The following is a 288,358-nucleotide window of genomic DNA, read 5'->3' on the forward strand; positions in this document are numbered from 1 at the left end:
CACAATATCTCAACAAGCAGTTGTCTCTGTGGTTTCCCACACTGAAAGATGCATTTCACTTTCATTTCACCGCGGATTACAGCATGACAACCAGAGTTCGGTGTAAATCCTGCTATGCCTCAATGGAAAAGGCTCGCCAGGCGGGATTCCTTGCCTTCTTAATTTACCGTCCGACTATAAAAGTATCCAAAGGGCATGAACATAACTTCTTTGACGATCCAGTAAAGTTGGAGGACTTTCTTAAAACGACAGGATCCAGAGTTGAGCAGAAATGAAATGAAAAACCAAATAATAAGCTGACGTTGAAGATGTCCAATTAAATTAAATTGAACGGAGATGTTTATTCCGGGAAAATACGACCCTCTTCGTATTACCTTTGATTATTTTGTATTTTACTTTTATGATTAGTTAAGAGGGCTACAGCTGCCACAAAGAACATTGTTTTGATTATAAGCTTCTGGTCATGTGACCAAGATGGTTGACATTAGTGGCTCAGTGATTTAGTCACATGACCACAGAGCTGCTGAATCCTAGAGAAAATTGCGTATTGGTGCATTGAAACAAGTCTATTAAAAGGAGAGTGTTTCAGTGTTATTTAATATTTTGCCATTTTGGGACGATGAGGGTTGGGAGAGATATGTTGACAATTATAAAAAATTGGTACTATGGGGGAATGGGATGTTTGATGTGGGCTGAGGTTTTGGTGGGATGTTTTTGTTTGTTTTTGTTGGTATGTATGTTTGGACCTAGGAGAAATTTGAAGGATGGTTGTAGAGGTAGGAACTTAAGATGGACCAGTCAATAAATGGATAATATGAATTGATTATGTATAACGACATCTATTAAACTACCCAGGAAGGGGTTGAAGGTAGCTCACATTAATATATGCAGTCTAAGAAATAAAATAATTGATATCTCAAATATCCTATCAGAAGGCAACATACAGGTCTAAGCAATAACAGAGACTCATTTGGATTTTTCGTTTAAAGATGCTGAAATAAGCATTCAAAGATATAATATATCTAGGAAAGACAGAAATGCAAATGGAGGTGGGGTGGCTAACTATGTCCAAAATCATATTCATGTGAAAGTAAGGATAGACTTAATGTCAGCAGAAATAGAAGCATTATGGCTTCAAGCTCATATTCCCCATTTGAATCCTTTATTAGTGGGCTGCTGTTATGGACCACCTAATGCAAATTCTGATTATCTAGATAAATTGTGTGATATGATAGATACAGTATGTGATCATGCTAATGAAATATATCTCCTAGGAGATTTAAATATTGATTGGAAGTCTTTACATTGTCCACTTAAGAATAAGATTCAAACTATCACAGACGCATGTGGATTAACACAAGTGATAACTAAACCAACACGAGTATGTTTAAGAAATGATGGATCCAAAATGGCAACTTGTATAGATCATATATAACCAAGCAGAACAATGCAGCAAAGATATGTCTTTGCTAATTGGATGTAGTGATCACAACCTAGTGGCTGTAGTAAGGAAAACAAAAGGTCCCAAAAGCCAGACCACAAATTATTATTAAGAGAGTATATAAATACTTCAATGAGAACCATTTTATAGAAGATGTTAGAAATATTTGTTGGGATAGTGTGTTGAGGCAGGATGATCCAGATGTTGAGGCTTTTAATAAGTTGTCTGTAGAGATGGTGGATAAGCATGCACCTGTGAAAAAGAGAACTGTTAGAAATGTGGGTCACCTGCCACTCTTCTCTTTGCAACTCTGGATCTATCACCCTCTCCGACACACCTGTGTCATGTTATAGATGTTTTAAGTAAATGTACTTAGTTATATTCCACCACTGACTAAAACCCCAGAGATGTCGTACTGCAGGGCTTAAAGTACTCCGACCTGGTGCCGGATTTCCGACGTATGACTATTTTAGAAAAAAATAAATAATGAAAATGTCCACATGGGCACCTGCCAATGAAACAAGTTCTAGCCAATCAGAGGCAAAGTAGGGTGTCTTTTTTGGTATTATTTTTTCAATATGTCATCTACATTGACTCTTAACTTAAAATATGGTTGGAAGAAGTAAAAATGTGTCCAAAAACTTTTGACTTTTTAAAAATTTTGACTTTTATTGTGTAATGTAAGAAGGACGTTAAAAGTTTTGCTCCCCCCCAAAAAAAATTTGTACGGTATCATACAAACCTGTTCATGATCAATGCATTGAACTAATTTAGTTTGTTTTACTCTTCTATAATTCTGTGTACAGATAATAAACTACACTACATACTATTTGTTTATCTTTAGTTAATATGAGTTTTATTTTTGGTGTTTTAGTGGGGGGCATGCAAGTTTGTAGGATGTGATGTGGAGCAGTTATTTAGGTATTTTCTTGAAGTTAAATTAAAAGTCTGTTTCTTCACAAAAATGAGAATGTCTGCCTTTGATTAACTCAGCAGCTCTGTTTGGACAGCACATCTCAAACACAGAGGTAATTCAAAGTGTTTTAAAACAATAAGGGAGAGTAAAATAAAAGAAGATAGAATAATCATTTTTAAATTAGATCAAATAACATGCCAGTTTGTAATGTTTCAAGTCAGGATGCTTTCTATTGCTCCTCTGTAAAAAATAATAACTTGGCAGGGGACTTTTTGTCTGATTGAAGGCTTGGACGTGCATGACGACGAGGAGTAAGCAGCAGTTAGAACAGACAATAATTTAATGAAACACAAAGAGACTTACAAACGTTTGAGCAGGAGACAATAATCCAAAAGAAACAGGAACTCGGAAGGAACATGTAAAAATCCACGAGCACAAAAACACAGTAACACACAGGACGGCCCTCTTCACAAAAGACAGACAATGAGTAACGAACAACAATCAACCAACAGACACAGAAAACACAGAGCCTAAATACACAAGTAAACAAGGGTTAAGAAGGGGCAGGTGACACAAAGGCTGGTGAACAGGCGAAAGACATCCGGGCGGAGCAGATAATCACAAAGGCGGGAAAACCAAAAAGACAGGAAGATCAACAAAACAACACATAAGAGAACAGACAGACTACAAAATAAAACAAAAAATAGAAAACCAACAGAAAACATGAACCCAACTAAACACAGAAACTTGACACAGGGACGAGACGTGACACTTTTTCTTTAAGTTTCCTTAACTATCTGTTTTCAAACTTTGAACACTGATAATAAGATCTGTGAATCATCCTTGTAATGCTGAATAACAGCAGAACAGCAATACTAGGTACCTAGTAATAGAGATGGTATGAGGAAGTAAAAACCATTTGTTGAGCATGTGTCGACACAGTTCTCAAGAAAAACCAACGTACAGGGATGCAAACGCATGTATGGTCAAAAAAGAGAGAGGTAATCGAAGCCCTTGCCCTGCGGCAAATATCCAGACCCTTACATTGCCACCAACCCCTGCCATCCCCGGCCCAACCCTATAGGCGCATAGAGTAAAATGAAATTCTGAAAATCAAAATACACCGACACTAATTTGGAAATAGAGAAAGAAAATACATAAATTACTCATTTAGTGATTCATTTTAAACTGTGTTCATCTCCATTTGCTTTGTCCTCATTATGTACTAATTTCCACAAAAAATATTTTTGTTTAAATAGTCTTCAACACACACACACACACACACACACACACACACACACACACACACACACACACACACACACACACACACACACACACACACACACACACACACACCTCCATTTGCATGCGATTACACATAGGCACTGGAAGCTTAATACTTTCCCTGATCTTTTCTGCTGCTGAGGCCTGGTTCTGAGTAGCTGGTAAAGAGTTGTGTGTCTAACAATGTGCAAACAGGGCATACGCCCCTCTGCTACTGTAGTTAATTGCCTTCATGCAGAGAGTGCATTTAGCACAACACTTTTTGTCAATTTTCTTAAAAAAGTCAGACAGTATTAATGTGTGTTTGACTGCATGGACCTTGATTGTAGTTTCAAGTTTCAGCCAAGACCAATTCCAACTGCTTTTACAGCCTATATGTATCTGTTGCACAAGACGTCCCTCACTTTCCCTCATTCTGCAAATTAATATTTTAACAAAACTGTATCACAACAGAGTGCAAATAGTTCACTCTGCCCCTTTCCACAATGTCTTGTTTATATGCTGCAATATTTCTTGCCCACTCTGGGGTTGCCATAAAATGTAGAATGTTTATGGGTCCATCAGTGCCCTGCCCTACTTAAAAATCATCTTCAGCAGTCTATTTGTGTCGATTTACATGATAAAAAAAAGACCTCCTTAAAAAGCAAAAACCGGATGTTGATCGGCTAAGCCCATTCACCAGTTTGTCGACTTCCATAGCTTAAGATATGGTAACGTGGGATCGCTTTAACAAAACGTTACTATGAGAAAATCGAGGATATGGAGAAAAAAGTTATGAGAAGTTATGTTTGACACAATGCTAGCTAACCAACAGCAAGTGAAGTCAAGGGTAATATTTCTAGACTTTAACCATAGTAAATCAATGGGCATGCACCATTTGAAAATAAGAGTTTGTCACTCACTTTAGTTTAAATGCTTCTCAGTGGCTTCAGTGAAAAGCTGGGACTACCGACACATTACTGAGAGAGAGAGAGAGAGAGAGAGAGAGAGAGAGAGAGAGAGAGAGAGGCTCTCCGAGTCAGAGCGGTACCGGTATGTTCTGAGGTCAGCAAGCTGCTAGCCTCAAACTAGCCCAAGCCCTAATCCAGCATTAAAGCGTAACTGTCGCCAAAATGAATGTACCCGACACAAACTTTAGTTTAAAAGCATAATTAGGACGGAAGCGCCACTTTTAAGATTCACTGTATTCTCATTTTTCGGTCAAATGGCCTTTTGAATGGGAGAGCTAGGGGCACTACTATGAATGTGTATATATACAGTACAGGCCAAAAGTTTGGACACACCTTCTCATTCAATGTGTTTCTACTACTATTTACATTGTAGATTCTCACTGAAGGCATCAAAACTATGAATGAACACATATGGAATTATGTACTTTTTTTGATAACTCTGCAAACCCTTGGTGTTCTCTCAATGAGCTTCATGAGGTAGTCACCTGAAATGGTTTTACCTTCACAGGTGTGCCTTGTCAGGGTTAATTAGTGGTATTTTTTCCCTTATTAATAAAAAAGCAAAGGGTGGCTACTTTGAGGAATCTAAAATATAAGACATGTTTTCAGTTATTTCACACTTTTTTGTTAAGTACATAATTCCATATGTGTTCATTCATAGTTTTGATGCCTTCAGTGAGAATCTACAATGTAAATAGTCATGAAAATAAAAGGAAACGCATTTGACTTATATATATATATTGCAGCCAATCACCTTCTCAGCTGACCGAATGACACGCTGCAGTCTGCCCTTGTCGTTGGCAGTGGCAGCAGCGTACCAGATGGTGATGGAGGAAGTGAGGATGGACTCAATGATGGCTGTGTAGAAGTGCACCATCATTGTCTTTGGCAGGTTGAATTTCTTCTGCTGCTGCAGTAAGTACATCCTCTGTTGTGCTTTCTTGACGAGGGAGCTGATGTTCAGCTCCCACTTGAGGTCCTGGGAGATGATGGTTCCTAGGAAGCGGAAAGACTCAACAATGTTAATTGTGGAGTCACATAGGGTGATGGGGGCAGGTGGGGCTGAATTCTTCCTGAAGTCCACAAACGTCTTTAGAGCTTAGAGGATATTTAAACCTTCAATAAGCTCATCAAAACAATCAAAACAGCAACATATTAAAAAGACTTAACATGCATGTGCTGATTACTACTTGTGGTGTTTTTCAACTACAACAACCCCCCCACCCCTCCCTTCCGCAATACTTCATGTTCATACTCATTTCATCTCTCTTCCTTTGAAGAGGAGGCGTGGATTATTATCAACCTGCTGCATGTTATGTAACTTTACCATATTTATTGTAGACTGTTTGGAGGCAGAGGACAAAACATCAGACATTGGTGTAGAGAACTCATTCAGTGTCTTCAGCTGTCAAAGGTAACTTTGGTGACATTTTATTATATAGATTGTTTTAAAAGGTAAAGACATTGTAAATAGTCATGAAAACAAGCAGACAGCTGTGGACTGTACTGTGTTTAAACCAACTATATTTCATTTGGGTGTTTCCCTGTCTTACCTTAAATTGTAAGCCTTATGGATATGTGATTGTGTAACAAAGACAGAAAATTTAGTTTAAGAAAACGACTAAAAAGATATAGGCATGCAAACTCAAGTAAATTAGCTGAAGGAAAAATGAGAGAAGAAAAATGGGATAGAGCATGCACAATTAATGGGAAATTAAACAACAATGAGTAGAACTACTGTGTAGATATTTCAGAAATGTAGTCCATATATCGAAAACGTGCTTACAAAGGCTATTTCTTACAAATGTTGTTTTGATAACTGCAAACCCTTGGTGTTCTCTCAATGAGCTTCATGAGGTAGTCACCTGAAATGGTTTTCACTTCACAGGTGTGCTTTGTCAGGGTTAATTAGTGGAATTTTTTCCCTTATTAATAAAAAAGCAAAGGGTGGCTACTTTGAAGAATCTAAAATATAAGACATGTTTTCAGTTATTTCACACTTTTTTGTTAAGTACATAATTCCATATGTGTTCATTCATAGTTTTGATGCCTTCACTGAGAATCTACAATGTAAATAGTCATAAAAAAATAAAAGGAAACGCATTTGAATGAGAAGGTGTGTCCAAACTTTTGGCCTGTACTGTATGTATGTATGTATGTATGTATGTATGTATGTATGTATGTTCTGAAACAACATTAATTAATGGAAAGATATTTGGGAAATAATGAGAATGATAATAATAATTTATACTGTTTATTGATCCCCAGTGGGGACATTTTTACACTCTGTTAGAAATTACTACACACATGCCTGAAATACACACACATGCTCAGGACCTATTCATGCACAAATGGTGAGATGTCAGAGTGAGCTTATACAAAATACTGTTGTGTGTCGTGAAAATACGATGATTGAGGTTATGTTATGTAACCCAAGACAGGTTACAGTCATTTACTGATTCAGTTAGAGATTTCTACTGAAATAAGAAAATTAATCTTTATACAAAAGATAATGCAGATGGTTTATCAAGTGGATGAATCAGTCTCATCAAAACCAGAGGGCAGAGGGGCATTCAACAAGTAGTGGGACATCAGCACAGAAGACAGGCTAAATGTCCTAAACAAATGGACATTTGGAATTTGAAATGAATTGAATTGTTTATATTTTGAATTTTTTAAATTGCTCTTTAATTTTTTATGTAAATATATTATTTACATTTTATGTTCAAGATTATTTAAACATTCCATAAGACTTAACATGCATGTGCACTTGTGCACTTGTGCACTGGTGTTTTTCAACTACAACCCCCCCCCTCCATTCTGCACTTCTTTATGTTCGTACTTATTTTATCTCTCTTCCTTTGAAGAGGATGAGTAGATTATTATCAACCTACTACATGTTATGTAACTTTACCATATTTATTGTAGACTGTTTGGATGCAGAGGACAAAACATCAGACATTGGTGTAGGGAACTCATTCAGTGTCTTCAGCTGTAGAAATATTTTATTAAGAAAAGGTGTGTAAGTGCTAGTTGCAAAAGACAAAAGAGCTGTGTCAGTCATTGAGGAAGTGGCCCAAGGAAATGTCTCTGACATAGAAGGTTAAGCTTGAGCCTTTAACAATATTTTAAGCCTTTATGGCATGAAAGTGCATTGTGTACTTGACAGCAGAAACACAGGAAAGGTAGTTAAAGTTACAGAACAGACGAGGAAGTTGCACCACAATGTCCAGACCTTATGCTGTACTCAGTAAATTTGCTTAACCCTTAGATGCATGACCTACCAATACCTACACTCTTCCATGAGTGGGGTCAAAAATGACCCCAATTAGAATGAATGCGTTTTATGCAGTAAACTTAATACATTTCTATCTTAAGTAAAAAAACTACTTACTACTTAACAATACAATATCATACACACACACACAGACAGACAGACAGACAGACACACACACACACACCTCATGATTGTACTCAAGAGTATATTCACATAGTGTGCATGTCTAAGGGCAGCACGGTCTCACAGCAGTTCGTGAAATGGTCACGTTATTTTTAATCTATTGATTCGTGTACACGGACACGATTATCTCGTTGCTGAGGATGTCATTTATTCGTGTGGTCAGCATATAATGGGAAGCATCTATACGGAGGTTGGGTTTTGGAAAGGAAGCACGGGCAAAAGACACACCACGCCGACGCCCCACAACAATGGGACGCTGATGCGCCACAACAACGGGACGGTTGGGTTTAGGAAAAGAAGCACGGTGAAAGGACACGCCACACGCCGGGACGCAATCCCCGGTCTCTGGGATGCCGACGCGCCACAACAACGGGACGGTTGGGGTTTATGCCGGGACGTGAACCCCAGTCTCAGGGGTGAAAGTCCTGTGTTGTTCGACCCATTCACCACCCCAACCAACCTCCTTACATGGATTTTCGGCATTTAATACTACTCGCTACTGTAATCGTGCTGTGATCACGAAATATACTTCCCATTGAAATTCATTAGTTTAAAAATCATCCTCACCAACACAAAAAAATGAGAAAAACGTGTCCTTGTACATGAATCTATAGATTAAATAATGTGACCATTTCATGAACTACTGAGAAATGCTGTAAATGCTAGCAGGTTTAGAGCCACTACTAAAAATAATAAATCATTTTGAAATCATATTTGCTCTACTGAAAGCGCATGAAATCTTGCAAAACGTGCTTGCCTTTAGCTTTTGTTACATTCCATAGACTAAATATTTAATTGATTAAAATAACCATAAGTTGCAGCCATAATATTTAGAGTCTATGTTTGCATCCCAGCTACTGACAGGAAATGTAAACACACCAATATTTAGTTTCATCAAGGCTGAATATCATCGTGATACATTGTAATTGACTGACACGATGCTGAGCACTGAAATTAATTTTCAACTGGAAATGTCAAAGTGCCAACAGACCTTTCTGACATGTTGGTGGTTACCAGTTAGAAAGTATATAACTAACCACATCACTGCCTCTTGAAAAAACTACTTACTACTTAACAATACTTCCAACTTAAACTTCAAAGTATTTGTATAACTTAACTCATGGTAAGGGAATTAAGGTAAAGTAAAGTAAACATGAAGGGATTTTGGTAAGCACTGTTTCAAATAAGAATACACTAATGCACTGTTAGTAGCAGTGATCAGATCAGTAATTGGTAGAGAGTATTAAAAATAATGTTAACATTTAGTAAAAATAACCATCAGGGTGGTGAGACTGCTGCCATTAGATGTGTGGATCAACAGTAAATGTATACCTGGCAGTCACAGTTGATAAAAACCAAAGGCTCCTAGGGTTAACCTTTGAAATTCCATAGAAAATGCTTGGGGTCATTTTTGACCCCACGTATGGAAAAGTGTGGTACTGATACAAAACATGCAATTACTTAAAAAATATAACAATTATATACAAATCCAAATGGCCTCATGTCAAAGACAACCTATTTGAGGAATACATGGAAAATTAAATGATAAAAATGTAAAATTACAAAAATATTGCAAAAAAACAACCGCTGGGTTCATTTTTGACCCCACTTATGCATCTAAGGGTTAACTGAACTCTACGTCTCAGATTGATCCTTGTGTTCTGGTAAACTTAAAGTGCTCATATTATGCTCATTTCAGGTTCATAATTGTATTTTGAGGTTATATCAGAATAGGTTTACATGGTTTAATTTTCAAAGAACACCATATTTTTGTTGTACTGCACATTGCTGCAGATCCTCTTTTCACCCTGTGTGTTGAGCTCTCTGATTTAGCTAAAGAGTGAGGCATCTCACTTCTGTTCCATATTTGCTGGGAGGTGCACATGCACAGTAGCTAGGTAAGGATCACATCAGCTAGCTGTTTGTTTCTACAACTTCAATTAGTACAAGGCAGGATTAGCTGGGAGACTTCTTCTAAACGAGGGCGCACTTCCAACTTTGCGTGGAATACCTGCAGAACAGGGACATGGAAGTAGTTCTTTTGTAGATTATGGTGAACTAGTGTGTGTTGTAGCAGTGTTTTGCCATTCAGAACGAGCTAGCATGCTAGTGCTAGCAAGCTACGGTTAGCCACCTCTTCTCGTCTAGTGACGTAGAAAATCCTGCAGATTTTGAACAGCTCACCCGAGACTGAAGGCAAGATACATTCATAAACCGTATATATATAGATATATATATAGCTTTGTGCATACAAGGCCAGGTCTTCTTCTTCCTCGTCTCTTAATTTCTTTGTCTTCATGGAGTGTGAGATTGCATGAGATCCTATGAGAGTCTTCAGCCAGCGTTTCTTCTGTTGGAGAGCGGTGCAGTTGGTCCTGGAGTGGCGAGCCAAACCTGAGTCGGATAGAGATTGAAAAAAGGAAAGGAGAGAAAGTTGAGTTACTGAAGTCCAGCAAAGAGTGGTAGGACAAACGTTTTTTAACTTTCCCCACACACAAGGACTTTTTCCTTTTTTTCCCCCAAACAAGGTCGATGGAGAGAACACTGAGAGGGACTTACACACTGATTAAACGGAGCTCTTGGATCAACTTCTTTATATACTTATTATTTATAGCATAAGTTGGTTTGTTATAGAATGTATGGTCATGTTATGCGTCACAGTTTGGTAAATGACGGAGTGATATTAGTGGATTTCTGACGCAAAGAAACTTTTTCATTTGTTTTTATATTTTGGTTGGTATTTTAATTGATTTAAAGGAGGAAAAATTAACGGAGCCACTTGTTAAATTAGAAGCACTATAAAACAGGATTTATAAATTTGTAAAAGACAAAATAATGGGGAAAAAAACAACGTAATGAGTGCCTGACTAAAAGAAAATTTTTAAAAAAGCATTCCAATCTGAAATATAATAGGGTAATGAAAATAAACTAGGCACTTACCTGACAAGTGGATTCTAGGATAAACCATAGAGAAAAGGAGATTTTTTTAGAAGCAAAAGGGTATTTTATTTATTATTGCATGTGTTGTGTGGTTTTACTTGTATATTGTTAATATTCTGTGTTAAATTATATTTTAAGAATAAGACAAATTAAATAGAAAAAGAAGATAACTGCAAGATGAAATAATAAATGTTGTTTTATTACCTTTTTAAATATAACCCCTTGAGTCTGTGTCTTGTTTCTCCTTTGCTGCCCGATATCCATTTCTCCCGAGAGAACTAGATCTTCTGAGAAACTGGTCCATATTAAGTGTTTATATTTTTCTATTTACTGTACCGGGAGGCTAATTAATAGTTCCTTCTGAGTGTTACAAGTGCAATTGGAATAATTTAAAAGATAATTGCACACACACACACACACACAAAAAAAAAGAAGCAAATTGCAAAGAATCCTCTGCACACTGTCTAACTTGCAAAGTTAGCTGACAATGTTTTGGTATCCTTCATCAGGCAAATGGTGTTACACACTGAGAAGCCATCTTTTGTAGGAGGTGACTGTTGGTCTGCACCCATAGGCGTGGGAAGTGGGGGTGTTGGAGGTGCTGCAGCACCCCCTGGTGGTGAATCTTTAAAACTGTGATGACAATAATTTGATGGCTTAAAATGTATTTACAGTATTGAATCAATAATGTAAATACATTTTACTATTTATTCTCTTTACTTATAGGACAAATAATCAGACATTGGTGTAGGGAACTCATTCAGTGTCTTGCAGCTGTCAAAGGTCAATTTTGTGACATTTTATTATAAAGATTGTTTAAAAAGGTAAATAGTCATGAAGATGCAACCTTTAACAAGCAGAAAGGTGTGGACTGTACTGTGTTTAAACCAACAATATTTCATTTGGGTCTTACCTTAAATTGTAAGACTTATGGATATGGAATTATGTACTTAACAAAAAAGTGTGAAATAACTGAAAACATGTCTTATATTTTAGATTCTTCAAAGTAGCCACCCTTTGCTTTTTTTATTAATAAGGGAAAAACTTCCACTAATTAACCCTGACAAGGCACACCTGTGAAGTGAAAACCATTTCAGGTGACTACCTCATGAAGCTCATTGAGAGAACACCAAGGGTTTGCAGAGTTATCAAAAAAAGCAAAGGGTGGCTACTTTGAGGAATCTAAAATATAAGACATGTTTTCAGTTATTTCACTCTTTTTTGTTAAGGACATAATTCCATATGTGTTCATTCATAGTTTTGATGCCTTCAGTGAGAATCTACAATTTAAGTACTCATGAAAATAAAGGAAACACATTGAATGAGAAGGTGTGTCCAAACATTTGGCCTGTACTGTATATATATATAAAGAATGGGCATAACTGCAGCTTAAGTGCATAAAGTTACAGCACTTCGTTAAAACCTAATTACATGGAGCCACATACCTTTGGAAAATAAATCAAAACATTGTCTTTGGTGTACACATGTACAGCATCTGCACAAGCAAAATATAAAGAAGGCATTGCGTTACATAGGCTATATGTACTAGTAGTACTACATGTACTGTAATATCCCATTGTCCGCTGTCAGTGCAAGCGAGGCACAACAGACAGAATGTTAACACACATGGAACAAAAGCTAATTAACGTTTGGGAATAATTACTTCTGGCATAACCAGATATTTTATAAATACTTTAAATAACACAAAACAACTAAATGGTGATAGGTAATACATCTGATTTCATATACTGCTTTAGTAAAAATTATATTTTTTCAGGGCTCTGGCTCTCACCTGAGACCATTGTCGATGCATATGCAGGACGCAAAAAACGATAATTACTGTTGCACTAGTCTGGACATCTTACCGTGCCCATGTTGCAATAAAGGTTACCTAAATGTCATGTATATAAATTTGCTGTCAGCTTACTAATCGATTGCGCGTTTTGTGTAGATTTGGACTTTTATACGTTTTATTCCACTTTGTTTAAACGGCGAAGTTCACCTCGTTTACCTGTTTGGAGCTGACTGGTGAATGTGACGCGCGTAGTATAGGCCTTGCTGGATACACCGTGACTCTGTTTGTGGATCTACTGATCGCTGTGGATGACTTGTTTTCATGTCATTGGATTACGGCAAAATACTAATCTTTTTTCTTAACGTGTCTTAATGTTTTATGGTGTGATTGCGCTTGTTTTCTGCGTTTGGAGAGGCATCTCAACACACTTTAGGTCCAACACTGATAGTTCACTGTTACATTTTAGTTGAATTTAAGTGTCGGGGAATTCCGCCACCGTCTGTCTATTGTGCTCCAACACAGCCGTGCCGCGATTGGATTTCATAAGGGTGAATTGTTAAATTTTTACAATGTAATTTCAAATCTGCTTTAAAAAATAAACATGTATGTTTATTTAGCATGTTTGTTTTGTCCATATGTGCTCGTGCTGTGTTCCCCAGGTCTCAGCTGCTACAATGAGTTTTTTTTTTTTTTGCCCCCCCTGGCTTGAATGTCAAGCTCCACCTATGGCCAAAACATGCAAAATGGAGTACGATCTTTACAGTGCATGGAAATAACATAACACATGAGATACATCGAAGTTATCAACTTAAAGGTCCCATGACATGGTGCTCTTTGGATGCTTTTATATAGACCTTAGTAGTCCCCTAATGACCTCATAAGGAGAAGATTCCAGATTGGCCCATCTGAGCTTTCATTTTCTCAAAGGCAGAGCAGGATACCCGGGGCTTGGTTCACACCTATCACCATTTCTAGCCACTGGGGGACCATAGGCAGGCTGGGGGAATGCATATTAATGTTAAAAAAACTCATTAAGTGAAATTTTCATGCCATGGGACCTTTAAACATCAATTCACTTTTAGAAAACTCATATTCTGGGTGGAGCACTCTATACACTGAACCTACCCAATCAAACGTATACAGCTTCTCTGATCGGGTAGGGAAGCAACGCAAGACTACATGCAGCAGATCTGCAGTACACCATATGGCCAGGGGTGGCTCCCATTCACAACTATTAAACAAGGCTGTTTCATTTTGGCGAAAATCATATATAACAATACAGTAAATGTTTAACTCTGTTACACCTATACATTTACAGGAATAATGAACTGCTTAGTTAAATTTACATGAAGATGATTGGACCCTGCAGACATATTTGGGAGGAGGAGTTCAGAACATGTTTACAACTGCTTTCTTTACTTTAACCAACGTTTTCCTGCAGGTGGGAAAGGATAATGTTGCTCCGATCTACGTCATCAACCTTCTCATTTCCGACCTCATTCAGTTCTGCTGCATGATTGTTTGGGTGGCAACAGATAAGGACCATAACATATATCAAATAGGTGGTCTTATTCATGTCTCTAGTCTGATGCCAGTGTTGGCTTCATGGTGTGCATCGCCCTGGAAAGGTAAAAAAAATCGCCTGCCCACTGTGGTACCGCTTCAGATGAACCATCAAGATCTCCGTAGTGGTCTGTGTCCTGGTCTGGACCCTTCCTCTTGCTTCTATTTTGAAGTTTGGTATATTTCAGAAATTTCATTAACCATGTCAGTCATATTTTTCCTCCTTCCCCTCCCACTAATCATATTGTTCCTGGTTGGGACCCTTAAAGCCCTGTCTGCTTCCATCTCAGTTCCAGCTGATGAAAAACGTCGTATTGTGGCAATGTTGGTCCTGGTGCTGCTTATTTACACGCTGCTGTTACTGCCCAGAACCATTATGTTTCTGAAAGAGGGAGCCAGTTTTAACTTCCACAGTGGCCTGCGTATTGTGTTTTTTAGGTTGAGTCCTCTTGCAGTCTTAGTTCTGTATGTTTTCATGAGGAAAGGGGCCATTGACAAGCTCTTGGCCTCTCCGTATTTTTGCAAAATTGACATCAATGATGTCAGCAGTTCAACTGTATGAATGAGGATAGCATGTTTCAGCTGCACGGCTTCCGGGAAGGCTGCTCTCATGTATGCTCGGTCAAAGCTCCTCGGAGATACCTCCCTTGCTGAGAGACTTACTTTGCGGCTTGGGCTGGCCGCCAAGTTTCTTCGGGGCTGGCTGCAGAGTATCTCCAGTACCGAGTCGGAAATACTCTGAAAAGCTGAAATGCTGTTGAAATAATGCAAAATATACATAGATTTAATTTAGTTTTATTGTAATACACCAAAACACCTATCTTAAATGTAACTGTGCATTAACTTCTACAATTATACAGTTTATAACAGAAAACCCCAATAACAAAGTTGTTGCACACCACTGTTTCCCAAAAACATACAAATCATGTATTTAAAGCTGACTCAGATCTTACATGCCTGGCGTAATGTAACACTCATAAGAGTGACGCTGTGTACTTGCTGGAAACAGGCAGGAAACGTCTGGTTAATAACCAAAGTACCCACATTGCACATCAAGAAGTGTTCAATGTGGTTATTTGTTCTTTGCACATACAGTACAGGCCAAAAGTTTGGACACACTTTCTCATTCAATGCGTTTTCTTTTATTTTTTTTATGTCTATTTACATTTGAGATTTGCCTTCAGTGAGAATCTACAATGTAAATAGTCATGAAAATAAAGAAACACATTGAATGAGAAGGTGTGTCCAAACTTTTGGCCTGTACTGTAGAAACATAATTCCTTTGCTCTGGTAAATGGCAAAATCTTTATTTACAGCACTTGATCTTAAATGTTCACACAGTTCCTAGAGTGTGTTTTAATGTGCTTTATTTCTCGAGAGTAGTAGTAGAAAGGTATGTCATGAAATAAACTTTTGGCGTTAACGAGCTAACTTCAGGTTCAACCCAGGGTTTTCTGTATCACGAAGGTGGATCACTTGTTACCGGGTTCAATCGCCGTGGTAACTTATGCTGAACGCCTAACCTGGTCGGGAGCAGGTTAAGTTGGAGATTAGAGATCAACGGGTGTTAAAGCGCCGCCTGCCGACCAATCAATACTCGATTGATAACGGCGTCACCGTTCTTAGAAGACCAGGCGGAGCTCGGTGCGAGGAGAGAGAGAGAGAGAGAGAGAGAGAGAGGGGAAGAGGGGAAAGGGGAGAGAGGAGAGGGGGGGGAAGGGGGGGGAGGGGGAGAGGGGGTGCGCGGGGGGAGAAAAAAGGCGCTCATAAAAGTTAAAACCTTTAGAGACCGACCACCCCGTTAACATTCCCTGATGGGTATTTTTATGAAAGATATAGATTTTAATGGGATGGAATTACATATTGGCTATTTGTCGGCTTCTTGAGCCGTGTGTCGCCAATGTGGACAATCGCTTCCACTGCCAGGGTTGCAACTGAAATAACAGGCTAAAGCAACGGCAGTTTATGGAAAGCACAAGCGTAAATATGGTCAGATCTTGTGCCTGACTGATAAGGAAGTGATATTGATAAGCATTGTGATTTACACATTTACAGCGTCGCCAATTTCTTTTGCCAGCTTTCCTTCCTGTTTTAGGAAGCAGCGACTGTATTGCGTTTTGCCTGCAAAACCGTGTCTGTGTTCTTCATATTTATGTAGAATTATAGTTTGCTCTTCTTATCTTATCTTCTTATGCGGCTCTGGTAGATGTTTGCGATTGGTCGTGCTGTGCAAACAGCGCCTCTTTTGATTGAACTAGTTGATAACCACCGTCGTGACACAGCTTATGCAGGACCGCGGTTGTTAAGGTTAGTGAAGCCGGGTAACTTAAAGAAATCCAGGGCATGTTGATGTTGCTTTGAGCTACTTACCGTTTACGCACCACGAACCAGCATATTACTTAACCATTACCCGCTAAGGGGGATGTATTGGTTTATGCGCGGGCAATAGTTGGAAGAAGCCTACGACGTTAAACATGCTGTGGTGATGGCTCAACCAGCTACTTATTGTCGGTAATTGTCTGGAACACTGTTTGTTATGGTTCGTGGTGCAGGTTGGTTTGTTTATTTGCCGTTTGTGGAGCCTGGGCTGTCTTCAGAGACCGCGTTTTTTTAGTGTGTTCAGGGGACAGGCAGCTAACAGATAGTGAGGAGATGTTTGCTGTATCTGACAAAAAAAGTTGTAGCCTAAAAAATGTGTGACATCGCTTAGAGCACCTTTAAGTCTTTGTCTTTTTTGACTTACTGTACTGGGAGGCTAATTAATAGTTACTTCTGGGCGATGTCAGTTTATAAGCATGAAATAAATGGTGGCCTCGTCACAAACTTTCTCAAATTACGGCTTAACAGTACACTACAATGTGTTTCTGAAAACCTTTAGGAAAGCATTATGCAATACAATAACATAATCCTGATTCATATTTGATCAGCAACGCCCAGTTTGTGCTATGAGCCATTGCCTTAAACCGGGGCCATATTAGATAAAAGGTTGTAATTGGCCGGCACAGGCCGCTGGGAATCTGAATGGGAGGGGTACCAGACGTATCTGCCAGAATAAATTAAACATGGGCACGCAGATTGGGGCAGCAGCAGGTCAGACGGACCAAGTGTGGAGCGGGGACTGGTATCTGGAGATTTTAAGGTACAGCATTATTGGAAGTACAGTACAGGCCAAAAGTTTGGACACACCTTCTCATTCAATGTGTTTCCTTTATTTTCATGACTATTTAAATTGTAGATTCTCACTGAAGGCATCAAAACTATGAATGAACACATATGGAATTATGTACTTAACAAAAAAGTGTGAAATAACTGAAAACATGTCTTATATTTTAGATTCCTCAAAGTAGCCACCCTTTGCTTTTTTTGATAACTCTGCAAACCCTTGGTGTTCTCTCAATGAGCTTCATGAGGTAGTCACCTGAAATGGTTTTACCTTCACAGGTGTGCTTTGTCAGGGTTAATTAGTGGATTTTTTCCCTTATTAATAAAAAAGCAAAGGGTGGCTACTTTGAAGAATCTAAAATATAAGACATGTTTTCAGTTATTTCACACTTTTTTGTTAAGTACATAATTCCATATGTGTTCATTCATAGTTTTGATGCCTTCAGTGAGAATCTAAAATGTAAATAGTCATAAAAAAATAAAAGGAAACGCATTGAATGTGATTTACACATTTACAGCGTCGCCAATTTCTTTTTGCCAGCTTTCCTTCCTGTTTTAGGAAGCAGCGACTGTATTGCGTTTTGCCTGCAAAACCGTGTCTGTGTTCTTCATATTTATGTAGAATTATAGTTTGCTCTTCTTATCTTATCTTCTTATGCGGCTCTGGTAGATGTTTGCGATTGGTCGTGCTGTGCAAACAGCGCCTCTTTTGATTGAACTAGTTGATAACCACCGTCGTGACACAGCTTATGCAGGACCGCGGTTGTTAAGGTTAGTGAAGCCGGGTAACTTAAAGAAATCCAGGGCATGTTGATGTTGCTTCGTAGTACAGGCCTCAGCACCACGAACCATAACAAACAGCATTCCAGCCAATAACCGACAATAAGGAGTTGGTTGAGTCATGAACGCGCATTGTGGAAGTAGCCTACGTGCTAACGCTGCTGTGGTGATGGCTCAACCAGCTACTTATTGTCGGTAATTGTCTGGAACACTGTTTGTTATGGTTCGTGGTGCAGGTTGGTTTGTTTATTTGCCGTTGGTGGAGCCTGGGCTGTCTTCAGAGACCACGTTTTTTTGTGTGTCCAAACTTTTGGCCTGTACTGTATGTCAAAATTACATATATTTCTTTATGATTATGTCTGTCTTTTTGATGTAGTATGCCTACACGTTGGAAATGCCTGTCTGTTTTTGTTCCTTCTATAACTGTTGCATGGTGTATTCAGGGTATTTCTAAGCAAAGAAGCTTTTCATTTTCAGTACAAATGTTAGACAAGAGCATGATGAAACCAAACACATATTTGATGATGTTATCAACCAGGTTATATCTTTAAAGCAGGAAATGTGCGTGGTATTTTAAAAGCACAATTTGATATCTGCTCAGAAAAAACTGCAGATTAACAGACAGTACTGGTCGACTCGTGGAAACAGGAAGTGGTAGAACATTTTCATCGCACCATTTCCACACACTTCACGCAGGAAATAAAGTCTAACTCGTCTGGACATATTTTTGAACTGATTTGTTTTGTGGGTATCATATATGTGAATCCTGTATTTGTGTGAACTTGCTCCTCACAGCTTTAGTGATGTCAATGAACAATGTTGGGTAGATATTAAACATGTTTCACGCCTCGATATATAACCTGATCTGTAAACAGGTTTCACTCTGAAGAATGGGAGATGTCTACATTAACGACACATCACTGGACATGAGCCATGATTACGGCAAACAATATAATATAGCACAATTCATCATATATGTGGTGACATGCATAATCATTTGTATTGGACTTCATTTGACCCTGGTGGCCATCTATGCTCTTTATTCTCTGGTACGTACATTATGACTGAGATCTATTTATGTAAAGTGTCTGTCTGTAAAGGATCTTGATCTGAGTTTGCAGAGGGCTGGGATTGAGTCTTTTAATGTCCTATGAATTTACAAAAATAATCTAGTCCATAGTTCAAATTTACATGAAGCTGATTGGACCCTGCAGAAATATTTAGGAAGAACAGTTCAGATTATGTTCACAAATGCTTTCTTTACTTTAACCAATGTTTTCCTGCAGGTGGGAAAGGATAATGTGGCTCCGATCTACGTCATCAACCTTCTCATTTCCGACCTTATTCACTTCTGCTGCATGATCGGTTGGGTGGCAAAATAAATAAATAAATAAGTCGTCCCATATTTGTCCGAATAAGGTCCATGTCAATCAATCAATGAATATAGCAGCCTTGTAAAGAAGCCCTTGATGTCCAATCATGAAACGGAAAAATGGGGAAAAAACACGATTCAATGATTGTGAGATCGATGTGCTCATAACACAGGTAGAACATCGAAACAAAATCCTGTTTGGAGGCCTTAACCCTGGTGTGGTGTTCATATTTTTGTTACACAGCCAATGTTCCTGGGTCTGGTGAACAATACTTAACAGATTTAGCTCAATTACCAATGATATATACATCAATTATGATTCATATTTGCAATTTACCCCTGTGAGATCACATGTACGATCATATGATCATTTTTGTTTTTTTGTGAGAAAACAAGGACATTCAATTATGCTTATCGGTGCTTATATCTTAGAACTTAAGCAGAACAGGTGAAAGTGCTTGAAATGTAACAATTTTGTAACTTTGTGTGGGAATAGCTGGTGCAGAAAGACAACATTCCCAAACAGTCACAATCAGACATGCCCACATAGAGACACAGACACACACAGAGACGCACACACACACACACACACACACACACACACACACACACACACACACACACACACACACACACACACACACACACACAGCAAGCCCAGTTAGGAGGAGGACACAGTTAAGTTTCATAGCACCTACAATTATTACACTCAGGTCCGGTAGACCCGAACACCTCATATGTAATACTGTAGTTATGTGTAGGGGGGGTTGTACCGTGTGCAGTCATTGAAAATAAGTTATTTTTATGTTCTTCACAGAAAATGAGCCAAGGCCAATGAGTTTGAATTAGAAGAAATAATAAATAGCATAATCTTTCTTTTAGCAAATATTGAAAATGGGTCCCACAGACCCGAACACCACACAAGGGTTAAATAGATTTATTTGTTGGATATAAATATCCATTTTTATAATTCATGGATAGACCTAAAATTTAGAGTGTGCTCACATGCAGGCTGTGCTACTGCTGCTTCTGTCACTACTGCTGCTCCCGATACTCTGCTTGGTCATATGTGAAGCATCCGTTCAGATAGGGTTAATATACAACCCTTATATTTATCTTAAAAAAACGCCCAGTCCTCCTCAGCTGTGAAGCCACCACGTACTTGTTGTCCAAGCCTGTGTGTTCTCGCTAAATAAACGTGTGCAGCATTCACTGTCCCATGGGAAATAATGCAAAGTCGAGCTTCATGCAGATCACCCTGATAGATAACCAGAATTGTAAGTCAGAATGTAAACTGGTCCACTGATGGTAAGCACAATTACATTAACCTAAAACTAACTTCATTAAAATGCCACAGCCCATACTGTTTTTCTTTTAATTATTAGAATATAGACATTAAGAGAATAATCGTTATGCAAGTAATTTAATACTTAAAAATCAGGTACTTTTTACTTTTACTTAAATAGGGTTGTCATTGTGGTACTTCTAATTTTACTAAAGTAAATATGTCTGGTTGCGGAAAACTGGGCACATTTTTATGCATGGAAATTCTTTATAAATCCTGACTATTGCAAGGAATGTTGCGACGGCAAATTTCACCCTGCTTCACGCAACTTTTTCTTGCGTAACAGGTTTTATAAATGAGTCCCCTGGTCTGGGTTTTTCCTCTTCTCTTTTTCTTCTTTTGGCATGTTTCAGGTTTTTCAATAACTGTCACTTGCATATTTTTCCTCTTCCCCCTCCGAACGCTCATATTCTTTCTGGTTGGGACCCTTAAAGCCCTGTCTGCTTCCATCTCAGTTCCTGCTGACGAAAAGCAACGAATTGAGGCAACGTTGGTCCTGGTGCTGGTTATACACGCTGCTGTTCCTGCCCGTAATCGTCACGTTTTGAAAGAATATGACAGATATGACGTGACCCTCTACATCCTGTCTGATGTGTTTCTTAAGTTGAGTCCTCTTGCAGACTTAGTTCTGTATATTTTCATGAGGATAGACAAGCTTTAGGCCTCTGTGTGTTGTTGCAGAATGGACAGCAATGATGTCAGCAGTTCAACAGTATGAATGATGACAACATGTCCACAGTCAGCTTCATGTAGGCAGAGAAAAAGGGAGAGAGAGAGAGAGAGAGAGAGAGATAGAAAGGGGGAGAAACTGAAGAAGACATGTAGGTAAATAGAAAGGATAGAGACAACACAGATTCTGTCTTCTACTGATATGGTTTCCAATAAGACACCTAACTGTTGATGTAAGCCATCTTTTGTAGGAGTTGGGTCTGCACCAATCACTCTTCTCTTTGCAACTTTGGACCTATCACCCTCTCCGACACACCTGTGTCATGTTATAGATGTTCAAAGTAAATGTACTTAGTTACATTCCACCACTGACTAAAACCCCAGAGATGTTGTACCGCAGGGCTTAAAGTACTCCGACCTGGTGCCAGATTTCCGGCGTATGACTATTTTAGAAAAAAAAAAAAATTAAAAAGTCCACATGGGATTTGTATTTGATGCTCTGGGTTTAACCAATCATTGTACTTCCACCTACCAATGAAACGAGTTCTAGCCAATCACATGAAAAGTAGGGCGGTTCTGGTCTGCGGTGTGGTTGCCACGGTAACACGGCTAAAAAAATGGATGCAAAGTTTATCAAACTTGTAGCATATAGATTTAGCTTTATTTGAAAAAGGAGTTAAAAATATATGGCGCCGGGCATGAATAGAGGACAAGAGGAAAAGGGTGGAGATGGGAAACCGTTCTGCACTTTTGTGTTCCTACTATGGCCATGCCAAGACCCGCCCTTCAATAGCAGCTCAATTGGTTGGGGTTAGGCATTGATTAAGGTTAGGATAGCCAATTGGTCAGGGGATAGTACCTGAACATGTAAGCATGGACGCCTGGCCAATAGTAGTGTATGAATTCTATTGAAGGTCGGGTCTTGGAGTGGCCATAGTAGGAAAGAAATATCGCGAACGGAATACTGTATGGTAGCAGCGGTAAGAAAGTGCTTGCTGGTCATTATGCCAGTCACAAAGCTTCGGTCCGTGCACTCGGTCATACGAGTATGTTACCAGCAACTACGGCTACCGCTGTGACTGTGCGGTCACTGACCAACCGTGTTTGTGATTTTTTTTTAAATATGTGTGTGCATGTTCATAGCGGAACTCGATTTATCATTAACGATGGCCACTGTGTAAAAAGCTATCTGAAGACCAAACTGCCTTGACAAAGCTGTTTGTTTGGAATCAGCACGGCAGTTATTTAAACGTACATGGTCTTGCCCCAGAGTTTAGACATCTATGTGAAAAGCTAACATGCAAAGTTTTCAATAAATATACATGAAGCAACTAATCTCAACATGGACAAAATTATTATCTCTTCTTTGATGATGACCTGGCCAAAGTAACAACACAACATCTAGCAAGTTTTGATTCCACTGTAAGATTGTGATATTATTATTGCAATATGTCATCTACATTGACTCTTAATTTAAAATATGGTTGGAAGAATTAAAAATGTATCCAAAACCTTTTACTTTTTAAAAATTGTGAGTTTTATTGTTGTGTAATGTAAGAAGGACTTTAACACGCCCCCAATTGATACGTTTTGTACAATATCATACAAACCTGTTCATGACAATGCTTTGAACTAATTTAGTTTGTTTTACTCTTTTATAATTTTGTGTACAGATAATAAACTACATACTATTTTTAGTTTCTTCATTTAATATGAGTTTTATTTTTGATGTTTTATTGGGGGGCATGCTAGTTTGTAGGATGTGATGTGCAGCAGTTATGTAGGTATTTTATTGAAGTTAAATTAAAAGTCTGTTTCTTAACAAAAATGGGAATGTCTGCCTTTGATTAACTCACTGCATTAAAGCAAGGCATGGCAGCTCTGTTTGGACAGCACATCTCAAACACAGAGGCAATTCAAAGTGTTTTAAAACAATAAGGGAGAATAAAATAAATGAAGATAGAATAATCATTTTGAAATTAGATCAAATAACATGCCAGTTTGTAATGTTTCAAGTCAGGATGCTTTCTATTGCTCCTCTGTAAAAAATAATAACTTGGCAGGGGACTTTTTGTTAGGTTGAAGGCTTGGACCCAAATGCACGACGACGAGGAGTAAGCAGCAGTTAGAACAAACTATAATTTAATGAAACACAAAGAGACTTACAAACGTTTGAGGAGGAGACAATAATCCAAAAGAAACAGGAACTCGGAAGGAACATGTAAAAATCCACGAGCACAAAAACACAGTAACACACAGGACGGCCCTCTTCACAAAAGGCGAAAAACAATCAACCAACAACAGACACAGAAAACACAGAGCCTAAATACACAAGTAAACAAGGGTTAAGAAGGGGCAGGTGACACAAAGGCTGGTGAACAGGTGAAAGACATCCGGGCGGAGCAGATAATCACAAAGGCGGGAAAACCAAAAAGACAGGAAGATCAACAAAACAACACATAAGAGAACAGACAGACTACAAAATAAAACAAAAAATGGAAAACCAACAGAAAACATGAACCCAACTAAACACAGAAACTTGACACAGGGACGAGACGTGCCACTTTTGCATTCTTAAGTTTTCTAAACTATCTGTTTTCAAACTTTGAACACTGATAATAAGATCTGTGAATCATCCTTGTAATGCTGAATAACAGCAGAACAGCAATAATAGGTATCTAGTAATAGAGATGGTATGAGGAAGTAAAAACCATTTGGTGAGCATGTGTCGACAGAGTTCTCGGTGGGCATGTGTCGACACAGTTAAAAAAAAAAAAATAGAAAGTAAAATAGAGTGTGGCTTATCTGGGTGCGTGCTAGTCAACTTCATTTTTTTTGTGGTGTGTAACCAACCTGGTCTCACAGAATGCCGTGAAACGATCAGGAACTTTTAACACCGCATTACGTGGATGTGGCACGGAATGTGTGAAAATTCTGTGTGGCCACCACGCAAAACAATGCCAATGTAAAGTCGATGAGATTATGATGTAGCATTAAGAGCGACTATGGTAGCGAGTAGTATGAAAGCCTGAAAATCTGCATAGGGTGGGTTGGTTGGGGTGGTGGATGGGTCAAACAACACAAGACTCTCACCCAGAAAACTGCCACAGGTTTTGAGTTAAGGGGCTGTGTTCATTTCACAGAATTCTGTGAGATCAGGTTGATCTGACATATCTGGAGCAGATCACTGTTTGTCACATTCACTGAGCCAGTTTGTGACAGAGTCAAGAAGTCTGTTAATGTTCACAAGGCCAAGAAGATTTGTGTTTTATGCTTGTATTGTATACATATGTTTTGGTCTTTTTGAAGAACTTTGTGCACCAAAAAAGTGCTATATCAATGAAATCAGCTTGAACTTTATGGTCTGGTCTTTCATTTTTAAGAGTTACATAAAAATGTTTGCTTTGATGTTTTTTTTATTGCTTATATGTCCTTTGAACTGTTTTTTCCCCAGCGTTTTTGATACAATTGTAATAGGCATACCCATTCTACTACTGTTTGTTTCCAGCAGGTGCAGCCTTTGTAGTCGAAATTGAAATATATAGATTTAATTTAGTTTCATCATAATAGACCAACACACCTATCTTAAATGTAACTGTGCATTAACTTCTACAATTATACAGTTTATTACAGAAAATCCTCTTACATGTCTTGCGTGATGTAACACTCATAAGAGTGCTTACTTGCTGGAAACAGGCAGGAAACGTCTGATAACCAAAGTACCCACATTGAACGTGAAAGTGTTCAATGTGGTTATTTGTTCTTTGCCAACCCAGTAGCATGGCAGTTCGTGAAATAGTCACATAATTTAATCTATTGATTTGTGTACACAGACACATTTATCTAGTTTTTTTCGTGGTGGCCAGCACGTTATTTAAACTAACGTATTTCAATGGGAAACATCTTTCGTGATCCCAGCACGACTATGGTAGCGAGTAATATGAAAGGCCAAAAATCCTCGTCGGGAACCAATACTGATTACCAGGGCCCAAGAGAGAGAGAGGGCCCTTGAAAAGTCTGGAATATATTTTATTTCACCTGGATATTTTCATTTCCTAATTAAATTTCATAATGCATGTCAGATGAAATGTAAAGTTAGTGTATTAGCTGAATAACATGTTTGATTGACTGACTACATTTTGTATACAAAAAAGACTATCTAAGGTCTCACCCACCCCTTGCTAACGCGCCAAATGGTTTAGTCCATCTGCACGCATTTTATTTATGTTCGTTCATCTGGTGGAGCGCAAACTTCTGCTGTAGAAATGTCTTTCTCAATGAAAGCCAAATCAGGCTACCAAAAAGAAAGGAAAGACAGCAGGAGAGAAAACAAAATGAGGGGAAACAATTGGTAACTGACTTCTTTTCAAGGAAAGGTGAGCACAAACTAGAAAACGAAATCCATGGTGCTAAAGTTAACTGCTTGAATATCTCCGCGACTGTTAGCGCTAAAAACGGACTGAGACAACCCATGTAAAGAGCAGAACATACACTTTCAAATGATAATTTGGTTATACATGTAATCTGAGGTAAAGGCATATAAATAAACTATACTTGCAATGCTGTTTGCATATAACACACCATTGTAATAGCCTAATTTAAATTAAATTTAAAACATGTTTAATTTTAAATGAATAGGCTCTGAGCACAGTGTGGAAATGAGAGATGAGGAACTGGAAAGTAGGCAGAGCAGTGCAGACCAGTTTTTGCCAGAGGATCCAGGACTATGTCCAGATAAATTAACAGATGATCAGAGAGACGCCATAGTACACAGGCTGGCAAGTAAAGGTACAGAGAAAACAAACAAAATGTAGTAGTAACCACAGTAAAGTAGGCTACAGAATGTTGAGAAAGGAGGTTTGAAATGTGTGTTATCAGGCTACTCTAAGCATTACAGTTAATAGTTATTGACCTATAAACATCTAGGCCTACAGATTCATGTGTACAGAGGCCCGATTATTATTATTTATTTTTTTTTGGGGGGGGGGGGCTGTTGAGGAACATGGGGGCCCATCAGGACTGCCTATTCATAGGGCCCAGGGTCTTGTGCTACGCCCCTGGTCCCGCGTCTCCCAGAGACCACGGATCGTGTCCCACGTGTCACATTTCCTTTCCCGGTTCTTCTTTTCCTAAACCCAACCTCCGAGATGTGTCTGTGTACACGAATAAATAGATTAAGAATTACGTGACCATTTCACAAACAGCTGTGAGATCGTGATGTCTTTGCACATATAAACATACTTCCTTTTTGTCTTAGTCTATTTTTAGTTTTTGCTTTTTTAATTTCAGATTTAATTCTTTTTATTCCACATTCCTATTTAGTAACATGTTTATTATTCATTTTATCACTTAATACTACCTTATATCTGTCTTTTTCTCATATCTTATTTTATTTTAGCTGCGTTTATATTTTGAATTGTCATTATATGTTTAAGGATATTTAAACCTTCAATAAGCTCATCAAAACAATCAAAACAGCAACATATTAAACAGACTTAACATTCATGTGCTGATTACTACTTGTGGTGTTTTTCAACTACAACCCCCCCCACCTCTCCCTTCCATACTTTTTTTTTTTTTATCCTTTTTTTTTCAAGAGGAGGCATATAATAATCTCTCTTTAAAAGAGGTGTGGTTATTATTATCAACCTACTGCATGTTACGTAACTTTACCATATTTATTGTAGACTGTTTGGAGGCAGAGGACAAAACATCAGACATTGGTGTAGGGAACTCATTTCGTGTCTTGCAGCTGTCAAAGGTAAATTTTGTGACATTTTATTATATAGATTGTTTAAAAAGGTAAATACACTGTAAATAGTCATGACAATGATTATGTAACCTTTAACAAGCAGACAGCTGTGGACTGTACTCTGTTTAAACCAACTATATTTAATTTGGGTTTTTCCCTGTCTTACCATAAATTGTAAGACTTATGGATATGTTATTGTGTAACAAAGACAGAAAATGTAGTTTAAGAAACCGGCTAAAAGATGAAAGCTTGCAAAATCAAGTACAATTAGCTAAAGGAAAAATGAGAGAAGAAAAATGGGATAGAGCATGCAGGATTAATGGAAAATTAAACAACAAGAAGTAGAACTACTGTGTAGACATTTCAGAAATGTAGAAAATGTGCTTACAAAGGCTGTTTCTTACACATGGTGTATAAATGTATGTATGTACAGTATAGGCCAAAAGTTTTGACACACCTTCTCATTCAATGTGTTTTCCTTATTTTCATGACTATTTACATTGTAGATTCTCACTGAAGGCATCAAAACTATGAATGAATACATATGGAATTATGTACTTAACAAAAAAGTGTGAAGTAACTGAAAACATGTCTTATATTTTAGATTCCTCAAAGTAGCCACCCTTTGCTTTTTTTGATAGAGCTGCAAACCCTTGGTGTTCTCTCAATGAGTTTCATGAGGTAGTCACCTGAAATGGTTTTCACTTCACAGGTGTGCCTTGTCAGGGTTAATTAGTGGAATTTTTTCCCTTATTAATGGGGTTGGGACCATCAGTTGTGTTGTGCAGAAGTCAGGTTGATACACAGCCGACAGCCTTTTTGGACAACTGTTAGAATTCATATTATGGCAAGAACCAATCAGCTAAGTAAAGAGAAACGAGTGGCCATCATTACTTTAACAAATGAAGGTCAGCCAGTCTGGAAAATTGCGAAAACTTTGAATGTGTCCCCAAGTGCAGTCGCTAAAACCATCAAGCGCTACAACTAAACTGGCTCACATGAGGACCGCCCCAGGAAAGGAAGACCAAGAGTCACCTCTGCTGCTGAGGATAAGTTCATCCAAGTCACTAGCCTCAGAAATCGCAAGTTAACAGCAGCTCAGATTAGAGACCAGATGAATGCCACACAGAGTTCTAGTAGCAGAAACATCTCTAGAACAACTGTTAAGAGGAGACTGCGTGAATCAGGCCTTCATGGTGAAGTAGCTGCTAGGAAACCACTGCTAAGGTGAGGCAACAAGCCTGTTTGGGCCAAGAAACACAAGGAATGGACATTAGACCAGTGGAAATCTGTGCTTTGGTCTGATGAGTCCAAATTTGAGATCTTTGGTTCCAACCGCCGTGCCTTTGTGCGATGCAGAAAAGATGAACGGATGGATTCTACATGCCTGGTTCCCACCATGAAGCATGGAGGAGGAGGTGTGATGGTGTGGGGGTGCTTTGCTGTTGGGGATTTATTCAAAATTGAAGGCATACTGAACCAGCATGGCTACCACAGCATCCTGCAGTGACATGACATCCCATCCGGTTTGCGTTTAGTTGGACCATCATTTATTTTTCAACAGGACAATGACCCCAAACACACCTCCAGACTGTGTAAGGGCTATTTGACCAAGAAGGAGAGTGATGTAGTGCTGCGCCAGATGACCTGGCCTCCACAGTCACCGGACCTGAACCCAATCGAGATGGTTTGAGGTGAGCTGGACCGCAGAGTGAAGGCAAAAGGTCCAACAAGTGCTAAGCATCTCTGGGAACTCCTTCAAGACTGTTGGACAACCATTTCAGGTGACTACCTCTTGATGAGCTTCAAGAGGTAGTCACCTGAAATGGTTTTCCATGTGTGTGCAAAGCAGTAATCAGAGCAAAGGGTAATCAGAGCAAAGGGTGGCTACTTTGAAGAAACTAGAATATAAGATGTTGTTTGTTTTCAGTTATGTTTTCAGTTATTTCACACTTTTTTGTTAAGTACATAATTCCACATGTGTTGTTAGTTTTGATGCCTTCAGTGAGAATCTACAATGTAAATAGTCATGAAAATAAAGGAAACTCATTGAATGAGAAGGTGTGTCCAAACTTTTGGCCTGTACTGTATGTATGTATGTATGTATGTTCTGAAACATTATTAATTCACGGAAAGATATTTGGGAAATAATAAGAATGATAATAAGAATGAGCTTAGATATGCTAAATAGTTTTGTGTGTCGTGAAAATACGATGATTGAGGTTATGTTATGTAACCCAAGACAGGTTACAGTCATTATAGGGGCATTCAACAAGTAGTGGGGCATCAGACAGGCAAAATGTCCTAAACAAATGTACATTAACATTGATCATTATATTAAATTACTGAAACACGGACAAGGTTCTCTGGCTGCAGTAATGACCTCACATCAGCACGTTAAATATTTCTGTTCATCACCAGAACTTGTGCTATCTGAAACTGTAGTATTTGATTAAATATCATCAGCAGATAGGGTAACAAATATTAAGGAAGTTTAATACTGAAAGCAATACACATTTTGTTTTAAATTATTTGATTTGTGAGTATTTTTATATGTATACTAGCCTGATAAGCCAGACCCATATCAAGATGTTGGGTCTGGGAACTCACCATTGGCAGGGCTCAATCCGAGGGGTGGGATAAATGGTTGTCTTTCAAATTCCCTCTGCACGCAATAGGATAGCACTACAACCAACCAGAGCAACGAAGAAGGTAGCGAATCTAGGTGATAGATTAAACTTTGGCCGTATCCGGTTGGCAAAACTCCGAACACATCTTTTTTCTTTGCCGTTCTTTGTTCTTTTCTCAAAGAAAAGCTTAACTCCAAGTCTTCCAGAAGACCACTGTTCCCAGCAGCAGCAGCCATAAGCCCCGCCCACCGACTCTATACACGATGTGATTGACTAGAGTTTGGTTTTTTCAGCTCGCAAGTAAAGGGAGAGTGCCTAAACCCCCCTGGCTGCAAATTTAATTTGCTGCCGCTGGGGTGCGTCTAGATTTCTAGGCTATATGTATACTGCATTTACGTGAACTGAACACTGTTAGGTAGATATTAAACAACATGTTTCACGTCTCTTTTTATAACCTGATCTCCTAAACAGGTTTCACTCTGAAGAATGGAAGATTTGTCCATTAACGACACATCACAGGACTTGAGCCATGTCACCACAGTATTCATCATAGATGTTGGGACAGGCATAATCATTTGTATCGGACTTCCTTTGACCCTCATGGCCATCTATGCTCTTTATTCTCTGGTACGTACATTATGACTGAGATCTATTTGTGTAAAGTGTCTGTCTGTAAAGGATCTTGATCTGAGTTGGGGGCCACATGTCAGGAGGCTGGGGTGAAATATTTTAAAGACCTGTACATTTACAGGAATAATGAACTGCATAGTTAAAATGTAAATTAAGCTGATTGGACCCTGCAGACATATTTGGGAGGCGGAGTTCAGAACATGTTTACAACTGCTTTCTTTACTTTAACCAATGTTTTCCTGCAGGTCGGAAAGGATAATGTCGCTCCGATCTACGTCATCAACCTTCTCATTTCCGACCTCATTCAGTTCTGCTGCATGATCGGTTTCTTGGCACAACCTGGGTACCAGGACATATATCAAATAGGCGGTCGCATTTACTTCTCTAGTCTGGTGGCCAGTGTTTACTTCATGGTGTGCATCGCCCTAGAAAGGTATCTGTCTATCCAGAATGTGTGGAGCTACTTCTGTGTCTGACCATTGTATTACTATATCATTCTGAAGCTGTGTCTTACATCTTGTATTACAGGTTTTTGGTCATCGCCTGCCCACTGTGGTACCGCTTCAGAAGAACCATCAAGATCTCCGTGGTGGTCTGTGTCCTGGTCTGGGTTTTTCCTCTTATCTTTGTCTTCAGTCATGTATTTTTGCCTGTTCCAGCTTCTTTAATGCCTATCACTTTAGCCATATTGTTCCTCATTCCCTTCCCACTGCTCATATTCTTCCTGGTTGGGACCCTTAAAAGTCTGTCTGCTTCCATCTCAGTTCAAGCTGACGAAAAACGACGAATTGTGGCAATGTTGGTCATGGTGCTGGTTATTTACACACTGCTGTTCCTGCCCAGAATCATCATGTTTCTGATACAATATGACATGGCCCTCAACATCTTGTCTGATGTGTTTATTATGATGAGTCCTCTTGCAGACTTAGTTCTGTATATTTTCATGAGGAAAGGGGCCATAGACAAGCTTTTGGCCTCTGTGTGTTGTTGCAGAATGGACAGGAATGATGCCAGCATTTCAACAACAATCACTATAGATGATGAAAAATAAAACTCTTTTCAAGATCACTTATTTGATCTCAATTTGTTCAACTCCATTTTTGAACTCTTATCAATCAGAGCCCGGACTTAAAATTCACATTTTTTTTCTAGTTAATGATAAGCAACACACTTGCATTTAAATTTCTTCATATGGTTTATGCAGCTTGTGGTGTCTTTCCATATATGAGTCTCATATGTCTCTTCATATTGGTCATATTGTGGCTAAAACTTCTCCTACAAACATTGTGACCAAATGGTTTCTCTCCTGTGTGGACTCTCATGTTCTCCTGCATTGTGTTCTTGGAACTAAATTGACTAATTGATGAATGGTCTAATGGTTTCAGCTGTACTTGTATAAACTGTTGGGTAGCTTAATATGTAACAAAAGATTTTATAAAATCTTTATTTGTTTTGTTTGTACCAATTTTATTTATCTAATTTATAAATTCACTACATTTTTTTTAGAATTTTTTTGTCAACGTAGAAAGTGGGATGAAAATAAAAAACAAAAAAGTAAATTACAAGTACTTCACATTTGTAATTAAGTACAGATGTTAAGTAAATGTACTTATTTATATTCCATCACTGACTAAAACCCCAGAGATGTTCTACCGCAGGGCTTAAAGTACTCTCGACCTGGTGCCGGATTTCCAGCGTATGACTATTTTAGAAAAAAATAAATAATTAAAAAGTCCACATGGGATTTGTATTTGATGCGCTGGGTTTAACCAATCATTGTACTTCCACCTACCAATGAAACGAGTTCTAGCCAATCAGATGCAAAGTAGGTGGTTCTTTGCCGAAAAGTGAGTCTGCGGTTCACTGAGCCAGTTTGTGACAGAGTCAAGAAGTCTGTTAATGTTCATAAGGCCAGGAACATTTGTGTTTTATGCTTGTATTGTATACATATGTTTTTGTCTTTTTGAAGCACTTTGTGCACCAACAAAGTGCTAAATAAATGAAATCAACTTGAAACTTATGGTCTGGTCTTTCATTTTTAAGTGCTACATAAAAATGTTTGGTTTGATGTTTTTGTTATTGCTTTACGTTCTTTGAACTATTCCCCCCTCTTTTTTGACACAATTGTAGTAGGCATACCCATTCTACTACTGTTTGTTTCCAGCAGGTGCAGCCTTTGTAGTCAAACACTGGATAATTAAAGCAGAAATGCATCATTGAAATGCTGTTGAAATAACATGAAATATACATAGATTTAATTTTTTTCATTGTAATAGACCAAAACACCTATCTTAAATGTAACTGTGCATTAACTTCTACAATTACACAGTTTATAACAGAAAACCTCTGTCAATTCACCTGTTTTAAAACCCCAATAACAAAGTTAGTCTTGCACAGCACTGTTTCCCAAAAACATACAAGTCATGTACTTAAAGATGACTCAGATCTTACATGTCTGGCGTAATAAGAGTGACGCTGTGTACTTGCTGGAAACAGGCAGGAAATGTCTGATTAATAACCAATGTACCCATATTGCACAACAAGAACTGTTCTATGTGGTTATTTGTTCTTTGTACATAGAAACATACTTCCTTTTTTTCTGGTAAATGGCACAATCTTTATTTACATTTGGGTTTCCGCTTCCGGCATGACGCCTGTGTTTGGCTTCGCTGCGGCGCCTGGTTGCTCGTCCCGACTTGTTTTGTTTGTTTCCTGCGCTGTATTCCTGCCCGGTGACGGATGTACCTGGAGTTGAACGGGTGAGTTTGCAGCCCAGTTCATATGTCCGTCTGCAACTGCTGTCTGTACGTGGTATGGAGAGGGCCTAATACGACCTACGAATAAACGGCAGAGAAAGCGAGGAAAAAGGGCAGGGAGGCAGGTTCAGCTGAAAAAACTCCTGAAGCTGGGAGTCTTTGACTGCGACTCCAGGGGGTTGTACTACGAATCAAGTTTAACGGGAGCGTGTCTATGTCCCCCAGGTCCTATGTTCCCTGGATCCTATGTTCCCCTCTTTGTATGAGACTGGGGAAAATAGGACCCTTTTTAAAAAAAATGGTCCTATGTTCCCCAGTCTGTTACTTTTTCCACCATTATTGCCAAATTCCATGGAAAATAGGCCTATAGGCCTATGTAACCCTAACCCTAGGACCCAGATTGATAAATTGCGGGGAACATAGGACCCTTTTTCAGAAAAAGGGTTCTATGCTACAGGGGAACATAGGACCCTTTTTGGGAAAAACGGGGAATATAGGACCTTTTTTCTAAAGAAGGGTCCAATATTCCCCGAGCATGGAACATAGGGATGACCCCAGTTTAACATGTCCTGGACTTCTTACCCGGCTTCACCTAACCTAACCGTGGTCCCGCATAAGCTGTGTCACGACGGTGGTTAATAACTAGTTCAATCAACCCAGGGTTTCCCAATCCAGCGACGCGCGCGGTCACATAAAAGAGGCGGTGTTTGCACAGCACGACCAATCGCAAACATCTATCAGAGCCGCATATTTTATATAAGAAGAGCAAACTATATTACTACATAAATATGAAGAACACAGACACGGTTTTACAGGCAAAACGCAGGAAGGAAAGCTGGCAAAAAAAGACGATGCTGTAAATCACAACGCTTATCAATATCACTTTCAGTGGTGTAGTCTATGTGATATGCAGGTATAAGCAGTATGCTGTACCCACTAAGAAAACTCCAGGATTTCCATATACCCACTTAAAAATGCCCAATGACACGTAACAACATAATTTACATTATATTTTTATATATTTTAAACTATCATCTGCGTTTTTTTTCTTCACATAGGCTAAATAAAGGTATTTCTGGTGCATAAAAGTGTATCTGAATACCCAAAATAAAAGTCGCTGGTGCTTAAAACTTCCCTGGGGGAGGACACCCTGTCTCCCCACTATGATACGGCCTCCCCTCCCCCAAAGGCAAGGCAAAGCAGCTTTATTTATATAGCACATTTCAGCAACAGGGCAATTCAAAGTGCTTTACATAAAACATGAAAGCAGTTAGAAAACAATTAAAAACAATTTAAAAGACAAGAATAAATTTTACAGTGCAGTATAAGAATTTAAAGAACTGAGAGATAAAATGAGCAGTTAAAACAGTTAAACATATAAGAATTTAAAGAAAGACCAGTTAAAACAGTTAAACATATAAAGGCAGATAAAATAGGTTATTTAAAGAAAGGCAACATCAAAAAGATAGGTCTTCAGCCTTGCTTTAAAAGAACTGAGAGTTGCAGCAGACCTGCAGTTTTCTGGGAGTTTGTTCCAAATATGTGGAGCATAAAAACTGAACGCTGCTTCCCCCTGTTTAGTTCTGACTCTGGGGACAACAAGTAGACCTGTCCCAGACGACCTGAGAGGTCTGGGTGGGTCATAATGTAGTAGCAGATCAGAAATGTATTTTGGCCCTAAACCGTTTAGTGATTTATAAACCAGTAAAAGTATTTTGAAATCAATTCTTTGAGGCACTGGAAGCCAGTGTAGAGACTTCAGTACTGGAGTGATGTGATCCACTTTCTTGGTCTTAGTGAGGACTCGGGCAGCAGCGTTCTGAATCAACTGCAGCTGTCTGATTGATTTTTTGGGGAGACCTGTAAAGACACTGTTACAGTAGTCAAGTCTACTGAAGATAAAAGCATGGAAGTTTTTCCAGATCCTGCTGAGACATAAGTCCTTCAACCCTTGATATATTTTTAAGGTGATAATAGGCAGATTTTTTTATTTGCATTTCTTAGTTCCAGATTATAAATGCGAAGTCTCTCTTTATAAGTGTTATAATGGACCTGGAGATTAGATTTTCGCCAACTGCGTTCAGCTTTTCGACACTCTCTTTTTTCTGTTCTCACAACTATAAAATTTCTCCATGGAGATCTTTTCTTACCAGAGACAGCTTTGACCTTAGTGGGAGCAATAGCATCAATAACGTTCGTAATTTTACAGTTGAAATTAAGGTGATAATAGGCTGATTTTGTAATTGTCTTAATGTGGCTTTTAAAATCCAGGTCTGAGTCCATGACTACACCAAGATTTCTGGCTTTGTCTGTTGTTTTTAACGTTGTCGTTTGAAGCTGAGTGCTGACCTTTAATCGTTCCTCTTTCGCTCCAAAAACAACCACCTCAATTTTTTCTTCATTTAATTTAAGAAAGTTCTGGCACATCCAGTCATTAATTTGTTCAATGCACATATTCAGTTGTTGTATTGGGCTATAGTTCCCTGGCGATAAGGTTATATAAATTGATGTGTCATCCGCATAACTATGGTAAGTTATTTTGTTGTTTTCCATAATCTGAGCCAGTGGAAGCATGTAGATGTTGAACAGAAGAGGCCCTTGGGGAACTCTGCACGTCATATTTGTATGCTCAGATGTATAATTACCTATAGACACAAAGTAGTCCCTATTCTTTAAATAGGATTCAAACCACTTTAGTACTGAGCCAGAAAGACCAACCCAGTTTTCCAATCGGTCTAGTAATATGTCGTGGTCGACCGTAAATGCAGCACTGAGATCAAGTAATACTAAGACTGAAATTTTGCCATTATCTGTGTTTAAGTTAATGTCATTAAAGACTTTAACAAGAGCCGTCTCAGTGCTGTGGTGTGGTCGAAAACCTGACTGGAAGGCATCAAAACTGTTGTTTAGTGATAAGAAAAGGTTGAGTTTTTGAAAAACCGCTTTTTTTATGATTTTACTTAAAAATGGAAGGTTTGATATTGGCCTATAGTTGCTCATTAGTGACGAGTCTAGATTGCTCTTTTTTAGGAGTGGCTTGATGACTGCAGTTTTTAAGGCCTGTGGGAAAATACCTGAGAGAAGAGATGTGTTTACAATCTGTAGAAGATCTGAAGCCAAACAATTCAAAACATTTTTGAAAACACCCATTGGTAGAATATCAAGGCAACAGGAGGAGGTATTCAGATGTTGTATAATGTCTTCCAGGTTTTTATGGTTGATCGTATGAAATTGTGTCATATTGTAATTTGTTTTGCGTGAATACTGTGACAACAAAGGCAAAGGCAGATTCTGGCCCATATACAGTACAGTACACCCACTACAATATGTTAGACTACACTGATCACTTCCCCATCAGTCAGGCACAAGATCTGATCGTTAACACTTTTGCTTTCCATAAATTGTCGTTGCTTTAGCCTATTATTTCAGTTGCAACCCTGGCAGTGGGAAGCAATCGTGAGAGAAAATAAAAAAATATGTAAAAATAATTCAAATCGATGTGGCTCATTGGCAACACACAGCTCAAGAAGCCGACAAATATGTAATTCCCTCCGCTGAAAATCTATCTTTCATAAAAAGACCCATCAGTGAATGTTAACGGGGTTGTCGGTCTCTAAATGTTTTAACTTTTATGAGCACACCCCTCTCTCTCTCTCTCTCCGCACACCGAGCTCCACCGGATCTTCTGAGAATGGTGACGCCGTTATCAATCGATTATTGATTGGTCATTAGGCAGTGCTTTAACACCCGTTGATCTCTGATCTCCAACATAAGCTGCTCCCAACCAGGTGAGGTGTTCAGCATAAGTTACGACGGCAATTGAACTCAGTAACAACTAATCCAACGTCGTGATACAGAAAATCCTGGGTTGAACCTGAAGTTACCTCGTTAATGCCAAATCTTGCTTCGTAGTACAGGCCCCAGACCTTCATGTCTTTGTTTTGTCTTCCCTGACGCCCCCAGGGCTCTGGTCTCGGTGCCCTGGAGAAAACCTACCACTGGTCGCGGTGTGTGTTCCGTGCTGCCGCAAGCTTATTTCTCTGCTTCAGGTGCTCCTGCACCGCTCAGGATAGGTTTTAGGATGGGCCCGCTCAATTGCAGACAAGTCTCTTTTGCTCAGTGATATATTTACTTCCAAAAACATGGACTTCATGTTGCTCACGGAGACATGGCAACGGGATTTGGAATACTATCACTTGAATGAGCTCTGTCCTGTGGACTGTACTTTTATCAGCATGCCAAGACTCACGGGCCGTGGTGGAGGTCTTGCTCTGGTTTAAAAAAAACATTTTATCTGCCTGTCAATGAGCACTGGCACGTACTCTTCTTTTGAACTACAGATTACTAAAGTTGGTCGTTCAAATACATTTTATTATATTTTAGTTTACCGGCCACCTGGGCCAGTGGCCTCTTTTCTTACTGATTTTTCTGATTTCTTATCATCCATCATTAAGCTAGACAGAGTGATCATTGTTGCCGATTTTATTTTATTCATGTGGATGATGATACTTGCAAAAATGCTTTTGAATTTGTAAATATCACGAATGCCATTTACCAGAGCAAAGGAAGTATGGTTCTATGTGCAAAGAACAAATAACTACATTGAACACTTCTTGATGTGCAATGTGGGTACTTTGGTTATCAACCAGATGTTGGTTCTTGGTTCTTTGCACGTAGAAACATAATTCCTTTGCTCTGGTAAACGGCACCATCTTTATTTACAGCACTTGATGCTAAACGTTCACACGGTTCCTAGAGTGTGTTTTAATGTGCTTTATTTCTCGAGACTAGTAGTAGAAAGGTATGGTAAAATGAAACAAATAAGACCAAGTCGGGTTTTTGTATTTTATTAAAGATATATTGGCAAATAGGAGCAACATGATTTCACAAAAGGCCGCAGCCCAGTGTGGAGTCAGTTTCTCAAATGAGTGAACAAGAACACCAGGCTTATATGCATTTTCAGAGTGACAGCACACACGCACTTGGCTTATTATGACGCTACAATTCTTACAGACAATCTGATACACATGTAGACATCTCGGGGCCATTTCGCCTCCTCCTCCCTGTACGACTTTCAGCCCCCCAGTTACATCTTAAATGGCATGGGAAAACTAGAGATTTTAGGGTGACCTTGTAGCCCCTATCTGTTCAGACAAACAGTGCTCACATTATGTTCCAGACTGGACGTCTCAGCAGTTAAGCAGAAACTGAGATAAACGGTCTTTCAATAATGTGAGAGAATTAAAGTAGAAATAAAACATAAAAATATAAGGAATTATGCTTAAATGTAATTTTTCCCATTACAGTGGCCATAGCACAGCGGCCGCAGTGGCAGCTCAAAGCCACGGGGTAGGTGACGGTCGGGTCCACGCCGGGGGAACAGTCAGGGAGCTTAAAAGGTCTTGTAGTAGAAGTCCTGGTACATGCACACATTCTGGTACACGTTGCTGAACGCTATCTTAAAGACAGGGTCCTGGAAGAGAGCAAACTTAATACAACGTTAGACAAAAACATCAATATTATGAATATTATGTATTTGTATCTTTCACAGACCCCGAGCGGTAATTCCTACGTCACTTCCGGAATATTTCGCTGATTTAAATATACCAATAATAGCAAAGCTGTATACAGCTTCTCTGCTGCAGCCTGACTGGCAGAAAGAATCGTGCTGTGTTCTCGAAAAGATGCTTCCCATTTGTTATGACTGCGGTCATATTTTTGCGTGTGTGCTCTGTGTTTTTTCTCTTGTTTCCAATTTCACATGTAAATAGGTGCGTGCCATAGCCAGGAAGATAATTGGTGGAAAGCTTTCGAACCCGTAATTGGCTGCAGCTGGGAAAACCACCTGATATATAAGGAGCCAAGATGGCGTCCGTCTGCTGGCAGCAGGAATTTTTCATTCTCCTCATTTCCTAACCGGCCACACTTTTGCTTTGTTCAACCTTGTTTTAGATTAGATATCGTTTCTTTTGAGTAGTAAGGGTGGACTGCCAGGTGTGTTAATCCTGTTTTCTCCTGTTTAATTAGTTAGGGAGGTAAGTCTTTTGTCATTCTTTTTGCCAATTTGTCTGTTAGATTAATTTCTTATCTCCTAGACAGAATCGTTTGTTGGTTGGTTATTTTGGTGGCAGGCCACCCTGAAGCCTTGTATAATTGACCTATATCTATATGTTATCTATATTTTCTATTTAATGTAAAATAAATAAGTTTTGTGATATTCAAACAAATAATTGTTGGTGGCTACTTGGGAGATGGGGACAATGGGACCTTTTCATGTCGTGTCCTAGGCACCCCTAGACTGGGGCGTAACACCATTGAAATACATTAGTTTAAAATTCGTGCTGAGACACACGAAAAAATGAGATAACGTGTCCGTGTACACGAATCAATAGATTAAACGTACGCGCATCACACACTGCCGTGAGACTGGGTTGGATGTTAGCAATGAAATGGTACCAAAATAACGTCAAACTATTATTACACTGGAAGGAACACTCATGGACGAAGTCGTACTTCTTGGAATAATACGGTCACCGTAGGAGTTAGAACGCACTTTCGGAATGGGAAGGGCTAGAAAGTAATTCAGTTGGTTGTCAAATACAATTTCACCGCTAGATGGGGGAAAATTCTTACACAAAGTAGCTTTAACATGCATGTGCTGATTACTACTTGTGGTGTTTTCAACTACACCCCCCCCCCCTCCCCGCACTACTTTATATGTTACTTTTATGTTCATACTCATTTCATCTTTCTTTCTTTTAAGAGGAGATGCCGATCATTTTCAAGCTACTGCATGTTATGTAACCTTACCATATTTATTGTAGACTGTTTGCATGCAGAGGACAAAGCATCAGACTGATTGATTTAGGGAACTCATTCCGTGTCTTGCAGCTGTTGTGGAAATATTTTATTAAGAAAATGTGTGTAAGTGCTAGTTGCAAAAGAGCTGTGTCCATCATTGAGGAAGTGGTTCAAGACCATAGAAGGTTTAGCTCCGTGCTTGAAATGGAAAATAAAAGGTGCCGGTACTCTCTTGCATTGGCAAATCATTATGACAGTTGAGATTTCGTCACTGAAAAACAAAACTTGGAGATATTGCTGGTACAACAGTTATTACCAACATAAATGTATGCATTTATTTAAAGAAGTTGTGTGTGTGTGTGTGTGTGTGTGTGTGTGTGTGTGTGTGTGTGTGTGTGTGTGTGTGTGTGTGTGTGTGTGTGTGTGTGTGTGTGTGTGTGTGTGTGTGTGTGTGTGTGTGTGTTGTGGGCTTGTTTTACTATATTCGTGGGGTCTAAAAACTGGGGAATACAGTATACTTTTGTTGGGACAGCCTTATCCATGGGGCCCAAAATGCTGGACCCCACAAGGTTAAAGGGCTGTTTGAGGGTTAAGACTTGGTTTTAGGATTAGGGATAGAATTAGGTTATGGTTAGGGTGAGGGTAAGGGTAAGGGTTAACGTTAGGCATTTATTTGTGATGGTTAAGGTTAGGGTAAGGGGCTAGGGAATACATTATGTCAACGACGGTCCCCACAAGGATAGTGAAACAAACGCGTGTGTGCAACGGTGATGAGATTGGAACTGTACAATCTCTAGGGACACACAGACATCCATGTGTTTCATTACTTGCGTTATTGTTGACGTCGGTGTCCGGTAACGTTAAGGTTGGTAGCTGCAGACTCCTCATTAACGCTAGCGGTTCTGCTCACCTCAACGTTAGCAAGTTTGAAGGTCATGAATTGTAGCTACCTGATGTTTCTGGTTGGACTTGGACCTCTGTTAACCCCTGGCACATGCGTTCTTTTAGTACCTTCCTGAAGCCAGGCTAACATAACGACTTACAAACTCGACACACTTCTTTTTAGTTTCTAGGTTTTCAGCAGTGAAAACGGTTACGGTCCTGCCACAGGCATTACATGTCATTTAGCTGACAATTTTATCCAAAGCGACTTACAATTGCTACATATATCAGAGGCCGCACACCTCTGGAGCAACTAGGGGTTAAGTGTCTTGCTCAGGGACACATTGGTTGATGTATCGCAGTGGGAATTGAACCCAGATCTCCAACACCAAAGGCATGTGTCATATCCACTGCGCCATCACCACCCAGGCATCAGACAGCTTTTTCGAACTAGCGCCGGTGGAGAAGCGAATTTCTGATAGGGTGGGCCGACTGCTTGCCTTTACCTGATTTGTCAAGATCTGAGGTAATTCACGTAGTGCCCTCTGGGTAGTGTAGTTTATGTAACGTTAGCGTCATTACCAATCTCTCTGACACTGACGCTTTCTCTGTCAGTGGTAAAGTACCATGCAGAAGTAGCGGTGTGCAAGAAAAAGTGCAGGTACGCTTAAGAGTCAAATGTAGAGGTGCCGGTACTGTGTACCGGTGAGTACCGGCCCACTTCAAGCACTGGTTAAGCTTGAGACTTTAACAATAGTTTAAGCCTTTATGGCATAAGAGTGCATGGTGTAGTATACAGATGATCAGAAACACTGCAAAGGTAATTCAAGTTACAGAACAGACAAGGAAGTTGGACCAGGTCCAGGCTTAACTGAACTCTTCATCTCAAATTGATCCATGTGTTCTGGTAAACTTAAGTCCGAAGAAAGAAGGCTGTTGCGTTGTTGTTGTGTTGTTTATGTTCTGGTTTCTGTATCCTCTACGCCTTCATTCTTGTTGGATGTTTAGTGTGGTTGTTATGGTTTTTATTGTTATTTACTGTTGTATGTGCTTAATGTTTAATGGGGCTCCCTTGAGTGCAGAGCGAATTCCCCTCGGGGCAATAAAGGCCCATTCGTTCATTCATTCATGAAAGAAGGCGTGGAAATTAATAAATAGGAGTCAGATTTGACAGGCCGTAGGACCTCATTTGGAAAAATGGAAATATTAGAAGAAAAATGGGATAGAACATGCACAATTAATGGGAAATTAAACAAGAGGTAGAACTACTGTGTAGACATTTCAGAAATGTAGTCCATATACCAAAAATGTACAAACAAAGGCTATTTCTTACAAATGTATGTATGTTCTGAAACATCATTAATTCACGGAAAGATATTTGGGAAATAATGATAATAATAATGAGCTTAGATATGCAAAATAGTTTTTTGTGTCGTGAAAATACGATGATTGAGGTTATGTTATGTAACCCAAGACAGGTTAGTCATTTACTGATTCAGTCTTTACACAAAAGATAATGCAGATGGTTTATCAGGTGGATGAATCAGTCTCATCCAAAACCAGAGGGCAGAGGGGCATTCAACAAGTAGTGGGGCATCAGCACAGAAGACAGGCTAAATGTCCTAAACAAATGGACATTAACACTAATCATTATATTAAATTACTGAAACATGGACGAAGTTCTGTGGCTGCAGTAATGAACTCACATCAGCACGTTAAATATTTCTATTCATCACCAGAACTTGAGCTATCTGAAACTGTAGTATTTGATTAAATATCATAAACAGATAGGGTAACAAATATTAAGGAATTTTAATACTGAAAGCAATACGCATTTAGTTTAAAATGATTTGATTTTTGAGTATTCTATATATGTATACTGCATTTTTGTGAACTGAACAATGTTAGGTAGATATTAAACAACAGGTTTCACGTCTCTTTTTATAACCTGATCTCCTAAACAGGTTTCACTCTGAAGAATGGGAGATGTCTACATTAACGACACATCATACTATGATTACGTTAACGACACATCACAGGACATGAGCCATGATTACAACAGCACCTCCAAAAGCTTTGACTTTGTATTGATCATAAATGTGGTGACATGCATAATCATCTGTATTGGACTTCCTTTGACCCTCGTGGCCATCTATGCTCTTTATTCTCTGGTACGTACATTATGACTGAGATCTATTTGTGTAAAGTCTCTGTCTGTAAAGGATCTTGATCTGAGTTTGGGGCCACATGTCAGGGGGCTGGGGTGAAGTATTTTAATAACCTATACATTTACAGTAATAATGAACTGCATAGTTAAAGCATAACTCTCGCCAAAATGCATCCTTGGGTATTTTTGTGAATGTACGTGAGCAAAACTTTTAGGACCGAATCGCCACTTTTAAGATTTACCGTATTCTCGTTTTTGGGTCAAATGGCCTTTTGAATGGGAGTGCTAGGGGCACTCTCATGCTAGTCTCAAAAAAGCTATTTTGGAAACACTAAGAAGGCTCGACACAACATGAGACTTTGCTTCAAGTATCACCAGGGGCTCTACACCTTAAAGGTCCAATATGTAATATTTGTTCTGTTAAAAAATCCAAAAATGACACCAATGCCTCATCAGATATTAAGGAAACATGTTAAACTGAAATACTATCTTTTCTGACAACAATGCTAATGTCAGTATTTTTTCTTTTTGAAATTTACATTCCGTGACGGAATTTATGTTTATGTTTTGATCTGTGTGTTGTTATCAACGGCCCAGTTTGACAGGCAGGCCGGGTTGCCAGATATACCTGTAAAAACGTAAACCCAGCACGCTACAGCTGTAACGGTAGTACAGCCATGAAAGCAGCAAACAAACGAACAGGATCAACAGAGATAGATTCTACCCGACCTAAAAAAAAGAAAACAGCATTTTTCTAACAGTTGCGTGACCAGAGACGTAACAACCCCCTGGTAAATATTGGAGATGTATTTGAAAGATGGAGACAGCTTAGAGCCCAAAAGGACGCAGAATTGGCTTATTTCCTCCTGAACCGGTAAGCATTAGCTTCAGGCTAATTTATCACAGCTACTAGGGGCATTTTTTGTCATTTCAACATTTGTGTACTCACATTGAATTATATAGCTAGAGTACTAGAGTTGGTTACTTGCAAAAACAATTGAGACAGTAAAGTGATCCCGACTGGTCCTGGCTAACGCTGCCTTGCTAACCCTGCTTACTGCTAACGTTACCGGGGGACCAGGCAAGCCCACGGCTGTTTACAGCATGTAGCCTCTTCAGCGGCTGGAGCCGACAACGGTGAGTTATTTTAAACCACGAGAGGGGGGCTGTAAATCGGAAAGAGAGGACTGTGAGTTTGCAGTGTGTTTAGCGATTGTTGCCGTAATTCTTAGCCAATGAAGTGTGTTCCGTCGGCAAGGTAGTGGTATATTTAGCGTTTCGTATTGTAATTCTAAGCCGAGGAAGTGTGCATGACTGGCGTGTGGAGAGGACGGTGAAGTTGTTGTGTTTTTAGCGGTTCATACTGTAATTTTAAACCGAAAAAGTGTGTCTGTCAGTTGGTTACAGAGCCCCGAATGAGCACGGGCTTTTATGACTGTCAATATAGCCAGAATCTAACGTTAGCTACGCTGTGCTGTGGAGTAATGTCTGGCTATGTGAGACTAGCATCTAACGTTAGCTACTCTGCTGTGCTGTGAAGTAATGTCTGGCTATGTGAGAAAAGCATCTAGCAACATTGTTGTGAATGCTGCGGTCTCAGCCTGGCAACCTCCGTGAACTTCGAGTCTGGGCAGGAGGGGGCGGGGGAAAAGACTCTCCAGTATTTTGAATTTGTACTGCAGTAACTATTTTAACCGCCAGTATTACACACAATATTACATATTGCACCTTTAACGAAAGCATTGACAACCTTCTTTGTGTACACAGATTTACTAAAAAAGGTTTTGAGCAACTCACCGCAGCTGTTGTTGTTTCCGGCCACTACCACCTCGGCAGTCAAAACGAGTCGATATCCGAATGTGAATGAACAGACTCCATATGAGGCTCTGTATTCTCAAAAACGAGAATACGGTGAATCATAAAAGTGGTGATTCGGTCCTAAATATGCTTTTAAACTAAAGTTTGACTCACGTACATTCACAAAAAAAACCTAGGATGCATTTTGGCGAGAGTTATGCTTTAAAATGTAAATAAAGCCGATTGGACCTTGCAGATATATTTGGAAGATATTCAAAACATGTTTACAACTGCTTTCTTTACTTTAACCAACGTTTTCCTGCAGGTGCGAAAGGATTGTGTTGCTCCGATCTACGTCATCAACCTTCTCATTTCTGACCTCATTCAATTCTGCTGCTGCTGCTGTGTCTTACATCTTGTATTACAGGTATTTGGTCATCGCCTGCCCACTGTGGTACCGCTTCAGACGATCCATCAAGATCTCCGTGGTGGTGTGTGTCCTGATCTGGATCATTTCTCTTGTCAATGGCTTCAATTTTGTATTTTTGTATGATTCAGAAATTAAAGTAATCATCTTAGCCATCTTTTTCTCCTTCCCCTTCTACTGCTCATATTCTTTCTGGTTGGGACCCTTAAAGCCCTGTCTGCTTCCATCTCAGTTCCAGCTGACGAAAAAACGTCAAACACGCTGCTGTTCCTGCCCTTGTACATCATGTTTCTGAAAAAACCTGACAGATACGACATCCTGTTTCGTGTGTTTCTTATGTTGATTCCTCTTGCAGACTTAGTTCTGTATGTTTTCATGAGGAAAGGGGCCATAGACAAGCTTTTGACCTCTGTGTGTTGTTGCAGAATGGACAGCAATGATGTCAGCAGTTCAACAGTATGAATGATGACAACATGTCCACAGTCAGCTTCATGTAGGCAGAGAAAGAGAGAGAGAGAGAGAGAGAGAGGGGAGAAACAGAAGAAGACATGTAGGTAAATAGAAAGGATAGAGACAACACAGATTCTATCTTCTACTGATATGGTTTCCAATAAGACACCTAACTGTTGATGTAAGCCATCATTTGTAGGAGTTGGGTCTGCACCAATCACTCTTCTCTTTGCAACTTTGGATCTATCATCCTCTCCGACACACTGTGTCATGTTATAGATGTGAAAAGTATTTTGCCGTTCATAACAACTTTAATCGTCATCAAGACACACGGTAGAGTGAACCAAGTTAATGGAATTTTGTCAAGAGAAAACTGATTTGTGTTTTAAGACCAGTTGGTGTTTACCTGCATAATTTAATACAACTCAAATATGAACAATCACTGTTTCAAGATCACTTATTTGATCTCAATTTGTTTAACTCCATTTATGACCTCCTTATCAATCAGTGCCCAGACTTAAAATTTATATTTTTTCTATTTAATAATGATGAGCAACACACTTCATATGGTTTATGCAGCGTATGGTGTCTGTCCATATATGAGTGTTCTTGTGCCTAAATCATGTTGTCCTGATATCCAATCCAAGAGTAAATAAAATGTTATTAAAAAAGTGACAATAGCTATCCCATTTTTGAGCGGGGAAATATTTGTCACAAGTTTACATGAGAAACAGATAGGACATACATTAGATTACATACATACACACATTTATCATGGATAAAGACACGCACAAAGGTATTCTCCGATACTTATCAAGTGGTGAGTATCCAGAGGGATAAAAACATATTGTCAAATATCTGAATATTGCTAAACTGCAAGCACTTTAATATTGTTCTTATAATATTGTAATATTTTGAGAAAAAGAAAGTTATAGCCTAATGTTACAAGAATAAAATCCCAATACTTTAAGAAAAAAACACCTGCCATATAGTATGCTGTGGATTCCGTTACTGCTCTGCTGATATGGTAGTATCTGAGTCTGACAGACACAGACATCCCCGTTTGGGTCTCTGGTCTCTGAATGAGACAAATTAACTGAAGCTGCTACTGACCAGCCGGGCTGCTCCTCTTTATTTTTACAGAGCAGACACAAAGAGACGCACAGATCTGCTCCAGAGCTCTGTGTGTTTGAGCCTGAACCATAGAGACTGTTAACGTCACGGGAACACGGGAACTTAAACTTTGTGTTGCCTACAACAACTAGGCTAATGACATTCAAGGCTACAATAAAAACATCCTGGGCTGAAGCCCTGCAAAAATGACCTGGTTAATATTGGTGCACATACTGGAACTACTTAGACTGACCAACACAGGATTTCCAGCGTATGACTATTTTAGAAAAAGAAAATAATAAAAAAGTCCACATGGGATTTGTATTTGATGCGCTGGGTTTAACCAATCATTGTACTTCCACCTACCAATGAAACGAGTCCTAGCCAATCAGATGCAAAGTAGGGCGGTTCTTTGACGAAAAGCGAGTCTGCGGTGTGGTCGCAACGGTAACGACAAAATTATGAATGTACTTGCTCTCTTCTTTGATGATGACCTGGCAAAAGTGACGACACCACATCTAGCTAGTTTTGATTCCACTGTAAGATTTTGATATTATTATTGCAATATGTCATCTACATTGACACTTAATTTAAAATATGGTTGGAAGAAGTAAGAATGTATCCAAAACTCTTTACTTTTTAGAAAGTGTGACTTTTATTATTGTGTAATGTAAGGACTTTAACAGTTTATCAGGTGCCCCAATTGTTGTGCTTTTGTGTTTTTGTACAATATCATACAAACCTGTTCATGACAATGCATTGAACTTATTTAGTATGTTTTACTCTTTTATAATTTTGTGTACAGATAATAAACTACATACTATTTGTTTATCTTTATTTAATATGAGTTTTATTTTTGGTGTTTTAGTGGGGGGCATGCTAGCTTGTAGGATGTGATGTGCAGCAGTTATTTAGGTATTTTCTTGAATTAAAAGTCTGTTTTTTAACAAAAATGAGAATGTCTGCCTTTGATTAACTCACTGCATTAAAGCAAGGCATGGCAGCTCTGTTTGGACAGCACATCTCAAACACAGAGGCAATTCAAAGTGTTTTAAAACAATAAGGGAGGATAAAATAAACTAAGATAGAATAATCATTTTTAAAATAGATCAAATAACATGCCAGATGGTAATGTTTCCAGTCAGGATGCTTTCTATTGCTCCTCTGTAAAAAATAATAACTTGGCAGGGGACTTTTGCTTTCTAAAGTTTCCTTAACTATCTTTTTCCAAACTTTGAACACTAACAATAAGATCCGTTTTCTTGAGAACTCTGGGCATGTGTCGACAGAGTTCTCAAGAAAAATCAAAGTAAAATAGAGTGAGGGCTTATCTGGGTGCCTGCTAGTAAAATTCCTGTTTTTTTAACAGTGTCTGACATATCTGGAGTGGATCACTGTTTATCACATTCACTGAACCAGATGAGCCAGAAGATTGGTGTTTTATGTTTGTATTGTATACATATGTTTTTGTCTTTTTGAAGCACTTTAAGCACCACATGGGATTTGTATTTGATGCGCTGGGTTTAACCAATCATTGTACCTCCACCTACCAATGACACAAGTTCTAGCCAATCAGATGCAAAGTAGGGCAGTTCTTCGCCAAAAAGCAAGTCTATGGTTCCCTGAGTCAGTTTGTGACAGAGTCAAGAAGTCTGTTAATGGTCACAAGGCCAGGAAGATTTGTGTTTCATGCTTGTATTATATACATATGTTTTTGTCTTTTTGAAGCACTTTAAGCACCAGAAAAGTGCTATATAAATGAAATCAACTTGAAACTTATGGTCTGATCTTTTTAATTTTTAAGAGCTACATAAAAATGTTTGGTTTGATGTTATGTTATTGCTTTATGTTCTTCAGCTGTTTTGCCCCCCACTTTTTTGATACAGTTGTATTAGGCATACCCATTCTACTACTGCTTGTTTCCAGCAGGTGCAGCCTTTGTAGACAAACACTGGATAATTAAAGCAGAACTGCATCATTGAAATGCTGTTGAAATAATGTGAAATATATATAGATTTAATTTAGGTTTATTGTAATAGACAAAAACACATATCTTAAATATAACTGTGCATTAACTACAATTACACAGTTTATCACAGAAAACCTCTGTCAATTCACCTCTTTTAAAATCCCAATAACAAAGTTAATCATGCACACCACTGTTTCCCAAAAACATACAAATCATGTGTTCAAAGCTGACTCAGATCTTACATGTCTGGTGTAATGTAACACTTGTGAGAGTGACGCTACGTTCTTAATTGAAACAGGCAGGAAACTTCTGGTTAATGACCAAAGTACCCACATTGCACAACAACAAGTGTCCAATGTGGTTATTGTTTTTTGCACATAGAAATATAATTCCTTACTCTGGTAAAAGGCAAAAGCTTTATTTACAGCACTTGATGCCAAACGTTCACACAGTTCCTAGAGTGTGTTTTAATGTGCTTTATTTCTCGAGACTAGTAGTAGAACGGTATGTCATGAATGCAGAAGTTGGGCTGCAGGCTCCCAAAGGTGCAGTCAGACGTGGCCATAGCACAGCGGCCGCAGTGGCAGCTCAAAGCCACGGGGTAGGTGACGGTCGGGTCCACGCCGGGAGAACAGTCAGGGAGCTTAAAGGTCTTGTAGTACAAGTCCTGGTACATGCACACATTCTGGTACACGTTGCTGAACGCTATCTTAAAGACAGGGTCCTGGAAGAGAGCAGACTTAGTGGGAAGTCATGGAAGACAAAAAGAATGTAATGTCCGCAACACTGCTTTAAACTCCCATATTTAATATAAAGTGCAACGTTTCGACCCAACTGGGTCTTCTTCAGGCAAACGGTGAACACATCCAAAGTACCGCAATGCTTCTCTTGACACGTATTGCCGTTTAGTTGAGAATGATGTAAAAGGTCTATTAAAAAAGAAGAAAGAATATAAAGTGTATAATAATTTGTCTGAGGAAAGATAAGCTGTAATGGATTTGAGTAAGGATAACAGGATTGTGGTTAGGCCTGCTGATAAGTGGGGTGCTGTTGTCTTGCAAAATGTTTTGGATTATGAAAATGAAATCAAAAGACAACTAAGTGATTTAACATTCTATGAGAAATTAGCCTCTGATCCTACCAATAGGTTGAAGATTCAGGTACATTCCCAACTAGAACATCACTTCAATAATGGAGAGTTTGACAAAAATGGCTTTGAGTTTCTTAAGGTTGAACATCCAGTGATCCCTGTTATCTACACACTTTCTAAAATACACAAAGGTTTAGATATCCCTCTGAAAGGAAGACATATTGTTAGTGGGGTTGGTAGCCTAACAGAAAATATATCTGCTTATGTTGACTACTTCATTAAATCAGAAGTGGTCACCCTTCCCTCTTTTATACGTGACTCTATTGATTTTATCAATTCACTGAAAACCTTTGATGTTACCTCTGACAACTTGCTGTTGGCTACTTTTGATGTTCAGAGTTTGTACACAAATATTCCACATGATGGTGTTCTGGAAGCAGTCCAGTATTTTCTTTCTTTAAATCAGGCTGAGCCAAAACCCAGTATTGACTGCATATTAGACTTGGCTAATATAGTTCTGACTAATAACTTTTTTCGTTTTCAAGATGACTTCTATATACAAAAAAAAAGGCACTGCCATGGGAAGTAAGATGGCTCCTAATTATGCCTGCTTATATATGGGTCTCTTTGAAAATCAATTTGTGTTGCATCAGAGTAATCCATTTTACTCAAAGATCTTATTCTACAAGCGGTTTATTGATGATATATTTCTGATAATTGACTGCACAGTAGATGAATTAATGGGCTTCTATGAGTATCTTAATGCTTGTAATGAACATCTGAAATTTACTTTGGAATATGATAAACACTGCATCAGTTTCCTGGATATTCAGGTATACAAAGAGGGTACAACAATAAAAACTGATTTGTTTCGTAAGCCCACTGATCGCAACACTATATTACATGGGGATAGTTTTCATCCCAGACCTTTGGTCAAAAGTCTTCCGATCAGTCAGTTTCATTGTGTGCGCAGAATATGCAGCGACAATACATCTTATTCAACACAGGCTGTAGACTTGACAAAAAGATTCCTCAATAGAGGCTATAAACAAGACTGGGTTGATTCGGCAAAAAAACGATTTGATCAGACAACACAAGAGGAGTGTCTTCGACCAAAAAAGAGCCCTAAGGATCTAAATAAGTCCCCTTTATGCTGTGTTAAATATTCCCCACTGGTGATAGAATTCAGAAAATCTGTCTATAAACATTGGCACATTATTGATTCGGACCCTAGTTTAATGAAAGTTTTTCCAGAAAAACCTAAGCTTATCTTTAAGGCGTGCTCCTAATTTAAGAGATCGCTTAGTTAAAAATGACATATGTCCGCAACCCACAACTTCCTTTCTTAGCATGCCTGATGGTAACTATAAATGTGGTAGTTGCGCCCAGTGTTCGTATACGCACAAATGTAAAAGCTTTAATCATCCACACACTGGCAAATTAACATCTATTCGCGGTGCAATTACATGTAGCACCACACATGTTATTTATCTAATTAGCTGCCCATGTGGTTTAGCTTATGTGGGTAAAACTATGAGAGCGATACGGACCAGAATCAGTGAACACAGAAGCACCATTAGAACAGGGGATGAGCGCAGCCCTGTAGCGGCTCATTTTAAACAGGCAGGGTATAATGTCAGCGCCCTTAGATATATAGGGGTGGAGCGAGTCAACAAACCTCCTAGAGGGGGAGACCAGGATAAAAGGCTCCTCCAACAGGAAACCTTTTGGATTCATTATCTAAACACAATGTCTCCTCATGGCCTTAATGAAGAATTTGATATAAAACCATTTTTATAAAAAATGTTGTTAGATATTGTTTGTTTCTTATATAAAATATTGGATGATATTGTCTGTTTGCGTAAGTACTAATGCAGCAGATTTTATGAATATGTGGGGTAATGTTCATTCATTTCTCAACTGTTTGTGGTAACTTTATATGGAATTGTTTTCCTCTTGAATGTTTATTTCTTTCTCTTTTCTCTTTTCTCTTTTCTCTTTTCTCTTTTCTCTTTTCCCCTTTTCCCTTTTTCTCCAGTTTTGTGCATGGTAACATCATGTGTCTCTTTGGATATATTGTATTTTAAAAAAGCCCCCTCAGAGGTGTATAGTCCAGGTGCCAGAAAGTAGAAATCCTGTCCAGCAGCTGTCCCAACCATCACTAAACCAGCTCCTCTACCAGGTAGATGAGCTCGTTAGTGAAAACACCTGTTCTAGATGTAGAGGCAGATCCAAAAACATGGCAGGATTTTTACTTTCTGGCACCTGGACTATACACCTCTGAGCCCCCCCCCCCTCTTTTGAGATGTATATGGTGAAACAGTTTATGAAAATGTCATGGGTGGGGCTTTTTTGGGCCGCTCACACCTAATCAGACTAATTGAAGCCAGATGGTGTATTAGCTGAATGTGAGCCCTACATATATCCCTTCATATGTGTTCACCATTTGCCTGAAGAAGATCCAGTTGGGTCGAAACGTTGCATTTTATATTAAATATGGGAGTTTAAAGCAGTGTTGCGGACATTACATTCTTTTTGTTTCAAGTACTTTCATTTGTCCTGCACCTGCCAGAAGGTGGGATGTGCACACAGTTACTTTTATAAAAAAAAGTCATGGAAGACAACATGGTGATATTCATTTCCTTTTTTATTTTCTTGGTTTATTTTTTCATTTTTTTCTTTTTTAATTTCAGTTTTGATTCTTTTTATTCCACATTCCTATTTAGTCACATGTTTATTATTCATGTTATCACTTAATACTACCTCATATTTGTCTTATTCTCATATCATCTTTTATTTTAGCTTCATTTATATTTTAAATTGTTTAAATTGCTCTTTCATGTTTTATGTAAATATATTATTTACATTACATGTTTGATGATATGTAAACCTTCAATAAGCTCATCAAAACAATCAAAACAGCAACATATTAAACAGACTTAACATGCATGTGCTGATTACTAGGCCTACTTGTGGTGTTTTATCAATTACAACCCCCCTCCCCCCTCCCCCCCGCACAACTTCATGTTCATACTCATTTCATCTCTCTTCCTTGGAAGAGGAGGCGTGGATTATTGTCAACCTACTGCATGTTATGTAACTTTACCATATTTATTGTAGACTGTTTGGATGCAGAGGACAAAACATCAGACATTGGTGTAGGGAACTCATTCAGTGACTTCAGCTGTCAAAGGTAAATTTGGTGACATTTTATTACATAGATTGTTTAAAAAGGTAAAGACATTGTAAACAGTCATGAAAATGATTATGTAACCTTTAACAAGCAGACAGCTGTGGACTGTACTGTGTTTAAACCAACTATATTTCATTTGGGTGTTTCCCTGTCTTACCTTAAATTGTAAGACTTATGGATATGTGATTGTGTAACAAAGACAGAAAATGTAGTTTAAGAAACTGGCTAAAAAAGATATAAGTATGCAAAATCAAGTACAATTAGCTAAAGGACAAATGAGAGAAGAAAAATGAAATAGAGCATGCACAATTAATGGGAAATTAAACAACAAGAATTAGAACTACTGTGTAAACATTTCAGAAATGTAGTCCATATCAATAACGTGTTAACAAAGGCTATTTCTTACAAATGTTGTATGTATGTATGTTCTGAAACATAATTAATTCACGGAAAGATATTTGGGAAATAATGATAATGATAACAATAATGAGCTTAGATATGTAAAATAGTTTTGTGTGTCGTGAAAATACGATGATTGAGGTTATGTCATGTAACCCAAGACAGGTTACAGTCATTTACTGATTCAGTTAGAGATGTTTAGTGAAATAAGAAAATTAATATTTACACAAAAGATAATGCAGATGGTTTATCAAGTGGATTAATCAGTCAAATATTAAGGAAGTTTAATACTGAAAGCAATACCCATTTTGTTTTAGATGCTTCGATCTGTGAGTATTCTATATATGTATACTACATGTGTGTGAACTGAACAATGTTAGATAGATATTAAACAACATGTTTCACGTCTCTTTTTATAACCTGATCTCCTAAACAGGTTTCACTCTGAAGAATGGGAGAGGTCTACGTTAACAACACTTTACAGGACATGAGCCATGATTACAACAGCACCTTCAACAACTTTGACTTTGAAAAAATAAAATCTATCCTATTTGTGGTGACATGCATAATCATCTGTATTGGACTTCCTTTGACCCTGGTGGCCATCTATGCTCTTTATTCTCTGGTACGTACATTATGACTGAGATCTATTTGTGTAAAGTGTCTGTCTGTAAAGGATCTTGATCTGAGTTGGGGGCCACATGTCAGGGGGCTGGGGTGAAATATTTTCATGACCTAAACATTTACAGGAATAATGAACTGCATAGTTAAAATGTACATGAAGCTGATTGGACCCTGCAGACATATTTGGGAGGAGTTCAGAACATGTTTACAACTGCTTTCTTTACTTTAACCAATGTTTTCCTGCAGGTGCGAAAGGATCATGTTGCTCCGATCTACGTCATCAACCTTCTCATTTCCGAACTCATTCAGTTCAGCTGCATGATCGGTCGTGTGGCACCACATGAGGACAAGAATATATATACCATAGGCACACTTATTTACTACTCCAGTCTGATGTCCAGTGTTTACTTCATGGTGTGCATTGCCCTGGAAAGGTATCTGTCTATCCAGAATGTGTGTATCTACTTCTGTGTCTGACCATTGTATTACTATATCATTCTGAAGCTGTGTCTTACATCTTGTATTACAGGTATTTGGTCATCGCCTGCCCACTGTGGTACCGCTTCAGACGAACCATCAAGATCTCTGTGGTGGTCTGTGTCCTGGTCTGGGTTTTTACTCATTTATTTTTCTTTACTTCTTATTTTTGGCATGTTCCAAATTTTATAATGAATATCACTTTGTTCATGTTTTTCCTCCATCCCCTCCCACTGCTCATATTCTTTCTGGTTGGGACCCTTAAAGCCCTGTCTGCTTCCATCTCAGTTCCAGCTGATGAAAAACGTCGAATTGTGGCAATGTTGGTCCTGGTGCTGCTTATTCACACGCTGCTGTTCCTGCCCATGATCATCCTGCTTCTGAAAGAACTTCACAGATTTGACATGACCCTCTACATCCTGTGTGATGTGTTTCTTAAGTTGAGTCCTCTTGCAGACTTAGTTCTGTATGTTTTCATGAGGAAAGGGGCCATAGACAAGCTTTTGGCCTCTGTGTGTTGTTGCAGAATGGACAGCAATGATGTCAGCAGTTCAACAATATGAATGATGACAACATGTCCACAGTCAGCTTCATGTAGGCAGAGAAAGAGAGAGAGAGAGAGAGAGAGAGAGAGAGAGAGAGAGAGAGAGAGAGAGATAGAAAGGGGGAGAAACAGAAGAAGACATGTAGGTAAATAGAAAGGATAGAGACAACACAGATTCTGTCTTCTACTGATATGGTTTCCAATAAGACACCTAACTGTTGATGTAAGCCATCTTTTGTAGGAGTTGGGTCTGCACCAATCACTCTTCTCTTTGCAACTTTGGATCTATCATCCTCTCCGACACACCTGTGTCATGTTATAGATGTGCAAAGTATTTGTCCGTTCATAACCACTTTAATCGTCATCAAGACACACGGTAGAGTGAACCAAGTTAATGGAATGTTGTCAAGAGAAAACTGATTTGCGTTTTAAGACCAGTTCGTTTTTACCTGCATAATTTAATACAACTCAAATATGAACAATCACTGTTCGTGCCATACAAACAAAAATAAAACTCTTTTTAAGATCGCTTATTTGATCTCAATTTGTTTAACTCCAGTTTTTGAACTCTTATCAATCAGAGCCCGGACTTAAAAAAACATTCTATTTAATAATGATGAGCAACACTCTTGCATTTAAATTTCTTCATATGGTTTATGCAGCTTATGGTGTCTGTCGATCTATGAGTCTCATATGTCTCTTCATATTGTTCATATTGTGGCTAAATCTTCTCCTACAAACATTGTGACCAAATGGTTTCTCTCCTGTGTGGACTCTCATGTTCTCCTGCATTGTGTTCTTGGAACTAAATGGACTAATTGATGAATGGTCTAATGGTTTCAGCTGTACTTGTATAAACTGTTGGGTAGTTTAATATGTAACAAAAATTTAATTTGATAAACTCTTTATTTGTTTTGTTTGTACCAATTTCTAATCTAATTCATAATGTCACTACATTTTTTTTAGAAAGATTTTGTCAACGTAGAAAGTGGCATGAAAAGAAAAAAAAAAAAAAGTAAACTACAAGTACTTCACATTTGTAATTAAGTACAGATGTTAAGTAAATGTACTTAGTTACATTCCACCACTGACCCCAGAGATGTTGTACCCCAGGGCTTAAAGTACTCCGACCTGGTGCCGGTGTTGTGTTGAAAACAGACTGCCTGCCGAAATATGACTGCTCGTCACTAGAGGGCGATGTTGGTCATGTTGTCCTGATATCCAATCCAAGAGTAAATAAAATGTTATTACAAAAGTGACAATAGCTGTCCCAATTTTTGAGCTGGGAAATATTTGTCACGAGTTTACATGAGAAACAGATAGGACATACATTAGATTACATACATACACACATTTATCATGGATAAAGACACGCACAAAGGTATTCTCTGATACTTATCAAGTGGTGAGTATCCAGAGGGATAAAAACATATTGTCAAATATCTGAATATTGCTAAACTGCAAGCACTTTAATATTGTTCTTATAATATTGTAATATTTTGAGAAAAAGAAAGTTATAGCCTAATGTTACAAGAATAAAATCCCAATACTTTAAGAAAAAAACACCTGCCATATAGTATGCTGTGCATTCCGTTACTGCTCTGCTGATATGGTAGTATCTGAGTCTGACAGACACAGACATCCCCGTTTGGGTCTCTGGTCTCTGAATGAGACAAATTAGCCCTGCAAAAATGACCTGGTTAATATTGGTGCACATACTGGAACTACTTAGACTGACCAACACAGGATTTCCAGCGTATGACTATTTTAGAAAAAGAAAATAATTAAAAAGTCCACATGGGATTTGTATTTGATGCGCTGGGTTTAACCAATCATTGTACTTCCACCTACCAATGAAACGAGTCCTAGCCAATCAGATGCAAAGTAGGGCGGTTCTTTGACGAAAAGCGAGTCTGCGGTGTGGTCGCAACGGTAACGACAAAATTATGAATGTACTTGCTCTCTTCTTTGATGATGACCTGGCAAAAGTAACGACACCACATCTAGCTAGTTTTGATTCCACTGTAAGATTTTGATATTATTATTGCAATATGTCATCTACATTGACTCTTAATTTAAAATATGGTTGGAAGAAGTAAAAATGTATCCAAAACTCTTTACTTTTTAGAAAGTGTGACTTTTATTATTGTTTAATGTAAGGACTTTAACAGTTTATCAGGTGCCCCCCCCCAATTGTTGTCCTTTTGTGTTTTTGTACAATATCATACAAACCTGTTCATGACAATGCATTGAACTAATTTAGTTTGTTTTACTCTTTTATAATTTTGTGTACAGATAATAAACTACACTACATACTATTTGTTTATCTTTATTTAATATGAGTTTTATTTTTGGTGTTTTAGTGGGGAGCATGCTAGCTTGTAGGATGTGATGTGCAGCAGTTATTTAGGTATTTTCTTTAAGTTAAATTAAAAGTCTGTTTCTTAACAAAAATGAGAATGTCTGCCTTTGATTAACTCACTGCATTAAAGCAAGGCATGGCAGCTCTGTTTGGACAGCACATCTCAAACACAGAGGCAATTCAAAGTGTTTTAAAACAATAAGGGAGGATAAAATAAATGAAGATAGAATAATCATTTTTAAAATAGATCAAATAACATGCCAGTTTGTAATGTTTCCAGTCAGGATGCTTTCTATTGCTCCTCTGTAAAAAATAATAACTTGGCAGGGGACTTTTGCTTTCTAAAGTTTCCTTAACTATCTGTTTTCAAACTTTGAACACTGACAATAAGATCCGTAAATCATCCTTTTAATTCTGAATAACAGCAGAACAGCAATAATAGGTATCTAGTCATCAGAGAGCTGTATAGTAACGAAGTAGAACTACTTCACTACTCTACTTAAATACTAAAAGGCTGTATCTGTACTCTACTGGAGTATTATTTTTTTCTCCTACTTCCACTTTTACTTGAGTACATATTTTCGATGAATGAAATACTTTTACTCCAATAGATTTTTTATGTGCTGCATAGTTACTCGTTACTGTTGTGAATTCCTCACGCTACGGAGACTGTGTAGGTTACAGTGTGTGTACGTTAGTTACGTAATTTACGTAAGAAATCCCCGAGATCGCGTTGTGTTTCTTTTCATTACGGTCACCCGTTCAGAAGTTAGAGACGATGTAAGTTTGTACTCTTTCTATTTAGCCATTGTTGCAGCATATTAAACTATTCCTGAGTTGTTTCAGTCTGCAGTGAGTACTGAATGTTAACCGTTTGACCGTGTGATGTGGAGCTGCTAGTTTATCTGTGTGTTGCTAGCTTGCTAACTTTTCCTAAACCAACTTTTCCATAAACATTTAAACATTTAAAAACAACAATTAAAAAATATTTTTGTTGCATCTCTTTTCGGTGTTGTAATTTGTAGATGTCCCTAAGCACTCGTCTTACAGCAGCAACAACAACAGCAGAGAGCAGAAGCCAGCAGGCAAGTGTTATTTACATAAACTTCTGGTGTACTTACAAACTTTCCAATCCATCGTTTTATGAGAGCATAACCTATATATACTAGTGTAGACGTTTGGTATCATTTCGGGCATTATTAGTGGGGTCATTTAAGAGATACAAACGTGGGTCCATTAGCCCCGCGCTAAGCTATTCAGCGGCTAACGCTACTCTACGCTAACTCGCCCAATGTTAGACCCAGGTGAAAAAAGCTTCTGGGGTGGGTGTTTGGCTCGAGGTCATGGTGCAAAGGACCCTAGGGTGAATTACTCCGAACCATCACTTTAAGTGTTGTGCTTAAAGAGCACTTCTACTCAAGTCACTTTTTTGATTGAGCACTTGTACTTTTACTCAAGTATGGGTCTCTAGTACTTTATACACCTCTGCTAGTCATAGAGATGGTATGAGGAAGTAAAAACCGTTTGGTGTGCATATGTCGACAGAGTTCTCAAGAAAAAACAAAGTAAAATAGAGTGTGGGATTATCTGGGTGCCTGCTAGTCAACTTCCTGTTTTTTGTGGTGTCTGACCAGCCTGGTCTCACAGAATTCTGTGAAATGATCACAAACTGTTAACACTGCATTCCGTGGTGGTGGCAGGGAATGTGTGAAAATTCTGCGTGGCCTCCACGGAAAACAATGCCAATGTAAAGTTAATGAGAAGATGATGTAGCATTAAGAGCGACTATGGTAGTTTTGGGACCATGCAGTGGGTTAAAACTGATTTTAAACCAAAAGGACACAGCCTCAGAACATCTGCCTCTGAAAGACAAAAGACCATGTGGTCGTTTCTGAACAAAGAAAAGGCCTGCATGTAGACTTTAGAGCCTTTAGTTCACACTTAGGTGTTACCTCCACATGGGGAGGGTTCAACTGGCCAAAAACTCTAAAAACTATAGGCTTGTAGTTCACACCTTCAAGAACACTCTGATCTGCCATTGGTTCCTGGGACCATAAAACAGCATGGAGCCAGGTCAGGGGACCTGATCTATAAATAGCCTGAGCACCCAAAAATCCATTGTCTTCCGTTTGCAACCCAGTTCCTGAAAGGATGCACGCAGGCATCTGCTTTAAATAGCTTCATCTTCCCGAAAAGTGAACTATTTCGGAGTTCATGTAAGCACCATTGGACTCTGTGAAGTGGACCAGTATTTCAAATCTGTAGAAGAGAACACTGTTTCGTCACCCCCTCTCCTCCTCGCACTCTCTCTCTCTCTCTCTCTCTCTTTTTTTTTTTTTTTTTTTTCTCTCACACACACACACACACACACACACACACACACACACACACAGACACACAATCTCACCACATGCTGGTTTGTTTTTGCTTTTGTTGTAGTTTTGTAAAAGGGTATATAGGTTTGATGATTGAAGGATTATTGATTGGCCATTGGTCATTTTGAAGTTAATAAATTCTACTATACTTTAAATAGTTGTCTGTGATTGATTTGTGTATTTGTTGTAATAATTGCTGGTTGAACACAGGTAGTGCTCGAATTCACCCCTCTTGGTTCCTTTAAAGAATACCAGATAGATTTGAAATGCCCGAAAATCTGCTTAGGGAGGTTGGTTGGGGTGGTGGATGGGTCAAACAACACAGGACTGTGACCCAGGAGACAGGGGATTGTGTCCCGTTGTTCTTTTACTTAACCCAACTGTCCCGTTTGTAAGCCCACCCACGACCTTTTCCTTAACTTAAGGGGCTGTATCCATTTCACGGAATTCTTCCGTGGGCCCATCACAGAATTTTCAGTGAATCTGCCACAGATTTAGAGTTAAGGGGCTGTGTTCATTCACGGAATTCTGTGAGATCAGGTTGGTCTGACATATCTGGAGCAGATCACTGTTTGTCACATTCACTGAGTCAGTTTATGAAAGAGTCAAGAAGTCTGATAATGTTCACAAGGCCAAGAAGATTTGTGTTTCATGTTTGTATTGTATACATATGTTTTGGTCTTTTTGAAGCACTTTGTGTTTTAAATTTTTAAGAGCTACATAAAAATGTTTGGTTTGATGTTATGTTATTGCTTTATGTTCTTTCAGCTGTTTTGCCCCCCACTTTTTGGATACAGTTGTATTAGGCATACCCATTCTACTACTGTTTGTTTCCAGCAGGTGCAGCCTTTGTAGTCAAACACTGGATAATTAAAGCAGAACTGCATCATTGAAATGCTGTTGAAATAATGTGAAATATACATAGATTTAATTTAGGTTTATTGTAATAGACAAAAACACCTATCTTAAATATAACTGTGCATTAACTTATAGAATTACACAGTTCATCACAGAAAACCTCTGTCAATTCACCTGTTTTAAAACCCCAATAACAAAGTTAATCATGCACACCACTGTTTCCCAAAAACATACAAATCATGTGTTCAAAGCTGACTCAGATCTTACATGTCTTGTGTAATGTAATACTCATAAGAGAGGAACTGCATACTTGCTGGAAACAGGCAGGAAACATTGAACATCAACAAGTGTTCAATGTGGTTATTTGTTCGTTGCACATAGAAACATAATTCCTTTTCTCTGGTAAATGGCAAAATCTTTATTTAGATCACTTGATGCTAAACGTTCACACAGTTCCTAGAGTGGGTTTTAATGTGCTTTATTTCTCGAGACTAGTAGTAGAAAGGTATGTCATGAATGCAGAAGTTGGGCTGCAGGCTCCCGAAGGTGCAGTCAGACGTGGCCATACTTAGTGGGAAGTCATGGAAGACAACATCTTGATATTCATTTCCTATTTTATTTTCTTGGTTTATTTTTTTTTTTTGCTATTTTAATTTCAGTTTTGGTTCTTTTTATTCCACATTCCCATTCAGTCACATGTTAATTATTCATTTTATCACTTAATACTACCTCATATCTGTCTTATTCTCATATCAAATAATTGTAGCTGTGTTTATATTTGAAATTGCTTAAATTACTTTTTAATGTTTTATGTAAATATATTATTTTACATCATATGTTCGATGATATGTAAACCTTCAATAAGCTCATCAAAACAATCAAAACAGCAACATATTAAATTAGCATGCATGTGCTGATTACTACTTGTGGTGTTTTATCAACTACAACCCCCTCCCCCTCACTGCTTCATGTTCATACTCATTTCATCACTCTTCCTTCAAAGAGGAGGCGTAGATTATTACAACCTACTGCATGTTATGTAACTTTACCATATTTATTGTAGACTGTTTGGATGCAGAGGACAAAACATCAGACATTGGTGTAGGGAACTCATTCAGTGTCTTCAGCTGTCAAAGGTAAATTTGGTGACATTTTATTATATAGATTGTTTGAAAAGGTAAAGACATTGTAAATAGTCATGAAAATGATTATGTAACCTTTAACAAGCAGACAGCTGTAGACTGTACTGTGTTTAAACCAACTATATTTCATTTGGGTTTTTCCCTGTCTTACCTTAAATTGTAAGCCTTATGGATATGTGATTGTGTAACAAAGACAGAAAATGGAGTTTAAGAAACCGGCTAAAAAAGATAATCCTGCAAAATCAAGTATAGTTAGCTAAAAGAAAAATGAGAGAAGAAAAATGGGATAGACCATGCAGAATTAATTGGAAATTAAACAACAAGAAGTAGAACTACTGTGTAGATATTTCAGAAATGTAGTCCATATCAATAACGTGCTTACAAAGGCTATTTCTTACAAATGTTGTATGTATGTATGCTCTGAAACATCATTATTTCACGGAAAGATATTTAGGAAATAATGATATTGATAACAATAATGAGCTTAGATATGCAAAATAGTTTTGTGTGTCTTGAAAATACGATGACTGACGTTATGTTATGTAACCAAAGACAGGTTACAGTCATCAGTTAGAGATGTTTAGTGAAATAACAAAATATAATACAGATGGTTTATCAAGTGGATGAATCAGTCTCATCAAAACCAGAGGGCAGAGGGGCATTCAACAAGTAGTGGGACATCAGTAACAAAGACAGGCTAAATGTCCTAAACAAATGGACATTAACATTAATCATTATATTAAATTACTGAAACATGGAATACATTTCTATTCATCATGTAGCAAGGATGGCTTTTTTGCACAAGTATAGAAAACGGTAATTTACACAGCTCTTTGAGTAGCTCATATGTTTACTCTACATTTGTCTTTAATTGTTTTAACGCTGTGCTTGTTCTGTAAAGATACTTTGACTTTTGACTTGGACCAGAACTTGTGCTATCTGCTTAAATATCATAAGCAGATAGGGTAACAAATATTAAGGAAGTTTAACACTGAGAGCAATACACATTTTGTTTGAAATGACTTGTTGTGTGAGTATTCTATATATGTATACTACATGTGTGTGAACTGAACAATGTTAGGTAGATATTAAACAACATGTTTCACGTCTCTTTTTATAACCTGATCTCCTAAACAGGTTTCACTCTGAAGAATGGGAGAGGTCTACGTTAACAACACTTTACAGGACATGAGCCATGATTACAACAGCACCTTCAACGACCTTGAGTTTGAAAAAATAAAATTCATCAAGTATGTGATGATATGCATAATCAGCTGTATTGGAATTCCTTTGACCCTCGTGGCCATCTATGCTCTTTATTCTCTGGTACGTATATTATGACTGAGATCTATTTGTGTAAAGTCTCTGTCTGTAAAGGATCTTGATCTGAGTTGGGGGCCACATGTCAGGGGGCTGGGGTGAAGTATTTTAATGACCTATACATTTACAGGAATAATGAACTGCATAGTTCAAATGTAAATTAAGCTGATTGGACCCTGCAGACATATTTGGGAGGAGTTCAGAACATGTTTACAACTGCTTTCTTTACTTTAACCAATGTTTTCCTGCAGGTGCGAAAGGATCATGTCGCTCCGATCTACGTCATCAACCTTCTCATTTCTGACCTCATTCAGTTCTGCTGCATGATCGGTCGTGTGGCACCACATGAGGACAAGAATACAACTAGAATTATCAGTTCTATCTACAACTCTAGTCTGATAGCCAGTGTTGGCTTCATGCTGTGCATCGCCCTGGAAAGGTACCTATCTATCCAGAATGTGTGGAGCTACTTCTGTGTCTGACCATTGTATTACTATATCATTCTGAAGCTGTGTCTTACATCTTGTATTACAGGTATTTGGTCATCGCCTGCCCACTGTGGTACCACTTCAGACGAAACATCAAGATCTCTGTGGTTGTCTGTGTCCTGGTCTGGATAATTTCTCTTGCCATTGGCTCCACTTTTGTATTTGGGTATTTTTCAGAAATCCCAGTAACCATCTTAGCCATATTTTTCCTCCTTCCCCTCCCACTGCTCATATTCTTTCTGGTTGGGACCCTTAAAGCCCTGTCTGCTTCCATCTCAGTTCCTGCTGATGAAAAACGTCGAATTCTGGCAATGTTGGTCCTGGTGCTGCTTATTTACACGCTGCTGTTCCTGCCCAGAATCATCAGGTTTCACATAGTTGACATGACCCTCTACATCCTGTCTTATGTGTTTCTTAAGTTGAGTCCTCTTGCAGACTTAGTTCTGTATGTTTTCATGAGGAAAGGGGCCATAGACAAGCTTTTGGCCTCTGTGTGTTGTTGCAGAATGGACAGCAATGATGTCAGCAGTTCAACAGTATGAATGATGACAACATGTCCACAGTCAGCTTCATGTAGGCAGAGAGAGAGAGAGAGAGAGAAAGGGGAGAAACAGAAGAAGACATGTAGGCAAATAGAAAGGATAGAGACAACAACTATTATGTCTTCTACTGATATGGTTTTCAATAAGACACCTAACTGTTGATGTAAGCCATCTTTTGTAGGAGTTGGGTCTGCGCCAATCACTCTTCTCTTTGCAACTTTGGATCTATCACCCTCTCCGACACACCTGTGTCATGTTATAGATGTGCAAAGTATTTTGCGTATGACTATTTTAGAAAAAAAATAGTCTGAAGCTGAAGCACCCCTAAAAATCATCTCAGCACCCCTGAAAATAAAGTCTTCATCATTGTGATTCTGTGAAATCGTTTAGTGCTCAAACGTTATTACTTTTGCAAACCTGATTTTAGCGATGGAATAGGATAAATGACGACAGGCTCAGCTCAGTTGTAGCCTAAAGTCAACAGCCTGTCTGTGATTCACTGGACGAGGGCACCTCAGCCGACTGTTTGGGGAATTCGGTCGTCAGAGTATGGCTACTTTCAACCACTGAAAAGGTATGGCTAATGGAGTGAAAATTAAATCTAATCGAATGAACACGTTAAGTAGGCTACAGGTGTAGTATTTGTGGAACCAGTCTGTGATCCCTGATCACAATGATAGTAATTATATCTGAATTAGCCTAGCTTATTCACCACGGAGTCCAATTTTGTTTTGAAACGTTAGACAAAATTGCTAACTGTAGGCATGTGTAGCTTAGGAGTAGCCTACAACAAGTTTTTAAAGTTTGCTATTAATAGCCTGCCGTAACGGCTTGAGCACCGCTAAAAATAGCCTATGCTACAGTTACCTCCCTACCAGACACTTTCTTATTTTTAACTGTCAATGCCAATGAAAAATAAATAATTCGACCTGACGGATCATCATACTCATTCATATCAGAACTGATACACTGGAACAACAAACCCTGACCCACAGTTTCCCCATAGATGGATATACGTTTCTTTTTTTAAAGAAAACAGCCAGGTTCAGGAGAGAAAGTATAAGATAAGCCTTTAACATTATCCCACTGCACTGAACAGCAACCCCATATTCACATAGGTTATAAATAGGTGAATGTATAACCTTTGGTAGCCTACACGATACATTCTCTGTTGATTAGTTGATTACATTTGCCTTCTGGTTGACAGCACAAAGAAGTGGGGAGAATAGAGAGGGTGAAGGGCAGAGAGAGCAAGATTAACAAGGTGAGAAAATGGCTAGGTAGCCTATAAGACACATATATAGTAGGACTACTGTGTTTTGTTTTCTCTTTTATTTGAAGATTATTTTCTAGTTGATTACAAAATGTTTTGTATGTGATTGTCAGTGATATGAATGAGGGAGGGAGATGGAGGGAGAGAGGAGGATGGAGAGAGAGTGGACAAAGAGAGGGACCTGGAAGAACCAGGTGAGAAAGTGGACATATATTATACGGGCAAAAACACTTAAAATATTCCATTCACATTATATTTACATATGCATTTCATGGAGGACTAGGCTCTTAAGAAAAAGAGATGTTGGATTTTCCCCATCTGGTTCAGAGGCGTTATTAGATTAGATTATTCAGCTCAAAATTCTGGGTCCTCTAGAAAGGCATTTTCTATGGGCCCTTCCCTGCATCCACAGCTATTAATTCTAGCATCTTCTGGGGCCCTCCTCACATGAGGGCCCTGGGTTCTCAGTCCCCTTTTTCCCCCCAGTCCGACGCCCCTGGGTTTGTGTGCTGCAATAATCATGCTTTGTGGTTTACATCTTTTTTTCACAGCAGATGTCTTGAATCTGTTGATAGTTTGTCATAATTGCATGTCTCAATCTGTCTATTTCTTTCCCCAAAACTCACCAGAAGATTAAGGTTTTAAAAAAAAAAACTGGGCATGCTATCAACTTTTCATTAGGGGCTGAGCCCCCCCCCAAAGGTCAGATCCTAGAATCGCCCCTGGCTGCAGATGTAAATTAGCCAAAGGCTAATTCTGGTGCAGTGCATCAAATGGTCACATTTGTTTTAATTGCACATTGTCCCTTATAAATAAAATTGAAATTGAATTTGAAATATACATAGATTTAATTTAGTTTTATTGTAATAGACCAAAACACCTATCTTAAATGTAACTATGCATTAACTTCTACAATTATACAGTGTATTACAGAAAACCTCTGTCAATTCACCTGTTTTAAAACCCCAATTACAAAGTTAATCTTGCACACCACTGTTAACATACAAATAATGTATTCAAAGATGACTCAGATCTTACATGCATAATGTACAACACAGTCTCACTCCCTACTCGTCAAATGTATGACGCATGGTCAAGGACCCTGGCGTCAAGTTTCAACGAAAGAGGTGTACCCTTGACGTTGTTTTTCGAAGAGGGGGTCCGTCAGATAGACATTCATGTTAATCCCTCACCGTCAGATATCGACGAAAGAAAAAAAAACACGTCCCACGCCCCTTAACTCGAAATCTGTGACAGTTATTATTGGTATTTTTAGCCCAATAACCGCTGTTTTAATCAACATTATTCTCGAGATATTATCATGGTTTATATGTATTTCTTTTAATGTTATTATTTCGGTCTATTTCAGCCAGGGAAGTTGGGTTGCTTTTTACCATATTTGACAGTGCTTACGGTGAGTAAACTTTGGTGACCATATCTACATGACAGCTGAGGTCCAGAGCTTTCTAGAACAGCTGTTCCTATGTGTGTAGCACCTTCTGTTGCTAAATGACAAGCCTTCAAACATGTGCTGGGTTCAAGGTTCAGAGGTCAATATTTCAAAGCAGGAGTGATGTATCCTCTTCAGACTGACATATGTTACTGTCCAGGTTGAGACCTTTCCAACGATGTGATTGCTATAGTCCTACGACAACGTCCCCAGAGGGATATTTGCCTTGAGTTCAAATGCTTCACAAATAACACTTGACATATTGTTCTATCATACAGCTGACATATACTTACAATAAAAAACAACATGAACAAAGAGATATGTAGTCAGACTGAAGCACATCACACAGCAACAATCTATTGTTCATCTTTCACAAACAGTGACAAGAGCAACACACAACCATGCTTCATATCATGAAGCTATTGCACACCCGCAATCTCAAGCAACATTATTTAAAGTTTTAATTGAGGTAGGTCCAAATTAGGCCTATAGTTTAGAAATGTCAAGTTTACCCATATCTTCTGCCAGAGAATAAGAGCTCATACTTGGCATGGAGAATAAAGATAGAGCAGACCATATTCTCTGTGCTTGCCTGGAGAGACGGGTTTCTATTCCTCTCCCCAACCTTCATGACAGTCATAATAAAATGCTCTGTAATGCAGCCTTGTATAACACAAACCCTCTGATTCACCGTGGGTGTCTGCTCTAAATCATAACACACACTTTCAGCACGGGCCTTCCAGCCAAAGTTGTTGTCCATATGAACACCACAGGGCCTATAGGAGCAGAGCCGATGGATTGGTTCATCATTATTGACCTGTGATATCCTCTGACCCAGTGGTTCCCAACCTGGGGTCCGGGCACCCCCAGGGAGGGGCGGCAAAGATCACAGGGGGGGCGCAAGTCTTTATCTGGTTTGAGGTTGAGGTAAAAAAAAAAAAATATTTGCACATGTTAATCAATATGATAATACACTAGAATATATAATGTATACAAAAGTCTGTATGAAAACTATATATTTTGTTGTTTGCTTGTTTTTCCTGCCGCCACGGCATCACATCACGGGCTCAGCTTTTCTTAGACATGAGTAGGGGGGGCGCCAAGGAAAAACGGTTGGGAACCACTGCTCTGACCCATGTCATGACCCTTTTCTCAGCTTGTGAAATGGCTGAATGAGATGTGTGAGTTTTGTCTGTGTGCAGTAGGCTGAGGTAGAAGTGTGCCAAAAATGCCAAAACACATGTTGTATATGTACACATACCCAAACAAAGCTATATACATCTTATTCTGTGAACAAAAACCTCGGCAACAATCTGCTTATCCTTTTAATTTCCTGAAAATGCTTCCTAAAACTAGTCCCTTCTTAATTTTGAAAAGGTAGTCTCAGTAAAGGCTAAAAAGGTTAGGATGGCTACAAGCTGTAACCACGGTGATTGATATGAGTATCATCTTCTGAATATAATAATTAGGCCTACTATAAATTGATATTTCAAAAAAAGTCATTCATTTAAAACAACTAATAATTCAGTGTGATTTTTAATCAAACTAAGTTCCACACATGTTTTTCCCCTTTAGTCTTTGCTATTAATATTCATCAACTGCAAAATTAGAAAATTGCATTTTTAAATAACTATGCATGGAAAATAAACTAAAAAATGCTTCTCTTTGTATATAGTTTATTGTTTTTCACAACAGTACAAGTCAAAACAAATGCAAATTAGTCAAACAAGCCATTAGGCTGTATTTGTAAACACTCAACTGTAGTTTTTTATATAGTATATATAAGGCAAATCAAAGTGCACAAAAAAACACTATTTTTTTATTAGTAGTATTTTATTGTGTAAATTCTCACCAGTGTTGGGGAGTAACGGAATACATGTAACGGCGTTACGTATTCAGAATACAAATTATGAGTAACTGTATTCTGTTACAGTTACAATTTAAATCGTTGGTATTTAGAATACAGTTACGTTGTTGAAATCAATGGATTACATGACGATACTTCTCTGTTTCACGAGTTTATTCACTCTGAATAAATTAAGGCAACTCTATGCATTTTCCAGAAGCCCCGATATGAAATCGAAAAAAATAGCTATTTGCGTGATCAGTCACAATAGAGTCGGAACCGGCACGACAGAGCCAGGACAGGAATAAGTTTCTATCTTGGAAATTCAAACAGCATTTCACATTAAAGAACGAACAGGGAGAATGAAATATAACTGTGCAGTGCAACCTGTGCTTGCCAGCAACCAACCTCCTTTCAGCGTCCAAATTACTCCACCTCCAACCTGAAGAAGCATCTTAAAGTAAGTTATTTTTTTAATTAGCCAGGTGTAGTCGTCTGCTGTAGTTTTACTGGTCACCTTGCTATTTTAACGTTGACGTGCGACTTTACATTCTCCTACGTGCTGATTTACTAGCTCCAGAGCCGTTTAAAGACTGACTAGCCCTGTTTGACATGCTAGCTAACGTTAGCTAAAATTAGCTCGTGGTAGCAAGACTGCGGTTAGATTTTTGTAGTATGCAGTTCGGGACTACCAATACAATAATCTATCTGCTTGTTCAGGTACACATTCAGCTAGTTGGAATAAAAACAACACACCATTATAGGCCTGTTTAGTAAGCTGGATGTGATAGCTGCATTCCTACACTTATAAAACGCAATTCAATGTGGAAGTAATCCTGAAGTAATCCAAGTATTCAGAATACGTTACTCAGATTGAGTAACGTAACGGAATACGTTACAAATTACATTTGTGGGCATGTATTCTGTATTCTGTAACGAAATACGTTTTGAAAGGATCCTTCCCAACACTGATTCTCACGTACAACGTGCAACATTCTTTCACAGACGAGGAGGGGTAATTACTACGTCACTTCCGTGGATTCGTTTAAACGTTATTATGGTACATAACTTACTGGAACAAAACTGAGCAACGTGTTTTCTGCTGGTGACCAAACCACTGACTGTATATATGTATATTGACTGTATACTGTATATATGTATATTGACTGTATACTGTATATATGTATATTGAAGCGATGCTGGTGTTAAAGACCAGCTGATCGCTGCCCGATTCTGTGAATGAATGGCCGCATTGCATTGGGGGATATCGGCTTTAATGCGTCTAGCTCGGATCATATCGTAATGTTCTGTATTACAGCATATATTGTAATATTTCACCGGTAATAAGACCGAAATAATATTATTAAAATAAAGAAATGAATACCATGATAACATCTAAATAAATGTTGATAGATTTAGCGTTATAGTTTAAAAAATATAAATAAACAAAAAAGCAACCCAACTTCCCTGGCCAAAATAGACCGAAATAATAACATTAAAAGAAATACATATAAACCATGATAATATCTCGTGAATAATGTTGATTAAAACAGCGGTTATTGGGCTAAAAATACCAATAATAACTGTCACAGATTTCGAGTTAAGGGGCGTGGGACGTGTTTTTTTTTCTTTCGTCGATATCTGACGGTGAGGGATTAACATGAATGTCTATCTGACGGACCCCCTCGTCGAAAAACAACGTCAAGGGTACACCTCTTTCGTTGAAACTTGACGCCAGGGTCCTTGACCATGCGTCATACATTTGACGAGTAGGGAGTGAGACTGTGTTGGAAGAGCTAACATGCAAAGTTTTCAATAAATATACATGAAGCAACTAATCTCAACATGGACAAAATTATGAATGTACTTGTTTGCTTTTTTGATGATGACCTGGCCAAAGTAACAGCACAACATCCAGCAAGTTTTGATTCCACTGTAAGATTTTGATATTATTATTGCAATATGTCATCTACATTGACTCTTAATTTAAAATATGGTTGGAAGAATTGTTGTGCATACGTCGTTTTTGTACAATATCATACAAACCTGTTCATGACAATGCATTGAACTAATTTAGTTTGTTTTACTCTTTTATAATTTTGTGTACAGATAATAAACTACACTATGTACTATTTGTTTATCTTTTTTTATTATGAGTTTTATTTTTGGTGTTTTAGTGGGGAGCATGCTTGCTTGTAGGATGTGATGTGGAGCAGTTATTTAGGCATTTTCTTGAAGTTTAATTATTGTTTCTTAACAAGAATGAGAATGTCTGCCTTTGATTAACTCACTGCATTAAAGCAAGGCATGGCAGCTCTGTTTGGACAGCACATCTCAAACACAGAGGCAATTCAAAGTGTTTTAAAACAATAAGGGAGAGTAAAATAAATGAAGATAGAATAATCATTTTTAAAATAGATCAAATAACATGCCAGTTTGTAATGTTTCCAGTCAGGATGCTTTCTATTGCTCCTCTGTAAAAAATAATAACTTGGCAGGGGACTTTTGCTTTCTTGAAGTTTTCTTAATTATCGGTTTCCAAACTTTGAACACTGACAATAAGATCTGTAAATCATCCTTTTAATTCTGAATAACAGCAGAACAGCAATAATAGGTATCTAGTCATAGAGATGGTAAGAGGAAGTAAAAACCGTTTGGTGGGCATGTGTCGACAGAGTTCTCAAGAAAAAACAAAGTAAAATAGAGTGTGGGCTTATCTGGGTGCCTGCTAGTCAACTTCCTGTTTTTTGTGGTGTGTGTAAGATTCAGAGGTGGGTAGAGTAGCCAAAAATTGTACTCAAGTAAAAGTACTGTTACTTCAGAATAATATGACTCAAGTAAAAGTAAAAAGTAGCCATCCAAATAATTACTTGAGTAAGAGTAAAAACGTACTCGGTGAAAAAACTACTCAAGTACTGAGTAACTGTTGAGTAACGTCTGATTTATTTTTTAACATAAGCATTCAATCAGACGGACAAAAATACAAAATAATCATCTTTAGGCAAATTATAGTTCATCCAATCAATAAAATAAATAAAAATTAATTAATTACAAAATAGCTTACATTAAAATAATCCAGGTAAATTCAAGTACTTAAAAAATAAAATACATAAAATAATAATACATAAAAATAAATAAGCACAATTAACACAAATTTCCAAACCTACTTTTTTTTACAGGCTCTGCAGGCAGAACTAGAACAAGGTAATGGAGCTGCTGTTTGGCACTTTTACTAAGGTAAACATGCTTTCATTATGAGGCCAGAGGCCTGGACTACGAAGCAAGATTTGGGGTTAACAGCTAACTTCAGGTTCAACCCAGGGTTTTCTTTATCACCAAGGTGGATCACTTGATACCGGGTTCAATCGCCGTGGTAACTCATGCTGGACGCCTAACCTGGTCGGGAGCAGGTTATGTTGGAGATCAGAGATCAACGGGTGTAAAAGCACCGCCTACTGACCAATCAATAGGCCTACTCGATTGATAACGGCGTCACCGTTCTTATAGAAGATCAGGCGGAGCGGGAGAGTGCGGAGAGAGAGAGAGAGAGAGAGAGAGAGAGAGAGAGAGAAAAAAAAAAAAAAAAAAAAAAAAGAGAAAAAGGGGGAAGAGAAAAGAGAGAGAAAAAAAAAAAGAGAAAAAGGGAAGAGTGCGCTCATAAAAGTTAAAACATTTAGAGACCGACAACGCCGCAAACATTCCCTGATGGGTATATTTATGAAATATATAGATTTGAATGGGAGGGAATTACATATCGGCTATTTCTCTGCTTCTTGAGCCAATGCGCACAGCGGTTTGAATTATGTTTTTTATATTTTTTATTTGCTCTCACGATCGCTTCCACTGGCAGGATTGCAACTGAAATAATAAGCTAATTACGGCAGTTTATGGAAAGCACAAGTGTAATTATGGTCAGATCTAGGTCCTGACTGATGGGGAAGTGATATTGATAAGTGTTGATTTACACATCAGCGTCGCCTATTTTTTGTTGCCAGCTGACGAGAGTGCACAACTACGTCTGATTGGTGAACAGTCACGTATGTGGTAGAGCCTTTGGCGGAAGTCTCTCTCTCTCTCTCTCTCTCTCTCTCTCTCTCTCTCTCTCTCTCTCTCTTTCAAAATAAAACATTAAAACGAGGCGTACGCGGGGAATACAAACAATGACGCGTAGAATACCAAAGAGGTAAAAAGAAAAGTAACGAGCTCATTGTAGCCCAATGTAGCGGAGTAAGAGTACAGTTTCTTCTTCATAAATCTACTCAAGTAAAAGTAAAAAGTATAGTGATTTAAAACTACTCCTAGAAGTATAATTTTTTCAAAAACTTACTCAAGTAAATGTAACGGAGTAAATGTAACTCGTTACTACCCACCTCTGGTAAGATTATATTCTAAAATGCGACCGATGACCGGTCTAGCCCTAAAAAGGCCAGACTTAATCTGACTCCAATTCTATGGTCACTGCGCTCTGAATAGTGTTCGTTTACTGGTAGATCAGAGAAAATAGACTCAGGATTCAAAATAAGACTCAATATTCGTCCAGTTAAAGTTAATAACAAGCTTTAGTGAATGATATTGCAAAATACAATAAACTTGTGCACAAGGATCAGATTACTTCAAGACAAAATAGCCTATCGCTACAACCTAGCAAACAGACAGAGATTCCCCCAGCATCTGATGCCGGCTAACCCAGAACCCTCACTTTTTATCCATTTTCTCTGCTTCATCCGTGGTGCTGTTATCAGTTGGACGTAGTCCCGATTTTCTGGCTGCAGCCGGCTCCTTAACGATATGTAACACACCGTATGAAAACATGACCTTGACTCAGCTCAAAAGAGACAAGTGGCTATTGTTGGATCGTAACACCTGTTTGTTTTTAATCTCCTGCAAACTTAAGGAGTTTTCATGAGAGCCAGGTCATTCCCATACTTTGTGTCACAAATCGCGCTTGCAAAACACTGACCATTGTTGCTTCTCCCTGTTCATCTGGGAAAGGAATCCTCCTTTTGGTTAAAGTTTTAATTATCTTTGTTGAGCAAATGCTGCATCTTCAATTTGAATAAGTCGTATCACTTCCCAAGACCAGATGGCTTCCTCGTGGCCCAGAAGAACAGAGAGAGAGAATGTCAGGTCATGAAATCTGAGGCCTTACACTATACTCTTAACAAAATAATCCTACATGTCTGACCAGCCTGGTCTCACAGAATTCTGTGAAATGATCACAAACTGTTAACACTGCATTTCGTGGTGGTGGCACGGAGTGCGTGAAAATTCTGCGTGGCCTTCAGGTAAACACAACGCCAATGTAAAGTCAATGAGAAGATGACGTTGCATTAAGAGCGACTATGGTAGTTTTGGGACCATGCAGTGGGTTAAAACTGATTTTAAACCAAAAGGACACAGCCTCAGAACATCTGCCTCTGAAAGACAAAAGACCATGTGGTCGTTTCTGAACAAAGAAAAGGCCTGCATGTAGACTTTGCAGCCCTAGAGGGTTGGTTCAACTGGCCAAAAACTCACACCTTCAAGAACACTCTGATCTGCCATTGGTTCCTGGGACCATACAACAGCATGGAGCCAGGTCAGGGGACCTGATCTATAAATAGCCTGAGCACCCAAAAATCCATTGTCTTCCGTTTGCAACCCAGTTGCTGAAAGGATGCACGCAGGCATCTGTTTTAAATAGCTTCATCTTCCCGAAAAGTGAACTATTTCGGAGTTCAGGTGAGCACCATTGGACTCTGTGAAGCTGACCAGTATTTCAAATCTGTATTTCGTCACGCCCCCTATTCCTCGCACTGTCTCTCTCTCACACACACACACACACACACACACACACACACACACACACACACACACACACACACACACACACACAGACACAAAATCTCACCACATGCTGGTTTGTTTTTGCTTTTGTTGTAGTTTTGTAAAAGGGTATATAGGTTTGATGATTGAAGGATTATTGATTGTCCATTGATCATTTTGAAGTTAATAAATTCTACTATACTTTAAATAGTTGTCTGTGATTGATTTGTGTATTTGTTGTAATAATTGCTGGTTGAACACAGGTAGTGCTCGAATTCACCCCTCTTGGTTCCTTTAAAGAATACCAGATAGATTAACCACGTTAATTAAGATCTGTATTTTAAAGGGAACACCACCTAATGAAATAAAGTTTCACAGCTCGGTTATTGGCCCCTGAGTTCAGGGTGGTGCCCCGTTTTGATTGTTTGTCAATTTGGTGGAGTTATTAATACGCACATTCATAACTTTATTAATATTGATAAAACATCTTTGATAATTCGTCAAAAATTGAATCTGAACCCCTCCCAATTCCCAACAGTAGTGAGTAGTATGAAAGCTGAAAATCTGCTTAGGGAGGTTGGTTGGGGTGGTGGATGGGTCAAACAACACAGGACTTTGACCCAGGAGATCGGGGATCGTGTCCCGCGTGTCGCGTTTCCTAAACCCAACCGTCGCTTTCTTCTTTTACTAAACCCAACTGTCCCGTTGTTCTTTTACTAAACTCTACTGTCCCGTTGTTCTTTTACTAAACTCTACTGTCCCGTTGTTCTTTTACTTAACCCAACTGTCCCGTTCATAAGCCCACCCACGAACTTTTCCTTAACTTACAGGGCTGTGTTCATTTCATTTTCAATGACCTGGTTAATATTGGTGCACATACTGTAACTACTTAGACTAACCAACATTGCCCTCTAGCGGCGTGCTGTCGTATTTCGGCAGGCAGTCTGTTTTCAGCACAACACCGGATTTCCAGCATATGACTATTTTAGAAAATAATTTATAATTAAAAAGTCCACATGGGATTTGTATTTGATGTGATTTGTATTTGATGTGCTGGGTCTAACCAATCATTGTACTTCCACCTACCGATGAAACAAGTTCTAGCCAATCAGATGCAAAGTAGGTCGGTTCTTTGCTGAAAAGCAAGTCTGCGGTGTGGTTGCCTCTGTAACACGGCTAAAAAAAATGGATGCAAAGTTTATCAAACTTGGAGCATATAGATACAGCTTTATTTGAGAAAGGAGTTAAAAATATATGGCGCCGGGCATAAATAGAGGACAAGAGGAAAAGAGGAAGTAAAAACCGTTTGGTGTGCATGTTTCGACAGAGTTCTCAAGAAACAACAAAGTAAAATAGAGTGTGCGATTATCTGGGTGCCTGCTAGTCAACTTCCTGTTTTCTGTGGTGTCTAACCAGCCTGGTCTCACAGAATTCTGTGAAATTATCACAAACTGTTAACACCGCATTTCGTGGTGGTGCTCTCAAAAAAATTATTCAAGGCCTTCTTAGAGGTGACACATTAAAATATAATTTGCTTTATTTAAATATATATATTTAAGATCATATGTATATTTAAGTGGTTTAACTAAAAATATATTAATAGCTCCACCTATGAGATTGATTTACGTTAGATCGCCTAAAAAAAGTCTCATACGGGACCGCCCTTTGCGCATGTGCGAGACTGTGCGCGCTCTTTCCGCCCATTTCTGGCTGCAACCGGCTCCAACGCCAAATTTGGAGGACGCGCTGCAAAAAAAAAAAAAGGGGAAAATCCACTACTTGGTAAGTGTTCATTTTCTGTAGTAGATTAGAAAGTATCTAACTGTCACATAACGTTAATTCTGTAATACTGACCGAAATGTGTGCAACAGAGCCGAATTTCACTCTTCAGAGTTGAAGGGAGTTGGCTGGCTAACGTTAACTTTTGGTGGTTAGCTAGTGCTAATTTTAGACTTAACGTTAGGGCCGTTACAGAGTCAACGCAACGGATACGCTATCCGGCGACCATAAAGGCTACGCATGTCACGCCCGGCCGCCATTACGTCGATGCGTAGCGAAATATGGCGTCCTAGTTTTTGATACGCGGCGCACCGGTGCGCGCCAATACTATGCGTTGTCGGTGGGGGCGACACTGCATGTATTGTAGTAGTGCCCTATATTTAAATATAGGATACTATATTGTACATTATCCAAAAATATTGAATCAACTTAGCTGAGCAAATTCATCAAACATAGGACTACTGAGTCACATTTTTCGGTATGTATCAACGTTGTGTGTGTGTGTCTATGCTGTGTGCCCTCCTCAAGAGGCTGAAATAGCGTACAGCAGGAGAGAGAGAGAGAGAGACCCAAATGTATTTATATATTTTTAAAACCTGCTAAACCATGTTTACGCGACCTTTTATTAATGTATTGGTCAGTGCTACCCAATCGTAGTACACCGTACTGGTGGGGAAACATGCCAGCATCTGATAAAAAGAAGTCAGCCATCCAGCTGCTCCCTGACAAGAGCCACTCTCCGGGAGGGTCTGGCTCTGCCGACCGAACACCGTGGAGCACTCTGCTACCCCCTGTTGCGTGGGCGGTGTATTGCATTTCACGCATCGTCCATGACGCTTGCGTCCACTTGCGTCCACTTGCGTCCACTGTTTAGACTATGAAAGGGAGCGCGTCGCTCGCGTTGCTTGTTCGCGTTGCTTGTTCGCGTTGCTTGTTCGCGTTGACTCTGTAACGGCCCTTACTGTTTATTGACATAGCGTTCAGGGCTCTCAAGTTTTGAAGACAGGCAAGAGTGACACCTCCCCCCCCCCCCTCCCCAAAAAAAAAAGATCATAGATTGGTGGCGGGTTGGACAAGTCGCAGGAATAGGGGTGTTTCATTAATATTATTATTATTAGTGTTTTTGTTGTTATTATTAATAATTGCTCAGATTTACACAAGAAAAGATTTGACACATGGCACTGACAATTCAACCAAATACAAAGTAAAAAAAAAAAATTGAGCATTAAACTCTACATTTCCTGCATTCTGGTGAATTTGTATGCACCTATTTATACCTTTTTCTGAATCAATTTATGCTGGAAATCTTTATGTAAAGGTAAACATAGATTAAAATCCAAATATAAAAACATAATGGAATATATGGCAGTTAGGCTCAGGCATTCTGTATTGCTTTCATCTATTTATTCTCCTGTAGGTCGACTTTTCTAATTATATCTGAGTCAGCACACATGTAGCCTTTAGGCATCATTTACTCTTCCCTTTTGCATCTTTTGTTGAGGAAGTAACCTCCTTAAATGTGCATATGACTATTATTCACGTCAATGATACATTAATTCATTTTAATGAATTAATAAACCCCTGGACTGTAATATAACATTTGTTAGAGCAAGATTTCTGCTCATGTTCAAAACGTTGTGCACATTCAAAATATCTCTTTTATCTGAGTTTTGGAGGAGTCGTGATACTTTGAGAAAAATAAAGTTATAATAGTCATTAAAGCTGCGAGCAGCGATGGACGGGCCCTCGCGCCTCGGCGCGCGTCGGGGTTACTGGCGGACTCCGCTCCTTGCGACCGTGCATTCGCGCGGCACTCAGGTCAAACCATCACCAATGAAGAAAGAAGTCTCTGCTGAGTTCAATGACACCTCACACAAGACTCTACCTTAAACGGTTCAAATGTTATGCAAGGGGGCGTGGCCTGAGTAAGTGGGCGTGGTCATATTATAGGGGCCGGCTCAGTATCACATGTAGACCACACATTCTGAGTTTCATGCAAATCGGATGATGTTTGTCATATAAGGCGCATTTCCTCTTGCCAGCGGGGGGCGCTATGACCGAAAGTCAATTTTGACCTGTAGGTGTCCTCAGGCCTGGACCCTTGTCCAAAGTGAGAAATTTCGGGCAGATACGACAACGTGCACTCAAGTTACAACAACTTCTTTGTTCATCGCTAAACACTCAAAATGGCCGCCACGCCACGCCCACACCGTCTGACGAAAAGTTTTTCTTTTAATAAGTTTTCATCGTTAAGGTGTTGGGATGGTACAGACCAAGTTTGAAGTCCATCGGATGAAATCTCTAGGAGGAGTTCGTTAAAGTATAGCAGCTTGACTTTTAGGCCTACTTCCTGTTGCCACTAGGGGGCGCTATGACTTTAAGTAAATATCGGCCTTTATTTGTCCTCAGGGTTGGACTCTTATGAATCCTGAAAAGTTTCGAGGTAATCGGACAACGTACAATCGAGTTACACCCACTTCCTGTTTCGGCGGCGAAACGCACAAAATGGCCGCCCCGCCACGGCCACGCCCTATGATGAAAAGTTTTTCTTTTAACAACTTTTCATCTTTAACATCTTAAGATGGCACAGACCGAGTTTGAAGTTGATCGGATGAAATCTCTAGGAGGAGTTCGTTAAAGTACGACATGTGGAAATGGCCAAAATCGCACTAATTTCGAACTTTGAAATAGAAATGGCGGACTTCCTGTTGGGTTTAGGGTATGGCTCTAATGAAGTTTTTTGTACATCTTGACATGATACATATGTGTACCAAGTTTCGTGAGTCTACGTTAAACGCACTGCAGGGGCTCAATTTTCTTAACTTTGTAGGGGGCGCTAGCGAGCCATTTTTGTGCGCCTATTCCCGAAACCCTTAAAATACGTACATTTTCACCAGACTTGATGCGACCGCCAAATTTGGTGAGTTTTTGAATATATTAAGCCCCTCAAAAAGCCAATTCATTTGACGGGAAAATAATAGAAGAAACAATAATAATTCCTTCAGTTTCGAAACAAGTCTCGCGAAACCTCGAGGGTAAGTGGCGCTCCACCAAAGTGGAAGAATCCCGTCTGGATTGGCAAGAAAGTCTCAAAACCTATAGGAAGGCCTTAAGAAAAGCCAGATCAGACTATTACTCTTCACTAATAGAAGAAAATAAGAACAACCCAAGGTTTCTTTTCAGCACTGTAGCCAGGCTGACAGACAGTCATAGCTCTACTGAGCAATCTATTCCTCTAGCTCTGAGTAGTGATGACTTCATGAGCTTCTTCAATGATAAAATTATAACAATTAGAGATAAAATTAATCACCTTTTGCCCTCAACTTCTAACAGTTCATCTTTAAATACAGGACCGCTAGAACGAACGACTAATCCGGACATATACTTAAACTGCTTTTATCCTATAGACCTTCAACAATTAATGTTAAAGATATCCTCAGCTAAGCCATCTACCTGTCTCTTGGACCCCATCCCAACGAGGCTACTCAAAGAAGCGTTACCCGTGGTAAACACTTCACTACTAGATATGATCAATATGTCCTTATTAACAGGTTATGTACCGCAGTCATTTAAAAATAGCTGTGATAAAACCTCTTCTGAAAAAAGACGCCCTGGATCCTGAGGTCTTAGCAAACTATAGACCTATATCTAACCTTCCCTTTCTATCCAAGATCCTTGAGAAGGTGGTTGCTAATCAGTTATGTGATTTTCTACATAGCAACAGTTTATTTGATGATTTTCAATCAGGATTTAGAAAGAATCATAGCACAGAGACGGCACTGGTGAAAATTACTAACGACCTTCTAACAGCTGCAGACAAAGGACTTGTCTCCATTCTTGTTTTACTAGATCTTAGTGCTGCTTTTGACACTATTGATCATACAATCCTGTTACAGAGATTAGAACACTTAGCGGAAATTAAAGGAACTGCACTAAAATGGTTTAAGTCTTATTTCTCTGAGCGATCCCAATTTGTTAACATTAACGATAAACCCTCCAAGCACGCGCCAAAGTCAGCCATGGCGTTCCTCAAGGCTCAGTGCTTGGACCAATTCTATTTTCCTTATATATGCTTCCTCTAGGACATATTATTAGGAAACACTCAATTAATTATCACTGCTACGCAGACGATACCCAATTATATCTGTCAATTAAGCCAGATGAAAGTGGTCAGTTAGCAAGACTTCAAACGTGTGTTGAGGATATAAAATCCTGGATGACCCACAACTTCCTGATGTTAAACTCAGACAAAACGGAAGTTATTGTGATAGGACCAACGCGCGCCCGAACTTCGTTTCCGAAGATATAGCTACTCTGGATGGTATTGCCCTGGCCTCCAGCACTGCGGTCAGAAATTTGGGAGTTATTTTTGATCAGGATATATCCTTCAACGCCCATTTAAAACAAACCTCAAGAATAGCCTTTTTCCATCTTCGTAACATTGCCAAAATCAGGAATATCCTGTCTCAGAATGATGCTGAAAAACTAGTCCATGCATTCGTTACTTCTAGACTAGATTACTGCAATTCCTTATTATCAGGTTGTCCAAATAAGTCCCTTAAGGCTCTCCAGCTGATCCAGAATGCTGCAGCACGTGTTCTGACGAGAACTAAGAGAAGAGATCATATTTCTCCTGTATTAGCTTCTCTGCATTGGCTTCCTGTGAAGTCTAGGATCGAATTTAAAATCCTCCTCCTGACTTACAAAGCTCTAAATGGTCAAGCACCATCATACCTAGAAGAGCTCTTAGTACCTTATTGTCCCACTAGGGCACTGCGCTCCCGGAATGCGGGGCTACTTGTGGTTCCTAGAGTCTCTGGAAGTAGACTGGGGGCCAGGGCCTTCAGCTATCAGGCTCCGCTTCTATGGAACCAGCTCCCAGTCTGGGTTCGAGGGGCAGACACCGTCGCCACATTCAAGAGTAAACTGAAAACCCTCCTCTTTGACAAAGCTTATAGTTAGGGAGTGAGGAGTTGCAGCGTCCACCTAACCCGGCCCACCTGCTTCTCCTCGTAGTTAGTTATGCTATTACAATTCTAGACTGCAGGGGTTGCTGTTTCCTTCCTATGACACACTGAGCTGCTCTCTCTTCTCTACTTGTTACTTCTGTATGCATCCTGTCCCAGAATTGCTTGTTACTAATCTAGCTCTGGGGAGTTTACTCCCCAGAGTCCTTATGTTTCTTCTTCGCAGAGCTATGCTCTGTGATTCTCTGCAAATCCCGGCCGCATCCTGCTGCATCCTGCTGCATCCTACTGCATCCGCTGCATCCTGCTGCATCCGCTGCATCCGCTGCATCCTACTGCATCCGCTGCATCCGCTGCATCCTGCTGCATCCTGCTGCATCCTGCTGCATCCGCTGCATCCGCCGCATCCACCCATGCTCTGCAGCGCCACGTTTCATCCCGCAACGCCCTGCTGTGATGTTCCTATGCACAGAGTAGTCTGGATCCGGTATAGGGGACTGCACTACTCAGTATGACACGATGTGCCCTGCTATGACATGAACTTCCACGATGACCTTCGACGTCACTGTGACCTTTAATGTGACTATTATCACCACTGTTCATCACACCCCAACCGGCCCCGTCAGACACCGCCTACCAAGAGTCTGGGTCTGCCGAGGTTTCTTCCTAAAAGGGAGTTTTTCCTTGCCACTGTCGCGATAGCCACTGCTAATGCTTGCTCTTGATGGAATTACTGTAATTGTTGGGGTTTTGGAAAGTGTCTCGAGATAACTTTTGTTATGATTTGATATTATAAATAAAATTGAATTGAATTGAATTGAATTGAATTGAATAGGGCCTTCGCCGCTGTCGGCGCTCGGGCCCTAAATATATTTCAGAAAATAATCTACCTGCACCATAGTCTGCTGTGCATTACGTGATTGCTCTACTGATACGGTAGATCTCAGACCATCTGACAGACACAGAGCCCCGTTTGGGTCTCTGGTCTCTGAATGAGCGAATGTTTAGGGAAGTGTCTGTATGCTTTGCTTTTTTTTCATTGGTTGCTGCATTAAATCTTACCCAGATAAAATAGTGCTATTTTTTGATTGGCTATTGTGTAGCCCCTCTCTTTTTTTTGTTTGGCTGATAAGTGGCAGGCTCGACTTAGACATTAAAAATGAAAGCTACAAGCCGTGGCTTGGTCACGGTCTATGGGCTTGGTAGCGTTGCATTTCCCCTGACTCGTTTCCTGGTTCTATTTCTCCATAAACAACATGAAATCAAGGAGAGGGTTAACTTTTCCTGCTACAGATTTCCCACCGTGGTCAGAAAGAACAGGAGGAGACACTTTGTTTCTCTCACTATGACTCTAGAGTCGCTACTTGCTCCAAAGATAATCGCCGTCACTCTCTCACTTCTCCCTCTACCACACACTCCCCCCACACACACATGTGGCTCGACGCACACACCAGCGCACAAGCATAAACATCAGGCCACTTATGTAGACTACTGCAAGAGCTCTGCGTGGAGCCTCCGCACAACTGTAAAACAGCCAGTCGCGCTTGATTCCTGCCGGTTCCATAGTGAGAGCGGCGCAGCCAGAGAAATTTTGGGCGCTGTGGCATATTCAATTTATTATAAATAATTTTTACGCGTGAGAAATACAATGTGTGGCGGGAGTGCGTGACAAAAGACCGAAATGAGTGACTGTCACACTCAATGCGTGACACTTGAGAGCCATGAGCGCCACATTGACTGCTTTGGTTAACTTATTTGTTGCTCTTCGTCGCCGCAATATTGGACCGGGCAAAACTGGCCTGTAGACAAAGTGTGTGTGTGTGTGTGTGTGTGTGTGTGTGTGTGTGTGTGTGTGATGGCGGCGACGACAACCGTTTATCAACCACGCCCGGGCTGCACTGGGCAGCTGCGTATTTTCTGGCGTGTCATAGGGGTAGCTATGTGGCTCGGCAGGTGCAGTTAAGCCGCCTACAGTTCATCCCATGGATGTATTAAGAGAACGCGGTAAACCTGCTCTACGCTGTGCGTGTCTTATAGTTTCCTATGGGGAGAGCTGTGCAGATATCTTTGACGAAGCGCTAACTTTTGTGTCTTGCACCACTCAGAACTGCCGCCAAGCGCTGCGCTTAAAGTTAAAATTATTTCAACTTTGACCTCGTTGGTGCTGACCTTTTTAAAGGCGCAATGATGAGCTATAACTTTACTTGCTCTGTGCTTTGCCTCTGTGCTGATGGGCAGGCGGTTGGAGCAGAAGCAAAGTTTAGCTGTGAAATTGTTAGTCTGTCAGTAGGCTTACATTCAAAATGATTGTATTAATTTAACAATTTCTGCTATTCCACAATATTTAGTGTTAACAGTTTATTCTTTTTTTATTATCATTCTCCCGATTCCATCTGAGTTTTCTACATCACAGAAATCATAGGACCGTATTGTAGGTTGAAGGTGTATGTAGGTGTGCACTAAATGTGTTTGACTTTTTGCAGTTTAAGTTGTAAAGCAGCTTGTGGCAACCTCCTAGGGATGGTAAGTAAAATATTACTTGCTCAATGCTAGCACAAGCTGATTTGCATCATTGTAATTTGTTCAATGTGATATGTGCTAATTCTCTTTATTCTCCTTTTTTATTCTCCTCTTCAAGAGCAAAGGAGGAGTGAAGGGGCAGAGGATTAAGGAAGTCCTGTCTATCACAGATTTGGTTAGTTGAAATGCATATAACGTACCTTTTTTTTGGTTGGTGGTTATTGTAAGGTTTTCTTGTCCATAGATGCTTATTTAAAGGTACTCTAAGCGATGTCACGCGTTTTTTAGGCTACAACATTTTTTGTCACATATAGTAAACATCTCCTCACTATCTGCTAGCTGCCTGTCCCCGGAACACACTGTAAAAAAAACAGTCTCTGTAGACAGGGTCCACACACGGCAACAAAAATAAACTGGCCAACCTGGACCACAAAAATATAACAAACCGTGTTCCAGCGTTCAGCCAATAACCGACAAGAAGGATTTGGGGGGTTAGTTCGCTGAAGCACAGAAGGCGGATACGGGATGAGGAGGAGGGAGGAGCGAGCTAGTCTTTGTTTTGTTTGAAAATACTGTGAACATCAACAAGAATAACGTCACACAACATCGCTTAGAGCACCTTTTTTAAATACGTTTTATAAATGGCCTACTTGTATTGTGCTTTTATCCAAATACTATGTTATTTCATTCACACCAATGGCTATGTAAAACATGCAAGACAACTACAAACTTGCTTGTTGGGGGCATTTAGGGGTTAGGCGTCCTGTTTAGACTGAAATGACCCTCCTGATCTTTAGACAACCTGCTCCTTCCCTGTGCCACCATAACAACCACATTTGACTAAATTGTCATTTTTTTCACCCCTGCTTCAGTGTGACAACATCAACACCAGGAGGGAGTGTATCCTGAGAGGCCTCATCATCTACCTCAATGAAGATCCAGACACCTTCTTCAAAGAATATCTGGTAAATTCATCAATATGTTTGTCATGTAGTGTTGAACAGTTACTCCCTCTTACTTCTTCCATGGCGCACTTCATTTATAGTGACAAAGCCCTATGGTGCACCATTCCCACCAACAATATTGTAGGCGATGGGAAATTTGATATACGTACAAGCAATTAGTGTTTTTTTGTGTGTGTGTTGAGAACTGTGCATGAAGTCCACTTCTCAAGTTTCATTTCTAAATTATGTGTGTGTGTGTGTGTGTGTGTGTGTGTGTGTGTGTGTGTGTGTGTGTGTGTGTGTGTGTGTGTGTGTGTGTGTGTGTGTGTGTGTATGTGTGTGTGTGTGTGTGTGTCCATCGCCTGTGGAGCCCTGCATCACTGTGTCTGTCCCCTTATTTGTGGTGTTTTCTCTGTTTGTGGTGTTCAGGCACTTGCGACTGAGGATGCAGAAAGGGACCTAGCAACCACAGTCGTGGGGATTTATGTGATCCGAAGAGATGGGGATCAGGAGCCTGAGGACATTTGTGTTGTGATTGAAGGCATCAAAGTCCTGAGCAACTTGGGCAGTGTCATCATGGGCTTCGTCATGCTTTTTGGGCTCATTTATGTCCTTGATCTGAGTTTTCCAGACAACCTCAAATACACCTCAAGTTTTTCCAGAAGATCATAATGAATTTGGATGGGCACAAGCTGAATGCAAAGAGACAACAGCTGAAAATCAAGTTGTTTGCATAGAACTAAACCACGTGACAATCTACCTTGATGGAGGGTTTAAGACTGAGATTACTTGGGCTTGGACAAGTGTTTACACCCAGAAGGTTTGGCCATTTCACCTCTCCATTATAATTTGTTGACTCTACCTCCTTTTATAAAATATTGTGAATGTTTTTTTCTTTTGCTAGTCTTAACAGTGGTCCACAATATTTTTTTCTGTTACCAGCTATGATAACACACCAATCACCAATGGTAGTTCAAGGCAAGCAATTACAATACTTATCCAATACAGAGTTTTTGCAGTGCATTCTATACAGCTATGCAGGAGTGTCAAACTCAACTTCACTAAGGGCCAAACTGGAAAATGAGAATTGCATTAAGGGCCAACATGTATAGTTTATTGACATGCTTTTATTATTTTACATTTATATACTTGTGTTTTATCTAGTAAAAAAGTGAATGTGTTGATATTTTTGTTTGTTTAAAGATGCCCTCCAGACTTTAGTATTAAGATGCATACAAATTTGCGTGGAACAATAATTTCTGCCTTGTTTTTTATTTTATTTTTTGTAATTCAGAAAAAGTATACTTTTCACATGTAAAACCTTTTAAAGGGCAATTTACTCCTACCTCATTAGAATTTCCAGAATCTATGAATTTGCACATTTATAAAGTCTTCCTGCTGGATGCAAGATGTCCAGAGGTGCAGTAACATGCGCATGTTATTGCATGTTTTACATGCATGCAGTACTGCACACCCATGTTCAGTGTATGTGCACTTTACAGCTTCAAGTTTCTACATCACATTAATATTAATTGAATACTGGATCAGACTTGAATTCAAAATTAGTTGTGATATCACAAATCATGCCAGTAGGCCTGACCCTTAAAACTGGATTTTCACTGAGCTTGGAGAAAATTTCCATTTTCGGCAGATAAATGTGAAAACAGACTTTTGTGTCTCAAACTCGAGAAGTAGAATAGATGGCACTTCAGTGATCCACACAAGGGAAGTTCACATTATCGCAGCTATGTTTCGTGAGCTGTGGTAATATGTGAATGTCCCTTGTAGGGATCAATAAAGTTGATTCATTCTATTTTACATCACAAACACATATTTTTGAGTGGAGGGGCTCTAAGTAAAAGATGTTCAAATCTTAATTTATTTCAATAAAAAAGCGTCAACCAGGTTTGTCTCATGTGAATGTTAATGGGGGATCAAATTAATTAAATTTATTTATATATTTAATAATTTCTTTTCCAATAATTATATACATTTTGAGTTGGACAAATGTAAATAAATTTCATTTAGCTAATGTAATTATTTCATTTCAGCTGAATTTGATAAAAATTCATTAAGCTAACTCAATGACATACTGTTGTATCTATTTGATAAAAATAATGTAGGCTCACTCATTTATATTCTGTTGTATCTATTTGATCTAAATGAGTTAGGCTAACTGATTTACATTCCGTTAAATGGATCTACTTAGTTTGAGTTGCGGCTACATATATTTATTGGATGGAAATCCTGCCCACAATTTAATTGAGTTCATCCAATGAGTTATTTTTTTGAGTGTGGCACGGAATGTGTGAAAATTCTGCATGGCCTCCACGGAAAACAATGCCAATGTAAAGTCAATGAGAAGATATCTTTCAGAGGCAGATGACGTTGCATTAAGAGTGACTATGGTAGTTTTGGGACCATGCAGTGGGTTAAAACTGATTTTAAACCAAAAGGACACAGCCTCAGAACATCTGCCTCTGAAAGACAAAAGACCATGCGGTCATTTCAGAACAAAGAAAAGGCCTGCATGTAGACTTTGCAGCCTAGAGGTCACACCTAGGTGTTACCTCCACGTGGGGAGGGTTCAACTGGCCAAAAACTCTAAAAACTACAGGCTTGTAGTTCGCACCTTCAAGAACACTCTGATCTGCCATTGGTTCCTGGGACCATACAACAGCATGGAGCCAGGTCAGGGGACCTGGGCCCGTATCCCTAAAGAATTTTTGTGCAAGAAGTGTTAAATGCAAGACACAGAACACAATCTCTAAATGGTTTATTTTTTAGGTGTTCAATTTTAAGGCGGTAGTACTCCTCCTGAAGGGAAAGGACTTTTTTTTGTTGTTCAAACACATCAATTGTGAGTTGCAATCTTCTCTCCTGCAGGGATGCTGACGGAGCAGGTGCTGCGGATGGGAATGGTGTTTGATCCGCCGGGCTATCCTGAGTAGCAGCTGCAGATGGTTCAGGCGGCAATCTTGTCGGCAAACTTGATGGGCCCGGTTCTTGTGATGGCTCCATGCTACAGAAATACATAGGCCTAGTTTAATTATTGTTTTGATTAAATTAATTTAATACAATGAGCATGGATAACACATGAAATGGCTTCTGCAATGAATAAACACTGTTGATATGAATAACCCTGTGTCCTACCTTTGCTGCATTTCAAGGGCCTGCATCATTGACGTGTCAATGCCTGTTGGCAGCCCTGTGACACTGACCTCAGAGTGTCCCTGGACTTGAAAGACAGTGTCGGCCACCTGGGACAGCCGCTTTGCAGGTGGTCCACCCCCTAGAAAGAAACAGTCAATGAACACAGTACTTCGGCATGTAAATTAACTTTGCCAGCAGGAGCAAGTTGCCAGATTATGTGGTAGGCTACAGTATTTTGCTCACCTGTGAGTGAGGATTCCCGCTTGTGTGCTGCAATCTCATCTTTTGCCTTGGACTGCAGCACATACCACCTTTTCTCACAATCGTCGCCTGTCCGCACCACCAGTGGAAAAGAGGCATTGATTGTTTGGGATATTGTGTCCCAGGCGCGCCTCTTGCCTTGGCTAGTGACAGTTGGGCCAAATTTTCCTCGTAACATACCTTTATGTTCGTTCACCAACTGGGCCAGCAACAAACCTTGCTCCTCAGTCCAGTTCGGCTTGCGATTCCTTTTTTTCTCCATTTTCTGTGTTTGTAGGATATTTGTTAACAAGCCTTCATAAATAGACCAGCCAGCAATCACAGACATTGATAAAAGCTGAGCCGTGTTACCCTCGTTAAGACCACACTGAGTTGTAACGTTGCAATTTCTACTTCATTAAGGACAGCCCCTTGAGATAGGCCATCTTGTTTTCAATGGGGTCCATATGGGAGTGAAAGTACAAAATATGCCAGCTAGGATATTAATATGAGCAAATAAGACACAAATCATTATTTGAACAGGGTGTAATGAGCTTAAGTTTTCACATATTTTAGATTCTAATGTTAGGCTATAACCCCTACAGCTTACTATTAATTTTCCCGATATTTTCTTGAATGTGAAATATTATTTACAATTACAGTCTGCATAAGATTAGAGTGTATAATTATGTTTATTGATTTGAGGGTACATCCTTTGCTCATTATCACCAAAAGTTCATTTTCATCAAACTTGTAGGATCAACCAATCACGGCTTTTGAAATGATGACTCATACCTAGCAACGGGGTCAACCACACCTCCTCACTAAGATAGGATTTTCCATCCATTCTTTGCTCAGAGTTCACTGAAAATGTTCTGGAATCACTTCTAAGCTAAAACTCCTGGCAAGGAATTTTTAGGTTAAGTTAGGAGCTCTCTGAGAGGATTCTCAGAATCTTTAGGGATACGGGCCCTGATCTATAAATAGCCTGAGCACCCAAAAATCCATTGTCTTCCGTTTGCAACCCAGTTGCTGAAAGGATGCACGCAGGCATCTGCTTTAAATAGCTTCATCTTCCCGAAAAGTGAACTATTTCAGAGTTCAGGTGAGCACCATTGGACTCTGTGAAGCGGACCAGTATTTCAAATCTGTAGAAGAGAACACTGTTTCTTCACCCCCTCCCCTCCTCCTACTCTCTCTCTTTCACACACACACACACACACACACACATACACAGACACAAAATCTCACCACATGCTGGTTTGTTTTTGCTTTTGTTGTAGTTTTGTAAAAGGTTATATAGGTTTGATGATTGAAGGATTATTGATTGGCCATTGATCATTTTGAAGTTAATAAATTCTACTATACTTTAAATAGTTGTCTGTGATTGATTTGTGTATTTGTTGTAATAATTGCTGGTTGAACACAGGTAGTGCTCGAATTCACCCCTCTTGGTTCCTTTAAAGAATACCAGATAGATTAACTACGTTAATTAAGATCTGTATTTTAAAGGGAACACCACCTAATGAGAATATTTCACAGCTCGGTTATTGGCCCCTGAGTTCAGGATGGTGCCCCGTTTTGATCGTTTGTCAGTTTGGTGGAGTTATTAATACGGACATTCATTCTTTATTAATATTGATAAAAAATCTTTGATAATTTGCCAATAATTTAATCTGTAGCCCCCCCAATTCCCAACAGTAGTGAGTAGTATGAAAGCCTGAAAATCTGCTTAGGGAGGTTGGTTGGGGTGGTGGATGGGTCAAACAACACAGGACTGTGACCCAGGAGACCGGGGATTGTGTCCCGTTGTTCTTTTACTTAACCCAACTGTCCCGTTTGTAAGCCCACCCACGACCTTTTCCTTAACTTCCATTTCACGGAATTCTTCTGTGGGCCCATTACAGAATTTTCAGCGAATCTGCCACAGATTTAGAGTTAAGGGGCTGTGTTCATTTCACGGAATTCTTCTATGGGCCCATCACAGAATTTTCAGTGAATCTGCCACAGATTTTGAGTTAAGGGGCTGTGTTCATTCACGGAATTCTGTGAGATCAGGTTGGTCTGACATATCTGGAGCAGATCACCGTTTGTCACATTCACTGAGTCAGTTTATGAAAGAGTCAAGAAGTATGATAATGTTCACAAAGCCAAGAAGATTTGTGTTTCATGTTTGTATTGTATACATATGTTTTGGTCTTTTTGAAGCACTTTCTGCACCAGAAAAGTGCTATATAAATTAAATCAACTTGAAACTTATGGTCTGGTCTTTTTAATTTTTAAGAGCTACATAAAATTTTTTGGTTTGATGTTATGTTATTGCTTTATGTTCTTTCAGCTGTTTTGCCCCCCGCTTTTTTGATACAGTTGTATTAGGCATACCCATTCTACTACTGCTTGTTTCCAGCAGGTGCAGCCTTTGTAGTCAAACACTGGATAATTAAAGCAGAACTGCATCATTGAAATGCTGTTGAAATAATGTGAAATATACATAGATTTAATTTAGGTTTATTGTAATAGACAAAACACCTATCTTAAATATAACTGTGTATTAACTTCTACAATTATACAGTTTATAACAGAAAACCTCTGCCAATTCACCTGTTTTAAAACCCCAATAATAAAGTTAATCTTGCACACCACTGTTTCCCAAAAACATACAAATCATGTGTTCAAAGCTGACTCAGATCTTACATGTCTTTTGTAATGTAACACTCATCAGAGTGAAACTGCATACTTGCTGGAAACAGGCAGGAAACGTCTGGTTAATAACCAAAGTACCCACATTGAACATTAAGAAGAGTTCAAAGTGGTTATTTGATCTTTTCACATAGAAACATACAAATTGCTCTTTAATGTTTTTTATTTAAATATATTATTTACATTATATGTTCGATGATATGTAAACCTTCAATAAGCTCATCAAAACAATCAAAACAGCAACATATTAAACAGACTTAACATGCATGTGCTGATTACTACTTCTGGTGTTTTTCAACTCCAACCCCCCCCCCTACTCATTTCATCTCTCTTCCTTTGAAGAGGAGGCGTGGATTATTATCAACCTACTGCATGTTATGTAACTTTACCATATTTATTGTAGACTTTTTGGATGCAGAGGACAAAACATCAGACATTGGTGTAGGGAACTCATTCAGTGTCTTCAGCTGTCAAAGGTAAATTTGGTGACATTTTATTACATAGATTGTTTAAAAAGGTAAAGACATTGTAAATAGTCATGAAAATGATTATGTAACCTTTAACAAGCAGACAGCTGTGGACTGTACTGTTTTTACACCAACTATATTTCATTTGGGTGTTTCCCTGTCTTACCTTAAATTGTAAGCCTTATGGATATGTTATTGTGTAACAAAGACAGAAAATGGAGTTTAAGAAACTGGCTAAAAATGATAATCATCCAAAATCAAGTACAGTTAGCTAAAGGAAAAATGAGAGATGACAAGTGGGATAGAGCATGCAGAATTAGGGAAATTAAACAAAAAAAAGTAGAACTACTGTGTAGATATTTCAGAAATGTAGTCCATATCAATAACGTGCTTACAAATGCTATTTCTTACAAATGTTGTATGTATGTATGTATGTATGTATGTTCTAAAACATCATTAGTTCACGGAAAGATATTTGGGAAATAATGATGTTGATAACAATAATGAGCTTAGATATGTAAAATAGTTTTGTGTGTCGTGAAAATACGATGATTGAGGTTATGTTATGTAACCCAAGACAGATTACAGTCATTTACTGATTCAGTTAGAGATGTTTAGTGAAATAACAAAATTAATCTTTACACAAAAGATAATGCAGATGGTTTATCAAGTGGATTAATCAGTCTCATCAAAACCAGAGGGCAGAGGGGCATTCAACAAGTAGTGGGACATCAGCACAGAAGACAGACTAAATGTCCTAAACAAATGGACATTAACATTAATCATTATATTAAATTACTGAAACATGGACGAGGTTCTGTGGCTGCAGTAATGACATACATAAATATTTTTTTCTACTACTATGGGCCAACAGTTAACGTAGAAACGATTAGAGATACATTTAAATGCCCTCTGTAAATGGTGCCCTGCTGGTAGGTTTTACAACTTGACCTACTTTCACTTAAATATGGTGCAGTAAAATCAATCAGATGTCCGTGATCTGCGTAACGACAGTACAGTGGGACGTTTGCCTTCAACAGAGCGACAGTAATAACCTAACATACCATCATTACTGAGTTTAAACTACATTCTCCGTTATGTTTGCACTGAATAACGCATTCAATAAACAGAAACATAACTCTTTCAGCACACATGAACAGATGCGCAATATTAGCTCACACATAAAATAGCACCCTCGTGAATTAGCCTGTTGCTAACGTACATCAATCCTGCATAACATCGTCCCGTACCTGCAGGACCTCAGACTTACTTATTAATGCACGCACAGAGTAGTGTCGACAAACTTAGTCCAATGAGAGGAGAAAGGAAAGTGTGATAGCGCTGCACTTTTAATGCTTTTTTCACTCTCACTTGAGATCGCTGTGTCCAACGTTACTAGAAGGTAGAGCGAGCTACAACTGACAGGGAGAGAGAGAGAGAGAGAATGTATCACTACAGCCAATCCAGTCTGCTCAAAGCGATGGTCTTTTTCACAAATAGGTTGCACGTAAAGGGGGAAAAAGTAGCTTCCACTTAAGGAGCTATGTCTTGTCTTTGTGTCTTTGCTAGTTTAAGACCGACGCACTTGTCAATTTCCCGTCCAGCGCCCGCGACTAGGATTAGTGTGTTTGACAGGTTGGGGGGGGAGGGGCATCACGATGGTGGCTCTCCATCGTGATGTCGGCCAGCCATCACGATGGACGATGATATCGTCCATCGGCACAGCCCTACTATATATGTATACTACATTTGTGTAAACTGAACAATGATAGGTAAATATTTAACAACACATTTCACGTCTCTTTTTATAACCTGATCTCTTAAACAGGTTTCACTCTGAAGAATGGGAGAGGTCAACGTTAACAACACATCACTGGACATGAGCCATGATTACAACAACACCTTCAACGACCCTGAGTTTGAAAAAATAAAATTCATCAAGTATGTGATGATATGCATAATCAGCTGTATTGGAATTCCTTTGACCCTCGTGGCCATCTATGCTCTTTATTCTCTGGTACGTACATTATGACTGAGATCTATTTGTGTAAAGTCTCTGTCTGTAAAGGATCTTGATCTGAGTTGGGGGCCACATGTCAGGGGGCTGGGGTGAAGTATTTTAATGACCTATACATTTACAGGAATAATGAACTGCATAGTTCAAATGTAAAGTAAGCTGATTGGACCCTGCAGACATATTTGGGAGGAGTTCAGAACATGTTTACAACTGCTTTCTTTACTTTACCGGTAACCAATGTTTTCCTGCAGGTGCGAAAGGATCATGTTGCTCCAATCTACGTCATCAACCTTCTCATTTCTGACCTCATTCAGTTCTGCTGCATGATCGGTCGTGTGGCACCACGTGAGGACGAGAATACAGCTAGAATTATCAGTTCTATCTACAACTCTAGTCTGTTTGCCAGTGTTTGCTTCATGCTGTGCATCGCCCTGGAAAGGTATCTGTCTATCCAGAATGTGTGGAGCTACTTCTGTGTCTTACCATTGTATTACTATATCATTCTGAAGCTGTGTCTTACATCTTGTATTACAGGTATTTGGTCATCGCCTGCCCACTGTGGTACCGCTTCAGACGATCCATCAAGATCTCTGTGGTTGTCTGTGTTCTGGTTTGGATCATTTCTCTTGCCATTGGCTCCACTTTTGTATTTGGGTATTTTTCAGAAATCCCAGTAACCATCTTAGCCATATTTTTCCTCCTTCCCCTCCCACTGCTCATATTCTTTCTGGTTGGGACCCTTAAAGCCCTGTCTGCTTCCATCTCAGTTCAAGCTGATGAAAAACGTCGAATTGTGGCAATGTTGGTCCTGGTGCTGCTTATTTACATGCTGCTGTTCCTGCCCAGAATCATCAGGTTTCACAGATATGACATGACCCTCTACATTCTGTCTTATGTGTTTATTAAGTTGAGTCCTCTTGCAGACTTAGTTCTGTATGTTTTCTTGAGGAAAGGGGCCATAGACAAGCTTTTGGCCTCTGTCTGTTGTTGCAGAATGGACAGCAATGATGTCAGCAGTTCAACAGTATGAATGATGACAACATGTCCACAGTCAGCTTCAGTCAGCTTCAGCTTCATGTAAAATAAGGGTATTCTGACAGCAATCACTGAAACAGAATACAGAATACTTACTACATCAAGAACTTGGGACTTTCCACACTGACACAGTATGAACACTGAGACATTTTGTATTTATTTGAACACAACTTGCAACAGCATTACTTTAGCATAACATGTATTGAAACATGTATTTGTAACTAAAATAAAACATTTTAAATTGTACTTGTGCTTGCATCCATGGTGGCCATAATATCGTATCATGCTTTCATCCACAGCCAGCCAGTCTGCATATGGCATGACTTTGTACAATTTGTTGAGCTCGGTGAAGATGGGCCTGACCTTGAAAAATGGGTCCTCTGTGATCTTTTTGTTGTCAACAAAATGTACTGAGGCCATGATCTCGTCAAATTGATTCCTCCGCATTGCATTTGAAATGCATTCATTATGTACATCATTGTCAAGCGACCAGTGCATACGCCTTCTTGGAACAGTGCTGTAGCCAGATGCCAGTAAGATCCCATAGAATGTAAGTAGCTCTTCCATATTCATATTCAGTTGCCTGGCCTTGGTCTGGTTGGAGTAGAGGTTGGACATTTCAACGTTGATCTCTCTTAGGGTGGGCGGATACATTAGGAGGAAAACATCCATTGGATCAGGACAGCCCTGTTTGACACATTCAGCAGCATTTGGGCTGTATACTTTGTATTCAGGAAAGCTAACAGTGGTCAGCCTCTTTGATCATTTGAACACTCTGTCTTTATTTTTTACCACCTCTGGCTGTGCCCCTCTGGTGGCTAGAAGACCCGCTAGAAGGTTCGTCAGACCCACAATTCTGGCAGTTAGAGGACCTTGAGGTTTTATTGGACTTGTTTCTCTGGCGGCTAGAAGACCTTGAAGGTTCCTCAGACTGGCCATTATGGCATTCACAGGACCTTGGAGTGTGTTTAGACTTGTTTCTCTGGCGGCTAGGATATCTTGGTGGTTTCTCAGACTGGCCAGTCTGGTGGTGTAAGGACGTTGGAGGCTCTTCAGTCTTATCTCTTTGGTGGCTAGAAGAGCTTGGCTCTTCAACAGTAGACGGTGGTGAAGAAGAGGTTAGCTCTTCAACAGTAGACGGTGGTGAAGAAGAGGTTGGCTCTTTCAGTTGCCTGGTACGCCTTATAGAGGCCCTGTACTCTCCATGTTCTGTGGTGACACGTGGTAAGGGAGGGCTGGTGGGGAGAGGGGGGGGGAGCTCATACTCAGTTTTGTTCCGGTCATCTGTCTCCAACAGTTCAGCATGTGCATTTAAATTCCTAGCTGGCAAATGGCCCATCTCCCCCTCATAGGCCATATCTGACTCATCACAATCACAATCACTTATAATGGCATCTTTCTCATTTTGAGGTATGATTGCAATGTTGCATGCCTAGTCTGGGCCGTCACCTAGATCCAACATATCAAGGACTTCACTTAAAGTAAATCTAAAATAAATAAAAAATGTAGGTAAGATACGACAAGACTTGTTTGTATAGAAGTATGTGTGCATCTAGATACAACATTCTATCCCACCGGTCACTATTGTGACCGTTAACATGTTTACTCATTCTGCAAACACACCAAACACATTTAGTTAATTACAAATGTATATATCATAACTAGACAACTTAAAGAGCATGTGTACAAAAAATATTTTCCTATGTTTATTTTAACATACTTTACTAACTTTTTATTCAGAGCTTTGAGGCAGCCATCCTCTTCTCAAGGTGCAACCAGGAAGTAAACAGCTCTGGTCAAGTGACAATTTACTCAAAACATTTGACACTGCACACATTTCATTGAAACACTCTATTATTTCAATATTTACTGAAAGAGTTTTGGGAAATTCCCCAGTAACATTTTTAGAGGCTTATAAATATTTTTTTTTTTTCGGTCACAATTGTGACCGATGGGTTGAAATGGGTTAGTTGATTACATTTGCCTTCTGTTTGACAGCACAAAGGAGTGAGGAGAAAATAGAGGGTGAAATGCAGAGAGAGCAAGATGAACAAGTTGAGAAAATGGCTAGGTAGCCTATATAGTCATGTTTTTTGTGGTGTCTGACATATCTGGCGCAGATCACTCTTTGTCACATTCACTGAGCCAGTTTGTGACAGAGTCGAGAAGTCTATTAATGTTCACAAGGCCAAGAAGATTTGTGTTTTATGCTTGTATTGTATACATATGTTTTTGTCTTTTTGAAGCACTTTGTGCACCAAAAACGTGCTATATAAATGAAATTAATTTGAAACTTATGGTCTGGTCTTTCATTTTTAAGAGCTAAATAAACATGTTTGGTTTGATGTTTTTGTTATTGCTTTATCTTCGTTTATTGCTAACTATTTTTTCCCCCGCTCCCTGGTTGGGACCCTTAAAGCCCTGTCTGCTTCCATCTCAGTTCCTGTTGATGAAAAACGTTGAATGGTGGCAATGTTGGTCCTGGTGCTGGTTATTTAAACGCTGCTGTTCCTGCCCATAATCATCTTGCTTCTGAAAGACCATGACATGTATGTCATGTACGCCATGGTCCTTAACCCCCTGTCTGATATGTTTCTTATGTTGATTCCTCTTGCAGACTTAGTTCTGTATGTTTTCATGAGGAAAGGGGCCATAGATAAGCTTTTGGCCTCTGTGTGGTGTTGCAGAATGGACTGCAATGATGTCAGCAGTTCAACAGTATGAATGATGACAACATGTCCACAGTCCGCTTCATGTAGAAAGAGGGAGAGAGAGAGAGAGAGAGAAAGGGGAGAAACAGAAGAAGATATGTAGGTAAATATAATAGAGACAACACAGATTCTGTCTTCTACTGATATGTTTGCAACTTTGGATCTATCACCCTCTCTGACACACATGTGTCATGTTATGAATGTGCAAAGTATTTTGCCGTTCATAACAACTTTAATCATCATCAAGACACACGGTAGAGTAAACTGATTTGTGTTTTAAGACCAGTTGGTGTTTGCCTGCTTAATTTAATACAGTCAGTTTGTGCAACTCAAATATGAACAATCACTGTTTGTGCATCACTGTACATGATGAAAAATAAAACTCTTTTCAAGATCACTTATTTGATCTCAATTTGTTTAACTCCATTTTTGAACTCTTATCATTCAGATCCCAGACTTAAAATTTATATTTTTTCTATTTAATAATCATGAGCAACACACTTGTATTTGAATTTTTTCATATGGTTTATGCAACTTATGGTGTCTGTCCATGTATGAGTCTCCATATGTCTCTTCATATTGTTCATATTGTGTCTAAATCTTCTCCTACAAACATTGCGACCAAATGGTTTCTCTCCTGTGTGGACTCTCATGTTCTCCTGCATTGGGTTCTTGGAACTAAATCGACTAATTGATGAATGGACTAATGGTTTCAGTTGTACTCGTATAAACTGTTGGGTAGTTTAAAGGCACACTATGCAAGATTTGTACCTTAATATAACAGCTTCAAAGTAACTTCGATGGTAAACAAACTCGTAGTAGGATCAAATCATCCCGACAGCAAAGCAGGGGAGGGACGCCTCTGAGAAAAAAAGGAATGCAAGTTTGGGAGGTGGTGCCCCAATAAATCTCGTAAGAATCACAAGTTGCTTTACTACTGTCGGTTCTGCGAAGATCCGCTAGGAGTTGGCGCAGATGGAGGAGGGAGAGGAATAGCAGGGCCACAGGTCCGGTTTTATGCTAAAGCTAGCATAGCACACAAGCCACCTCTACCGAGCCTGTATCTCTCCAATGCCAGATCCCTGCTGCATAAAACGGACGACTTGGAATTACAACTCGCTAGAAATCGCTATGTTCGTGAGTGCTGTGTTTTGATTATCACTGAAACATGGCTTCACCCGGGGATATCCGAGGCTAGCATGCAGCTAGCAGGCCGCTCGCTGCTCCCCTGGGACAGGACACAGGACTGTGAGCAGAGGAGGGGGGCTGTCACTACCCGATGTGAGACGAGTGCAGATGTGAGTTATGCATGCGTCACTTTGGTGTAATAACGGGACAATTTATACACTGTTCCCCTGACCTGTACATTTCTGTAAGATGGTGGCCTTTTTTCTACCGAGAGAGCTAACAGTAGTGATCGTTACGGCTGTGTATATTCCACCCGACGCCAATGCAAACATGGCACACTCTCTCTCGTGCTGGACACCATAAATGAACAGCAGCGGGCCCAACGCGATAGTGTTCACATTATCGCAGGAGACTTTAATAAGGCCAACTTGAAGACTGTACTACCAACATTTCATCAACATGTCAAGTAAACTTGCTTGCGTTCTATGTTGGATGTTGTTGCGCTTGCTTTTTGTATGTCAGTTTTTACAACCACCTGCCTATACTTTGTATCACATTGCACTTTTCTGCTTTTTTTGCACTTCTGGTTAGAAGTGCAAAAACTGCATTTTGTTGTCTTTGTAATTTTTATTTTGCACAATGACAATAAAGTTGAATCTAATCTAATTAACAAAGTTGTTGATTCATCCATTGTTGATAATAAGACCAGTCCTACAGGCTGGAGGGGATCTAGGGTCTAACATTGGGAGAGTTAGCGTAGAGTAGCGTTATCAGCTGAATAGCTTAGTGCAGGGGCTAATGGACCCACATTTGTATCTCGTAAGTTACCCCACTAATAATGCCCGAAATGATACCAAACGTCTAAAAGTAGTACAAATAGGTTATGCTCTCATAAAACAATGGATTGGAAAGTTTGTAAGTACACCAGAAGTTTATATAAATAACACTTGCCTGCTGGCTTCTGCTCTCTGATGATGTTGTTGCTGCTGTAAGACGAGTGCTTAGGGCCGTCTACAAATTACAACACCGAAAAGAGATGCAACAAAAATATTTTTTAATTTAACTTTTTTTTTAAAGTAAGTGCTGTAGTATAACTAGCAGGAGACAAGTTATAATTGAGGTAAGTATGGAGACATTACCTTATTTAATAATTAAATTAATAAATATTTTTGTTTTGTTATGTTTGTTTGTATCTCTTTTCGGTGTAGTAATTTGTAGATGGCCCTAAGCACTCGTCTAACTGCAGGTAGCAGCAGCAGCAGCAACAGAGAGCTGAAGAGAGCAGGCAAGTGTTCATAAACTTCTGGTGTACTTACAAACTTTCCAATCCATCGTTTTATGAGAGCATAAACTATTTGTACTACTTGTAGACGTTTGGTATCGATTCGCATTTTTTGTTGGGTAACTTACCAAATGGTGGGTTCATTAGGCCTTTCGCTTATGTATTCAGCTGATAACGCTACTCTAGCTAACTCTCCCAATGTTCGACCCAGGTGAAAAAAGCTTCTAGGGGGGTGTTTGGCTCGAGGTCATGGTGCAAAGGACCCTAGGGTGAATTACTCCGAACCATCACTTTAAATACAAGTATTCCACAGCGACTCTAGGGGTAGCTGTTTGACAAAAATGGAAACTGCATACTATGCCTTTAAAGGCCATTCCATTTATATGGAACTAAGCTTTACTCTCCTCCCTGTTACGCAAGATGGCGGCGGGCAGAAACAACAACTGCCAAAGTGAGTTGTTCAAAACCTTTCTTTTTAGTAAACTCTGTGTACACAAACAATGTTCTCAATGCTGGAGTTCATGTGTCGAGCCCCAGGTGATACTTGGAGCAAAGTTTTATGTTGTGTCGAGCCTTCTTTGTGTTTTAAAAATAGTGATTTTGATGCGATCATAGTAGTGCTAGTGCTCCCATTCAAAAGATCATTTGACTGAAAACGAAAATATGGTAAATCTTAAAAGTGGCGCTAATTATGCTTTTAAACGAAAGTTTGACTCGGGTGCATTCACAAAAAGACCCTAGGTTAGATTTTGGTGAGAGTTACGCTTTAAACACACATGGCCTTGCCCCAGAGTTTAGACATCTATGAAAAGCTAACATGAAAAGTTTTCAATAAATATACATGAAGTAACTAATCTAAACATGGACAAAATTATGAATGTACTTGTTTGCTTTTTTGATGATGACCTGGCCAAAGTAACAACACAACATCTTGGGACAGTTCGGTATTTATGGAATGGATCACCAGAGGAAAATAGGAGAGTGTCATGTCTTTTTATTCTTTGTTGAAGGGAGGGTCATCCAATTTGTTTTAGTCACCCAACTTTTGTATTCATGAGAACAGCAAAATTTCAAAGTGGCCTGTTTGGTGCATATTTATCCACATAGCTCCATGTAGCTCTCTCAATCTCGGCCCCTATCGCTAGCAAATGGCTCCCTCCCTGTTTAGTCAGCCAGACATAAGCTGTAGCTTAGAGACCGTGGGATTTCCCAAACAGAATAAATCCTGCTCTCACATATAAACACAAAACTGCTTTACTTTCTCCATTGTGTTGTAACTAAGACATCTGCTGAAAAAAATAATTTTATTCATTAGCATGATTGCCGTACTGTTTAGTTCAAAAACATCCCAAACACAGTATGAAGACATAGCGGACCAGACACAAGCTTCTATTTTGAAAAGTCGAAGCTCAAGGACAGCATCAGCCAGGAGGGCATGAGACGGGAGGTCTGCAGGCTGCAGCTTTTCCCGACTCAAATATCCTTTCGGTCCCGGTAATTATTTGTGAAATTGTGCAAACGACAGCCTTTTCAAGGCATTTGAGAAGGAAGGAGTGGTAGCATGCAAGCTCCCAAATTGACGCTCGTCTGAGAAATGGAGTTTTGGATAATGATTAGCTTTGGCAGCTTTACCTGTGCTAAAATATACTATGACCGAGGAAGCCTATTTTGGGGGATCATCCAAAATGTATTGCTGGTGAATGGAGGGTCAAGTCTATTTTGACTAAAGATCCCAAAACTACTCCAGTGGCCCCTGAAATAAATACGAACAGTCCCCTAGCAAGTTTTGATTCCACTGTAAGATTTTGATATTATTATTGCAATATGTCATCTACATTGACTCTTAAAGGGGTGATAGAATGATTATATAGGGTATTTTACACTGTTCCTTAAGGTCTCCTAATGGGGTATGTAACATTGGTTGGGCTGAAAATTGCTCGAATGATATTTTATTAGGCCCTTAACTACCCTGTGAATATGGCTCTATTTGGAACAAGAGCTTATCTTCCAAATATGGTATGCTCATGAATATTCAGAATGAGCTACACGCTGATTGGTTTGAGCAAACTACATAGAAACACATGGGAGACTCTCATATTTCAGACACTGCAAAGTTATACATTGTTTATCGGGCTATTTCGTTATTAAATTCACTTCTGATACTTTTTTAAGCGAGAAATCAACTATATAAAGCTCAAATATGGGCCGTTTTACGAAAATTGATGGCTAATTGCAAATATGGTAAGACTGTGTGTCGGAGTTCAGCCGCCGGTGCTGCCTCGCCGCCCACCGGAGCTGCCTCGCCGCCCGGCCTGCCTTCCTTCACAGACCCCGGCCTGCTATGAGGTACTTGGAGCTCGGTCACGGCTCGCAGCCCACAGCAGGGACTACCAACACCGCTGCCCTGACAGAGCTCCAGGGCCTTCAACTCCCCTCTTCCTGCTAGCTAAATGGCCCGTTGTGTGAGAGTGAGAGTGCCGTCAGCGAGCTTGTTACACCAGCAATCTGTTACCACATGTTACACACGTCATGCCACTTATACAAAATCTAACTAAAGGTCTTATAAACCTAACAACGGTGTCCGATTTCAAGTTAATGAATATTTGTGAAGACAAAGTGTTTCGTTAGCTGTGACTGTCCCTTCAATCCTAGCTATGTGTAGCTACAAACCACGGATAGTTAGCTTCCTTTTCGCCTTAATTCGATTATATTTACAGTTTGAATTTCGTCACGCCACTTACACAACATCTAACTATATGTCTTATAAACCTAACAACGGTGTCCGATTTCAAGTTAATGAATATTTGTGAAGACAAAGTGTTTCGTTAGCTGTGACTGTCCCTTCAATCCTAGCTACAAATCACGGATAGTTAGCTTCCTTTTCGCCTTAATTTGAGTATATTTACAGTTTGAATTTCGTCACGCCACTTATACAACATCTACCTAAAGGTCTTATAAAGCTAACAACGGTGTCCGATTTCAAGTTAATGAATATTTGTGAATTCCAGAGGAATTCTAAGAGATGGCTAGCTAGCTCTCATTGATAGCGCTACGTCCAGTCGCAGGCGCTATCAATGAGACTCGCGGACAAGCGGCGTTTACTTCCCCAATCGTTTGTTTAAATAACTCAAGACATTATAATTACACACATTAAAAGAGTAACTGGAACCTGTGGTAACAGATTGCTGGTGTAACAAGCTCGCTGACCGCGCTCTCACTCACACATACCGGGCATTTAGCTAGCAGAAAGAGGGGAGCTGCAGGCCCTGGAGGTCTGTCAGAGCCGCGGCGTTTAGTGGTCCATTAGCGTTGTTACCAGTGACTCTGCGCGGGTATGGCTGCCAGCCGTAACGGAGCTCACAGCAGGCTGGGCGGCGAGGCAACAACCCAGGCAGCACCGGCCGCTTAATTCCGACCCACAGTCGGACAAAATTTGCAATTAGCCATCCATTTTTGTAAAACGGCCCATATTTGAGCTTTACATAGTTGATTTCTTGCATAAAAAAGTTTCAGAAGTGAATTTTGTAATGGAATAGCAGAGATCTGCGTGACCTAGCTAGATTCAGAAGACTACCTGATCTCAGGTCAGTTGTGTAGCCTATGTAAATGTTGGGGCGTGACCGTTCTCTTAAGGTTCCGGATTTTGAGATGCTTACGCAAGCAACTAGCTTTGTTGAGATTCGCCCGTTTTCAGCGGCAGTTTCAAAATATGAGATTTTCATAGTAAAGGGGTGTCAATGGGATTTTGAGCTTCTATGTATGTCCTTTTTACCCACTGAACTGTCGTTATTCAACTATGACAGGGTAAAATCGGTTTTGCATTCTATCACCCCTTTAATTTAAAATATGGTTGGAAGAAGTAAAAATGTATCCAAAACTCTTTACTTTTTAAAAAGTGTGACTTTTGTTATTGTGTAATGTAAGAAGGACTTTAACAGTTTTGCCCCCCCCCCCGTTTTTGTACGATATATAAACCTATTCATGATCAATGCATTGAACTAATTTAGTTTGTTTTACTCTTCTATAATTTTGTGTACAGATAACAAACTACACTACATACTGTTTGTTTATCTTTATTTAATATGAGTTTTATTTTTGGTGTTTTAGTGGGGAGCATGCTAGCTTTTAGGATGTGATGTGGAGCAGTTATTTAGGCATTTTCTTGAAGTTAAATTAAAAGTCTGTTTCTTCACAAAAATGGGAATGTCTGCCTTTGATTAACACTGAATTAACGCAAGGCATGGCATCTATGTTTGGACAGCACATCTCAAACACAGAGGCAATTCAAAGTGTTTTAAAACAATAAGGGAGAGTAAAATAAATGAAGATAGAATAATCATTTTTAAATTAGATTAAATAACATGCCAGTTTGTAATGTTTCCAGTCAGGATGCTTTCTATTGCTCCTCTGTAAAAAATAATAACTTGGCAGGGGACTTTTTCCCCTGTTTCCAAATGTTGAACACTGATAATAAGATCTGTAAATCATCCTTGTAATGCTGAATAACAGCAGAACAGCAATAATTGGTACCTAGTCATAGAGATGGTATGATGAAGTAAAAACCGTTTGGTGTGCATGTGTCGACAGAGTTCTCAAAAAAAAACAAGTTGAGGTGAGAGTGAGGGCTTATCTGGGTGCCTGCTAGTCAACTTCTTGTTTTTTGTGGTGTCTGACATACTGTATCTGGAGCAGATCACGGTTTGTCACATTCACTGAGCCAGTTAGTTAAAGAGTCAAGAAGTTGGTTAATGTTCACGAGGCCAAGACGATTTGTGTTTTATGCTTGTGTTGTATACATATGTTTTTGTCTTTTTGAAGAACTGGCATAGCCATTCTAATACTGTTTGTTTCCAGCAGGTGCAGCCTTTGTAGACAAACAACAGATTCTCACTCCCATCTCATAAAATACGGACACTTGGTCAGATGCCTTTGTCATTGTTATTGACGCTAAAAGTCTCCTTTAGCGTCATATAACACGCTTTATCTGAACACGCTTGGTTGGGACTATTGGCATCCCCTTTGACGCAGTTATGTTAAAGGTACAATATGTAACATTTCTGCTTTAAAATGTCTAAAAACGACCATACCTATGTTATATATTTTTATGAGTTGTGTTCTTACACTATCCCAAATGTTTCCACCAAATGTCAAACCCAGAGAAATCTGTTATTTTATTTTCAGACACGACACGTTTCCTTCAGTCGCCCGTCAGTGGCGTCATAACCTTTCACTGTCTAGTTACTCTAACTTCGGTCATAACACTGGCACCAAGATGATACGTTCAGGAGTAATTGTATATCATACAATGTCACAGAAAAAAAATACTTGTAACCTGTAATACTGCTTTTTTTTGCCATACAGCATCATTTTGTGATTAATTACATCCCACTTTTTATCACAGTAATACAACAGAGACCTTATTTATTTTGAAAGTTCAATATCGATACCAGCTTAACGTTACTACAATGTGCTGGTTGACAAGTAGTTACAACATCGTTCAACATGCTAATAAAGTTATTTTTAGAATGACTGTTTCGACCACAGTTAACAGGACTGGGCTAACCCACGAATAACTTCACACGTTAACGTTAGCTGTATAGATAGACGATTAATCTAATGCTAATTTAGCCAGCTAGCACACCCGGTCTGTCTACCTTACTTCCCCGGCGCAGAGAGACTCAGTCGGGATGACAGCTGACAACAGCCCCGGGACATATAGCTAGCTAGCTAGTTACCGTTAGCCCCCAGTCAGCTATCAGCCAGCTACTTTCATTACAGCAACCCCCCGGCCAGAACTTATCTCCAGTGCCTGGTGCTTACGACGCTAACGACAGTTTAATTAAACGTCGGGAAACAGACCATATCAGACCCAGCGCTGAGTCACAACAGCGGCCATCTATAATGTTTGCGTAGATCTCCGCAGTGCTACCCGTGTATGTGCCGAAAATCTCCTCCCTGCCAAATTTCTCCCCCCTTAGCGTTTAGCTGTCTTTACGATTAGCTAAATTAACCCAACAAAAGGTGGTTTAAGCACCAAAACGAAACGTGAAAGTGAAGGGGAGATAATTCCGGGCAGCTGGGAGATGTTCTGCTGCTGCACATCAGGCATCGAACGTCCTCGCTGTCGCAGAGATTCCCCCGACAATCCCCACCCACACCCGTCTCTCAGCCTCGTTTAGTAGCTAGCTAGGGTTACAACAAACCCCGTCCGCCCCGGTGTTGAATCCATCCAAAAGGTGACATTGATATGTGAAATATTTTGTGTTTTAGCTGCTGGCTACTGTTAACTTGCTGGCTTACTAGCTAAATGGTCAGCTACAAATAAAAATCTAATCAAGAAAAACGTAATTATGTTGGGGAAACTGCAGCTATTTTATTAGAATAACATGAATAAATGTAACGTCAATAAACTTTAATGGGTAAACTCGTCCGTGAACTGATGCATTCTAACCGGCAGCGAAGGTGTGTAACACTAAAAACTCCCATAATTCCACGCAACTTCCCAACGTCATCAAAAGTCCAGTTTTACCGTCCATTGTTTTGGTTGAGAGACCCCTAGTGGCAGAAAGTCACATATTGTACGTTTAAGGAAAAGGTTGTGGATAGGCTTATGTTTCCATGACACGCGGGAATAAATGAAAGAAGAAAGCGACTTCAGGAAACATGCCACGCGGGACATAAACCCCGGTCTCCTTGGTGAAAGTCCTGTTTCTGCCTTACATACTACTCGCTAAATCCCGTGTAGATGCTGCTCTCCCGCCGGTACGTTCTACAAACAAGCTGAAGGGCACTTTTTTTCGTTGCTTCAGACACGAACATCAACAAGTGTTCTATGTGGTTATTTGTTCTTTTCACATAGAAATATAATTCCTTTGCTCTGGTAAACGGCACAATGTTTATTTAGATCACTTGATGCTAAATGTTCACATGTTTAATGTGCTTTATTTCTCGAGACTAGTAGTAGAAAGGTATGTCATGAATGCAGAAGTTGGGCTGCAGGCTCCCAAAGGTGCAGTCAGACGTGGCCATAGCACAGCGGCCGCAGTGGCAGCTCAAAGCCATGGGGTAGGTGACGGTCGGGTCCACGCCGGGGGAACAGTCAGGGAGCTTAAAAGGTCTTGTAGTAGAAGTCCTGGTACATGCACACATTCTGGTACACGTTGCTGAACGCTATCTTAAAGACAGGGTCCTGGAAGAGAGCAAACTTAATACAACGTTAGACAAAAACATCAATATTATGAATATTATGTATTTGTATCTTTCACAGACCCCGAGCGGTAATTCCTACGTCACTTCCGGAATATTTCGCTGATTTAAATATACCAATAATAGCAAAGCTGTATACAGCTTCTCTGCTGCAGCCTGACTGGCAGAAAGAATCGTGCTGTGTTCTCGAAAGATGCTTCCCATTTGTTATGACTGCGGTCATATTTTTGCGTGTGTGCTCTGTGTTTTTTCTCTTGTTTCCAATTTCACATGTAAATAGGTGCGTGCCATAGCCGGGAAGATAATTGGTGGAAAGCTTTCGAACCCGTAATTGGCTGCAGCTGGGAAAACCACCTGATATATAAGGAGCCAAGATGGCGTCCGTCTGCTGGCAGCAGGAATTTTTCATTCTCCTCATTTCCTAACCGGCCACACTTTTGCTTTGTTCAACCTTGTTTTAGATTAGATATCGTTTCTTTTGAGTAGTAAGGGTGGACTGCCAGGTGTGTTAATCCTGTTTTCTCCTGTTTAATTAGTTAGGGAGGTAAGTCTTTTGTCATTCTTTTTGCCAATTTGTCTGTTAGATTAATTTCTTATCTCCTAGACAGAATCGTTTGTTGGTTGGTTATTTTGGTGGCAGGCCACCCTGAAGCCTTGTATAATTGACCTATATCTATATGTTATCTATATTTTCTATTTAATGTAAAATAAATAAGTTTTGTGATATTCAAACAAATAATTGTTGGTGGCTACTTGAGATGGGGACAATGGGACCTTTTCATATCGTGTCCTAGGCACCCCTAGACTGGGGCGTAACACCATTGAAATACATTAGTTTAAAATTCGTGCTGAGACACACGAAAGAAATGAGATGAACGTGTCCGTGTACACGAATCAATAGATTAAATTACGTGACCATATCACACACTGCCGTGAGACTGGGTTGGATGTTAGCAATGAAATGGTACCAAAATAACGTCAAACTATTATTACACTGGAAGGAACACTCATGGACGAAGTCGTACTTCTTGGAATAATACGGTCACCGTAGGAGTTAGAACGCACTCGGAATGGGAAGGGCTAGAAAGTAATTCAGTTGGTTGTCAAATACAATTTCACCGCTAGATGGGAAAAATTCTTACACAAAGTAGCTTAAACATGCATGTGCTGATTACTACTTGTGGTGTTTTTCAACTACACCACCCCGCCCCCCCCCCCTCCCTTCCGCACTACTTTATATGTTACTTTTATGTTCATACTCATTTCATCTTTCTTTCTTTTGAAGAGGAGATGCCGATCATTTTCAACCTACTGCATGTTATGTAACCTTACCATATTTATTGTAGACTGTTTGCATGCAGAGGACAAAGCATCAGACTGATTGATTTAGGGAACTCATTCCGTGTCTTGCAGCTGTTGTGGAAATATTTTATTAAGAAAATGTGTGTAAGTGCTAGTTACAAAAGAGCTGTGTCCGTCATTGAGGAAGTGGTTCAAGACCATAGAAGGTTTAGCTCCGTGCTTGAAGTGGAAAATAAAAGGTGCCGGTACTCTCTTGCATTGGCAAATCATTATGACAGTTGAGATTTCGTCACTGAAAAACAAAACTTGGAGATATTGCTGGTACAACAGTTATTACCAACATAAATGTATGCATTTATTTAAAGAAGTTGTGTGTATGTGTGTGTGTGTGTGTGTGTTGTGGGCTTGTTTTACTATATTCGTGGGGTCTAAAAACTGGGGAATACAGTATACTTGTGGGGTCTGGACAGCCTTATGGGGCCCAAAATGCTGGACCCCACAAGGTTAAAGGGCTGTTTGAGGGTTAAGACTTGGTTTTAGGATTAGGGATAGAATTAGGTTATGGTTAGGGTGAGGGTAAGGGTAAGGGTTAACGTTAGGCATTTAGTTGTGATGGTTAAGGTTAGGGTAAGGGGCTAGGGAATACATTATGTCAACGACGGTCCCCACAAGGATAGTGAAACAAACGTGTGTGTGCAACGGTGATGAGATTGGAACTGTACAATCTCTAGGGACACACAGACATCCATGTGTTTCATTACTTGCGTTATTGTTGACGTCGGTGTCCGGTAACGTTAAGGTTGGTAGCTGCAGACTCCTCATTAACGCTAGCGGTTCTGCTCACCTCAACGTTAGCAAGTTTGAAGGTCATGAATTGTAGCTACCTGATGTTTCTGGTTGGACTTGGACCTCTGTTAACCCCTGGCACATGCGTTCTTTTAGTACCTTCCTGAAGCCAGGCTAACATAACGACTTACAAACTCGACACACTTCTTTTTAGTTTCTAGGTTTTCAGCAGTGAAAACGGTGAACGCTATCTTAAAGACAGGGTCCTGGAAGAGAGCAGACTTAGTGGGAAGTCATGGAAGACAACATGGTGATATTCATTTCCTTTTTTTCAACTACACCCCGCGACTACTTCGGGCCCTATTTTAACGATCTGAAACGGAAGTATCAAACGTGAAACACAAGTAGCTTTGTGGGCGGATCTCGGACGCTGTTGCTATGATACCGGCGGGATAAATGAGTCTTGCGCCCGATGCAAATCTAAAATGGTTTGGTCTGAAGTAGCCAGGTGTAGTTTGGGCGTAACGTGCAATAAACCAATCAGAGCGTCATCTCACATTCCCTTTAAGAGCAGGCGCGCTTGTTCCATGGCGGATTGCTATTATGATGGCGGATTTGCCTGGCGCACGCCAGCGGGAGCTGTCCAGGATGCGGCAAAGTAATAAATGCCCGTCTTGACAGGGTGGCGATGTTGCTGCTGCCTCTCGGGCGCATCTCCTCAAGTCTGGAGAGGATTGCTGCAGCCATGGAGCATGGGCCTCCAAACGCACCACCTGCTCCTGTTGTGCCCCTTCCTCCCCCCCCCCACTCCATCTCCGTCCACCCGCTCCACCAGGAGCGCATCGCACATTACCACTCCCGGACCAGATCCGCCGGAGTGTCCAATCCCGCCGTGGGTTCAACATCACGTCTCCTTAAGTCCTCTAATATTTCCTCCTTTATGTCATCAACACATCCATGATTCATGGAAATGTTGTGTAAAACACAACAAGCCACAAAGAATGCTGGGACTTTTTGAGGACTGTACTGTAAAGTGCCTCCTGATCTACCCAAACACCTGAAGTGCATTTTCAGTAATATTTTTCCTTGTAATTATGTATGGTTGGCAAAAATGGGAACTGCTGCGTCCGTGTAGATGAGAGAAGCAAAGTGTATGCGCGTTGTGCACACACTACATTACGGCCAAGCATGCGCCCCTAAAATAGCATCTGAATAACGTCCCATTGACTTTAGACTAGCGCCACTGACTTTAGACTAGCGCCACTGACTTTAGACCAGGTTTTTCCTGGTCTGTGGCAGAATTGTTTTCTGAAACTGCAAAATAGCATCAGGGAACGTTTGTGCCGGAACACGCCTCCTCTTTTCGCTGAACCTCCCCCGGGAGCGCAAATACATTCCCTAATTTACAGACGTGCGTCTGTGGAGGGAAAAGTCCGCTGTTAGTCGGGTGCAAAATAGGAATGATACATGCATCGGTGTACAAAGGCAATTGCGCTGAGTGCAAGAAAGGGCCCTTCATGTTCATACTCATTTCATCACTCTTCCTTCGAAGACGAGGCGTAGATTATTATCAACCTAATGCATGTTATGTAACTTTACCATATTTATTGTCATATTTATCAGACATTGGTGTAGGGAACTCATTCAGTGTCTTGCAGCTGTCTAAGGTAAGTTTTGTGACATTTTATTATATAGATTGTTTAGAAAGGTAAAGACATTGTAAATAGTCATGAAAAGGATTATGTAACCTTTAACAAGCAGACAGCTGTGGACTGTACTGTGTTTAAACCAACTATATTTCATTTGGGTTTTTCCCTGTCTTACCTTAAATTGTAAGCCTTATGGATATGTGATTGTGTAACAAAGACAGAAAATGTAGTTCAAGAAAGCGGCTAAAAGATATAAGCATGCAAAATCAAGTACATTTGCTGAGGGAAAATTGAGAAGAAAAATGGGATAGAGCATACACAATTAATGGGAAATTAAACAACAAGAAGTAGAACTACTGTGTAGACATTTCAGAAATGTAGTCCATATATCGAAAACGTGCTTACAAAGGCTATTTCTTACAAATGTTGTATGTATGTTCTGAAACATCATTAATTCACGGAAATATATTTGCAAAGGGTGGCTACTTTGAGGAATCTAAAATATAAGACATGTTTTCAGTTATTTCACACTTTTTGTTAAGTACATAATGCCATATGTGTTCATTCATAGTTTGGATGCCTTCAGTGAGAATCTACAATGTAAATAGTCATGAAAATAAAGAAAACGCATTGAATGAGAAGGTGTGTCCAAACTTTTGGCCTGTACTGTATGTATACTGCATTTGTGTGAACCGAACAATGTTAGGTAGATATTAAACAACATGTTTCACGTCTCTTTTTATAACCTGATCTCCTAAACAGGTTTCACTCTGAAGAATGGGAGGTTTCAACAATAACGACACATCACTGAACAACAGTACCGACTTGGACTTGAGAAAAATAGAATCTATCATATATGTGATGACATGCATAATCATCTGTATTGGACTTCCTTTGACCCTCGTGGCCATCTATGCTCTTTATTCTCTGGTACGTATATTATGACTGAGATCTATTTGTATAAAGTGTCTGTCTGTAAAGGATCTTGATCTGAGTTGGGGGCCACATGTCAGGGGGCTGCAGTGAAGTATTTTAATGACCTATACATTTACAGGAATAATTAACTGCATAGTTAAAATGTAAATTAAGCTGATTGGACCCTGCAGACATATTTGGGAGGAGTTCAGAACATGTTTACAACTGCTTTCTTTACTTTAACCAATGTTTTCCTGCAGGTGGGAAAGTATAATGTTGCTCCGATCTCCGTCATCAACCTTCTCATTTCCGACCTCGTTCAGTTCTGCTGCCTGATTATTTGGGTGGCACAACCTGAGGACCAGAACATATATAAAAAAGGTGGTCGCATTTATGGCTCTAGTCTGTTGGCCAGTGTTGGCTTCATGCTGTGCATCGCCCTGGAAAGGTATCTGTCTATCCAGAATGTGTGGAGCTACTTCTGTGTCTGACCATTGTATTACTATATCATTCTGAAGCTGTATCTTACATCTTGTATTACAGGTATTTGGTCATCGCCTGCCCACTGTGGTACCGCTTCAGACGATCCATCAAGATCTCCGTGGTGGTCTGTGTCCTGGTCTGGATCCTTCCTCTTGTATATTGCTTCTCTTTTGAATACACAGATCTTTTGAAAATTAATGTAACAATCTTAGCCATATTTTTCCTCCTTCCCCTCCCACTGCTCATATTCTTTCTGGTTGGGACCCTTAAAGCCCTGTCTGCTTCCATCTCAGTTCCAGCTGATGAAAAACGTCGAATTGTGGCAATGTTGGTCCTGGTGCTGCTTATTTACATGCTGCTGTTCCTGCCCAGAACCTTTCTGTTTCTGCATAAGGGAGACAGTTTTAACTTCCTCGACATCCTGTCTCATGGGTTTCTTAGGTTGAGTCCTCTTGCAGACTTAGTTCTGTATGTTTTCATGAGGAAAGGGGCCATAGATAAGCTTTTGGCCTCTGTGTGTTGTTGCAGAATGGACAGCAATGATGCCAGCAGTTCAACAGTAAGTATGAGTCAGCTTCATGTAGGCAGAGAAATAGGGATAGAGAGACAGGAAGGGGAGAAAACAGAAGGAGACATGTAGGTAAATAAAAAAGGATAGAGACAAGAAAGATTCTCTCTTCTACGGATATGGTTTTTAATAAGACACCTAATTGTTGATACAAGGAAGTATTGTCTTTATGCTGTGGGAGTTCTGCTCGCTGGGAAATATTTTTGTAAACTTGCTCTGCTTCATTGTGATTTCTTTAACAAATGTCAATCAAATATGCTGTTATTAGGTTGCTAGTCTAGTTAATGTCTATCATTATTATACTTGGTGACCGGTTGTGACAGGCTTGTGGCCTACTACTGTGAGTTGAGTGAGCTATTGTTTTGCTAGCACACTGTAGTGAGGCAGCTTCTGGGTGAAAGTAATGTGTTTTAGGTAAGTTACCATTTAGAAAGAAAGATAGATAGATAGATACAGTAGATAGATTAAAAAGCTATTTCTCATGTGGTTTGTCCGCGCCCTCATGACCCTAAACCTGTCTGAGGGTAGGGTGTCAAAAAAGGATATGGCCAGTGTTTTATGCGAGGCAATGGTCAAATGTTTTATTATTTACACTGTAATTAAAGAAACATTAATAACAGTGCTGTAGTAACTTTAATTATATATTAGGGGTGGCACGGTTCATGACAAAACATCCAACGCATGCGCAATGTAGCCTCGTGCCCATCAGGTGCCCGTATGTGACCTCAGATAGTGTGTTTCCTTTTCGCGCGAAAGAAGAGGTGTGGACAAGTTAAGAACAAAACGTACAGCGTAAGCAAAATATGTTAGACCATCCTGCCAACCTGTAAACATTTTAACATCAACGTAAGCTGCGTTGTTTCACTCTAAAGTCGCTGAAAGATGCTGCTGTTTCAACCCCGTCGGCTCTCTGCAGCGGGAGGGGCTGCTGCTCAGTTCCCCCCGTGACTGACGCGCGCACAGACACACACACACACAAACACACACACACACACACACACACACACACACACACACACACTGGATGCAGGAAAAAATGGAGCTGAGACGACCCGATGACCTAAATTGAGGACAGCTACGCTCGTTATTGTAAGTGCAATGTTAAGTTAAAGTCCAATAAGTCCTTTATCAAACCGTATGAATGTGTGTCCCAGCCCAGGATAGGAAATTAACTAACAATGTAAAGATCAACAAGCCACTGACAGACATGTTGAAATTTGATTCATTCATAAATTATTATTTTTTGTCTTAAATCCACCAGCCATTTTCATATTATACCAACATTTGCAGCATCCTGAGCCTTTTTGGTAAGGTTACTAGGAAAACTCAGCCTAGAGTAGTTTTATTATCCCCAAAAAAGTTTCCTTTTTATTTTTAAAGAACTATACAAAAAAAAGAAATCGCAACTTTTTTATATTTAACGTATTCTGACTTATTCAAAAGACGGAGCTTTAAGTGTTTACACTGAAGTTGGCAGTTTGATAAATGCAAGTTATTTCAATTGATATTCTGTAATTTTTCAATCTTTGTGTGCTAAAATGGCACATAAGTTCCTATACCAAATAAATGAAGAGCTTGTTGAAATCATCAATGTCTTCCCTCTTGCTGTATCAAAATCTCACCAAGCTTTCCTCAGAGATGGTCCCAATAATGTGCTTAAAGTCAAGTCAAATTCAGTTTGTGCATGACTACATGATATAACTATTTTAATACTGTATCCTACATTTCGGATAATTAAGCTTAATAGTATATTTCTGGAGTGTTAAAGATTAAAAGAAAAAATAACAACAAGAACCGTACAGAAGCGAAAACCGTGACCCTAAAACCGTGATAGGAACCGAACCTTGGTTTTGTGAACTGTGCCAATATACTATATATATATATATATATATATATATATATATATATATATATATATATATATATATATATATATATATATATATATATATATATATTGTCGGGTGGTGATGGCACATGCCTTTGGTGTGGGAGATCTGGGTTCAATTCCCAAATTCCCACTGTGATACATCAACCAATGTGTCCCTGAGCAAGACACTTAACCTCTAGTTGCTCCAGAGGCGTGTGACCTCTGACATATATAGCAATTGTAAGTCGCTTTGGATAAAAGTGTCAGCTAAATGACATGTAGTGTAATGTAATATACTGTATGTATATATATATATATATATATATATATATATATATATATATATATATATATAAAAAATATATACAGTACAGGCCAAAAGTTTGTACACACCTTCTCATTCAATGTGTTTCTTTATTTTCATGACTATTTACATTGTAGATTCTCACTGAAGGCATCAAAACTATGAATGAACACATATGGAATTATGTACTTAACAAAAAAGTGTGACATAACTGAAAACATGTCTTATATTTTAGATTCCTCAAAGTAGCCACCCTTTGCTTTTTTGATAGCGCTGCAAACCCTTGGTGTTCTCTCAATGAACTTCATGAGGTAGTCACCTGAAATGGTTTTCACTTCACAGGTGTGCCTTGTCAGGGTTAATCAGTAGAATGTTTCCCTTATTAATGGGGTTGGGACCATCAGTTGTGTTGTGCAGAAGTCAGGTTGATACACAGCCGACAGCCCTATTGGACAACTGTTAGAATTCATATTATGGCAAGAACCAATCAGCTAAGTAAAGAGAAACAAGTGGCCATCATTACTTTAACAAATGAAGGTCAGTCTAGGGTTGGGCGATGTCCCCTAAATTGGCAGTTGACGATGTTTACAGTAAAACATCGTGATGGACGATGATTCAATAAATAGAAACATAACTCTTGCAGCGCACATGAACAGATGCGCAATATTAGCTCACACATAAAATAGCACCCTCGTGAATTAGCCTGTTGCTAACGTACATTCATAAATCCTGCATAACATCGTCCCGTACCTGCAGGATCTCAGACTTACTTAATGATGCACGCACAGAGTAGTGTCGACAAACTTAGTCCAATGAGGGGAGAAAGGAAAGTGTGATAGCGTTCCACTTTTAACGCTTTTTTCTCTCTCACTCGAGACCGCTGTGTCCAACGTTACTAGAAGGTAGAGCGAGCTACAACTGACAGGGAGAGAGAGAGAGAGAGAGAGAGAGAGAGAGAGAGAGAGAGAGAGAGAGAGAGAGAGAATGTATCACTACAGCCAATCCAGTCTGCTGAAAGCGATGGTCCATCACGATGGTGGCTCTCCATCGTGATGGCTGGCCGACATCACGATGGACGATGATATCGTCCATCGGCACAACCCTAGGTCAGTCAGTCTGTAAAATTGCGAAAACTTTGAATGTGTCCCCAAGTGCAGTCGCAAAAACCATCAAGCGCTACAACGAAACTGGCTCACATGAGGACCGCCCCAGGAAAGGAAGACCAAGAGTCACCTCTGCTGCTGAGGAGAAGTTCATCCGAGTCACCAGCCTCAGAAATCGCAAATTAACAGTAGTGGTGGTCTGAAACGCAGAGTGAAGGCAAAAGGGCCAACAAGTGCTAAGCATCTCTGGGAACTCCTTCAAGACTGTTGGAAAAGCATTTCAGGTGACTACCTCTTGAAGCTCATCAAGAGAATGCCAAGAGTGTGCAAAGCAGTAATCAGAGCAAAGGGTGGCTACTTTGAGGAATCTAAATATAAGACATGTTTTCAGTTATTGCACACTTTTTTGTTAAGTACATAATTCCATATGTGTTCATTCATAGTTTTGATGCCTTCAGTGAGAATCTACAATGTAAATAGTCGTGAAAATAAAAGAAACGCATTGAATGAGAAGGTGTGTCCAAACGTTTGGCCTGTACTGTACTGTATATATATATATATATATATATATATATATATATATATATACACAATTGAACTGTATATGGCGCGAGCCAAACCTGAGTCAGATAGAGATCGAAAAAAGGAAAGGAGAGAAAGTTGAGTTACTGAAGTCCAGTAAAGAGTGGTAGGACAAACCTTTTTGAACTTCCCCCCCACACAAGGACTTTTTCCTTTTTTTTCCCTGAACACGGTCGATGGAGAGAACACTGAGAGGGACTTAGACACTGATTAAAAGGAGCTCTTGGATCAACTTCTTTATATACTTATTATTTATAGCATAAGTTGGTTTGTTATAGAATGTATGGTCATGTTATGTGTCACAGTTTGGTAAATGACTGAGTGATAGTGGATTTCTGACATAAAGAAACTTTATGTCAAATTTATGTTTATATTTTGGTTGGTATTTTAATTGATTTAAAAGAGGAAAAATTAAAGGAGCCTCTTGTTAAATTAGAGGCACTATGAAATAGGATTTATAAATTTGTAAAAGACAAAATAAAGGGGAAAAAAAACAACTTAATGAGTGCCTGACTAAAAGGAAATTTAAAAAAGCATTCCAATCTGAAATATAATAGGGTAATGAAAATAAACTAGGCACTTACCTGACAGGTGGATTCCAGCATAAACCATAGAGAAAAGGAGATTTTTTAGAAGCTAAAGGGTATTTTATTTATTATTGCATGTGTTGTGTGGTTTTATTTGTATATTGTTATTCTGTGTTAAATGGCATTTTAAGAATAAGACAAATTAAATAGAAAAAGAAGATAACTGCAAGATGAAATACATTACATTACATGTCATTTAGCTGACGCTTTTATCCAAAGCGACTTACAATTAAGTGCTTTCAACTGTGAAGGTTCAAACTCGAGACAACAAGTAGTAAGTGCAAGTACATTAGCTTTAAATAAGCAAGGCTACAAAGAGACATATGAACATGAGACTTTTTTTTTTTTTTTTTTTATCCGAGGTGTAGTCGGAAGAGATGTGTTTTTAGCCTTCGGCGGAAGATGTATAGGCTTTCATCCATCCTGATGTCGATGGGGAGCTCGTTCCACCATTTGGGAGCCAGGAGAGTGAACAGTCTGGATTTCGTTGAGTGATTAGTTCTCCCTCGCTGTGAGGGGGCAGCAAGCAGTTTGGCTGATGCAGAGCGAAGTGGGCGGGTTGGGATATATGGTTTGACCATGTCCTGGATGTAAGCTGGGGCTGATCCGTTCGTGGCCCTGTATGTAAGTACTAGTGTCTTGAAGCGGATGCGTGCAGCAATTGGTAGTAGTTACTTCTGGGTGTTACAATTTTAAATCTTGATCTGCCCGCTCACATGTAGCTCTGTGCGGGTAGGACCATATATAAAGTGTGTGCAGAGAACACACTTTCAAAATGCGCTCATACAGTATGGAGATGCAACATCAGTTATTCTCCCAAAACAGTGCGTTTATCCAGACCAGCTGACAGTCTTGCCTGGGCCCGGGACGAGATAAGCTTAGATGGGCCCCCCGCGCCCAGATCTCTCCTTTTTCCTTGCTCTTCCTCTCCCCTGCTCTTCCTTTCCTGTTCCTCTCCTCTCCTGTTCATCTCCTGTACCTCTCCTCTGCTCTTCCTCTCCTGGTCCTCTCCTCTCCTCTTCCTCTCCTGCTCCTCTCCTATGCTCTTCCTCTCCTATGCTCTTCCTCTCCTCTGATCTTCCTCTAATCTGATCTTCCTCTCCTCTCCTCACATCTCTCACTGAAATTAATGTGATCAGTCTCTGATCCATCCTGCTCAGACTCTCCGACAGGGCAGCATCTCTCTCTCTCTCTCTCTCTCTCTCTCTCTCTACCGGTAGCCTGACTCTGTCCCTCCGTAGGCAGCGGGCCCCTCCCGCATCACTCTCTCTGTCACCTGACAGCAGCTGGATCTCTCCCTCTCTGTCTCATCCTCTCTGACGGAGCTACCAAACTCAACTCTTTCTGTAAAAGAGAACGTGTTGTCTCAGGCTTTTATACAAGCTAATGGACGTTAACATGAGAGCTGGCCTGTTAGCTTACGTTACATGGCTTGTAAACGGCGCTTGTTTCTTTTACCTTGCTCTACGTTGACAGTTCCAGCTTCACCGTCACCACCTTTTTTTAAAAATATTTGTTTAGAAAATCTCTAAGGCCTCTATTTTCTTCTTCTCTTTTCCTTCCTTTTCTGAGCACCGGACTTGTGCTGACCGGACATTTTGAGCATACTGAACTTCAAATCTACTGAAAACAACATCAACTTTTGATAAGTGGCCAAACCATTTTTGTGTTGGGGGTGGGGGGGTTCTTGACCACTATTTCAAGGACAATTAGGAAGAAAACAAATAAAAGCTTTTATGTAACTCAAATATTACATATTTTTTTCCACAAATAGGCCTATTTAAAAAACTGTTTTTCAATTATTCCATAATTTAATGAGGGCCCAGTTCTGGGCCCCCAGTTCTGGGCCTCCCCCTACTGTGGGCCCGGGACAACAGACCCGTTTGTCCCCCCCTATCGGCAGGCGTGCGTTTATCCACCGAGTCCCGAGTCATGGCAGAGTTTATCAGCCGAACTCCAGAGCGCAAATCTACGTTTGGTGTACCAAAATCATCGTAAGGTAAGAGACACGGTGTCTTACATCTCTGCGTCTTTTTCCTGTCGTCATACAGGCCCAGATGGTAGCCTATATTTAGCCTTGTATAATTGTGCTTTATGTATGCCTATTATAAAGAAACAAATAGTCTGTAACTTTTTAGTATTTTTGCACATACTGTTGGAAAAAGATTTTACATAGTCTGTTACTTTGTGGCACTTAGGCCCTTTTTTGGCCGTTATGCGGTTTATGAACACTTAATCTACTTGTGGTTGTTTTAAAATAAACAAACATTGTCATCTAGACAACCGATCCTGGTGCGTCAAGCTCCTTGTTTTAACAGACATTTTGATTATGCATGTATTGCTAATAATATATAATTTACATTGGTAGCACTATATGAATAGCATTTTAGTTTATATGCACGCATTCACACAGATATTTAGATAGGCCTACTTTTTTCATCGCTGGTTTTTGGAGTTCGCTGTGCAGTAGGCCCACAGTTTGTGCAACTTCAGGCACCTTGTATTGGTTTTAACATTCAGCCAAGTTAGTTTGTATTTAGAGTTGATCAGATCCACTTGTTAGTCTTCTGGGTGTGATGAGTTTTTTTCTTTCAAACAGCACCTGAATGCAGCATTGTTAAGCAGCTAAAGTCTTAGATGTCAGATTTTTTCACGAGCACACAAATGTTAAAATCCCAGGATGTTTCATTTACTGATGTTTATCACCTCATTTAAATACATAACTGATTGCTCTTCACACTGGCAGCTACCTGAACTCATGTTCATGGAAACACTCACAGACTTCATTCTGGTAGTAAAACTGGGACTTTGAAACAACACTGTGATGAGATTATGTCCGATAACAGACATGTTGTGTTAACAACCACTGTTTGTGCTGTACGTATATTAGAAACAGAGCATCACGGTACATGATGAAGAATAAAACTCTTTTACAGATCACTTGTTTGATCTCAAACAAATATTCACATTTCTTCATGTGGTTTATGCTGCTTATGGTGTCGGCCCATGTATAATTAATGTATGTACCTGCATATTTTGCTATTGACTAAATCTTCTACAACAAACAGCAACTACATTGTTGTTCTCCAGTATGGACTCATGTGTCTCTTCAGGATGGTCTTCTGGCAAAATCTTCTCCCACAAACACTACACCAAAATGGTTCCTCTCCTGTGTGGACTCTCATGTGTTTTTTCAGATTTCTCTTGTAACTGAATTTCTTCTCACAAAACTGCAACCAAATGTTTTTTTCTTGAAAAGAAAATAGTCACGTAACGATCTTGAGTAAATGTACTTGGTTACATTCCCCCACTGACTAAAGGCCCCAGAGATGTTGTACCGTAACTGTGTGACTGCTGGATGTTACAGGTTTAACGTATCAACTTAAAATGTGGTGATGTGTCAGCGTTGTTATCACTTCTTGTTTCTGCTAAAAAAATAGAAGTGGCCAAGGCTACATGTTTAAAGCAGGAAATGTACGTGCTATTAAGCTCAGAAGAAGATGTAGATTAATAGTGAATAGGTTTCACAGGTTAGTGTTTGTTAAGACATGGTGAATGTGTCAGGACACATTTTGTTCTAGACGTCAGAGTGTCAAAGTCAGGAACCGAGATCCTGATTTAAAACAAGGCCCTTTTTCCCAAAAGCACACCAAAGCTATCAGGTAATGCTAAAATCCTTCTTACAAACCTTAAGAAAGTCCATCTCATCTTTTCAGCAGCCCTGGATTCGTTCAGCAGTTTACGTGCAAAATGCATATTGTTTAGAGTAAACTTGCATAAAGATTTTAGAATATGATAGAGGGTATTTAAACCTTCAATAATTCAATTCAATTCAATTTTATTTATAGTATCAAATCATAACAGAGTTATCTCGAGACACTTTATAGATAGAGTAGGTCTAGACCACACTCTATAAATTCCAAAACCCCAACAATTACAGTAATTCCCTCAAGAGAGAGCATTAGCAGTGGCTATTGCGACAGTGGCAAGGAAAAACTCCCTTTTAGGAAGAAACCTCGGCAGACCCAGACTCTTGGTAGGCGGTGTCTGACGGGCCGGTTGGGGGTGTGATGAACAGTGGCACATAATAGTCACATTAAAGATAATGGAACAGTGACTTCGAAGTCATCGTGGAAGTTCATGTCATGTCGGATGCGCAGGGGCAGGACGCACGAGATGCAGCGGGAATTGTTAGAGAATCGCAGAGCTATGCTCGGCGAAGAACATATATGGACTCGGGGAGTAAACTCCCCAGAGCTAGGTTAGTAACAAGCATTTCTGGGACAGGATGCATACAAAAGGAAACAAGTAGAGATGAGAGAGCAGCTCAGTGTGTCATAGGAAGGAAGGAACTTCCCCGGCAGTCTAGAATTATAATAGCATAACTAAGAGAGGCAGGTTAAAGAGAGGTGCCTGGTCGGGCTAGAACTCTCCCCAACCGGATCGGGCTGTACTGGCCTGCCTCCCTCTACTCTCGCTATATTATTGATTATATAATAAATAAAACTGATGACTATGAAGAGAAGCAGGTGGGCCGGTTAGGCGGACGCTGCAACTCTCACCCTTAAACTATAAGCTTTATCAAAGAGGAGGGTTTTCAGTTTACTCTTAAATGTGGTGACGGTGTCTGCCCCTCGAACCCAAAGTGGGAGATGGTTCCACAGGAGCGGAGCCTGGTAACTGAAGGCTCTGGCCCCCAGTCTACTTTTAGAGACTCTAGGAACCACACGTAGCTCTGCATTCTGGGAGCGTAGTGCTCTACTAGGACAATAAGGTACTAGGAGCTCTTCTAGGTATGATGGTGCTTGACCATTTAGAGCTTTGTAGGTCAGGAGGAGGATTTTAAATTCGATCCTAGATTTTACAGGAAGCCAGTGCAGAGAAGCCAATACAGGAGAAATATGATCTCTTCTCTTAGTTCTCGTCAGAACACGTGCTGCAGCATTCTGGATCAGCTGGAGAGTCTTAAGGGACTTATTTGAGCAACCTGATAGTAAGGAATTGCAGTAGTCTAGTCTAGTTTTCAGCATCGATTTGAGACAGGATATTCCTAATTTTGGCAATGTTACGAAGATGGAAAAAGGCTGTTCTTGAGGTTTGTTTTAAGTGGGCATTGAAGGATATATCCTGATCAAAAATAACTCCTAAATTTCTGACAGTAGTGCTGGAGGCCAGGGCAATTCCATCCAGAGTAGCTATATCTTTAGATAATGAAGTTCGGAGGTGCGTTGGTCCCATCACAATAACTTCAGTTTTGTTTGAGTTTAACATCAGGAAATTGTGGGTCATCCAGGATTTTATATCTTTAATACACGCTTGAAGTTTAGCTAACTGCCCACTTTCGTCTGGCTTAATTGACAGATATAATTGGGTGTCGTCTGCGTAACAGTGAAAGTTAATTGAGTGTTTCCTAATAATATTACCAAGAGGAAGCATATATAAGGAAGATAGAATTGGTCCAAGCACTGAGCCTTGAGGAACGCCATGGCTAACTTTAGCGTGCTTGGAGGGTTTATCGTTAATGTTAACAAATTGGGATCGCTCAGAGAAATAGGACTTAAACCAGCTAAGTGCGATTCCTTTAATGCCAACTAAGTGTTCCAGTCTCTGTAACAGGATGGTATGGTCAATAGTGTCAAATGCAGCACTAAGATCTAGTAAAACAAGTCCTTTGTCTGCAGCAGTTAGAAGGTTGTTAGTAATTTTCACGAGTGCAGTCTCTGTGCTATGATTCTTTCTAAATCCTGATTGAAAGTCATCAAATAAACTATTGCTATGTAGAAAATCACATAACTGATTAGCAATTACCTTCTCAAGGATCTTGGATAGAAAGGGAAGGTTAGATATAGGTCTATAGTTTGCTAAGACCTCAGGATCGAGGGTGGGTTTTTTTCAGAAGAGGTTTTATCACAGCTATTTTAAATGACTGTGGTACATAACCTGTTAATAGAGACATATTGATCATATCTAGTAGTGAAGTGTTAACCACGGGTAATGCTTCTTTGAGTAGCCTCGTTGGGATGGGGTCTAAGAGACAGGTAGATGGCTTAGCTACGGTGGCCGGGAAGTGCAATGCAACATTACAAAGACTGAAACACTTTTACATTTTGGAAAACAAAATAACATTTTGGAAAACAAATTTACATTTTGGAAAACAAAATAACATTTTAGAAAACAAATTTACATTTTGGAAAACAAAATAACATTTTAGAAAACAAATTTACATTTTGGAAAACAAAATAACATTTTCGAAAACAAATTTACATTTTAGAAAACAAATTTACATTTTGGAAAACAAAATAACATTTTAGAAAACAAATTTACATTTTCGAAAACAAATTAACAAGATGCAAAACACTTTTACCAGTCCCAAAACAAATTTACAAATGACAGATTCTTCACGGAAAGGGAATGTACCACATACCGGAAGTGATGAGGTTTTGTATACATGTCGCCTTGACTACGGCAGTTATGGATCGAATGCGTCAATAGAGCCGCCATCTTGGAACAGGGGAGGCACTGCCTTATATACTGTCTATGGGCCGTCCTTAATGCATCAGCGTCAATGTAGGCAAAGGTCTAACGGAAATAAAATCACTATAAATCGTCAAAATCTCATGCGATGTTCTAGTTTTTTTAAACAAAAAGACAAAGAGACTAATTAATGTGTTAATACAAAGAATATTTATTATAATCAGTTCACAGATATGAGTACAAACGGAAACTTCACCCTTCTGAACTAAGAGGTTCTGCTTCAAAGTGAAGTTTAAACAGACTGAAATGTCCAGGCTCACTCCCCCACTAATGATTCATTTATTTCTGCATGTATTTATTTATTTAACGAGACTTTAAGTCGCGGTGTTTGTCCACAGTCCGAGTCCCGCCAGACTCCCTTTAGGAAACCTGTGATTTAAACTTCAGCAGGCTGTGACAGTCCGCTCCGTTCAGTCCTGGATCTGATTCTCCCGGGCTTCCCTTCCCTCCAGCGCCGCCCCGCAATACGGCCTGGGTCTCCAGCTGCGTGGTGTCGGTTTTGGCTCCCAGGAATGGGCAGTGAGCTCCAGGTCCTGCAGCTGCAGACGGACTCAGCTGCCCCCTGTTGTAGCCCGATCCGGCGCGGCTGTCGATACGTTCCCTGTGTTTCCGTCAGGTCCGCGTCATATAAAAACTCCAACCGACCAACACGTAAAGTCACCATAAACTTCATTCACGCCATATACTCACTCACAACAACACAAAATTGATTGCGCTCACCAACAACACCTCATCACTTCCGGTATGTGGTACATTCCCTTTCCGTGAAGAATCTGTCATTTGTAAATTTGTTTCGGGACTGGTAAAAGTGTTTTGCATCTTGTTAATTTGTTTTCTAAAATGTAAATTTGTTTTCGAAAATGTAAATTTGTTTTCTAAAATGTTATTTTGTTTTCCAAAATGTAAATTTGTTTTCTAAAATGTAAATTTGTTTTCGAAAATGTTATTTTGTTTTCCAAAATGTAAATTTGTTTTCTAAAATGTTATTTTGTTTTCCAAAATGTAAATTTGTTTTCTAAAATGTTATTTTGTTTTCCAAAATGTAAATTTGTTTTCCAAAATGTAAATTTGTTTTCTAAAATGTAAATTTGTTTTCTAAAATGTTATTTTGTTTTCCAAAATGTAAATTTGTTTTCTAAAATGTTATTTTGTTTTCCAAAATGTAAATTTGTTTTCCAAAATGTTATTTTGTTTTCCAAAATGTAAATTTGTTTTCCAAAATGTAAATTTGTTTTCCAAAATGTAAAAGTGTTTCATTCTTTGTAATGTTGCATTGCACTTCCCGGCCACCGTACTTAGCTGAAGATACCTTTACCATTAGTTGTTGAAGGTCTATAGGATAAAAGCAGTCCAAGTATATGTCAGGTCTAGTCGTTCTTTCTAGCAGTCCTGCATTGAAAGGTGAACCGTTAGAAGTTGAGGGCAAAAGGTGATGAATTTTATCTCTAATTGTTATAATTTTATCATTAAAGAAGCTCATGAAGTCGTCACTACTCAGAGCTAGAGGAATAGATGGCTCAGTAGAGCTCTGACTCAGCCTGGCTACAGTGCTGAAAAGAAACCTTGGGTTGTTCTTGTTTTCTTCTATTAATGATGAGTAATAGTTTGATCTGGAATATCTGAGGGCCTTCCTATAGGTTTTCAGACTGTCTTGCCAGTCCAAATGAGACTCTTCCAGTTTGGTGGAGCGCCATTTACTTTCAAGTTTTCGCGAGTTTTGCTTTAATTTACGAGTTTGGGAGTTATACCAAGGTGCTAGTTTCCTTTGCTTCATCTTCTTCTTTTTGAGTGGGGCAACAGAATCTAAAGTAGTCCGTAGGCAGGCCGTAACACCATCTACACAATTGTCGATTTGAGAGGGACTAAAGTTTACATAAAGGTCCTCTGTTGTATTAAAACAAGGTAATGAGTTTAGTGCTATTGGAATGTCTTCCTTAAATTTAGCTATAGCACTGTCAGATAGGCATCTAAGCTTTTATCTAATTTCGTATAATAGGGTATTAAGAATTTGAAAGTAATTAAGAAGTGGTCTGATAATAAAGGATTTTGCGGGAATACTAATACATCTTCAATTTTGATACCATATGCCAGCACGAGGTCGAGGGTGTGGTTAAAACAGTGCGTGGCCTCATGCACACTCTGAAGCCAATAGAATCTAGTAGTGAGTTGAAAGCAGTACTAAGGCTATTGCTGTCAACGTCCACATGGATATTAAAATCACCTACAATAAGTACTTATTTAAGGACTACACACGATAAAAACTCTGAGAATTCAGATAAAAATTCAGAATACGGACCCGGAGCTCAGTAGACAACAAGACATATAATTGGCTGTACTGATTTCCGTGTTGGATGTTGAAGATTAAGAACAAGGCTTTCAAAAGAGTTATAATTTAGTTTGGGTTTAGGGTTAATTAACAGGCTTGAATCAAATTTGGCTGCAACCCTCCTCGGCCTGAGCCTCTAGGAATTTGAGTATTAATATGACTGGGAGGAGTCTCTTCATTTAGACTAACATATTCTTCATGGCCCAGCCAGGTTTCAGTAAGACAGAGTAGATCAATTTGATTATCAGATATCAATTTGTTTACTAGTACTGCTTTAGAAGACAGAGATCTGATATTTAGTAATCCACATCTAATTTTCTTATCCTTTTCTATCATTGCAGTGGTAGTTTTAATTCCAATTAGGTTGTTAAGTATTGCCCCTCTCTTGGTTACCTTTGATCTAACTGATCTGAGTCGAGGAACAGACACCGTCTCATTTTTTGGGACAGGCTGTGGCTGACGTGAACTGGATGCTAAATTGACTATGTTTGCAGTCAACTTCTTATTACTTAGGGGATTCACCACTTTGTATGGTCTGCTGTTGATTATAAGTGGAATAGTACTAGTACTACATGTTACTGGAATAATACTAGTACTACATATTACCCTGCAGAAAACATTTTCAGATTCATCCACTTGTAAAGTGCTATCAGGATATATACCTGGGGGGCATGAATCTGTGATATTTTCAACAGAATGTCAATACTTGCCTTTCAGTGTGGTCGTTATGTTGTCAGATAGCAGCCAATCAGATGCAAAGTAGGGCGGTTCTTTGCCAAAAAGTGAGTCTATGGTTCACTGAGCCAGTTTGTGACAGAGTCAAGAAGTCTATTAATGTTCACAAGGCCAAGAAGATTTGTGTTTTATGTTTGTATTGTATACATATGTTTTTGTCTTTTTGAAGCACTTTGTGCACCAGAAAAGTTCTATATAAATGAAATCAACTTGAAACTTATGGTATGGTCTTTTTAATTTTTAAGAGCTATATAAAAATGTTTGGTTTGATGTTATGTTATTGCTTTATGTTCTTTCAGCTGTTTTGCCCCCCACTTTTTTGATACAATTGTAATAGGCATAACCATTCTACTACTGTTTGTTTCCAGCAGGTGCAGCCTTTGTAGTCAAACACTGGATAATTAAAGCAGAACTTCATCATTGAAATGCTGTTGAAATAATGTGAAATATACATAGATGTAATTTATTTTTATTGTAATAGACCACAACACCTATCTTAAATATAACTGTGCATTAACTTCTACAATTATATAGTTTATTACAGAAAACCTCTGTCAATTCACCTGTTTTAAAACCCAAATAACAAAGTTAATCTTGCACACCACTGTTTCCCAAAAACATACAAATCATGTGTTCAAAGATGACTCAGATCTTACATGTCTTGTGTAATGTAACACTCATCAGAGTGAAACTGCATACTTGCTGGAAACAGGCAGGAAACATCTGGTTAATAACCAAAGTACCCACATTGAACATCAAGAAGAGTTCAATGTGGTTCTTGGTTCTTTGCACATAGAAACAGAATTCCTTTGCTCTGGTAAATGGCAAAATCTTTATTTAGATCACTTGATGCTAAACGTTCACACAGTTCCTAGAGTGTGTTTTAATGTGCTTTATTTCTTGAGACTAGTAGTAGAAAGGTATGTCATGAATGCAGAAGTTGGGCTGCAGGCTCCCAAAGGTGCAGTCAGACGTGGCCATAGCACAGCGGCCGCAGTGGCAGCTCAAAGCCACGGGGTAGGTGATGGTCGGGTCCACGCCGGGAGAACAGTCAGGGAGCTTAAAGGTCTTGTAGTACAAGTCCTGGTACATGCACACATTCTGGTACACGTTGCTGAACTCTATCTTAAAGACAGGGTCCTGGAAGAGAGCAGACTTAGTGGGAAGTCATGGAAGACAACATGGTGATATTCATTTCCTTTTTTTATTTTCTTGGTTTATTTTTATTTTTGGCTTTTTTTATTTCAGGTTTGATTCTTTTTATTCCACATTCCTATTCAGTCACATGTTAATTATTCATTTTATCACTTAATACTACGTCATATCTGTCTTACTCTCATATCATATTTTATTTTAGCTGTGTTTATATTTTAAATTGTTTGAATTGCTCTTTAATGTTTTATGTAAATATATTATTTACATTATCTGTTCGAGGATATTTAAACCTTCAATAATCTCATCAAAACAATCAAAACAGCAACTTTCAACTACAACCCCCCCTCCCCCCTCACTGCTTCATGTTCATACTCATTTCATCTCTCTTCCTTTGAAGAGGAGGTGTAGATTATTATCAACCTACTACATGTTATGTAACTTTACCATATTTATTGTAGACTGTTTGGATGCAGAGGACAAAACATCAGACATTGGTGTAGGGAACTCATTCAGTGACTTCAGCTGTCAAAGGTAAATTTGGTGACATTTTATTATAAAGATTGTTTAAAAAGGTAAAGACATTGTAAATAGTCATGAAAATGATTATGCAACCTTTAACAAGCAGACAGCTGTGGACTGTACTGTGTTTAAACCAACTATATTTCATTTGGGTGTTTCCCTGTCTTACCTTAAATTGTAAGCCTTATGGATATGTGATTGTGTAACAAAGACAGAAAATGGAGTTTAAGAAACCGGCTAAAAAGATAATCATGCAAAATCAAGTACAATTACCTAAAGGAAAAATAAGAGAAGAAAAATAGGATAGAACATGCACAATTAATGGGAAATTAAACAACCAAAAGTAGAACTACTGTGTAGATATTTCAGAAATGTAGTCCATATCAATAACGTGCTTACAAATGCTATTTCTTACAAATGTTGTATGTATTTTCTGAAACATCATTAATTCACGGAAAGATATTTGGAAATAATGATAATGATAATAATAATGAGCTTAGATATGCAAAATAGTTTTGTGTGTTGGGAAAATACGATGATTGAGGTTATGTTATGTAACCCAAGACAGGTTACAGTCATTTACCGATTCAGTTAGAGATGTTTAGTGAAATAAGAAAATGAATCTTTACACAAAAGATAATGCAGATGGTTTATCAAGTGGATGAATCAGTCTCATCAAAACCAGAGGGCAGAGGGGCATTCAACAAGTAGTGGGACATCAGCACAGAAGACAGGCTAAATGTCCTAAACAAATGGACATTAACATTAATCATTATATTAAATTACTGAAACATGGACGAGGTTCTGTGGCTGCAGTAATGACCTCACATCAGCATGTTAAATATTTCTATTCATCATGTAGCAAGGATGGCTTTCTTGCACAAGTATAGAAAACGGTAATTTAAACAGCTCTTTGAGTAGCTCATATGTTTACTCTACATTTGTCTTTAATTGTTTTAACGCTGTGCTTGTTATGTAAAGATACTTTGACTTTTGACTTTGACCAGAACTTGTGCTATCTGCTTAAATATCATAAGCATATAGGGTAACAAATATTAAGGAAGTTTAACACTGAAAGCAATACACATTTTGTTTGAAATGATTTGTTGTGTGAGTATTCTATATATGTATACTGCATTTGTGTAAACTGAACAATGTTAGGTAGATATTAAACAACATGTTTCACGTCTCTTTTTATAACCTGATCTCCTAAACAGGTTTCACTCTGAAGAATGGGAGAGGTCTACGTTAACGACACTTTACAGGACATGAGCCATGATTACAACAGCACCTTCAACGACCATGAGTTTAAAAAAATAGAATTCATCAAATATGTGGTGACATGCATAATCATCTGTATTGGACTTCCTTTGACCCTGGTGGCCATCTATGCTCTTTATTCTCTGGTACTTACATTATGACTGAGATCTATTTGTGTAAAGTCTCTGTCTGTAAAGGATCTTGATCTGAGTTGGGGGCCACATGTCAGGGGGCTGGGGTGAAATATTTTACTGACCTATACATTTACAGGAATAATGAACTGCATAAATTAAGCTGATTGGACCCTGCAGACATATTGGGAGGAGGAGTTCAGAACATGTTTACAACTGCTTTCTTTACTTTAACCAATGTTTTCCTGCAGGTGGGAAAGGATCATGTCGCTCCGATCTACGTCATCAACCTTCTCATTTCCGACCTCATTCAGTTCTGCTGCATGATTGTTAGGGTGGCAAAACCTATGGACACATATAACATAGGCAGACTCATTTACTTCTCTAGTCTGATGGCCAGTGTTTGCTTCATGGTGTGCATCGCCCTGGAAAGGTATCTATCTATCCAGAATGTGTGGAGCTACTTCTGTGTCTGACCATTGTATTACTATATCATTCTGAAGCTGTGTCTTACATCTTGTATTACAGGTATTTGGTCATCGCCTGCCCACTGTGGTACCGCTTCAGACGAACCATCAAGATCTCTGTGGTGGTCTGTGTCCTGGTCTGGGTTTTAACTCATTTATTTTTCTTCACTTCTTTTTTTTGGCATGTTCCAGCTTTTTATATCACTTGGTTCATATTTTCTCTTCTCCCCCTCCCACTGCTCATCTTCTTTCTGGTTAGGACCCTTAAAGCCCTGTCTGCTTCCATCTCAGTTCCAGCTGACGAAAAACGACGAATTGTGGCAATGTTGGTCCTGGTGTTGCTTATTTACACGCTGCTGTTCCTGCCCAGAATCATCAGGCTTCTCAAGGGGAACTTAAATGACATGACCCTCGGAATCCTGTCTGGTGTGTTTCTTAAGTTGAGTCCTCTTGCAGACTTAGTTCTGTATGTTTTCATGAGGAAAGGGGCCATAGACAAGTTTTTGGCCTCTGTGTGTTGTTGCAGAATGGACAGCAATGATGTCAGCAGTTCAATAAGTATGAATGATGGCAACATGTCCACAGTCAGCTTCATGTAGGCAGAGAGAGAGAGAGAGAGAGAGAGAGAGAGAGAGAGAGAGAGAGAGAGAGAGGGAGAAACAGAAGAAGACATTTAGGTAAATAGAAAGGATAGAGACAACACAGATTCTATCTTCTACTGATATCGTTTCCAATAAGACACCTAACTGTTGATGTAAGCCATCTTTTGTAGGAGTTGGGTCTGCACCAATCACTCTTCTCTTTGCAACTTTGGATCTATCATCCTCTCCGACACACCTGTGTCATGTTATAGATGTGCAAAGTATTTTGCCGTTCATAATAACTTTAATCGTCACCAAGACCCACGGTAGAGTGAACCAAGTTAATGGAATTTTGTCAAGAGAAAACTGATTTGTGTTTTAAGACCAGTTGGTGTTTACCTGCATAATTTAATACAACTCAAATATGAACAATCACTGTTTGTGCCGTACAAATTGTACAACACAATTGTACATGATGAAAAATGAAACTCTTTTCAAGATCACTTATTTGATCTCAATTTGTTTAACTCAATTTTTGAACTCTTATCAATCAGAGCCCAGACTTAACATTTTTTTCTAGGTAATAATGTTGAGAAACACACTTGCATTTAAATGTCTTCAAATGGTTTATGCAGCTTATGGTGTCTGTCGATATATGAGTCTCATATGTCTCTTCATATTGTTCATATTGTGGCTAAATCTTCTCCTACAAACATTGTGACCAAATGGTTTCTCTCCTGTGTGGACTCTCATGTTCTCCTGCATTGTGTTCTTGGAACTAAATTGACTAATTGATGAATGGTCTAATGGTTTCAGCTGTACTTGTATAAACTGTTGGGTAGTTTAATATGTAACAAAAATTGATAAACTCTTTTTTTGTTTTGATAGTACCAATGTTTGTAAAAAAAAAATGTAATTTATAAAGTCAATACATTTTTTTAGAAAATGTTTGTCAAAGTGGCATTAAAGGAAAAAACAAAAAAGTAAAGTACAAGTACTTCACATTTGTAATTAAGTACAGATGTTAAGTAAATGTACTTAGTTACATTCCACCACTGACCCCAGAGATGTTGTACCCCAGGGCTTAAAGTACTCCGACCTGGTGCCGGTGTTCTGTTGAAAACAGACTGCCTGCCGAAATATGACTGCTCGTCACTAGAGGGCAATGTTGGTCATGTTGTCCTGATATCCAATCCAAGAGTAAATAAAATGTTATTTAAAAAGTGACAATGGTTGTCCTATTTTTGAGCGGGTAATTTGTGAGCTGGGAAATATTTGTCACGAGTTTACATGAGAAACAGATAGGACATACATTAGATTACATACATACACACATTTATCATGGATAAAGACATGTACAAAGGTATTCTCCGATACTTATCAAGTGGTGAGTATCCAGAGGGATAAAAACATATTGTCAAATATCTGAATATTGCTAATCTGCAAGCATTTTAATATTGTTCTTATAATATTGTAATATTTTGAGAAAAAGAAAGTTATAGCCTAATATTACAAGAATAAAATTACAACACTTCAAGAAAAAAACACCTGCCATATAGTATGCAGTGCATTACGTTATTGCTCTGCTGATATGGTAGTATCTGAGTCTGACAGACACAGACATCCCCGTTTGGGTCTCTGGTCTCTGAATGAGACAAATTAACTGAAGCTGCTACTGACCAGCCGGGCTGCTCCTCTTTATTTTTACAGAGTGGACACAAAGCGACGCACAGATCTGCTCCAGAGCTCTGTGTGTTTGAGCCTGAACCATAGAGACTGTTAATGTCACGGGAACACGGGAACTTCAACTTTGTGTTGCCTACAACAACTAGGCTAATGACATTCAAGGCTACAATAAAAACGTTCGGTGCTGAAGCCCTACAAAAATGACGTGGTTAATATTGGTGCACATACTGTAACTACTTAGACTGACCAACATTGCCCTCTAGCGGCGTGCAGTCCTATTTTGGCAGGTAGTCTGTTTTCGGCACAACACAGGATTTCCAGCGTATGACTATTTTAGAAAAAAATAAATAATTAAAAAGTCCACATGGGATTTGTATTTGATGTGCTGGGTCTAACCAATCACTGTACTTCCACCTACCAATGAAACAAGTTCTAGCCAATCACGTGCAAAGCAGGGCGGTTCTCTGCCGAAAAGTGAGTCTGCGGTGTGGTCACCTTGGTAACACGGCTAAAAAAGTGGATGCAACGTTTATCAAACATGGAGCATGAAGATACAGCTTTATTTGAGAAAGGAGTTAGAAATATATGGCGCCTGGCATGAATAGAGGACAAGAGGAAAAGGGTGGAGGGTGGAGGTGCATGAACGGGATAATGTACGGCAAGCAGCGGTAAGAAAGCGCTTGCTAGTCATTGCTATAGCCTGACGTGGTCATATTCTGATTGTAGTCAGAATATGAGTCTGATGCTGCTCCATTGGGCTGTGATTATGGGGCGTGTTTCAACCAAACCAGGAAAGAAAATGCCTCTGCACTCAATTTGATAGACCTACAACCAATCAGAGCATCGGGGCTAGCTGATGAATTAAACTTTTGCCGAATCCCATAGGAAGGACGGCAAAAACTGATATCTTCTATAACAGACGCGATGAAGGAATCTACACATCTCAGTTATCCAGCGGCAGCCATCTTTGTTGTAAACAAATTCAACCCAAGCGCTCTTTGGTGACGTGGTTGATTACGTTACTGTTGAGACTTTTAACTCACGAACAGAAAAAAAAAAAAAAAAAAAGTTTCTCAGTTGCTCATATGTTACGTTATGTGCGCACGCGCAGCTTCACCTAGAAACGTTAATTATGGCACCTGGTAATCATTTCATCCTCACCCAGACAATCATCAGGAGCACACAGCCCATTGGTATGTAACTGCTAACCACCCACGTAGGCTAGTAATAATGTATTATGTTTGTGCACTGAACGTTTACCTCACTGTGTCGGTGTTAGTTGGCCGTGAGCGTCTTGTAGCGGTTGCTCGACGATCTGGTTGCTATTTAGCATTAGGCTGTCATTAGCCGTTTGCGGTGTGCTGAGTGTTCGGAGCACTCTGCTGGTTTCTGGTGTCAGTGGTGATGGTGGTGGTTTGGTTCGGTGATCCGTGGTGGAGCACCGCGTTATGTTGCGTTTGTGCATGTGTTAATCTTTTGTTGTACGAGGCACATGGTGGCATGGGTTCTGTGTCCTGTGACAGCGTCTATAGCAACCAGTGACGGCAGAGTCACTGTGCGCATGCTCCTCTGGCGCTAGGCATTCTGGGTGACGTAGTCAATGTCGTTTTAAGCCAGACTAGCCACATTTGATGGTGTTGCAGGCTGCTTTTGATTTCATTATTCAGTCATTCATTATTTACGTTATCATTATCATCATTATATTATTTGAGTAATATATTTACATGGTATACATGATTAAATGATTGTTATTATTTGTTTGTTGTATTTCAGGTTTATGACCTGTGGTCATGTGATGTAAAAATAAATAGACAAACACGAGTCGTGACGTGGTGTGCTTCCTGTAAGCCTTTTCGGAGGGGAAATCCGAACAGTCATAAACCATGGTGATCAACTGCTGATAAGCTAACAGTCCACCCATAAAGCTGCCTGCTCATCTGTTGACTTACTAGGCACAATTGTTATTGAGTGAAAGCCAAGAAGAGGAGAGAGTCCACAGTTAAAGGACTACTTAAACCCAGTTGGCAGAAAACACTTGAACTTTCAAAGTAACGCTAGAAGAGTTGGCAAGATGGCAGCAGCAAAGGAGGAGCTGGAGAGGCTTAAACAGAAGCGGTCAGCAGCCCAGACTGCGTTCACTAAAAGAGCCAATTACCTTGCCTCCAGAGTTAGTGCACTGGGGGAAAGTGAAATGAGGAGTGAGTGGAGGAACTTTAAAGTGGATCATTCCAAAGTAAGAGATGCAGGGTTTGATTATGCCACGGCCCTGAGAGAAGTGGACGATGATGAAGTCAAAAGGAAGGCGGAAAGCATTGATGGGAAAACAGCAGAATGTGATTGTAAGTTTGACGAAACTGAACAAATTATTTTGATCAGCTCCTGGACAAGGTTCACCGAGGAGGAAATTACCACCCTCACTAAAGAGGCTGGATTAACCATGGACCAGGCTGAGGCAACCGACTACCAGCATATGACCAGGAGGGAACGTGAACTGATCCATAGGAATCTGGAACGGGAGGTTTACAACCTTGAACGGGGTTTGGATGAGTGGAAAGACTTGATCCCTAGGTCCAAGTCAACAGAGTCCAAGGACCAGATCCGGAAGTTGAAGAAACGGCGTGAAAAGCTGTGGGATGAGTGGGCATGGCAAGGTGGTTCTCAATCCGACGACGAAGAGAAGCTGGGAAAAGAGAGGATTATGGTGCAGGAGGAGCCAGTTGGGGCTTACAATCACAGGCCCCAGATCAGCCTAGAACGTGCACGCTTGCCCATGTTTGCTGGAAATATGAGGGATTACTACCGCTGGAAAGCTGAATGGGAAGACTTGCAACGTCTGGGAAACCCTCATGGATTGGAAAACGTGAGGAAGTTCCATCTCTTGGGAAGCCTAGATGAAAAGGTCAAGAGGGACCTCGTATTGTCCAGCTGTGGATCCGCCGACGACGTGTTCAGGCTCTTGGACAACAAGTACGGAAATAAGCCCAAAATAGTGCTGCTTATTGCACAAGAAGTGCAAGGACTGTTCCCCATCAAAGGAAACAACCCGAGGAAGACGATCGAACTGATCCAAGCCGTGGAGAGAGCTCTTCGTGACCTACAAGTCTTAGGGGAGGAAGATGCTGTAAAGAACCGAGTGGTCGTGCAGTCGATTGAAAGTAAGCTTCCTGACTCCCTGAAAGAAAAGTGGTTAACACACAAAAATGACCCTGGAAGCGGGTTTTTACCACGCAACCACTTCGACTGTCTACTGCAGTACTTGAAAAAGCAGGAGGACATTCTCGAGGAAAGGAGGGCATTTACCAGAGCCACGTCAGGAAACACCCAAAAAGGCTCCCAACCAAGCTTGTGCATCACGTGTGGAGACAATGAGCATGGAGGAAGGCGGTTCGCCTGTAAAGTCTTCAAGAAGCTCAATTTGACAGGCAAGAAGGCTCAAGAGTATGCTTTAAGTGCTTGCGCGTTCATGGTGACGACGGCGGCTGCACTCAAAAGTATCTATGCTCAAAGGACGACTGTCAGAAAGAGGGCTCTTCAGACCACAATTACTTGCTCTGTCCAAAGCCACAGATCAAGAAGAAAGAGGAAAGGAGCAGAGAGCAGAGCGATGCAAAATGGGGGAAAAGGGGGCTTGGACTAACCAACAAACAGGAGGAGTTCCTTGCTAAACTTTCTCCGGAACTGCGAGCAGAGTTCAAGGAAGCCTTTTCAAACAAGATCACAACAAAAGTGTGTGCCAGCACTGGTTGTGAGCCAAAAGAGTGCCCTGTCATAATGATGCTGCTGGATGTGACCACAAACTCTGGCCAACTAGTTGGTACATTGGTTGATCTCGCTTCAGATACCAATTATATCTCTAATAAAGCAGCAGAACGTCTCAAACTGAATGGTGAGAACATTAAATTGATTGTCCAAGGTGTTGGAGGGATGGAGAAAACCATTACTACCAAGAAGTACACTCTGAGGCTGAGGGTAAAAACTCCTAAAGGTTCAATAGCAGAGCACAAACTCCTTTGTTACAGCCTGGAAGATGTTGCGAAGGTGAACCAAGCTGTCACGCCACAGCAACTTCAGAAGTTCTTCCCAAACATTCCACTCAAGGACTTGGTCCGGCCCGAAGAGATCGACCTGTTGATCAGCCACAGGGAGGGTCGCCTGGTCCCACAGCCAGTCCAAATAGTGGGGGACCTCGTCCTCTGGGATGGCCCCCTTGGGAAGACTGTTGGTGGAACGCATCCTGACCTCTTTGAAGTGATAGACCTGGCAGCGCACAGGTCTGAAACCCATTTCGCGAGATCAATGAGAACAGCTTCAAGGGTGTACAAAGAGATTCTCGTGAAAACGGAAGGACCCACTAAAGACATGGTGGAAGGAGAAGGCGCAATCCTCCGAAACACTGCAACCACCAACAAAGAAGTCTTTGAATGGTTCCAGTGGGACAGTATTGGTGCCGCCTGTGATCCTCAATGTGGTGGCTGCAGATGCGGAAGGTGCCCCCCTGGAGGCAAGGAAATGACCCTAGGGGAGGAAAGAGACTTAGAGAAAATAAAGGAATGTCTCACCTACGTGCAAGCGGACAAGCACAGCGAATCCCCTCACTGGGACGCAGCTTACCCTTGGAAAGGAGACCCCGCCACGTTGCCTGACAATCGACGTGCGGTGGAAGCCACCTTTCTAAACACTGAGAAACGACTGGAGAGAGAGCCGGAATGGAAGGCTGCATACAGAGAGCAAATCCACGATATGCTCTCCAGAGGGGCCGCTGTTAAATTCACCCAAGAGGTAATTGAAAGCTGGAAGGGACCCAAGTGGTACATCAGTCATTTGGTTGCTCCTAATCCTCACTCAACCACCACCCCTGTAAGAATTGTCTGGAACAGCAGCCAAGAATACATGGGAATAAGTTTGAACGATCTACTGTACAAGGGTCCTGACGTCCTAAATCAGATAAGGGGCGTGCTTCTGAGATTCAGGACTGGGTTGTACGCCGCCCTGGGCGACGTGAAAAAAATTTACAACTCTGTCTGGCTAGAGGACAAAGAAGTACACCTCCATCGATTCCTCTGGAGAGACAACCCTGAGGAGGTAATCGAAGTCTTTGCTGTCGTCAGGGTCAACATCGGCGATAAACCTGCTGGTTGTCTCGCCCAGGTGGCTATGAGAGAAACAGCCAACCTGCCCCAGTTCGCAGCTATGGTTGAGGAGCGCCGAGTTTTAGTAGAAGATAGTTACGTGGATGACATCTTGACGTCCCACAATGACTTGCGGATACTGGAGAAAATCACCAAAGGAGTGGAAAAGATCTTAAGAGCTGGAGGCTTCTCCCTTAGGCCGTGGGTCTTATCGGATCAAAGTGGGAGGTCCGTAACCACAGCTGATGTCATTGTCAGTAAGACAACTGTGAGTGTGCCCAAAACTCTGGTGTTACCCAACCAGATGCGGGACGACGACAGCAAAGCACTTGGAGTCGGCTATGAACCAGAGACTGACAAACTTCGTGTGTTGGCATCCGTAAACTTTTCAAAGAAGAGAGGAAAGATGAGGACAGGAGTCGATTTGCGCGAAGAGGAAGTCAGACGTAGAACTCCAAACCCCCTGACCCGTCGGGTGTTGCTAAGCCAGATTGCTGGATTCTACGACCCCATCGGTCTTGCCACACCCGCAAAGCAGAAAGGGGTGATGCTTGTGAGAGAAGCTTACCAAGAAGTGAGTGTTGGCAATCCAGTTAAAGACACTTGGGATGACCCACTCTCACCTAGACTACGGGAGGCTTCCATAAGACTCCTCGAAGAATATGTGAGACTTGCCCAGATCAGGTTCAATAGAAGCCTCACACCAACTGGGGCCATAGGCCATCCAATGGGAGTCACGTTTTCAGACGGGAGTGAGGCTTCTTACGGCGTGGTGCTCTATCTCCGTTGGGAGACAAAGAACGGGGTCGTAGTGCGGCTGGTCGAGTCAAAAGCAAAGCTTACCCCTCTCAACCAGAAAGGAGATGTGATTAAGGCAGAAGTATGTGGTGCTGTCTTTGCGATCCGTCTGAGAAAATACTTTGTAAAACACTGTCGCATCAAGGTCGCACGCTGGGTCCACTTCGTGGATAGCCAAACGATCCTGGGAGCAATTCACAAGGAAAGCTATGGCTACCAAACTTTCTTCGCTAACCGCATTGGAGAGATCCAGAAGGCTGGACCAGTGGAAGACTGGAGGTGGATTGAGGGCAAGCTAAACATAGCAGACATCATCACAAGGGGAGCAACTCCTGAGGAACTCGATGGAGGATCAGAGTGGCAAAAAGGCCCAGAGTTTCTGAGTTGGCCTGAAGGTGAGTGGCCTGTGAAGACGGCCAGCGAGATAGTGACTAGCGTTGCTAATGACGTTAAACGGTTGCAGAGAAGAGCGTTCTCAGCTGTAGTCACCAGGTCCCAAGAAAAACTCTCAGGCTCCAGCAATACAGATGTTGGGGAAGACTCGCAAGACTCTGCACTGCAACAGCAGATAAAAGATCAAGGTCCAACCCCAACAGTAGAGAGGCCAAGGAGGAGGCCCTGGGGTGTGGCTCTAGTGCGCCTAGTCTGGCCCGAACGATTCAGTAGCCTGTCTAAACTGTGTGGAATAATCGCCTGGGTTCGGAGAGCTGCAGAAACCTGGCTAAGAACAAGCTACCCAGCCTCGAGTCCAGCAAAGTGGGAGGTGAGGGGCCCCAGGCTGGCTGTGGAAGAGAGAACGGTGGCTTTCCAAGACCTAGCCCTTGCGGCCCAAGACGGCGTGAACTTTCAGGATACAACTTTAAACCGCCTTGTTGTGATCAAAGATGACAACACTGGACTCTTACTTTGTGGTGGTAGAGTCCAGTCTTGGAATGAAGACAGAACAGCTGTACCATTAATTCCATTTCAGTCGTGGCTGGGGGCCTTGCTTGCTAGGGAAGCTCACGAAGCGAATCATGAAGGGGTTGCTGCCACATTGCTGCACACCAAAAGAAAGGCCTGGGTTGTGCAAGGTCGGAGGACCGTGAAGAAGGTGATCAACAAGTGCATCACTTGCAAGAAGCAGCGAGCCCGGCTGTGCCAGCAAGTGATGAGCGCTCTTCCTCAGGAACGTACCAGTAGAGCAAACCCATTTAAGTATACTACACTGGATCTCTTCGGACCTTTTGAAGTGAGGGACGCTGTTAAGAAAAGAACCAAGAAAAAGGTCTGGGGAGTTGTGTATTGCTGCATGGCTTCTAGAGCCATCCATGCTGATCTCGTTGACGACCAATCTTCTGAGAGCTTTCTCCAGGCCTACTCTCGATTCACTACTCTGAGGGGGCATCCCAAAAGATTATGGTCAGACAAAGGTACAAATTTCTTGGGCGCTAGGCCCGCTCGGAGAGAGCTACACAAGCACCTGGCCTGTTTGCAGAAGGCGTCCATTGAGGACAAGGCTGCCAAAAATGGCACAGAGTGGCAATGGGACTTCCATCCTGCAGACTCGCCACACAGGAATGGAGCAGCAGAGGCAGCTGTCAAGCTCATTAAGAGAGCTCTTAACAGTCTTGGCGGAACAACTGGCTGCTACACCTGGGGGGAGTTCCAGACCCTTCTCTATTTGGCGGCCAACTTGACTAATGAGCGACCCATCGATGCCAGGGCACAGGAGCAAGAGGACTCAGTGGAGTACTTAACCCCTAACTCCCTTATCCTGGGGCGCACTGGACAAGGAGGAGATGTACGCGGAATCGACATGGAAACCCGCTCATGGCGCAGACTGAGGGCTGTCCAGGCTGGAGTCGACAGGTTCTGGAGGAAATGGAGTGAACTGGCAGGACCAAACTTGTTCATACAACACAAGTGGCACCATGCAGAAAGAAGTGTCAAGGTTGGAGATGTAGTCTGGGTAGCGGACCAGAATGCTCTGAGGGGGCAGTTCCGGCTCGTCCGGGTTGCTGCAATGTATCCGGACGAGAAGGGGGTCGTCCGGGATGCGGACATAACAACCTGCATGGGTTTTCCTGTTCCCATGGTTCCCAGGACCCGGAGAAAGGACTCCATGCCCACGACCATCGTCATTCGCAGGGATGTGCGGAGGTTGGTGGTCTTGAGTCCTGCTGAAGATCAAGAGGAGGTAAGATAAGTCTTCGCCATGGGTACCCAAAGACTGTGACTCTGTTCTTCTTTGTTCTTAGCTAGTGGGTAACCCTGGGAGGCAACTGAGTGCTTCAAGGGCAAACCTACACTCAGTAGGAGGGCAGGTGGTGGTGCCTACCTCCTTAGTTAAAATAATACGTTTGTGCCTACAAAGGCTGGATTCTAGTTCAAGATTCTCGTTGAGAGATTCAAGAGACTGTGACCTCCTTGGCTCTTTGATCAGTCGGCCAAGTGGGGGGTGTTGAGACTTTTAACTCACTAACAGAAAAAGAAAAAGAAAAAAAAAAAGTTTCTCAGTTGCTCATATGTTACGTTATGTGCGCACGCGCAGCTTCACCTAGAAACGTTTATTATGGCACCTGGTAATCATTTCATCCTCACCCAGACAATCATCAGGAGCACACAGCCCGTTGGTATGTAACTGCTAACCACCCACGTAGGCTAGTAATAATGTATTATGTTTGTGCACTGAACGTTTACCTCACTGTGTCGGTGTTAGTTGGCCGTGAGCGTCTTGTAGCGGTTGCTCGACGATCTGGTTGCTGTTTAGCATTAGGCTGTCATTAGCATATCAAGTCCAGACCGAACTTCCCGACCTCAAATGTTGTGGGCGGGGCTAAATTCGGCTGACATCCAGGCTATAGATGCTAGTTACAAGCTGCGGTCCGTGCACTCTGTCATACAAGTATGTTACCGGCAACGACGGCTACGGCTACAGCTGTGACTGTGCCTTCACTGACCGACCGTGTTTGTGATTAAAAAAAAATACGTGTGTGCATGTTTATAGCGGAACTTGATTTGGCATTAACGATGGCCATTGTGTAAAAAGCTATCTGAAGACCAAACTGTCTTGACAAAGCTGTCTGTTTGGAATCAGCATGGCAGTTATTTAAACACACATGGTCTTGCCCCAAAGTTTAGACATCTATATGAAAAGCTCACATGGAAAGTTTTCAAGAAATATACATGAGCAACTAATCTCCTGGTACATTCACACATTCTGGTACACGTTGCTGAACACTATCTTAAAGACAGGGTCCTGGAAGAGAGCAGACTTAGTTGGAAGTAATGGAAAACAACATGTTGATATTCATTTCCTTTTTTGTTTTCTTGGTTTATTTTTCATTTTTTCTTTTTTAATTTCAGGTTTGATTCTTTTTATTCCACATTCTTATTTAGTCACATGATTATTATTCATTTTATCACTTAATATTACCTCATATCTGTCTTATTGTCATGTTGCACAGCTTCCTTTTCTTATACACATTTCCAGTTTTTCTACCCAACTGCCTGGTACATAATGTTCCTTTCGTACCATATAAAACGTGCTCTAATTTTTAGCTTAATCTTCTGTGCATCACAGTTCCTCTTTGTGCGGGGATTTCAAATGTGCCTCGACCAGAGTACTTTTAACCACTTCTTCAATGACTGCATGCAACTCTTTGCAATGAGCACAAACACTACTGCACAATTTACTCCTGAGACTTGTAAGTCTTAACTAGCTTCTTAATAATTTACACGTGCAAATGCATATTAATGTGAATAAACTTGCATTAAGATAATATTACTATATGTTCGAGGATATTTAAACCTTCAATAAGCTCATCAAAACAATCAAAAAGGCAACATGTTAAACAGACTTAACAAGCATGTGCTGATTACGACTTGTGGTGTTTTATCAACTACAACGATTATGCAACCTTTAACAAGCCGACAGCTGTGGACTGTACTGTGTTTAAACCAACTATATTTTATTTGGGTTTTTCCCTGTCTTACCTTAAATTGTAAGACTTATGGATATGTGATTGTGTAGTTTAAGAAACCGGCTAAAAAGATATAAGCATGCAAAATCAAGTACAATTATCTGAAGGAAAAATGAGTGAAGAAAAATGGGATAGAACATGCACAATTAATGGGAAATTAAACAACAAGAAGTAGAACTACTGTGTAGACATTTCAGAAATGTAGTCCATATATCGACAACGTGTTTACAAAGGCTATTTCTTTCAAATGTTGTATGTATGTATGTAGTTCTGAAACATCATTAATTCACGGAAAGATATTTGGGAAATAATGATAATGATAATAATAATGAGCTTAGATCTGCAAAATAGTTTTGTGTGTCGTGAAAATACGATGATTGAGGTTATGTTATGTAACCCAAGACAGGTTACAGTCGGATTTTAGGATGTTGTTTTCCGATCTTGAGGAATTTAATATTAAAGTCTGTTACTAACATTTCAATGGTACAGAATCCGGTTAATCATGTGCATGTCCACTCAGTAAATCGATGGAGACCTAGGTTTGTATCTTCATTGTCTGATACTTCGACATCCAGTTCTGATGAAGGTCCCATGGGACAGGTGGATTAAAAGATATGCATGAGAAATTCAATGTAACGAGGGTTAAGATCATGTAGGAAACGATGAGGGATAAGTTTAGAACCATGACAAAGAATAATGTGATCGCCCCAAAGATTCGGCTGGCAGCATTTTAATGAGGGGATCGCAGAGGAATTTTGTCCTGGTAAAGAAACAGCCACCAGGTTTTCACCTCTGCCATGATTAAGCATTGTTATTATTTTATATACTCTGTAACTAATATATTCTTATCTAATCATTATCATTATAATCATTTGAATGTGTGTAATGTATTCCATATGCTAAGATTGTTTCCTATCACAGTATATTGCATGTTAGACTGAATCTCAACTAGGATAAAAAAAGGGAGGATTGATAGGTTGGATATTTATGACTACATGTTTCAAATGTATTTTATATCTTGTATGTAAGGTACTACACAAGAAGGTTAGTCTGGGGACAACCTTCACCCACAAGAATGTGTAAATCTATTATGAGTTTGGGTACAACTTTCACACAGAGGAATTGGAGCCAGGAATGTGGGAATCTATTAGGAGCATAGGCCATAAAAGGTGTAGTTTGGAAGTAAACTGTTGCACTGAAATAGATAGCTTGAAGCGTGTGAGGACAAAAAGTACAAAGGAGGAGTTATTCTGATGTTCGTAGAGACACTATGGGTACATGCTCTTAGGAGGGTGTACACATGGTTATCTTCCTTTCTAGGAGAGAAACCTTGGCATATACATTTGGTGCATGCAACTGTTCTCCCTTTCATGAAAGTATGTTTCTTTGTTGTGTGAATAAAGCTGCATTAGTCTGAACTCATTGTACTCAGCATTTGTTCAGTCTCCATCTCATTTCCAGATATTTCTCAGATATCAGGTGATGCCGAGCATATTAGTAAAGCCACTGTATAGCAAAGCGCTGAAGAGTGCGATTCGATCACTCTGAAACGTTTTTGTAGTGTTCCCTAGACACAAACCAGTAGTAGCCATTAAAAAGGAGTTCCACAGTATTGCAGGTGAATTATGTAAACCCTTTGAAATAAAAGATTATGAATTATAATTCTGTTAATGATGGCGCTGCAGCCTCAGAATGGGATTAGTAGCCTAGTCTTCTTGCAGACTTAGTTCTGTATGTTTTCATGAGGAAAGGGGCCATAGACAAGCTTTTGGCCTCTGTGTGTTGTTGCAGAATGGACAGCAGTGATGTCAGCAGTGCAACAGTATGAATGATGACAACATGTCCACAGTCAGCTTCATGTAGGCAGAGAAAGAGGGAGAGAGAGAGAAAGGGGAGAAACAGAAGAAGACATGTAGGTAAATAGAAAGGATAGAGACAACACAGATTCTGTCTTCTACTGATATGGTTTCCAATAAGACACCTAACTGTTGATGTAAGCCATCTTTTGTAGGAGTTGGGTCTGCACCAATCACTCTTCTCTTTGCAACTTTGGATCTATCACCCTCTCCGACACACCTGTGTCATGTTATAGATGTGCAAAGTATTTTGCCGTTCATAACAACTTTAATCATCATCAAGACCCACGGTAGAGTGAACCAAGTTAATGGAATTTTGTCAAGAGAAAACTGATTTGTGTTTTTAGACCAGTTGGTGTTTACCTGCATAATTTAATACAACTCAAATATGAACAATCACTGTGCCGTACAAACAGTGCATCACTGTAGATGATGAAAAATAAAACTCTTTTTAAGATCACTTATTTGATCTCAATTTGTTTAGCTCCATTTTTGAACTCTTATCAATCAGAGCCCAGACTTAACATTTGTTTCTATTTAATAATGATGAGAAACACACTTGCATTTAAATGTCTTCATATGGTTTATGCAGCTTATGGTGTCTGTCCATGTATGAGTCTCATATGTCTCTTCATATTGTTCATATTGTGGCTAAATCTTCTTCTACAAACATTGCGACCAAACGGTTTCTCTCCTGTGTGGACTCTCATGTTCTCCTGCATTGTGTTCTTGGAACTAAATGGACTAATTGATGAATGGTCTAATGGTTTCAGCTGTACTTGTATAAACTGTTGGGTAGTTTAATATATAACAAAAGATTTGATAAACTCTTTATTTGTTTTGTTTGTACCACATTTTTCATCTAATTTATAAAGACACTACATTTGTTTTCAAACACAAGTGGCATGAAAAGAAAAAAAACTAAAAACTAAAGTACAAGTACTTCACATTAGTAGTTAAGTACAGATGTTAAGTAAATGTACTTAGTTACATTCCACCACTGACTAAAACCCCAGAGATGTTGTACTGCAGGGCTTAAAGTAGTTGGTGTGCATGTGTCGACAGAGTTCTCAAGAAAAAACAAAGTAAAATAGAGTGTGGGATTATCTGGGTGCCTGCTAGTCAACTTCCTGTTTTTTGTGGTGTCTGACCAGCCTGGTCTCACAGAATTCTGTGAAATGATCACAAACTGTTAACACCACATTCTGTGGTGGTGGCACGGAATGTGTGAAAATGTGCATGGCCTTCACGTAAAAACAACGCCAATGTAAAGTCAATGAGAAGATGATGTAGCATTAAGAGCGACTATGGTAGTTTTGGGACCATGCAGTGGGTTAAACTGATTTTAAACCACAAGGACACAGCCTCAGAACATCTGCCTCTGAAAGACAAAAGACCATGTGGTCGTTTCAGAACAAAGAAAGGGCCTGCATGTAGACTTTGCAGCCTAGAGGTCACACCTAGGTGTGAGGTCACATAGAGGTCACACCTAGGTGTGACCTCTATGTGGGGAGGGTTCAACTGGCCAAAAACTCTAAAAACTACAGGCTTGTAGTTCACACCTTCAAGAACACTCTGATCTCCCATTGGTTCCTGGGACCATAAAACAGCATGGAGCCAGGTCAGGGGACCTGATCTATAAATAGCCTGAACACCCAAAAATCCATTGTCTTCCGTTTGCAACCCAGTTGTTGAAAGGATGCATGCCGAAAAGTGAACTATTTCAGGTGTTTTTCAGTTCAGGTGAGCACCATTGGACCAGTATTTCAAATCTGTAGAAGAGAACACCGTTTCGTCACCCCCCCTCCTCCTCGCACTCTCTCTCTCTCTTTCTCACACACACACACACACACACACACACACACACACACACACACACACACACACACACACACACACACACGACACAAGGTCTTACCACATGCTAGTCTGTTTTTGCTTTTGTTGTAGTTTTGTAAAGGGCTATATAGGTTTGATGATTGAAGTATTATTGATTGGCCATTGATCATTTTGAAGTTAATAAATTCTACTATACTTTGAATAGTTGTCTGTGATTGTTTTGTGTATTTGTTGTAGTAATTGCTGGTTGAACACAGGTAGTGCTCGAATTCACCCCTCTTGGTTCCTTTAAAGAATACCAGATAGATTAACCACGTTAATTAAGATCTGTATTTTAAAGGGAACACCACCTAATGAAATAAAGTTTCACAGCTCGGTTATTGGCCCCTGAGTTCAGGGTGGTACCCCGTTTTGATTGTTTGTCAATTTGGTGGAGTTATTAATATGCACATTCATAACTTTATTAATATTGATAAAACATCTTTGATAATTTGCCAATAAATGAATCTGAACACCTCCCAATTCCCAACAGTAGTGAGTAGTATGAAAGCCTGCTTAGGGAGGTTGGTTGGGGTGGTGGATGGGTCAAACAACACAGGACTTTGACCCAGGAGATCGGGGAGCGTGTCCCGCATGTCGCGTTTCCTAAACCCAACCGTCGCTTTCTTCTTTTACTAAACTCTACTGTCCCGTTGTTCTTTTACTTAACCCAACTGTCCCGTTGTTCAAACTTAACCCAACTTTCCCGTTCGTAAGCCCACCCACGACCTTTTCCTTAACTTACAGGGCTGTGTTCATTTCATGGAATTCTTCTGTGGGCCCATGACGGAATTTTCAGCGAATCTGCCACAGATTTAGAGTTAAGGGGCTGTGTTCATTCACGGAATTCTGTGAGATCAGGTTGGTCTGACATATCTGGAGCAGATCACTGTTTGTCACATTCACTGAGTCAGTTTATGAAAGAGTCAAGAAGTCTGATAATGTTCACAAGGCCAAGGAGATTTGTGTTTCATGTTTGTATTGTATACATATGTTGTTGTCTTTTTGAAGCACTTTGTGCACCAAAAAAGTGCTATATAAATGAAATCAACTTGAAACTTATGGTATGATCTTTTTCATTTTTGAGAGCTACTGTACATAAAAATGTTTGGTTTGATGTTATGTTATTGCTTTATGTTCTTTGAACAGTTTTTCCCCCCGCTTTTGTGATACAATTGTTAGTCATACCCATTCTACTACTGTTTGTTTCCAGCAGGTGCAGCCTTTGTAGTCAAACACTGGATAATTAAAACAAAACTGCATCATTGAAATGCTGTTGAAATAATGTGAAATATACATAGATTTAATTTAGTTTTATTGTAATAGACCAAAACACCTATCTTAAATATAATTGTGCATTAACTTCTAAAATTATACAGTTTATTACAGAAAACCTCTGTCAAAACTCCAATAACAAAGTTAATCTTGCACACCACTGTTTCCCAAAAACATACAAATCATGTATTTAAAGACGACTCAGATCTTACATGTCTAGTGTAATGTAACACTCATAAGAGTGGAACTGTATACTTGCTGGAAACAGGCAGGAAACGTCTGATTAATGACCAAAGTACCCACATTGAACATCAACAAGTGTTCCATGTGGTTATTTGTTCGTTGCACATAGAAACAGAATTCCTTTGCTCTGGTAAATGGCACAATGTTTATTTAGATCACCTGATGCTAAACGTTCACACAGTTCCTAGAGTGTGTTTTAATGTGCTTTATTTCTTGAGACTAGTAGTAGAAAGGTATGTCATGAATGCAGAAGTTGGGCTGCAGGCTCCCAAAGGTGCAGTCAGACGTGGCCATAGCACAGCGGCCGCAGTGGCAGCTCAAAGCCACGGGGTAGGTGACGGTCGGGTCCACGCCGGGGGAACAGTCAGGGAGCTTAAAGGTCTTGTAGTACAAGTCCTGGTACATGCACACATTCTGGTACACGTTGCTGAACGCTATCTTAAAGACAGGGTCCTGGAAGAGAGCAGACTTAGTGGGAAGTCATGGAAGACAACCTGGTGATATTCATTTCCTTTTTTATTTTTTGCTTTTTTCATTTCAGATTTTATTGTTTTTATTCCACATTCCTATTTAGTTACATGTTTATTATTCATGTTAGCACTTAATACTACCTCATATCTGTCTTATTCTCATATCATATTTTTACTGTGTTTATATTTTAAATTGTTTAAATTGCTCTTTTATGTTTTATGTAAATATGTTATACACATTATCTGTTCGAGGATATTTAAACCTTCAATAAGATCATCAAAACAATCAAAACAGCAACATGTTAAACAGACTTAACATGCATGTGCTGATTACTACTTGTGGTGTTTTTCAACTACAACCCCCCCCCACACACACACATACACACACACACACACAGCACCCCTCCCTCCCTCACTACTTCATGTGCATACTCATTTCATCTCTCTTCCTTTGAAGAGGAGGCGTGGATTATTATAAACCTGCTGCATGTTATGTAACTTTACCATATTTATTGTAGACTGTTTGGATGCAGAGGACAAAACATCAGACATTGGTGTAGGGAACTCATTCAGTGTCCTGCAGCTGTCAAAGGTAAATTTGGTGACATTTTGTTATATAGATTGTTTAAAAAGGTTAAGACATTGTAAATAGTCATGAAAATGATTATGTAACCTTTAACAAGCAGACAGCTGTGGACTGTACAGTGTTTAAACCAGCTATATTTCATTTGGGTGTTTCCCTGTCTTACCTTAAATTGTAAGCCTTATGGATATGTGATTGTGTAACAAAGACAGAAAATGTAGTTCAAGAAACCGGCTATAAAAGATATAAGTATGCCAAATCAAGTACAATTAGCTAAAGGAAAACTGAGAGAAGAAAAATTGGATAGAACATGCAGAATTAATGGGAAATTAAACAACAAAAAGTAGAACTACTGTGTAGATATTTCGGAAATGTAGTCCATATCAATAACGTGCTTACAAAGGCTATTTCTTACAAATGTATGTATATATGTATTTATGTTCTGAAACATTAATTCACGGAAAGATATTTGGGAAATAATGATAATGATAATATAACAAGCTTAGATATGCAAAATAGTTTTGTGTGTCGTGAAAATACGATGATTGAGGTTATGTTATGTAACCCAAGACAGGTTACAGTCATTTACTGATTCAGTTAGAGATGTTTAGTGAAATAAGAAAATGAATCTTTACACAAATGATAATGCAGATGGTTTATCAGGTGGATGAATCAGTCTCATCAAAACCAGAGGGCAGAGGGGCATTCAACAAGTAGTGGGACATCATTACAGAAGACAGGCTAAATGTCCTAAACAAATGGACATTAACATTAATCATTATATTAAATTACTGAGACACGGACGAGGTTCTGTGGCTGCAGTAATGACCTCACATCAGCATGTTAAATATTTCTATTCATCACCAGAACTTGTGCTATCTGAAACTGTAATATTTGTTTACATATCATCAGCAGATAGGGTAACAAATATTAAAGAATTTTAATACTGAAATCAGTACGCATTTTTTTTTAAATGATTTGATTTGTGAGTATTCTATATATGTATACTGCATTTGTGTTAACTGAACAATGTTAGGTAGATATTAAACAACATGTTTCACGTCTTGTTTTATAACCAGGGGCCTGTTTCACAAAAGCAGAATACATAAATCCCGGATAACTGATAAAGCGAGGCTTGACCTAGTCTAATCTGTGCATCCTGGCTTGGTGCGTTTCACGAAGGCCAAGCCAGGCTGAGGAGGAGAGACTAGGTCGAGCCAGGCTGAAGTAATTCAGATAGATGCGCGTCCACGGCTTTCCTCAAAAGACTGCAAGGTCGATCACAGATTTACTGATGCCAACATGGAAAATACGCATTGTACATACTTTATACAGAGTGAGCAGCTGCTTCTTGTGGAAGTATGACGACGTGAAACACATTATTTGTTTAAAAAGAAAAGAAACACGGCCGCTGTAATGAAACAGCGAGAGAAAGCGTAGCAGACGATCACGGACCGACTGAATGCGTAATTGTAGCCTAAATATATACATTAACTGACCACGGCTCTGAATTGAAGCCGTCATAATCATTCCATTCAAGGATTAGGCTACTAATCATTTTCACAAATTAACAGTTGTACTCTTTGCCTTAAAAGTAAGCAGAAGATAATGTTACTCAGGAAATTTACAATGAAGATCAATTTTCTACAACGCTAGAATATGATGCGTAAATATCTCTTTCACTCTGTTCCTCCCTCTCTCACATGGGCTAAAATATAAGTTTCCTAGGTCATATTATATATATTATATATTATATATATCGTTTTTGCAAATGACAGTGACTCATTGAATGGTTTCAGTTAAGAGCAGTATTTCATAAATGTATATTTTTAGACTATTATTCAGTCGGTCCGCTATTATCTGCCACGCTTTTTCTCGCGTTTAATTTTTTTTATTTTTTATAGAGGCAGAGTTTCCTTCTCTACATATTATATGCCTTGCTCCCTGTATGGACATAGAAAATAAAGACACTGAAGAAATTGGACTCTAAAATCTAGAAACTATGAAGATAATTAAGTGATAAATTCCATGCACAGTGTAAACATGAATGGAACAGAGTGATATTCATCAGTTATTTCCCCCCAAATATAAGGTAAAAAACCATTGAGGTGTCCTCTCCCTGTTGTTCAATGAATGTACAGTAGCCTACATCACTAGATAGTTATTGGTCCAGTGAACTAAGACTATAATTTGGGAGGATTGTACAATTAGGATATGTTCTTAAATTGTACAATCCTCCCAAATTATAGTCCCAGTTTACTGGACAACATAAATTGTGTGCTAAGAATGCCAAATACAATGCACATGGAAGTGGAACAAACATGATCCTTATTGTTAAAGAATTAAAAAAGAAATAATTCAAGGCACATTGGTCAACTATAGAAATGTACAGCATTGTATGTGTTGCCCTTAGTAACAGACTTCATTTAAAACACATTTGAAATTTGATCAGCCTTTTCTAATTATCTCAACAACTGCCATAATATATTCATCAAACTTCTAACAACAACATGAACAGCAGTCTTCATACAGCAATATAACAGTACTTAAATAAACAGCAAAATGCACCTGTTGTATTTTAATCCAGGCTGATAATAACTATAGGGTAAAACCACTGCTGGGTGATCAGAAAAGGCTCCAGGATTAAATAAATCCTGGCTGTTAGCCTGGTCAGGAGCAGGCTAGCTGTACAGAATAAATCTCCATGGTGATTTATGTGCCTCCGCTTTCGTGAAACCGAATCAAGGCATAATTCATCCAGGATAACTGGGAAATCTTGTTTAATCCCTTATCTTGGTTTTGTGAAACAGGCCCCAGATCTCCTAAACAGGTTTCACTCTGAAGAATGGAAAACGACACATCACTGGATATGAGACATGATAACAACAGCACCTCCAATGACTTTGACTTAGAAATATTATTCATCATCATAGATGTTGTGACATGCATAATGGTCTGTATCGGACTTCCTTTGACCCTGGTGGCCATCTATGCTCTTTATTCTCTGGTATGTATATTATGACTGAGATCTATTTGTGTAAAGTCTCTGTCTGTAAAGGATCTTGATCTGAGTTGGGGGCCACATGTCAGGGGGCTGGGGTGAAGTATTTTAATGACCTATACATTTACAGGAATAATGAACTGCATAGTTATAATGTAAATTAAGCTGATTGGACCCTGCAGACATATTTGGGAGGAGATGTTCAGAACATGTTTACAACTGCTTTCTTTACTTTAACCAATGTTTTCCTGCAGGTGCGAAAGGATCATGTTGCTCCGATCTACGTCATCAACCTTCTCATTTCTGACCTCATTCAGCTCTGCTGCATGATCGATTGGGTGGCACGACGTGCGGACCCGAACATACATCAAATGGTCTATTGTACCTACGACTCTGGTCTGTTTGCCAGTGTTTGCTTCATGGTGTGCATCGCCCTGGAAAGGTATCTGTCTATCCAGAATGTGTGGAGCTACTTCTGTGTCTGACCATTGTATTACTATATCATTCTGAAGCTGTGTCTTACATCTTGTATTACAGGTATTTGGTCATCGCCTGCCCACTGTGGTACCGCTTCAGACGAACCATCAAGATCTCCGTTGTGGTCTGTGTCCTGGTCTGGGTTTTTACTCTTATATTTTTCTTGACTGCTTTATTTTGGCATGTTCCAGCTTTTTTAATCACTTGGTTCATATGTTCGCTCCTTCCCTTCCCACTGCTCATATTCTTTCTGGTTGGGACCCTTAAAGCCCTGTCTGCTTCCATCTCAGTTCACGCTGACGAAAAACGACGAATTGTGGCAATGTTGGTCCTGGTGCTGCTTATGTACACGCTGCTGTTTCTGCCCAGAATTATCCTGCTTCTGAAAAAACATGACATAAATGACACCCCCCTCTACATCCTGTCTGATGTGTTTCTTATGTTTAGTCCTCTGGCAGACTTAGTTCTGTATGGTTTCATGAGGAAAGGGGCCATAGACAAGCTTTTGGCCTCTGTGTGTTGTTGCAGAATGGACAGCAATGATGTCAGCAGTTCAATAAGTATGAATGATGGCAACATGTCCACAGTCAGCTTCATGTAGGCAGAGAGAGAGAGAGAGAAAAAAAAAAAAAAAGAAAGAAGAGAAAAAAAAAAAAGCCTTCACCCTCTCCGACACACCTGTGTCATGTTATACATGTGCAAAGTATTTTGCCGTTCATAACAACTTTAATCATCATCAAGACACATGGTAGAGTGAGCCAAGTTAATGGAATTTTGTCAAGAGAAAACTGATTTGTGTTTTAAGACCAGTTGGTGTTTGCATGCTATACAAACAGTGCATCACTGTAGATGATGAAAAATAAAACTCTTTTTAAGATCACTTATTTCATCTCAATTTGTTTAACTCCATTTTTGAACTCTTATCAATCAGGGCCCAGACTTAACATGTGTTTCTATTTAATAATGATGAGAAACATTCTTGCATTTAAATGTCTTCATATGGTTTATGCAGCTTAAGGTATTTGTCCATGTATGAGTCTCATATGTCTCTTCATATTGTTCTTGTGGCTAAATCTTCTCCTACAAACATTGTGACCAAATGGTTTCTCTCCTGTGTGGACTCTCATGTTCTCCTGCATTGTGTTCTTGGAACTAAATCGACTAATTGATGAATGGTCTAATGGTTTCAGCTGTACTTGTATAAACTGTTGGGTAGTTTAATATGTATCAAAAGATTTGATAAACTCTTTGTTTTGTTTGTACCAAATTTTTCATCTAATTTATAAAGTCACTACATTTGTTTTCAAACACAAGTGGCATGAAAAGAAAAAAAAACTAAAGCACAAGTACTTCACATTAGTAGTTAAGTACAGATGTTAAGTAAATGTAATTAGTTACATTCCACCACTGACTAAAACCCCAGAGATGTTGTACTGCAGGGCTTAAAGTACTCCGACCTGCGTGTGACTATTTTAGAAAAACATAAATAATTAAAAAGTCCACATTGGATTTGTATTTGATGCGCTGGGTTTAACCAATCGTTGTACTTCCACCTACCAATGAAACAAGTTCTAGCCAATCAGATGCAGAGTAGGGCGGTTCTTTGCAGAAAAGCTAGTCTGCGGTTCACTGAGCCAGTTTGTGAGAGTCAAGAAGTCTGTTAAAAGGGTGATAGAATGCAAAACTTATTTCACCCTGTCATAGTTGAATAACGACAGTTCGGTGGGTAAATAGGACATACATAGAAGCTCAAAGTCCCACTGACACCCCTTTACTATGAAAATCTCATATTATGAAACGGTCACTGAAAACGGGCGAATCTCAAGAAAGCTGGAAGTTGACGTCAACCTCCCAAAAACCGGAACCTTTGTCAGCCCATGGGTGTATTAAGAGAACGGTCACGCCCCAACATTTACATAGGCTACACAACTGACCTGAGATCAGGTAGTCTTCTGAATCTAGCTAGGTCATTCAGATCTCTGCTATTCCATTACAAAATTCACTTCTGAAACTTTTTTATGCGAGAAATCAACTATGTAAAGCTCAAATATGGGCCACTTTACAAAAATGGATGGCTAATTGCAAATTTTGTCCGACTGTGTGTCGGAGTTCAGCGCCGGTGCTGCCTGTGTTGCTGTCTCGCCGCCTGGCCTGCCTTCCTTCACAGACCCCGGCCTGCTATGAGGTACTTGGAGCTCCGTCACGACTGGCAGCCCACAGCACTCCATACCCGCGCAACCGTCTCTTGGGCTAATAGACAACCAAATGCCCCTGCCCTGACAGACTGACCCTGACTGGTACGTATATTATGACTGAGATCTATTTGTGTAAAGTCTCTGTCTGTAAAGGATCTTGATCTGAGTTGGGGGCCACATGTCAGGGGGCTGGGGTGAAGTATTTTAATGACCTATACATTTACAGGAATAATGAACTGCATAGTTATAATGTAAATTAAGCTGATTGGACCCTGCAGACATATTTGGGAGGAGTTCAGAACATGTTTACAACAGCTTTCTTTACTTTAACCAATGTTTTCCTGCAGGTGCGAAAGGATAATGTCGCTCCGATCTACGTCATCAACCTTCTCATTTCTGACCTCATTCAGCTCTGCTGCATGATCGGTTGGGTGGCACGACGTGCGGACCCGAACATACATCAAATGGTCTATTGTACCTACAACTCTGGTCTGTTTGCCAGTGTTTGCTTCATGGTGTGCATCGCCCTGGAAAGGTATCTGTCTATCCAGAATGTGTGGAGCTACTTCTGTGTCTGACCATTGTATTACTATATCATTCTGAAGCTGTGTCTTACATCTTGTATTACAGGTATTTGGTCATCGCCTGCCCACTGTGGTACCGCTTCAGACGAACCATCAAGATCTCCGTTGTGGTCTGTGTCCTGGTCTGGGTTTTTACTCTTATATTTTTCTTGACTGCTTTATTTTGGCATGTTCCAGCTTTTTTAATCACTTGGTTCATAGGTTCGCTCCTTCCCTTCCCACTGCTCATATTCTTTCTGGTTGGGACCCTTAAAGCCCTGTCTGCTTCCATCTCAGTTCACGCTGACGAAAAACGCACGAATTGTGGCAATGTTGGTCCTGGTGCTTATTATTACACGCTGCTGTTTCTGCCCAGAATTATCCTGCTTCTGAAAAAACATGACATAAATGACACCCCCCTCTACATCCTGTCTGATGTGTTTCTTATGTTTAGTCCTCTGGCAGACTTAGTTCTGTATATTTTCATGAGGATAGACAAGCTTTTGGCCTCTGTGTGTTGTTGCAGAATGGACAGCAATGATGTCAGCAGTTCAATAAGTATGAATGATGGCAACATGTCCACAGTCAGCTTCATGTAGGCAGAGAGAGAGAGAGAGAGAGAGAGAGAGAGAGAACCTTCACCCTCTCCGACACACCTGTGTCATGTTATACATGTGCAAAGTATTTTGCCGTTCATAACAACTTTAATCATCATCAAGACACATGGTAGAGTGAGCCAAGTTAATGGAATTTTGTCAAGAGAAAACTGATTTGTGTTTTAAGACCAGTTGGTGTTTGCATGCCATACAAACACAAAACTCTTTAAGATTCACTTATTTCATCTCAATTTGTTTAACTCCATTTTTGAACTCTTATCAATCAGGGCCCAGACTTAACATTTGTTTCTATTTAATAATGATGAGAAACATTCTTGCATTTAAATGTCTTCATATGGTTTATGCAGCTTAAGGTGTTTGTCCATGTATGAGTCTCATATGTCTCTTCATATTGTTCTTGTGGCTAAATCTTCTCCTACATACATTGTGACCAAATGGTTTCTCTCCTGTTCTCCTGCATTGTGTTCTTGGAACTAAATCGACTAATTGATGAATGGTCTAATGGTTTCAGCTGTACTTGTATAAACTGTTGGGTAGTTTAATATGTATCAAAAGATTTGATAAACTCTTTGTTTTGTTTGTACCAAATTTTTCATCTAATTTATAAAGTCACTACATTTGTTTTCAAACACAAGTGGCATGAAAAGAAAAAAAAACTAAAGCACAAGTACTTCACATTAGTAGTTAAGTACAGATGTTAAGTAAATGTAATTAGTTACATTCCACCACTGACTAAAACCCCAGAGATGTTGTACTGCAGGGCTTATAGTACTCCGACCTGCGTGTGACTATTTTAGAAAAACATAAATAATTAAAAAGTCCACATTGGATTTGTATTTGATGCGCTGGGTTTAACCAATCGTTGTACTTCCACCTACCAATGAAACAAGTTCTAGCCAATCAGATGCAGAGTAGGGCGGTTCTTTGCAGAAAAGCTATTCTGCGGTTCACTGAGCCAGTTTGTGAGAGTCAAGAAGTCTGTTAAAGGGGTGATAGAATGCAAAACTGATTTCACCCTGTCATAGTTGAATAACGACAGTTTGGTGGGTAAATAGGACATACATAGAAGCTCAAAGTCCCACTGACACCCCTTTACTATGAAAATCTCATATTATGAAACGGTCACTGAAAACGGGCGAATCTCAAGAAAGCTGGAAGTTGACGTCAACCTCCCAAAAACCGGAACAGCCCATGGGTGTATTAAGAGAACGGTCACGCCCCAACATTTACATAGGCTACACAACTGACCTGAGATCAGGTAGTCTTCTGAATCTAGCTAGGTCATGCAGATCTCTGCTATTCCATTACAAAATTCACTTCTGAAACTTTTTTATGCGAGAAATCAACTATGTAAAGCTCAAATATGGGCCACTTTACGAAAATGGATGGCTAATTGCAAATTTTGTCCGACTGTGTGTCGGAGTTCAGCGCCGGTGCTGCCTGTGTTGCTGTCTCGCCGCCTGGCCTGCCTTCCTTCACAGACCCCGGCCTGCTATGAGGTACTTGGAGCTCCGTCACGACTGGCAGCCCACAGCACTCCATACCCGCGCAACCGTCTCTTGGGCTAATAGACAACCAAATGCCCCTGCCCTGACAGAGCTCCAGGGCCTGCAAGTCTCCTCTTCCTGCTAGCTAAATGCCCGGTGTATGTGAGTGAGAGTGCGGTCAGCGAGCTTGTTACACCAGCAATCTCTTACCACAGGTTTCAGTTAATCTTTTAATGTGTGTTATAATGTGTTGAGTTATTTAAACAAACGACTGGGGAAATAAACGCCGCTTGTCCGCGAGTCTAATTGATAGAGCCTGCGGCTGGATGTAGCTCTATCAATGAGAGCTAGCTAGCCTCCTCTTAGAATTCCTCTGAAATTCAGAAATATTACTTGAAATCGGACACCGTTGTTAGCTTTATAAGACATTTAGCTAGATGTTGTATACGTGGCGTGATGAAATTCAAACTGTAATATACTCGGAATTACGCCGAAAATGAAGCTAACTATCCGTGATTTGTAGCTACACAGGTAGCTAGGATTGAAGGGACAGTTGCAGATAACGAAAGCCCTAATCTTCACAAATATTCATTAATTTGAAATCGGACACCGTTGTTAGCTTTATAAGACATGTAGCTAGATGTTGTATACGTGGCGTGACGAAATTCAAACTGTAAATATACTCGGAATTACGCCGAAAATTAAGCTAACTATCCGTGATTTGTAGCTACAAACGGGTTACATCCTGCAGCAGGCTCTATCAAAGGGACTTGTGGACAAGCGGCGTTTATTTCCCCAATCGTTTGTTTAAATAACTCAACACATTATAATTACACACATTAAAAGATTAACTGAAACCTGTGGTAAGAGATTGCTGGCGTAACAAGCTCGCTGACCGCGCTCTCACTCACATACACGGGGCATTTAGCTAGCAGGAAGAGGGGAGTTGCAGGCAAAAAAACAGTGACTTTGTGCGGATATGGAGTGCTGTGGGCTGCCGTGACGGAGCTCCAAGTACCTCATAGCAGGCCGGGGTCTGTGAAGGAAGGCAGGCCGGGCGGCGAAGCAGCAACAAAGGCAGCACTCCGACACACAGTCTTACCAAATTTGCAATTGGCCATCAATTTTCGTAAAAAGGCCCATAGTTGAGCTTTATATAGTTGATTTCTCACAAAAACAAAGTCTCAGAAGTGATTTTAATAACGAAATAGCCCAATAAACAATTTATAACTTTGCAGTGTCTGAAATATGAGACCTGCTGTCGAGTCTCCCATGTGTTTCTATGTAGTTTGCTCAAACCAATCAGCACGTAGCTCATTCTGAATATTCATGAGCATACCATATTTGGAAGAAAAGCTCTTTTTCCAAATAGAGCCATATTCACAGGGTAGTTAAGGGCCTAATAAAATAGCATTTGGGCAATTTTCAGCCCAACCAATGTTACATACCCCATTAGGAGACCTTAAGGAACAGTGTAAAATACCCTATATAATCATTCTATCACCCCTTTAATGTTCACAAGGCCAGGAAGATTTGTGTTTTATGCTTGTATTGTATACATATGTTTTTGTCTTTTTGAAGCACTTTGTGCACCAAAAAAGTTCTATATAAATGAAATCAACTTGAAACTTATGGTATGGTCTTTCATTTTTAAGAGCTACATAAAAATGTTTGGTTTGATGTTCTTGTTATTGCTTTATTTAACTTCTACAATTATACAGTTTATTACAGAAAACCTGTTCTAAAACAGAAAACCAAAGATGACTCAGATCTTACATGTCTTGCATAATGTAACACTCATAAGAGTGACGCTGCTTACTTGCTGGATGAAGCAGGAAACGTCTGGTTGATGACCAAAGTACCCACATTGAACATCAACAAGTGTTCATGTGGTTATTTGTTTTTTGCACATAGAAACAGAATTCCTTTGCTCTGGTAAATGGCACAATCTTTACTTAGATCACTTGATGCTAAACTTTCACACGGATCCTAGAGTGTGTTTTAATGTGCTTTATTTCTCGAGACTAGTAGTAGAAAGGTATGTCATGAATGCAGAAGTTAGGTGTAAGGGCCATAGCATAGCGGCCACAGTGGCAGCTCAAAGCCACGGGGTAGGTGACGGTCGGGTCCACGCCGGGGGAACAGTCAGGGAGCTTAAAGGTCTTGTAGTACAAGTCCTGGTACATGCACACATTCTGGTACACGTTGCTGAACGCTATCTTAAAGACAGGGTCCTGGAAGAGAGCAGACTTAGTGGGAAGTCATGGAAGACAACGTGGTGATATTCATTTCCTTTTTTTCAACTACAACTCCCAAAACCCCTCCCCCCACCATCCCACACTACTTTGGGCCCTATTTTAACAATCTGAAATGCAAGTATCAAAAGTGAAACGCAAGTAGCTTTGTGGGCGGATCTCGGGTGCTGTTGCTATTATACCGGCGGGATAAATGAGTCTTGCGCCCGATGCAAATCTAAAATGGTTTGGTCTGAAGTAGCTAGGTGTGGTTTGGGCGTAACGTGCAATAAACCAATCAGAGCGTCATCTCACATTCCCTTTAAGAGCAGGCACGCTTGTTCCATGGCGGATTGCTATTATGACAACAGATAATTTCCTGGCGCACGCCAGCGGGAGCTGTCTGGGATGCGGCAAAGTAATAAATGCCCGTCTTGGCGGTGGCGATGTTGCTGCGGCCTCTCGGGCGCATCTCCTCAAGTCTGGAGAGGATTGCTGCAGCCATGGAGCGTGGGCCTCCAAACGCACCACCTGCTCCTGTTGTGCCCCTTCCTCCCCCCCCCCACTCCATCTCCGTCCACCCGCTCCACCAGGAGCACATCGCGCATTGCCACTCCCGGACCAGATCCCGCCGGAGTGTCCAATCCCACCGTAGTTCAACATCACGTCTCCTTAAGTCCTCTAATATTTCCTCATTTATGTCATCAACACATACATGATTCATGGAAATGTGTAAAACACAACAAGCCACAAAGAATGCTGGGACTTTTTGAGGACTGTACTGTAAAGTGCCTCCTGACTTATCCAAACACCTGAAGTGCATTTTCAGTAATATTTTTCCTTGTAATTATGTATGGTTTGAAAAAATGGGAACTGCTGCATCCGTGTAGATGAGAGAAGCAAAGTGTATGCACGTTGTGAGCACGCTACATTATGGCCAAGCATGCGCCCCTAAAATAGCATCTGAATAACGCCTACTGACTTTAGACTAGCTAGCGCCACTTCTTTTAGACTAGCCACTGACTTTAGACTAGCGCCACTGACTTTAGACTAGCGCCACTGACTTTAAACTAGCGCCACTGACTTTAGACTAGCGCCACTGACTTTAAACTAGCGCCACTGACTTTAGACTAGCGCCACTGACTTTAGACTAGCGCCACTGACTTTAGACTAGCGCCACTGACTTTAAACTAGCGCCACTGACTTTAGACCAGGTTTTTCCTGGTCTGTGGCGGAATTGTTTTCTGAAACTGCCAGATAGCTCCAGGGAACGTTTGCGCCTGAACACACCTCCTCTTTTCGCTGAACCTCCCCTGGGAGCGCAAATACATTCCCTAATTTACAGACATGCGTCTGTGGAGGGAAAAGTCCGCTGTGCGTCGGGTGCAAAATAGGAATGATACATGCGTCGGTGTACAAAGGCAATTGCGCTGAGTGCAGGATAGGGCCCTTCATGTTCATACTCATTTCATCACTCTTCCTTCGAAGACAAGGCGTAGATTATTATCAACCTCCTGTATGTTATGTAACTTTACCATATTTATTGTCATATATTGTCAATTTAAAAACATTAATAAACAAATTAAAAACATTAAAAGACAAGAATAAAATTGATAGTGCAGTATAAGAATAAAAGTTACAGTGCAGTATAAGAAATTAAAGTTAATAGATTATTTAAAGAAAAGCAACATCAAAAAGATAGGTCTTTAGCTTAGATTTAAAAGAACTGAGAGTTGGAGCGGACCTGCAGTTTTCTGGGAGTTTGTTCCAAATATGTGGAGCATAAAAACTGAACGCCGCTTCCCCTGTTTAGTTCTGACTCTGGGGACAACAAGTAGACCTGTCCCAGACGACCTGAGAGGTCTGGGTGGGTGGTAATGTAGTAGCAGATCAGAAATGTATTTTGGCGGCCCCTAAACCGTTTAGTGATTTATAAACCAGTAGAAGTATTTTGAAATCAATTCTTTGAGGCACTGGAAGCCAGTGTAGAGACTTCAGTACTGGAGTGATGTGATCCACTTTCTTGGTCTTAGTATGACCTCGAGGCAGCAGCGCTCTCGAAATCAGCTGCAGCTGTCTGATTGATTTTTTGGGGAGACCTGTAAAGACACTGTTACAGTAGTCAAGTCTACTGAAGATAAAAGCATGGACAAGTTTTTCCAGATCCTGCTGAGACATAAGTCCTTTAACCCTTGATATACTTTTAAGGTGATAAAAGGCTGATTTTTTAATTATGTTAATGTGGCTTTTAAAATTCCACTCAAGCTCTACTTCTAAATATCTACAGGCCACCTAAATACTGTGCATGCTTCTTTGATGATTTTAATGAACTGCTGTCTATAATCTGTATTTACTTTGACCGTGTAATTATTGCTGGTGATTTTAACATTCATGTTGACAACCCCCAGGACAGAGGGACCAAAGAACTGTGTTGTGTTTTTGAGAGCTATGGACTGACTCAGCATGTGACACAGCCCACGCACAATAAGGGGCACACTCTGGACTTGATTATCTCCAAGGGTCTGAACATTTCCATGGTTGTGGTGACTGATGTTGCTCTCTCTGATCATTCCTGTGTTTTCTTTAATGGCACTATCTCTGTGCCAAAAAGTGTTCAAACAAAGTTAATCAGAAAACGGTATATCACTGAAAACACCAGTGAAAAATTCATTCAGCTTTTCTCCTCTACTCCTGCCCTTACTGGGGCCTCAGTCACTGAGCTTGTAGATAATTTCAACTGTAAAATTACGAACGTTATTGATGCTATTGCTCCCACTAAGGTCAAAGCTGTCTCTGGTAAGAAAAGATCTCCATGGAGAAATTTTATAGCTGTGAGAACAGAAAAAAGAGAGTGTCGAAAAGCTGAACGCAGTTGGCGAAAATCTAATCTCCAGGTCCATTATAACACTTATAAAGAGAGACTTCGCATTTATAATCTGGAACTAAGAAATGCAAGGCGGTCCTTCTTCTCTGACATTATTGCCAGAAACAATAATAATTCACGTGCTTTGTTTGCTACTGTTGATAGATTAATTAACCCTCCAGTACCAGTAGCATCTGAACTGTTGTCTACCAAGGCTTGCAAGAGCTACTGTGTAGATATTTCAGAAATGTAGTCCATATATGGAAAACGTGCTTACAAAGGCTATTTCTTACACATGTTGTATGTACGTATGTATGTTCTGAAACATCCTTAATTCACGGAAAGATATTTGGGAAATAATGATGATGATATGCAAAATTGTTTTTATGTGTCGTGAAAATACAATGATTGAGGTTATGTTATGTAATCCAAGAAAGGTTACTGTTATGGTTTCAGTGTTTTGCTTTGCATTTTGTTCCGTTTCTGTTGCCTTATTGGTTTCTGTATGTTTTCTGTGTCTGCATTTTCTGTACATTGTTGTTCCCTGTTGTGTTGATGTATTCTGTTCTGTGTCTTGTGTGTTTTGGTTTATTCCTGTATTCTCTGTTATCCCTTGTGTTGCCTAGTGTTGTGTCAAGTGTCTGTAGTTAGGTTATATCATGTTTTGTCTGTTTGTCCTGCTTCCTGTTTTATTTTGGTAGTCTGGTCCTCTGTCTTGTCATGTCTAGCTTTGCTTTCTGTTTCCCGCCTTTGTTGATTGTCCTGCCCCGCCCTGATGTGCTTCACCTGTTGTCTCACCTGTTTCTGATTTACCCATCACCTCATGTATTTAGCCTCTGTGTTCCCCTTGTCTTGTGTCCGATCGTTTTGTAGCCATGCCCTTGTGTTTCCTCCCTGTGCCTTGTGTTTGTGCCTGCGTCAGTTTGCTCCTGCCTGTGTTTTTCCCGTCGGTTTGGTTTTTGTACGTTTTCCAGTCTTTGTACTGCCGCTTTTTGTTTTTATTAAATCCTCCACTTCAACGTTTGCCTGCCTGCTCTCTCTGCATTTTGGGCCCTCTACTTCCCTCACCCGTAACAGGTTACAGTCATTTACCGATTCAGTTAGAGATGTTTAGTGAAATAAGAAAATTAATCTTTACACAAAAGATAATATAGATGGTTTATCAAGTGGATTAATCAGTCTCATCAAAACCAGAGGGCAGAGGGGCATTCAACAAGTAGTGGGGCATCAGCACAGAAGACAGGCAGAATGTCCTAAACAAATGGACATTAACATTAATCATGTGTATGTCATATGTATACTGCATTTGTGTGAACCGAACAATGTTAGGTAGATATTTAACAACATGTTTCACGTCTCCTTTTATAACCTGATCTCCTAAACAGGTTTCACTCTGAAGAATGGGAGAGGTCTACGTTAATGACACATCACTGAACAACAGCATCTCCAACGACTTTGACTTGAGAAAAATAGAATCTATCATAAATGTGATGACATGCATAATCATCTGTATTGGAATTCCTTTGACCCTCGTGGCCATCTATGCTCTTTATTCTCTGTTACGTACATTATGACTGAGATCTATTTGTGTAAAGTCTCTGTCTGTAAAGGATCTTGATATATATATATATATATATATATGTATGTATGTTAGGGCTGTCAGTTTAACGCGTTATTAGCGGCGTTAACGCAAACCCATTTTAACGCTGACAATTTTTTTATCGCGCGATTAACGCATACACAGTTAAGGAAGGATTAGACCAGAAGCAAAATTATGAATCCCACTATGGCCACGCGGCATTAACATTCAAATGAAAAATAACACTCAGTAGCCTAGCTAACCTGTTTCACACACACAGACAGACTGAGACAGGCAGACACACAAACAAACACAGACACACACACGCAAAACGGCTGAGCGGAGACACGGGAGAGTGGAGAGGATCGCAAATCGAGAAGAGGAAAGAAAACGCTAGAATAGTTAGCTTGGAAACGATCTAAGTGGAATAACGAAGCTGAAGAGGTGTAGTTACACTACGGCACTTTTCCTGTCTAACAGCAGTGGTTTAGAACAAACGTTATTATGTGACAGATTATTAGTTCCAAGTGCGAATGTTACTGTGAAATTGAACACTACGTATATGCCTATGTTGTTTTAAATAAAAAAAACACTTGCACAAAGCAAGCCGATCAACTTTTCCATGTTGATAAGACCATTAAAACGAAAAAATATAATGGGACAAAAAGAAATCAAGGGACATTTAGAATAGATAAAAATGTGTGATTAATTAAGTTAACTATGACATTAATGCGATTAATCGCGATTAAATATTTTAATCGTTTGACACTTATATATTGTCGGGTGGTGATGGCACATGCCTTTGGTGTGGGAGACCTGGGTTCAATTCCCACTGCGAAACATCAACCAATGTGTCCCTGAGCAAGACACTTAACCCCTAGTTGCTCCAGAGGCGTGTGACCTCTGACATATATAGCAATTGGAAGTCGCTTTGGAGATATATATATATATATACACACACACACACACACACACACACACACACACACACACACACACACACACCACAATTGAACTATATAGTGATTATTTTTTTGGCTTTGTGCATACAAGGCCAGGTCTTCTTCTTCTGCCAAACCTGAGTCGGAAAGCAGAGAAAGTTGAGTTACTGAAGTCCAGTAAAGAGTGGTAGGACAAACCTTTTTTAACTTTCCCCCCCACACAAGGACTTTTTCCTTTTTTTTCCCCCAAACACGGTCGATGGAGAGAACACTGAGAGGGACTTACACACTGATTAAAAGGAGCTCTTGGATCAACTTCTTTATATACTTATTATTTATAGCATAAGTTGGTTTGTTATAGAATGTATGGTCATGTTATGCGTCACAGTTTGGTAAATGACCAATGAATGAATGAGTGATATTAGTGGATTTCTGACATAAAGAAACGTTTTCATTTCCTTTTTTTTTTCTTGGTATTTTAATTGATTTAAAAGAGGAATTAAATAGGAATTAAAGGAGCCACTTGTTAAATTAGAGGCACTATGAAATAGGATTTATAAATTCGTAAAAGAAAAATAAAGGGGGAAAAAAAAAAACTTAATGAGTGCCTGACTAAAAGGAAATTTAAAAAAGCATTCCAATCTGAAATATAATAGGGTAATGAAAATAAACTAGGCACTTACCTGACAGGTGGATTCCAGGATAAACCATAGAGAAAAGGAGATTTTTTAGAAGCTAAAGGGTATTTTATTTATTATTGCATGTTGTGTGGTTTTACTTGTATATTGTTGTTATTCTGTGTTAAATGGCATTTTAAGAATAAAACAAATTAAATAGAAAAAGAAGATAACTGCAAGATGAAATAATAAATGTTGTTTTATTACCTTTTTAAATATGACCCCTTGAGTCTGTGTCTTGTTTCTCCTTTGCTGCCCGATATCCATTTCTCCCGAGAGAACTAGATCTTCTGAGAAACTGGTCCATATTAAGTGTTTATATTTTTCTATTTACTGTACCGGGAGGCTTATTAATAGTTACTTCTGGGTGTTACAAGTGCAATCGGAATAATTAAAAATATATTTGCATACAAATAATAATAAAAAAAAAAAAATTGCAAAGAAACCTGCACACTGTCTGTGTTGGTACTAAGCCTTCATCAGGCAAATTGTGTTACATACTGAGAAGCCATCTGTTGTAGGAGGTGACTGTGGGTCTGCACCAATGGGCGTGGGAAGTGGGGGTGCTGGAGGTGCTGCAGCACCCCCTGGTGGCAAAACTTTAAAACTGCGATGACAATAATATGATGGCTTAAAATGTATTTACAGTATTGAATCAATACGGTCCTGGGCTCCCTATGCGCTCATACAGTATGGAGATGCAACATCAGTTATTCTCCCAAAACAGTGCGTTTATCCACCGAGTCCCGAGTCATGGCAGAGTTTATCAGCCGAACTCCAGAGCGCAAATCTACGTTTGGTGTACCAAAATCATTGTAAGGTAGAGACACGGTGTCTTACATCTCTGCGTCTTTTTCCTGCCGCCGTGCAGGCCCAGATGGTAGCCTATATTTAGCCTTGTATGATTGTGATTTATGTATGCCTATTATAAAGAAACAAATAGTATGTAACTCTTTAGAATATGTCACATACTGTTGGAAAAGAAAGATTTTACATAGTCTGTCACTACTGTGGTCATCTAGACAACCAATCCTGGTGCGTCAAGCTCCTTATTTAACACACATTTTGATTATGCATGTATTGCTAATAATATATAATTTACATTGGTTGCACTATATAAATAACATTTTAGTTTATATGCAAGCATTCACACAGATATTTAGATAGGCCTACTTTTTTCATCGCTGGTTTTTGGAGTTGGCTGTGCAGTAGGCCCTATGTTGGGGTATAGTTTGTACGCACCGTCAGCTCAGCTGTACTTCAGAGAGGGGAGGGGCGAGAGAGTTTTTAAAGGAGACAGAGGTAGAGTAGTCTGCAGAATATAGAACCTGTGTTACAACATAGTATCTTTAGACTCTACGTGGACCGTAGACCGTGTGCAGTGCAAGTATTTTTCTGTTAATATAAATCATCATCAAGACATCCATTTTTTGAAGAAGAACCGCTGACTTGTGTTTGAAGACAGTTTTTCCAACTTCAGGCACCTTGTATTGGTTTTAACATTCAGCCAGGTTAGTTTGTATTTAGAGTTGATCAGATCCACTTGTTTGTCTTCTGGGTGTGATGAGTTTTTTTCTTTCAAACAGCACCTGAATGCAGCATTGTTAAGCTGCTAAAGTCTTAGATGTCAGATTTTTTCACGAGCACACAAATGTTAAAATCCCAGGATGTTTCATTTACTGATGTTTATCACCTCATTTAAATACATAACTGATTGCTATTCACACTGGCAGCTACCTGAACTCATGTTCATGGAAACACTCACAGACTTCATTCTGGTACTAAAACTGGGACTTTGAAACAACACCGTGATGAGATTATGTCCGATAACAGACATGTTGTGTTAACAACCACTGTTTGTGCTGTACGTATATTAGAAACAGAGCATCACGGTACATGATGAAGAATGAAACTCTTTTCCAGATCACTTGTTTGATCTCAAACAGTTTGACTCCATCTTTAACCTCCCATCAATCAGAGCAAAGACCTAAAATATCAAAAAATGTTGTATTGTATTAATGATAAGCAACACAACTATTCATTCATTAATTTCTTCATTTGGTTTATCTTGCTCATGGTGTCGGTCCATGTATAACTCTCTTATCTGGATATTGTTCTTATGACTAAATCTTCTCCAACTACCACAGCAAATAAATGGTTTCTCTCCTTTGTAGACTCTCAGGTGTCTCAGCAGATAGCTCCTATAGCTAAATCGTTTCTCATAAACACTGCAACCCACTGGTTTCTCTTGTTAAATCTTTCCTCTCAGACACTAATTTAAATAGCTCATGTTACTGGACTGTGTAAACAGTTAACTTCATTTAACAACCCACAGTTTGTTTCTCCTATCCCAGAATGGTTCTGTGGTGTAGCCAGACTTTACTCCACAGCGCTGTGGATAACATAATCCTGATTCATATTTGATCAGAACCGCCCAGTTTGTGCCATGAGCCGTGGTTGATCATCTTAAACTGGCCCGATATTAGGTAAAAGGTTGTGGTTGGCCGGCACGTCTCAGGCTGCTGGGAATCTGAATGGGAGGGGGACCAGACGTACCTGCCAGAGCAAATTAAACATGGCCACGCAGATAGGGCAGCAGCAGCTCAGTCAGATGGACCATGTATGGAGGACTGGCATCATGAGAGGCGCCAGTTTAGTCAACGGTCCCTTGAGCAAGTCACCGAACCCCCAACTGCTCTGGGCGCCTGTCCATTGCCAGCCCCCTCACTCTGACATCTCTTCATTTAATGCATGAGTATGGGTCCTGTTCCCCTGTGTGTCTGTATCTGTGTAATAAAAATTTAATTTCCCCGCGGGATTGGTAAAGTATGTCCTCTTCTGTTTGAGATCCATCCAGCTCCCAGGCCCTTTGCTTATTCTGATGAAATAGGCAAGAGTCCAAAAGCTTTCTTGGTATGGTGTAGTTGCTCTTGGGCTCACTTTGGACAAGGCTACGTTACAGACGGTAGATTGAACAAGAACATTTCCAGTTACAAAAATAATTTCAAGGAGTATCCTTCTTTAAATTGGACTAATATTGAATATTGGAAGATTTTAAGGTACAGTATTATTGTGTTAAGTTGTGTGTTATATAAAATTATATATATTTCTTCATAATTATGTACATCCTTTTGATGTAGTATGCCTACAAGTTGGAAATGCCTGTCTGTTTTTGTTCCTTCTATAACTGTTGCATGGTGTATTCAGGGTATTTCTAAGCAAAGAAGCTTTTCATTTTCAGTACAAATGTTAGACAAGAGCATGATGAAACCAAACACATATTTGATGATGTTATCAACCAGGTTATATCTTTAAAGCAGGAAATGTACGTAGTATTTTAAAAGCACAATTTGATATCTGCTCAGAAAAAACTGCAGATTAACAGGCAGTACTGGTTGACTCGTGGAAACAGTAATAGGTACAACATTTTCCAGTCCCTCCAAAAAAACGCGATTATATGATCGCATAATTCAATGCATAATCAGCCAAAGTCCGCATATTTATGGGGGGCGCGCATTTTTTCAAATACGCCGCAATTTCGCCGCATAAATTGCTGATTTCCACGCAAAATACGCGGGGCTTGCATGATTTCATAATCCCCGCATTTTTGTTGCAAAAAAGTCACACATATCTTAGCAGAAAGTTGAAAAATGTTGCGTTTACTTCACACAAGAAAAGCCATTTTCCCCTGTTGCCATGGGAACGTTATGAAGTGACGTAATTACACGACGTGAACATCAAAGCAGGGTGTTGGGGGAATCACTTTTTTTCCTCTTTTTCATCAAACTGTAGTTTTTGCAAGTTCCCGCAATTTCATTGCATAAAATTGCATGAATATCCCACATATTCCATCGCATTTTTTAAGAAAACATGCCGCATAATCAAGGATTTTTGCCCGCAACAATCACAAAAAAACTCTGTATTTTTCTGGAACGACTGATTTTCATTGCACCATTTCCACACACTCCACGCAGGAAATAAAGTCAAACTTGTCTGCACATATTTTGGATGTGATTTGTTCCATGGGTATCATATATGTGAATCCTGTATTTGTTTGAACTCTCTCCACACAGCTTCACTGAACAATGTTAGGTAGATATTAAACAATGGCATGAAAAGAAAAGAACAAAAAAGTAAAATACAAGTACTTCACATTTGTAATGAAGTAAAGATGTTAAGTAAATGTACGTATTTACATTCCACCACTGCCTAATTAACCCCAGAGATGTCGTACCGCAGGGAGAAATTACGAATCCCACTATGGCCACGCAAAGACCCGCCCTACGAAGCAGCTCGATTGGTTGGGGTTAGGCATTTCACCTCGAGTGATAAGGTTAGGTTTGGGTAGTCGAAAATCCAGCTCTTCCACTTAGCTGCTCCCTCTAGAGCCCTGAGGAACTTCTGTTGTGGAATCTGGATGCAGCGTGTTTTTGTTGCATTTGTTTTCGGTTTGTCTGCTTTTCTTTTTGCGTCGTTTTTTTATTTGCATCGCGTTTGTGTATTTGGTTGTGTTGTGTGTATTTGCAGCGCGTTTGCTGAATGCTGCGCATGTGTTGTCAAAATAATGAAGTTGTTTTCTTAATTTGCTTGTATTTTGTCTATTTGCATGTGTTTTCTTAAGTTGCGGGGCGTTTGCCCCTGTCGGCCACCGTAGTTTTTAGCCTTTGGCGGAAGATGCCAAGGTTTTCGGCCATCCTGATGTCAATAGGGAGCTCATTCCACCATTTAGGAGCCAGGACAGCAAACAGTTGGGATTTCATTGAGTGATTAGTTCTCCCTCGCTATGAGGGGGCAGCAAGCAGGTTGGCTGATGCAGAGCGGAGTGGGCGGGTTGGGGTGTAGGGTTTGACTATGTCCTGGAGACATCTATATGAAAAGCTAAAATGCAAAGTTTTCAATAAATATACATGAAGCAACTAATCTCAACATGGACAAAATTGTGAATGTACTTGTTCGCTTTTTTAATGATGACCTGGCCAAAGTAACAACACAACATCTAGCAAGTTTTGATTCCATTGTAAGATTTTGATATTATTATTGCAATATGTCATCTACATTGACTCTTAATTTAAAATATGGTTGGAGGTTATGGTCCAGGCTCAGTGTTGTGTTCACTTCTTGTTTCTGCTAAAAAGTACAACAGGCCAAGGCTACATCTTTAAAGCAGTATAGGTGATATTAAGCTCTATAATATCATATGAGATTAATAGTGAATAGGTTTCACGGCTTAGTGTTTGTTAAGACATGGTGAATGTGTCAGGACACATTTTTTCCAGACGTCAGAGTGTCAAAGTCAGGAACTGAGATCCTGATTTTTTGACCTATCAGGTGATGCTAAAATCCTTCTTGCAAACCTTAAGAAAGTCCATCTCGTCTTTTCAGCAGCCCTGGATTCGTGCAACAGCTTATGTGCAAACGTGTAATTTAGTGAATAAACTTGCATTGAGATAATATTACTAGTTGTTTGAGGATATTTAAACCTTCAATAAGCTCATCAAAACAATCAAAACAGCAACATATTAAACAGAATTAACATGCATGTGCTGATTACTATTTGTGGTGTTTTATCAACTAACCCCCCTCCCTCTCGCACTACTTTATGTTCATACTCATTTTATCTCTCTTGCTTCTCTTTCCATAGTAGTAGAAAGGTATGTCATGAATGCAGAAGTTGGGCTGCAGGCTCCCAAAGGTGCAGTCAGACGTGGCCATAGCACAGCAGATGGATGCAGATGGTTTATCAAGTCTCATCCAAAACCAGAGGGCAGAGGGGCATTCAACAAGTAGTGGGACATCAGTACCAAAGACAGGCTAAATGTCCTAAACAAATGGACATTAACATTAATCATTATATTAAATTACTGAAACATGCATGAGGTTCTGTGGCTGCAGTAATGACCTCACATCAGCACGTTAAATATTTCTATTCATCACCAGAACTTGTGTTATCTGAAACTGTAGTATTTGATTAAATATCATAAGCAAATAGGGTAACAAATATTAAGGAAGTTTAATACTGAAAGCAATACGCATTTTGTTTTAAATTATTTGATCTGTGAGTATTTTACATATGTATACTACATTTGTGTGAACTGAACAATGTTAGGTAGATATTAAACAACATGTTTCACGTCTCTTTTTATAACCTGATCTCCTAAACAGGTTTCACTCTGAAGAATGGGAGAGGTCTACGTTAACAACACTTTACAGGACATGAGGGATTATTACAACAGCAACCAATATATTGAAGTAGGATTCATCATAAATGTGGTGACATGCATAATCATCTGTATCGGTCTTCCTTTGACCCTCGTGGCCATCTATGCTCTTTATTCTCTGGTACGCACATTATGACTGAGATCTATTTGTGTAAAGTCTCTGTCTGTAAAGGATCTTGATCTGAGTTGGGGGCCACATGTCAGGGGGCTGGGGTGAAGTATTTTAATGACCTATACATTTACAGGAATAATTAACTGCATAGTTAAAATGTAAATTAAGATGATTGGAACCTGCAGACATATTTGGGAGGAGTTCAGAACATGTTTACAACTGCTTTCTTTACTTTAACCAATGTTTTCCTGCAGGTGCGAAAGGATCATGTTGCTCCGATCTACGTCATCAACCTTCTCATTTCTGACCTCATTCAGTTCTGCTGCTTGATCGTTTGGATGGCAAAACCTGAGGACCTGAACATATATTACATAGCCAGATATATTTATGGCTCTAGTGTGATAGCCAGTGTTTGCTTCATGGTGTGCATCGCCCTGGAAAGGTATCTGTCTATCCAGAATGTGTGTATCTACTTCTGTGTCTGACCATTGTATTACTATATCATTCTGAAGCTGTGTCTTACATCTTGTATTACAGGTATTTGGTCATCGCCTGCCCACTGTGGTACCGCTTCAGACGAACCATCAAGAGCTCCGTGGTGGTCTGTGTCCTGGTCTGGATCCTTCCTCTTGCCATTGGCTCCACTTTATTATTTTGGCATTTTGCATATATTCCAGTAACCATCTTAGCCATATTTTTCCTCCTTCCCCTCCCACTAATCATATTGTTCCTGGTTGGGACCCTTAAAGCACTTTCTGCTTCCATCTCAGTTCCAGCTGACGAAAAACGACGAATTGTGGCAATGTTGGTCCTGGTGCTGCTTATTTACACGCTGCTGTTCATGCCCGGAATCATCCTGCTTCTGAAAGAATATGACAGATATGACATGACCCTCCCCATCCTGTCTGATGTGTTAGTTATGTTGAGTCCTCTTGCAGACTTAGTTCTGTATGTTTTCATGAAGAAAGGGGCCATAGACAAGCTTTTGACCTCTGTGTGTTGTTGCAGAATGGACAGCAATGATGTCAGCAGTTCAACAATATGAATGATGACAACATGTCCATAGTCAGCTTCATGTAGGCAGAGAAAGAGGGAGAGAGAGAGAGAGAGACACAGAGAGAGAGAGAGAGAGAGAGAGAGAGAGAGAGAGAGAGAGAGAGAGAGGAGAAACAGAAGAAGACATGTAGGTAAATAGAAAGGATAGAGACAACACAGATTCTGTCTTCTACTGATATGGTTTCCAATAAGACACCTAACTGTTGATGTAAGCCATCTTTTGTAGGAGTTGGGTCTGCACCAATCACTCTTCTCTTTGCAACTTTGGATCTATCACCCTCTCCGACACACCTGTGTCATGTTATAGATGTGCAAAGTATTTTGCCGTTCATATCATCTTTAATCGTCATCAAGACCCACGGTAGAGTGAACCAAGTTAATGGAATTTTGTCAAGAGAAAACTGATTTGTGTTTTAAGACCAGTTGGTTTTTACCTGCATAATTTAATACAACTCAAATATGAACAATCACTGTTTGTGCATCACTGTACATGATGTAAAATAAAACTCTTTTAAAGATCACTTATTTCATCTCAATTTGTTTAACTCCATTTTTGAACTCTTGTCAATCAGAGCCCAGACTTAAAAGTTATATTTTTTCTATTTAATGATGACCAACACACTTTTAATTTTTTTTTAATTTCTTACATTCCACCACTGACTAAAACCCCAGAGATGTTGTACCACAGGGCTTAAAATACTACTCCAGATGCACCTAGCACTGTAGATTTTGAAGAGACAGAGGGCTTCTCTCTACAGGATCCTGGACCATTAGTGCTTCATCGTGGGTCACAGTGCAACATCACATGTCTGCAATGCTCATCAGGTAGTGTAACTGTAAATATCATCAGCTGTATATGACACAAACATTTACAAATTACTTCTAATGGTAGGATGAAGACATTTCATACTGGACTGTATTAGGTTGTGCATGTGTTGTGACCACTCTTTTTTTTTGTCTTTTTTTTTTGCCTAGCAGTTTTCCTTGGACTAGGGTGACCCCTAAATCATGGCTGCAGCTGTCGCCGTGGTCCTGCTACGCCGTGCAGGTCCCTGCTACGTCCTGTAACGCCCTGCTACGCCATGAACTACTGCAACTACCATTTATAGTCGTAGTTCAATTATCTTTATTGTGACTATTATCGCCACTGTTCATCACACCCCCAACCAGCACCGTCAGACACCGCCTACCAAGAGCCTGGGTCTGTCCCAGGTTTCTTCCTGAGAGGGAGGTTTTCCTCGCCACTGTCATACTAAATGCTTGCTCTTGGGGGAATTACTAGAATTGTTGGGTCCCTGTAAATTATAGTGTGGTCTAGACCTACTCTATTTTTGTCTTGAGATAACTATTGTTATGATGTATTAAAGTTGATAAAGATGAGACTTTATTGATCTGGTGGTGAAATTCACAAGCTACCTGCCAAGTCAAACTTCTAAAAGTAATGCAAAAGTAGTGTAAAGCATTACAATTCAGAAACAGTAATATTGTAATATAACTAATTACTCTGAAATGACAGTAACTAGTAATCTATAATGAACTGCATTTTGGAAGTAACATGCCCAACACTCCTAGTTACTATCAATGAAATTATGAATACATTTTATACAACAAGACACTTTGTGATTGTGTTCATTTTGTGAAAACAAAATATATTTATTGATTTCCTCCCTTCCTCTGGAAACTGCCTCCTGATTGCGGCCACAACACAAGCTGGTATTGCCTTCCTGATCTCCCTGCCCAGAAACCCATATGTCTATCGGACCACCTGCCTGTAGGCTGTGTATTGGAATTGCCTAGAGAATGATAGGGGTGCAATGTTGATATTGATAATCCTGTTAACATAGTCAATATGAGAGTGATAGACTTATTTGATGTAACATTTTCAGTTATTCTATTCCATAAAGGTATGTATGCACATCAGTTTAAAAATCTGCTAATCCCTCAGCATCAATAATGCACATTAGATTAGATTAGATTATACTTTATTGTCATTGTGCAGAGTACAAGTACAAAGACAACAAAATGCAGTTTGCGTCCAACCAGAAGTGAAAAAAATATGTATAACTAAGTGTAAGTAATGAACAACATATACAGATATGTGCAATGTAGTAGGAGTAACATAGTAAGAATATAGATATATGCAGGGTATTAACAGAATTATATTATAAGAAAAACAGAATAAATATGGATATTCAGTATGAATCACAGATATGTGCAGTGTGGTAACAGTACCACTGTAGTGCAGAAACGGTAACGTAAGAATAAGTGTACTGTATGTGCAGGAGGAATAGTATGAAGTGCAGTAGAATATGGCTATATATAAGTAGTTACAGTATGTACATTAATTATTTTGATACAGTTTGTTATTTGTGTAGAAAACTGACGACTATAATAGAAGTGTATAATAATATAATAGTGTTATAAATTAGTCTTGTCTAAACATACTCTGGTCTGTTGGCTTGGAGAGGACCATACTCCTGCCTGAAGTTGAGGTATGCTACCTGCAGCGAGAACGGGTTGAGGCAGCAGGCATCAAAGCCGGGATGGAGCGTCAGGCAGGTAATGTCCGTGGCCGGGACTAAACCCTCAACTAGTGCCCAGTAGGCATCCACCTCTCGACAACACATGCTGTCCACCGCCGACGCCATGGCATCACAATGTCCGCACAAACACCTAGCCAACAAAACGATTATGTGCTAGTGCTAACCTGCTTCTCTTAATACATCCATGGCTTGAATGGACTCCACAGTCCCTGTCTCAGCGTTCAAATTTTAGGTTGTAGAATATCACAAGACAAAACGTTGCTGGCTTAAATTAAGACAATCTACATGTATGTTTAATCTAAAACAAGGTCGAAAGTATGTTTGCTAAAGCAGATTTATTGTATAACATCGATGTACTAGCCTAGATGAACCAGCATTAGCCACTGTACTACACAGTAACTCACCAAGTCACTAACCCTATTCGCCACTGGTTCGCAACTCTACTTCTCTCTTCTGCCCATTGTTCCTCCCCCTGATCTCCCCCTAATCTCCCCCTGACCTCTATCTCGCCTAGGAGGCTCATAATTAGGCCTGTGGGCCATCACAGGCATGCATGCCAACGTTGGAGAGCTCGGTTTCTTCTTCGTTTATGGCGGTTATATATTCCTCCAGTTTTGAAAATCTAGTTGTTTATCATTAATATACACTATGCTGTATAGGGGTGTTCAACCTGCACATAAGCAGCAGAGTAGGCTTCCTTGTACCAGTGAAATCAAGGCAGTAGTAGTAGATTCGATCACATCGCTCTAACCAATCCTTCTTCAGACTGATGTTAGCACCCCCCACTCAATTAGCATACAGGCGCAGGGAAAAATAAATGTGGAAATACAGAAATAAATAAATGTATAAATAAATAAATGTATAAATACATAAATGTATAAATACATAAATATATAAATAAATGTATAAAAACATAAATAAATATATATAGAAATGCATAAATAAATACATGTAAAAATACAGAAATAGCCATTTATGTTACCAAAATGTATTTATTTTCTCTATATTTCTGCATTTATTTATTTATCTCTTCTTTTATTTATTTATTTTTTTTCCTTCTGTCATTTTTAGTCCTCCATAAAAATATATGGCGCCTGGCATTAATAGAGGACAAGAGGAAAAGGGTGGAGATGGGAAGCCTTTCAGCAATTGGTACATAAACGGGATACTGTACAGCAGCAGCGGTAAGAAAGTACTTTCTAGTCATTAGATGCTATAGCCTGACATCGTCATACTCAGATTCTAGTCAGAATACGAGTGTGATACTGCTCCATTGGGCTGTGATTATGGGGCGTTTTTCAACCGAACCAGGAAAGAAAATGCCTCTGCTGCACTCAATTGGATATTACAACCAATCAGAGAATCAGGCCAGCTGATAAATTTAACTTTTGCCGAATCACATAGGAAGGCCGAAAAATAATTATTTCCGATCGACAAATGCCTTAATCGAGGTTCTCTGTTCCTCTTTTAAAATGAATGTGCTGTCGATATCTTCTATAACAGACACGATGGGGGAATCTACACATCTTAATTCTCCAGCAGCGGCCATCTTTGTTGTAAACAAATTCAACCCAAGCGCTCTTTGGTTATGTGGTAGACTACGTTACTGTTGATCATCTGTCCATCATTGTATGAAGCCCGCCCTGACAATTTGATTGGTCCGACCAGCTCTGGTTTGAGCATAGTTGCTCCACAAAGGATCAAGTCCAGACCGAACTTCCCGACCTCAAATGTTGTGGGCGGGGCTAAGTTCGGCTGGCATCCAGGCTATAGATGCTAGTCACAAGCTGCGGTCCATGCACTCTGTCATACGAGTATGTTAATGGAAACAACGGCTACCACTACCGCTGTGACTGGGCCTTCACTGACCAACAGTGTTTGTAATTAAAAAAAAATATGTGTGTGCATGTTCATAGCGAAACTCGATTTGTCATTAACAATGGCCACTGTGCAAAAGGCTATCTGAAGACCAAACTGCCTTGACAAAGCTGTCTGTTTGGAATCAGCATGGCAGTTATTTAAACGTACCTCTCGCCAAAATGCAACCTAGGGTCTTGTTGTGAATGTACCCGAGTCAAACTTTCATTTAAAAGCATAACGTTTTTCGGTCAAATGGCCTTTTGAATGGGAATGCTAAGGGCACTACTATGATCACATCAAAATCTCTATAATAAAACTCACTTTAGCAGTTGGTGTTTCCACTCGTCGCCATCTTGCCAGTCAAACAGTCTCAATCTACAAATGCAACGTTACTGGGAGGAGAGTAAAGATGGACAGCTTCTAAAGCTTAGTTCTATATAAATTCACAGATAATTCATTGTTTTGTCGTTAGTTAAAAACAATATTAGGGATGCACCGAACCCAGATTTTTGGGGTTCGGCCGATTACCGAACCCACTGGTTAAGATTCTGCCGAACATTGAACCGAACCAAACTTTACTCCCATCCTCTACTCCCATCCTCTACTCCCATCCTCTACTCCCATCTTTTATCTTTTATTTTATTTTTAATATTTTATTTTTAATTTAATACATACTGTGTACTGTGTACATATAGTTATAATTTACTTATATTGTTTATATTCTATTTAGAGAATGTGTGACATGCACCAACAACACCAAAACTTATTCCTTGTATGTGGCAATAAAGCTTTTCTGATTCTCATCCTCAGTCCATTAACAAAGTAAACACATTAATGAAGTAAACAACGTCCATTGCCTCTGAAATAGTTAAATGTAACAACTTAGTGGTGAATTCAAACGCTCCTTTCACATCGTAGGAAAGCACATCGCTATCGCCAGCTGAGTGACAATTTTGTTTGGCAAATGTTTGCTAACCAGTGTATGATGAAGGCATGTCGTGTGGGTGAAATTAGAAAGCTAGCGTTAGGTAATGAGCAGCAGTCGCTCCGCTCCGCTCCCACTGTAGGGAGACTCATTTGCCAAGAGAACAGCTGACAGCCCGGGAGAGGCACTGTCTGGTTAACACCAGTTTTTAGCTGTGACTGTCCTTCCTTACCTGAAGTTGCTGCATTTTGGCTGCTGTCTGTAGGTTCCTTTCATGCACAACTCAAACGCAGATGTCTTAACAGCGGCAACGTTATGTATTGTTTAGGGTGCTCGCCACCACGAGACAAATCGGCATTGCAAATTGAACATGTAGCTCTACTTGAATGGGCTTTTTCTGACACTTTTTCTGCTAACAAGTTCCATTTTCACTTTCTCTCAGCCTACTGCACTGAGCGCTCCACCTAACGCGCCGTCATTACGTCAACCAGCGTAGCACAAGCGTAACTCTACAAAGAGTATAGAAGTAGCAGTAAACAATTATACAGTTTATTACAGAAAACCTCTGTCAAAACTCCAATAACAAAGTTAATCTGCACACCGCTGTTTCCCAAAAACATACAAATCATGTATTCAAAGATGACTCAGATCTTACATGTGTGGTGCAATGTAACACTCATGAGAGTGTTACATTGCAGGAAACATCTGGTTAATAACCAAAGTACGCACATTAAACATCAAGAAGTGTCCAATGTGGTTATTGGTTCTTTGCACAGAGAAACAGAATTCCTTTTCTCTGGTAAACGGCAAAATCTTTATTTACAGCACTTGATGCTAAACATTCACACAGTTCCTAGAGTGTGTTTTAATGTGCTTTATTTCTCGTGACTAGTAATAGAAAGGTATGTCATGAATGCAGAAGTTGGGCTGCAGGCTCCCAAAGGTGCAGTCAGACGTCAGAATTATTCCACATTCCTATTTAGTCACATGCTTATTAATCATTTTATCACTTAATACTACTTCATTCGTTCTATTTGTTTACTTATTTAAAAATTTTGGTCTGACCAGATACCTCCTTATGTTACTATGTATGTCTATGCTGACTGTCTATGATTAAATAAAAAATAAGTTAAAAAAAATACTACCTCATATCTGTCTTATTCTCATATCATATTTCATTTTACTGTGTTTATATTTTAAATTGTTTAAATTGCTCTTTAATGTTTTATGTAAATATGTTATACACATTATATGTTCGAGGATATTTAAACCTTCAATAAGCTCGACAAAACAATCAAAACAGCAACATATTAAACAGACTTAACATGCATGTGCTGATTACTACTTGTGGTGTTTTTCAACTACCCCCCCCCCCACACACACACACACACACACCACCCCTCCCTTCCGCAATACTTCATGTTCATACTCATTTCATCACTCTTCCTTTCAAGAGGAGGCGTGGATTATTATAAACCTGCTGCATGTTATGTAACTTTACCATATTTATTGTAGACTGTTTGGATGCAGAGGACAACACATCAGACATTGGTGTAGGGAACTCATTCAGTGTCTTCAGCTGTCAAAGGTAAATTTGGTGACATTTTATTATATAGATTGTTTAAAAAGGTAAAGACATTCTAAATAGTTATGAAAATGATTATGTAACCTTTAACAAGCAGACAGCTGTGGACTGTACTGTTCTTAAACCAACTATATTTCATTTGGGTTTTTCCCTGTCTTACCGTAAATTGTAAGACGTATGGATATGTGATTGTGTAACAAAGACAGAAAATGTAGTTCAAGAAACCAGCTAAAAATGATAATCATGCAAAATCAAGTACAATTAGCTAAAGGAAAAATAAGAGAAGAAAAATGGGACACAATTAATGGGAAATTAAACAACAAAAAGTAGAACTACTGTGTAGATATTTCAGAAATGTAGTCCATATCAATAACGTGCTTACAAATGCTATTTCTTACAAATGTTGTATGTATGTATGTTCTGAAACATCATTAGTTCACAGAAAGATATTTGGGAAATAATGATATTGATAACAATAATGAGCTTAGATATGCAAAATAGTTTTGTGTGTCGTGAAAATACGATGACTGAGGTTATGTTCTGTAACCAAAGACAGGTTACAGTCATCAGTTAGAGATGTTTAGTGAAATAAGAAAATGAATCTTTACACAAAAGATAATGCAGATGGTTTATCAAGTGGATGAATCAGTCTCATCAAAACCAGAGGGCAGAGGGGCATTCAACAAGTAGTGGGACATCAGTAACAAAGACAGGCTAAATGTCCTAAACAAATGGACATTAACATTAATCATTATATTAAATTACTGAAACATGGACGAAGTTCTGTGGCTGCAGTAATGACCTCACATCAGCATGTTAAATATTTCTATTCATCATGTAGCAAGGATGGCTTTCTTGCACAAGTATAGAAAACGGTAATTTACACAGCTCTTTGAGTAGCTCATATGTTTACTCTACATTTGTCTTCAATTGTTTTAACGCTGTGCTTGTTCTGTAAAGATACTTTGACTTTTGACTTTGACCTATCATAAGCAGATAGGGTAACAAATATTAAGGAAGTTTAACACTGAGAGCAATACACATTTTGTTTGAAATGATTTGTTGTGTGAATATTCTATATATGTATACTGCATTTGTGTAAACTGAACAATGTTAGGTAGATATTAAACAACATGTTTCACGTCTCTTTTTATAACCTGATCTCCTAAACAGGTTTCACTCTGAAGAATGGGAGATGTCTACATTAACGACACATCACTGGACATGAGCCATGATTACAACATCACCTTCAACGACCTTGAGTTTAAAAAAATAGAATTCATCAAATATGTTGTGACATGCATAATCATCTGTATTGGACTTCCTTTGACCCTGGTGGCCATCTATGCTCTTTATTCTCTGGTACGTACATTATGACTGAGATCTATTTGTGTAAAGTCTCTGTCTGTAAAGGATCTTGATCTGAGTTGGGGGCCACATGTCAGGGGGCTGGGGTGAAATATTTTAATGACCTATACATTTACAGGAATAATGAACCGCATAGTTCAAATGTAAATTAAGCTGATTGGACCCTGCAGACATATTTGGGAGGAGGAGTTCAGAACATGTTTACAACTGCTTTCTTTACTTTAACCAATGTTTTCCTGCAGGTGCGAAAGGATCATGTTGCTCCGATCTACGTCATCAACCTTCTCATTTCTGACCTCATTCAGTTCTGCTGCATGATCGGTTGGGTGGCAAAATCTGAGGACTCGAACACATATAACATAGGCAGATTTATTTACTTCTCTAGTCTGATGGCCAGTGTTGGCTTCATGGTGTGCATCGCCCTGGAAAGGTATCTGTCTATCCAGAATGTGTGGAGCTACTTCTGTGTCTGACCATTGTATTACTATATCATTCTGAAGCTGTGTCTTACATCTTGTATTACAGGTATTTGGTCATCGCCTGCCCACTGTGGTACCGCTTCAGACGAACCATCAAGAGCTCCGTGGTGGTCTGTGTCCTGGTCTGGGTTTTTACTCATTTATTTTTCTTCACTTCTTTTTTGTGGCATGTTCCAGCTTTTTATATCACTTGGTTCATATTTTCTCTTCTCCCCCTCCCACTGCTCATATTCTTTCTGGTTGGGACCCTTAAAGCCCTGTCTGCTTCCATCTCAGTTCCAGCTGACGAAAAACGACGAATTGTGGCAATGTTGGTCCTGGTGCTGCTTATTTACACGCTGCTGTTCCTGCCCAGAATCATCAGGCATCTCAAGACGAACTTAAATGACATGACCCTCGGAATCCTGTCTGATGTGTTTATTAAGTTGAGTCCTCTTGCAGACTTAGTTCTGTATATTTTCATGAGGAAAGGGGCCATAGACAAGCTTTTGGCCTCTGTGTGTTGTTGCAGAATGGACAGCAATGATGTCAGCAGTTCAACAGTATGAATGATGACAACATGTCCACAGTCAGCTTCATGTAGGCAGAGAAAGAGAGAGAGAGAGAGAGAGAGAGAGAGAGAGAGAGAGAGAGAAAGGGGGAGAAACAGAAGGAGACATGTAGGTAAATAGAAAGGATAGAGACAACACAGATTCTGTCTTCTACTGATATCGTTTCCAATAAGACACCTAACTGTTGATGTAAGCCATCTTTTGTAGGAGTTGGGTCTGCACCAATCACTCTTCTCTTTGCAACTTTGGATCTATCATCCTCTCCGACACACCTGTGTCATGTTATAGATGTGCAAAGTATTTTTCCGTTCATAACAACTTTAATCGTCATCAAGACCCACGGTAGAGTGAACCAAGTTAATGGAATTTTGTCAAGAGAAAACTGATTTGTGTTTTAAGACCAGTTGTTGTTTACCTGCATAATTTAATACAACTCAAATATGAACAATCACAGTAACTTTTTAGAATTTGGCACATACTGTTGGAAAAGAAAGATTTACATAGTCTGTTACTTTGTGGCACTTATGCCCTTTATTGGCCATTATGCGGTTCATGAACACTTAATCTACTTGTGGTTGTTTTAAAATAAACAAACATTGTCATCTCGACAACCGATCCTGGTGCGTCAAGCTCCTTATTTAACAGACATTTTGATTATGAATGTATTGCTAATAATATATAATTTACATTGGTTGCACTATATGAATAGCATGACTTGTGTTTGATAGTTGAGTTTGTGTTTTCCATATTTCAACACAGTTGGTGCAAATTCAGGCACCTTGTATTGGTTTTAACATTCAGCCAAGTTAGTTTGTATTTAGAGTTGATCAGATCCACTTGTTAGTCTTCTGGGTGTGATGACGTTTCTTCTTTCAAACAGCACCTGAATGCAGCATTGTTTAGCAGCTAAAGTCTTAGATGTCAGATTTTTTTTCACGAGCACACAAATGTTAAAATCCCAGGATGTTTTATTTACTGATGTTTATCACCTCATTTAAATACATAATTGATTTCTTTTTATACAGGGCAGTACGGAGGCTCAGTGGTTAGCACTTCTGCCTCACACTGGGTTCGAACCAGGTCGTCTCAGGCCTTCCTGTGTGGAGTTTGCATGTTCTCCCTGTGTTTGTGTGGTTTTCCTCCAGGTGCTCTGGTTTCTTCCCACCATAAAGACATGCATGCGACTAGGACTACAGTTGAAAATTAGCCGACTGGCTATCACTGGTGCATTTACAGAAATGTTTGTTAATGTGAATAAATAAATGTTGTATGTTGTTGTATACCGGCAGATACTTGAACTCATGTTCATGGAAAGCGACAACACTGTGATGAGATCATGTCTGTTATCAGACATGAACATGAACAATAACTGCTTATGCTGTATGCATATTAGAAACAGAGCATCACTGTACATGATGAAGAATAAAACTCTTTTACAGATCACTTGTTTGATCTCAAACAGTTTGACTCCATCTTTAACTTCCTATCAATCAGAGCCAAGACCTAAAATATCTATATTTTTTCATATTTTATTAATGATAAGCAACACAAATATTCACATTTCTTCATGTGGTTTATGCTGCTTATGGTGTCTGCCCATGTATAATTATTGTATGTACCTGCATATTTTGCTATTGACTAAATCTTCTCCAACAAACAGCAACTACATTGTTGTTCTCCAGTATGGACTCATGTGTCTCTTCAGGATGGTCTTCTGGCAAAATCTTCTCCCACAAACGCTACAACAAAATGGTTCCTCTCCTGTGTGGACTCTCATGTGTTTTTTCAGATTTCTCTTGTAGCTAAATTTCTTCTCACAAAATTGCAACCAAATGTTTTTTCTTGAAAAGAAAATAGTCACGTAACGATCTTGAGTAAATGTACTTGGTTACATTCCCCCACTGACTAAAGGCCCCAGAGATGTTGTACCGTAACTGTGTGACTGCTGGATGTTACAGGTTTAACGTATCAACTTAAAATGTGGTGATGTGTCAGCGTTGTTATCACTTCTTGTTTCTGCTAAAAAAATACAAGTGGCCAAGGCTACATGTTTAAAGCAGGAAATGTACGTGATATTAAGCTCAGAAGAAGATGTAGATTAATAGTGAATAGGTTTCACAGGTTAGTGTTTGTTAAGACATGGTGAATGTGTCAGGACACTGTTTGTTCTAGACGTCAGAGTGTCAAAGTCAGGAACCGAGATCCTGATTTAAAACAAGGCACTTTTTCCCAAAAGCACACCAAAGCTATCAGGTGATGTTAAAATCCTTCTTACAAACCTTAAGAAAGTCCATCTCATCTTTTCAGCAGCCCTGGATTCGTGCAACAGCTTACGTGCTTAATGCGTATTAATGTTTAGAGTAAACTTGCATAAAGATTTTACAATATCATAGATGATATTTAAACCTTCAATAAGCTCATCAAAACAGCAAGATCTTAAACAAACAGACTTATTTGCATGTTCTGATTACTACTTGTAGTGTTTTATCAATTAAGCCCCCCCTACCGCACTACTTTATGTTCATACTCATTTCATCTCTCTTCCTTTGAAGAGGAGGAGTAGATTATTATCAACCTACTACATGTTATGTAACTTTACCATATTTACTGTAGACTGTTTGGATGCAGAGGACGAAACATCAGACATTGGTGTAGGGAACTCATTCAGTGTCTTGCAGCTGTCAAAGGTAAATTTTGTGACATTTTATTATATAGATTGTTTAAAAAGGTAAAGACATTGTAAATAGTCATGAAAATGACCTGGTGCCGGATTTCTGGCATTTGACTATTTTAGAAAAAAAAAATAATAATTAAAAAGTCCACATGGGATTTGTATTTGATGCGCTGGGTTTAACCAATCATTGTACTTCCACCTACCAATGAAACGAGTTCTAGCCAATCAGATGCAAAGTAGGGCAGTTCTTTGCCAAAAAGTGAGTTACTAGCTAAGTTTCCATCCACTTGTCGATCGAGTTATCTGAAGTTCGGTAAAAAAACTCATGCGAATAAAGCTGGTGAAAGTGTGTTTCCATCAAACAGCTCTAAAGCGAATAAAAACCTGTGCGTAATTACATCACATGCTGTTTTGCGATTAAATTGGTATATCAAATTGATTAGAGACATTTTATGGTGTTTCCATTCATTTTTGCACTGAATCGCACAACATTCAAGCGAACTTTTGCGAACAAAGTTTTGCTAGACAAAAGTAGTTGTTGTTGTCAATATTAGAAGCCAAGCTAAGCTACGATGGGCCTTTGGCTGAGGATCTGATCCAGCTCATCAAAAAGGTGGAACTTGCCTTTAATTTTCCCTCCGGCACCGCTGCGAGACAACTCTCTTTTTTGAGCCGTTATCGGCTGTTTGAGCCCTTCCATTTTACTCCGCAGGACGTCCCACGGCTTGTCGTAAGGGACATTCTAAAAGCTTAACGTGAAAAAGCTTAACGTGGTTTAATGTATCTAAACAACGATCAATCATCACCAGATGTATCATGGTCATATCTTCTCATGAACACTAAGCCTGTCAAAAAAACTAAATCGAAATCCAACGATTATAGAAGTTATGTCACGTTAATGTTTTCGTCCATAATATTTGGACATTGGGTTAGATTTGACCGTTTTAAGTGTTTATGATGAGCAATATAGGAGAGGATTTTTTTGGTGATGATTGATCGTTGTTTAGGTACATTAAACCACATTAAACCTTTTCACATTAGGACTTCTAAAGCCAATGAGAACCGTGGAGAGTCAACCCCCAGCTGCTCCGCTGCCCTGCTATGAAGCAGAAACGCTTTATGTCAGATAATGTCCATAATAATTGGACTTTGGGTTTGAGTTTTTGACAGTTTTCAGTGGTTATGAGGAGCAATATGAGAGAGAAATTAGGTAATCATTTATCATTGTTAAGGTAGGCTACATTAAACCAAAAAGCTTTTTCCTCGCCATAGGGCGCAATTATTGAAGAAAACATTAACGTGAGATAACTTCTATAATCGTTGGATTTTGATTTGGTTTTTTTGACAGGCTTAAGTGTTTATGACAAGATATGACCATGATAAATCTGGTGATGATTGATCGTTGTTTAGATACATTAAACCACGTTAAGCTTTTTCACGTTAAGCGTTTTAGAATGTCCCTGTCGTAACCTTTGTTGGTCATTTCCTTCGCGAGCTCCTGATAAATGATGGCGTTTCTTAGATTTTTGCTATCTAAAATAGCCGTTATATTTTTCTGGTAAATTAAAAAAGTATCTTGTCTCCTCGTTTGTCTGCTCACATCTGTTTTTGTTGACAGCTGTCATGTGTGCAAACAGAGCAGAAATACTGGGCGGAAATGAACTGAAACTTCTTCTTCTTCGTTTTATTGCGGGTTGCAACCATAAAATGACCTAAAACTTAATCGCAATTCATTATTTATTCGGCAAATAACGTTTCCATCAGCATTTATCGCATAAGCCGTATATCCATCAAGAGAAAATCCGATGAGACCGAACGTATTTTCTTTGAGTCGATATGCATGAAATTCAATCGGATTTTACTGTTTCCATAAGGCATTTTTCATTTGATATCACTTAATTCGGATAAAAACGTGTGGATGGAAACATAGCTTATGGTTCACTGAGCCAGTTTGTGACAGAGTCAAGAAGTCTGTTAATGTTCACAAGGCCAAGAAGATTTGTGTTTTATGCTTGTATTGTATACATATGTTTTTGTCTTTTTGAAGCACTTTGTGCACAAGAAAAGTTCTATCTAAATGAAATCAACTTGAAACTTATGGTCTGGTCTTTTTAACTTTTAAGAGCTACATAAAAATGTTTGGTTTGATGTTATGTTATTGCTTTATGTTCTTTCAGCTGTTTTCCCCCCGCTTTTTTGATACAATTGTAATAGGCATACCCATTCTATTACTGTTTGTTTCCAGCAGGTGCAGCCTTTGTAGTCAAACACTGGATAATTAAAGCAGAACTGCATCATTGAAATGCTGTTGAAATAATGTGAAATATACATAGATTTAATTTATTTTTATTGTAATTGTCAGGGTCCCACCATCACCAGCATTCCCTCTCTCCTCACTACTGATCACACACACCTGCACCTCATCAGGCCACTTCATTAGTCCACCACCTTTATATGCAGCAGAGGCTCATTCGCTCCTTGTCTGGTCTCGTCTCTACAAGACACTTAGACTCCTTCGTGTCATAGGTGTGAGCTGTTGGATTTGTGCAAGTAAAGCTACGCTTCACTTCCCACCAGTTTGACTCCTGTGCAATCCGTGACAGAAGACCAGACCCAAAATCAAAGTGGATGAGGATTCCATGGAAGCTTTTCTTTTCAACCAGAATGGAGACACTCTGGAGGACTTCGTTGCTGTTTATCTTGATTTTTATCAGGATGTGGGCTGGGAGGAGGACTACCTGAAATATGAGTTCTGGCAGGGTTTAGATGACCCTCTTACTCAGATACTGCTGCACGAGGACACCAAACTACCTTTTTTAGAGAGTTTCTGGACCGAGCCCTTTGGGTTTGTGGTTCCTCCCTCACAGTAGCGCTTGCCGATCCAGAGCCAGCCGATCCAGTGCTAAAGCCCTCCTCATCGCCGGTCCCGTCCTGCTCAAAGCCCTCATCGCCGGTCCCGCCCGGCTTGAAGCCATCATCTCAGGCCCAAGTCAACAAAGAGCCATTCGACTGCCCAGTCGGACAAGAGCCAGCAAGCGTCTGCCCAGTCGACCCAAAGCCAGAGACTGCTCACAGCGACTGCCCTGCAGAGACTGCTCTAGGCGAGTACCCATCGAAGCCCTCATTGCCGGTCCCGTGCGGCTTGAAGCCCTCATGGCTGCCGGTCCCGCCTGGCCCGAAGCCCTCCTCGCCGGTACAGCCCAGCCCGAAGACCTCCTCACCGGTAAAGCCCGATTCGAAGCCCTCATCGCCTGTTCAGGACATGATCCCGGGGAGCCTCCCCAAGAAAATTTTGGGGGGGCGGTATGCCTCCTAAGGGGACCGTGGAGGTCCCGCCGACACGGTTCCCTGGACCGCCGTGGCCGGCAGAGGGGTCGTCTGCGCCATGGCCGCCCGAGGGTTCGTCAGCTCCACCCTGGCCGCCCAAGGGTCAACCAGCTCGGCTGTGGCCACGCCCCCAGCCAGCTCTGCTGTGGCCATGCCCCCCCTGTGGCCACGCCCTCAGCCAGCTCCCCTGTGGCCATGCCTCCAGCCGGCTCCGCCTAGGTCATTGGGGCCAGCCTGGAGTCGGTCAGCCTTCACCCTCCTGTCCCGGACTCCAGGCTGCCGCCGCCCGGTGATGGTTGTGCCTGGGGGGAGGGGGGTAGTTAAGTACTGTCAGGGTCTCCGCATTCCCTCTCATCACTACTGATCACACACACCTGCACCTCATCAGGCCACTTCATTAGTCCACCACCTTTATATGCAGCAGAGGCTCATTCACTCCTTGTCTGGTCTCGTCTGTACAAGACACTTAGACTCCTTTATGTCCTCTGTGCTATCTGTTGGATTTGTGCAAATAAAGCTACGATTCACTTACCACCAGTCTGACTCCTGTGCAATCCGTGACAGTAATAGACCAAAACACCTATCTTAAATATAACATTAACTTCTACACACATTCATACACACATTCTGGTACACGTTGCTGAACGCTATCTTAAAGACAGGGTCCTGGAAGAGAGCAGACTTAGTGGGAAGTCATGGAAGACAACCTGGTGATATTCATTTCTTTTGCTATTTTCTTGGTTTATTTTAATTTTTTGCTTTTTTGATTTCAGGTTTGATTCTTTTTATTCCACATTCCTATTCAGTCACATGTTAGTTAATTTTATCACTTAATACTACGTCATATCTGTCTAAGTCTCATATATTTTATTTTAGCTGTTTATATTTAAATTGTTTGAATTGCTCTTTAATGTTTTATGTAAATATATTATTTACATTATCTGTTCGAGGATATTTAAACCTTCAATAAGATCATCAAAACAATCAAAACAGCAACATGTTAAACAGACTTAACATGCAGGAGCTGATTACTACTTGTGTTTTATCAATTACAACCCCCCCTCCTCCCCTCCCGCACTACTTCATGTTCATACTCATTTCATCTCTCTTCCTTTCAAGAGGAGGTGTAGATTATTATCAACCTGCATGTTATGTAACTTTTCCATATTTATTGTAGACTGTTTGGATGCAGAGGACAAAACATCAGACATTGGTGTAGGGAACTCATTCAGTGTCTTCAGCTGTCAAAGGTAAATTCTGACATTTTATTACATAGATTGTTTAAAAAGGTAAAGACATTGTAAATAGTCATGAAAATTATTATGTAACATTTAACAAGCAGACAGCTGTGGACTGTACTGTGTTTACACCAACTATATTTCATTTGGGTTTTCCCTGTCTTACCTTAAATTGTAAGACTTGTGGATATGTGATTGTGTAACAAAGACAGAAAATGTAATTTAAGAAACCGGCTAAAAAGATATAAGCATGCAAAATCAAGTACATTAGCTGAAGGAAAAATGAGAGAAGAAAAATGGGATAGAACATGCAGAATTAATGGAAAATTAAACAACAAAAAGTAGAACTACTGTGTAGATATTTCAGAAATGTAGTCCATATCAATAATGTGCTTACAAAGGCTATTGCTTACAAATGTATGTTCTGAAACATTAATTCACGGAAAGATATTTGGAAATAATGATAACAATAATGAGCTTAGATATGCAAAATAGTTTTGTGTGTCGTGAAAATACGATGACTGAGGTTATGTTCTGTAACCCAAGACAGATTACAGTCATCAGTTAGAGATGTTTAGTGAAATAAGAAAATTTATCTTTACACAAAAGATAATGCAGATGGTTTATCAGGTGGATGAATCAGTCTCATCAAAACCAGAGGGCAGAGGGGCATTCAACAAGTAGTGGGGCATCAGCACAGAAGACAGGCTAAATGTCCTAAACAAATGGACATTAACATTAATCATTATATTAAATTACTGAAACATGGACAAAGACACATCTGTGTCCTGGTCTGGGTTTTAACTCATTTATTTTTCTTCACTTCTTTTTTTTGGCATGTTCCAGCTTTTTATATCACTTGGTTCATATTTTCTCTTCTCCCCCTCCCACTGCTCATCTTCTTTCTGGTTGGGACCCTTAAAGCCCTGTCTGCTTCCATCTCAGTTCACGCTGACGAAAATTGTGGCAATGTTGGTCCTGGTGCTGCTTATTTACACGCTGCTGTTCCTGCCCAGAACCATCAGCCTTCTCAAGATGAACTTAAATGACATGACCCTCTACATCCTGTCTGATGTGTTTCTTAAGTTGAGTCCTCTTGCAGACTTAGTTCTGTATGTTTTCATGAGGAAAGGGGCCATAGACAAGCTTTTGGCCTCTGTGTGTTGTTGCAGAATGGACAGCAATGATGTCAGCAGTTCAATAAGTATGAATGATGACAACATGTCCACAGTCAGCTTCATGTAGGCAGCGAGAGAGAGAGAGAGAGAGAGAGAGAGAGAGAGAGAGAGAGAGAGAGAGAGAGAGAGAGAGAGAGAGAGAGAGAGAGAGAGAGAGAGAGAGAGAGAGGGGAGAAACAGAAGAAGACATGTAGGTAAATAGAAAGGATAGAGACAACACAGATTCTGTCTTCTACTGATATGGTTTCCAATAAGACACCTAACTGTTGATGTAAGCCATCTTTTGTAGGAGTTGGGTCTGCACCAATCACTCTTCTCTTTGCAACTTTGGATCTATCATCCTCTCCGACACACCTGTGTCATGTTATAGATGAGCAAAGTATTTTTATTTACCCTCTTATCAATCAGAGCCCAGACTTAACATTTTCTTTTTAGGTAATAATGATGAGAAACACGCTTGCATTAAAATGTCTTCTTATGGTCTTATGGTTAAACTGTTGGGTAGTTTAATATGTAACAAAAAAATTATAAACTCTTTATTTCTTTTGATAGTACCAATGTTTGTAAAAAAAAAAATATTTATAAAGTCAATACATTTTTTTTAGAAAATGTTTGTCAAAGTGGCATGAAAAGAAAAAACAAAAAAGTAAAGTACAAGTACTTCACATTTGTAATTAAGTACAGATGTTAAGTAAATGTACTTAGTTACATTCCACCACTGACCCCAGAGATGTTGTACCCCAGGGCTTAAAGTACTCCAACCTGGTGCCGGTGTTGTGTTGAAAACAGACTGCCTGCCGAAATATGACTGCTCGTCACTAGAGGGCGATGTTGGTCATGTTGTCCTGATATCCAATCCAAGAGAAAATAAAATGTTATTAAAAAGGTGACAATAGCTGTCCTATTTTTGAGCGGGTAATTTGTGAGCTGGGAAATATTTGTCACGAATTTACATGAGAAACAGATAGGACATACATTAGATTACATACATACACACATTTATCATGGATAAAGATATGTACAAAGGTATTCTCTGATACTTATCAAGTGGTGAGTATCCAGAGGGATAAAAACATATTGTCAAATATCTGAATATTGCTAATCTGCAAGCATTTTAATATTGTTCTATTTTGAGAAAAAGAAAGTAATAGCCTAATATTACAAGAATAAAATTACAACACTTCAAGAAAAAAACACCTGCCATATAGTATGCAGTGCATTCCGTTACTGCTCTGCTGATATGGTAGTATCTGAGTCTGACAGACACAGACATCCCCGTTTGGGTCTCTGGTCTCTGAATGAGACAAATTAACTGAAGCTGCTACTGACCAGCCGGGCTGCTCCTCTTTATTTTTACAGAGCAGACACAAAGAGACGCACAGATCTGCTCCAGAGCTCCGTGTGTTTGAGCCTGAACCATAGAGACTGTTAACGTCACGTCACGGGAACACGGGAACTTAAACTTTGTGTTGCCTACAACAACTAGGCTAATGACATTCAAGGCTACAATAAAAACGTTCGGGGCTGAAGCCCTACAAAAATGACCTGGTTAATATTGGTGCACATACTGTAACTACTTAGACTGACCAACATTGCTCTCTAGCGGCGTGCAGTCCTATTTCGGAAGGTAGTCTGTTTTCGGCACAACACAGGATTTCCAGCGTATGACTATTTTAGAAAAAAATAAATAATTAAAAAGTCCACATGGGATTTGTATTTGATGTGCTGGGTCTAACCAATCATTGTACTTCCATCTATCAATGAAACAAGTTCTAGCCAATCAGATGCAAAGCAGGGTGGTTCTTTCCCGAAAAGTGAGTCTGCGGTGTGGTCGCTTCAGTAACACGGCTAAAAAAATGGATGAAACGTTTATCAAACTTGGAGCATGCCGATACAGCTTTATTTGAGAAACGAGTATTTGTATGTATATATGGTATGTATGTATGGCCCTGGGCATAAATAGAGGACAAGAGGAAAAGGGTGGAGATGGGAAGCCGTTCAGCACTTGGTGCATGAACGGGATAATGTACGGCAGCAGCGGTAAGAAAGTGCTTGCTAGTCATTAGATGCTATAGCCTGATGTCATCATACTCAGATTCTAGTCAGAATATGAGTCTGATGCTGCTCCATTGGGCTTTGATTATGGGGGGTGTTTCAACCAAACCAGGAAAGAAAATGCCTCTGCACTAAATTGGATAGTCCTCCAACCAATCAGAGAATCGGGGCCAGCTGATGAATTAAAATTTTGTCGAATCCCATAGGAAGGATGGCAAAAACTGATATCTTCTATAACAGACGCGATGGAGGACAGCTCTGGTTGGAGCATAGTTGCTCCACAACGGATCGAGTCCAGACCAAACTTCCCGATCTCAAATGTTGTGGGTGGGGCTAAGTTCGGCTGACATCCAGGCTATAGATGCTAGTCACAAGCTGCGGTCCATGCACTCTGTCATACGAGTATGTTACCGGCAACGACGGCTACGGCTACCGCTGCGACTGGGCCTTCACTAAAGGACCATGTTTGTGATATAAAATACGTGTGTGCATGTTCATAGCGGAACTTGATTTGGCATTAACGATGGCCACTGTGTAAAAAGCTATCTGAAGACCAAACTGCCTTTACAAGCTGTCTGTTTGGAATCAGCACGGCAGTTATTTAAACACACATGGTCTTGCCCCAGAGTTTAGACATCTATATGAAAAGCTCACATGGAAAGTTTTCAAAAAATATACATGAAGCAACTAATCTCCTGGTACATTCACACATTCTGGTACACGTTGCTGAACGCTATCTTAAAGACAGGGTCCTGGAAGAGAGCAGACTTAGTGGGAAGTCATGGAAGACAACATGGTGATATTCATTTCCTTTTATATTTTCTTGGTTTATTTTTCATTTTTCAGTTTGATTCTTTTTATTCCATATTCTTATTTAGTCACATGTTTATTATTCATTCGTCTTATTCTCATGTTGCACAGCTTCCTTTTCTCATACACATTTCCAGTTTTTCTACCCAACTGCCTGGTACATAATGTTCCTTTCGTACCATATAAAGCGTACTCTAATTTTTAGCTTAATCTTCTGTGCATCACAGTTCCTCTTTGTGCGGGGATTTCAAATGTGCCTCGACCAGAGTACTTTTAACCACTTCTTCAATGACTGCATGCAACTCTTTGCAATGAGCACAAACACTACTGCACAATGTACTCCTGAGACTTGTAAGTCTTAACTAGCTTCTTAATATTTTACACGTGCAAACACATATTAATGTGACTAAACTTGCATTAAGATATTACTATATGTTCGAGGATATTTAAACCTTTAATAAGCTCATCAAAACAATCAAAACAGGAAGATATTACACAGACTTAACGTACGTGCTGATTACGACTTGTGGTGTTTTATCAACTACAACGATTATGCAACCTTTAACAAGCAGACAGCTGTGGACTGTACTGTGTTTAAACCAACTATATTTCATTTGTGTTTTTCCCTGTCTTACCTTAAATTGTAAGACTTATGGATATGTGATTGTGTAGTTTAAGAAACCGGCTAAAAAGATATAATCATGCAAAATCAAGTACAATTAGCTGAAGGAAAAATGAGAGAAGAAAAATGGTATAGAGCATGCACAATTAATAGGAAATTAAACAATAAGAAGTAGAACTACTGTGTAGACATTTCAGAAATGTAGTCCATATATCGACAACGTGTTTACAAATGCCATTTCTTTCAAATGTTGTATGTATGTATGTAGTTCTGAAACATCATTAATTCACGGAAAGATATTTGGGAAATAATAATAATAATAATAATGAGCTTAGATTTGCAAAATAGTTTTGTGTGTCGTGAAAATACGATGATTGAGGTTATGTTATGTAACCCAAGACAGACTACAGTCATTTACTGATTCTGTTAGAGATGTTTAGTGAAATAAGGAAATTAATATTTACACAAAAGATAATGCAGATGGTTTATCAAGTGGATGAATCAGTCTCATCAAAACCAGAGGGCAGAGGGGCATTCAACAAGTAGTGGGGCATCAGCACAGAAGACAGGCTAAATGTCCTAAACAAATGGACATTAATCATTATATTAAATTACTGAGACACGGACGGAGTTCTGTGGCTGCAGTGATGACCTCACATCAGGATGTTAAATATTTTTATCACCAGAACTTGTGCTATCTGAAACTGTAAGATTTGATTAATTGTTATCTATGGTGGCCCTGAAGTGCAAACCAGGACAACAAATCAACACAACTCCCTGTCATGAGGTATGATTTGCTGTTGTGGTTTGCACTTCAAGGCCACCGTAATAAGCAGATAGTGGGTCCATTTCAGAAAGCAGGTTTAGTGAAAACTCTGAGTTTGTTAACCCTGAGATGAGGGAAACTCTGGGTTTTCTGTTTCAGAAAGAGAGTTTAATCAAACCTGAGAGAGAGGGGTAACTCCAGCCTGTTTCAGAAAGAGAGGTAACTTAACCTCAGCGTCAGTTACTATGGTAACTGAGCCTTTGAACCTAACCAGGTCGGGAGCAGGTTTTCTTCAAGAAACCTTGAGTTTCTCTCAGTCTCCTCCCTCTGACACAGCACTCTTTCATTTCCTCATTCATTCATTCAGTCTGTATCAGTTTTTTGTTTCTCAAAACATGGCATTTCCTTTAGTTGACGATCCCATTGATGAAGAAGCTGTATTACTTTCAGGGAGTTAAACATATGTCTGGAGATTATATTGAGGCCCAGACTGTAGATGCATTTTCATTTCCAGATACTAGCCTAGTTAGTTAAGTTGAGTCCTCTTGCAGACTCAGTTCTGTATGTTTTCAAGAAAGAGGCCATAGACAAGCTTTTGGCCTCTGTGTGTTGTTGCAGAATGGACAGCAATGATGTCAGCAGTTCAACAGTATGAATGATGACAACATGTCCACAGTCAGCTTCATGTAGGAAGAGAAAGAGGGAGAGAGAGAGAGAGAGAGAGAGAAAGGGGAGAAACAGAAGAAGACATGTAGGTAAATAGAAAGGATAGAGACAACACAGATTCTATCTTCTACTGATATGGTTTCCAATAAGACACCTAACTGTTGATGTAAGCCATCTTTTGTAGGAGTTGGGTCTGCACCAATCACTCTTCTCTTTGAAACTTTGGATCTATCATCCTCTCCGACACACCTGTGTCATGTTATAGATGTGCAAAGTATTTTGCCGTTCATAACAACTTTAATCGTCATCAAGACCCACGGTAGAGTGAACCAAGTTAATGGAATGTTGTCAAGAGAAAACTGATTTGTGTTTTAAGACCAGTTGGTGTTTACCTGCATAATTTAATACAACTCAAATATGAACAATCACAAATATCTGAATATTGCTAAACTGCAAGCATTTTAATATTGTTCTTATAATATTGTAATATTTTGAGAAAAAGAAAGTTATAGCCTAATATTACAAGAATAAAATTACAACACTTCAAGAAAAAAAACACCTGCCATATAGTATGCTGTGCATTCCGTTACTGCTCTGCTGATATGGTAGTATCTGAGTCTGACAGACACAGACATCCCCGTTTGGGTCTCTGGTCTCTGAATGAGACAAATTAACTGAAGCTGCTACTGACCAGCCGGGCTGCTCCTCTTTATTTTTACAGAGCGGACACAAAGAGATGCACAGATCTGCTCCAGAGCTCCGTGTGTTTGAGCCTGAACCATATAGGGCCCTATCTTGCACTCAGCGCAATTGCCTTTGTACACCGACGCATGTATCATTCCTATTTTGCACCAGACGCACAGCGGACTTTTCCCTCCACAGACGCACGTCGGTAAATTAAGGAATGTATTTGTGCTCCCGGGGGAGGTTCAGCGAAAAGAGGAGGTGTGTTCAGGCGCAAACGTTACATAGTCCTATTTTGCAGTTTCAGAAAACAATTCCGCCACTGACCAGGAAAAACCTGGTCTAAAGTCAGTGGCGCTAGTCTAAAGTCAGTAGCGCGTTATTCAGATGCTATTTTAGGGGCGCATGCTTGGCCATAATGTAGTGTGTGCACAACGTGCATACACTTCTCTCATCTACAGCAGTTCCCATTTTTGAAAACCATACATAATTACAAAGAAAAATATTACTGAAAATGCGCTTCAGGTGTTTGGATAGGTCAGGAGGCACTTTACAGTACAGTCCTCAAAAAGTCGCAGCATTCTTTGTGGCTTGTTGTGTTTTACACAACATTTCCATGAATCATGGATATGTTGATGACATAAATGAGGAAATATTAGAGGACTTAAGGAGACGTGATGTTGAACTACGGTGGGATTGGACACTCCGGCGGAATCTGGTCCGGGAGTAATGCGCGATGCGCTCCTGGTGGAGCGGGTGGACAGAGATGGAGTGGGGGGAGGAGGAAGGGGCACAACAGGTGCAGGTGGTGCGTTTGGAGGCCCACGCTCCATGGCTGCAGCAATCCTCTCCAGACTTGAGGAGATGCGCCTGAGAGGCCGCAGCAACATCGTCACCCGGCCAAGACGGGCATTTTGCGCTCGCCCATCCCGGACAGCTCCCGCTGGCGTGCGCCAGGCAAATCCGCCGTCATAATAGCAATCCGCCACGGAACAATACGCCTGCTCTTAAAGGGAATGTGAGATGACGCTCTGATTGGTTATTTTCACGTTACACCCAAACCACACCTAGCTACTTCAGACCAACCCATTTAAGATTTGCGTCGGGCGCAAGAGTCATTTATCTCGCCGGTATAAAAGCAACAGCGGCCAAGATCCGCCCACAAAGCTACTTGCGTTTGGCGTTTCACACTTGCGTTTCAGATCGTTAAAATAGGGCCCATAGACTGTTAATGTCACGGGAACACGGGAACTTAAACTTTGTGTTGCCTACAACAACTAGGCTAATGACATTCAAGGCTACAATAAAAACGTTCGGGGCTGAAGCCCTGCAAAAATGACCTGGTTAATATTGGTGCACATACTGTAACTACTTAGACTGACCAACATTGCTCTCTAGCGGCGTTCAGTCGTTATTTTGGTAGGCAGTCTTTTTTTGGCACAACACAGGATTTCCAGCGTATCACTATTTTAGAAAAATGAAATAATTAAAAAGTCCACAAGGGATTTGTGTTTGATGTGCTGGGTCTAACCAATCATTGTACTTCCACTTATCAATGAAACAAGTTCTAGCCAATCAGATGCAAAGTAAGGCGGTTCTTTGCCAAAAAGCGAGTCTGCGATGTGGTCACATCGGTAACACGGCTAAAAAATGGATGCAAAGTTTATCAAACTGAGAGCATGTAGATACAGCTTTATTTGAGAAAGGATTTAAAAATATATGGCGCCGGGCATAAATAGAGGACAAGAGGAAAAGGGTGGAGATGGGAAGCCGTTCAGCACTTGGAGCATGAACGGGATAATGTACGGCAGCAGCGGTAAGAAAGTGCTTGCTAGTCATTAGATGCTATAGCCTGATGTCATCATACTCAGATTCTAGTCAGAATCTGAGTCTGATGCTGCTCCATTGGGCTGTGATTATGGGGGGTGTTTCAACCGAACCAGGAAAGAAAATGCCTCTGCACTAAATTGGATAGTCCTCCAACCAATCAGAGAATCGGGCCAGCTGATAAATTTAACTTTTGCCGAATCCCATAGGAAGGATGGCAAAAAAATATTTACGATCGACAAATGCCTTAATTTTAAAATGAATGCGCTGTCGTTATCTTCTATAACAGACAAGATGGCAGCCATCTTTGTTGTAAACATATTCAACCCAAGCACTCTTTTGTGACGTGGTTGATTATGTTACTGTTGATCATCTGTCCATTATCGTATAAAGCCCGCCCTGACAATTTGATTGGTCCAAACAGCTCTGGTTCGAGCATAGTTGCTCCACAACGGATCGAGTCCAGACCGAACTTCCCGACCTCAAATGTTGTGGGCGGGGCTAAGTTTGGCTGGCATCCAGGCTATAGATGCTAGTCACAAGCTGCGGTCCATGCACTCTGAGTGTGTTACCAGCAACGATGGCTACCGCTACCGCTGTGACTGGGCCTTCACTAACCGACCGTGTTTGTGATTAAAAAAATATGTGTGTGCATGTTCATAGCAAAACTCGATTTGTCATTAACGATGGCCACTGTGCAAAAGGCTATCTGAAGACCAAACTGCCTTGACAAAGCTGTCTGTTTAGAATCAGCATGGCAGTTATTTAAACGTACCTCTCGCCAAAATGCAACCTAGGGTCTTGTTGTGAATGTACCCGAGTCAAACTTTCATTTAAAAGCATAACGTTTTTCGGTCAAATGGCCTTTTGAATGGGAATGCTAAGGGCACTACTATGATCACATCAAAATCTCTATTTTTAAAACACTAAGAAGGCTCGACACAACCTGAAACTTTGCTCCAACTATCACCAGGGGCTCTACACATGAACTCCAGCGTTGAGAACATTGTTTGTGTACACAAAGTTTACTACAAAGAAAGGTTTTAACAACTCACTTTAGCAGTTGGTGTTTCCACTCGTCGCCATCTTGCCAGTCAAACAGTCTCAATCTACGAATGCAACGTTACTGGGAGGAGAGTAAAGATGGACAGCTTCTAAAGTTTAGTTCCATATAAATTCACGGATAATTTGTTGTTTTGTCTTTAGTTAAAAACAATATTAGGGATGCACCGAACCCACATTTTTGGGGTTCGGCCGAATACCGAACCCACTGTTTATGATTCTGCCGAATCCCGAACCGAACCGAACCAAACTCTACTCCCATCCTCCCATCCTCTACTCCCATTTTTATCTTTTATTTTAGCAGCAGCAGTCGCTCCCACTGTAGGGAGACTCATTTGCCAAGAGAACAGCTGACAGCCCGGGAGAGGCACTGTCTGGCTAACACCAGTTTTTAGCTGTGACTGTCCTTCCTTACCTGAAGTTGCTGCATTTTGGCTGCTGTCTGTAGGTTCCTTTCATGCACAACTCATACGCAAATGTCTTAACAGCTGCAACGTTATGTATTGTTTAGGGTGCTCGCCACCACGAGACAAATCGGCATCGCAAATTGAACATGTAGCTCTACTTTGAACTTTCTCTGCTCACCAGTTCCATTTTAACTTTCTCTCAGCCTACTGCACTGAACGCTCCACCTAACGCGCCGTCATTACGTCGACCAGCGTAGCGCGCGTAGCACAAGCGTAACTCTACAAAGAGTATAGAAGTAGCAAGAGCGTTCAGTCCAAGAAGGCGGAGCTGCAGCTCGGTCATGGGTGCGTTTGTTGCGTTCTATTGAGTTTCGCCTCTTGTTACTTATATACTCTTTGACAAGAGCAGAAACCCAACACAACGTTTGCCTCTTTTTCTCGAGTTTCACCTCTTGTTACTTCTCTTTGGTAGCGTTCGGTTCGGTGGAAAAAAATTCTAAAGTTCAACAGTACCTGAACTCTGTCAAAAAGCCCAAAGTTCGGCAGAACCCGAACCCGAAGTCTGGGTGCATTCCTAAACAACATTGACCTTGTAGTTGAAAAAGGAGCCTCATATAAGTGACATTTCCTCCTATGGAGTCTGTACATTCGCATTAACTATCTGTTTCCAAACTTTGAACATTTATTTCCACTGAATGCAGAACGTCTGCAAACCGGCTCCGCTGCATACCATTCTGCAGTCAGTGTAAATACACACACTGACTTTAATGGAAACCTGATGACTCCGCTGCCGTTCCGGAGCGGATCCTCAGACGTTCCGCAACTGGTGGAAATTAGGGGTTAAGAGATCTGATGATCGTCCTTGTAATGCTGAATAACAGCAGAACAGCAATAATAGGTACCTAGTCACAGAGATGGTATGAGGAAGTAAAAACCGTTTGGTGTGCATGTGTTGACAGAGTTCTCAAGAAAAAACAAAGTAAAGTAGAGTGTGGGATAATCTGGGTGCCTGCTAGTCAACTTCATGTTTTTGGTGTTGTCTGTATCTGGCGCTGATCAGTGTTTGTCACATTCACTGAGCCAGTTTGTGACAGAGTCAAGAAGTCTGTTAATGTTCACAAGGCCAAGAAGATTTGTGTTTTATGCTTGTATTGTATACATATGTTTTTGTCTTTTTTAAGCACTTTGTGCACCAGAAAAGTGCTATATAAATGAAATCAACTTGAAACTTATGGTCTGGTCTTTTTAATTTTTAAGAGCTACATAAAAATGTTTGGTTTGATGTTATGTTATTGCTTATGTTCTTTCAGCTGTTTTGCCAAACACTTCTTTGATACAATTGTAATGGGCCTACCCATTCTATTACTGTTTGTTTCCAGCAGGTGCAGCCTTTGTAGTCAAACACTGGATAATTAAAGCAAAACTGCATCATTGAAATGCTGTTGAAATAATATGAAATATACATAGATTTAATTTATTTTTATTGTAATAGAACAAAACACCTATCTTAAATGTAACTTAAGCATTAACTTCTACAATTATGCAGTTTATCACAGAAAACCTCTGTCAATTCACCTGTTTTAAAATCCCAATAACAAAGTTAATCTTGCACGCCACTGTTTCCCAAAAACACAGCTTTTTTTGAAGCACTTTGTGCACCAGAAAAGTGCTATATAAATGAAATCAACTTGAAACTTATGGTCTGGTCTTTCATTTTTAAGAGCTACATGAAAATGTTTGGTTTGATGTTTTTGTTAGTGCTTTATGTTCTTTGAACTGCCCCCCCCCCTCCACACACACACACTTTTTTGATACAATTGTAATAGTCATACCCATTCTACTACTGTTTGTTTCCAGCAGGTGCAGCCTTTGTAGTCAAACACTGGTTACTTAAAGTTAAACTGCATCATTGAAATGCTGTTGAAATAATGTTTATTACAGAAAACCTCCAATAACAAAGTTAATCTTGCACACCACTATTTCCCAAATACATAAAAAATAATGTATTGCACACATTCTGGTACACGTTGCTGAACGGGATCTTAAAGACAGGGTCCTGGAAGAGAGCAGACTTAGTGGGAAGTCATGGAAGACAACATGGTGATATTCTTTTCCTTTTTTATTTTTTATATATAAATTTAATTTCAGATTTTATTCTTTTTATTCCACATTCCTATTTAGTCACATGTTTATTATTAATTTTATCACTTAATACTACCTCATATCTGTCTTATTCTCATAGCTTATTTTATTTTACTGGGTTTATATTTTAAATTGTTTAAATTGCTCTTTAATGTTTTATGTAAATATATTATATACATTATATGTTCGAGGATATTTAAACCTTCAATAAGCTCATCAAAACAATCAAAACAGCAACATATTAAACAGACTTAACATGCATGTGCTGATTATTACTTGTGGTGTTTTTCAACTACACCCCTCACTACTTCATGTTCATACTCATTTCATCATTCTTCCTTCGAAGAGGAGGCGTGCATTATTATCAACCTAGTGCATGTTATGTAACTTTACCATATTTATTGTAGACTGTTTGGATGCAGAGGACAAAACATCAGACATTGTTGTAGGGAACTCATTTCGTGTCTTGCAGCTGTCAAAGGTATTTATTATAAAGATTGTTTAAAAAGGTAAATACACTGTAAATAGTCATGACAATGATTATGCAACCTTTAACAAGCAGACAGCTGTGGACTGTACTGTGTTTAAACCAACTATATTTCATTTGGGTTTTTCCCTGTCTTACCTTAAATTGTAAGACTTATGGATATGTGATTGTGTAACAAAGACAGAAAATGGAGTTTAAGAAACCGGCTAAAAAAAATAATCATGCAAAATCAAGTACATTAGCTAAAGGAAAAATAAGAGAAGAAAAATGGGATAGAGCATGCAGAATTAATGGGAAATTAAACAACAAAAAGTAGAACTACTGTGTAGATATTTCAGAAATGTAGTCCATATCAATAACGTGCTTACAAAGGCTATTTCTTACAAATGTATGTATGTATGTTCTGAAACATCATTAATTCACGGAAAGATATTTGGGAAATAATGATGATGATAATAATAATGAGCAAAATAGTTTTGTGTGTCGTGAAATTATGATGATTGAGGTTATGTTATGTAACCCAAGACAGGTTACAGTCATTTGCTGATTTAGTTAGAGATGTTTAGTGAAATAAGAAAATTAATCTTTACCCAAAAGATAATGCAGATGGTTTATCATATGGATGAATCAGTCTCATCAAAACCAGAGGGCAGAGGGGCATTCAACAAGTAGTGGGACATCAGCACAGAAGACAGACTAAATGTCCTAAACAAATGGACATTAACATTAATCATTATTTTAAATTAATGAAACATGGACGAGGTTCTGTGGCTGCAGTAATGACCTCACATCAGCAAGTTAAATATTTCTATTCATCACCAGAACTTGTGCTATCTGAAACTGTAGTATTTGATTAAAAATCATAAGCAGATAGGGCAGTCAACGTCAACTGGTGGCCCGCGGGCCACATCCGGCCCGCCAAAGCTTTTAGTCGGGCCCGCAGAATAATCATGAATTCAAAAAATGTAAAGAGGAAAAAATGCGTTCTGTTATTTATCATTTCAAGCATTTAGAGCAAAAACCCAGCCTCCTGTATTTGCATCTCTATTCACATGCCGGGATGTACAGCGATGCCCGAGCTCCACACACACGGCTGAGCCGAGATATGTGTGCGTTAAAACACACACCGCTGAGCCGGGATGTGTGTGCGTTAAAACACGCAGCACCTGACTGGGAACGATACGGCCGCTGGGGCAGAAGAACTCGCGCTAGTCTCTTTTCTGTAAGTAGGCTACAATAAAACCTTTGTGAGTAAAAAGTCAATACTTATCAATGCACTCACCTGTGTAGACCGACATAAACATGTAGAAAGCGATATTTCAGTCTGCTCAGTCCACTCTTGTCCACCGCACTTTTTTTTTTTTTACGCAAACACAGCTCTACTCTGCAATTTTTACAAACAAGCTAAAACAAAAGCTGTCGGTTTGTAGTCTAACTGTTTATCTTAGTTTGCCGGAAATCTGGAAATTTGGACAAATTCTTGTAAACCTCACTGCTGGCTGAACAAACCAAACTCTCCCCTAGAGCGGTGAATCTATGGAGGTATTATAAGACCAAAACAGATACATGTGGACAGATACTTAACAGATACTTAATATGCACGTGAATGACGCGATCGTTATGTTCGCGTTCTTCATTCTTGATGATGATGATGCTGGTTGTATTATTTTGCAACAGCATCTTTCATTGTAAACGAGGCATACATGACGAGTGCATAGCCTGCTTATCAGTCATTCATCATTAAAGCTGGGCTTTTCCACGTCTTTGACGGTGACATGTGCATATTCCACCAATCAGGACGCTGCATAGTACAATAATGTTTCAATAATCACAGACTTTAACCATCACTCCTCAGTGAACTGCCTCCTAGTCTGAGATCATTTTCAAGTTAAAGAGACAGTTATCAGTATGTATGAGTTTGCTCACACTAATACATGTAAAAAAAAATATAGCATTAATTCAGTAAGAAAGTGGAAATTTCAAACAAGAATAGGCGTATTAGGTATAAATTAATTTTATTTTCTTTATTTGAAAGTCCGGCCCCCAGAGTGTCTGCTTAGAAAAATTCTGGCCCTTGAAAAAATGTAGTTGACGACCCCTGAGATAGGGTGACAAATATTAAGGAAGTTTAATACTGAGAGCAATACACATTTTGTTTTAAATGATTGGATTTGTGAATATTCTATATATGTATACTGCATTTTTGTGAACTGAACAATGTTAGGTAGATATTAACATGTTTCAAGTCTCTTTTTATAACCTGATCTCCTAAACAGGTTTCACTCTGAAGAATGGGAGAGGTCTACATTAACGACACATCACAGGACATGAGCGATGATTACAGCAGCATCCAACAAATGTTATTCATCGCAGATGTTGTGTCATGCATAATCATCTGTATCGGACTTCCTTTGACCCTCGTGGCCATCTATGCTCTTTATTCTCTGGTACGTACATTATGACTGAGATCTATTTGTGTAAAGTCTCTGTCTGTAAAGGATCTTGATCTGAGTTGGGGGCCACATGTCAGGGGGCTGGGGTGAAGTATTTTAATGACCTATAGATTTACAGGAATAATGAACTGCTTAGTTAAAATATAAATTTAGCTGATTGGACCCTGCAGACATATTTGGGAGGAGGAGTTCAGAACATGTTTACAACTGCTTTCTTTACTTTAACCAATGTTTTCCTGCAGGTGGGAAAGGATCATGTTGCTCCGATCTACGTCATCAACCTTCTCATTTCTGACCTCATTCAGTTCTGCTGCATGATCGGTTGGATGGCAAAACCTAAGGGGGACAAGAATACAGCTACAATTATCAGTTCTATCCACAACTCTAGTCTGACAGCCAGTGTTGGCTTCATGCTGTGCATCTCCCTGGAAAGGTATCTGTCTATCCAGAATGTGTGTATCTACTTCTGTGTCTGACCATTGTATTACTATATCATTCTGAAGCTGTGTCTTACATCTTGTATTACAGGTATTTGCTCATCGCCTGCCCACTGTGGTACCGCTTCAGACGATCCATCAAGATCTCCGTGGTGGTCTGTGTCCTGATCTGGATCATTTCTCTTGCCATTGGCTCCACTTATGTATTTTGGTATTTTTCAGAAATTCCAGTAACCATCTTAGCCATATTTTTCCTCCTTCCCCTCCCACTGCTCATATTCTTTCTGGTTGGGACCCTTAAAGCCCTGTCTGCTTCCATCTCAGTTCCAGCTGATGAAAAACGTCGAATTGTGGCAATGTTGGTCCTGGTGCTGCTTCTTTACACGTTGCTGTTCCTGCCCTTGATCATCAGGCTTCTGAAAGAAATTCACAGATTTGATATGACCCTCTACAGCCTGTCTGGTGTGTTTCTTAAGTTGAGTCCTCTTGCAGACTTAGTTCTGTATGTTTTCATGAGGAAAGGGGCCATTGACAAGCTTTTGGCCTCTGTGTGTTGTTGCAGAATGGACAGCAATGATGTCAGCAGTTCAACAATATGAATGATGACAACATGTCCACAGTCAGCTTCATGTTGGCAGAGAAAGAGAGAGAGAGAGAAAGGGGGAGAAACAGAAGAAGACATGTAGGTAAATAGAAAGGATAGAGACAACACAGATTCTATCTTCTACTGATATGGTTTCCAATAAGACACCTAACTGTTGATGTAAGCCATCTTTTGTAGGAGTTGGGTCTGCACCAATCACTCTTCTCTTTGCAACTTTGGATCTATCACCCTCTCCGACACACCTGTGTCATGTTATAGATGTGCAAAGTATTTTGTTGTTCAACAAATTTAATCGTCATCAAGACCCACGGTAGAGTGAACCAAGTTAATGGAATTTTGTCAAGAGAAAACTGATTTGTGTTTTAAGACCAGTTGGTGTTTACCTGCATAATTTAACAAAGTCAGTTTGTGCAACTCAAATATGAACAATCACTGTTTGTGCATCACTGTACATGATGAAAAATAAAATTCTTTTAAAGATCACTTATTTGATCTCAATTTGTTTAACTCCATTTTTGATCTCTTGTCAATCAGAGCCCAGACTTAAAATTTATATTTTTTCTATTTAATAATGATGAGCAACACACATCGACTAATTGATGAATGGTCTAATGGTTTCAGCTGTACTTGGATAAACTGTTGGGTAGTTTAATATGTAACAAAAAATTGATAAACTCTTTATTTGTTTTGATAGTACCAATGTTTGTAAAAGAAATTTAATTTATAAAGTCAATAATTTTTTTTTAGAAAATGTTTGTCAAAGAGACATGAAAAGAAAAAACAAAAAAGTAAAGTACAAGTACTTCACATTTGTAATTAAGTACAGATGTTAAGTAAATGTACTTAGTTACATTCCACCACTGACTAAAACCCCAGAGATGTTGTACCCCAGGGCTTAAAGTACTCCAACCTGGTGCCGGTGTTGTGTTGAAAACAGACTGCCTGCTGAAATACGACTGCTCGTCGCTAGAGGGCGATGTTGGTCATGTTGTCCTGATATCCAATCCAAGAGAAAATAAAATGTTATTAAAAAGGTGACAATAGCTGTCCCATTTTTGAGCGGGTAATTTTTGAGCGGGGAAATATTTGTCACGAGTTTACATGAGAAACAGATAGGACATACATTAGATTACATACATACACACATTTATCATGGATAAAGATATGTACAAAGGTATTCTCTGATACTCAAGTGGTGAGTATCCAGAGGGATAAAAACATATTGTCAAATATCTGAATATTGCTAAACTGCAAGCATTTTAATATTGTTCTTATAACATTGTAATATTTTAATGAAAACAAAGTTATAGCCTAATATTACAAGAATAAAATCACAATACTTCAAGAAAAAAACACCTGCCATATAGTATGCAGTGCATTCCGTTACTGCTCTGCTGATATGGTAGTATCTGAGTCTGACAGACACAGACATCCCCGTTTGGGTCTCTGGTCTCTGAATGAGACAAATTAACTGAAGCTGCTACTGACCAGCCGGGCTGCTCCTCTTTATTTTTACAGAGCGGACACAAAGAGACGCACAGATCTGCTCCAGAGCTCCGTGTGTTTGAGCCTGAACCATAGAGACTGTTAACGTCACGGGAACACGGGAACTTAAACTTTGTGTTGCCTACAACAACTAGGCTAATGACATTCGTATGGGATTAGTTTTGTGACTTTAATTCCAAGCAAAACTTCTCAAGTATCAAACAAAAACACTAACTCAAGCAAAGAAATTTTCACCTCAAAGGTAAAACTTAAAACGTGCAAACAAAACATTTGTGTAGTTATAAACCTATTAAACTCTGGCTGAGATGGCTCCTTTCACACACTGAGAATCACTCGGGCAGCTGCTATCACCCCCACCTTTATAACCACAAAATCATACTTCAAAACTCCGGGTAACACCGACTAGTCCCCTAATAAGCACAATCTTGGTGACATGGGTATTGTCAAGCCAACCCACCTTCCTATACTGTCCAGAACTCTTTGCCAAAAGGGGTAAACTGTCCCACATTCCCAAATAGCATGCAAAAATGTCCCTTGATCTGATTTACATTTCCAGCATATATTGTTGGGCATAATTCCCATTCTGTGAAGTTTAGAAGGAGTGAAGTACCACCTATGTATTAATTTTTACTGAGTAAATTTACCCCTGACCTCTCTTATATATTTATTGGAGTGTGACAAAATTTTGCACCAATCCTCTTTCCCAATGACACAACACAGATCTCTCTGCCAGATGGTTCTCAAATTTTCACATCTCTTTTTTTAAATTGTTAAATAATTTGTAGAAAACAGCTGCTCTATGTTCTGAACCAGACAGTTCTAAAAACTCCACCACTGTATTTGTGTTTTGAGTAAATTTTCCTTTGGTAATACAATCCCTTATTTGTAAATATTTCCACAAAGGACATAAACCCTCCCTCTGAGTAAAGATCACTTATTCTATGTATGCCTTTAACAAGCCATTCATTCCAATATACAGTTTTTTTCCCAATCCGTGCAGTAGAGTTGTTCCATATCGAGGAATAAGGTTGTCTTAAATGAGATGCTCCACAAATCTTGTGTACTTCCGCCCAGACAGCTTTAGAATACATGAGTACCGGATTATGATGAAAGTCCTGTGCACTGTTAGCTGATCCCTGTGAGAGAACATCCAAGGGTGTAAACGGGCTCACTAGTTCCTGTTTTATCTTAATCCAGCTCAGTTCAGAGTCCGACCCTTACCAGTGTTTGACCAGTCTTGACATTTCAAATGCTAAGTTATACAGTTTCACATTTGGAAGAGCCATTCTCCCAATGTCTATAGGGGCCCACATTTTCTTTATATTAACTCTTGGCTTCTTCTTGTTCCACAGAAACTCTTTAATTATCTTCTCATATTGACTAAATATATGTAAAGAAATTCTTACAGGTAACATCATGGACACATAATTGAACTGCGGTGCCACCACCATTTTAATCACATTAATTTTACCCCATAATGTAAGATTCAATTTTCCCCATTTATCCAAATTTGTTTTGATTTTTAGAAGGAGAGGTTCCATATTTGAAAGCATAATGTCCTCTAGGTTTGGGTTTAATAATATTCCTAAATACTTCATACCCAAAGGTAAACACTTGAAATTGAATGCAGTAATGTATCTAGAATGACATGTTGTTGAAAGCGGCATGCCTTCCGATTTGTACCAATTTATTTTATAACCTGACAACTTTGAATATGACTCAACACATGTGAGCAACGCCGGTAGAGATTGTGTGGGATCAGTTAACACTGCTAAGATATCGTCGGCGTACAAAAACAGCTTGTGTTCTGTACCCCCTGCGCGAACACCTTTGATATCAGCGCGAATAGCTAGAGCCAGTGGTTCCAGAAATATTGTGAAAAGTAGTGGGGACAAAGAGCACCCCTGACGGGTCCCGCGGGAGAGATGGAAAAAATCTGACACCAATCCATTTGTCAGAACTGCTGCCCTCGGACTGGAATATATAGTTTTCACCCATCTACAAAATCCAGGCCCAATGCCGAACCTTAAAAGGCTGCCATAAGAAAGCCCCATTCTACCCGGTCAAAAGCCTTCTCCGCATCAAGCGAGAAGGCTGCCACCTGGTCTAAACTAGATTTACTTTTATGTATAAGATGAATAAGTCTTCTCATGTTGTCACCCGAACACCTATTCTTAATAAATCCAACTTGATCCCCATTAATAATATTCGGCAATATCTTATCTAAGCGGGAGGCTAAAACCTTTGTCAAAATCTTACAATCAACTCCTAACAGGCTTACTGGTCTGTAACTCGCTTTATCGGAAATATCTCTAATAATAAGGGATATTAGTGCTCATTAAATGTACCCGGTAAGGAGCCTATTTCTAGTGCCTCAAGATAAACTGTATGCAAGACTGGAGCCAAAATATCAATATATTTCTTATAATATTCAATTGGGAAGCCATCCAAGCCTGGCGACTTCCCGTTTTTCATTGATAAAATAGCATCTCTGACCTCTTCTTCCTTTATAGGTGCATCCAGCCTTATTTTTTGTTCATTAGAAAGAGTGGGTAATTGTAGACCTGAGAAAAAATTTTCCACCTCCTCCTCATTAAGCACCCCAGCAGAAGTATACAAATCCTGATAGAATGATTTGAAAATTTAGTTTATTTCCTTTGATGAGGTTACCACTTGGTTATCTTTTTTAATCATTGAAATATTATTTAAGTTATCTTTCTGCTTCAGTTGTCTCGCTAATAATGTACCATTCTTTTCACCACCCTCATAAAATTTTGTTCTAAGCCTAAATAACGCATATTCAGCCTTTTTATTATAAATATCATTTAGCTGATATTTTAATTTACAAATATTCTGGTATTTAGCATTTGAATATTGTCTTGCCAAATCCTTCTCCAATTCACGTATTTTTTATCCAACGTTTTTTCTCTTTCTAAACTACTTTTTTAACTTTTGTCGAATATGCAATTATCTTTCCTCTTATATATGCTTTGGATGCTTCCCAGACTGTGGGTACTTTATCTGTAGAACCCCTATTGACTTCAAAGAAAAATTCCAGATCTTTTGTTAACTCCTCACTAAACACTTTATTTTGCAACAACATAGTATTGAGCCTCCAACGACCCCTTTTTGTTTTTTCTGTATTTAAATCAATTTGCAACTCTACTGTGGCATGATCACTAATAGCAATGGTACCAATCTCACAACCTACCACTGCATCTACCAAGGACTTTGATATTAAGGCGAAATCTATCCTTGAATATGTTTTATGACAATTAGAATAAAATGTATAATCCCTTGAACTAGGATTAACTATCCTCCAGATGTCTACTAAGCTAAGGTCCTCCGTCATCAAATGAATAGCCTCTCTGTCCCTAGGTGAGGACCTACCCCTGGGTTTGCTCTTATCAATTATCCCATCCATCACCTGATTGAAATCCCCAGCCAATATAACCTGCCCTTCATGATCACCTATTATCTTATTAATTCCGTGAAAAAAATCTGGTTCCTCTTTATTAGGTGCATAGATATTACACAGAATTATTCTAACCCCATTAATTAAAGCTTCCAAACATAGAATACACCCTTCCTTATCATTATATTTTTTCAGCATCACAAAGCTTAAGTTTTTATTAATAAGGATCAGAACACCATTTTGCTTGCTTGAGTATGAACTATGAAAAATTGTGCCCACCTAATCTCTTTTAAACTTTTTTGCCTCTTCCTCTCCTACAATGTGAGATTCCTGGATAAATGCTATATCTGTATTTTTATTTTTTAAGTATGTCAGAACCTTCCTCCTTTTAACTGGGTCCCCACATCCTTTTATGTTCCATGATATTATTTTAATGTACCTATTCATCTTTATCTAAAAGACAAATAAACAAAACAAAACAAAAATAAAAATAAAAATAAACTAAATAAATAAAAATAAAATGGACACATGGAACCTGCACTCTTTACAACCCTGGTCAAAACCAAAACCATTACACATCTCAGATATATCTATATATATACACATGTATATAGGCACTCAATATTACCAAACACCTCTGGCCCATTCAAACTAGCTGTCTTAACAAAATCAAAAATGAACAGAATGAACACCCTTCTTTGCATAGCAACCCAGAACAATGTTGCTAAGCGCCCCCCGCCTCCCCCCCTTCCCCTCTCTTCCGTCCTACCAAGCTCAAACTCACTATAGCTTGAGTCACAAAACTTTACTTGGTCCGTGAGACACATTAGAAGTCAGACGGCCGCACAGCCCATGTAACCCCAATATACCCATTGTTTGTTACCTTAAGTTTTCAGTTGACAAACACTTCTCCACTACATTACATTAAGTCCCGCACTCCTAAGTTGACTCCTGCAAAAATTTCTCAGCCTTCTTTCCATCTTTGAATGTTTTCTTTTGTCCGTTCCACGTAAAAATAAGTGCTGCAGGATAAGCCAACCTATCCCAGCAAACATTGGTCCGACGGCAACGTTGTGTCCCTGGCCAAAAATAGTCGCGGTAGGACGGCATAAATCGGTAAAAAGATGTTACACAGAACATTTCCTAAAAATGCATTCAGATACATTTGTACATGTCAACAGTTCTGTGGGGTTGCATGCATAATTGTTATTTTTACCTTTATCTACGTGTACTTCAACATATACCATGTTGTGAATCAGTTGTAAGTGGACGTCCACTAAGTGACGTCCTTTACACGTGCATTTATAGTCCATCATGCCCCTCTATGAAATCAATTGTGATAAAGCTGCGCTAAACCCTTGCATGGTTAATACTGCAATAATTAATTTAATTCGCCAAGTTTTTAAAAGGTTGTGAAGACGTCCACTGACGTCCTTTACACATCTATAGCCAAAGCTGTGGATAGTCGTCCTCTGACGTCTTTTACACGTCAAGCAAAACAGAAAAAGAAACACGATTTGTATACAAAGTACATTTACTTTATGTTGTTTAAATAAATTATAATTGCATGTAAAACATAAATATATCCGGTCACCATTTATGTCGGAGATGGATGTAATCATTGACATATATAAAATGTAATTGCCATTGACAGGGAAACTGCTGCCAAGATGTAGTAACAAAAGATCTCGCGGTATTACAAAATCCCGCGATAGGATAGATTATCTCGCGAGATGTTGTTAACGCGTTCTCCCCATAGACTCCGGAGCCAGTAACTTGAACGTTGAACAAACACGAGGAGAGGAGGAATTGAGTTGTATCGATAATATTATTAAAAATCTACTGTTGGGTAAGTACATTTTGTATTCTTAGATTAACGTGCTTGAGTTTTACTTGTTTGACATGAATGAACCGAAAGAAATGATGCCCACATTGTCAACTGAAATGTACTGAGTTTGGCTAAAATTAGCTAGCTAGCAAACGTTAGTAGGCTAAAAGTTACTTTGAACTTATACAACGGTATACCATAGTATAAAGTATGTTTAATGTTACAGTCAAAGTTGTGAAAGTGTATGTTTTAACATTGGATGCAATTGCTACGCTGCACTGTACTGTTAATCGTGTTTGTTTTTACCTTATCTGGTTATAAGGTGAAGTAATCCTACATTTTTTTTTCATAGAATGGGTTAGGGAGATAGATAGATAGATAGATAGATAGATAACTTTTCATTCATGAAACTGGTGCAAAATCTTGTTTCATTTATTTTTTTAATTTAGTTATAGGACCACAAAAACATGTAATTTTTTTCCTACTGTTTGTTTTGTTTATTATTGTAATATTCTCTTCCCTCAGATGCTGTGAAGAGGTGGAGACCAAATTCAGCTGAATCAGAAATTGATGCGGCTATGGCGGAACACTTGAAACATGCTCCAGGAAGAGCTGGGGGTGGGGTTATAACAAATAACTTTTCTGGTGTAAATGATGTTGCAAAAAGATGCTACACAAAGGGAGATATTTGTGACAGTGTTATTGAACTGAACTAAATTAACGGAATTGAGCTAAAACTGAATTTGTTTTGTAATGAACACGTTTTTCCTGTTTCCCGGGTGAATCTGTATTGTATAAACCGTAAAATAAATAAATGTGATTTGGAATTTTGTGGCTTTTTAGTTCATCCCGTTATCTTTATGATCATTTGTAATGAACTACTAAAATGAAAATAAGAACACTTTATTTTACAGTGTCCTTGTTACATGTAGTTACTGTAATAACTATAAATTATGCATAATTACATGCAACAAACCTTAACCCTATATTCAGATGCAATTAATTATATTAAGAACTTAAATGTATAAGTAAAGTGTTGTTTGATCTACACGTGATTATAACGTGTTATAGACGTTCAGGTATGACTGGACCGATTTTTGACCTTTTTTAGAACCTTTGTCAAGTTTAGATGTGTAAACGTCAAGATCGCCGTTCACGATTTAACACAATGGGTGTATGATTATTTTATCTTATATATAGCCTACACTTATGCAGAAACACACATAAACATCCAGAAGAAGACTAATTCTGATGTCCAGGGACGCTCAGAAAAGACGTGGAATTCACGGCCAGAAAAGACGTGGAATTCACGGCCAAGTGACGTCAAAGACGTCGGTTCAACTTTCATTTTGGAACTATTTTTCAACCATGACGGGACGTCTCGGACGGACGTCTTTTCAACGGTCATTAAACGTCCAAATGTTTGCTGGGATGCTTCACTTGTAGCTCGTGAAGACGCTTCTTCGTCGAATTGAACGCTTTTCTCTTCTCCGCCAACTCCCTCGTAACGTCCTCAAAGAAGGAAAGTTTAGCGCCTTCCCAATTGATCCCCCGTTTCTCTCCAGCCACTCGTAATACTTTCTCCCTGGCAGATGAACGTAGAAAGCGGACAAGTATCGCCCTGGGAGGTTCATTAGGGCCCGGCATTGGTACAGGGGTACGATGCGCACGTTCAATTTCAAATTCGCTTCCCGAAAGCTCAAATGCTTTATCCAGAATCTCCGTCACATATTGATCCACTTTTCCGGGCTCCTCCACACCTTCTTTAAGTCCAATAATCCGTACATTATTTCTTCTACTGCGGTTTTCAAGGTCTTCCACCCGTGACCATAACACCTCCAGCCTATCCTTGCATTTGTTCACTTTTGCCTCAGTAAGCGCGCTAGCATCTTCAATGTCTGATATACGCTGTTCCGCCTCTCCCAGCCTCACTTTTATATCTTCCACTGCATCTTTTAGTTCTTTAGTCGTGCCTTTTATAGTATTGACATCTTTTGCCACTATCTGGAGAGTAGCATTCATTTTCTTTATTTCTTCTAACACATCATTTTTGCTATCGCGGCTCCCTGCATTCCCCGTCGCTAGAGGGCGTCGTCAGTCGCAGGTGTGCTTGCAGGAGACTCTAGCTCCATGGTCTGGGCGCGAGAGTGGAGCCGCATGCAGGCGAGGCTAATGCTAGCTTGTTTCTTCCTCGTGGTAGCTCCCTTGAAGAAGTTTGCCTTGTTGTTGCTTGTCATATTTCCGAAGGCTGCAGTCCTAGATGAACCTCAAAATCGACAGAGGGTGTCAAAATTGTGACCACAATTGAAGTGCGTGTCTCCAAATTCAGAAAATTAATTAAAGGGCTTTAGGAGCTCCTCTAGTGTGCGGCCATCTTCCTCGGTGGTCCCACGTGACTCCTGTTTGGTTCATTATATAAAATATGAAATAAGGTTGAGACTATTATAATGCTTTATTTTTAGTCCAATATAAAACTTCACATACATAATGGATATTTGAACATATTTAGCTGGGGCTCCGGTGGTAGAAGAAGCTGGAAGCTAGTTTGGACAGTAGTAACACTATGCATTAATTCTAAATATTGTTGACATTTACAGCGCTAAAAAATACAAAAAATACGTCCGTTATCTGCCATCTTAAGGTAGTGCAAAGAAAGAAGAAACAGTGTGTACAGATGGAACATTATCTAATGTATGTGTCGAACTCTATATATAATATATTACATTCACAGCTTCTACATTGTACAACTTAACCAATACCCTAGCATTGTGTATTATCAGGCCAATAGCAACCACAACAATTAGTAGTTAGCTGGATAATAATTTTTCCTAATAGATCATAATATAGCTACGTTACTAACCTAAGGTTACCTGGGAGAGCATCGTAGCTCTGCTCGGGTCCTGCCGGTCTCTACAGAGAGAAGACGATAATTAATACAGCTCCATTGAGTAAGGCCTCACGAAGAATACATGATTCCCGAAAAGAGATGCAACAAAAATATTTTTTAATTTAACTTTTTTTTTTAAGTAAGTAACTAGCAGGACACAAGTAATAATTGATGTAAGTTTGGAGACATTACCTTATTTAATCATTAAATTAATAAATATTTTTGTTGCATCTCTTTTCGGTGTTGTAATTTGTAGACGGCCCTAAGCACTCGTCTTACAGCAGCAATAACAACAGCAGAGAGCAGAAGCCAGCAGGCAAGTGTTCATAAACTTCTGGTGTACTTACAAACTTTCCAATCCATCGTTTTATGAGTGCATAACCTATTTGTACTAGTGTAGAAGTTTGGTATCATTTCGGGCATTATTAGTGGGGTAATTTACAAGATACAAACGTGGGTCCATTAGCCCCTGCGCTAAGCTATTCAACTGATAACGCTACTCTACGCTAACTCTCCCAATGTTAGACCCAGGTGAAAAAAGCTTCTGGGGGGGGTGTTTGGCTCGAGGTCATGGTGCAGAGGACCCTAAGGTGAAATTACTCCGAACCATCACTTTAATAACCAAAGTACCCACATTGAACATCAAGAAGAGTTCAATGTGGTTATTTGTTCTTTGCACATAGAAACATACTTCCCTTACTCTGGTAAAAGGCAAAATCTTTATTTACAGCACGTACACGTACACGCACGTGCACTTGTACGTGCCTGTGCATTAACTTCTACAATAATACAGTTTAAAACAGAAAACCTCTGTCAGTTCAATTGTTTTAAAACCCCAATAACAAAGTTAATCTTGCACACCACTGTTTCCCAAAAACATACAAATCATGTATTCAAAGATGACTCAGATCTTACCAACCTGATCTCACAGAATTCCATGAAATGAACACGGACCCTTATGTGAAAATCTGTGGCAGTTTCACGGAGTCGCAAAAAATTCTGTGATGGGCCCACGGAAGAATTCCGTGAAATAAACATGGCCCCTTAAGGGACGGTTAGGAAAAGAAGGAAGTGACATTAGGAAAAGTGACACACGGGACACGATCCCCGGTCTCCTGGGTGAGACCAGGCTGATCTTACATGTCTTGCGTAATGTAACACTCATAAGAGTGAAACTGCATACTTGTTGGAAACAGGCAGGAAACATCTGGTTAATAACCAAAGAACCCACATTGAACATCAAGAAGAGTTTAATGTGGTTATTGGTTCTTTGCACATAGAAACATAATTCCTTTTCTCTGGTAAAGGGCAAAATCTTTATTTAGATCACTTGATGCTAAACGTTCACACAGTTCCTAGAGTGTGTTTTAATGTGCTTTATTTCTCGAGACTAGTAGTAGAACGGTATGTCATGAATGCAGAAGTTGGGCTGCAGGCTCCCAAAGGTGCAGTCAGACGTGGCCATAGCACAGCGGCCGCAGTGGCAGCTCAAAGCCACGGGGTAGGTGACGGTCGGGTCTGTTAGGTTCAGCAGGGAGGAGTAGGGAATGTTGGACCCAAAATGCAGAGGCAGGCAGGCAGGAGAACGTCGAGGTGGAAGGTTTATTAGTCCATAAAAAAAACAAAGGGCAAACAACAAAGGGAGTCCTGAAAGCAGCAGGCAAAAAACCAATCCAGAGTGTAGAAAACAAAAGCAGGGAATCCAAAAAACAAGAGCAAAAAAACAGACACGAGCAAACACTGGGAGACACGACAGGCACACACAAAATGATCTGACACTGGACAAGGGGAAACACAAAGACTAAATACACAGACTAATGAGAAAACACAAGACAGGTGACACAAGGGCTGGGAAACAGGTGAAACACATTAGGCTGGGCAAAGCAATCAAAAAAGGAGGGAAACACAAGACAGGAAGTAAATTGAACAAGACAAGACAGAAAACCAGAGACTTCAAAATAAAACAGGAAACTGAGCAAAAGACAACACAGAAAACAGACTACCAAAGTTAGACCACACCAAAACCACAACAGGGTCCACGCCGGGAGAACAGTCAGGGAGCTTAAAGGTCTTGTAGTACAAGTCCTGGTACATGCACACATTCTGGTACACGTTGCTGAACGCTATCTTAAAGACAGGGTCCTGGAAGAGAGCAGACTTAGTGGGAAGTCATGGAAGACAACATGGTGATATTCATTTCCTTTTTTATTTTTTGCTTTTTTAATTTAAGATTTTATTCTTTTTATTCCACATTCCTATTTAGTCACATGCTTATTAATCATTTTATCACTTAATACTACCTCATTCGTTCTATTTGTTTACTTATTTCAAAATTTTGGTCTGACCAGATACCTCCTTATGTTACTATGTATGTCTATGCTGACTGTCTATGATTAAATAAAAAATAAGTTAAAAAAATACTACATCATATCTGTCTTATTCTCATATCATATTTCATTTTACTGTGTTTATATTTTAAATTGTTTAAATTGCTCTTTAATGTTTTATGTAAATATGTTATACACATTATATGTTCGAGGATATTTAAACCTTCAATAAGCTCATCAAAACAATCAAAACAGCAACATATTAAACAGACTTAACATGCATGTGCTGATTACTACTTGTGGTGTTTTTCAACTACAACCCCCCACACACACACACACACACACACACACACACAGCACCCCTCCCTTCCGCAATACTTCATGTGCATACTCATTTCATCACTCTTCCTTTCAAGAGGAGGCGTGGATTATTATCAACCTACTACATGTTATGTAACTTTACCATATTTATTGTAGACTGTTTGGATGCAGAGGACAAAACATCAGACATTGGTGTAGGGAACTCATTCAGTGTCTTCAGCTGTCAAAGGTAAATTTGGTGACATTTTATTACATAGATTGTTTAAAAAGGTAAATACACTGTAAATAGTCATGACAATGATTATGCAACCTTTAACAAGCAGACAGCTGTGGACTGTACTGTGTTTAAACCAACTATATTTCATTTGGGTTTTTCCCTGTCTTACCTTAAATTGTAAGACTTATGGATATGTGATTGTGTAACAAAGACAGAAAATGGAGTTTAAGAAACTGGCTAAAAATGATAATCATGCAAAATCAAGTACAATTAGCTAAAGGAAAAATGAGAGAAGAAAAATTAAATAGAGCATGCACAATTAATGGGAAATTAAACAACAAAAAGTAGAACTACTGTGTAGATATTTCAGAAATGTAGTCCATATATCGAAAACGTGCTAACAGAGGCTATTTCTTGTGTGTGGTGAAAGACAGGCAGAATGTCCTAAACAAATGGACATTAACATTAATCATTATATTAAATTACTGAAACATGGACGAAGTTCTATGGCTGCAGTAATGACCTCACATCAGCACGTTAAATATTTCTATTCATCACCAGAACTTGTGCTATCTCTTTGATTAAATATCATAAGCAGATAGGGTAATGAATATTAAGGAAATTGAATACTGAAAGCAATACGCATTTTATTTTAAATGCTTTGATTTGTGAGTATTCTATATATGTATACTGCATTTTTGTGAACTGAACAATGATAGGTAGATATTAAACAACATGTTTCACGTCTCTTTTTATAACCTGATCTCCTAAACAGGTTTCACTCTGAAGAATGGGAGAGGTCTATGTTAATGACACTTTACAGGACATGAGGGATTATTACAACAGCAACTTCAACGACTTTGAATTTAAAAAAATACTATTCATCATAAATGTGGTGACATGCATAATCATTAGTATCGGACTTCCTTTGACCCTCGTGGCCATCTATGCTCTTTATTCTCTGGTACGTACATTATGACTGAGATCTATTTGTGTAAAGTCTCTGTCTGTAAAGGATCTTGATCTGAGTTGGGGGCCACATGTCAGGGGGCTGGGGTGAAGTATTTTAATGACCTATACATTTACAGGAATAATGAACCGCATAGTTAAAATGTAAATTAAGCTGATTGGACCCTGCAGACATTTGGGAGGAGGAGTTCAGAACATGTTTACAACTGCTTTCTTTACTTTAACCAATGTTTTCCTGCAGGTGGGAAAGTATAATGTTGCTCCGATCTACGTCATCAACCTTCTCATTTCTGACCTCATTCAGTTCTGCTGCTTGATCGGTTTGGTGGCAAAATCTGAGGACCAGAAAATAACCGTTGTTATTTACTTCTCTAGTCTGTTGGCCAGTGTTTACTTCATGGTGTGCATCGCCCTGGAAAGGTATCTGTCTATCCAGAATGTGTGTATCTACTTCTGTGTCTGACCATTGTATTACTATATCATTCTGAAGCTGTATCTTACATCTTGTATTACAGGTATTTGGTCATCGCCTGCCCACTGTGGTACCGCTTCAGACGATCCATCAAGAGCTCCGTGGTGGTCTGTGTCCTGGTCTGGGTTTTTCCTCTTATCTTTTTCATCGGTTATGTATTTTGGTATGTTCCAGATTTTATAATGAATATCACTTTGTTCATATTTTTCCTCCTTCCCCTCCCACTGCTCATATTCTTTCTGCTTGGGACCCTTAAAGCCCTGTCTGCTTCCATCTTAGTTACTGCTGATGAAAAACGACGAATTGTGGCAATGTTGGTCCTGCTGCTGCTTATTTACACGCTGCTGTCTCTACCCAGAATCATCATGCTTCTGAAAAAACATGACATAAATGACATCCCCCTCCACATCCTGTGTGATGTGTTTCTTAAGTTGAGTCCTCTTGCAGACTTAGTTCTGTATGTTTTCATGAGGAAAAGGGCCATAGACAAGCTTTTGGCCTATGTGTGTTGTTGCAGAATGGACAGCAATGATGTCAGCAGTTCAACAGTATGAATGATGACAACATGTCCATAGTCAGCTTCATGTAGGCAGAGAAAAAGAAAAAAAAAAAGAGAGAGAGAGAGAGAGAAAAAAAAAAAGAGGAGAAACAGAAGAAGACATGTAGGTAAATAGAAAGGATAGAGACAACACAGATTCTGTCTTCTACTGATATGGTTTCCAATAAGACACCTAACTGTTGATGTAAGCCATCTTTTGTAGGAGTTGGGTCTGCACCAATCACTCTTCTCTTTGCAACTTTGGATCTATCATCCTCTCCGACACACCTGTGTCATGTTATAGATGTGCAAAGTATTTTGCCGTTCATAACAACTTTAATCGTCATCAAGACGCACGGTAGAGTGAACCAAGTTAATGGAATTTTGTCAAGAGAAAACTGATTTGTGTTTTTAGATCAGTTGGTGTTTACCTGCATAATTTAATACAACTCAAATATGAACAATCACTGTTTGTGCATCACTGTACATGATGAAAAATAAAACCCTTTTTAAGATCACTTATTTGATCTCAATTTGTTTAACTCCATTTTTGAACTCTTATCAATCAGAGCCCCTACTTACATTTTTTTCTATTTAATAATGATGAGAAACACACTTGCATTTACATGTCTTCATATGGTTTATGCAGCTTATGGTGTCTGTCCATATATGAGTCTCATATGTCTCTTCATATTGTTCTTGTGGCTAAATCTTCTCCTACAAACATTGCGACCAAATGGTTTCTCTCCTGTGTGGACTCTCATGTTCTCCTGCATTGTGTTCTTTGAACTAAATTGACTAATTGATGAATGGTCTAATGGTTTCAGCTGTACTTGTATAAACTGTTGGGTAGTTTAATATGTAACAAAAGATTTGATAAAATCTTTATTTGTTTTGTTTTTACCAAATTTGTATCTAATTTATAAAGTCACTTTTAGGAAAATGTTGTCAACATGAAGTGGCATGAAAAGAAAAAACAAAAAACTAAATTACAAGTACTTCACATTTGTAATTAAGTACAGATGTTAAGTAAATGTACTTAGTTACATTCCATCACTGACTAAAACCCCAGAGATGTTCTACCGCAGGGCTTAAAGTAGTCCGACCTGGTGCTGGATTTCCAGCATATGACTATTTTAGAAAAAAAAAAAAAATTAAAAAGTCCACATGGGATTTGTATTTGATGCGCTGGGTTTAACCAATCATTGTACTTCCACCTACCAATGAAACGAGTTCTAGCCAATCAGATGCAAAGTAGGTGGTTCTTTGCCGAAAAGCGAGTCTGTGGTTCACTGAGCCAGTTTGTGACAGAGTCAAGAAGTCTGTTAATGTTCACAAGGCCAGGAACATTTGTGTTTTATGCTTGTATTGTATACATATGTTTTTCAACAAACAACAAACAAACAACAACAAAGTGCTATATAAATGAAATCAACTTCAAACTTATGGTCTGGTCTTTCATTTTTATGAGCTACATACAATTTTTTAGATTTTATGTTTTTGTTATTGCTTTATGTTCTTTAAACTGTTTTGCCCCCCGCTTTTTTGATACAATTGTTAGTCATACCCATTCTACTACTGTTTGTTTCCAGCAGGTGCAGCCTTTGTAGTCAAACACTGGATAATTAAAGCAAAACTGCATCATTGAAATGCTGTTGAAATAATGTGAAATATACATAGATTTAATTTAGTTTAATTGTAATACACCAAAACACCTATCTTAAATGTAACTGTGCATTAACTTCTACAATTACACAGTTTCTTACAAAAACCTGTTCTAAAACAGAAAACCAAAGATGACTCAGATCTTACATGTCTTGTGTAATGTAACACTCATAAGAGTGACGCTGCGTATTTGCTGGATGAAGCAGGAAACGTCTGATTAATAACCAAAGTACCCACATTGAACATCAACAAGTGTTCTATGTGGTTCTTGGTTCTTTGCACATAGAAACAGAATTCCTTTTCTCTGGTAAATGGCACAATCTTTATTTACAGCACTTGATGCCAAACGTTCACACAGTTCCTAGAGTGTGTTTTAATGTGCTTTATTTCTCGAGACTAGTAGTAGAAAGGTATGTCATGAATGCAGAAGTTGGGCTGCAGGCTCCCAAAGGTGCAGTCAGACGTGGCCATAGCACAGCGGCCGCAGTGGCAGCTCAAAGCCACGGGGTAGGTGACGGTCGGGTCCACGCCGGGGGAACAGTCAGGGAGCTTAAAGGTCTTGTAGTACAAGTCCTGGTACATGCACACATTCTGGTACACGTTGCTGAACGCTATCTTAAAGACAGGGTCCTGGAAGAGAGCAGACTTAGTGGGAAGTCATGGAAGACAACATGGTGATATTCATTTCCTTTTTCATTTTCTTGGTTTATTTTTATTTTTGGCTAATTTCAGGTTTGATTCTTTTTATTCCACATTCCTGTTTAGTCACATGTTTATTATTCATGTTATCACTTAATACCATCTGTCTTATTCTCATATCTTATTTTATGTTAGCTGTCTTTGTATTTTGAATTGTTTAAATGGCTCTTTAATGTTTTATGTAAAGCACTTTGAATTGCCTTGTTGCTTGTTGTGTGCTATAGAAATAAAGCTGCCTTGCCTTAAATGTTGTGTGCATCAGTCTCATTTGTTTCACTTCATATAAATGAAATATAAGTTTCCCATATCCAATATCCTGGAAACTGTATATAAAAGCTTAGTGGAAAGTGTCCCATCTTTTAACATGATCATGTATTATGGTAACATAAACATCCAAAGGAGGAACAAACTGCAGAGAATAGTGAGCATGGCCTCAAAAATTATAAGGAAGCCACAAAAGCACGTAAGCAGTATTTTTGAGGAACGCTTTACAAACAAAGCTGAGAAAATTATTAGTGACCCCTCCCATCCATTACCCAGCGAATTTGAACTCCTACCCTGGGGGAGGCGTTTTAGAGTACCAACAGCAAATAGAAACATCTTTAAGAAATCCTTCATCCCCAATGCTGTGAAGGTGCTAAATAATACTGGGAACTGTGCTTAAGAATGGAATGTAGGGTGAGGCAGACTTCCAGGCTGCAGGTTTTATGCACATATATTTATCTATTTATTTACTTTTGTAAATGTAACCTTTGCAAAGTCACTTTTTATGTATTGTCTGTTTTGTCCGTCTTGCCGTCCTGGCTATGTACTGTTTGTAATGTCCTGTCTCTCTTGTATTCTTGTATTCGTGGTGAAACCGAAGAAAGGTTTTCACATCTGTTGACAAAAACGTTTTTCGTATTCATATTAATATTTAATATTTGAGCAGGGACAGGGGTTCCAAGGGTTCATCCTTCAAAACTATTTCCGTACTACCTTGGTGAAGCAGTGGCCGCTGCAGATGGTTGTTTCCACTAGGTGACACGTTGGACAGCCCTCCTTCTCCAGAGACACCGTCTGGTTGATGAGCTGGCAGGACGGAAGCAGGAAGGCCGCTGGAAATGGAAGATGAGAAGGGAATGGGAGGGAGAGATTTTCATGTAGGGGGAGCTCAGCCAGTGGTCACCTATTCTTCACCTATTACAAGACCTTCCTCCACAGCGCTCCAGAGGAGGGTCTGGCTCATCCACACAGCATTCCGGGATGGGAGAAAAACCTGCTCTGTTTTATTGGCATGTCTTTAAACCAATCACAATCATCTTGGGTGGTGCTAAGTGCCGGACGGAGCCACGGTGCCTCTGCAAAATAGCCTCAGGAAGGAACTTGTTTTGGTGGAACGTGTGTACGTTCAAAAGTTGTTTTAGTCGTGCAACAGAAAACTCAGATTGGACAGATAGTCTAGCTAGCTGTCTGGATTTACCCTGCAGAGATCTGAGGAGCAGTTAACCATAGTCATCAGAAATCCACCGGAGGTTAGAACACCAACACAAAGAAAGAGGAAGGTAACGGACATCCGGCTAAAAAGAGGGACATCTGGCGGAATTTCCGGCGGCACCGGAGCAATCCTGGAAGTGGAACGTCGTGGATATAGACTAGTGGACGCCAAAAAGATGTTGATAAAGTTCAAAGATTTGAAGTGCAATACGATTCTGAATGATTTAACCCCTATAACTAAATCTGTCTGATTGTTTTATTTACCTGCAGGAGCCAGGGGCCAAATTGAAGATGAGGCTCCCAGAAGCAAAGTCACCATCAAGGGGAACATAGCTCTTCTGACCTGTATAGCCATCATCCTGCAGGAGACAAAGTGGGTGAGTTATATTAATAACTGCAGTCCTCACGGACTATTTTAAAGCGTAAAAAACATACAATCTGGCAACCCATCCATAAACTATTAATAAATCATCTTATTAGCATTTATAAAGTTTTTTAAGGCAACCTCTAACCTCTTTTAAGTATACCTTTTGTAAATTGGCACCTGCTGTTCTACTATTAATATCCCCAGCCTTTCTATTCATAACACTGTATATATATATATATATATATATATATAATAATAATAATAATAATGAATTTATATAGCGCTTTTCATGGACTCAAAGTCGCTTTACAGGGCAGGGTAGATTATAAAAACATAACAAAACAAACGAGCAAACAAAACAAGTAGAACAAAACAAGATACAGATGAAAAGGGAGGGGGCAGGTGGACTATGGGTAGGCTGAGGTGAAGAGATGGGTCTTGAGGCGGGACTGGAAGATGGTGAGGGACTCAGAGGTGCGGATCTCTTGGGGGGGGGAGTTCCAGAGCCTGGGAGCTGCTCTGGAGAAGGCTCTGTCCCCAAAACAGCGCGAGGTTGGACTTTTGGATGGAGAGGAGACCGGCTGAGGTGGATCTGAGGGACCGTGAGGGTTGGTAAGGGAGAGGAGGTCAGTGAGGTATGAGGGGCCAGATGGTGGAGGGCTTTATAGGTGAGGACCAGGATTTTGTAGGTGATCCGGTGGGAAATGGGAAGCCAGTGGAGTTGTTTTAGGACTGGAGTGATGTGGTGCCAGGATTTGGAGCAGGTAATGAGCGCGGCTGAGTTCTGGACCAGTTGGAGTCGGTTGATGTTGGTAGAGCTGATGCCGAGGAGAAGTGAGTTGCAGTAGTCCAGTCGGGAGGAGATGAAGGCGTGAATGAGTCTTTCAGCAGCGGGGGTGTGAGAGAGGGTCTGATTTTGGCGATGTTGCGGAGGTGAAAGAAGGAGGTTTTAATGACTTGACGGATGTGAGGCTCAAGGGAGAGGGTGGAATCAAAGATAACGCCAAGGTTGCGGGGCCTGGGGAGATGGGGAGACAATGGTGCCGTCGATGGTGAGAGTGGGGTTATTGGTTGCTGAGTGTGGATTTGGAGCCGATCAGAAGGAATTCTGTTTTGCGCTGTTGAGTTTGAGGAAGTTGTGTTGCATCCAGGTTTTAATAGCTGACAGACAGGAGTTGATGTGGGAGAGGGAGGATTGTGGGGGATTTTGGTGCTGAGGTAGATCTGGGTGTCGTCAGCATAGCAGTGGAAGTCCAGGTTGAAGTGGCGGAGTATCTGACCAAGAGGGAGGATGTAGATGATGAAGAGGAGGGGCCAAGTAACGGAGCCTTGGGGAACACCTTGAGTGACTGTGGCTGTGGCAGAGGTGTGGTTGTGGAGAGAGATGAAATGGGATCTGTTGGAAAGGTAGGAGTGGAGCCAGCTGAGTGCAGTACCGTCCGATACCGGAGGTCTTTGAGTCTGGTGAGCAGGATGTTATGGCTCACAGTATCGAAGGCTGCACTCAGGTCGAGGAGGATGAGGATGTTGAGGGAAACGGTGTCAGCAAAAGTGAGGAGGTCGTTGAGGACTTTGAGGAGAGCGGTTTCTGTGCTGTGTAGGGCGAAAACCAGATTGGAGAGGTTCGAATAGGTTATTGGCAAGAAGATGGGTTTGTAGTTGTGAGGCGACTATGCGTTCCAGGGTTTTAGACAGAAAGGGGAGGTTGGATATTGGGCGGTAGTTGTTGAGAGAGGAGGGATCCAGACCAGGTTTTTAAGGATTGGGGTGACAGCGGCGAGTTTTGAAAGCAGAGGGGACAGTTCCAAGGGACAGTGAGGAGTTGAAGAGGTTAGTGAGGTAGGGGCATAGGACCGGGAGGCAGGACTTCAGAAGTGGAGTAGGGAGGGGGTCAAGGGAGCAGGTAGTGGGTTTGGAAGAGCTGATGAGTTTGGAGATTTCAGGAGGAGTGACTGGGTTAAACTGGGAGAGGAGGAAGTGTGGAGGAGGGGTCGGGAGGTCTGGAGGGATGGAGAGAGAGGGTCCAAGGTAGGTGCTGGAGTAGATCCTGGAAGGTCAGATACAGGGGATAGGGATTTGTAAATGAGATTGATTTTGTCAGTGAAAAAGTGGAGGAATGAGTTGCAGAGATCCGGAGTAGAGGTAAGGAGGCTGTTGGTCCGAGGCTTGATGAGGTTGTTCAATGTGGAGAAGAGGGTTCTGGGGGTTTTGGCAAGGGTCGGTGAGGATGGTGGAGAGGTAGGCAGATTTGGCAGCAATGGGGGCATCTTTGTAGGCGATGAGATGGGATTTATAGGCTTCATGATGGACTGTGAGGGATGATTTCTTTGTCAGACGTTCAAGTTGGCGGCCAGTTTGTTTCATTTTTCGGAGTGCAGGTGTGTACCAGGGTGAAGAGGTGTTAAATAGTGACGAGTTTTGTTTTGAAGGGGGCCAGGGTGTTGAGGGGAGGTAGACAAGGTGGAGTTGAGGTGGTCTGTGAGGTCATCGGGTGAGGTGAGGGTTGAGTCCAGGTGGAGAGTGGTGGAGAGCAGGTCAGAGAGATGGTGGGGATTGATAGATTTGAGGTTGCGGAAGGTGATTTCTCTGAGGAGGCGGGTGGCGGGTTGGAGAAGGGATGGTGAACCGTATCAGTTTGTGATCAGAGAGGGAAAGAGGCATGGATGGAGGTCGAGCACTGGTTTGTTGGTGGAGCAGACCAGGTCGAGGATGTGACCTTTTTCATGGGTGGGGAATGTGACATGTTGGGTGAGAGAGAAGTTATCCAGTAAAATTTTGAATTCTGATGAGAGCTTGCATGTGGGGGAGTCCATGTGGATGTTTAAGTCACCGAGTAGCAGCAGACGTGGAGAGAGAGATGAGGCTAGTGTGAGGAGTTCAGTAAAATCAGAGAGGAAGGAGGGATTTGGTTTAGGTGGCCGGTAAATGAGGATGACTGTCATGGAGGAAAGAGTTTTGAAGGCGAGATATTCAAACGATGATACTGAGGGGAGGGTGAGTTCTGTGATCCGGAAGTTCTGATTGAAAATGACGGCGAGGCCACCTCCACGGTGGGAGGGGCGGGGTTTGCAGATGTAGTTGTAGCCAGGGGGGGATGCTTGGTTGAGGGAGAAGAAGTCGTTGGGTTGTTGCCAGGTTTCGGTGAGCAGAAGGAAGTCAAGAGTGTTGTCGAGGATTAGTTCATGGAGGACAGGGGCTTTATTGTTGAGCGATCGGGTGTTGAGGAGGGCAAAGTTGGCATGGTGAGAGGGTTGTGGATGGGGGCGGGCGCTGGAGAGATCTGAGGTTGTCCGGGTTAGCAGTGCGTGTGGTCGTTGGGGTGTGGGGGTATTGCAGTTGAGGGGGGCAGTGAGCCGATTAGCAAATGATTGGAGAGTATGATTGAGTGTATGTGAAGTGGGGAAAGCACTGTAGTCCGGTCCGGGTTTTCTGTGTAGCCTGATGATGCGTTCAGCCCTATGTGAACCAGTGGGTGAAGCATTCAGATGACGTGGGACAGGTGCAACAGAGCGTGCAGGTGACCAGATGGATGGAATGGATTGTCCGTGGTGGAAGAAAACAAACTTGCCGCGCGAAGAGCTTCTGTGGATGTAACGGCGTCGACGTAGAAGTCCGAGCTGTTTGATGACTGGGATGCAGGATGGAATGGAGTAGTGGACGAATTGGACTGGCAGTTGCAGAGTTGAATATTTGATCATGATGCCGAGCGGAGGGACGGAGAGCCCCGTGATAGTGGTTAGCCGTGGGCTAGGAGCACAGAGGTGGAGGTGGAGATGGATGAATGAGGTGATTGCCAAATATGATCCACAGCATGACCGGAAGAGAGGAATGTCTAGTCTTGGTCGCGCTCGCATCTGGTGGAGGTTGCCTATGAGGAGGAGGTCAGCAATCGGGTTAGCCGCCCGAAGCAGCTAGGATTTGCCGCCACGCGGCGTTGAACGGGGGCAGCTAGCTAGCGGCTAACCGACGAGGCAAGAGTCCGGTCAAGGAGCCCCGGCAGCCGGGGAACCAGCAGAGAGACTGTCCAGAGGTACAGAGGCTGTCCAGAGGTAGGGGGTACAGCGAACACAAACACAAGAGAATAGCAGACGAATAGCAGATGAATAGCAGACGGAGAAGCGGCGAATAACCAGCGCCAGCGTCCTCTCACGTCGGTTATATATATATATATATATATATATATATATATATATTTAACCCTCCTGTTGTCCGAAAAAGTTTCTACATCAGAAATTTGGGTTTATATAACGTATATAACTACAACGCTCTCAACAAGTTAAATAAATGATCAGCTCACTACAGTTCATTGAATTTGAGTGTTTTAGTCAATTTTATAGCATTTGAAGAAAAAACTATTGATAAAAGAACTTTGAAAATAGTGACAAAAATGTCAAACAAAAGTGACAAAAAAGTTTTTTTTAAATGTGACAAAAATGTGACAAAAAGTCAAAAAAAGTGACAAACAATTTGGGGGAAAAACCCACAAAAAATTCAAAATGCTCAGAAAAAGTTGACAAATGTTGAAAAAAGTGACAAAAACATCAGGGAAAGCCACAAAAGTGTTGAAAAAGACGACCAAAATGTTGATTTAAAATTTTGACTCAGAAAAACAAAAAGTTGCAGGTCGACGGGAAGACAACACATGAGTTAAAGTGCAGTTTTTTCTATTACTTTATTGCAATGTTCTTTCAACATCTTCCCGGGAATCGTTTACTTCTGAGACCATTGCACATGTTTCTACTTTTTATACATGCAAATAGAAATTAAAAGCTCACAGATAATAGCTGCAAAATGCAAAACTCAAATCCCAACACCAAGAATCAGAAGAAAGTCCAAATTAAACATAACAAAACCAGCAAAGATTTTTCTTAAAAAGTACAGTTTTGATGATACAGTTATGATATAATTTTAATCTTAAGGATATAATTTTAATCTTAAGGATTAAAATCTTAAGGATTAAAATTATTCTAAGACACGTTTGCCAGATTAAAACACATAAATGAATAAAAATAAACATTAAAGCAACAATAAGTCAACAACAATAAGTCGACAGGTGGTTGTCGGTGTAAAGGAGGCTGACATACCTCTCTGGTGTCTGCAGGCCGTGTGCTGGGGCCAGGTGTCCTGCTCAGTCTTTTTATTCGGCACAGAGGGGCATGGTTTCCAGGATGAAGCTCGCTCATATTGGATGTCAACCCTGGTTACCTGTTTTTGTTAAAAGGTGGGGAACATAGGGCAGTTTTAATCTTGATTTAAACAGAGGGCTTAGTCGTTCTCCGTATCACTTTTACATCCTGTTACACTCATGAAAGCTGCCAGGATTATATAGTATTAGAAGGAGCAGTGGTAGGGTCAGCGTCTTGCTCAAGGCCGCTCTGACAGTAGTAGTTTTTGAAGGAGGGATGAGGATTCATGACCTGAGGTTGAAAGTTTAGAATTAGAATCATAAGCCACAAGGGGTTAGTGAAAAAAATCATTGTAGAGCAATAAAAGGCAGTGGTGTAGTCTAATGTATTGGGTATACAATACTGTATATTGGCCAGAATCTGCATTCTGGGGGCATATCATAGTGGGGGGTCTGGGTGTCCTCCCCCAGGGAAGTTTTGAGCATCAACGACTTCATTTCCTGTATTTGGATACACTTTTATGCACCAATTTACAGTGGAAATACCTTTATTTAGCCTAAGTGAAGAAAATAAAACACAGATGACAATTCAAAATATATCAAAACTATAATGGAAAGTATGTTGTTGCGTGTCTTTGGGCATTTGTAAGTGGGTATATGGAAATCCTGGAGCTTTCTTAGTGGGTATACCTGCGTATACTTGCGTATCACGTAGACTACACCACTGATAAAAGGCGACAGTTAACGAGAGATAGTTAGTATATAATAATGCTGATGAATAACGTTGTTTGTGGTGTGAGATAGACATAGTTTCTACCTTTTGCGTCTTTGACTATGTTTTGTGTCACAAAGTTTAATCGATTTGTTGTCAATTATTGAATTAATCACCAACTGTTTTAATAACTAATTATTCGGTTTGAGTCATTTTTTAAACATTCTCTTATTGCAGCTTGTTAAATGTGAATATGTTCTAGTTTCTTGTCTCCTCTGTGACAGGAAACTGAATATCTTTGAGTTGTGTACAAAACAAGACATCTGAGGACGTCATATTGGGCTTTTGGGAAACACCGATCGACATTTTTCACCATTTTGTGACATTTTAGAGATCAAACAACTAATCATTCAAGGAAAATAATCGTTAGTTTGTTTTTCATCCACCAGCCAAATGGTTAGTGAATGTTCAAATTTTACTTGTTTTTCTTACCAGCCCCTTGCATACTTTACCAGCATTTGGCTATAGTAGATGGTGCTGATTTTGAACCCTGGTTGCAGCCCTTGATATGTTTATTTTTCATCTTACTGTATGTGAAGCATGCTTTAATGCCTGTAATTGTATGAAATGTTCTCCAGGCGTAAATGCTACCAGGTTTACCTGCCCTACCAAAACCTCTGAAGCTGCTGTCCTCAAACATTCACGCACTTTCACAGACCTCTTTGTCTGTGTGACCTACATTCTGTGTGTCCAGAACAGGTCCAACAGAATGGCGCTTTGTCACTCTTTGATTGAATTGTAGTGTCTCCATGGGCAACTGATCATGCTAACAGGTCAGCTCAGATAGGACAGATAGTCTAGCTAGCTGTCTGGATTTACCCTGCAGAGATCTGAGGAGCAGTTAACCATAGTCCTCACAAATCCACCGGAGGTTAGAACGCCAACACAAAGAAAGGACGGACATCCGGCCGAAAATGAGGGACATCCGGCAGAATTTCTGTCGGCAGCGGAGCAATCCCGGAAGTGGAACGTCGTGGATATAGACTACTGAATAGATCACCATTGGGGTTTCTATCAGCTGGTGAGTGATGCAAATGTACCAGCCACTTGCATATTTTACCAGCATTTGGCTGTTAGATGGTGCTAATTTTGAACCCAGCATGTTAATTAACGTTATTTAGATTTACACCGAAAAGGGGCAAAGCACGACTACAAATCTTTCCATGCTAAGAAAGCATTTGGTGTTGACACACTTAATAGTGTCTGTCACTCTCCCATATGGTCTAGCGGTTAGGATTCCTGGTTTTCACCCAGGCAGCCTGGATTCAACCCCCAGGTAATATGATTACCTGTATACTGTCAATAAAGCTTAGAGGAGAAAAAAATGGTTAGTTATATACACTTGTATGTACAGTTTAGTTTGTTCTCTCAAAGTGCCCATATTATGCTCATTTTCAGGTTCATAATTGTATTTAGAGGTTATTTCAGAATAGGTGTACATGTTTTAATAAAAAAAAAAAACACCATATTTTTGTTGTACTGCACATTGCTGCAGCTCCTCTTTTCACCCTGTGTGTTGAGCTCTCCGTTTTAGCTACAGAGTGAGACATCTCACTTCTGTTCCATCTTTGTTGGGAGTCGCACATGCACAGTAGCTAAGTAAGGACTACTAGCCAGTCAGAAGCAGAGTATGAGGGCGTGCCCTGACAGTACCTAGGTAAGGACTACTAGCCAGTCAGAAGCAGAGTATGAGGGCGTGCCCTGACAGTACCTAGGTAAGGACTACTAGCCAGTCAGAAGCAGAGTATGAGGGCGTGCCCTAACAGTAGCTAGGTAAGGACTACTAGCCAGTCAGAAGCAGAGTATGAGGGCGTGCCATGCTAGCAGCTAGGCGAGCATTATACCGTGTGTTACAAAGTGACCACGTTTGAGCATAATATGAGCATAAAAAAAAGCATAATATGAGCACTTTCATACATCCATGGTTTAACACAAGAAATTGAGCCAAATTGGGAAAGCCTTCATTATGTGCTGAATGCAGTTTCTATATTCAATATTTCTATGACATCAAGTGACAATGGAACATACAGTAACAAAATATTTGAATCTCTGTCCTACAGACTATGGTATTTGTCAGAAGAGACTGTTCTGTGTGGTCAAGATTTTCATCTTGATGGAAGGATGAGGACTGTCAGTAATCTGCTGCTGCCGGTAAAATAATCCTGTTTTATTAGTGTGGGATCACTGTGACACGCTGACTTCCTCCTGACATGGTTCATTCATGACTTTGATCTGGTCATAGAGAATCAAGGTTGTTTTCTTTTTTTAAGTGGGTTAAGATGACACAGTATGATTCAGTTTTCCTGTGACAAACTTTCTCTTTTCCACATCTATTGTCTGGATCACAGTGTACAACTTGGTAGATCACAGAGTGGAAGTTTAGGTTGCAGAAGCAAAGAGACACGTACAGCACACCAACTGTAGCTTATATTTAGAATATGAAATAAATTGTCAAATGTTACTGTTTTACTGTATTTTTATACTGGGTGTTTACATATTATAAAATATAAAATTATAATGAATATTAAATAGGCACACTTATATTGCAGGATTTGTTAGTTTGTGTAACTCCTCATTTGGATAAAAAAAACATACATATTAGAACACATGTATACTTCATGTAATTATATTGTAGTAAGACTGAATTCTTTTTTTTTGGTGCAACACATGTAATTGCATCTCTAAATAGGAAGCAACAGTAACCCCATAAAAAAGAAATAACAATTTAAATCCAATGATAAATTTGCAAACACAGATTTGTAAAAAAACAAAAAAGCATATATATATATATATATATATATATATATATATATATATATATATAATATATATATTTGCTTTTTGTTTTTGTATATATATATATATATATATATAGTTTTGCTTTTTTGTTTTATATATATGTATAAGCAAACAAAATAAAATAAAATACACAATTCACACAAACGTTGTTGCTATCTAGTAAACATAATAGTTTAACTATTTAACTTTTTTTTATTTCTTTTTCAAAGGATGACAACTTTTGACAATTTTATAGAGGAACTACTGTCTACTTCAACCGTGTTCACATTTCGAGTCGGCGATTAATAGCGGACGGACCCATTTGGTAGGTACTGCGCATGCGCTGAGACAAATATGGTTGCAAAAATGATTGTTACGTGACGGTTTCATTCGAGATAAATTCAGTGTAAACTTTGCAGAAGCAGACGAACGCGGCGGTACAATGGCAGGAGAAGAGCAGGAGAGCAAGACCAAGGTCAGTGCCTCGTGTAACTGTAACGTTCCGTGTAAGGAAGCATTTGAAATGGTAGAGGCGTTTCTAGAAGGTCAACAAACGGAGAACCTGATTCATTCACCTTAACGAAACCTTATTGAGACGTTCAGCCAGCGGTGTAGTCTACGTGATATGCAAGTATACACAGTATACCCACTAAGATATCTCCAGGATTTCCATATACCCACTTAAAAATGCCCAATGACACACATTATATTTTTGATATATTTTGAATTGTCATCTGTGTTTTTCTTCTTCGCATAGGCTAAATAAAGGTATTTCCACCGTAAATTGGTGAGTAAAAGTTATCTGAATGCAGGAAATGAAGTTTTTGACGCTCAAAATAACCCTGGGGGAGGACAGCCAAATATCACGATATTCTTGACCAGATACCTAGATGTTGATATTGCGACGATAGTGTATGGTTGACTACTATTGGTGCTTTAACAAAATGTTATTTACACAGTGAGATTTTTGATAAATGATCTCCAGAAAGGATTTAATGACTTAGTGGGTAAAGGTAAATAATAGAACAGTCTGGTAAGTTCAGAAAAAGTACATCACTTTACTGTAATGCAGCCTTTAAAACCAGGAAAAGACAACACTTATGTCACATCACGATATTACGATATCCGAAATCTAAGACAATATCTAGTCTCATATCGCGACATTGATATATTGCCCAGCCCTACAGTGAGTACAGTACAGTATACACAACTTAAAACTGCGTACATGCGAACACAAAATGGTTGTAAATGTCATCATTTATTTCACAAATCTGTGTCCGTCTGAGTTGTGTGTTGACATTAACATAACGTTACCGAGCACACACTTCAACAGAATTTAGCTATGAGTTATCTCGAGTTAACATGATGTAATTTCAAAGTATCGTTGATGAGCGGTTACTTTAGGCCACTAGCTAGCCAGCAGAACATAGCATAAAAAATCTGGTTAGAAATATAGGAAATATTAAATAGGATAGAACAACACAATGTAATTCTGCCAAATAAAACGTCATGCCAATACAATACACATGTTTATAGGCTCAGTCTGCCACTTTTGTAAACAAACAATTCCAGGATGCATCTCATAACCCTTAAATTGCCTCCTCGACTCCTCCACTTGCCTCCCTTCCTCGCCTCTTAGTCCCTCCCACTGAGGAGGCGTGGAAGAGACGGAGGAAATCATGCGAGGAGAGAGGACACGAGCAAGTGTGTTTCAGAGGGAAGAGACGTCCTTTTATCTGAAGTGTCATGTGAATGCGTCAGCTGTTTGGCCGGAGCAACGCATGTACTGGGGCTTTATAGGGGGCGGATTGTTAGTGTGCTACCCCCTGATTGGGCGGTGGGTGCCGAGGTGGAGCCTCAAGAGGGTAATAATAAAATATTTTTTTTATCTCAACGGGTTGTAATCTTTACACATTAATATTGATTTTTAACCGATTCGCAATGCATCGTTACATCCCTATAATACACTATAATTAAGTCAACAATAAATGAAAGACAAGATCATGTCCAGTCATGTGTAAAAACTGGATACAGATGATATTCATCTTTGTAACGATTGCACAGTAATTCACGGTATGTCTCAATCACTGAAAGTGCTCATATTACGCTTTTTGGCTTTTCCCTTTCCTTTATTGTGTTATATATCTTTTTTGTGCACGTTATAGGTTTACAAAGTGAAAAAGCCCAAAGTCCCCCCCAAAGGGACTTAGCATCTCCAACAGAAAACACTGTTCACAAACTGCTCCAAACAGCTCTATTGTAGTCCAGCCTTTACTTCAGAGACAAACGTGGTCACTTTGTAACACACGTTATAATGCTCGCCTAGCTGCTAGCGTGGCACGCCCTCATACTCTGCTTCTGACTGGCTAGTAGTCCTTACCTAGCTACTGTTAGGGCACGCCCTCATACTCTGCTTCTGACTGGCTAGTAGTCCTTACCTAGGTACTGTCAGAGCACACCCTCATACTCTGCTTCTGACTGGCTAGTAGTCCTTACCTAGGTACTGCTCCCAACAAAGATGGAACAGAAGTGAGATGTCTCACTCTGTAGCTAAAACAGAGAGTTCAACACACAGGATGAAAAGAGGAGCTGCAGCAATGTGCAGTAAACAAATTAAACCATGTAAATCTATTCTAATATAACCTCTAAATACAATTATGAACCTGAAAATGAGCATAATATGAGCACTTTAATATAAGAGAAAAGAAGTCACATTTAAGCTTTATGTCTGTCTCTTCTTGTCTGTCCTTCAGGGTTTCCGGCTGCTGGGGATTCTGGATGTCCAGAACACTCCGTGTGCCAGAGACGCCATCCTGCATGGAGCTGGGGGCTCTCTAGCTGCTGGCCTGCTACACTTTCTGGCCACTAGTGAGTCTTATGCCCACCATACGCTAGAAGACTTTGAACAGACGACACCATCTCACATCTAAAGACAATCATCTCACATCTAAAGACGGACGTTTTGAAAAAATGTAACCAAGCTAGCTAGCGTTAGCTGGTAACTTAAGGGGAAGTTTGCCGATGTTCTGTTCTGCCGTACATGCAGATGAATAGCAGCACTGCCTGGAGGTCCGCCTTTATCCGTTGTTGGATGACTCGCTTCATAGTGTTTTAAAATCAGCAACTTTCCCTCTTTAGCGTTTAGCTTAGCATGGCACCATAGCAACCATAAACAACACAGACTAGCTGTTGCTGCTTCCTGTTTGGTGCTGGAGGGAGCGCACCCGTTTGTTGTTGACAATGTTCACGTGATTTAACTTCACTACCAAGACTTAAAACTTAGGATAATAAATTATATAAATCAAATATTCCACAGTGACTCACTTAAAACCTGATGACACAAGGGATGTATGTACGTTTTTTGTTTATCTTATGGCTGGTTTAAAATAATCAATTCTCCAACTAAAATCTGTCTTTGTTCGAGTGATCTGATATCCATTAATAAAATCCCCAAATCTATCTTTTAATCAACGTGGCATCATGGCTTTGCGTAAACATACACGCCACTTTACTAAAGCCAAATGGCGTGTTATCTGTACGCATTTTGAGCTTTCCAAGTTTATGTCTACACTGCTACACGCTACATGCAGGACGCAATCCCAGCTCTCCTGGGTGAAAATCCTGTGTTTTACCCATCCACCACCCCAGCTAACCTCCCTCCACGGACTTACGTCCTTTCATACTACTCGCTACGGCGAAAATTCACACGTAATGTAGGTCAATGGCAGCTGAACGGCGTTGATAAACACGCTAAAAAGCGATTATGCGTCTTGATAACACGCGAAAACTGCATACGAATTGGCGTGTCATACATACGCCACTTTATGAGATCAGTCTGCTTTTAATATATGCCTTTTCACCATGGTAGTATAAGTAAAAAGTACTTCGAACAAACTTGTTGGGGCTCAGTTCTTAATGTAGACATTAACCTGGTGTTTTGTAAAAAGTATTTGAGCAGAATTTTCAGCAGAAGTTCTCTGAGAATCTCTTTTTATATCCAAGCTAAACTGGTATTGTAAGTGAATTTTCCCTAACCTGATTGATATGGAATCGGAAACGTAAATGGAACTGTGAATCGGAATCGAATCGATTCAGGAAATCATTGGCATACCAAGCTCTAGTTTATCTGGATTTGAATAACTTTAATTAATTAAACATACTTTTTGTGTTAATTAAGCATACAAGAAAATGTGTACACGTCAAAGAATGTCCAATAATTTGGTTTAATAATTTTATTAACCTAGGGCTAGGCGATGGGGAGAAAATCAGATATCACGATATTCTTGACCAAATACCTCGATATTGATATTGTGGCGATATTCTAGGGTTGACAATTGGTGCTTTAACAAAATATCTTCACACTTAGATTTTAGATAAATAATCATCAGTAATGTGGACATCATGTCTAAGTGGGGAAAAGGCAAATAATAGAACAGCTAGAACAGTCTGGTAAGTTCAGAAAAATACATCACTTTACTGTAATGCAGCCTTTAAAACTAGGAAAAGACAACACTTATGCCATATCACGATATTACGATATCCAAAATCTAAGATGATATCTAGTCTCAATCACGATATCGATATAATATTGATATATTGCCCAGTCCTACAATAACCTTTGCAAAAACTCATGCTATCTTGGTGTCTTTGTGTATTTTAGAAATACAACTTAAAGCTATAGTGCGTAGTTTCTGTCACCCCCATGAGGAATTCTAAGTATTGACAACAAAACTGTCAGCGCGTCCACACGATACAAGCTTTCCGTGATCACGCCCCTTCCACCCCTCCTCCACGCAGTTGCTAGTAGCCAAGGAGGAAACGGAGGATTAAAAAAACATGACGGACTCTTCAGAAGAGGTCATTATCTTCACTCAAGTTTCTGCATGGGAAAGTCACCAGACGCCACAATCTTCTGAACATAGTCATACTGAGAGATCCAGAGAGAGATGTTTAATGATATGAAAAAGTTACGAACTAAAGCTTTAAGGGCTGATTTCGCTTTTCTGTGAGAAATGCAAACATTTGCAAAGAGATTACTTTAGGACTACAACCGGCATACACATTTCCGATGTCTCTTTTAGTTAGTTTGATTTCTGAATTGTATCCGTGTAACCCTTGAAATCTCAGCAGCGGTCTGTCCTGTTGTCCGCAGGTCGGGTGAAGAGGTCTTTTGACGTGGGATTTGCAGGCTTTATGCTGACGACACTCGGGTCCTGGTATGTCTTTCCGTTGACTGGCAACTCATCCTTCTCTTCTCCGTCTTTCACCTTCTGATCAGAACAAACTCTTGCTGGCATTTCGGACATACTGTACCTACCATAAATAGAAAAACACGTATATTTTACAAACACCATCAACTACGGCTGTGCAATATATCTATTTACTATCAACAATGTTATATGAGACTAGAATGGACTGTATTTATATAGCCCTATTTTGGTCTTAATGACTACTCACGTTTTACATAGTACCATAGAACCAGTCACCATTCAAACACATTCATACACTAATGGCCGAGGCTGCAACACAAGTGGCACCGGCACATCAGATAAACATCCACACACATTCACACACATCAAGCACAATTCAGGGTTTAGTGTCTTGCCCAAGGACACTTAATCGGATCGAACCACCAACCATCCGATTTGTAGGCAAACGCTGTAGCCACAGACGCCTCTGCCAAGACCGTGATACGACACGTGTTGTCTTTTCCTGCTTTTAAAGGCTGCATTACAGTAAAGTAATGTTATTTCCTGAACTTACCAGACTTACTAGCTGTTCTGTTAGATTACTTTAACCACTTAGTCATTGTTTACACATTGCTGATGATTACTTATCACAAATGTCAATGTGTAAAAATGTATTGTGAAAGCACCAAAAGCGCACCCTACAATATCGCTGCACTATCAACATTGATATATTTGGTCAAAAATACCCCGATATTTCATTTTCTCCATGTCGCCCAGCTCTACCATCAGCAGTTTCCTCTCTAGTTGGTTTCTTTCTTTTTGATGCCGCCTTTCTTTAAATAATTGTTCACTTCTTATACTGCACTGTAACTTTTATTCTCGTATTTTATCTGTTTTTATATTTTTAACTGTTACTGAAGTTACATTGTTGAAATCTGGAACTGTATGACAATCTATGTAAGCATATAATGAGAATTAAAAAGTAAGTCCAGTGAGACCGGGATTATGGAAGGATTGCGGGTGGACCACGGCTACATTATCCCACGCTAGCGTCATAAGGACTTGTATTATCTGTTTTTATATTTTCTATTGTTTTTAAGTGCTCTTTAATGTTTTATTTAAAGCACTTTGAAATGCCCTGTTGCTGAAATGTCCTATACAAATCAAGCTGCCTTGCCTTGTAACGGAAACTCTGCCGTGTCTCCCCTTCCAGGTTTTACTGCAGGATGAACAACGCTAAGCTCCGTGTGCAGCAGAGGATGATCCAGGACGGCATCAAGAACAAGGTTGTGTACGAGGGGTCCGTTCTAGACCCAACAAACAAACCTGGAGCGCCAGGGCCCTCGTGACCCTGATGGGGGAGAAGAGAGGACACCGTCAGGGCCCTACAAAGACATAACATTCAGTTGATTTTTGCTGCACAAATTGTGGAAGGGACAAAAAATCCAGGATGTCTTTTTTTTTTTTTTTTTTTGTGCGGTTTTGTTTTGTCTGACAACGTAGGATACAGCAAATCCACAGCATTGGATCTCGTATTCCCCCCCGCATATGGACTTTTTGACTGAAGAGTAGGCTGTTGTTCCTAAATGGTATCCTGATCCTGAAACAACAACAACAATTATTATTTAGAATGTTGTTCCACCAACATATACCAAGCTACTGTACAAGTTAAATTCTCACTCTCCTTTAAAACCCTGTGATGCATGACGTGCTGTGATGAAGTCTGTTCTGGACACAGATCTACCGCTACTTAGTGACACGTAACCAGTGTGATACAGCAGACTGCCGTCCGCTGTATACAGCATAGATATACGAGAATAGCTCAAAATGCGTACAGGTAACACGCCACTTGGCTTTAGGAAAGTGGCGTTGGGAACCACTGGCGTAATGCATACTGTAACTCTCTCAAATGCTTTTTATTTGAAGTATCGTTATTCTACAAGTTGGTATATTCCACACTTAGCGTGGAAATGTTCTGACACATTACATACGTACACATCTGTGTGTACGCACGGTTGACAAATGAGGCCCCTGGAGTGTAAACTGATTTGACTGTAAGTCAGCCTGGATAGATGTGTCTGCTACATGTCTGTCTTTATTTAGGTTTGGTTCACAGTTGTCTGACCAGCAGCAGGTGTCACTACATCCACCCTGTGATAGTGCCACTCAATCAGCACCACCATGCGCCACTTGTGCCCGCCAGTTCATCTCGTCTCAAGAATGAACTCAACTTCAACCATCTCATACTTGTGTAAAATGTATTTTAAATTGGCCTCGATTACAACATAGGTTGACGAGCTTCATTGTCTTTCCTTTTGATCTCTGAAGTTCCGCCCTTACTGTATAAAAATTGAATCGATTTGTGACTTTAAAAATTGTAAGTCAAATCATATTGTGGATATTGAGAATCACGGAACTTCTAATAAGGGTTAGGGTTAACAACTGTCTGTTAATAATGAAATTACATTACAGCAAGTAATGCTACTATTAAAACAATTCTAAGCCTGAACATCCTGCAGAATATCATTGTTTATAATTTATATCTTTTATAACGTTACGTTGATCAGCTTCCCTTTTGTTTAAATCATCAACTTAAACAGATAGCGGCACTTCTCTTTTATCGCCACCAAAAGGTCAAACAATAAAATATTTATACTGTATATTTGTAATCAGAGAGGCAGACACATTGAACTTTTATTTTATTTTTTATTTTCTTTATTTTATATTCCAGAAAATACAGGAGGATACCTAAGCGGACCAGCACCGGTCCAGGGACCAAGGGTATTTATTTTTGTTTGATTAGGACAATGCACGTTTCTGTAAATGCTAATTTATGCCAATGCATGCATGTCTTTATGGTGGGAAGAAACCGGAGAACCCGGAGGAAACCCACGCAAACACGGGGAGGCCTGGGATGACCTGGGTTCAAACCCAGAACCTTGCTGTGAGGCAGAAGTGCTAACCACTGAGCCACCATGCTGCCTCAGGGTTGGGATTCCCTGATTTAGAGTACAGAGTGTTATGTTACGCGATATATTGAAACACAATTTCGTAATCGCAAAGGTCACTTCACATGACTCACGAGAGCAAAGCAGTCTGCGCTCTGCAGAGAAAGCATCAACTTGGCACGCTAACGTTACGCCAAACCTTGACCTGTTGTACAATGGCCTCAGGCTCGACACAAACTTTAGTCCCAAATATGAACAGTATGTCACTTGTGTGGGACTAGTTTGGTTTAAAAAAAAGAAGATGATGCGCAGCTTCAGGTGTTGTGCAAAACTTGCTAGTCTTGCAAAGTCTTGCTAACGTTTCTACCTCACAAGTTAATGCTACGAACCTGTATCAGCACTTAAAAACCGAACACCAGTTTGTCAAGTAAGCAAAATACCAACCGACAGGCATCACTCGCCAAAATGTTTGAAAGCACAACGCTAACTCCATATGAACACACTTTAAAACAGAACGAGGAAATTACCCAAGCAGTAACAGAGTTTATCGCCAAAGACCAAGCCAGGGTTCACGGCTACACAGTAGTTTGGTACCGAAACCCCAGTTCCATACGCAAACGGTAGTATTCAGGCCGGATTAGAACGCAAATTTCGGTTCCTCATTTCAGTTCCACTGTGTCGACTGAAATATTTTTCATCCATCGCTCCGGACAGCGGCAGACTCTTTTTATCTACAATCACTGCTGATAAACGGCTTTTTGTACACGCTCCGAAACGAACGTAAAAATATCACACTTTCTTTGTAGTCTACCGTTAGCTAGCTACCGTAAATGTAGGCTACTTTTAAAATGCCATTATTTTCCCTCTGGGCTCACCAAAACGCGCGTAAAAGCAGGTGAAAAAAAATCCCAATTACATTATATTCCAAAAAGCCCTAGTACATTTATACAAAGTTGAGACAGCCAGACAGAAATATTAACAGATGGACATCCCTGAAGCAAAATCTTATAGAATGGGGGTCCATGACTTAATGTGTGTTCTTGACACGAAAAAGGTCGGAAGCCGGCGAGGTAGCAAGTGACGGACGAAGAGTGGGGGAAGCGGAAGCTGCTGTTGTCTTTCTGTCTATGCTGGTTAAAAAGTCCTCCATCTTCCTCTCCTTTTTATTCCTAGCCTTTTCCTCTTTTGCTGTCTTCTTCATCTCCTTCTCGTACATTTTGTTTTTCATTTTCTCCAACACTGTGTCTCTGTCCTCGGCCTTCTTCTTGCAGAACGAGAAGAATCTCTTCTTCTGTTTCATTTCCAGACAGAGCTCCTCCAGCTCCAGCTTGTCATCCTCCAAGTCTTTGTTCTTGGCCAGCTCCGCTTTGAACTTCTTGTCCAGAATTCTGTAATGAACCTGCCAAGATAATGCTCTGGCCTTCAATTGCTTTTCCTTGTCGGCCAGGTCTTTGGTGAACTTCTCCTCCAGTTCCTTCTTTCTTTCCTCTATCAGATGGACTTTTGTCACCCAGCTCTCTTCTCTTTCGGCCATGTCCTTGGTGAACTTCTCCTCCAGTTCCTTCATCTTGTCCTCAATCACTTTGACTTTTGTCACCCAGCTCTGTTCGCTGTTGGCAAGGTCCTTGGCGAACGTCTCCTCCAGTTCCTTCTTTCTTTCCTCTATCAGATGGACTTTTGTCACCCAGCTCTCTTCTCTTTCGGCCATGTCCTTGGCGAACTTCTCCTCCAGTTCCTTCATCTTGTCCTCCATCAGTTTGACTTTTGTCACCCAGCTCTGTTCGCTGTTGGCAAGGTCCTTGGCGAACTTCTCCTCCAAAGCGGTGTATTTTGCCTGCCAAGCCTTCTCGCTCTGCAGGAGTTCGGCTTCCTTGCTCTGCAGCAGGTTCGTGGTCTCTTTGTGCATCTGAGAGAGACTCTCCTCCTTGCTGATGTCCGGGATTATAGTGTCCCTTTGTTGGATCTGTTCTTCCGTCCGGTCCACCATCGTCTGGTATTCCATCTTCTCCTGCTGGAATTGGAGACTTTCCTTCAATTTGGAGATTTCTGACTCCTTTGAGACGGTGGCGAAGTTCTTTGATTTTTCAGTATTAAACTGCTTCGTCCTCGTCTCTAGAAACTTTTCCAGATGGTTATTTTCTTGTTCCCTTTGGCAGAAGCTCTCCCTTTCTTTCAGTAATTGTGTATTGCTCTGTGCCAGCCTGTGTATCTCCGCTCTCATGCGGTTGATCTCCTTGTAAGCAAGATCAAGAGCATTTTGAGGAAGAGCTGGACGGCAATGCGGACTTTCTGCAGGTCTATCCATGGCTCTGTCTGTAGAAGACTTGACTTGTGCGAAGAAGACTTTGGTTTTCTGTTTTCTTTTCTGGGTTTTTACATACACTGTAGAATTGAAAGTGGCAAGGGCGAGTCATAATGACTTGCCATTCTGGAATGGAACCACAATGCAGTCATAATGACATGCCATTCCGGGATGGAACCACAATGCACTCATCTTGACTTGCCATTCCGGTATGGAACTATATGGCGGCCATCTTACATGGGTCCAGTTTTAAAGCTGCTGTAATCAGAACCTATATGGTGAAATAGGTTGCCTTTATACTCAATGTAGCTTTGTAAAACCCAGTAACAAAGTTTAAATAATCTAAACTGGAGGTCAGAACATAACATTTACCTTTTAAGGTTCTGTGTCGAGTAACACTAAGGAGAAAAAAACACTTAAAGAATCAGACGTTTGCCCTACTTCACAACTCATGGTATCCGGGACATTTTTCCTGCAAATTCTATAAATAAATACTTACTTTTATGGGGAATATATACATATGTCATCATTGTCTCCTCCTCTTTTGATTCTAACTAACCTCCAGTTTCCAGACCCAATCGTTAAGGAGAAGTCAACATGATTTTTTCCAAATGATTTGCCCAAAATGTGTCAGTCAAACTTTAATATGTGTGTAAGACCCGACGCCAGATACAGATAAACCAATCAGAATTGTTTTTCCACGCATTGATATTGTTGTGGATTTTTTTAGGCAGGTTTGTTGAATCAAAGAATCTTCAGGGAGACCAGATTGTGCAATAATAGATCTTTATTAAATTGAGCGGTTTTCTGCAGAAAATTGACTGACCTTCCTTCAGCATTCGTTCCTTTTACCCCTAGCCACAAAACAGGCCCACACTTCTGGACCTCCAATGTGGTGTTATGTGACTTTATACTCCGCTTAACTTGTTGGTATTAAAAAACTTTGTGGTTTTTTGATTTTTGTTTTAAAATACAACATATAAAATTGAAATACAGTGCATTTTTTTTAAATGCTTTGATTTCATTTTCTGTTTCATATTGTAATAAAATAGAAAAATACCTTTTTTTTCATATTCTGAGACCGGATGTTGTCATTTACAAGGCAACAGTGGCAGTGTACTAGTGTTCCCAGGTTAAAATGGCTTTGGAACCCATACTGTGATGTGATTTTAGACATGGTTAAATCAAGGGGGGAATCGAGCATCCGGAAAGCGTACCTCCTATGGGGAGATTCTGAGGCTAACAAACCATCTCCTTCTGTTAGCATTCCATTGACTCCCGTTCATTTTGGCGTCACTTTGACAGCGAATAACTACATCTGAAGGGTTTAAAGACTCTATTTGTCCATTGTTTATTTCTAAAGAAACACAACAATGTATAAAAGGCTCCATTACCTTGTATCTCATGTCATGGCCCCGTAGCAGACGTTTCTGAAAAAATAGGCTCACGATTGTGTAATGACCACGTTACTTTCTGTCGCACAGTAGAGAAATTACCGTATAGTACAGGAGAAGCTCGCAGGCAATCGGGGGGACGTGGAGGCATACAGTCAAGGGAGAAGCCCATAGAGAGTCCATGAAAGCATTGGAACAAAATATTTCAGCAACGTTTAGATGGATTGAAAATACTTTGGTATGTGGGAAGTGAATTCATATGAAGTAACATTTATTCACGAACAATTACGAATATTTTAAGAAAAGTATATGTTGTTAAATAATGAAGTAGGGTTAACGAGGTATACCTATATTCTAAATTATACAGGCAATGGAAAAAGGTGCCATGTCATTTCTCCGACGTTCCATTTTTCCGACCTCTCAATAACCCCAAAAATTCCCTTTGGTCCTACAGCCCACTAGTCTGATATTAATTAATTAATCCCACTATGGCCACGCCAAGACCCGCTCTTTAATAGCATTTGTTGGCCAGGCGTCCATGCTTAAGCAAGGTAACGTAACCCCACTTGTACAGGTCCTATCCCCTGACCAATCGGCTATCCTAACCTTAACCGCTCGAGGTCAAATGTCTAACCCCAACCAATCAAGCTGCTTCGTAGGGCGGGTCTTGGCGTGGCCATAGTGGCGTTTGCTAGCAAATGAGACTAACTGTAAAAAGAACGATAATTTTATATAGTTTTTATTAATGCTTCTGCCCGGGTCAGATGTTTTCCCGCAAAGTCAGAAAATGATTTACGGCAGGTAGACGGCGCTACAGGGCACACATTCTGATGGTCACAGATTTTGGCGTAACACCGGAAAAGCCTGTAGTGAGTATTCACCCAGGTAAAAGGTAGCATGAGATTTCTTTATATAGGCCTAATTTTATTTTAACAAAACTTGTTTTTTCATAAAAAATGACTCAAACCGATTAATCAACGCTTCGCTTTTTTCAATGATTTTGGCGCCCTTTTGATGCTTTTCTTAAAGTTTTTTAGACTTTTTTTTTTTTTTTTTAGACGGTTTTGATTATTTTTTCACGTTTTTTTTTGCAACATTCTTGATGCTTTTTTCAACTTCAACATTTAATCAGTTGAAGTCAATTATTGTATGTAAAAACACAGGGCTCGACATTAAGGCTTGTCTACTTGTCTCATTTAGCAACAGCTGGCTCTCTGCCTCGTAACGTTACTACTCCACTGCTCATTTGGCCGTCAGTTATTGTAAAACCTCAGCTCCGCGACATGCCGGATTCAATATCAGCTAATAATCAACTGTAAAGTAACTACACCTTTTCAAGGATCCCTTGGTAAATCAGCCTCTGCCAGGTAGAAATTGAAATTGTAGAAAAAAAAAAAGTTAACACCAACATTTTGAGGCAAAATCCATTGTTCTGTCTACAAACTTATTTTAGATATAGTATAAGTTCTACCTCTGGTGACACACTGCCCACTGGCGTGCAAAGTATTACTTTGCATTATGGAGTCTGGAGATCATTTTTTCTTGTTGAAGGGGAAATCTATTCTTGGGACACGTTTGTTTCTACTGTTTCAACTGAATTTTATTAATGTTGATAGTGTTTGGATGCTTTCAACGGTTTGTTCAAATTCTGCAACAAAAACAAAAAAACATTATAAAATGATAAATCTTTACCCGGAAAAGTGACTTTTGTGCATGGACAAGTGAAACGTAAATGTACTTGTCCAAAGGACAAGTGCCTCAAAAAGTTAATGTCGAGCCCTGCCTTAGGGATTTGGGGACACCTTGTTCTTGTGTGGAGTACTGAGCCTTCACATTAAAGGACAAGTCTGGCGGTAAACCTATTACATGGATAAAAAAGAGATATGACACAATAAAGGAAAGGGAAAAAAACAAAAAGCCTAATATGAGTTCTTTATACATCAATCATGTGACCCAGATAATGTAATAATGCAAATACACAGCCTGTGAAGTAAACCAGGCCTCTCTGTTATCATGATTTTTTTTTATAACTGTATCCCCCCTTTGTCGTTTTTGCTGCTATGAACATATTTAGGGGTCCAGTACCAACAACTAATAATTGAAATAATACTAAAAATATATAGTCCAACCAATTATTACTCACATCATTATTTGGCATATCTAAATAAAATCAACAATTACATATGCCTTATGACCTTAGCGAATGTTTGCAATTACAGTTAAGGCTGTTGCTGTATATTGATATCTGTTTTTCATGCAAATATTCACCCTCTGCATTATCATGAACACACAAAGTGATCCATGTAAACCAATGGAGAACATTCAGCACATCCTCATTCAAAGCAGCCAGCTGAGCTCTGTAGAGATAAGGAGGCTCGTCACTGCAACAAATGGCTTCGAAGAAGACCTGATGCAAACACACACAAACCAGGACTTAAATATGTCCATTGATATTCAGACAGTAAAGTTGTTGTCTGTGGGAATTGAAATTTGAAAAGGATTCAACACTTAATCACTTCAAGGTTTTTCAGCAGTTAAGTCTTTAAAAACAAGGTGGAATGACAACTGCCGGTGTTTTTCGCGGATGAAAGTTGACTCAGCGTTTATTGCAGGTAAGATAATGGCTCAAGATGATTAATTCTGCTTTGGTAACTAAAAAGAGGCAAGCAAAAAAAATAAAGAATCTGGCCCTTGAACAGGAGACATCACAAAAAAACTTTTAATTTCTTGAACATTTAAATGAGTAAATGAAGACGGAGCAATCGGCTTCAACAGATATGGATATTTAAAACTATCGTCTTGAAAGGAAATGTAAACCTGAATTATCCTATTTTTTATATTAACATAAATGTACTGCTGTAATCAACTGTTGTGAATTCTCACTATGCTCTTTTTTTAGCCTCTTTTAGCTCATTGTTTAGTTACTGTGACACACCTACTGTATGTTTCAGTCTCATTGCTCTCATCAACCCTGTTTCCAGCAGCTGTGATCAGACAGTTAGAGACAAGCCGGTAAAGAAAGTGGAACATTTAGCAGCTAAACAGCCACATATCTGTCTTAAGAGATACCAGAGCAAACAAGAGAGTGAGTATCGGACACAAACATTACTTCAAATTTGATCAATCTTTTATAAAGTAAAAGTACAAGTATCTTACCAGAAAATGACTTTGGTAGAAGTTAAAGGTTCAGTGGATCATTTTTATAAAAATAACTTTTTTCGCTATATCCTGACAGTAGCACATTAGACAGATAATCTGTGAAAAAATCATGTTCCTCTGACTCCACCTACTGCTACTGATGGCATTTGCAAGTTTCCACCGTGCCCTAAGATTAACAACCAATCACATCTGAGGAGTCTCTAATGCCGTATCAATGACTGCTCATTTTTTATATTTATATTTGATCAACGCTGCCTAGTTTTACAGTTTTACAAGTAGTCATTGACACTGCGTTAGAGACACCTCAGCTCTGACTGAATGTTTTCCCTATGTTATTAGGAGGACCAGGAGCAGGTAGAGAAACGTGATTTTTCTAGTGAAACCTCACCAGGTGACTAAAACCTTATTTACAGGAAATATAAATACAAATGAAAACAAAGGACATGAAATAAACTCAGGTAGGAAGGATGAGCTGCATGCCAGGTGTACTTATTCCATTGTAAAACACCTCTGTATTTTATAAAGTGCTGCCCTCTGGTGGTACGAGAAGGAGGAAGGTACAGCAAACTTGATGTTCTCGTTGACCTTGAGTGAATATTTGCGCTATTACGTAAAAATTGTTGGAAATGGTCTGGTATGGTGTGGCTCTGATGTTTGACCTTATAGATTAATGCTGCGTTCCAGGCAACCCATAACCCGTGTTTTCACAACCTTCTAGCCGTGAAAGTGCCTTGGAACAGCAGTCAAACCCGTAACTTAGTACTCATGAACTGGTACCAGATGGTTGTACTCCCAGTTACAGTTTTTGACGTCACACACACATAAACAACAATGGCGACCCCTGTTGATGCTGTACAGACGCCGGTGATAAACAGTGACAAATAGAAATAAGTAGACATAAATAGGCAACGTAAAGTAATTGCACACATTGTAATCAAAACAATACACACACAATTGTGTACTACTACAGGTTATGTTTATTAAATGAAGCTCAAAATATGTTGCCGACTAGAAATCGCTAGTATCAGCTAGCACTAGCTAACGTCAGCGTTAGGTAGCCGCTAGCTAACATTAACGTTAGGTAGCCTATCCTGAACCCTGCCAACGGCACAATGTTTAGCTAGCCAGATCGTGACTTTGCCTGGAACGCTACCAAGTCGTGAGTCATAACTTGAAGTCGTAACTTGAAGTCGTAACTTACAGGCTAAAAATTGTGTCTGGAACGCAGCAAAAGATACATGTTGGCCGAATGTTTATGTTATAGATAGTTAGTATTTTAAGCTTAAAGAATAAGAGGAAGGAACTTTATTGTTGCTTCCTTATAGTAAATCATAACATTCAGCGTTTCCACACCTTCTTAAACATCAAATTCAAAGTCAGACATCAACAAAGAGAAAAATAGAAACTGAATTTTCATTTTTTGTGAGGAAGAATCTTTCACTCCCCATGTACAAAAACGGTTTTTTTTGCAAGTAATGAGTACCAAAGACGCTTAGGGGAACTGTAGCAGAGGAAAAGTCTACATTTTATTTAGTAAAAGTAGTGGAGTAAAATGAAAGTTTCCAGAAATGTAAATGACAGTAAAGTACAGATATGTGAAAATTCTATTTAAGTACACAAAGTAACCACAGTTCACCACAATAACATTGTAAGGTCATATTGTGTCATGACTGTTTATTTGTCAGCTTGTTTGGCATGTTTGATGATGCCCCCTATTGGCTAAAAACTGGTTACTGCAGCTTTAAAGTCATACTGCAACCAAAAACTTCCATGTTCACAGTGTAACGAATATCAAAAATATTTAAAACTCTTGGCTATTGACAACACAATTTAGCTCTTGAGATTCACAACAAAATCTGGGATTATTCCTTTATTGTATTTCAATCACTTGTACATGACGTATGACATACCGATGTATGGTATTAAACATAACTTTTTCTTATCAGCAGTTTTGTGGATATCATGTTTACATTTGTTCCACATGAAACAGCCTCAAAATTGCTATAGCCAAACCCACCAGACTCTTACATAAACAGTCATGTTATCATCGTAAAACACACATTCAAAGTCAACAAAACAAAATAAAACTATCGAAAGCCATCTTCTAACAATCACCACTCTGGTTTGGTTGAAATAAACCCTTAATTCAACCATTTACATGTGAAAATATGCCGGCTCTATACACGCTAAAAAATCTTTTTATTTAAATGGAGTTTGGTGATGGCAATTTTGGGGCTTTTTTTCATTTATTTTATACCTGACCATGTATGGTATTAAACATTATTGTTTTCTTGTGTGAATCAGCAAACAGTTTTGTGGATAACATTATGCTAAATTTGGATAAAAACAACAAAACAGGACAGTCCAGAGGTGCCAGATTAATAGGTCTGAGGCTTTATGCCCATTCTGGACTGACTTTACACATCTGCAGTCATGGGTAAACTGAGTAGTTATCTGTACTCGGCTGTCTGCATTCAAAGCAAAAATGCACAGAAATATTTGTTAAAAATGTTACGATTATGACCCAAACAACTGTTGATGGTTGATTTGTTCTAACAAAGGACTGATATGTGTCTTTGTTTTGATTGAAACTAGACTGAGGTGGTCTTCGTGACAATCAGCTGAGGTTCGCAATGCTAATCTGAACAGCTGAACACCATAATATCCACTGTGCGGCCTCTTATGGCCGACAATAACACAGTGACAACCACTGTCCCCGTCCTCATCAGCGTCACTGGCAACTTCACTGGAAACACCACCACGCCCACCGGTGTCCATGTAGCCAGTGTGATCAACTGGCTTACGTTCTGCATCGGGCTGCCCGCCATCGGACTGGCTATTTACACCCTCAAGAATCTGTCCAAAGGTTTGTGTCACTGCTCTATGTCCAATAACTTCCAAAATACAGACAACATATCAAAGGTTAACTTTCTAAAAAAAAATTTCAATCCTATGTTTTTGTCTCTAAGTGACTGATGGAAACAACAGTTTTTGAAATTGGTCCAGTCCAATATTAAATAAGAGCACTGCAGTCGGAGTCAGGAAATGGGCACGAAACTGTAGACCCTTCACACCCTGGACACAAGCTGTTCCAACCTTTCCCAACCCTTAGACGCCACAAATAACAGTACGCCAAAACTACCAGACCAGATGACGTAGCATTAAGAGTGACTAGCGAGTAGTATGAAAGCCCGAAAATCTGCGTAGGGAGGTTGCGTTGGGGTGGTGGATGGGTCAAACAACACAGGACTTTCACCCAGGAGGGGATCGTGTCCCACGTGTCACGTTTCCTAAACCCAACCGTTCCTTTCTTTTTTTACTAAACCCAACTGTCCCATTCTTCTTTTCCTAAACCCAACCATCCCGTTGTTGTCCCGCGTCCCGTTCTTCTTTTCCTTAACCCAACCGTCCCGTTGTTGTCCTGCGTGTCATGGAAACGTAAGCCCACCCACGACCTTTTCCTTAACTTAAGGGGCCGTGTTCATTTCACTGAATTCTCCCTTGGGCCCATCACGGAATTTCCGGCGATTGTGTTCATTTCATGGATATTTAGTCTGCTGTCACAGAGGAGAGGAGAAACTAAAAAATATTCACATTTAACAAGCTGCAATCAGAGAATGTTGTTATAATTTTTTTAAAGCTATAGTGCGTAGTTTCTGTTGCCCCATGAGGGATTCTAAGTAATGACAACAAAACTGTCAGCGCGTCCACATGATACAAGCCTTCCGTGATCACGCACCACCCCTCCTCCACGCAGTTGTTAGTAGCCAAGGAGGACACGGAGGATTATAACAACATGACGGACTCTTCAGAAGAGGTCATTATCTTCACTTGAGTTTTTGCGTGGGAAAGTCACCAGATGCCACAATCTTCTGAACATAGCCATACTGAGAAATACTGAGATAGTCTTAATTAGCTTTGTAGCAACTCATTTGGCAATGGCTTGAATGTAAAAAAGTAAAAGTTACACGCTAAAGCTTTGATGACTCAAACTAATTAAAAAATAATTAATTAAAATAGTTGTCGATTAATCCAATAGTTGACAACTGATCTATCAATCTTTGCAGCTCTATTTAAAGGTACAATATGTAACATTTCTGCTTTAAAATGTCTAAAAACGACCATACCTATGTTATATATTTTTATGAGTTGTGTTCTTACACTATCCCAAATGTTTCTACCAAATGTCAAACCCAGAGAAATCTGTTATTTTATTTTCAGACACGGCACGTTTCCTTTAGTCGCTCAGTGGCGTCATATAACCTTTCACTGTGTAGTTACTCTAACTTCCGTCAGAACACTGGCATCCAGATGATACGTTCAGGAGTAATTGTAAATAGTACAATCTCACAGAAAAAAAATACTTGTAACCGTAATACTGCTTTTTTTTTGGGCCATACAGCATCATTTTGTGATTAATTACATCACAGTAATACATATTTATTTTGAAAGTTCAATATCGACAAGTAGCTAACGTTGATGCTGATGCTTTGTGGGTAACATTATGAGGTTACAACATTGTTCAACACGCTAATACAGTTATTTTTAGTATGACTGTTTCGACCACAGTTAACAGGACTGGGCTAACCCACGAATAACTTCACTAGTAACGTTAGCTGTATAGATAGACGATTAATCTAATGCTAATTTAGCCAGCTAGCACACCCCGGTCTGTCTGCCTCACTCCCCCGGCGCAGAGAGACTCAGTCGGCATGACAGCTGACAACAGCCCCGGGACATATCGTTATTGTTAGCCCCCAGTCAGCTATCAGCCAGCTACTTTTAGTACAGCAACCCCCCGGCCAGAACTTATCTCCAGTGCCTGGTGCTTACGACGCTTATGGCAGTTTAAAGCGCCCATATTATGCTCATTTTCAGGTTCATAACTGTATTTTAAGGTTGTACCAGAATAGGTTTACATGGTTTAATTTTCAAAAAACACCATATTGTTGTTGTACTGCACAGCTCTCTCTCACTGCTGCCGATCCTCTTTTCACCTGGTTTCTGTTTTAGCTACAGAGTGAGACCTCTTTTCATCTTCTTCTTCTGTACTATCTTTGATTGCACTCGCACATGCTCAGTAGCTCAGATGTAGAGCATGTCAGCTAGCTAACTCTAGAGACAGTAAAAGAAAGCTGTTTCTTCAACGTTGGTCAGTTACAAGGCAGGATTAGCTGGGATACTTCTAAATGAGGGCGCACATGTAAGTAGTTCTTTTGTAGATTATGGTGAACTTGTGTGTGTTGTAGCAGTGCTTTGCTATTGAGAATGACGTAGCATGCTAGCTTTAGCATGCTAATGCTAACGCTACGAGCTAACGGTTGCGGTTAGCCAGCTCATTTCGGACTGTGACGTCACAGTCCGAGCCGATTTTGAACAGCTCACCAGGAGACTGAAGGCAGGACACATTCAGAAACCGTATCTCACTCAAAACAGCATGGATGGATTTTTTTCAAAGTTTGTATGTGTGTGGAAGCACCAGAGACACAACATAACAGCCCAAATCCCAGAAAAAGTGTTATTTTCATAATATGGGTACTAATTAAATGTCGGGAAACGGACCATATCAGACCCAGCACCGAGTCACAACAGCGGCCATCCATAGCGTTAGCTACATCACTGGCGCTACCGTTTATGTGCGAAAATCTCCTCCCTGCCGAATTTCTCCCCCCCCGCGCGTGCTGTCTTTTCGTTTACTAAATTAACCTGACAAAAGGTGAGTTAAGCACCAAAACGAAAAGTTAAGATTACTGAAAAGTGAAGGGGAGATAATTCCGGGCAGCTGGGAGATGTTCTGCTGCTGCACATCAGGCATCGAACGTCCTCGCTGTCGCAGAGATTCCCCCGACAATCCCCACCCACACCCGTCTCTCATCCTCGTTTAGTAGCTAGCTAGCGTTACAACAAACCCCGTCCGCCCCGGTGTTGAAACGATCCAAAAGGTGACATTGATATGTGAAATATTTTGTGTTTTAGCTGCTGGCTACTGTTAGCTTGCTGGCTCACGAGCTAACTGGTCAGCTACAAATAAAAATCTAATCAAGAAAAACGTAATTATGTTGGGGAAACTGCAGCTATTTTATTAGAACAACGTGAATAAACTTGAACGGGTAAACTCGTCTGTGAACTGATGCATTCTAACCATCAGCGAAGGTGTTTAACACTAAAAACTCCCATAATTCCACGCAACTTCCCAACGTCATCAAAAGTCCAGTTTTACCGTCCATTGTTTTGGTTGAGAGACCCCTAGCGGCAGAAAGTTACATATTGTACGTTTAAAGACTAGAGCTGTCCCCTCTTAGTTTATTAGTCGAATAATTGGTCTTAGAATTTTGGTCTTAGTCAACTAAGATTTCTATAGTCTATTAGTTATTTTTTAAAGCTTTTTTCATGCTGAATGACTTATTTCCAAGAAACTTCCCAGCACATCTCACACGTTTTAAAGTGGTGCTATTGCGTGATTCTCTGTGGAGAAACTCAGTTTTACAGATCTGTCAATTAAATCAACTAATCGACACAAAATCACATAAGTGTTAGTCGAGGACAGACCTATTAAATACTGAGAAACATGTAATGTTTTACCATGTGTATATCATCAATATCAATAGAAATGTAAGTATATATACTGTACATACTGTTATATACCTCATACCTCCAACCTTTAACATTAATTAAAGTTTTTTTGCGCACTGCCCCATGGCACTACTGTATTACTGTTTACTAATTTCATTGTGTCGTTGCTTTAGGGGTCAAATGTTACAGTTCACTTTTGTTTAGCTTTGTTATCCTTGATTTTAGCCGTATGTCTATTTCTGTGTATTAACTTTGAGAGCAACAAAAAGTCAAATTCCTTGCTGATTCTAAAATGAAACATATCAGTATTGAATTAATCATGTCTATTCCTTTCTGTTCGCTGTCCAGGTGAGAACAAACTTCCCATGCATGTCATGTTCCTCCTGGTCTCTGACGTTATCAGTTTCTTTAGCCGTCCCAATGTGAACCAGAGCACGGGGACTGGGGCCGTCATGTCCTCTAACCCCACCGACTTCATCTTCTACTTTGGTATCGTCACCAACATCACCCTCATGGTGTTCATAGCTCAGGAGCGCCATGTCGCCGTGGCCTACCCGCGGTGTCTTGGCTGCTGCGGCACCATCAAGCGGTCTCCTGCGGTCACTTTGGTGACGGGGGCTGCTCCGTTCGCCATCCTGGTCCTCGCCGTGCTGCAGTACAATCTCTGGTTCGCTGTGTGTTTGCTGGCTCCTTTCCCCTTCCTGCTCTTCTTTGCCGTGGACTCCTGGAGGGCCCTGATCTGCTCCCGATCCAACCCTAAAACCATAGAGAGGAGGAGGGCGGTGTGGGGGTTGGGTGCGATTTGGGCCAATTACACCCTCCTCTACGTCCCCTTCATCCTCAGCGTCCTCCTGGAGGCTCTGTCCTTTAAGGAGACGGTGATGTACCTGGGGCTGGTGTCTCACCTGCTGCTCTACATCAGCCCTCTGGTGGACCCCTTCCTCTACATTTTCATGACCAAAGGGCTCAAAGAGGTGCTGCAGGCGCTGCCATGCTGTCAAAACAGAAGTCGGAGAGAAAACTTGAGACCCACTGTGGATACTGTGGCTGAGACCGTGGAGACTAGGCTTTGAAGAGGACATACAGTTAAGAAGAAAGAAAGAAATTTAGAAAACTTTGTCTGTGACGAGTGACAGAAATTTGGCTTTGACAGAGCAGGCTCAAATGACACAAGATAAATATAGAAACAGGGCAAAAACATTGACAATATAAACAGTAGGGGTGGGAATCACCAGAGGCCTCACGATACGATATCATCCCGATACTTATGTGACGATATGATATTATTGCGATTTTAAACATATTGCAATATTCTGCGATATATTGCAATGTATTTACCTTTTTCCAACTTCAGATTTTTCCCAATTTCAAATGATGTTCCGAAAGGACAATTTTGTCAACATCTGTTTTATCTAAAAAGATACATTTCTCTGTTTGTTCATTTCACTTCAATTTTATTGGTGCAAAATGTGATTGTCAAGCAGACAAAGTGACCAACACATATATCATAAAAAAATCGATACTTGGTGTCTGTGTATCGATACAGTATTGCCACGAAAAATATCGCGATAATATGCTGTATCGATTTTTTCCCCCACTCCTAATAAACAGTGCAAAATGCAAAACGGTGCAAAAAGAAGACTGAATGAAGTGGGATATGCATGTGTAGCTGTTAATTGTGGTGATGGCGGAGGGGATGAAGGATTTGTTACATATGTTTTCACATGCCAACACGACTTTGTAACGTCGACCTGGGGGTTGGTGGGATCCTTTGCGATTGGAATGGCTTTCTTACTGAGTACTGAGCGAGTGTGAGTTCTGTTAGCGGGGTTCGAGGAGAGCCATTTATCTTGCCAGACTGATTTATTATCCGGGCAACTTTTGTTTAGTGTTTAAAGATTGAGGGCGGTGTACCAGGCGAAGTAAAAGTGAGTATGGATTCAATGTTCTTGATTATACAAAAAGAAATCCAAAAATTTCCAAACACATTCACATTCACTGAAAATTAGGCCCTATGTTCCCACAGCCCTATGTTCCCACATTTCTAAGATTCTTTTCAAAATTAGGCCGTAGGTTCCCACAGTTCCCACATTTCTAAGATTTTTTTTCTACAAAATTAGGCCCTTTGTTCCCACATTTCCTTTTTCATGAATTTGTATCAGATTTTATCCCCCTAACCCTAACCCTAACCCTAACTCTAACCCTAACAAATGTCCTATAAATGTGGGAACATATGGCTGTGGGAACATAAGGCCTAATTTTCAGTGAAAAAAACATTCTTAGAAATCTGGGAACATAGTACTGGCTAGTTTGGGACAACTCATACTACCGTTGGATTTTTGCAGAAGTTGCCAAGACCAATGTTCAGTCAGGGAAAGTAAGAAATTGACCATTAACAACCAGGTTAGATCACGCAGGTAAAGGATCTGCTCTTTGATGGAGATGTCGAAGAACATGAGCAGCAACAAGGATTCTGTTGGGTGAACATCGCCTTCCTTCAATCTCAACCTAATACCACACATGTTGCCTGAGTTTTGACCATTAAAACAAGGAAAACATTTAACAGAATATGACACTAATGTGTTGTTAAAATGCAGGAAAGATTTAACTGACTGAAGGCTTTTGGGTGTGAGAAACTGCTTTTCAACCGTGACTTATCTCAACCAAAAATATGGCAGAGTGATAAACAAATGGTAATGTGCCAAGAAAATATTCAAAGATTTTCTTTTTTTAATTGCATGATTCAAAGTTTTAATTCAAATGTATGTAGATATTGACAGTTTAGCTTTGGCCTTTGGAAACAGAAGTTGACAAAACAATGTAAGGTTAGGTATGTAAGAATAATAAGGTTACAAATGGCAACATGAAAACAGATAATTGATGATGAGCTGATGTTCTCTCATCTCAACTCCATTTCTTATTATTCTCTGTGTTAGTGTTCAAATCCAGTTTAGCTCCATGATTGTATAATTTGCTTTTTCCACGTCTTGATATGAATTGAAAAAAAAAGCACCTCAGCATCATCATGCTTTCCAGAGGCTGCACTTTAAACTGCACTCTGTGGTCAGCACCTCATGTATAAACAGCTAGGTTGGACTTCAACCCATAATCCTCTTCTCCAGAAGTTGGTACCTTATCCATTAGGCCAGTGTTTCTCAATAGACATACTATTCTATGACTTTCTATCACTTTTTTCAACATACTATAATATTACGTATTTATGACTCTTTTTGTCATACTAAATTATGACATTTTAATCACTTTAAAAAAAAAATACTCTACCAGACTTTTTTTTTATATCACTTTTTTAACATAATATAGTATGATTATTTTACCACTTTTTTCAACATACTCTACTATGATGTTTTTGTCACTGTTTTTGACATTGAATACTATGACTTTTTCCGATATACTGTACAATGACCCTTTAACAACCCCTCCCTCCCTCATTCCCCCAGCATGGACTGAGGTTTAACTCAATACTTGAACAATGGCTGTAACCCTATTACTTCAAACCTCTAATATTGACTGTTGATTTGTGTCTATCCTACTGTCTACTTTATTCCCTTATAATAACCATATTTAATGCTGTATTTTTTTTAAACTTTATCCTTGCACTGCTATAGTTTTTACATTACTATGTCTACATCATTCTCTTATATTGTCCATATTTAATGCTGGTCTCTAGACTTTATCCTTGCACTATTGGACTTATTTGCACTATACCACCATGACACACCCTGTCAAAGAGCACCTTACATGCAGACTGAATCACAGGGTCAGGCCCTGCCCTGTCACTGCAAGCCTCTCATGCTTATACATCCCTTATAGTACGTTCATGTGGATTTTTTATTTAGTATCTTTTCTTTTCTTTTCCATGCTATTCATGTGGATTTGTTATTTTATCATCCTGTCTGTGATGTATGTGTATGTTGTGTGTGATGTCTGTAAGCTACTGGGACCTCGAATTTCCCCTTGAGGATCAATAAAGTATCTATCTATCTATCTATCTATCTATCTATCTATCTATCTATCTATCTATCTATCTATCTATCTATCTTAATAACTTTTTGACAAACTATACTATGACTTTTTTATCACTTTTCTCAAAATACTATAAAATAACTTTTTTATGATTTTTTTCGTCATACTAAATTATGATTTTTTTATCACTTTTTTCAACATACCCTACCAGACTATTATACATTTTTTAACATACTATAGTATGATTTTTTGTTATCACTTTTTCCAACATACTACACTATGACTTTTTTATCCCTTTTTTCAACATACTATAATGTGGCTTTTTTTTATAAATTTTTTAGATATACTATACTATGACTTTTTATCCCTTTTTTTAAGATACTATACTGTGACTTTTTATAACATTTTTAACATACTATAATGTGACTTTTATTACTTTTTTCAACATACTATACTATGACTTCTTATCACTTTTTTTCGACATACTATACTATGACTTTTCTGACTCTTTTCGTCTTTATTATACTATGACTTTATTCGACATACTATACCATGACTTTTTTATCACATTTTTCAACATACTCTACCAGACTTTTATCACTTTTATTAACATACTATATTATGACTTTTTATCCCTTTTTTCAACATACTATACTATGACTTCTTATCACTTTTTTTCGACATACTATACTATGACTTTTCTATGACTCCTTTCGTCTTACTTTACTATGACTTTATTGGACATACTAAGCTATGACTTTTTTCAACATACTCTACCAGACTTTTATCACTTTTTTAACATACTATACTATGATGTTTTTCATCATACTACACTATGACTTTTTTATCCCTTTTTTCAACACAATATAATATGACTTTTTATCACTTTTTTTGTCATACTATACTATGACTTTATTCGACATACTATACCATGACTTTTTTATCACATTTTTCAACATACTCTACCAGACTTTTATCACTTTTTTTAACATACTATATTATGACTTTTTATCCCTTTTTTCAACATACTATACTATGACTTTTTCAACATACTACACCATGACTTTTATCCCTTTTTTGATATACTATACTAGGACTTTTTATTCCTTTTTTGACATGCTATACAAGGACTTTATCGACATACTATACTAGGACTTTTTTTTCGACATGACATTTTTCAACATGCTATACTATGACCATCCTCCCTGCTCTGCTACAGGACAAGCTGACCCAGCTGCATGTGCCTGACTCCACCTGCAGGTGGATCCCAGGCTTGGGGACAGGACAGGAAACAGCACGGAAGCTGGGGAAATGTTGAGTCCATCCTCACCTGCTTCATCACCATCTGGTACACCGCTGCCTCTGCTAAGGACAAGAGCAGACTGCAGCGTATCATCCCCTTTGCTGAGAAGGTGATTGGCTGCAATCTAGCGTTTTACCAGTACCTCCAGGACGCTGAGGCTGGCATGAAAGATTGTCACTGATCCCTGTCACCCCGGATACTAATCAGGATCAAAACCTCATGCCATAAAAACTGTTTTTTTTTCCCTCAGCAGTAAGCCTCATCAACAAGGCTGCGGACCCCAGCTGACACTGACTCTTAACTTTTTTCAACATACTATACTATGACTTTTTCTCACTTTTTTCAACATACTATACTATGACTTTTTATCACTTTTTTCAACATACTATACTATGACTTTTTTCAACATACTGTGCTATGAGTTTTTTATCACTTTTTCAAACATACTATTACTTTATTATGACTCCTTTCATCGTACTATACTATGACTTTTTTATCACTTTTTTCGACATACTATACTATGACTTTTTTTTAAGATTACTTTTTGGGCATTTTCAGGCCTTTATTTTGACAGAACAGCTGAAGACATGAAAGGGCAGAGAGAGGGAGAATGACATGCAGCAAAGGGCCGCAGGCTGCGTCGAGGAGTATCCATCCATCCATCCATCCATCTTCTTCCGCTTATCCAGTGTCGGGTCGCGGGGGGAGCAGCTCCAGCAGGGGACCCCAAACTTCCCTTTCCTGAGCCACATTAACCAGCTCTGACTGGGGGATCTCAAGGCGTTCCCAGGCCAGGTTGGAGATATAATCCCTCCACATAGTCCTGGGTCTTCCCCAAGGCCTCCTCCCAGCTGGACATGCCTGGAACACCTCCCTAGGGAGGTGCCCAGGGGGCATCCTTCCAGATGCCCAAACCACCTCAACTGGCTCCTTTCGTCGAGGAGTAAACCTCTATAAATGGGCGCCCGCTCTACCAACTGAGCTATCCGGGCGCCCTATACCATGACTTCTTATCACTTTTTTCAACATAATATATGATGACTTTTTAATGTCTTTTTTCATTGTACTAAACTATGACTTTTTTATAATTGTTTTCGACATACTATAGGTCTACTATGTCTTTTTTCGAAATACTTTTTTTTAATCAATTCAACATACTATACTATGAATTTTTTATGACTCTTTTCATCGTAATATACTATGACTTTTTATTTCTTTTTCCGACTTACTATACCATGCCTTTTCTTTTTTCTTTTTTTTTGACATGCTATACTATGACTTTTTTCGACATACTATACTATGACTTTTTATCACTTTTTTGACATGCTATACTAGGAATTTTTTCGACATACTATACTATGACTTTTTATCACTTTTTTGACATATTACAATATTACTTTTTATGACTCTTTTTGTCATATTACACTATGACTTTTTTATCACTTTTTCAACATACCATACTATGACGTTTTCAACACTTTTTTCGACATTGAATAGTTGACTCTTTCAATACACCATGACCATGTAATCACTTTTTTTGACATACTATAATATTACTTTTGTATGACTCTTATCTTCATACTATTTGACTTTTTTTCGACATGCTATACTATGACTTTTTTATCACTTTGTTCGTTATACTATACTATTACTTTAATCACTTGACATACTGTACTAATACTTTTTTATACATTTTATTTCTCACTACTTAACCTTCTTCTTACGCAATTATGCCAGCAATCCAGGTTAGCTTTAGCAATTTAGCTTTTAAGCATTTTCTGCAGTTTCCAGATAATTCTCTTAACAATAGGCAAGAACCTTTCATCTATCAAAGATAATACAGAAGGGCAGAGCTCTGTTTAGTTAAGATAGGAATAAAACATTTATTGTGGTTTAAGTTTCATTGTTTACATTGTTTTGTCTGTGAAAAGGTGCTATATAAATATGTAATGTATTTGTGTCTGTAAGTAAATGAGTAAAACAGAGACATGTTATCATCAGAGGGCTGATCCATCACAGACAACATGCTAAAAGTCAGTGAAGGAAGTCCTGTTCATCTAGTGAGCACTGCTGCAGTACATGTTTCTGTCCTGTAGATGGCCACGTAGATTCATCTGGAAAAGGGAAATGAACTTTATCATGTTGCAGGTGGTAAAATGACAGCATTCAAAGACAGTAGCTGTTTAACAAAGGGACATCCGGACGCTTTTTCCCCCTTTGCAAGAAAAGTTTCTCATTGTTATTTCATAATCTCAACTTTCTATCTCCTGTGATGAAAATATATTTATAAGTGCGTAGTTTCTGTCGCCCCCATGAGGAATTTTTGTAATGACAACAAAACTGTCGGCGTCTCCACATGATACAAGCCTTCTGTGATTGCGCACGTGGCCCCACATCCACCCACACCCCTCCTCCACGCAGTTGCTAGTAGCCAAGGAGGACAAGGAGGATTATAAAAACATGACAGACTTTTCAGAAGAGGTCATTATCTTCACTCAAGCTTCGACGCGGGAAAGTCACCGGACGCCACAATCTTCTGAACATAGTCATACTGAGAAATACAGAGAGACTTGTGTGGTGTCGATAGTCTTAATTAGATTTGTAGCAACTCATTTGGCAACGGCTTGAACGTAACGGAAGTTCATTAATATCAAAAAGTTACGCACTAAAGCTTTAAGATGAACAGGTGAGAAAAGAGTGTAAAGTATAGAAATAAAACATGAAATACAAAAGATTTTTTATAACTTTTAGATGACATTGACTTACATTCATTCCATTAATCTAAACCATAATTGATAGATGCTGAACCATGAACTAAACATTACCCAAACCTCAATCAAGACACACACAACTGTTTAGCTTCTTCTGATTTCAGCCACTCTGAAGACGAATTGTGGAAACCTTCATCCCCGATATGTCCCGACGTTCAAGTTTATTCATAAAGCTTTAAAACCAGACACAGAAAGAAAGGATTAAGCCTAATAAGAGAGACAGAATTGATCACAAAAGTAGAACAAATATGTTGTATGACAACTCTGAAACTTATCAACACTTTCTGCTCATCTGACATAATCATCATGGAACAGTCGGCATATAGGAGCCCCAACCAAAACGGCCCAATCCGCAGCCTGATTTAGAGTACAAGACTACAAGATCACTTACACAATCCATTACACAGAGTTGGGAGTATTTATTTCCATTAGTAAGTTTTCTGCCTGTTAAAAGGAAGTTTTTCGTCACTGCTGTCACACTAAATGCTTGCTCTTGTGGAAAATTATTGGGCCTCTCTATCTGAAAAGTGCCCTGAGATAACTTCTGTTATGATGTGACACTATGAATACAATTTTAATATTTTTTGTGAGTGCCGAATGCTAAACTGACCGATGAATGCTATACTCCGCAGACAGTTGTCCTAACAGTTGATTTACACATTTATTACTTTTAATACTAAGCTATTTTATAGCTAAGATATTCCTGAAGTTTGAATGGTGCAACCCAATTAAGTTTGTGGTACTTATAGATGGATTATTTATTTATGTATTTGTTTATTTAAAAGGGACAATGCATGTCAATTGACATTTTTTGTTTACACTCAAAATGTAAATGTGCCAGAGTTAGCAAAAAAAGCTAATTTTCATCTGTAGTCTCTTGGCAGGTCAACACATCATCATATTACATTAATAAAAAGCATACAAGAAAGAGAGAAAGCAAATTAAGAAAGAAGAGAAAAGGAAGATGGACAAAAAAAAGTAAATAAAAAATAAGTACAATACAAAGAAGGGCAGTACCTAGGATGAGGTAAACCAGCTATTGATGATTGCAGTTTGGATTGTTTTTAATCCGTCTCTTGAGTGTGGTTTTAAATAATAGATAGCTGGTGCTTTCTCTGCGTTCAATAGGCTGTTCCAATAATTTGAGGCCCGTACTGAGAAGACTGTTTGGCCAGACTTACAACACAGTCTCCCCTGATGACTGCCCTAGTTGCCCTGCCACTGCTGTTCTTCTGTTGTATAAATTCACCCAGTGGTGGAGGTGCAATTTCTGAATACACCCCTGCTGTCCCCAGGCATAACTCACACTGTTGCGTACATATTACCCAAACACAGAAACAAACAGAGAGAGAGAAGAGGTCTGAGCACACAAGAGAGAAACATTCTCATGAGAAAGCTGATGTTTACCCTCCGGAAGCTATACAGCCCGCACTGTCTGCGGCTTTCACTTAAACACACACACACACACACACACACACACACACAACACACACACACACACACACACACACACACACACACACACACACACGCTGAAGGATGAAACAGTGTCTCTGCCATCTGTCTGTGCACTTCCCCTCCACACAGGAAGTGCTCTCGAGGTCACTGAGAGGTTAGAATAGGCAGACAGCCACAAGGTCCCTCAGAGATCAGAAAACGTAGACTGCACACTCAATTAAAACTGCTGTAATGACTTCACTTATTTGCAGTAATGTTGCGATTGGTCTCGTGCTGAAACAGTAAAAGTGAGACATAATTGGCAACTATTTTGACAATGGATTAATTGTTTAAGTCATTTATGGGCTCTTGTTACACTTTTTTAGAATAAATGATCTATAAATGATCACTACTCAACAGATTAATCAATGATCAGGCCGAGGTCGGTTATGGATCTTCCTCTAGCATGAGCTTAACGCACTGTATCAAGAAGATGAATGTATTTGTACTTCCTGTGTAGGACATGAAAGGAATTTTGTGCTGCCCCCAAGTGGCAAAATCAGTTATTGCAGGTTTTTGTGGACAAATAAACATATTTATGTCTCAGAAACTTTTTTTTGTAATCATATTGCCCTTTTCATCTGCTGTCATGTGTATATTTTAAACACTTGATGAAAAGGGTTTTACAACTAAATGTTTAAAATATCAGTTGACCTTTTTGAAAGTAGATAAATGAGAGCAAGAGGCAAATTTAAACATTCTCAGATAAAAAGAATAAATGCTGAAATATGGGGAAAGTATTACCTTTGTCTACTACCCAAAGCATGACAAACAGATTCTGAAGTTAGCAAAAATTATATTTAAAATGTCTAATCTTAATTTAGGAATCTAACAGTCATCCATTTGTGGTGCACAAACACAACATATAACTTTTACAGACTGCGGTACTATAAAGAGTATAAATGAATATGAGCATGTATTGTATGTATCTATCCTCTGTAAATCACAGCTGATACCAGTCCTGTCCCATATTTATTCAGCACTTTAATAACGGAGGAACAGAAAACAAAAACACTGTATATCCTGACCAGTACTTGCATTATTGGAATGTAAGAATCTGCGTATTTGATATAGTATCTGAAGGATGTCCTATCCTCTCTAAATGTAGTGTTTTTCTACGTATTAATAGTGAATAATCAGTGAGCCTCTCTCCACCTCGTCCCATCAGAAGGCTTATTTTTGCCTGATCAAGCCAAACTGGGATCTAAAGGGGTCAAACCATGAGGATTGAGTAATCATTGCATAAGCATTGTCTTTGTGCTTCCCAGGTCAGAACAATTGCAGAGAACACAATTGTGGGCTGGAGAGGCTTGATTTGGCCAATAATTGTATATCTGAATAAATTCCCACAGAAAAACAAAGACCAAAAAAAGATTCAGTTTGTCAATACTTAAGATATCCATTGTGTTACTGTATCACAGAAGTATTCTGGTTCCAGTGTCGCCCACATCTCAAATTTTGTTGACTGATTGACAAAGGTCTGCCGTTGTTCTTGTGAATGTCCATTTCCCCAGATGGAGAAACAACCAAACTAATCAGGGTCGCCAGCGTGATCTCATAGGAAGGCATATAAATAGCATGCTACTTTTAAGAACATTTTGTTTGTCCTTTCTACGCATTTTAACTTTTCATGTGTCATTTAAAGGCCCGTTCTCATTCCTAACACAATAAAGGTTGCGAATTCAAACAAAACTACATGGTTATGTTTAGGAAAAGTTCCGGATTTGGTTACTTTAAGGATACTTTGTTGATTTTAAACCAGCTCTGTGTCATCTTTGTGTGGGCAGTAGATGAACAATGTTTAGTTTCCTTCTGTGACGCACAGAGCACCCACCGGAGGTTCGCTGAGATTCGAGATTCAAAATCTTTTATTAATCACACAACGGGGAAATTCACAATGTTGTAATGTTTCGCCAGATGATGCGAAGCATTATGTTTCATTTTGCGTCGCCTGCTGGGAGGTACGTGCACTAATGCTACGAACGGAAGCCATACACTGTTCAACTAAACACACTGCCTACACTGCCATGACACAGAGCTGGATTTAAATCAGCAAAATAACTTAAGTTATGTACGTAAGTTAGTTATCCAAAGTAAATAAAGGAAATTTACTGGGGACTTAGGAACCAGCCTTTCCCTTTTCATTGTTCAATTGAAAAAGTATATAGTTTCCAAAATTAAACAGTTTTGTCCTCCGGGGAGCAAATGTGCTCAGCAAATGTCAATATGTCCATTACATTTTGACATTTTTTTCTGTGCCAGTGGAAATTTTGGATAAATCATTAGGGTTCCACATCTGGGGATTGGTGAATATCTTCTCTGCGTTGGATGGATGCTCGTAAAGTATTCTCGTCCACTTTTGAGCTTGTTTCAGAGAAATATTTCAAGACAATACCATTTTGATTACCACCACGACCCATTGACTTTCATGTCAATCAGATGAAAAACACAGTATACTGAATATTAAGACTATTAAGGCATATGTACTCCAAACATAAGTAGTCTCAGATTCTAACATGGGAAACTGGATGTTTGTTTACAGTTGATTACATTTAAGCTGCATCAGGGGTCAGTCCCAGTCGGAGCAGCTAAGTGTCCTGGGACTGGACCAGAACACAAACAAACTGTCCTTGAATCAGTGTGTTTGACAATTGTCCTGAGACCTGATGAGGTCCCAAAGGACAGACAGGCAGACAGACAGAAAGACAGTGGTTTGACGGAGAAATGACTGGGTCAGCTCACAGCGTGACACAGCAAAGATGTGGTTTTTTTCTGTGTCTGTTACTGTCTCTCAGCTGGCTGTTGAGTATTTCTCAGTAGTAACACAGCAGGTGTTTTGTGGCCTTATTTCAAGGTCAAAGAAGCTCATCATTGTCCTGGAAAGTATTGAAAGTTATGGAGTTTATGAAATAAAAAGTTGTATCATATAAAGAACAAGTGAAAGGGTGTCTGGTCATTTTGTTATTTTCTATAATGATAGAGATATAAATAATAAAAAGCAGGAACAGTAAATACATGACAGAAATAAAACCGAAGTTTTTGTTGTTGTTGTGACAAACCATTCTGCTGTGACAGAGTAGATGCATAGCTTGATTTTTATGCACAGGTTTGAAATAACTGTGAGGCGGCTGAACCCATTAATAAGTAGGGGTGTGTGCTGGGGCTGCTCCATTATGGAAAAAAAACATAATCCCAATTATGTTGGTCAATATTGAAATCACGATTATTTTCACAATTACTCATTGACGTTTGGAAAGATGTTGCATTCACTAAACTTAAAAAAAACAATGAAGCGCGTGTCATTCAGAACACAAGACAAAATAAGATTTCACTTGCAAAACGTAATGCGCAAAAATTGTCTTCCTCAATTACATTGTTGTTGTGATGGTTAGGAGCTGAAATGGAAATCACGATCAAAATTCAATTAATTGTACAGACCTAGTGCGTGCATACCGTTGGTGATGTGAATAGTTGCCTCAACAAATAGAGATAACAGTGCACTGAGCTAGACTCATTATGTGGAGTTTATTAGAGAATGTCTCTTTCATAAAAGCTTTAAAGCTTTCAAACCAGCCTAATAAGAGAGACAGAATTGATCACAATAGTAAAACAAATATGGGTTACCATGTACTTGAAGGTATCTACATAAGAGTGACATAACACTGTCATGAACGTGTCATAAATGTTATAAACAAGTCATAAACGTTTATGACATAACGCTTCTTTTAGTAAGTGTCATTCGGTTTTTGTCATGACAAGTTATGGTTAGGGTTAGAGTTAGGTTTAGAGTTCATGTGTCATGACAGTGTAATGTCACTCTTATGCAGATACCTTCAAGTAAGGTGTTACCCAAATATGTTGTATGACAACTCTGACACTTATCAACACTTTCTGCTAATCTATTTATTTTATTGGAGAATGTCTCTTTGAGATTGTTTCACACAATGTTCCTGCATGCAGCCAGGCTGAGGTTTGTGTATCGTAGAATGATAATGTCCATACTACTAATTATTGTGATAAATGATTAGATGATGATCAAATTAGACCCAACTGCTGATGCATATTTTACAGAAAGAACTGAGTCACTGAGTTCAGTCTTTTGAGTGTGATGTTGCCTCATAATTAGAAGTCTGCACAATAGATGTGTAGTGTGTGTGTGTGTGTGTTCTTGTTTAACTATATTCGTGGGGTCCAAAAACCGGGAATACAATATAGTTGTAGGGTCCCGACAGCTTTGTGGGGCCAAATTGCTGGACCCCACAAGTTTAAAGGGCTGTTTGAGGGTTAAGACTTGGTTTTAGGATTAGGGATAGAATTAGGTTAAGGTTAGGGTTAGGGTTAGGGTTAGGCATTTAGTTGTGATGGTTAAGGTTAGGGTAAGGGGCTAGGGAATGCATTATGTCAGTGACAGGTCCCCACAAAGATAGCGCCATGCACTTGTGTGTGTGTGTGTGTGTGTGTGTGTGTGTGTGTGTGTGTGTGTGTGTGTGTGTGTGTGTGTGTGCAATGGAGATTAATACATCTATATTAATAAATATTAGGCACTAGTTCCCACAGAGGCTGGACGGCTGTGGGATATTTTGGTGCAGCATGAATTGTTCTGCAGCAGACACTGGATAAAGATTTTCCCTGTCTGAAACGAGAGGAAGCCGTTCGGCCTGAGACGCCGGTTCCTCCCATTTTACCTCCACCATGTTTACCTGACTCCCCTGAGGTAAACAAAGGCTCTGAATCAGCTGGAACAAAGGGATGCAAGACGTGTGTGTGTGTGTGTGTGTATGTATGCGTGTGTAAGTGCTGTTTACCTACGTTTCTGTCTGAATGTCCCACATGCCCGCTTGTGTGTGCCAGTATACAGTTTGGGTTCATGTCTTCCTGCAGAGGAAGGAAGAGGCAAAAGAAACTCTGATGTATTTCTGTATTTTGGCTGATAAACAGATAGCAGGATCAATCAGAATATGTTGGCACAATGTGTTGACTGTAGACTGCTGAAACCTCTGCCAGCGCTTTCCCAGATTTCCCATCATTCTGTGCTGGGATCCGGTTTAAACAGAAGTGATTAACTGCTTTTTTAACCAACCACAACAGCAATGATGGTATTGTTTTTACCTTCTGAGCACTTTACCAGGTGTTTATATTTTTGTCTGTCTGTCTGTGGCCAGATTTTGGCACAAAACTTTACAGGTGTGTAGTTGACCTCTAAATGAAGGCCGGGTTCGAAGTTGGGTGTGGTCCGAGTAAGGGCGCCTAAAGTAGGGGGAAGGAAGTAGGGACAGGGAAAGTCATCTTACATATTCAAGGTTTGTGGACTGTTAAAAACTCAAATGAATTTATGTGGGCATGAACATAAACGCTTACAAAATCATTTTGCAGTTTTGTGCTGCTGTAAGTCAACTGACATCACTCACTGATGTTGGAAACTTAGTAGACCTTATACTCCACAGCGCTGTGGAGTATAAGGTCTGGCTACACCACAGATACATTCTGGGTGTCTGGGAGTAAAAGAAACGCTCGGGGTTGTTTGCATTTCTATTAACCAATTACAATCGTTTTGGGCGGCGCTAATCTCCGGACGCAACGACGTCGGCTCTGTAATATAGTCTCAGGAAGGAACTTTTGGTGGAACATTTGCACCCTGCAAAAGAAAATGCCACATACAATATTAAATGAAGTTAACTGTTCACACAATACAGTAACATGAGCTATTTAAATTAGCTGGACACATAGTTAAACGTCATTGGCTCTTACCAGTGTATCACCGTGTATACTTCGTCCACAGCGATCACACCAATCGGTCCCGTAGAGCTCTCCGATTGGCTGTTCAGTGAATCAGTAAATTTAGCAACATATTGCAGTTTGTACTGGTTTCTTGCTTCTGCCTTTTCTTTTCTTTTTCGTACACACTGCTGGCGGGACAGCATCTTTGTAGTGCAAAACAAAGCCAAAGTTTATAGTAGTAACCTTTCCTCAGACATTGGCACGCTGAGCATTATCTGCAGTCAGCTCTTTGCTGTGTTTTCAAGTGCAACTGTTAACAAAAGTTTGATCAGTCTGCTTTTGTCAGTATTTTTGTCGAGGGCTCCCATTACTGTGATGATTTTCTACCCCTACCTGAAAGTTGGCATTACCTATTGTCTCTTCACTCTCTTGCTTTTGTGCTTTTTTTTGCTTCTGTAGGATATCCTCATTTCAAGTTGTGTCCTAAAAACGCCAGAATTACCAGTACCTGGGTGAGCAGATGTCAGTTTTCCTTTCTATGCCAGATTTGGCTTATCTGGCTAATTTGGGCCTGTCCGTTCGTCTATCCAAGTCAAATACGGGATGTGCGTCACAATCCAAAACAAAAACATGAAGCACAATAAGAAGGTGGAGTTAAAGCTTTGAAACATGTTTTCCATTGAACAGGGAAACAGACCGGACCTTCATCAAAAAGCTTTTTCATCACGGGCAAACGTTTGGCTTTTCTTTTGCTCACATGGATCCTCACAGTGTTAGAGAAGATTCCAAAGATTTACAACAGATCCATTTTAAGGGTCAAATGTCAAGAAGTTTAAAAGCTCTACATAATATACATACATCCATTTAAATGATTATGAATTAAAACAATACCAGCACCTCAAGAGCTCTGATCACAGTTGACTTGTTGCAGGCATCATGTTGAAAGGCCATTGATATAAACTTCAAACATCAGGCTGAGTCTCCCTTTGTCTTTTTTTTATCCAAATGATCATGATCACAAATATTCATCAAACTTTTAAAGTGCTTGGATATTTATTGAGTCAGTATTGAAAGAGACAATGCAAATTGTTGAAAATGAATAAAATTATCTTTGGATTTTCCATTTAAAGGTTCACTATGAGTTCCTGTATGGTCACTTCTGTGGACGTTCCAAGTAAATTTCAAACAAAACAGAGCAAGCTCGCCCCTCCCCCCATGTTTCTGCAACTGTCATGACTACTGTCACTAACCCTCACCCCCTCCCCCCAACCATCTGGTCAGTGATTGGCTGGAACGTGGTTTGTTGTATTTTGGTGCACAGCCTGTGCCCCTAGTGACGTTTACGACCCCTGTGTTGTCTCCCGAGACCAGGCTTTTTCATGGTGTGTTCAGGGGGCAGGCAGCTAGCGGGTCAAGGAGAGATGCCTACGATTTGAGACAAACATGAAATCGCGCTGAAGCCATGCAGGAACTCACAGTGCACCTTTACTGTCGCTTTCTTAATTCATTGTTCAAGAAATTAATACATTGATTTTTTTTTAAGTGTAATCACAAATTAGTTTTTAACGATTACTAATGGGTGAGAAGTCAACAGCTAGCCTACGATTTGCTCGATAAATGACCCTTTTTCATGCCATGAGCGGCAGCAGAGTCGTCTCCCTATTTTATATTTTATCTTTTCATAATTATTATCCCTCAGATGAACTTATAGTGACACTGTTCTTCAGTTAGCAAACTCTAAAATGCACACAGGTACACTCACACAGGCAAGGCAAGGCAGCTTTATTTGTACAGCACATTTCAAATGAACAGACTTGCTTGTGCAAACTTGACTCATCTGGAAAGCACCATCATCTGTCAGAGGGATACGTTAAAGTGGATAAATGGATGAAAAGTGTTCAAGCTCAAGAAAATATGACACTGCTGGCTCACTGCCAGAATTGGAAAGTATACTTACTCAAAAGTGCAATTTGTGCGTGTACATGCAGGCCTACTTTTAGTGCATATGCATTGGATAAAGTGGTTGCCACATCAAATTTCCAAAATATCCTCTTCTCAGGAACCATGAGAGCCCGTTTCGATGACAAATGCGTTTTTAAAGAATGTACTCAACTCTACTCAACTTACCTTCAACAGATTTAAAATGGGACAATTGTAGATGCAAGGTTTTTACCCAACAGCAGCACTTAAATGCAATGCCGTGAGTGGGTGACACAGGTAGCTCTGTTATTTGCCACTTAGTATTAGACCCTATTTTTTCCATGTTTTTGTGTGAGTTTCTTTTCATTAATTAGTCCTGTACTAAACAATACCCTTGCAGTCGAAGCTGGGCAATTGTGCACCTTCAATTTGCGTCCACTAAAAAAGTGTCTGAGAACATGAGATGATCCCTACAGAGATAGACCTTTCTTTTAGAGTGTACCGTAAAACTTCAAATAATAGCCGGGCTTCTATTTACCCAAATCGCCGAAATGCACCGGCTTGTATTTGAGACAGGCGTCTATAAGAGACAGGCCTTTAATTGACAATAGGAGGTTACCACATTATATTAATTTTTTTTAATTCGTATTATTCGTATTATTGGCCCTGATCATTTTACGTGAGACTCTGAGATGCTTTGCCCGCATGCTGTGGATCCACTCACACACGCTGACCTCCAGCTCTTCACTGACCTTCTTCCTCCCTCCACCTCGCAGTCTGGCCCTTTTGTCGTCTTCCTCGGACAGACGTTGCAGTTCTGCTTTATGTTTAGGCCATTAATGGCGTAAACATAAAGCAGAACTGCAACGTCTATATATTAATATTCTCGCACTCTCTTAGGATCAATCGAGAAATGTCTTGCCGCTGCTTCTCCCGAATTTTGTTCGGCAAATTTGACAACTGTCAGCTTAAATGTCAAATCATACTTTTTTCTTTCTGTCTCCATGGTGGTATTGAGAGAATTAAGAAAAACTGAAGACTAAAAGAAAGTTCGTTAACCTGTTTATGTTGCCATAGTGATTAGTCGTTTATGAACGGTTGCGTCTGTCACGTGAAATCAAATCAAAACATAGAACAAACCATCTGCGGGTTTTAAAAGATCAAATACAACCCGACACGAAAAACTAAAAAAAACAGACCAGGCCTCTATTTGAGACCGGCCTTTATTTACCCAAATCTGTTGTCACACTAGGCGTTTAAAAGAGACAGGGGTCTATTTGGGACTCGGCTATTATTTGAAGTTTTACGGTACTTTTTGTTCAACATAAAAACAGCCCCACCAATCCAACCAGACTCCATTTACATAAACAGTCATGTTATCATCATAAAACACACTTCATTCAAACTCAACATAAGCCGTCTTGGTTCATCTTTCCACTGTTCCAACAATCACCACTCTGGTTTGGTTGAAATAAACCCTCACTTCATTAATTTCCATGTGAAAATATTTTGGGTCTATACACACTAAAAGTAGAGTTTATTTAAATGCAGTCTGGTGGGTTTGGCGATGGCGACTTTGGGGCCATTTCTGGTTAAACAAAAAGGATCTTACTCTATTTAAAAAAAAAAAAGTCTTATGTCTGGTCTATCTCTGTAGGGATCCTTTCCATAATGTTGTCAGACACTTACCAAGTGAATACAAAAATTACTGTCCATAAATATAAAATAATAACACATCAAAAAAATTTACCTCCTGTAAAATTAATATTAAAAAATATATATTTCTGTAGTTATTTACAGATCAGTATCAATGATCTAAAAACTCTGACTTATAATCTTTCCATCAGAACCTATGCATGAACATAATACATGAACTACAATAAGAAGGAACACCAATAAAGCACGCATGAAGCTGTTGAGGGAGGGTAAGGTCAGTATGCTTTAATAATAAGATATCAGTGCAGAAAAACAAACTTCTTATCGGGTTAACTTCCCCATATAGTAATAACAATATATGATAATCATAAGATCAATATGGATTTTTTAGCATATTATAAAAAATGCAGAATTGGCTAATATAAATGTACTGTATGACAACGACAAAAACAGAATACAAGTAGCTGAACATGAAACCCATAAGGAAAAACAAAAACCCTGTTGTCACACGTGACACAAGACCAGATGCTGACATTGTCTTTAAAGAAGAAGTGCAATGAACGAGTGGATAACGTTTCGTCACTTTTATTCTGGAGGGTGGTACCCTTCAAGTAGTACAGTATGTTGGGCACTAGCACTGGTGAGAAGTCTTCTATGGATTGAATTGAGAGCTGAAGCCCCACCCATTTTTGGGGGTTAGCATCTGTGCTATTAGCGTTTGCTTTTTCTACTGGATCCTCAGGTTTTTCTATCAATATTCTGAAGAAATCAAGCAGTAAAATGCTCATGTTTCTTCATTTTAGCAAAAATAAAACCGTGTTAGAAGACCACTGGAGGTGTATTTTACATATGCTGACAAAATAATACTTTTTTTGTCTTGGTTAAAATGACTATAATTTACATTTCTAAACCATTACCTTTTTTATTTGTCTGGTTGAAGCTAGTGGAGCAGAAGCTAAAATGGGGGCGGGACTTCCCCTCTGCCTAGATTTGTATTTTTAAATCGACTTCCATCTGGCCAACTCTTTCCACATACATTAACACAATTTAGTTCAAATCTCATCAGTTGCTATAATGTCCATCTGAGGTGCTATTCTTCCATGTACATTAAAATGTAGTCCTTAAAAACTCTTTGGTCTCAAAAAAATTTACTTTTGAAGAACAGTTTTATATTGCGCTGTAAATCTGCATTAAAAAGAATGAAAAAAACATGCTTTGAACATGTAAATACGTTTTCTGGAAAACTAATAGCCGCTCAACTTGAGCGATGATACAAATGCTCTCTTGTCGAAAGTAACTGCCGACATGTCAGGAGAGAAAACTAAATTTGGCTTTTGAGTCTTAAAAGAACGCGAAGAAAGGGGGAGTGAGAGTGGAAACAGATGAGCAATTTATCGAGCGGAGGAGTTGAGAGATATGCGTCAGTGGGCAGGCTGAGCAGGATGTATCTCTCTTTATGTGTCGCTCAACTCGACAGCACATCTTTTCCTATCTCGTTCATAACGGTTTCTCTCCCCTCTCAGGATAATATTAATCGCCAGTCCCATTAAACATGTGGCTTGGCTACAGTAAATATTTACTCTTTTTTTTCCTCTGTATTGCCATCAGTTATGATAACATTTTAGTCACTAATTTGGCTGCAGAAGCACAGCTTCCTCCCAGCTTAGATAAGTTATTTCAACTGCAGATTTGGTTATATCCTCGCGAAACATCTCATTTACCACATCGCCTGCTCTAAACTCCATTTCTGTGGTTGCAGCAATTAAGGACCAAATAAATAGTAACTGGTAAGTAATAGTCCGGTTTATTGTCCTGTCTATACTTGAACATCACATTGCACTTTTCTGCTCTTTTGCACTCCTGGTTGGACGCAAACTGCATTTCGTTGTCTTTGTACTTGCACTCCGCACAATGACAATAAAGTTGAATCTAATCTAGTAACTGGTAGAACTAATCGCCAAAACCACAAAAATAACACATTGTTTGTGAAATAATGAATTTTAAAGCTTGTGTGCACATGTGCATTTAAGGCAGCATGTTGAGTCACTATTTACCAAAATAAGTCAAAAAGAGGCAAATTTGGTTTGCAGATTGACAGTCATGTGACTCTCTAACCTTTCAGTCTGTGTCAAGCAATCTGCAAAAGCAAGGCACTGACTTTGTTGGACACCGCTGTCCCCACTGACCCTCCCAGGAAAACCTTTACTGTCAAGTCAAATCTTTTTCTTTTTTTTTTTCTCTCGACTAAACCGTAAAACCCTCCAAACAGCTTCATCAACAAACAGACTGTCAGGTCGTTTTAATGAGCTGGGGAATCCATTACCTTAAAAACCTTTCACCAATTTTGACTTGTCATCACCAGGGGGACTACAATGAGTTCTAATAATGCTCCGCAGTGTGGTTCCGGAAGTAAAAATCCCATTCATTTTTCCTCCATAAGGACTTTGATTATCAGCCATAATGTCTAAACCACCGGAGGTAGACTGACCACGAGCTCAGAGGTTGTGTAACGCACGTTTTTGATCCTGTAGAAGCTAGAGGTCAGAGTCCAAGGTTGAAATCAACCTTGTTTTAAGAAAAATGTGTTTTATTTGCGATGTCACGGAGAAATACTAAATCCAATCCTTAGCGAGGTCTCTGATTGGTGGAACTCGCTGTTAGCATGGAAATGTTTACCGAACTTTGCGAACAGCTAGCATGCTTCTACCACTGAAGTCTATGATAGTTTCTGTAGACAATCTTGAACCTTTGACTTTTTCGCCATTTTCAAAAGGTTATTTTGCGCCGGATCAAATGTTTTATGGTCACGGTTCCTCTCGGAGCAGGCTTTATATATGCGTTTAATGAAACGCTAATGGAGATGTTGAACTGGGAAAAACACTTTGGGAACCAGAGCCGTTTATAAGGTGGGCGGTCACTGTTAAGCTCTATTGGCTTCTACTTGAATCTAAAAGGCTTCTATTGTGTCTATTGCTCCCTGACTATATGCTGCTGTTCTATCTGCATCGAGATAAGAGGAGGCTATCTTGATGGATTATGAAAATCATCCCAACTGTGACACTGTATTCCCAAAGTATAAAAGGTAAGTGGACCCAACACATCGGGCTCCGCTAGCTGGTTGTTAACTGACGAACAAACGCTGGGAAACACAGTAAAGGTGTTAAGATACGATGTCAAGTTAGGATTTTATTCAATAATAGCCCCCAGAGTCAAAGGAAGTCATCTACAGGTTGCAGGGAACAAACTTTGCACTTGAAGGGCAAACTCAGTATGTGTTGAGATAACCATAAGGCACATCATACGGATTAAAAGGAACTTTAAAGAAAATGTCAGCATGAAAACATCAACATAGTGTTATTGGATCCAAGGGATGTAATACAATGTTCTACAAATGACAAATACATGGCCTATGAGGCATCATTGCTTTTATATGCAGTTTAGAAACTACGTGATTATGTGGCAACTTCACCTTCTTTACAATATTCAAAATGCTACATATCTGAAAAGTGAAACTGATACTCATCTTTAATCTGACGTTTTTTTTTCCTGCTATTTTTGTTTTGTTTTATCGTCTTAAAGCGAGAACATAAACAGTACTGCCCAACCAACAGATTAAATAGATATTTTAAGGATAAAACTCTGTGTAGGAAAAAAAATAACAAAATGCCACAACACGGAAACAGCACGAGAGGAAACAGCACTGTGAGGGATCTGATCCATCTACAGGGGATAGATAAGGACAAAGTACCAGAACACATAAACACTATCATCAACATTAATTTTGTCTTTTTCTTTTTAAAAATACGTAACGTATATGTGGACAAAGCTCTATAACTCATACTCCTAAGTGGTCACCACACAAAGACGATTAGCTCAACAACAAAGAAATAGAGTGAGATTAAGAAAAAGGGTGAACGTGTTTTCACAGATGAAATTACAGTTTCTAGTTTATAAAAATAAGAACCCTGACCTCACTCCTATAATATTCTGTATAATAGCTTTCTGATATTGGCAGCCGCTCGTTGTCGTGAAAAGAAAAACTGGCCTTGTCCTAATCTTAAAGAATAATACATAAACTCCACATTCAAGTCACTTCACAGGCTGCTGTACTGCACTGAAACTAAGGCTGCTGCTGCTGCTATGTACACATATATGGTCTGAATGAATGAGTGATTATGCAGTGGTTGCTGTCATCTCACTTTACGCTAGCCATGTTTCCATCCACACGTTTTAATGTGAATTAAGTAATATCGAATGAAAAATGCCCCATGGAAACAGTAAAATATGACTGAGTTTCATGAATATCGACACAAAGTTTGTACGTTCAATCTCATCGGATTTTCTGTTAATCGGTAGACAGCTTATGCGGTAAACAGCTTATGCGGTAAACGCTGACATAGACTCTGGTGTCAACAAAGACAGATACAGGTGGATGAATGAGGACACAAGAGACTTTCTAAATGTAACTTACGAGCAAAATATAACGACTATTTAAGGCCGGTTACACACTGCCTGCATGGCGCGAGCGTGGCGTTTCTGTTGCGTGTCAGCTGCGTGTCGGCTGCGTGGCTTTTTCTATGTCTTTACACACCAGAAACATGTCTGACGCGCCAAACAGCACATAACGGCATTACGCACAGGTTTTTATTTCGCTTCAAAGCCGTTGGATGGAAACACACTTTCACCGGCTTTATTCGCATGAATGTTTTTAGCGAAACTTCAGATAATTCGATTGACAAGTGGATGGAAACATAGCTCCTGTCTAGTTCGTGGGGTAGGGGGAGCGGCCCTTCGCTGCCCTTTTTCATCTAAAAGCTGAAGCAATTGCCCTTCTGATTAGCCCCTGTGATTGGCCCAAAAGCCCCTTCATTCCCCCCCTCCCCCAAAAAATCCTCCGGTTAGCACACCATTGACTTTGCAGGTTTTAGCCCGTTTACTACAAATCTCACGTCATTTTTTTTACATTACATCTAACCATGTTGCTGTGGTTCAGACATTGGTTTCTATTCATGTCTGCACTGTGCCAAAATAAATGACAAAGTTACACTTTAGTTATGAGATAGATAAAATAATTTACATTTCTAAAATGTGAAGAAAAGAAATCTGAATTATGAAGCTTAGCTGCTCCGCTTTTGCATGCGCAGTTGTACGCGTTTCTTTGTCATGTACGATCGTAATCTGAATATCTTTTGGACTGATTCTGAATTGCTACCTTTGGCTCTCAGAAACAATGACAAGGCATTGTTCACCATCTTCTCACATTTCATGGACAAAACCGCGCTATTACACAAGTTTCAATTCTACAATTTCAATCTGCACAGAAATAAATGGAAACCAATGGCTGCCTGCAATGGTAGAAATAAATACGGTAGTACTTTACACAGCAGCTCGATACTAACATGGTAATAGTAGGGTAACTACCTGATAATTATAAGGGAATATAGGTTGAAGTTTACACAATATTACAGGCTACAATCAGCGCAGTACTTTTAAAATCACATGCAAATTCATCCACATATATTACCTCATAATTATGAGGTTATTACTCCTTTAATGTCACCATATTATCATTGTTAATTCCAAATATTGCACTGATATAACCATTTTATTGTTAGCAGGTTAGCGTATTCTTACCAAGATATTACTATACTATTACTAAAAAGTTTTGCCTCGTTGCTATCTTTAAGTGTTTCCCCAGTATCACCCTTGTTTTTAAACCCTCATTACCCCGTTAGATTTTAGTCCCATTGTTAACACCAAGCTATTACCTTTTTTTTTTTTATTTTTTTTTTAGGTAGGTACATGGTGGGATTGGACATCGATAACCAGTTCCAACTTGGAATCGTTTAAAAAATTACGATTCCAATGGATTTGTTTCTTTATCGGAATCGTTTGGAATATTTGGTTTGGAATCTGATCATCGGTCAAATTTAACATGCAACAAATTTTGGTTTCCGTAGCTGCCAGGCACTTGTTTTGTTGCAGCCATGGAGCACAATAAGTGGCGCTCTAAAGTGTGGCTTTTCAATTCAATCACCATTGAATAAAAAAACTGATTTCCTCTTATCTGTGAAATAGGCATGTGACCCGTTTCAACTCCACCCCTCAAAGAATCGCAATTGAGCATCGATAAGAACCGGAATCGAAAGGAAGAATTGGAATCAGAACTGTCAAAATAGGGAGCCTGGGTAGCTCACCTGGTAGAGCGCGCGCCCATATATAGAGGTTTACTCCTCGATGCAGCAGCCACAGGTTTGACTCCGACCTGCGGCCCTTTGCTGCATGTCATTCCCCCTCTCTCTCCCCCCTTTCATGTCTTCAGCTGTCCTATAAAATTAAAAAGGCCTAAAATGCCCAAAAAAGAACTCGTAAAATCAAAACGATGCCCAACCTTATTACATGGTATTACTTATTACCTCTCATCGTACTATTACCCCACTATTACAGAGCTGTAGTAAAGTGCGACTCAAAAATATACTTGCTCCTTAGTTAAGAAGCCTAAAACACGTATGGTCTATTATGGCAAACATTAAAACTAAAAGTGAAACTTGCATGCAGGAGAGCCCCCAATTTCTTTTCATCCTCACCTCTTAACATCTGTGCAAAACACTGTATTTTATGGTTTACTGTATTGCATGAAGTGTGTGAATTCTACAATATCTAATCACGAGAACCCCTAACGGTGTGTGTCAATCAGATCCTTTGTACAATCTATCAGTTTGGTGAATAAGGCAGGCTTTGTTGCTGGCTATATGAGCTTAATGAAGTAATTGCACAATAAGATTGTGATTGCATGAGCTACGCGTCTGAATGAAGTTGAATAATCATGTTTAGGACAGATTTAAGAAGAGAAGATAGAAAAAACAAAACTTAACAATATTTAACTTACAGTAGAGTACATGCATTGCAATATATGTGTATTAGCGTGTCTGTGAGTTGGACACCAACATTTTTTTTTAAAGAATCTGGTAGGTAGAGTAAGAACATGACAAAAAAATGCGGAGAACCAAAGCAGAATTGTAAAGTATCCCGTCGGTTTGGATTCAATAAGGTGTAGGGAGATCTGCTAAAAGCTAAAAGTGTCTTAGTTCAATAACAAAAATAGACTCCTAATAATAACTAGAAAATAACAATATAATGCATATGTCGTTAAGGTTGACCCAACAGAAGTAATGCTACTGTGAACCGGATGAGAATCTGATTTCTGAATGAACAAACTACAGGCAGTGATGTTACAGTGACTCCGCTGGGATGGATTTGGGCAAGAAGAGGCAGGTTGATGTGTTTCGGTCTGTTTACAGTATGTGGAAGAGGCTTGAGCCGAGTTGGGTATAATTTTGTATTCGGATTCTGCTTATTGATTCTGATTCTCAGCTTTTCTTTTGAGAATGAAATAAAACTTCAATATGACGAAAGAAAACACACCTTAAGTAGGCTTAAAGGTACAGTATGTAATCATTTTGCATTGTACTGACACAGGGACGTTTCGTTTGGTCGGCTCTCAGTGGCGTCATAAAACCTTTGACCCCTCTAGTTATTCTAACTTCCGTCAAAACACAGGAACCCAGATGATACGTTCGAGAGTATTTCATGATTAAAAAAAACTATTAGGGCGGCAACTAACTTTTTTTTCTCCATTAGTTGTTTGGTCTATAAAAATATCAGAAAGTCGCGACAAACGTCGATCAGTGTTTCCCGAAACGCAAGAGGACGTCCTCAAATGTCTCGTTTTGTCCACAACTCAAAGATACGCAGTTCACTGTCACAGAGGAGAGAAGAAACTAGAACGTATTCACATTTAAAGCTATAGTGCGTAGTTTCTGTCGCCCCCATGAGGAATTCTAAGTAATGACAACAAAACTGTTGTTGCAATTTTTTCATTAAAAATCACTCAAACAGATTAATCGATTATCAAACTAGTCGGCGATTCATCATCAACTAATGGATTCATCCTTGCCGCTCTAGCACTATGTGATTTGCATCTGTATCTTCTTGTCATCTTTTTTGGGAATCGATAAGCAGAATCAAAGAGCATGCTTTCCAAAGAATTCTTGGTTTTTCTACATGTATACATTTAAAATGGCTACAATTCAGAACCACTTCATGATACCCAACTCTTGTTCCACTGGAAAAGTGGGCTGGTTCTAATTGCTGGTCAAATGCACAAGGTGAAAGAACACAGTGTCTAGGTAGTATAATACTTCTCTGAGCTAAATGAGTTAGCCTATAAAGAGTTGGGTAGGTCTGGGAACTGAGCTGCATAGAGTTCAAATCAGGGTGTAGGTCTGCGATGGAGACCAGGTCAGGATAAGACACAGGTTGTAGGTTGGAATCCCCCCCCGCCACTAATACCCCTTTTACACCAAAGACCCGAGTTCAGCGGATGTTTCTGAACACAGAGACGTCACCAAACCAGATGACCAGCGATAAATCCAGGTGTCCAGACTTTTTGACACACGTCGGACAGAGTGGTTGCATTATTTTGCCTCTGTTAGTTAATTGTCCTGCGATGACCTTTTTATTTAAGTGGCCCATGTTACGTGTGGGTCGTCTATGTGGTTGTCTCAACGCAGGGCAACTTTTGTACGCTGGTGTTCAACCTGTATCTGATTTTGATAGCTCACTTTGTTTAGGTAGGTCTAGGTACAGAACTATAACAGGACAGGGAAAAGAGAGTGGGGCCGAGCCTTGGAAGCTAAAATAAGGCAGAATGGGATTACGAATACCATTCCTTCTAGGTAGCTCAGCCTCAGGGCTCTCAGACGGCCCCGAGTTTACAAAGGTAAAGACAGGCTTAAGTCTCTGGCTGGGGATTTAAGTCCGGGTCTATGGCGGATTTTAAATCTGGGGCTCTAAGAGGCCTGGTCCAGGGCTCTCAGCAGGTCACAGCCCTGGAGGAGGTGCAGGTTGCCCTGCAGCGGGACGTTGACCTCGCAGTCGTAACCGGTCAACTCCGGCAGACAGGAGGAGTCAAAAGAAGGGCCCACCAAACGACTCGCAATACCTAGAAAGTGCATAAAAGAAAAGGAAAGAAAATCTGTGTCAATGATTCAATACGAGCAGGCAGGTAGACAGTGTGCAACAGTTAGCAACAATCTTAATTTTACTAATTTATTTCTGTCTGTTATTGAGACCTAAACCTTGAAACAAGTTAAAGTGGACATATTATGCTTTTTTGTATTTTCTGTCATCATCTATAATGTTACAATGTTGGATTTTTATGTTAAATGTGGCCAAAACTAGCCTGGAAATCCAGACCCAAATCCGAAAGATTAAGGGTCTGGCAATGAGTAATGAAAATGGCCCAACTCGAGGGGCGGCACCAAGCATGCATTTGAAAATCTCACTGCACGCAATTAGATAACACTACAACCAATCACAATAATACACGGGGTGACGTATCCAGAGCCCCATACGCTTAGCTACCAGCGGAGCTAACTGGTAGATTAAACTCTTAGCTACCAGTGGAGCTAACTGGTAGATTAAACTCTTAGGAGCTAAATGGTAGATTAAACTCTTAGCTACCAGAGGAGCTAACTGGTAGATTAAACTCTTAGCTACCGGCGGAGCTAACTGGTAGATTAAACTCTTAGCTACCAGCGGAGCTAACTGGTAGATTAAACTCTCAGCTACCAGCGGAACTAACTCGTAGATTAAACTCCTGCCATATCCAGTCAGCAAAACAGCAAAAGAGTCCTTCTTGCAAAGGAACGCTTTGAGCGCGGTCTTCTGTTCAAAAACAAGTCTAACTCGTTCATTGTAGTGGCTAAAGCAGTTTCAAACAGCTGGTGTTCATCCATAGCCATCTTGCAATGTTTACTAATGACTTTGACGTCGCAGCGCTGTTGTCATCTGTTGGCCCGCCTATAACAGATACACCGATGTGATTGGTGCAGCTCGGCTACAAGGGTATAGTTAATGAGCATCATTACTGAATGCCAGAGTGACTGACTGAGCAAATTCAAATTGCGCTCTCGTGAGATCTCTGGATTTTCAGGGTAGGCCAAAACAAAAATAATGACTAACATATTTTAGAATAATCCCCGTGAGCTAAAACGTTCAGATCTGAACGCTCCGTTTTCAACAGTTCTTTCTACTCTGGGCTTCATGTCACATCACACCAAGCAGGCCCGTTTCTATCAGAAAGCAAATTAAGAATGTTCTATAAATTAAGGAAAACAATACTTTCATTTTGAAAACATGAATTTAGTTAATTTGCTTCAAAAAAATAATAATCGGAACACTCCCTTTAACACTGAGGATTGTAAGCAGCAAAGTCAAGTCAGCTCACCCTCCATCTTGTTGGAAGGCAGCATGTTATAGGTGTAGTTGCAGCTCTTTCGGGGAAAGGGTTTCTCATTCGCACCACCTATCCAGTTTCCTGGATTCTGAGACTTCCTGTGTTGCAGCAGAGAGCTGAGAGATGAAGCCATGCTGCCTGGCATCGTCCTCCCCATCTCGGACACTGAGACAGAGAAACAGAGGAACAGTTGTTGAGTTGAACAGAGCAGCGCTGGAAGAAGTGTTCAGATCCTTTACTCAAGAAAAAGTACTAATGCCACACTGTAATAAATACTTTTAGAAGTCAAACTCCTTTTTGCTTAAGTAAAAGTATGTAAGTATCATCAGGAAAACGCACAGTAAAAGTACTCAATGCAGAAAAATCCTCCCATTTTAGAAACTGGAAACGATCCAAACTGTTGTGTCAATCAACTAAGTGTTTAATGGGCTAATCATTGTCGTCAATGGTGTAGGCTTATATTGTTGGGTAGTTTATTTTTTTAAGATTATTTTTTGGGCTTTTTCCGCCTTTAATCGATAGGAAAGCTATGGAGAATGAGGAGAGAGAGAGAGAGAGAGAGAGAGGGGAAGATATGCAGGAAATCTTCACAGGTCGGACTCGAACCCTAGACCTCTGCGTCGAGGCATAAGCCTTTCAGTATATGTGCGCCTGCTCTACCCACTGATCCAACCCAGCCACTTGGGTAGTTTAATTTGTAATAAAACCTTGTATTTTATAATAAATATAAATAAATTGTATATGTGTTTTGTGTGCAAAAATCTGAATTTGTAAAGTAACTAAAGCTGTCAGATGAATGTAGTGGAGTAAAAAGTACAAGATTTCTCTCTGAAATGTAGCGGAGTAGAAGTAGAAATGGCATGAAAAGAAAAGACTCAAGTACAAGTAACTCAAATTTGTATTTAAATACAGTCCTTGAGCAAATGTACTTAGTTACAGAGGATAGGGCAAGAGGTTTTCACACACACACACACACACACACACACACACACACACACACACACACACACACACACACACACACACACACACACACACACACACACACACACACACACACACACACACACACACACACACACACACACACACACCTGTCAGAGATCCTGCGCTGAGGGAGCGATCCATGGAGGCACAACCGTCTCCCCTCATCTTCTTCCATATGATTTCTGACGGCGTACTTTCACCCTGAAACACAGTTACTCGGTTACTTAATTAGTTGCTTGTCCATAAAAAAAACAGTGAGTTCCCAATCAATTCAAGGCACACAGCTTTGTAAAAGTATAAATTATTTAAAAACCTGTATTATTGTGAGAAAAAAAAACTGTATGTCAACTATTCACTTCCTCAGTGTTAAAGAGCCCCTATTATGCTCCTTTTCAGCATCATATATTTGTATTTGTAATGGTGTGCTTGCTCAGGCAGCACCAATGGGCAGCACCTATGAAAAACTGGGCTGGCTTTTTTTGTACTTCATACAACTATTACCTACCCATAAAACTATAACACACACTTAAAGACGAAAAAAGGCCTAATAGGGGCTCTTTAAATGAGTCCTTGTCTTGTTTTTAAAATCACGTGCCAAGATAATATAGGCTTTTAAATTTCTGTGTACTTAACACATTACAGGGGATTCGATCACTGTTAGATCCAAGTAGCCCTTACTCCTTTATTTTTCGTTAATTAGCTGAAAACAAGCTGAAGTAAAGCTAAATGCAAGTCTCAATCCTGTTACTAATGGACTGTTAGACTGGATAATCTGCCCTATTTTCATGGCGTAATGATTCTCAGGAATGGTATCATTTTTAAATGGTGGACCCCATGTTTATTAGAGAAACTCACGACAGCCATCTGAGTGAAGGAGCGCTTGATACTGTTGGCCATGGCCACTCTGGCTGGACTCATGTCTCTGTAGGCTTGTACGAAATTGTCAATGGACCTGCGCACAGACACACACAGACACACACACACACACACACAAAACACACATATGACGTCAGAACATTCTTTAGATTGGTAGTTCTACTAATGGGGGTGGATAATATGTTTTACAGTTGTTTCCAATTGCTAACATGACATGGCATACCACAATTATTTAAAGTGACACACAGAGAGCAAAACCTCTTCTCAAGTCTCCAAAAGTCTAAACACATTTTCTGCTTTACACACATTTTGCAATTCAAAGTGGCAATTTTTAAATTCACTGAACACGGTTCTCTGCATGAGACACAACACTCTGACATAAAGTCACATGTCTGCCATTTCAAAACACTACAAAACAACAAAATGACACTACATGAGCTAATTGGCCAATATATGCGCCACCTGGCCAAACACCTCAATGGTTCATTGTTACCACTTTAATCAGGAAGTAAGCACTATGATGCCTCTTTTTTTCTATATATTTTTTTCTGCACATTTTTTCTGCAATTTTCTTTTTCAGTTTACTGTTTTTTGTGAGCATATTTTTGTTCAGTCCTATGTAAATATATCTGCTGTGCATATGTTGCACTGACTTGTTTGGTGAAAAATAAAAATGTTTCAACAGCATGTGTGTGTATCTGAAGAATTTTCTACAATTCGAACTATATTAGTATTATGACAAAGCACACTAAAGATGAGAGTGCTTTTCATTACGCCCAACAGTGTGTAGTTGGTTAGACAAAAATCTGGTAATATGAATGAAGTGTGCACCATGTGGTGCAAAAGTTAGATTTTGATAATGCTATATGTTTTGGTCACAGTGCTTCATTTTTGCAGTTTGGGTGTGTGGTTTTGTGAAATGTGTTAAGTATTTTGATTAAACGAACCCAGTTTGCAAAATCGTGTTTTAGCAATTGGAAAAAACTGTAATGTATTCTTGTATCCGCCCTCTTAACTTTGCTTTGTAATCTGTCACTTGTAGTTCATTATTCATCACTGCGAGAATAAATTAGAGATGTTCCGATACCGATACCACTGGCCAAAATGCTCGTTTATGCACCGATTCAATACCACGTAATTTAGCCCAGAAGAAAATCCACCCTAAAGTAGTTTATTTATGTTCTTTTTCCGTTATGACTGACAAACTGGATAATAAAAGAAAGTTGGGTAACACTTTACTTGAAGGTATCTACATAAGAGTGACATGACACTGTCATGAACACATGACACTCTCATGACACATGAACCCTAACTCTAACCCTATCCCCTTGTGCCCGTGCCCCTCGCAGCACCCATCCTGGGCGCTGCGTTTTAACCCAAACCTAACCTAAATGACACTTACTAAAAGAAGCGTTATGCCATAAATGTTTATGACTTGTTTATAATGTTGATGACACGTTCACGACAGTGTCATGTCACTCTTATGTAGATAACTTCAAGTGAAGTGTAACCGAAAGTTCTGTAGCGTTCATTGTTTTGTTTGTTCATGTGTCACAAAGAGTTTAACCTGAGCCAGACCGACAACAAAGATAGAAATCATATCACATCCATACAGGGATAGTAGTATACAGCTGTTAAAACATAAAATACATGACACACTGGTATCGGATCAGTACTCGGTATCGGCCGATTTTCAGGTATCGGAATCGGTAGGAAAAAAATGGTATCGGACCATCTCTAGTAAATATCTGGAACGCTTCTGCTAGGTATTAAAAAACATGTACTTTGAAAACATCTCTCTCGTGTTGATTGTTACATCACCTCTGTTTCTGCATGAGGTGTGGCATGTTCTGCTGGCAGGACGGGCGCTCCTCTCCTGAAAAAGTGTCCATCAGGTAGGTCTTAGTAGCACGTTGTGGTTGTTGTTGTTGGTAGGTTAACAGAGGGTCCGGAGGCCACTGCAGATTCTGCCTGCCCCCCATGGAGGACAGAGGGGTGCTGGCTGGAGTCTGGTACGGGGTATTCTGCCCCATCATGCAAAACCCTGCACGCGAGTCCACGGTCCCATGGCGGGAGCCTCTCTTCTCGCCCGCGGCCCAGGACGCAGCCGCCTGGTGCTGGAAGTGGCCCTGGGGCGGAGGAGGGGAGGCCAGTGGCTGGAAGAGGCTGGCGATGTGGCTGAAGCTCTGCCGGCTGGCCTTGCTGCCCTTGCTTCCCATGGATCCTGCTGGACCCCGCTCCAGGGGATCCGACTCTGGGATGATGGGATTCAGCTCGAAGTCCTCGCCATCCATCGGGATGTAGGGAGCCAGAGTCTCCAGGTCTAAGTCACTCAAGTCCCTCTGGGAAAGCAAAACATGACATGGTTTGTTAAAAAAACGTGATTTAGCGGTTGCATTATGTTTTTCGTTCTTATACTGCGCAGGTAAATATATGCAGTTTAAAGTTTTGGTGCACATATAGATTTGGGGTTTTGAAAAAGCAGAGTGTTTAATGTGTGATTATTTTGGCTGTCCAATTAAACCTGTCCAACGCGTTCTCACAAACGGGTTCATACCATATCGTACCAAAATGTATGCACCCCGATACGTAAATAAACTTACTTACGAAAATAAACGCCGGCTGGCCGGTCACGTGATGCCAGCTACAGAGCTCTGCAAGAGGTCGCTGTGTCAGCGGACATTTTAGTTAAAGGGACACGCCACCGTTTGTTGAAATAGGGCTCACCACGGTCTCCCCTAGCTGTAGATAGGTGGGCCAACGCATTTTTGTGCATGCATTGTTTAAGGCCGGTGCAACACCGGCAGCGCCGCCGCTAGTTAGCTTAGCGTAGTGAATGGAATCCTATGTTGCCGGTTAGCATGTTGTGAGTAAAAGTGAGCAAACCAAAGACAAAAAAACAACCTAATTACTTGCAG

At 39.7% G+C, this 288,358-nt stretch overlaps 11 protein-coding genes, 1 long non-coding RNA gene and 4 pseudogenes across 15 annotated transcripts in view; 13 read left to right on the forward strand and 3 right to left on the reverse strand.

The window, feature by feature from the left end:
- Positions 1 to 8,223: 8,223 nt before the first annotated feature.
- On the forward strand, positions 8,224 to 14,914 carry LOC120548454 (annotated as a pseudogene).
- A 12,448-nt stretch (positions 14,915 to 27,362) lies between these two features.
- Positions 27,363 to 32,708, forward strand: LOC120547938 (G-protein coupled receptor 4-like). The gene is made up of 4 exons (XM_039783768.1): positions 27,363 to 27,441; positions 30,534 to 30,689; positions 30,938 to 31,125; positions 31,221 to 32,708. The coding sequence occupies exons 2-4, from the start codon at positions 30,549 to 30,551 to the stop codon at positions 31,741 to 31,743; spliced, it is 852 nt and encodes a 283-aa protein (XP_039639702.1). The 5' UTR covers positions 27,363 to 27,441; positions 30,534 to 30,548; the 3' UTR covers positions 31,744 to 32,708.
- Positions 32,709 to 39,345: 6,637 nt separating this feature from the next.
- LOC120547939 lies at positions 39,346 to 46,044 on the forward strand (annotated as a pseudogene).
- A 7,172-nt stretch (positions 46,045 to 53,216) lies between these two features.
- On the forward strand, positions 53,217 to 56,600 carry LOC120547937 (annotated as a pseudogene).
- A 5,451-nt stretch (positions 56,601 to 62,051) lies between these two features.
- Positions 62,052 to 65,754, forward strand: LOC120547940 (G-protein coupled receptor 4-like). The gene is made up of 4 exons (XM_039783769.1): positions 62,052 to 62,112; positions 63,256 to 63,444; positions 63,690 to 63,877; positions 63,973 to 65,754. Exons 2-4 carry the CDS (start codon positions 63,271 to 63,273, stop codon positions 64,466 to 64,468), a joined length of 858 nt encoding a protein of 285 aa, XP_039639703.1. The 5' UTR covers positions 62,052 to 62,112; positions 63,256 to 63,270; the 3' UTR covers positions 64,469 to 65,754.
- Positions 65,755 to 87,517: 21,763 nt separating this feature from the next.
- Positions 87,518 to 89,036, reverse strand: LOC120548455. The gene is made up of 5 exons (XM_039784720.1): positions 88,449 to 89,036; positions 88,206 to 88,344; positions 87,813 to 88,074; positions 87,623 to 87,715; positions 87,518 to 87,532 (listed from the first exon to the last, which is right to left on the reverse strand). Exons 1-5 carry the CDS (start codon positions 88,792 to 88,794, stop codon positions 87,518 to 87,520), a joined length of 855 nt encoding a protein of 284 aa, XP_039640654.1. The 5' UTR covers positions 88,795 to 89,036.
- A 2,506-nt stretch (positions 89,037 to 91,542) lies between these two features.
- LOC120547944 (G-protein coupled receptor 4-like) lies at positions 91,543 to 115,848 on the forward strand. The gene is made up of 6 exons (XM_039783772.1): positions 91,543 to 91,621; positions 93,441 to 93,629; positions 93,881 to 94,068; positions 94,164 to 94,689; positions 95,628 to 95,630; positions 115,798 to 115,848. Exons 2-4 carry the CDS (start codon positions 93,456 to 93,458, stop codon positions 94,657 to 94,659), a joined length of 858 nt encoding a protein of 285 aa, XP_039639706.1. The 5' UTR covers positions 91,543 to 91,621; positions 93,441 to 93,455; the 3' UTR covers positions 94,660 to 94,689; positions 95,628 to 95,630; positions 115,798 to 115,848.
- On the forward strand, positions 107,398 to 205,302 carry LOC120548456 (mas-related G-protein coupled receptor member A6-like). The gene is made up of 7 exons (XM_039784721.1): positions 107,398 to 107,535; positions 111,491 to 111,658; positions 111,904 to 112,091; positions 112,187 to 112,262; positions 130,052 to 130,233; positions 130,329 to 130,392; positions 205,201 to 205,302. Exons 2-7 carry the CDS (start codon positions 111,506 to 111,508, stop codon positions 205,300 to 205,302), a joined length of 765 nt encoding a protein of 254 aa, XP_039640655.1. The 5' UTR covers positions 107,398 to 107,535; positions 111,491 to 111,505.
- Positions 148,648 to 152,810, forward strand: LOC120547941 (G-protein coupled receptor 4-like). Its single transcript, XM_039783770.1, has 4 exons — positions 148,648 to 148,740; positions 151,542 to 151,738; positions 151,987 to 152,174; positions 152,270 to 152,810. Exons 2-4 carry the CDS (start codon positions 151,577 to 151,579, stop codon positions 152,808 to 152,810), a joined length of 891 nt encoding a protein of 296 aa, XP_039639704.1. The 5' UTR covers positions 148,648 to 148,740; positions 151,542 to 151,576.
- LOC120547942 lies at positions 168,336 to 172,799 on the forward strand (annotated as a pseudogene).
- LOC120547943 (G-protein coupled receptor 4-like) lies at positions 179,619 to 182,397 on the forward strand. The gene is made up of 4 exons (XM_039783771.1): positions 179,619 to 179,667; positions 180,838 to 181,026; positions 181,275 to 181,462; positions 181,558 to 182,397. The coding sequence occupies exons 2-4, from the start codon at positions 180,853 to 180,855 to the stop codon at positions 182,057 to 182,059; spliced, it is 864 nt and encodes a 287-aa protein (XP_039639705.1). The 5' UTR covers positions 179,619 to 179,667; positions 180,838 to 180,852; the 3' UTR covers positions 182,060 to 182,397.
- A 6,875-nt stretch (positions 205,303 to 212,177) lies between the features above and the next one.
- LOC120547946 lies at positions 212,178 to 213,081 on the forward strand. Its single transcript, XR_005637121.1, has 2 exons — positions 212,178 to 212,271; positions 212,776 to 213,081. It is a non-coding gene; the product is annotated as an uncharacterized LOC120547946 (long non-coding RNA).
- A 4,877-nt stretch (positions 213,082 to 217,958) lies between these two features.
- On the forward strand, positions 217,959 to 219,997 carry LOC120547947 (G-protein coupled receptor 4-like). 3 transcript variants are annotated; one of them, XM_039783775.1, is made up of 5 exons: positions 217,959 to 218,014; positions 218,778 to 218,966; positions 219,213 to 219,391; positions 219,487 to 219,606; positions 219,723 to 219,768. In XM_039783775.1, exons 2-5 carry the CDS (start codon positions 218,793 to 218,795, stop codon positions 219,730 to 219,732), a joined length of 483 nt encoding a protein of 160 aa, XP_039639709.1. In that variant the 5' UTR covers positions 217,959 to 218,014; positions 218,778 to 218,792; the 3' UTR covers positions 219,733 to 219,768. The 3 variants fall into 3 exon arrangements, with proteins under 3 accessions (XP_039639709.1, XP_039639707.1, XP_039639708.1); XM_039783773.1 differs by having other exon boundaries at positions 219,487 to 219,997; XM_039783774.1 differs by lacking the exon at positions 217,959 to 218,014 and having other exon boundaries at positions 218,737 to 218,966; positions 219,487 to 219,997.
- Positions 219,998 to 222,042: 2,045 nt separating this feature from the next.
- Positions 222,043 to 229,296, reverse strand: LOC120547948 (gonadotropin subunit beta-2-like). Its single transcript, XM_039783778.1, has 4 exons — positions 229,273 to 229,296; positions 224,086 to 224,180; positions 223,324 to 223,442; positions 222,043 to 222,276 (listed from the first exon to the last, which is right to left on the reverse strand). The coding sequence occupies exons 2-4, from the start codon at positions 224,177 to 224,179 to the stop codon at positions 222,043 to 222,045; spliced, it is 447 nt and encodes a 148-aa protein (XP_039639712.1). The 5' UTR covers position 224,180; positions 229,273 to 229,296.
- Positions 229,297 to 233,186: 3,890 nt separating this feature from the next.
- LOC120548511 (cytochrome c oxidase assembly protein COX20, mitochondrial) lies at positions 233,187 to 240,561 on the forward strand. The gene is made up of 4 exons (XM_039784789.1): positions 233,187 to 233,338; positions 235,617 to 235,731; positions 238,016 to 238,079; positions 239,266 to 240,561. Exons 1-4 carry the CDS (start codon positions 233,306 to 233,308, stop codon positions 239,399 to 239,401), a joined length of 348 nt encoding a protein of 115 aa, XP_039640723.1. The 5' UTR covers positions 233,187 to 233,305; the 3' UTR covers positions 239,402 to 240,561.
- Positions 240,562 to 281,085: 40,524 nt separating this feature from the next.
- Positions 281,086 to 288,358, reverse strand: part of epas1b (endothelial PAS domain protein 1b) — an 83,396-nt gene continuing 76,123 nt past the window's right edge. The window contains exons 12-16 of one of the 2 annotated variants that reach the window (XM_039783967.1): positions 287,262 to 287,782; positions 285,420 to 285,516; positions 284,672 to 284,765; positions 283,569 to 283,742; positions 281,086 to 282,281 (exon numbers count right to left, since the gene is read on the reverse strand). In XM_039783967.1, the coding sequence (XP_039639901.1) occupies positions 282,130 to 282,281; positions 283,569 to 283,742; positions 284,672 to 284,765; positions 285,420 to 285,516; positions 287,262 to 287,782 (1,038 nt within the window). In that variant the 3' untranslated portion in view covers positions 281,086 to 282,129. The remainder of the gene's footprint in view (positions 282,282 to 283,568; positions 283,743 to 284,671; positions 284,766 to 285,419; positions 285,517 to 287,261; positions 287,783 to 288,358) is intronic. The other variant, XM_039783968.1, reaches the window with a different exon arrangement.

Source organism: Perca fluviatilis, chromosome 19, assembly GCF_010015445.1.
Source record: "Perca fluviatilis chromosome 19, GENO_Pfluv_1.0, whole genome shotgun sequence".
Taxonomy (NCBI): domain Eukaryota; kingdom Metazoa; phylum Chordata; class Actinopteri; order Perciformes; family Percidae; genus Perca; species Perca fluviatilis.

Excerpts from the sequence above, each read along its gene's own strand:
- LOC120547938 (XM_039783768.1), top strand. The coding sequence starts at position 30,549 with ATGGAAGATTTGTCCATTAACGACACATCACAGGACTTGAGCCATGTC. Across the intron at positions 30,690-30,937 it reads TCTATGCTCTTTATTCTCTG|GTCGGAAAGGATAATGTCGC; the intron begins GTACGTACATTA and ends GTTTTCCTGCAG. Across the intron at positions 31,126-31,220 it reads GTGTGCATCGCCCTAGAAAG|GTTTTTGGTCATCGCCTGCC; the intron begins GTATCTGTCTAT and ends CTTGTATTACAG.
- LOC120547940 (XM_039783769.1), top strand. The coding sequence starts at position 63,271 with ATGGGAGAGGTCTACGTTAACAACACTTTACAGGACATGAGCCATGAT. Across the intron at positions 63,445-63,689 it reads TCTATGCTCTTTATTCTCTG|GTGCGAAAGGATCATGTCGC; the intron begins GTACGTATATTA and ends GTTTTCCTGCAG. Across the intron at positions 63,878-63,972 it reads CTGTGCATCGCCCTGGAAAG|GTATTTGGTCATCGCCTGCC; the intron begins GTACCTATCTAT and ends CTTGTATTACAG.
- LOC120548455 (XM_039784720.1), bottom strand. The coding sequence starts at position 88,794 with ATGTCTGTGATTGCTGGCTGGTCTATTTATGAAGGCTTGTTAACAAAT. Across the intron at positions 88,345-88,448 it reads GCGGGAATCCTCACTCACAG|GGGGTGGACCACCTGCAAAG; the intron begins GTGAGCAAAATA and ends GTTTCTTTCTAG. Across the intron at positions 87,716-87,812 it reads ATAAACCATTTAGAGATTGT|GAACCAATGGCAGATCAGAG; the intron begins GTTCTGTGTCTT and ends GTATGGTCCCAG.
- LOC120547944 (XM_039783772.1), top strand. The coding sequence starts at position 93,456 with ATGGGAGAGGTCAACGTTAACAACACATCACTGGACATGAGCCATGAT. Across the intron at positions 93,630-93,880 it reads TCTATGCTCTTTATTCTCTG|GTGCGAAAGGATCATGTTGC; the intron begins GTACGTACATTA and ends GTTTTCCTGCAG. Across the intron at positions 94,069-94,163 it reads CTGTGCATCGCCCTGGAAAG|GTATTTGGTCATCGCCTGCC; the intron begins GTATCTGTCTAT and ends CTTGTATTACAG.
- LOC120548456 (XM_039784721.1), top strand. The coding sequence starts at position 111,506 with ATGGGAGGTTTCAACAATAACGACACATCACTGAACAACAGTACCGAC. Across the intron at positions 112,263-130,051 it reads CCGTGGTGGTCTGTGTCCTG|GTGGGAAAGGATCATGTCGC; the intron begins GTCTGGATCCTT and ends GTTTTCCTGCAG. Across the intron at positions 130,393-205,200 it reads CCATCAAGATCTCTGTGGTG|CCCTGTCTGCTTCCATCTCA; the intron begins GTCTGTGTCCTG and ends GGACCCTTAAAG.
- LOC120547941 (XM_039783770.1), top strand. The coding sequence starts at position 151,577 with ATGGAAAACGACACATCACTGGATATGAGACATGATAACAACAGCACC. Across the intron at positions 151,739-151,986 it reads TCTATGCTCTTTATTCTCTG|GTGCGAAAGGATCATGTTGC; the intron begins GTATGTATATTA and ends GTTTTCCTGCAG. Across the intron at positions 152,175-152,269 it reads GTGTGCATCGCCCTGGAAAG|GTATTTGGTCATCGCCTGCC; the intron begins GTATCTGTCTAT and ends CTTGTATTACAG.
- LOC120547943 (XM_039783771.1), top strand. The coding sequence starts at position 180,853 with ATGGGAGATGTCTACATTAACGACACATCACTGGACATGAGCCATGAT. Across the intron at positions 181,027-181,274 it reads TCTATGCTCTTTATTCTCTG|GTGCGAAAGGATCATGTTGC; the intron begins GTACGTACATTA and ends GTTTTCCTGCAG. Across the intron at positions 181,463-181,557 it reads GTGTGCATCGCCCTGGAAAG|GTATTTGGTCATCGCCTGCC; the intron begins GTATCTGTCTAT and ends CTTGTATTACAG.
- LOC120547947 (XM_039783773.1), top strand. The coding sequence starts at position 218,793 with ATGGGAGAGGTCTATGTTAATGACACTTTACAGGACATGAGGGATTAT. Across the intron at positions 218,967-219,212 it reads TCTATGCTCTTTATTCTCTG|GTGGGAAAGTATAATGTTGC; the intron begins GTACGTACATTA and ends GTTTTCCTGCAG. Across the intron at positions 219,392-219,486 it reads GTGTGCATCGCCCTGGAAAG|GTATTTGGTCATCGCCTGCC; the intron begins GTATCTGTCTAT and ends CTTGTATTACAG.
- LOC120547948 (XM_039783778.1), bottom strand. The coding sequence starts at position 224,179 with ATGATGGCTATACAGGTCAGAAGAGCTATGTTCCCCTTGATGGTGACT. Across the intron at positions 223,443-224,085 it reads TTGGCCCCTGGCTCCTGCAG|CGGCCTTCCTGCTTCCGTCC; the intron begins GTAAATAAAACA and ends TTCCATTTCCAG. Across the intron at positions 222,277-223,323 it reads GCGGCCACTGCTTCACCAAG|GACCCTGTCTTTAAGATAGC; the intron begins GTAGTACGGAAA and ends GCTCTCTTCCAG.
- LOC120548511 (XM_039784789.1), top strand. The coding sequence starts at position 233,306 with ATGGCAGGAGAAGAGCAGGAGAGCAAGACCAAG. Across the intron at positions 233,339-235,616 it reads AGCAGGAGAGCAAGACCAAG|GGTTTCCGGCTGCTGGGGAT; the intron begins GTCAGTGCCTCG and ends TCTGTCCTTCAG. Across the intron at positions 235,732-238,015 it reads GCTACACTTTCTGGCCACTA|GTCGGGTGAAGAGGTCTTTT; the intron begins GTGAGTCTTATG and ends TGTTGTCCGCAG.